General features: G+C 47.1%; 5 protein-coding genes across 6 annotated transcripts; 1 reads left to right on the top strand and 4 right to left on the bottom strand.

The window, feature by feature from the left end:
* Positions 1 to 57,750: 57,750 nt before the first annotated feature.
* Positions 57,751 to 67,186, bottom strand: DCAF7 (DDB1 and CUL4 associated factor 7). Its single transcript, XM_061563232.1, has 7 exons — positions 66,636 to 67,186; positions 64,574 to 64,726; positions 63,635 to 63,746; positions 63,204 to 63,322; positions 62,416 to 62,625; positions 62,007 to 62,124; positions 57,751 to 61,689 (listed from the first exon to the last, which is right to left on the bottom strand). The coding sequence occupies exons 1-7, from the start codon at positions 66,780 to 66,782 to the stop codon at positions 61,517 to 61,519; spliced, it is 1,032 nt and encodes a 343-aa protein (XP_061419216.1). The 5' UTR covers positions 66,783 to 67,186; the 3' UTR covers positions 57,751 to 61,516.
* A 7,288-nt stretch (positions 67,187 to 74,474) lies between these two features.
* Positions 74,475 to 80,815, top strand: TCAP (titin-cap). The gene is made up of 2 exons (XM_061563231.1): positions 74,475 to 74,704; positions 78,893 to 80,815. The coding sequence occupies exons 1-2, from the start codon at positions 74,568 to 74,570 to the stop codon at positions 79,293 to 79,295; spliced, it is 540 nt and encodes a 179-aa protein (XP_061419215.1). The 5' UTR covers positions 74,475 to 74,567; the 3' UTR covers positions 79,296 to 80,815.
* A 9,513-nt stretch (positions 80,816 to 90,328) lies between these two features.
* SDHA (succinate dehydrogenase complex flavoprotein subunit A) lies at positions 90,329 to 110,850 on the bottom strand. Its single transcript, XM_061563230.1, has 15 exons — positions 110,743 to 110,850; positions 107,799 to 107,897; positions 106,800 to 106,961; positions 105,260 to 105,403; positions 103,467 to 103,631; positions 101,611 to 101,759; positions 100,549 to 100,673; positions 99,186 to 99,354; positions 98,547 to 98,742; positions 97,712 to 97,883; positions 95,845 to 95,963; positions 95,304 to 95,415; positions 93,730 to 93,860; positions 92,595 to 92,708; positions 90,329 to 91,783 (listed from the first exon to the last, which is right to left on the bottom strand). The coding sequence occupies exons 1-15, from the start codon at positions 110,794 to 110,796 to the stop codon at positions 91,697 to 91,699; spliced, it is 1,998 nt and encodes a 665-aa protein (XP_061419214.1). The 5' UTR covers positions 110,797 to 110,850; the 3' UTR covers positions 90,329 to 91,696.
* An 8,775-nt stretch (positions 110,851 to 119,625) lies between these two features.
* ATIC (5-aminoimidazole-4-carboxamide ribonucleotide formyltransferase/IMP cyclohydrolase) lies at positions 119,626 to 134,174 on the bottom strand. Its single transcript, XM_061563229.1, has 16 exons — positions 133,935 to 134,174; positions 131,208 to 131,334; positions 129,640 to 129,716; positions 129,066 to 129,132; positions 128,100 to 128,188; positions 127,356 to 127,507; positions 126,908 to 127,064; positions 126,203 to 126,328; positions 125,815 to 125,922; positions 125,075 to 125,160; positions 124,018 to 124,107; positions 123,173 to 123,301; positions 122,443 to 122,535; positions 121,054 to 121,236; positions 120,484 to 120,639; positions 119,626 to 119,882 (listed from the first exon to the last, which is right to left on the bottom strand). Exons 1-16 carry the CDS (start codon positions 133,951 to 133,953, stop codon positions 119,763 to 119,765), a joined length of 1,779 nt encoding a protein of 592 aa, XP_061419213.1. The 5' UTR covers positions 133,954 to 134,174; the 3' UTR covers positions 119,626 to 119,762.
* Positions 134,175 to 137,848: 3,674 nt separating this feature from the next.
* Positions 137,849 to 227,143, bottom strand: LOC133349630 (epidermal growth factor receptor-like). Of its 2 annotated transcripts, none has more exons than XM_061563228.1 (28): positions 226,934 to 227,143; positions 179,356 to 179,507; positions 175,815 to 176,001; positions 167,672 to 167,800; positions 166,400 to 166,462; positions 165,219 to 165,337; positions 163,418 to 163,559; positions 162,285 to 162,404; positions 160,996 to 161,122; positions 159,834 to 159,892; positions 159,023 to 159,113; positions 158,093 to 158,295; positions 157,190 to 157,316; positions 155,955 to 156,045; positions 154,257 to 154,414; positions 153,217 to 153,270; positions 152,361 to 152,502; positions 151,104 to 151,223; positions 150,134 to 150,232; positions 148,184 to 148,369; positions 147,846 to 148,001; positions 147,443 to 147,518; positions 146,767 to 146,913; positions 145,904 to 146,001; positions 144,247 to 144,402; positions 143,755 to 143,799; positions 142,427 to 142,853; positions 137,849 to 141,167 (listed from the first exon to the last, which is right to left on the bottom strand). In XM_061563228.1, exons 1-28 carry the CDS (start codon positions 227,022 to 227,024, stop codon positions 140,683 to 140,685), a joined length of 4,050 nt encoding a protein of 1,349 aa, XP_061419212.1. In that variant the 5' UTR covers positions 227,025 to 227,143; the 3' UTR covers positions 137,849 to 140,682. The 2 variants fall into 2 exon arrangements, with proteins under 2 accessions (XP_061419212.1, XP_061419211.1); XM_061563227.1 differs by lacking the exon at positions 153,217 to 153,270 and adding an exon at positions 153,079 to 153,144.
* Between the last annotated feature and the right edge of the window lie 15,744 nt (positions 227,144 to 242,887).

The following is a 242,887-nucleotide window of genomic DNA, read 5'->3' as shown; positions in this document are numbered from 1 at the left end:
GAATGCGCAATAATCAAACCATCGTACAACGTATATCGACGCATTTTTGCACAGGACAACAAAAATAATCAGATTTCATCGTTAAACAAAAAATTACCAAAACAAAACCCATGCATATTTTCCATTTTATTTTGAATGTGATATTGTTTAAGGTGAGCGTGTGTGTGTGACCACAACCACCTGTTAGAGGATTTAAAGGTCTACGCAGATGGCAAAGTGACTAATTTCATAAATTCGTGGACACTTTAACGGCTGTTTTAACAGCTGACGTTAAGACTAAGAATGCTTTGACGATGTTTGGTGTCATTGTCTATTAATGTTGGCTTAGTCGAGTGTAGGCAATGACACCATTGAATTATAAACAACGAATTTTTTTTCAATTTCAATAATCGTCCAACATATACACATTTAAAATATTTTGATTCTCCACTTGTTTGGGGCAAGAAACCTTCAGAACTCACGATATTTGCTTTATGGGTTAAATTGTAAAACGCCGGTTTCAAATGATGCGTTGGTGTGACACCGTCGTTGATTTGTATGAATAGTTTTGGGCTGTATTTAAACGGTGAACGCTGACAGCGTTGCTGTTACGTTAGACCTTTAAAGCTGTATCACTTGCCAAAAGAATGCATTTTTCTACTGCTCTTGAAAAAAAACGTGATGTACATACAAATTTTAACCTAATACTCTACAACCGTGTGTAATATTAACATGTAATTTATTTCCTGTGGACACTTTTTTAATGTTTGAGTGAAAACTAATAATAATGCAGATGGGATTTTGCAAGTATCATGTAATTGTTTGTATTTTTACTGGGGTCTGGAGAGGGGACGATGAGGGGGGACTTGGGAATTTCAGTCGTTTCACCCATGAACAATTTTCGCCGCAGCAAGGCGACAGAGTTTGCGTCCCAGCGACCACCGTACCCCGCGGTGTACCTATGCTCGTCGCTTGCCAGTCTCCATCGCTTGTCCTGGGCGCGTGCCGGGTGAGCTGTCTTAATCGTTTCGGTGGCTGGTAAGTAAAAAAGAAAATTGACAAAGAGGGATACACGACACGAGTAGTCATTTGTCTTTGATAGAGCCGCCCTCCCTGTATGCCAGCCGAGGCATCTCAGAGCGCTTTACACTGCATCTCATCTCAACACATTTGAACGGGCACCCCCCACCCCCCCTCGTGGCAGCTGCCTGGTGACTCGGCACCTGGCCTGCCAGTAAGGGAGGATCGTGATTGCTCTGTACGATCCCAATTGAGTATTTTGCTGTGTAACTTTTGAAATGTGGCAGCTGTATGAAAAGCGATGGGAATGAATCGTGTGCAACGGGGACAGTGGAGGCGCCGCAGCCCCATGCCGCGCGTGGCGATGTCGCGGCGCGTGCGGTCGCCACGCGCCTCGGCGTGCAGCACAGCGTGTGCTGGATGCGCTCACCGCACCACGGTCGCAAGGGCAGGGAACACGTGCCCAACTGGCTCGCGGCCGTCGCTGGTGCGCGTCCCATCTAGAGCGTGTCCATCTACAGCACTTTTGTCAGTCCACTGCTGGATGAGGGCCTCCCCATGTCGTCCAGGTCGTGGGGGTTATTTGACCGCTGTTTGTCACATGGGTCGGTTTAGGCTTGTGAGGGCGAGGATCGTAGTTCTGTGGGCTTAGAGAGAGCAGGAAAGTCATGTAATTTTGCTGCACGGCCTTGAACATGTGGTGGTCGCCCATCCAATTGCTATCCAAGCTCAACCCCGCTTAGCTTCTAAGAGTTGACGAGGCCCCAGCGCATTCCATGTGATTTACTCATTTGGAAAAGTACAACCTCAAACGAACACATTTGTAAGAAAACGAATCTGCAGTACATAAGATATGTAACGGCACTTCACATATATATCTAACATCTTGCAGTGCTAATTATATTGTAAGCAATATCGAGTATTTTTATATCATACGTTGGGAACGCGGTGTGCACACGTGATGATGTTTTTGACCGTTTTTGTAGTGACGTGTCGATTGTATCTCGCCGCGGGGCCTCGCGGGCGCTCGTGCGCGCGCGGGAGCTGTGGACGCCGATGCCTGCGTGGGGTGAATCTGCCGAACGATGTCGAGGGCGTTCGCCACCACCGAATCAAGTGAAAAGATCAGACAAAAAACCTGGCATGCGACTGGAAATCCTGACCAGACCCTGGACCACACTGCGAGCCACTGTGAACCTCGGAATTCATTCAAGGTGTCAGTGCGCCTCCCCCCGAAGGCTTCCCTTTGGCTTATCAGCCCTGCACGTGGACTTCTGATTTGTTGTATAAAGCCATACGCGAGAAGCATGTTTAGGCGACGTTCTCAGAGCCTTCGTGTACCTGGTACATACATTCTGTGGGGTCCACGTAAGGTATTCCTGCTTGTTCCAGTGACCAATGGGAATCAACCGTTGATGGCCCAAAAACTGCCCAAGAACAACCGTCTGACCCCTATCCTTATACCCATCATCACCACTTAACATTCATGCCGCACCTCCCATGCTCCCAGCCGCAGGGGACCCGCCCCTCGCCCCGTGACAGCTCGCTGCAGAGACAGCAAGCTGAAAACTGACTTCTTTAGAACAGCTTCTTGTGTTTCGTTTGTTGTCCTTCCCCCGCACCTCCGATTAGCATGGTTGGCTACGTACGGTGCGAAAGAAGTTCAGCATGCATGCTTACAAGATCAACGCAGCACCGGCCAGCAAGCGGACATTCGTCTGCCAGTCGGGGTTAGATGGTTGCAAAAGTTTCACAATATGGGTGCGATGTTTCTGTTTTGGCAAAAAATACATTTTCTGAATTTGGACCATGCTGCTGGCACACCTGGGCTACCCATTTCCAAATACCATCACGGCATCTTTAATGCCCACTACTGTGAAGCACTCGGGGCATTCTAGATTGGAAGTTTTTGTGACTGCAAGGATCCATAATTTTTGTTTTTTTCGGTAAAGTCATGTAGGAAAAAACTAAAATAAATTAAAATTAAGACAACTAAATTAAATCACGACGTTTCGGGAGCAACACAAGCCTCCGTCTTCACTCGAGGGATATTTTGTGTTTAATGCACCCACCGTATTAACCAGGGCAGCCAATAATTTCAAACCGTTAACCTCCTGTACCACTCCCCCCATGTCAGCGCCCCGTGAGCCGGTGGGTTCAGCCCCTCCCCTCGACAACTCCACTCCCCCTGCTGCCCCCTCGCCTCCACCCTCATCCATGGCTTTCGGCTGGTGGTTGCAAAGCTGCCTTACGAAAATGTTTTTTTTTTCCAAAGGCATTGATTAGGTTGGGTTATCCTTAAGTTGAAATCTGATCTTTTGGATTTTTACGTTTTGTTAACTCAAATATGGCTGGAAAGCTGAACTAATGATATCCCTCGACTACGTGTGGGGTAACAACCGGTTCCTGATTTGGTCCAGATATAATCATGCAGCATCATTATAGAAGGCAGCCTGTAGGTCAGAATCGGGAAGTGATTGGGATCACTTTCACCACGGACGACTGTGCCACGGCGACAGGAGCGTCTCGCCCAGACCGTATGCAGTATACTGCCAGCACGGTTTCCACTGGTCATGGAACAATAAACAAGTCCATGGCCAATGGGAATGACGGCTCTCGGCTTGGCGCCAGCTCAGTGATGTGGCTATATCGAGCCACGCGCCCATGGCAGCCCAGCCCAGCCAAGCCGATCACAGAACGGGGTCCCCCAGGGTGGGGGGGGGGGAGGTCGCCCATCACCCCATGCCGAGCCGCCCTCCCAGAGCCCGTTGTGATGCAGCTTGGCCGTCACTGAGTTCAGCTTTCCCGGCCGTGTCGGTGTCCAAATGACATTGCGGGGGGGAAAATCCAAAACTAATACTTTTTTTGCTTAAAATAGTCTAACGTAGTGATGTTTCCTTTCTAAACAAAATTTGAAGATTGCTTCGAGACCTCCATCACGCCAACCGCAGAGAGGGTCGCGAGTGGGAGGGGGACCAAGCGCATGGAGCCAAACCCACTGCGCCTCGAATCTCAACGTGTCGGGACCCGCGGTCTAGACCAGCGCGCTGTCCCTGGGGCCGTGTTCCTGGGCTGGTTCTAAACTGGCAGCAGTCCAGCAGCGGCCGTGGAGCCGTGGCACCAGTCACGCAGTGGTGGCCAGGTCGTGGCGTCTCGTGGTATCGTTGCCTCCATCGTAACTCCACAGGACATCGGAGTGGCTGAAAACGGCGCTGAGAAACGCCGCGTGTAGGCTTGAGGCTGCAGGGCGAGATTTTCTTCCGATTTGGTTTTACTTTTTGTGATGATGTGTGGATGCCATCATTGCCAGTCGCGAGTCAAATCTTCAAATCGGTTAGGGTAATTTTGGCGAGGTGGAAATGCGTTCCCCGATTGTAGTTTCTCTTGCACATCGTTTCGGTTAAAAAAACATCTCAGTGTGTGCTCTCATTAGCATTGAGAAGCGCTGAGGCAGCAGCTGCTCATTAATGCGCCACTCGAGTTTGGAATTCTCCATTATTTGGCGGTCCTCACTGCAGTATACATCTCGAATTCACTGTGCAGTCCTGTGAATAATTACATCGACAAATCCTATAGCCAACTGGCCTCGCAAGGTCTGCATTTGGAGCACTTCACTGGAAAATCAACCCCGAATTTCCAGTACTCTATCGAGTGGCGAATTTAAACCCATCACGGGGCTCAGCGGCAGAGCCACCGATTGCGAGCTCAACGCTGGGCGGGGGTTGACTCAGCCCAACATCCCTCTGGGGTTGATCAAATCGGTACCACTTTGTCGGGTCATCAACATAATTACTTGCCCCCACCATGGAAATGTGTAATTTCAACCACAGGCCCCGGGCTGTAAACATGACATGAGCATTGTCTCAGTGCTTAATTGAGCAAGGAATGAGTTTGGCTTTTGACTTGAATTTCTACTGGTGGACATAGGCAACAGAGGAAGGCATTCACATCCTCACTCCATACTTGCCAGCCATTCCGATGTAAACAGTAGGCTGCCGCTGTTAAATCATTTTACGGTGTACCGTTTCTCAAAGCAAAACGTGCGTCAACATTAAAACATTGTATAGACCAGGGGTCGGCAACCTACGGCTCCGGAGCCGCATGCGGCTCTTTACGGGCTGCTTCTTGACGATGAGTACGTATGTACTCAGATGCATTGCGGCTCTTGAAATACTGAATTTTGTACCGAATTGGAAAGAAATGGCTCTTCTTGTTATTTTTGTTGCCGACCCCTGGTATAGAGCAACACAATTAGCTTAGACAATCTGGATGCGGTTACAAGATTTACCAATCGGCAGAATACTACTTCAATTCATAGGGAAAGTCGCATGCCCTTGTGTGAACTGTCCTGGCTGCATCCTTCGGAAGCACTATCTATTCTGCCTTTTGAGGTGCATTGGTCCACGACTATAATATGAACGCCGCCAGACTAGAAAGTCCAATTGATTATTTGTGAATATAAATATAAATGTTTATGAATATTATAAATAATTAAGTGGGCACATCCAGCGACGACGATGATGATGATGACACGCTGCATTGTGTGGTGTAGCGGGCTGAACCAACCGAATGTAAAAGCTCACCCACGCTAGCACCAGCCGCGAGATTGATCGTTGACGGACATGTGTTCGAGCAGATGAGCCGTTCTTAAGCAGCACACTGTATTGATGAAAAGCAAAACGATAAGTGTGCCAGATAGCATAGCCCTTACAAGCTGAGAGGCCAATTCTGAAATTAATCAGAACATTTGAACAATTAAAACATTGTCACGTGCAAGCGCGGTGCAATGATGCGCTAATATTTTTCATCGCGAACGTGCATTCATGTCCGGAGAAGAGCGTTCGTCTTGACTCCGATTTCCCCGCACCTCCCATTAGCACGGTTGGATACGTGCGGTGAGAAAGAAGTCCAACGTACGCACATTACTGCAGCTGAGAGCACAGCGCTCTTCACTGTCGATGCTCCGTGTTTATTTGGCTCACTTTAAGAGACAAATATGCTCTTCCTCCGAAATACCGTGTATGATCAAGAGTGGTTTTATTTTGACTATAGCAATGACATGTACAGTGTAACAAATAACCATGCTGACTGGGCAGGATGGAATTCAAGAAGTTGGAGAGAAAGATATATAAGGACAAACATATTTGCTGCATGTTTACCCGTTTGGTTGGAATAAATTTGCTTTAAAACAAAAATGAATGGCCGTTGTCATTCCCTTGTGTTGTCATTCCCTCGTCGTCATTCCCTTGAACTCTTTTTTATTTCTTAAACCGGTCGTCCTTTCTTTTTAACGGTCTTTGGTTGCAAAATAAAGCTACAAGTTGTCTCGGGATTTTTTTTTGTAATATGTTTTTGCTAATCGTCTGTATATGCATAGTGGCATAGCGCTGGCTGCTGGCAGGAAAGGGGGATCTGTGGCGTACGGCAGCCCTGACGTCAGCAGGCCAGGACAGACACGGGAGGGGGATCTGGGGGAAAGGCCACAGAGGGGCCCACCAGGAACCCGCTGGCAGGTTACAGATTGGGGGCGTAGCGGGGGGCGGAGCGAGGCCACGTGACAGTATAAGAGGGGCCCCTGTGGGGGACCTCGTGGCTGTTGCTGGAAGTGGGATCCCCGCCATCGCCATCATTCTTCTCGTCGTTTTCATCATTTTTCTTGTCGTCTTGTCTTCACCATTCGTCTCGTCGTCGTCGTCTCCGCCTGCACCATCCCGGGGTGCCGCTAGTCAGACAGTCTACCAGCTGTTCTGGCCAAGTCGTGCCGCCCACAATAGACGGCCTTCATAAAGAGTGTGTTATCCCGATGGTGCTTGTTACATAAATAAGTGCCACAAGTCTTACTGTCTCCGAGTTGGTCACTACGCATGTGCACAGGAGTGATATGCACTGCATCGTTTCAACATTAGCAATTGGGGCGCCACGGTAGCGAGATGTTATCTGTCTCGCCTAGTATACAGGAGGTCGTGAGTACGATCCCGACCCTGACGCCTGCTGTATATTTGGAGTTTGGCATGTCGCGTGGATTTTTCTCCGGGTCCTCTGGCTTTTCACTCCACATTTAGAAACGTGCGTTTAGAGTATTTGGCTGTGACATTTTCACGCGATCAGCTCCTTCGTTGAGCTGTTATGTGTGGCCAAGTCTCGCCTGAAAGAAAGCTTTTCGATTTAAAGCTTTCGTGACTGCAGGGATTCATCCTCTTGGTTCTTTCGGTAAAGTAACGTAGTAGGAAAATAATAAAATAATACAAATATTTTTTTTTTTTCCTTTCTACGTGACTTTACCGAAAGAACCAAGAAGATGAAAGAAAGCTCTTTGGGCCTTACCTGGTAGAATAAGTGTTGGAGAGTGCTGAAGCAGTAACTATTTGGCGTGTTTTGTTCTCGTGACAAACTTTACTACACACATTGCAAGAGTTCCTTTTTGGTAGCAAAATAAGGTGAAAAAGTGGGCCAAATTTGGCCAAAACGACATAGGTTAGGATGTCGATTTTTATTTTGAGGATCGAAAATTTTCACGTGGAATTTCCTATTTTCCTTTAATATGTGACACCCTAGCCCTAAACACATTGCAAGAGTTCACTTTTTATAGGAAAATAAGGTGTCAAAAATTGGGCCAAATTTGGCTAATAATGACATAGGTTAGTATGTCGATTTTTATTTTTGTGGGTCGAAAATTTTAAATGGAATTTCCTATTTTCCTTTAATATGTGGCAGCCTAGGCCTAAACACATTGCAATAGTTCACTTTTGGTAGCAAAATAAGGTGAAAAAGTGGGCCAAATTTGGCCAATAACGACATAGGTTAGTATGTCGAATTTTATTTTTGTGGGTCGACAATTTTAAGTGGAATTTCCTATTTTCCTTCAATGTGGCACCCTAAGACATTGCAAGAGTTCCCTTTTGATAGCAAAATAAGTTGCAAAACATTCGGTCAAATTTCGCCAATACATAAGTAAAAAAACACCTAGCTCTGTCACTCTGTCACTCTGTGACTGTGATTAACGCTTCACGGATTGGTTAAAGTGCATCACATGACCGCGAGCAAACAGCCAACCAGTGGTGCGCCCCTCCCAAATATGTACGCCCCAGGATTGGTTGAAGTGTGTCACGTGCCCACGAGCAAGAGACGGGTGAGTGAGAGTGAGGCAGAGCCGTGCTCCGTCCACTGCTGCCCTGAGGGAGCCCCTTACTCTCCACTGATGGCCGCCTGAGGCTCGCGCTCCCACGGTGCGCTCCCAGCAACGGCTGGCGGGGCCGTTTGTGAGGGGGCCGGGGGAGCCGAGGGAGCCGACGGAGGAAGCCGATGCAGCCGAGGGGGCTGGGTGAGCCGACGCAGCCGGGTGGGCCAACGGAGCCGGGTGGACCAATGGAGTTGGATGGGCCGCCGTAGGCTGTGTTGTTTGGGGGGTGCCATAGGCGCCACCCAACAACATAGTAATGACATAGGTTACTATATCGATTATAATTTTTGTGGGTCGAAATTTTTACGTGGAATTTCCTAATTTCCTTTAATATGTGGCACCCTAAGCCTAAACACATTGCAATAGTTCACTTTTAGTAGCAAAATAAGGTGAAAAAAGTGGGCCAAATGTGGCCAATAACGACATAGGTTAGCATGTCGATTTTTATTTTCGTCGATCGAAAATTTTCAGTGGAATTTCCTTTAATGTGGCACCCTAAGACTAAACACATTGCAAGAGTTCCCTTTTGATAGTAAAATAACTTGGAAAAAATTTGGCAAACTTTTGCCAAAACGACATAGGTTAGTATGTCGATTTTTATTTTTGTGGGTCGAAAATTTTCACGTGGAATTTCCTATTTTCCTTTCATGTGGCACGCTAAGACTAAACACATTGCAATATTTCACTTTTGGTAGTAAAATAAGGTGAAAAAAGTGGGCCAAATTTGGCCAATAACGACATAGGTAAGTATGTCGATTTTTATTTTTGTGGGTCGAAAATTTTGAGTGGAATTTCCTAATTTCCTTTAATGTGGCACCCTAAGACTAAACACATTGCAAGAGTTCCCTTTTGATTGCAAAATAAGGTGGAAAAAATTGGGCCAAATTTGGCCAATAACGACAGAGGTTACTATGTCGATTTTTATTTTGAGGATCGAAAATATTCACGTGGAATTTCCTATTATCTTTAATATGTGACACCCTAGGCCTAAACACATTGTAAGAGTCCACTTTTTATAGGAAAATAAGGTGCAAAAATATTGGGCCAAATTTTGCCAAAACGACAGAGGTTACTATGTCGATTTTTATTTTGAGGATCGAAAATATTCACGTGGAATTTCCTATTATCTTTAATATGTGACACCCTAGGCCTAAACACATTGTAAGAGTCCACTTTTTATAGGAAAATAAGGTGCAAAAATATTGGGCAAAATTTGGCGAAAACGACATAGGTTAGTATGTCGATTTTTATTTTTGTGGGTCGAAAATTTAAAATGGAATTTCCTAATTTCCTTTCATGTGGCACGCTAAGACTAAACACATTGCAATAGTTCACTTTTGGTAGTAAAATAAGGTGAAAAAAGTGGGCCAAATTTGGCCAATAACGACATAGGTTAGTATGTCGATTTTTATTTTTGTGGGTCGAAAATTTTGAGTGGAATTTCCTAATTTCCTTTAATGTGGCACCCTAAGACTAACACATTGCAAGAGTTCACTTTTTATATAAAAGAAGGTGCAAAAAATGGTGCCAAATTTGGCCAATAACGACATAGGTTAGTATGTCGATTATTGGGCAAAATTTGGCGAAAACGACAGAATCGAAAATTTTTCACGTGGAATTTCCTAATTTCCTTTAATATGTGGAACCCTAAGCCTAAACACATTGCAAGAGTTCCTTTTTGGTAGCAAAATAAGGTGAAAAAAGTGGGCCAAATTTGGCCAAAACGACATAGGTTAGTATGTCGATTTTTATTTTTGTGGGTCGAAAATTTTAAATGGAATTTCCTATTTTCCTTTAATATGTGGCACCCTAGGCCTAAACACATTGCAATAGTTCACTTTTGGTAGCAAAATAAGGTGAAAAAAATTGGGCCAAATTTGGCCAATAACGACATAGGTTAGTATGTCGAATTTTATTTTTGTGGGTCGACAATTTTAAGTGGAATTTTCTTTAATGTGGCACCCTAAGACTAAACACATTGCACGAGTTCCCATTTGATAGCAAAATAAGTTGCAAAACATTGGGTCAAATTTCGCCAATACATAAGTAAAAAAACACCCAGCTCTGTCATTCTGTCACTCTGTGACTGTGATTAACGCTTCGCGGATTGGTTGAAGTGCATCACGTGACCGCGAGCAAACAGCCAACCAGTGGTGCGCCCCTCCCAAACATGTACGCCCCCGGATTGGTTGAAGTGTGTCACGTGCCCACGAGCAAGAGACGGGTGAGAGTGAGGCAGAGCCGTGCTCCGTCCACTGCTGCCCTGAGGGAGCCCCTTACTCTCCACTGATGGCCGCCTGAGGCTCGCGCTCCCACGGTGCGCTCCCAGCAACGGCTGGCGGGGCCGTTTGTGAGGGGGCCGGGAGAGCCGAGGGAGCCGACGGAGGAAGCCGATGCAGCCGAGGGGGCTGGGTGAGCCGACACAGCCGGGTGGGCCAACGGAGCCGGGTGGGCCGATGGAGTTGGATGGGCCGCCGTAGGCTGTGTTGTTTGGGGGGTGCCATAGGCGCCACCCAACAACATAGTAACGACATAGGTTACTATGTCGATTATAATTTTTGTGGGTCGAAATTTTTATATGGAATTTCCTAATTTCCTTTAATATGTGGCACCCTAAGCCTAAACACATTGCAATATATCACTTTTAGTAGCAAAATAAGGTGAAAAAAGTGGGCCAAATTTGGCCAATAACGACATAGGTTAGCATGTCGATTTTTATTTTCGTCGATCGAAAATTTTCAGTGGAATTTCCTTTAATGTGGCACCCTAAGACTAAACACATTGCAAGAGTTCCCTTTTGATTGCAAAATAAGGTGGAAAAAATTGGGCCAAATTTGGCCAATAACGACAGAGGTTACTATGTCGATTTTTATTTTGAGGATCGAAAATATTCACGTGGAATTTCCTATTATCTTTAATATGTGACACCCTAGGCCGAAACACATTGTAAGAGTCCACTTTTTATAGGAAAATAAGGTGCAAAAATATTGGGCAAAATTTGGCGAAAATGTCGAATTTAATTTTCAGAATCGAAAATTTTCACGTGGAATTTCCTAATTTCCTTTAATATGTGGCACCCTAGGCCTAAACACATTGCAATAGTTCACTTTTGGTAGCAAAATAAGGTGAAAAAAATTGGGCCAAATTTGGCCAATAACGACATAGGTTAGTATGTCGAATTTTATTTTTGTGGGTCGACAATTTTAAGTGGAATTTTCTTTAATGTGGCACCCTAAGACTAAACACATTGCACGAGTTCCCATTTGATAGCAAAATAAGTTGCAAAACATTGGGTCAAATTTCGCCAATACATAAGTAAAAAAACACCCAGCTCTGTCATTCTGTCACTCTGTGACTGTGATTAACGCTTCACGGATTGGTTGAAGTGCATCACGTGACCGCGAGCAAACAGCCTACCAGTGGTGCGCCCCTCTCAAACATGTACGCCCCCGGATTGGTTGAAGTGTGTCACGTGCCCACGAGCAAGAGACGGGTGAGAGTGAGGCAGAGCCGTGCTCCGTCCACTGCTGCCCTGAGGGAGCCCCTTACTCTCCACTGATGGCCGCCTGAGGCTCGCGCTCCCACGGTGCGCTCCCAGCAACGGCTGGCGGGGCCGTTTGTGAGGGGGCCGGGAGAGCCGAGGGAGCCGACGGAGGAAGCCGATGCAGCCGAGGGGGCTGGGTGAGCCGACACAGCCGGGTGGGCCAACGGAGCCGGGTGTTCCGATGGAGTTGGATGGGCCGCCGTAGGCTGTGTTGTTTGGGGGGTGCCATAGGCGCCACCCAACAACATAGTAACGACATAGGTTACTATGTCGATTATAATTTTTGTGGGTCGAAATTTATACATGGAATTTCCTAATTTCCTTTAATATGTGGCACCCTAAGCCTAAACACATTGCAATAGATCACTTTTAGTAGCAAAATATGGTGAAAAAAGTGGGCCAATAACGACATAGGTTAGCATGTCGATTTTTATTTTCGTCGATCGAAAATTTTCAGTGGAATTTCCTTTAATGTGGCACCCTAAGACTAAACACATTGCAAGAGTTCCCTTTTGATAGTAAAATAACTTGGAAAAAATTTGGCAAAATTTTGCCAAAACGACATAGGTTAGTATGTCGATTTTTATTTTGAGGATCGAAAATTTTCACGTGGAATTTCCTATTTTCCTTTAATATGTGGCACCCCAGGCCTAAACACATTGCAATAGTTCACTTTTGGTAGTAAAATAAGGTGAAAAAAGTGGGCCAAATTTGGCCAATAACGACATAGGTTAGTATGTCGATTTTTATTTTTGTGGGTCGAAAATTTTGAGTGGAATTTCCTAATTTCCTTTAATGTGGCACCCTAAGACTAAACACATTGCAAGAGTTCCCTTTTGATTGCAAAATAAGGTGGAAAAAATTGGGCCAAATTTGGCCAATAACGACAGAGGTTACTATGTCGATTTTTATTTTGAGGATCGAAAATATTCACGTGGAATTTCCTATTATCTTTAATATGTGACACCCTAGGCCTAAACACATTGTAAGAGTCCACTTTTTATAGGAAAATAAGGTGCAAAAATATTGGGCAAAATTTGGCGAAAACGACATAGGTTAGTATGTCGAATTTAATTTTCAGAATCGAACATTTTCACGTGGAATTTCCTAATTTCCTTTAATATGTGGAACCCTAAGCCTAAACACATTGCAAGAGTTCCTTTTTGGTAGCAAAATAAGGTGAAAAAAGTGGGCCAAATTTGGCCAAAACGACATAGGTTAGTATGTCGATTTTTATTTTTGTGGGTCGAAAATTTTAAATGGAATTTCCTATTTTCCTTTAATATGTGGCACCCTAGGCCTAAACACATTGCAATAGTTCACTTTTGGTAGCAAAATAAGGTGAAAAAAATTGGGCCAAATTTGGCCAATAACGACATAGGTTAGTATGTCGAATTTTATTTTTGTGGGTCGACAATTTTAAGTGGAATTTTCTTTAATGTGGCACCCTAAGACTAAACACATTGCACGAGTTCCCATTTGATAGCAAAATAAGTTGCGAAACATTGGGTCAAATTTCGCCAATACATAAGTAAAAAAACACCCAGCTCTGTCATTCTGTCACTCTGTGACTGTGATTAACTCTTCGCGGATTGGTTGAAGTGCATCACGTGACCGCGAGCAAACAGCCAACCAGTGGTGCCCCCCTCCCAAACATGTACGCCCCCGGATTGGTTGAAGTGTGTCACGTGCCCACGAGCAAGAGACGGGTGAGAGTGAGGCAGAGCCGTGCTCCGTCCACTGCTGCCCTGAGGGAGCCCCTTACTCTCCACTGATGGCCGCCTGAGGCTCGCGCTCCCACGGTGCGCTCCCAGCAACGGCTGGCGGGGCCGTTTGTGAGGGGGCCGGGAGAGCCGAGGGAGCCGACGGAAGAAGCCGATGCAGCCGAGGGGGCTGGGTGAGCCGACGCAGCCGGGTGGGCCAACGGAGCCGGGTGGGCCGATGGAGTTGGATGGGCCGCCGTAGGCTGTGTTGTTTGGGGGGTGCCATAGGCGCCACCCAACAACATAGTAACGACATAGGTTACTATGTCGATTATAATTTTTGTGGGTCGAAATTTTTACATGGAATTTCCTAATTTCCTTTAATATGTGGCACCCTAAGCCTAAACACATTGCAATAGATCACTTTTAGTAGCAAAATAAGGTGAAAAAAGTGGGCCAAATTTGGCCAATAACGACATAGGTTAGCATGTCGATTTTTATTTTTGTGGGTCGAAAATTTAAAATGGAATTTCCTAATTTCCTTTCATGTGGCACGCTAAGACTAAACACATTGCAAGAGTTCCCTTTTGATTGCAAAATAAGGTGGAAAAAATTGGGCCAAATTTGGCCAATAACGACAGAGGTTACTATGTCGATTTTTATTTTGAGGATCGAAAATATTCACGTGGAATTTCCTATTATCTTTAATATGTGACACCCTAGGCCTAAACACATTATAAGAGTCCACTTTTTATAGGAAAATAAGGTGCAAAAATATTGGGCAAAATTTGGCGAAAATGTCGAATTTAATTTTCAGAATCGAAAATTTTCACGTGGAATTTCCTAATTTCCTTTAATATGTGGCACCCTAGGCCTAAACACATTGCAATAGTTCACTTTTGGTAGCAAAATAAGGTGAAAAAAATTGGGCCAAATTTGGCCAATAACGACATAGGTTAGTATGTCGAATTTTATTTTTGTGGGTCGACAATTTTAAGTGGAATTTTCTTTAATGTGGCACCCTAAGACTAAACACATTGCACGAGTTCCCATTTGATAGCAAAATAAGTTGCAAAACAGTGGGTCAAATTTCGCCAATACATAAGTAAAAAAACACCCAGCTCTGTCATTCTGTCACTCTGTGACTGTGATTAACGCTTCACGGATTGGTTGAAGTGCATCACGTGACCGCGAGCAAACAGCCTACCAGTGGTGCGCCCCTCCCAAACATGTACGCCCCCGGATTGGTTGAAGTGTGTCACGTGCCCACGAGCAAGAGACGGGTGAGAGTGAGGCAGAGCCGTGCTCCGTCCACTGCTGCCCTGAGGGAGCCCCTTACTCTCCACTGATGGCCGCCTGAGGCTCGCGCTCCCATGGTGCGCTCCCAGCAACGGCTGGCGGGGCCGTTTGTGAGGGGGCCGGGAGAGCCGAGGGAGCCGACGGAGGAAGCCGATGCAGCCGAGGGGGCTGGGTGAGCCGACACAGCCGGGTGGGCCAACGGAGCCGGGTGGGCCGATGGAGTTGGATGGGCCGCCGTAGGCTGTGTTGTTTGGGGGGTGCCATAGGCGCCACCCAACAACATAGTAACGACATAGGTTACTATGTCGATTATAATTTTTGTGGGTCGAAATTTTTACATGGAATTTCCTAATTTCCTTTCATATGTGGCACCCTAAGCCTAAACACATTGCAATAGATCACTTTTAGTAGCAAAATAAGGTGAAAAAAGTGGGCCAAATTTGGCCAATAACGACATAGGTTAGTATGTCGATTTTTATTTTCGTCGATCGAAAATTTTCAGTGGAATTTCCTTTAATGTGGCACCCTAAGACTTAACACATTGCAAGAGTTCCCTTTTGATAGTAAAATAACTTGGAAAAAATTTGGCAAAATTTTGCCAAAACGACATAGGTTAGTATGTCGATTTTTATTTTGAGGATCGAAAATTTTCACGTGGAATTTCCTATTTTCCTTTAATATGTGGCACCCTAGGCCTAAACACATTGCAAAAGTTCACTTTTTATAGGAAAATAATGTGCAAAAAATTGGGCCAAATTTGGCCAATAACGACATAGGTTAGTATGTCGATTTTTATTTTTGTGGGTCGAAAATTTTCACGTGGAATTTCCTATTTTCCTTTAATATGTGGCACCCCAGGCCTAAACACATTGCAATAGTTCACTTTTGGTAGTAAAATAAGGTGAAAAAAGTGGGCCAAATTTGGCCAATAACGACATAGGTTAGTATGTCGATTTTTATTTTTGTGGGTCGAAAATTTTGAGTGGAATTTCCTAATTTCCTTTAATGTGGCACCCTAAGACTAAACACATTGCAAGAGTTCCCTTTTGATTGCAAAATAAGGTGGAAAAAATTGGGCCAAATTTGGCCAAAACGACAGAGGTTACTATGTCGATTTTTATTTTGAGGATCGAAAATATTCACGTGGAATTTCCTATTATCTTTGATTTGTGACACCCTAGGCCTAAACACATTGTAAGAGTCCACTTTTTATAGGAAAATAAGGTGCAAAAATATTGGGCAAAGTTTGGCGAAAACGACATAGGTCAGTATGTCGAATTTTATTTTTGTGGGTCGAAAATTAAAATGGAATTTCCTATTTTCCTTTAATATGTGGCACCCTAGGCCTAAACACATTGCAATAGTTCACTTTTGGTAGCAAAATAAGGTGAAAAAAATTGGGCCAAATTTGGCCAATAACGACATAGGTTAGTATGTCGATTTTTATTTTTGTGGGTCGAAAATTTTGAGTGGAATTTCCTAATATCCTTTAATGTGGCACCCTAAGACTAAACACATTGCAAGAGTTCACTTTTTATATAAAAGAAGGTGCAAAAAATTGTGCCAAATTTGGCCAATAACGACATAGGTTAGTATGTCGATTTTTATTTTTGCGGGTCAAAATTTTCAAGTGGAATTTCCTAATTGCCTTTAATGTGGCACCCTAAGACTAAACACATTGCAAGAGTTCCCTTTTGATTGCAAAATAAGGTGGAAAAAATTGGGCCAAGTTTGGCCAATAACGACAGAGGTTACTATGTCGATTTTTATTTTGAGGATCGAAAATATTCACGTGGAATTTCCTATTATCTTTAATATGTGACACCCTAGGCCTAAACACATTATAAGAGTCCACTTTTTATAGGAAAATAAGGTGCAAAAATATTGGGCAAAATTTGGCGAAAACGACATAGGTTAGTATGTCGAATTTAATTTTCAGAATCGAACATTTTCACGTGGAATTTCCTAATTTCCTTTAATATGTGGAACCCTAAGCCTAAACACATTGCAAGAGTTCCTTTTTGGTAGCAAAATAAGGTGAAAAAAGTGGGCCAAATTTGGCCAAAACGACATAGGTTAGTATGTCGATTTTTATTTTTGTGGGTCGAAAATTTTAAATGGAATTTCCTATTTTCCTTTAATATGTGGCACCCTAGGCCTAAACACATTGCAATAGTTCACTTTTGGTAGCAAAATAAGGTGAAAAAAATTGGGCCAAATTTGGCCAATAACGACATAGGTTAGTATGTCGAATTTTATTTTTGTGGGTCGACAATTTTAAGTGGAATTTTCTTTAATGTGGCACCCTAAGACTAAACACATTGCACGAGTTCCCATTTGATAGCAAAATAAGTTGCAAAACATTGGGTCAAATTTTGCCAATACATAAGTAAAAAAACACCCAGCTCTGTCATTCTGTCACTCTGTGACTGTGATTAACGCTTCACGGATTGGTTGAAGTGCATCACGTGACCGCGAGCAAACAGCCAACCAGTGGTGCGCCCCTCCCAAACATGTACGCCCCAGGATTGGTTGAAGTGTGTCACGTGCCCACGAGCAAGAGACGGGTGAGAGTGAGGCAGAGCCGTGCTCCGTCCACTGCTGCCCTGAGGGAGCCCCTTACTCTCCACTGATGGCCGCCTGAGGCTCGCGCTCCCACGGTGCGCTCCCAGCAACGGCTGGCGGGGCCGTTTGTGAGGGGGCCGGGAGAGCCGAGGGAGCCGACGGAGGAAGCCGATGCAGCCGAGGGGGCTGGGTGAGCCGACACAGCCGGGTGGGCCAACGGAGCCGGGTGGGCCGATGGAGTTGGATGGGCCGCCGTAGGCTGTGTTGTTTGGGGGGTGCCATAGGCGCCACCCAACAACATAGTAACGACATAGGTTACTATGTCGATTATAATTTTTGTGGGTCGAAATTTTTACATGGAATTTCCTAATTTCCTTTCATATGTGGCACCCTAAGCCTAAACACATTGCAATAGATCACTTTTAGTAGCAAAATAAGGTGAAAAAAGTGGGCCAAATTTGGCCAATAACGACATAGGTTAGCATGTCGATTTTTATTTTCGTCGATCGAAAATTTTCAGTGGAATTTCCTTTAATGTGGCACCCTAAGACTAAACACATTGCAAGAGTTCCCTTTTGATAGTAAAATATTTTGAAAAAAATTTGGCAAAATTTTGCCAAAACGACATAGGTTAGTATGTCGATTTTTATTTTGAGGATCGAAAATTTTCACGTGGAATTTCCTATTTTCCTTTAATATGTGGCACCCTAGGCCTAAACACATTGCAAAAGTTCACTTTTTATAGGAAAATAATGTGCAAAAAATTGGGCCAAATTTGGCCAATAACGACATAGGTTAGTATGTCGATTTTTATTTTTGTGGGTCGAAAATTTCGAGTGGAATTTCCTAATTTCCTTTAATGTGGCACCCTAAGACTAAACACATTGCAAGAGTTCCCTTTTAATTGCAAAATAAGGTGGAAAAAATTGGGCCAAATTTGGCCAATAACGACAGAGGTTACTATGTCGATTTTTATTTTGAGGATCGAAAATATTCACGTGGAATTTCCTATTATCTTTAATATGTGACACCCTAGGCCTAAACACATTGTAAGAGTCCACTTTTTATAGGAAAATAAGGTGCAAAATATTGGGCAAAATTTGGCGAAAACGACATAGGTTAGTATGTCGAATTTAATTTTCAGAATCGAACATTTTCATGTGGAATTTCCTAATTTCCTTTAATATGTGGAACCCTAAGCCTAAACACATTGCAAGAGTTCCTTTTTGGTAGCAAAATAAGGTGAAAAAAGTGGGCCAAATTTGGCCAAAACGACATAGGTTAGTATGTCGATTTTTATTTTTGTGGGTCGAAAATTTTAAATGGAATTTCCTATTTTCCTTTAATATGTGGCACCCTAGGCCTAAACACATTGCAATAGTTCACTTTTGGTAGCAAAATAAGGTGAAAAAAATTGGGCCAAATTTGGCCAATAACGACATAGGTTAGTATGTCGAATTTTATTTTTGTGGGTCGACAATTTTAAGTGGAATTTTCTTTAATGTTGCACCCTAAGACTAAACACATTGCACGAGTTCCCATTTGATAGCAAAAAAAGTTGCAAAACATTGGGTCAAATTTCGCCAATGCATAAGTAAAAAAACACCCAGCTCTGTCATTCTGTCACTCTGTGACTGTGATTAACGCTTCACGGATTGGTTGAAGTGCATCACGTGACCGCGAGCAAACAGCCAACCAGTGGTGCACCCCTCCCAAACATGTACGCCCCCGGATTGGTTGAAGTGTGTCACGTGCCTACGAGCAAGAGACGGGTGAGAGTGAGGCAGAGCCGTGCTCGGTCCACTGCTGCCCTGAGGGAGCCCCTTACTCTCCACTGATGGCCGCCTGAGGCTCGCGCTCCCACGGTGCGCTCCCAGCAACGGCTGGCGGGGCCGTTTGTGAGGGGGCCGGGAGAGCCGAGGGAGCCGACGGAGGAAGCCGATGCAGCCGAGGGGGCTGCGTGAGCCGACACAGCCGGGTGGGCCAACGGAGCCGGGTGGGCCGATGGAGTTGGATGGGCCGCCGTAAGCTGTGTTGTTTGGGGGGTGCCATAGGCGCCACCCAACAACATAGTAACGACATAGGTTACTATGTCGATTATAATTTTTGTGGGTCGAAATTTTTACATGGAATTTCCTAATTTCCTTTCATATGTGGCACCCTAAGCCTAAACACATTGCAATAGATCACTTTTAGTAGCAAAATAAGGTGAAAAAAGTGGGCCAAATTTGGCCAATAACGACATAGGTTAGCATGTCGATTTTTATTTTCGTCGATCGAAAAATTTCAGTGGAATTTCCTTTAATGTGGCACCCTAAGACTAAACACATTGCAAGAGTTCCCTTTTGATAGTAAAATATTTTGAAAAAAATTTGGCAAAATTTTGCCAAAACGACATAGGTTAGTATGTCGATTTTTATTTTGAGGATCGAAAATTTTCACGTGGAATTTCCTATTTTCCTTTAATATGTGGCACCCTAGGCCTAAACACATTGCAAAAGTTCACTTTTTATAGGAAAATAATGTGCAAAAAATTGGGCCAAATTTGGCCAATAACGACATAGGTTAGTATGTCGATTTTTATTTTTGTGGGTCGAAAATTTCGAGTGGAATTTCCTAATTTCCTTTAATGTGGCACCCTAAGACTAAACACATTGCAAGAGTTCCCTTTTAATTGCAAAATAAGGTGGAAAAAATTGGGCCAAATTTGGCCAATAACGACAGAGGTTACTATGTCGATTTTTATTTTGAGGATCGAAAATATTCACGTGGAATTTCCTATTATCTTTAATATGTGACACCCTAGGCCTAAACACATTGTAAGAGTCCACTTTTTATAGGAAAATAAGGTGCAAAAATATTGGGCAAAATTTGGCGAAAACGACATAGGTTAGTATGTCGAATTTAATTTTCAGAATCGAACATTTTCATGTGGAATTTCCTAATTTCCTTTAATATGTGGAACCCTAAGCCTAAACACATTGCAAGAGTTCCTTTTTGGTAGCAAAATAAGGTGAAAAAAGTGGGCCAAATTTGGCCAAAACGACATAGGTTAGTATGTCGATTTTTATTTTTGTGGGTCGAAAATTTTAAATGGAATTTCCTATTTTCCTTTAATATGTGGCACCCTAGGCCTAAACACATTGCAATAGTTCACTTTTGGTAGCAAAATAAGGTGAAAAAAATTGGGCCAAATTTGGCCAATAACGACATAGGTTAGTATGTCGAATTTTATTTTTGTGGGTCGACAATTTTAAGTGGAATTTTCTTTAATGTTGCACCCTAAGACTAAACACATTGCACGAGTTCCCATTTGATAGCAAAAAAAGTTGCAAAACATTGGGTCAAATTTCGCCAATGCATAAGTAAAAAAACACCCAGCTCTGTCATTCTGTCACTCTGTGACTGTGATTAACGCTTCACGGATTGGTTGAAGTGCATCACGTGACCGCGAGCAAACAGCCAACCAGTGGTGCACCCCTCCCAAACATGTACGCCCCCGGATTGGTTGAAGTGTGTCACGTGCCTACGAGCAAGAGACGGGTGAGAGTGAGGCAGAGCCGTGCTCGGTCCACTGCTGCCCTGAGGGAGCCCCTTACTCTCCACTGATGGCCGCCTGAGGCTCGCGCTCCCACGGTGCGCTCCCAGCAACGGCTGGCGGGGCCGTTTGTGAGGGGGCCGGGAGAGCCGAGGGAGCCGACGGAGGAAGCCGATGCAGCCGAGGGGGCTGCGTGAGCCGACACAGCCGGGTGGGCCAACGGAGCCGGGTGGGCCGATGGAGTTGGATGGGCCGCCGTAAGCTGTGTTGTTTGGGGGGTGCCATAGGCGCCACCCAACAACATAGTAACGACATAGGTTACTATGTCGATTATAATTTTTGTGGGTCGAAATTTTTACATGGAATTTCCTAATTTCCTTTCATATGTGGCACCCTAAGCCTAAACACATTGCAATAGATCACTTTTAGTAGCAAAATAAGGTGAAAAAAGTGGGCCAAATTTGGCCAATAACGACATAGGTTAGCATGTCGATTTTTATTTTCGTCGATCGAAAATTTTCAGTGGAATTTCCTTTAATGTGGCACCCTAAGACTAAACACATTGCAAGAGTTCCCTTTTGATAGTAAAATAACTTGGAAAAAATTTGGCAAAATTTTGCCAAAACGACATAGCTTAGTATGTCGATTTTTATTTTGAGGATCGAAAATTTTCACGTGGAATTTCCTATTTTCCTTTAATATGTGGCACCCTAGGCCTAAACACATTGCAAAAGTTCACTTTTTATAGGAAAATAATGTGCAAAAAATTGGGCCAAATTTGGCCAATAACGACATAGGTTAGTATGTCGATTTTTATTTTTGTGGGTCGAAAATTTTAAATGGAATTTCCTATTTTCCTTTAATATGTGGCACCCTAGGCCTAAACACATTGCAATAGTTCACTTTTGGTAGCAAAATAAGGTGAAAAAAATTGGGCCAAATTTGGCCAAAAACGACATAGGTTAGTATGTCGAATTTTATTTTTGTGGGTCGACAATTTTAAGTGGAATTTTCTTTAATGTGGCACCCTAAGACTAAACACATTGCACGAGTTCCCATTTGATAGCAAAATAAGTTGCAAAACATTGGGTCAAATTTCGCCAATACATAAGTAAAAAAACACCCAGCTCTGTCATTCTGTCACTCTGTGACTGTGATTAACGCTTCACGGATTGGTTGAAGTGCATCACGTGACCGCGAGCAAACAGCCAACCAGTGGTGCACCCCTCCCAAACATGTACGCCCCCGGATTGGTTGAAGTGTGTCACGTGCCCACGAGCAAGAGACGGGTGAGAGTGAGGCAGAGCCGTGCTCGGTCCACTGCTGCCCTGAGGGAGCCCCTTACTCTCCACTGATGGCCGCCTGAGGCTCGCGCTCCCACGGTGCGCTCCCAGCAACGGCTGGCGGGGCCGTTTGTGAGGGGGCCGGGAGAGCCGAGGGAGCCGACGGAGGAAGCCGATGCAGCCGAGGGGGCTGCGTGAGCCGACACAGCCGGGTGGGCCAACGGAGCCGGGTGGGCCGATGGAGTTGGATGGGCCGCCGTAAGCTGTGTTGTTTGGGGGGTGCCATAGGCGCCACCCAACAACATAGTAACGACATAGGTTACTATGTCGATTTTTATTTTGAGGATCGAAAATTTTCACGTGGAATTTCCTATTTTCCTTTAATATGTGGCACCCTAGGCCTAAACACATTGCAAAAGTTCACTTTTTATAGGAAAATAATGTGCAAAAAATTGGGCCAAATTTGGCCAATAACGACATAGGTTAGTATGTCGATTTTTATTTTTGTGGGTCGAAAATTTTAAATGGAATTTCCTATTTTCCTTTAATATGTGGCACCCTAGGCCTAAACACATTGCAATAGTTCACTTTTGGTAGCAAAATAAGGTGAAAAAAATTGGGCCAAATTTGGCCAATAACGACATAGGTTAGTATGTCGAATTTTATTTTTGTGGGTCGACAATTTTAAGTGGAATTTTCTTTAATGTGGCACCCTAAGACTAAACACATTGCACGAGTTCCCATTTGATAGCAAAATAAGTTGCAAAACATTGGGTCAAATTTCGCCAATACATAAGTAAAAAAACACCCAGCTCTGTCATTCTGTCACTCTGTGACTGTGATTAACGCTTCACGGATTGGTTGAAGTGCATCACGTGACCGCGAGCAAACAGCCAACCAGTGGTGCACCCCTCCCAAACATGTACGCCCCCGGATTGGTTGAAGTGTGTCACGTGCCCACGAGCAAGAGACGGGTGAGAGTGAGGCAGAGCCGTGCTCGGTCCACTGCTGCCCTGAGGGAGCCCCTTACTCTCCACTGATGGCCGCCTGAGGCTCGCGCTCCCACGGTGCGCTCCCAGCAACGGCTGGCGGGGCCGTTTGTGAGGGGGCCGGGAGAGCCGAGGGAGCCGACGGAGGAAGCCGATGCAGCCGAGGGGGCTGCGTGAGCCGACACAGCCGGGTGGGCCAACGGAGCCGGGTGGGCCGATGGAGTTGGATGGGCCGCCGTAAGCTGTGTTGTTTGGGGGGTGCCATAGGCGCCACCCAACAACATAGTAACGACATAGGTTACTATGTCGATTATAATTTTTGTGGGTCGAAATTTTTACATGGAATTTCCTAATTTCCTTTCATATGTGGCACCCTAAGCCTAAACACATTGCAATAGATCACTTTTAGTAGCAAAATAAGGTGAAAAAAGTGGGCCAAATTTGGCCAATAACGACATAGGTTAGCATGTCGATTTTTATTTTCGTCGATCGAAAATTTTCAGTGGAATTTCCTTTAATGTGGCACCCTAAGACTAAACACATTGCAAGAGTTCCCTTTTGATAGTAAAATAATTTGGAAAAAATTTGGCAAAATTTTGCCAAAACGACATAGCTTAGTATGTCGATTTTTATTTTGAGGATCGAAAATTTTCACGTGGAATTTCCTATTTTCCTTTAATATGTGGCACCCTAGGCCTAAACACATTGCAAAAGTTCACTTTTTATAGGAAAATAATGTGCAAAAAATTGGGCCAAATTTGGCCAATAACGACATAGGTTAGTATGTCGATTTTTATTTTTGTGGGTCGAAAATTTTGAGTGGAATTTCCTAATTTCCTTTAATGTGGCACCCTAAGACTAAACACATTGCAAGAGTTCACTTTTTATATAAAAGAAGGTGCAAAAAATTGTGCCAAATTTGGCCAATAACGACATAGGTTAGTATGTCGATTTTTATTTTTGTGGGTCAAAATTTTCAAGTGGAATTTCCTAATTGCCTTTAATGTGGCACCCTAAGACTAAACACATTGCAAGAGTTCCCTTTTGATTGCAAAATAAGGTGGAAAAAATTGGGCCAAATTTGGCCAATAACGACCGGAGGTTACTATGTCGATTTTTATTTTGAGGATCGAAAATATTCACGTGGAATTTCCTATTATCTTTAATATGTGACACCCTAGGCCTAAACACATTGTAAGAGTCCACTTTTTATAGGAAAATAAGGTGCAAAAATTTTGGGCAAAATTTGGCGAAAACGACATATGTCGAATTTAATTTTCTGAATCGAAAATTTTTCACGTGGATTTTCCTAATTTCCTTTAATATGTGGAACCCTAAGCCTAAACACATTGCAAGAGTTCCTTTTTGGTAGCAAAATAAGGTGAAAAAGTGGGCCAAATTTGGCCAAAACGACATAGGTTAGTATGTCGATTTTTTTTTTGTGGGTCGAAAATTTTAAATGGAATTTCCTATTTTCCTTTAATATGTGGCACCCTAGGCCTAAACACATTGCAATAGTTCACTTTTGGTAGCAAAATAAGGTGAAAAAAATTGGGCCAAATTTGGCCAATAACGACATAGGTTAGTATGTCGAATTTTATTTTTGTGGGTCGACAATTTTAAGTGGAATTTTCTTTAATGTGGCACCCTAAGACTAAACACATTGCACGAGTTCCCATTTGATAGCAAAATAAGTTGCAAAACATTGGGTCAAATTTCGCCAATACATAAGTAAAAAAACACCCAGCTCTGTCATTCTGTCACTCTGTGACTGTGATTAACGCTTCACGGATTGGTTGAAGTGCATCACGTGACCGCGAGCAAACAGCCAACCAGTGGTGCGCCCCTCCCAAACATGTACGCCCCCGGATTGGTTGAAGTGTGTCACGTGCCCACGAGCAAGAGACGGGTGAGAGTGAGGCAGAGCCGTGCTCCGTCCACTGCTGCCCTGAGGGAGCCCCTTACTCTCCACTGATGGCCGCCTGAGGCTCGCGCTCCCACGGTGCGCTCCCAGCAACGGCTGGCGGGGCCGTTTGTGAGGGGGCCGGGAGAGCCGAGGTAGCCGACGGAGGAAGCCGATGCAGCCGAGGGGGCTGGGTGAGCCGACACAGCCGGGTGGGCCAACGGAGCCGGGTGGGCCGATGGAGTTGGATGGGCCGCCGTAGGCTGTGTTGTTAGGGGGGTGCCATAGGCGCCACCCAACAACATAGTAACGACATAGGTTACTATGTCGATTATAATTTTTGTGGGTCGAAATTTTTACATGGAATTTCCTAATTTCCTTTCATATGTGGCACCCTAAGCCTAAACACATTGCAATAGATCACTTTTAGTAGCAAAATAAGGTGAAAAAAGTGGGCCAAATTTGGCCAATAACGACATAGGTTAGCATGTCGATTTTTATTTTCGTCGATCGAAAATTTTCAGTGGAATTTCCTTTAATGTGGCACCCTAAGACTAAACACATTGCAAGAGTTCCCTTTTGATAGTAAAATAACTTGGAAAAAATTTGGCAAAATTTTGCCAAAACGACATAGCTTAGTATGTCGATTTTTATTTTGAGGATCGAAAATTTTCACGTGGAATTTCCTATTTTCCTTTAATATGTGGCACCCTAGGCCTAAACACATTGCAAAAGTTCACTTTTTATAGGAAAATAATGTGCAAAAAATTGGGCCAAATTTGGCCAATAACGACATAGGTTAGTATGTCGATTTTTATTTTTGTGGGTCGAAAATTTTGAGTGGAATTTCCTAATTTCCTTTAATGTGGCACCCTAAGACTAAACACATTGCAAGAGTTCCCTTTTGATTGCAAAATAAGGTGGAAAAAATTGGGCCAAATTTGGCCAATAACGACAGAGGTTACTATGTCGATTTTTATTTTGAGGATCGAAAATATTCACGTGGAATTTCCTATTATCTTTAATATGTGACACCCTAGGCCTAAACAGATTGTAAGAGTCCACTTTTTATAGGAAAATAAGGTGCAAAAATATTGGGCAAAATTTGGCGAAAACGACATAGGTTAGTATGTCGAATTTAATTTTCAGAATCGAACATTTTCATGTGGAATTTCCTAATTTCCTTTAATATGTGGAACCCTAAGCCTAAACACATTGCAAGAGTTCCTTTTTGGTAGCAAAATAAGGTGAAAAAAGTGGGCCAAATTTGGCCAAAACGACATAGGTTAGTATGTCGATTTTTATTTATGTGGGTCGAAAATTTTAAATGGAATTTCCTATTTTCCTTTAATATGTGGCACCCTAGGCCTAAACACATTGCAATAGTTCACTTTTGGTAGCAAAATAAGGTGAAAAAAATTGGGCCAAATTTGGCCAATAACGACATAGGTTAGTATGTCGAATTTTATTTTTGTGGGTCGACAATTTTAAGTGGAATTTTCTTTAATGTGGCACCCTAAGACTAAACACATTGCACGAGTTCCCATTTGATAGCAAAATAAGTTGCAAAACATTGGGTCAAATTTCGCCAATACATAAGTAAAAAAACACCCAGCTCTGTCATTCTGTCACTCTGTGACTGTGATTAACGCTTCACGGATTGGTTGAAGTGCATCACGTGACCGCGAGCAAACAGCCAACCAGTGGTGCACCCCTCCCAAACATGTACGCCCCCGGATTGGTTGAAGTGTGTCACGTGCCCACGAGCAAGAGACGGGTGAGAGTGAGGCAGAGCCGTGCTCGGTCCACTGCTGCCCTGAGGGAGCCCCTTACTCTCCACTGATGGCCGCCTGAGGCTCGCGCTCCCACGGTGCGCTCCCAGCAAAAGCTGGCGGGGCCGTTTGTGAGGGGGCCGGGAGAGCCGAGGGAGCCGACGGAGGAAGCCGATGCAGCCGAGGGGGCTGCGTGAGCCGACACAGCCGGGTGGGCCAACGGAGCCGGGTGGGCCGATGGAGTTGGATGGGCCGCCGTAAGCTGTGTTGTTTGGGGGGTGCCATAGGCGCCACCCAACAACATAGTAACGACATAGGTTACTATGTCGATTATAATTTTTGTGGGTCGAAATTTTTACATGGAATTTCCTCATTTCCTTTCATATGTGGCACCCTAAGCCTAAACACATTGCAATAGATCACTTTTAGTAGCAAAATAAGGTGAAACAAGTGGGCCAAATTTGGCCAATAACGACATAGGTTAGCATGTCGATTTTTATTTTCGTCGATCGAAAATTTTCAGTGGAATTTCCTTTAATGTGCCACCCTAAGACTAAACACATTGCAAGAGTTCCCTTTTGATAGTAAAATAACTTGGAAAAAATTTGGCAAAATTTTGCCAAAACGACATAGGTTAGTATGTCGATTTTTATTTTGAGGATCGAAAATTTTCACGTGGAATTTCCTATTTTCCTTTAATATGTGGCACCCTAGGCCTAAACACATTGCAAAAGTTCACTTTTTATAGGAAAATAATGTGCAAAAAATTGGGCCAAATTTGGCCAATAACGACATAGGTTAGTATGTCGATTTTTATTTTTGTGGGTCGAAAATTTTGAGTGGAATTTCCTAATTTCCTTTAATGTGGCACCCTAAGACTAAACACATTGCAAGAGTTCCCTTTTGATTGCAAAATAAGGTGGAAAAAATTGGGCCAAATTTGGCCAATAACGACAGAGGTTACTATGTCGATTTTTATTTTGAGGATCGAAAATATTCACGTGGAATTTCCTATTATCTTTAATATGTGACACCCTAGGCCTAAACACATTGTAAGAGTCCACTTTTTATAGGAAAATAAGGTGCAAAAATATTGGGCAAAATTTGGCGAAAACGACATAGGTTAGTATGTCGAATTTAATTTTCAGAATCGAAAATTTTTCACGTGGAATTTCCTAATTTCCTTTGATATGTGGAACCCTAAGCCTAAACACATTGCAAGAGTTCCTTTTTGGTAGCAAAATAAGGTGAAAAAAGTGGGCCAAATTTGGCCAAAACGACAGAGGTTACTATGTCGATTTTTATTTTGAGGATCGAAAATATTCACGTGGAATTTCCTATTATCTTTAATATGTGACACCCTAGGCCTAAACACATTGCAATAGTTCACTTTTGGTAGCAAAATAAGGTGAAAAAAACTGGGCCAAATTTGGCCAATAACGACATAGGTTAGTATGTCGAATTTTATTTTTGTGGGTCGACAATTTTAAGTGGAATTTTCTTTAATGTGGCACCCTAAGACTAAACACATTGCACGAGTTCCCATTTGATAGCAAAATAAGTTGCAAAACATTGGGTCAAATTTTGCCAATACATAAGTAAAAAAACACCCAGCTCTGTCATTCTGTCACTCTGTGACTGTGATTAACGCTTCACGGATTGGTTGAAGTGCATCACGTGACCGCGAGCAAACAGCCAACCAGTGGTGCGCCCCTCCCAAACATGTACGCCCCCGGATTGGTTGAAGTGTGTCACGTGCCCACGAGCAAGAGACGGGTGAGAGTGAGGCAGAGCCGTGCTCCGTCCACTGCTGCCCTGAGGGAGCCCCTTACTCTCCACTGATGGCCGCCTGAGGCTCGCGCTCCCACGGTGCGCTCCCAGCAACGGCTGGCGGGGCCGTTTGTGAGGGGGCCGGGAGAGCCGAGGGAGCCGACGGAGGAAGCCGATGCAGCCGAGGGGGCTGGGTGAGCCGACACAGCCGGGTGGGCCAACGGAGCCGGGTGGGCTGATGGAGTTGGATGGGCCGCCGTAGGCTGTGTTGTTTGGGGGGTGCCATAGGCGCCACCCAACAACATAGTAACGACATAGGTTACTATGTCGATTATAATTTTTGTGGGTCGAAATTTTTACATGGAATTTCCTAATTTCCTTTCATATGTGGCACCCTAAGCCTAAACACATTGCAATAGATCACTTTTAGTAGCAAAATAAGGTGAAAAAAGTGGGCCAAATTTGGCCAATAACGACATAGGTTAGTATGTCGATTTTTATTTTGAGGATCGAAAATTTTCACGTGGAATTTCCTATTTTCCTTTAATATGTGGCACCCTAGGCCTAAACACATTGCAAAAGTTCACTTTTTATAGGAAAATAATGTGGAAAAAATTGGGTCAAATTTGGCCAATAACGACATAGGTTAGTATGTCGATTTTTATTTTGAGGATCGAAAATTTTCACGTGGAATTTCCTATTTTCCTTTAATATGTGGCACCCTAGGCCTAAACACATTGCAAAAGTTCACTTTTTATAGGAAAATAATGTGCAAAAAATTGGGCCAAATTTGGCCAATAACGACATAGGTTAGTATGTCGATTTTTATTTTTGTGGGTCGAAAATTTTGAGTGGAATTTCCTAATTTCCTTTAATGTGGCACCCTAAGACTAAACACATTGCAAGAGTTCCTTTTTGGTAGCAAAATAAGGTGAAAAAAGTGGGCCAAATTTGGCCAAAACGACATAGGTTAGTATGTCGATTTTTATTTTTGTGGGTCGAAAATTTTAAATGGAATTTCCTATTTTCCTTTAATATGTGGCACCCTAGGCCTAAACACATTGCAATAGTTCACTTTTGGTAGCAAAATAAGGTGAAAAAAATTGGGCCAAATTTGGCCAATAACGACATAGGTTAGTATGTCGAATTTTATTTTTGTGGGTCGACAATTTTAAGTGGAATTTTCTTTAATGTGGCACCCTAAGACTAAACACATTGCACGAGTTCCCATTTGATAGCAAAATAAGTTGCAAAACATTGGGTCAAATTTCGCCAATACATAAGTAAAAAAACACCCAGCTCTGTCATTCTGTCACTCTGTGACTGTGATTAACGCTTCACGGATTGGTTGAAGTGCATCACGTGACCGCGAGCAAACAGCCAACCAGTGGTGCACCCCTCCCAAACATGTACGCCCCCGGATTGGTTGAAGTGTGTCACGTGCCCACGAGCAAGAGACGGGTGAGAGTGAGGCAGAGCCGTGCTCGGTCCACTGCTGCCCTGAGGGAGCCCCTTACTCTCCACTGATGGCCGCCTGAGGCTCGCGCTCCCACGGTGCGCTCCCAGCAACGGCTGGCGGGGCCGTTTGTGAGGGGGCCGGGAGAGCCGAGGGAGCCGACGGAGGAAGCCGATGCAGCCGAGGGGGCTGCGTGAGCCGACACAGCCGGGTGGGCCAACGGAGCCGGGTGGGCCGATGGAGTTGGATGGGCCGCCGTAAGCTGTGTTGTTTGGGGGGTGCCATAGGCGCCACCCAACAACATAGTAACGACATAGGTTACTATGTCGATTATAATTTTTGTGGGTCGAAATTTTTACATGGAATTTCCTAATTTCCTTTCATATGTGGCACCCTAAGCCTAAACACATTGCAAGAGTTCCCTTTTGATAGTAAAATAACTTGGAAAAAATTTGGCAAAATTTTGCCAAAACGACATAGGTTAGTATGTCGATTTTTATTTTGAGGATCGAAAATTTTCACGTGGAATTTCCTATTTTCCTTTAATATGTGGCACCCTAGGCCTAAACACATTGCAAAAGTTCACTTTTTATAGGAAAATAATGTGCAAAAAATTGGGCCAAATTTGGCCAATAACGACATAGGTTAGTATGTCGATTTTTATTTTTGTGGGTCGAAAATTTTGAGTGGAATTTCCTAATTTCCTTTAATGTGGCACCCTAAGACTAAACACATTGCAAGAGTTCCCTTTTGATTGCAAAATAAGGTGGAAAAAATTGGGCCAAATTTGGCCAATAACGACAGAGGTTACTATGTCGATTTTTATTTTGAGGATCGAAAATATTCACGTGGAATTTCCTATTATCTTTAATATGTGACACCCTAGGCCTAAACACATTGTAAGAGTCCACTTTTTATAGGAAAATAAGGTGCAAAAATATTGGGCAAAATTTGGCGAAAACGACATAGGTTAGTATGTCGAATTTAATTTTCAGAATCGAAAATTTTTCACGTGGAATTTCCTAATTTCCTTTGATATGTGGAACCCTAAGCCTAAACACATTGCAAGAGTTCCTTTTTGGTAGCAAAATAAGGTGAAAAAAGTGGGCCAAATTTGGCCAAAACGACAGAGGTTACTATGTCGATTTTTATTTTGAGGATCGAAAATATTCACGTGGAATTTCCTATTATCTTTAATATGTGACACCCTAGGCCTAAACACATTGCAATAGTTCACTTTTGGTAGCAAAATAAGGTGAAAAAAACTGGGCCAAATTTGGCCAATAACGACATAGGTTAGTATGTCGAATTTTATTTTTGTGGGTCGACAATTTTAAGTGGAATTTTCTTTAATGTGGCACCCTAAGACTAAACACATTGCACGAGTTCCCATTTGATAGCAAAATAAGTTGCAAAACATTGGGTCAAATTTTGCCAATACATAAGTAAAAAAACACCCAGCTCTGTCATTCTGTCACTCTGTGACTGTGATTAACGCTTCACGGATTGGTTGAAGTGCATCACGTGACCGCGAGCAAACAGCCAACCAGTGGTGCGCCCCTCCCAAACATGTACGCCCCCGGATTGGTTGAAGTGTGTCACGTGCCCACGAGCAAGAGACGGGTGAGAGTGAGGCAGAGCCGTGCTCCGTCCACTGCTGCCCTGAGGGAGCCCCTTACTCTCCACTGATGGCCGCCTGAGGCTCGCGCTCCCACGGTGCGCTCCCAGCAACGGCTGGCGGGGCCGTTTGTGAGGGGGCCGGGAGAGCCGAGGGAGCCGACGGAGGAAGCCGATGCAGCCGAGGGGGCTGGGTGAGCCGACACAGCCGGGTGGGCCAACGGAGCCGGGTGGGCTGATGGAGTTGGATGGGCCGCCGTAGGCTGTGTTGTTTGGGGGGTGCCATAGGCGCCACCCAACAACATAGTAACGACATAGGTTACTATGTCGATTATAATTTTTGTGGGTCGAAATTTTTACGTGGAATTTCCTAATTTCCTTTCATATGTGGCACCCTAAGCCTAAACACATTGCAATAGATCACTTTTAGTAGCAAAATAAGGTGAAAAAAGTGGGCCAAATTTGGCCAATAACGACATAGGTTAGTATGTCGATTTTTATTTTGAGGATCGAAAATTTTCACGTGGAATTTCCTATTTTCCTTTAATATGTGGCACCCTAGGCCTAAACACATTGCAAAAGTTCACTTTTTATAGGAAAATAATGTGGAAAAAATTGGGTCAAATTTGGCCAATAACGACATAGGTTAGTATGTCGATTTTTATTTTGAGGATCGAAAATTTTCACGTGGAATTTCCTATTTTCCTTTAATATGTGGCACCCTAGGCCTAAACACATTGCAAAAGTTCACTTTTTATAGGAAAATAATGTGCAAAAAATTGGGCCAAATTTGGCCAATAACGACATAGGTTAGTATGTCGATTTTTATTTTTGTGGGTCGAAAATTTTGAGTGGAATTTCCTAATTTCCTTTAATGTGGCACCCTAAGACTAAACACATTGCAAGAGTTCCTTTTTGGTAGCAAAATAAGGTGAAAAAAGTGGGCCAAATTTGGCCAAAACGACATAGGTTAGTATGTCGATTTTTATTTTGAGGATCGAAAATTTTCACGTGGAATTTCCTATTTTCCTTTAATATGTGGCACCCTAGGCCTAAACACATTGCAAAAGTTCACTTTTTATAGGAAAATAATGTGCAAAAAATTGGGCCAAATTTGGCCAATAACGACATAGGTTAGTATGTCGATTTTTATTTTTGTGGGTCGAAAATTTTAAATGGAATTTCCTATTTTCCTTTAATATGTGGCACCCTAGGCCTAAACACATTGCAATAGTTCACTTTTGGTAGCAAAATAAGGTGAAAAAAATTGGGCCAAATTTGGCCAATAACGACATAGGTTAGTATGTCGAATTTTATTTTTGTGGGTCGACAATTTTAAGTGGAATTTTCTTTAATGTGGCACCCTAAGACTAAACACATTGCACGAGTTCCCATTTGATAGCAAAATAAGTTGCAAAACATTGGGTCAAATTTCGCCAATACATAAGTAAAAAAACACCCAGCTCTGTCATTCTGTCACTCTGTGACTGTGATTAACGCTTCACGGATTGGTTGAAGTGCATCACGTGACCGCGAGCAAACAGCCAACCAGTGGTGCACCCCTCCCAAACATGTACGCCCCCGGATTGGTTGAAGTGTGTCACGTGCCCACGAGCAAGAGACGGGTGAGAGTGAGGCAGAGCCGTGCTCGGTCCACTGCTGCCCTGAGGGAGCCCCTTACTCTCCACTGATGGCCGCCTGAGGCTCGCGCTCCCACGGTGCGCTCCCAGCAACGGCTGGCGGGGCCGTTTGTGAGGGGGCCGGGAGAGCCGAGGGAGCCGACGGAGGAAGCCGATGCAGCCGAGGGGGCTGCGTGAGCCGACACAGCCGGGTGGGCCAACGGAGCCGGGTGGGCCGATGGAGTTGGATGGGCCGCCGTAAGCTGTGTTGTTTGGGGGGTGCCATAGGCGCCACCCAACAACATAGTAACGACATAGGTTACTATGTCGATTATAATTTTTGTGGGTCGAAATTTTTACATGGAATTTCCTAATTTCCTTTCATATGTGGCACCCTAAGCCTAAACACATTGCAATAGATCACTTTTAGTAGCAAAATAAGGTGAAAAAAGTGGGCCAAATTTGGCCAATAACGACATAGGTTAGCATGTCGATTTTTATTTTCGTCGATCGAAAATTTTCAGTGGAATTTCCTTTAATGTGGCACCCTAAGACTAAACACATTGCAAGAGTTCCCTTTTGATAGTAAAATAACTTGGAAAAAATTTGGCAAAATTTTGCCAAAACGACATAGGTTAGTATGTCGATTTTTATTTTGAGGATCGAAAATTTTCACGTGGAATTTCCTATTTTCCTTTAATATGTGGCACCCTAGGCCTAAACACATTGCAAAAGTTCACTTTTTATAGGAAAATAATGTGCAAAAAATTGGGCCAAATTTGGCCAATAACGACATAGGTTAGTATGTCGATTTTTATTTTTGTGGGTCGAAAATTTTGAGTGGAATTTCCTAATTTCCTTTAATGTGGCACCCTAAGACTAAACACATTGCAAGAGTTCCCTTTTGATTGCAAAATAAGGTGGAAAAAATTGGGCCAAATTTGGCCAATAAGGACAGAGGTTACTATGTCGATTTTTATTTTGAGGATCGAAAATATTCACGTGGAATTTCCTATTATCTTTAATATGTGACACCCTAGGCCTAAACACATTGTAAGAGTCCACTTTTTATAGGAAAATAAGGTGCAAAAATAATGGGCAAAATTTGGCGAAAACGACATAGGTTAGTATGTCGAATTTAATTTTCAGAATCGAACATTTTCATGTGGAATTTCCTAATTTCCTTTAATATGTGGAACCCTAAGCCTAAACACATTGCAAGAGTTCCTTTTTGGTAGCAAAATAAGGTGAAAAAAGTGGGCCAAATTTGGCCAAAACGACATAGGTTAGTATGTCGATTTTTATTTTTGTGGGTCGAAAATTTTAAATGGAATTTCCTATTTTCCTTTAATATGTGGCACCCTAGGCCTAAACACATTGCAATAGTTCACTTTTGGTAGCAAAATAAGGTGAAAAAAATTGGGCCAAATTTGGCCAATAACGACATAGGTTAGTATGTCGAATTTTATTTTTGTGGGTCGACAATTTTAAGTGGAATTTTCTTTAATGTGGCACCCTAAGACTAAACACATTGCACGAGTTCCCATTTGATAGCAAAATAAGTTGCAAAACATTGGGTCAAATTTCGCCAATACATAAGTAAAAAAACACCCAGCTCTGTCATTCTGTCACTCTGTGACTGTGATTAACGCTTCACGGATTGGTTGAAGTGCATCACGTGACCGCGAGCAAACAGCCAACCAGTGGTGCACCCCTCCCAAACATGTACGCCCCCGGATTGGTTGAAGTGTGTCACGTGCCCACGAGCAAGAGACGGGTGAGAGTGAGGCAGAGCCGTGCTCGGTCCACTGCTGCCCTGAGGGAGCCCCTTACTCTCCACTGATGGCCGCCTGAGGCTCGCGCTCCCACGGTGCGCTCCCAGCAACGGCTGGCGGGGCCGTTTGTGAGGGGGCCGGGAGAGCCGAGGGAGCCGACGGAGGAAGCCGATGCAGCCGAGGGGGCTGCGTGAGCCGACACAGCCGGGTGGGCCAACGGAGCCGGGTGGGCCGATGGAGTTGGATGGGCCGCCGTAAGCTGTGTTGTTTGGGGGGTGCCATAGGCGCCACCCAACAACATAGTAACGACATAGGTTACTATGTCGATTATAATTTTTGTGGGTCGAAATTTTTACATGGAATTTCCTAATTTCCTTTCATATGTGGCACCCTAAGCCTAAACACATTGCAATAGATCACTTTTAGTAGCAAAATAAGGTGAAAAAAGTGGGCCAAATTTGGCCAATAACGACATAGGTTAGCATGTCGATTTTTATTTTCGTCGATCGAAAATTTTCAGTGGAATTTCCTTTAATGTGGCACCCTAAGACTAAACACATTGCAAGAGTTCCCTTTTGATAGTAAAATAACTTGGAAAAAATTTGGCAAAATTTTGCCAAAACGATTTTTATTTTGAGGATCGAAAATTTTCACGTGGAATTTCCTATTTTCCTTTAATATGTGGCACCCTAGGCCTAAACACATTGCAAAAGTTCACTTTTTATAGGAAAATAATGTGCAAAAAATTGGGCCAAATTTGGCCAATAACGACATAGGTTAGTATGTCGATTTTTATTTTTGTGGGTCGAAAATTTTGAGTGGAATTTCCTAATTTCCTTTAATGTGGCACCCTAAGACTAAACACATTGCAAGAGTTCCCTTTTGATTGCAAAATAAGGTGGAAAAAATTGGGCCAAATTTGGCCAATAACGACAGAGGTTACTATGTCGATTTTTATTTTGAGGATCGAAAATATTCACGTGGAATTTCCTATTATCTTTAATATGTGACACCCTAGGCCTAAACACATTGTAAGAGTCCACTTTTTATAGGAAAATAAGGTGCAAAAATATTGGGCAAAATTTGGCGAAAACGACATAGGTTAGTATGTCGAATTTAATTTTCAGAATCGAACATTTTCATGTGGAATTTCCTAATTTCCTTTAATATGTGGAACCCTAAGCCTAAACACATTGCAATAGATCACTTTTAGTAGCAAAATAAGGTGAAAAAAGTGGGCCAAATTTGGCCAATAACGACATAGGTTAGCATGTCGATTTTTATTTTCGTCGATCGAAAATTTTCAGTGGAATTTCCTTTAATGTGGCACCCTAAGACTAAACACATTGCAAGAGTTCCCTTTTGATAGTAAAATAACTTGGAAAAAATTTGGCAAAATTTGGCGAAAACGACATAGGTTAGTATGTCGAATTTAATTTTCAGAATCGAACATTTTCATGTGGAATTTCCTAATTTCCTTTAATATGTGGAACCCTAAGCCTAAACACATTGCAAGAGTTCCTTTTTGGTAGCAAAATAAGGTGAAAAAAGTGGGCCAAATTTGGCCAAAACGACATAGGTTAGTATGTCGATTTTTATTTTTGTGGGTCGAAAATTTTAAATGGAATTTCCTATTTTCCTTTAATATGTGGCACCCTAGGCCTAAACACATTGCAATAGTTCACTTTTGGTAGCAAAATAAGGTGAAAAAAATTGGGCCAAATTTGGCCAATAACGACATAGGTTAGTATGTCGAATTTTATTTTTGTGGGTCGACAATTTTAAGTGGAATTTTCTTTAATGTGGCACCCTAAGACTAAACACATTGCACGAGTTCCCATTTGATAGCAAAATAAGTTGCAAAACATTGGGTCAAATTTCGCCAATACATAAGTAAAAAAACACCCAGCTCTGTCATTCTGTCACTCTGTGACTGTGATTAACGCTTCACGGATTGGTTGAAGTGCATCACGTGACCGCGAGCAAACAGCCAACCAGTGGTGCACCCCTCCCAAACATGTACGCCCCCGGATTGGTTGAAGTGTGTCACGTGCCCACGAGCAAGAGACGGGTGAGAGTGAGGCAGAGCCGTGCTCGGTCCACTGCTGCCCTGAGGGAGCCCCTTACTCTCCACTGATGGCCGCCTGAGGCTCGCGCTCCCACGGTGCGCTCCCAGCAACGGCTGGCGGGGCCGTTTGTGAGGGGGCCGGGAGAGCCGAGGGAGCCGACGGAGGAAGCCGATGCAGCCGAGGGGGCTGCGTGAGCCGACACAGCCGGGTGGGCCAACGGAGCCGGGTGGGCCGATGGAGTTGGATGGGCCGCCGTAAGCTGTGTTGTTTGGGGGGTGCCATAGGCGCCACCCAACAACATAGTAACGACATAGGTTACTATGTCGATTATAATTTTTGTGGGTCGAAATTTTTACATGGAATTTCCTAATTTCCTTTCATATGTGGCACCCTAAGCCTAAACACATTGCAATAGATCACTTTTAGTAGCAAAATAAGGTGAAAAAAGTGGGCCAAATTTGGCCAATAACGACATAGGTTAGCATGTCGATTTTTATTTTCGTCGATCGAAAATTTTCAGTGGAATTTCCTTTAATGTGGCACCCTAAGACTAAACACATTGCAAGAGTTCCCTTTTGATAGTAAAATAACTTGGAAAAAATTTGGCAAAATTTTGCCAAAACGACATAGCTTAGTATGTCGATTTTTATTTTGAGGATCGAAAATTTTCACGTGGAATTTCCTATTTTCCTTTAATATGTGGCACCCTAGGCCTAAACACATTGCAAAAGTTCACTTTTTATAGGAAAATAATGTGCAAAAAATTGGGCCAAATTTGGCCAATAACGACATAGGTTAGTATGTCGATTTTTATTTTTGTGGGTCGAAAATTTTGAGTGGAATTTCCTAATTTCCTTTAATGTGGCACCCTAAGACTAAACACATTGCAAGAGTTCCCTTTTGATTGCAAAATAAGGTGGAAAAAATTGGGCCAAATTTGGCCAATAACGACAGAGGTTACTATGTCGATTTTTATTTTGAGGATCGAAAATATTCACGTGGAATTTCCTATTATCTTTAATATGTGACACCCTAGGCCTAAACACATTGTAAGAGTCCACTTTTTATAGGAAAATAAGGTGCAAAAATATTGGGCAAAATTTGGCGAAAACGACATAGGTTAGTATGTCGAATTTAATTTTCAGAATCGAACATTTTCATGTGGAATTTCCTAATTTCCTTTAATATGTGGAACCCTAAGCCTAAACACATTGCAATAGATCACTTTTAGTAGCAAAATAAGGTGAAAAAAGTGGGCCAAATTTGGCCAATAACGACATAGGTTAGCATGTCGATTTTTATTTTCGTCGATCGAAAATTTTCAGTGGAATTTCCTTTAATGTGGCACCCTAAGACTAAACACATTGCAAGAGTTCCCTTTTGATAGTAAAATAACTTGGAAAAAATTTGGCAAAATTTGGCGAAAACGACATAGGTTAGTATGTCGAATTTAATTTTCAGAATCGAACATTTTCATGTGGAATTTCCTAATTTCCTTTAATATGTGGAACCCTAAGCCTAAACACATTGCAAGAGTTCCTTTTTGGTAGCAAAATAAGGTGAAAAAAGTGGGCCAAATTTGGCCAAAACGACATAGGTTAGTATGTCGATTTTTATTTTTGTGGGTCGAAAATTTTAAATGGAATTTCCTATTTTCCTTTAATATGTGGCACCCTAGGCCTAAACACATTGCAATAGTTCACTTTTGGTAGCAAAATAAGGTGAAAAAAATTGGGCCAAATTTGGCCAATAACGACATAGGTTAGTATGTCGAATTTTATTTTTGTGGGTCGACAATTTTAAGTGGAATTTTCTTTAATGTGGCACCCTAAGACTAAACACATTGCACGAGTTCCCATTTGATAGCAAAATAAGTTGCAAAACATTGGGTCAAATTTCGCCAATACATAAGTAAAAAAACACCCAGCTCTGTCATTCTGTCACTCTGTGACTGTGATTAACGCTTCACGGATTGGTTGAAGTGCATCACGTGACCGCGAGCAAACAGCCAACCAGTGGTGCACCCCTCCCAAACATGTACGCCCCCGGATTGGTTGAAGTGTGTCACGTGCCCACGAGCAAGAGACGGGTGAGAGTGAGGCAGAGCCGTGCTCGGTCCACTGCTGCCCTGAGGGAGCCCCTTACTCTCCACTGATGGCCGCCTGAGGCTCGCGCTCCCACGGTGCGCTCCCAGCAACGGCTGGCGGGGCCGTTTGTGAGGGGGCCGGGAGAGCCGAGGGAGCCGACGGAGGAAGCCGATGCAGCCGAGGGGGCTGGGTGAGCCGACACAGCCGGGTGGGCCAACGGAGCCGGGTGGGCTGATGGAGTTGGATGGGCCGCCGTAGGCTGTGTTGTTTGGGGGGTGCCATAGGCGCCACCCAACAACATAGTAACGACATAGGTTACTATGTCGATTATAATTTTTGTGGGTCGAAATTTTTACATGGAATTTCCTAATTTCCTTTCATATGTGGCACCCTAAGCCTAAACACATTGCAATAGATCACTTTTAGTAGCAAAATAAGGTGAAAAAAGTGGGCCAAATTTGGCCAATAACGACATAGGTTAGTATGTCGATTTTTATTTTGAGGATCGAAAATTTTCACGTGGAATTTCCTATTTTCCTTTAATATGTGGCACCCTAGGCCTAAACACATTGCAAAAGTTCACTTTTTATAGGAAAATAATGTGGAAAAAATTGGGTCAAATTTGGCCAATAACGACATAGGTTAGTATGTCGATTTTTATTTTGAGGATCGAAAATTTTCACGTGGAATTTCCTATTTTCCTTTAATATGTGGCACCCTAGGCCTAAACACATTGCAAAAGTTCACTTTTTATAGGAAAATAATGTGCAAAAAATTGGGCCAAATTTGGCCAATAACGACATAGGTTAGTATGTCGATTTTTATTTTTGTGGGTCGAAAATTTTGAGTGGAATTTCCTAATTTCCTTTAATGTGGCACCCTAAGACTAAACACATTGCAAGAGTTCCTTTTTGGTAGCAAAATAAGGTGAAAAAAGTGGGCCAAATTTGGCCAAAACGACATAGGTTAGTATGTCGATTTTTATTTTGAGGATCGAAAATTTTCACGTGGAATTTCCTATTTTCCTTTAATATGTGGCACCCTAGGCCTAAACACATTGCAAAAGTTCACTTTTTATAGGAAAATAATGTGCAAAAAATTGGGCCAAATTTGGCCAATAACGACATAGGTTAGTATGTCGATTTTTATTTTTGTGGGTCGAAAATTTTAAATGGAATTTCCTATTTTCCTTTAATATGTGGCACCCTAGGCCTAAACACATTGCAATAGTTCACTTTTGGTAGCAAAATAAGGTGAAAAAAATTGGGCCAAATTTGGCCAATAACGACATAGGTTAGTATGTCGAATTTTATTTTTGTGGGTCGACAATTTTAAGTGGAATTTTCTTTAATGTGGCACCCTAAGACTAAACACATTGCACGAGTTCCCATTTGATAGCAAAATAAGTTGCAAAACATTGGGTCAAATTTCGCCAATACATAAGTAAAAAAACACCCAGCTCTGTCATTCTGTCACTCTGTGACTGTGATTAACGCTTCACGGATTGGTTGAAGTGCATCACGTGACCGCGAGCAAACAGCCAACCAGTGGTGCACCCCTCCCAAACATGTACGCCCCCGGATTGGTTGAAGTGTGTCACGTGCCCACGAGCAAGAGACGGGTGAGAGTGAGGCAGAGCCGTGCTCGGTCCACTGCTGCCCTGAGGGAGCCCCTTACTCTCCACTGATGGCCGCCTGAGGCTCGCGCTCCCACGGTGCGCTCCCAGCAACGGCTGGCGGGGCCGTTTGTGAGGGGGCCGGGAGAGCCGAGGGAGCCGACGGAGGAAGCCGATGCAGCCGAGGGGGCTGCGTGAGCCGACACAGCCGGGTGGGCCAACGGAGCCGGGTGGGCCGATGGAGTTGGATGGGCCGCCGTAAGCTGTGTTGTTTGGGGGGTGCCATAGGCGCCACCCAACAACATAGTAACGACATAGGTTACTATGTCGATTATAATTTTTGTGGGTCGAAATTTTTACATGGAATTTCCTAATTTCCTTTCATATGTGGCACCCTAAGCCTAAACACATTGCAATAGATCACTTTTAGTAGCAAAATAAGGTGAAAAAAGTGGGCCAAATTTGGCCAATAACGACATAGGTTAGCATGTCGATTTTTATTTTCGTCGATCGAAAATTTTCAGTGGAATTTCCTTTAATGTGGCACCCTAAGACTAAACACATTGCAAGAGTTCCCTTTTGATAGTAAAATAACTTGGAAAAAATTTGGCAAAATTTTGCCAAAACGACATAGGTTAGTATGTCGATTTTTATTTTGAGGATCGAAAATTTTCACGTGGAATTTCCTATTTTCCTTTAATATGTGGCACCCTAGGCCTAAACACATTGCAAAAGTTCACTTTTTATAGGAAAATAATGTGCAAAAAATTGGGCCAAATTTGGCCAATAACGACATAGGTTAGTATGTCGATTTTTATTTTTGTGGGTCGAAAATTTTGAGTGGAATTTCCTAATTTCCTTTAATGTGGCACCCTAAGACTAAACACATTGCAAGAGTTCCCTTTTGATTGCAAAATAAGGTGGAAAAAATTGGGCCAAATTTGGCCAATAAGGACAGAGGTTACTATGTCGATTTTTATTTTGAGGATCGAAAATATTCACGTGGAATTTCCTATTATCTTTAATATGTGACACCCTAGGCCTAAACACATTGTAAGAGTCCACTTTTTATAGGAAAATAAGGTGCAAAAATAATGGGCAAAATTTGGCGAAAACGACATAGGTTAGTATGTCGAATTTAATTTTCAGAATCGAACATTTTCATGTGGAATTTCCTAATTTCCTTTAATATGTGGAACCCTAAGCCTAAACACATTGCAAGAGTTCCTTTTTGGTAGCAAAATAAGGTGAAAAAAGTGGGCCAAATTTGGCCAAAACGACATAGGTTAGTATGTCGATTTTTATTTTTGTGGGTCGAAAATTTTAAATGGAATTTCCTATTTTCCTTTAATATGTGGCACCCTAGGCCTAAACACATTGCAATAGTTCACTTTTGGTAGCAAAATAAGGTGAAAAAAATTGGGCCAAATTTGGCCAATAACGACATAGGTTAGTATGTCGAATTTTATTTTTGTGGGTCGACAATTTTAAGTGGAATTTTCTTTAATGTGGCACCCTAAGACTAAACACATTGCACGAGTTCCCATTTGATAGCAAAATAAGTTGCAAAACATTGGGTCAAATTTCGCCAATACATAAGTAAAAAAACACCCAGCTCTGTCATTCTGTCACTCTGTGACTGTGATTAACGCTTCACGGATTGGTTGAAGTGCATCACGTGACCGCGAGCAAACAGCCAACCAGTGGTGCACCCCTCCCAAACATGTACGCCCCCGGATTGGTTGAAGTGTGTCACGTGCCCACGAGCAAGAGACGGGTGAGAGTGAGGCAGAGCCGTGCTCGGTCCACTGCTGCCCTGAGGGAGCCCCTTACTCTCCACTGATGGCCGCCTGAGGCTCGCGCTCCCACGGTGCGCTCCCAGCAACGGCTGGCGGGGCCGTTTGTGAGGGGGCCGGGAGAGCCGAGGGAGCCGACGGAGGAAGCCGATGCAGCCGAGGGGGCTGCGTGAGCCGACACAGCCGGGTGGGCCAACGGAGCCGGGTGGGCCGATGGAGTTGGATGGGCCGCCGTAAGCTGTGTTGTTTGGGGGGTGCCATAGGCGCCACCCAACAACATAGTAACGACATAGGTTACTATGTCGATTATAATTTTTGTGGGTCGAAATTTTTACATGGAATTTCCTAATTTCCTTTCATATGTGGCACCCTAAGCCTAAACACATTGCAATAGATCACTTTTAGTAGCAAAATAAGGTGAAAAAAGTGGGCCAAATTTGGCCAATAACGACATAGGTTAGCATGTCGATTTTTATTTTCGTCGATCGAAAATTTTCAGTGGAATTTCCTTTAATGTGGCACCCTAAGACTAAACACATTGCAAGAGTTCCCTTTTGATAGTAAAATAACTTGGAAAAAATTTGGCAAAATTTTGCCAAAACGATTTTTATTTTGAGGATCGAAAATTTTCACGTGGAATTTCCTATTTTCCTTTAATATGTGGCACCCTAGGCCTAAACACATTGCAAAAGTTCACTTTTTATAGGAAAATAATGTGCAAAAAATTGGGCCAAATTTGGCCAATAACGACATAGGTTAGTATGTCGATTTTTATTTTTGTGGGTCGAAAATTTTGAGTGGAATTTCCTAATTTCCTTTAATGTGGCACCCTAAGACTAAACACATTGCAAGAGTTCCCTTTTGATTGCAAAATAAGGTGGAAAAAATTGGGCCAAATTTGGCCAATAACGACAGAGGTTACTATGTCGATTTTTATTTTGAGGATCGAAAATATTCACGTGGAATTTCCTATTATCTTTAATATGTGACACCCTAGGCCTAAACACATTGTAAGAGTCCACTTTTTATAGGAAAATAAGGTGCAAAAATATTGGGCAAAATTTGGCGAAAACGACATAGGTTAGTATGTCGAATTTAATTTTCAGAATCGAACATTTTCATGTGGAATTTCCTAATTTCCTTTAATATGTGGAACCCTAAGCCTAAACACATTGCAATAGATCACTTTTAGTAGCAAAATAAGGTGAAAAAAGTGGGCCAAATTTGGCCAATAACGACATAGGTTAGCATGTCGATTTTTATTTTCGTCGATCGAAAATTTTCAGTGGAATTTCCTTTAATGTGGCACCCTAAGACTAAACACATTGCAAGAGTTCCCTTTTGATAGTAAAATAACTTGGAAAAAATTTGGCAAAATTTGGCGAAAACGACATAGGTTAGTATGTCGAATTTAATTTTCAGAATCGAACATTTTCATGTGGAATTTCCTAATTTCCTTTAATATGTGGAACCCTAAGCCTAAACACATTGCAAGAGTTCCTTTTTGGTAGCAAAATAAGGTGAAAAAAGTGGGCCAAATTTGGCCAAAACGACATAGGTTAGTATGTCGATTTTTATTTTTGTGGGTCGAAAATTTTAAATGGAATTTCCTATTTTCCTTTAATATGTGGCACCCTAGGCCTAAACACATTGCAATAGTTCACTTTTGGTAGCAAAATAAGGTGAAAAAAATTGGGCCAAATTTGGCCAATAACGACATAGGTTAGTATGTCGAATTTTATTTTTGTGGGTCGACAATTTTAAGTGGAATTTTCTTTAATGTGGCACCCTAAGACTAAACACATTGCACGAGTTCCCATTTGATAGCAAAATAAGTTGCAAAACATTGGGTCAAATTTCGCCAATACATAAGTAAAAAAACACCCAGCTCTGTCATTCTGTCACTCTGTGACTGTGATTAACGCTTCACGGATTGGTTGAAGTGCATCACGTGACCGCGAGCAAACAGCCAACCAGTGGTGCACCCCTCCCAAACATGTACGCCCCCGGATTGGTTGAAGTGTGTCACGTGCCCACGAGCAAGAGACGGGTGAGAGTGAGGCAGAGCCGTGCTCGGTCCACTGCTGCCCTGAGGGAGCCCCTTACTCTCCACTGATGGCCGCCTGAGGCTCGCGCTCCCACGGTGCGCTCCCAGCAACGGCTGGCGGGGCCGTTTGTGAGGGGGCCGGGAGAGCCGAGGGAGCCGACGGAGGAAGCCGATGCAGCCGAGGGGGCTGCGTGAGCCGACACAGCCGGGTGGGCCAACGGAGCCGGGTGGGCCGATGGAGTTGGATGGGCCGCCGTAAGCTGTGTTGTTTGGGGGGTGCCATAGGCGCCACCCAACAACATAGTAACGACATAGGTTACTATGTCGATTATAATTTTTGTGGGTCGAAATTTTTACATGGAATTTCCTAATTTCCTTTCATATGTGGCACCCTAAGCCTAAACACATTGCAATAGATCACTTTTAGTAGCAAAATAAGGTGAAAAAAGTGGGCCAAATTTGGCCAATAACGACATAGGTTAGCATGTCGATTTTTATTTTCGTCGATCGAAAATTTTCAGTGGAATTTCCTTTAATGTGGCACCCTAAGACTAAACACATTGCAAGAGTTCCCTTTTGATAGTAAAATAACTTGGAAAAAATTTGGCAAAATTTTGCCAAAACGACATAGCTTAGTATGTCGATTTTTATTTTGAGGATCGAAAATTTTCACGTGGAATTTCCTATTTTCCTTTAATATGTGGCACCCTAGGCCTAAACACATTGCAAAAGTTCACTTTTTATAGGAAAATAATGTGCAAAAAATTGGGCCAAATTTGGCCAATAACGACATAGGTTAGTATGTCGATTTTTATTTTTGTGGGTCGAAAATTTTGAGTGGAATTTCCTAATTTCCTTTAATGTGGCACCCTAAGACTAAACACATTGCAAGAGTTCCCTTTTGATTGCAAAATAAGGTGGAAAAAATTGGGCCAAATTTGGCCAATAACGACAGAGGTTACTATGTCGATTTTTATTTTGAGGATCGAAAATATTCACGTGGAATTTCCTATTATCTTTAATATGTGACACCCTAGGCCTAAACACATTGTAAGAGTCCACTTTTTATAGGAAAATAAGGTGCAAAAATATTGGGCAAAATTTGGCGAAAACGACATAGGTTAGTATGTCGAATTTAATTTTCAGAATCGAACATTTTCATGTGGAATTTCCTAATTTCCTTTAATATGTGGAACCCTAAGCCTAAACACATTGCAATAGATCACTTTTAGTAGCAAAATAAGGTGAAAAAAGTGGGCCAAATTTGGCCAATAACGACATAGGTTAGCATGTCGATTTTTATTTTCGTCGATCGAAAATTTTCAGTGGAATTTCCTTTAATGTGGCACCCTAAGACTAAACACATTGCAAGAGTTCCCTTTTGATAGTAAAATAACTTGGAAAAAATTTGGCAAAATTTGGCGAAAACGACATAGGTTAGTATGTCGAATTTAATTTTCAGAATCGAACATTTTCATGTGGAATTTCCTAATTTCCTTTAATATGTGGAACCCTAAGCCTAAACACATTGCAAGAGTTCCTTTTTGGTAGCAAAATAAGGTGAAAAAAGTGGGCCAAATTTGGCCAAAACGACAGAGGTTACTATGTCGATTTTTATTTTGAGGATCGAAAATATTCACGTGGAATTTCCTATTATCTTTAATATGTGACACCCTAGGCCTAAACACATTGCAATAGTTCACTTTTGGTAGCAAAATAAGGTGAAAAAAACTGGGCCAAATTTGGCCAATAACGACATAGGTTAGTATGTCGAATTTTATTTTTGTGGGTCGACAATTTTAAGTGGAATTTTCTTTAATGTGGCACCCTAAGACTAAACACATTGCACGAGTTCCCATTTGATAGCAAAATAAGTTGCAAAACATTGGGTCAAATTTTGCCAATACATAAGTAAAAAAACACCCAGCTCTGTCATTCTGTCACTCTGTGACTGTGATTAACGCTTCACGGATTGGTTGAAGTGCATCACGTGACCGCGAGCAAACAGCCAACCAGTGGTGCGCCCCTCCCAAACATGTACGCCCCCGGATTGGTTGAAGTGTGTCACGTGCCCACGAGCAAGAGACGGGTGAGAGTGAGGCAGAGCCGTGCTCCGTCCACTGCTGCCCTGAGGGAGCCCCTTACTCTCCACTGATGGCCGCCTGAGGCTCGCGCTCCCACGGTGCGCTCCCAGCAACGGCTGGCGGGGCCGTTTGTGAGGGGGCCGGGAGAGCCGAGGGAGCCGACGGAGGAAGCCGATGCAGCCGAGGGGGCTGGGTGAGCCGACACAGCCGGGTGGGCCAACGGAGCCGGGTGGGCTGATGGAGTTGGATGGGCCGCCGTAGGCTGTGTTGTTTGGGGGGTGCCATAGGCGCCACCCAACAACATAGTAACGACATAGGTTACTATGTCGATTATAATTTTTGTGGGTCGAAATTTTTACATGGAATTTCCTAATTTCCTTTCATATGTGGCACCCTAGGCCTAAACACATTGCAAAAGTTCACTTTTTATAGGAAAATAATGTGGAAAAAATTGGGCCAAATTTGGCCAATAACGACAGAGGTTACTATGTCGATTTTTATTTTGAGGATCGAAAATATTCACGTGGAATTTCCTATTATCTTTAATATGTGACACCCTAGGCCTAAACACATTGTAAGAGTCCACTTTTTATAGGAAAATAAGGTGCAAAAATATTGGGCAAAATTTGGCGAAAACGACATAGGTTAGTATGTCGAATTTAATTTTCAGAATCGAACATTTTCATGTGGAATTTCCTAATTTCCTTTAATATGTGGAACCCTAAGCCTAAACACATTGCAAGAGTTCCTTTTTGGTAGAAAAATAAGGTGAAAAAAGTGGGCCAAATTTGGCCAAAACGACATAGGTTAGTATGTCGATTTTTATTTTGAGGATCGAAAATTTTCACGTGGAATTTCCTATTTTCCTTTAATATGTGGCACCCTAGGCCTAAACACATTGCAAAAGTTCACTTTTTATAGGAAAATAATGTGCAAAAAATTGGGCCAAATTTGGCCAATAACGACAGAGGTTACTATGTCGATTTTTATTTTGAGGATCGAAAATATTCACGTGGAATTTCCTATTATCTTTAATATGTGACACCCTAGGCCTAAACACATTGTAAGAGTCCACTTTTTATAGGAAAATAAGGTGCAAAAATATTGGGCAAAATTTGGCGAAAACGACATAGGTTAGTATGTCGAATTTAATTTTCAGAATCGAACATTTTCATGTGGAATTTCCTAATTTCCTTTAATATGTGGAACCCTAAGCCTAAACACATTGCAAGAGTTCCTTTTTGGTAGAAAAATAAGGTGAAAAAAGTGGGCCAAATTTGGCCAAAACGACATAGGTTAGTATGTCGATTTTTATTTTGAGGATCGAAAATTTTCACGTGGAATTTCCTATTTTTCTTTAATATGTGGCACCCTAGGCCTAAACACATTGCAAAAGTTCACTTTTTATAGGAAAATAATGTGCAAAAAATTGGGCCAAATTTGGCCAATAACGACATAGGTTAGTATGTCGATTTTTATTTTTGTGGGTCGAAAATTAAAAATGGAATTTCCTAATTTCCTTTCATGTGGCACGCTAAGACTAAACACATTGCAATAGTTCACTTTTGGTAGTAAAATAAGGTGAAAAAAGTGGGCCAAATTTGGCCAATAACGACATAGGCTAGTATGTCGATTTTTATTTTTGGGGGTCGAAAATTTCGAGTGGAATTTCCTAATTTCCTTTAATGTGGCACCCTAAGACTAAACACATTGCAAGAGTTCACTTTTTATATAAAAGAAGGTGCAATAAATGGTGCCAAATTTGGCCAATAACGACATAGGTTAGTATGTCGATTTTTATTTTTGTGGGTCAAAATTTTCAAGTGGAATTTCCTAATTGCCTTTAATGTGGCACCCTAAGACTAAACACATTGCAAGAGTTCCCTTTTGATTGCAAAATAAGGTGGAAAAAATTGGGTCAAATTTGGCCAATAACGACAGAGGTTACTATGTCGATTTTTATTTTGAGGATCGAAAATATTCACGTGGAATTTCCTATTATCTTTAATATGTGACACCCTAGGCCTAAACACATTGTAAGAGTCCACTTTTTATAGGAAAATAAGGTGCAAAAATATTGGGCAAAATTTGGCGAAAACGACATATTTAACTTTCAGAATCGAAAATTTTTCACGTGGAATTTCCTAATTTCCTTTAATATGTGGAACCCTAGGCCTAAACACATTGCAATAGTTCACTTTTGGTAGCAAAATAAGGTGAAAAAATTGGGCCAAATTTGGCCAATAACGACATAGGTTAGTATGTCGAATTTTATTTTTGTGGGTCGAAAATTTTAAATGGAATTTCCTATTTTCCTTAAATATGTGGCACCCTAGGCCTAAACACATTGCAATAGTTCACTTTTGGTAGCAAAATAAGGTGAAAAAAATTGGGCCAAATTTGGCCAATAACGACATAGGTTAGTATGTCGAATTTAATTTTTGTGGGTCGACAATTTTAAGTGGAATTTTCTTTAATGTGGCACCCTAAGACTAAACACATTGCACGAGTTCCCATTTGATAGCAAAATAAGTTGCAAAACATTGGGTCAAATTTTGCCAATACATAAGTAAAAAAACACCCAGCTCTGTCATTCTGTCACTCTGTGACTGTGATTAACGCTTCACGAATTGGTTGAAGTGCATCACGTGACCGCGAGCAAACAGCCAACCAGTGGTGCGCCCCTCCCAAACATGTACGCCCCCGGATTGGTTGAAGTGTGTCACGTGCCCACGAGCAAGAGACGGGTGAGAGTGAGGCAGAGCCGTGCTCCGTCCACTGCTGCCCTGAGGGAGCCCCTTACTCTCCACTGATGGCCGCCTGAGGCTCGCGCTCCCACGGTGCGCTCCCAGCAACGGCTGGCGGGGCCGTTTGTGAGGGGGCCGGGAGAGCCGAGGGAGCCGACGGAGGAAGCCGATGCAGCCGAGGGGGCTGGGTGAGCCGACACAGCCGGGTGGGCCAACGGAGCCGGGTGGGCCGATGGAGTTGGATGGGCCGCCGTAGGCTGTGTTGTTTGGGGGGTGCCATAGGCGCCACCCAACAACATAGTAACGACATAGGTTACTATGTCGATTATTATTTTTGTGGGTCGAAATTTTTACATGGAATTTCCTAATTTCCTTTCATATGTGGCACCCTAAGCCTAAACACATTGCAATAGACCACTTTTAGTAGCAAAATAAGGTGAAAAAAGTGGGCCAAATTTGGCCAATAACGACATAGGTTAGCATGTCGATTTTTATTTTCGTCGATCGAAAATTTTCAGTGGAATTTCCATTAATGTGGCACCCTAAGACTAAACACATTGCAAGAGTTCCCTTTTGATAGTAAAATAACTTGGAAAAAATTTGGCAAAATTTTGCCAAAACGACATAGGTTAGTATGTCGATTTTTATTTTGAGGATCGAAAATTTTCACGTGGAATTTCCTATTTTCCTTTAATATGTGGCACCCTAGGCCTAAACACATTGCAAAAGTTCACTTTTTATAGGAAAATAATGTGCAAAAAATTGGGCCAAATTTGGCCAATAACGACAGAGGTTACTATGTCGATTTTTATTTTGAGGATCGAAAATATTCACGTGGAATTTCCTATTATCTTTAATATGTGACACCCTAGGCCTAAACACATTGTAAGAGTCCACTTTTTATAGGAAAATAAGGTGCAAAAATATTGGGCAAAATTTGGCGAAAACGACATAGGTTAGTATGTCGAATTTAATTTTCAGAATCAAACATTTTCACGTGGAATTTCCTAATTTCCTTTAATGTGGCACCCTAAGACTAAACACATTGCAAGAGTTCACTTTTTATATGAAAGAAGGTGCAAAAAATTGTGCCAAATTTGGCCAATAACGACATAGGTTAGTATGTCGATTTTTATTTTTGTGGGTCAAAATTTTCAAGTGGAATTTCCTAATTGCCTTTAATGTGGCACCCTAAGACTAAACACATTGCAAGAGTTCCCTTTTGATTGCAAAATAAGGTGGAAAAAATTGGGCCAAATTTGGCCCATAACGACAGAGGTTACTATGTCGATTTTTATTTTGAGGATCGAAAATATTCACGTGGAATTTCCTATTATCTTTAATATGTGACACCCTAGGCCTAAACACATTGTAAGAGTCCACTTTTTATAGGAAAATAAGGTGCAAAAATATTGGGCAAAATTTGGCGAAAACGACATAGGTTAGTATGTCGAATTTAATTTTCAGAATCGAACATTTTCACGTGGAATTTCCTAATTTCTTTTAATATGTGGAACCCTAAGCCTAAACACATTGCAAGAGTTCCTTTTTGGTAGCAAAATAAGGTGAAAAAAGTGGGCCAAATTTGGCCAAAACGACATAGGTTAGTATGTCGAATTTTATTTTTGTGGGTCGACAATTTTAAGTGGAATTTCCTTTAATGTGGCACCCTAAGACTAAACACATTGCAAGAGTTCCCTTTTGATTGCAAAATAAGGTGGAAAAAATTGGGTCAAATTTGGCCAATAACGACAGAGGTTACTATGTCGATTTTTATTTTGAGGATCGAAAATATTCACGTGGAATTTCCTATTATCTTTAATATGTGACACCCTAGGCCTAAACACATTGTAAGAGTCCACTTTTTATAGGAAAATAAGGTGCAAAAATATTGGGCAAAATTTGGCGAAAACGACATATTTAACTTTCAGAATCGAAAATTTTTCACGTGGAATTTCCTAATTTCCTTTAATATGTGGAACCCTAGGCCTAAACACATTGCAATAGTTCACTTTTGGTAGCAAAATAAGGTGAAAAAAATTGGGCCAAATTTGGCCAATAACGACATAGGTTAGTATGTCGAATTTTATTTTTGTGGGTCGAAAATTTTAAATGGAATTTCCTATTTTCCTTAAATATGTGGCACCCTAGGCCTAAACACATTGCAATAGTTCACTTTTGGTAGCAAAATAAGGTGAAAAAAATTGGGCCAAATTTGGCCAATAACGACATAGGTTAGTATGTCGAATTTTATTTTTGTGGGTCGACAATTTTAAGTGGAATTTTCTTTAATGTGGCACCCTAAGACTAAACACATTGCACGAGTTCCCATTTGATAGCAAAATAAGTTGCAAAACATTGGGTCAAATTTTGCCAATACATAAGTAAAAAAACACCCAGCTCTGTCATTCTGTCACTCTGTGACTGTGATTAACGCTTCACGGATTGGTTGAAGTGCATCACGTGACCGCGAGCAAACAGCCAACCAGTGGTGCGCCCCTCCCAAACATGTACGCCCCCGGATTGGTTGAAGTGTGTCACGTGCCCACGAGCAAGAGACGGGTGAGAGTGAGGCAGAGCCGTGCTCCGTCCACTGCTGCCCTGAGGGAGCCCCTTACTCTCCACTGATGGCCGCCTGAGGCTCGCGCTCCCACGGTGCGCTCCCAGCAACGGCTGGCGGGGCCGTTTGTGAGGGGGCCGGGAGAGCCGAGGGAGCCGACGGAGGAAGCCGATGCAGCCGAGGGGGCTGGGTGAGCCGACACAGCCGGGTGGGCCAACGGAGCCGGGTGGGCCGATGGAGTTGGATGGGCCGCCGTAGGCTGTGTTGTTTGGGGGGTGCCATAGGCGCCACCCAACAACATAGTAACGACATAGGTTACTATGTCGATTATAATTTTTGTGGGTCGAAATTTTTACATGGAATTTCCTAATTTCTTTTCATATGTGGCACCCTAAGCCTAAACACATTGCAATAGACCACTTTTAGTAGCAAAATAAGGTGAAAAAAGTGGGCCAAATTTGGCCAATAACGACATAGGTTAGCATGTCGATTTTTATTTTCGTCGATCGAAAATTTTCAGTGGAATTTCCTTTAATGTGGCACCCTAAGACTAAACACATTGCAAGAGTTCCCTTTTGATAGTAAAATAACTTGGAAAAAATTTGGCAAAATTTTGCCAAAACGACATAGGTTAGTATGTCGATTTTTATTTTGAGGATCGAAAATTTTCACGTGGAATTTCCTATTTTCCTTTAATATGTGGCACCCTAGGCCTAAACACATTGCAAAAGTTCACTTTTTATAGGAAAATAATGTGCAAAAAATTGGGCCAAATTTGGCCAATAACGACATAGGTTAGTATGTCGATTTTTATTTTTGTGGGTCGACAATTTTCAGTGGAATTTCCTAATTTCCTTTAATCTGGCACCCTAAGACTAAACACATTGCAAGAGTTCCCTTTTGATTGCAAAATAAGGTGGAAAAAATTGGGCCAAATTTGGCCAATAACGACAGAGGTTACTATGTCGATTTTTATTTTGAGGATCGAAAATATTCACGTGGAATTTCCTATTATCTTTAATATGTGACACCCTAGGCCTAAACACATTGTAAGAGTCCACTTTTTATAGGAAAATAAGGTGCAAAAATATTGGGCAAAATTTGGCGAAAACGACATAGGTTAGTATGTCGAATTTAATTTTCAGAATCGAACATTTTCACGTGGAATTTCCTAATTTCCTTTAATGTGGCACCCTAAGACTAAACACATTGCAAGAGTTCACTTTTTATATGAAAGAAGGTGCAAAAAATTGTGCCAAATTTGGCCAATAACGACATAGGTTAGTATGTCGATTTTTATTTTTGTGGGTCAAAATTTTCAAGTGGAATTTCCTAATTGCCTTTAATGTGGCACCCTAAGACTAAACACATTGCAAGAGTTCCCTTTTGATTGCAAAATAAGGTGGAAAAAATTGGGCCAAATTTGGCCCATAACGACAGAGGTTACTATGTCGATTTTTATTTTGAGGATCGAAAATATTCACGTGGAATTTCCTATTATCTTTAATATGTGACACCCTAGGCCTAAACACATTGTAAGAGTCCACTTTTTATAGGAAAATAAGGTGCAAAAATATTGGGCAAAATTTGGCGAAAACGACATAGGTTAGTATGTCGAATTTAATTTTCAGAATCGAACATTTTCACGTGGAATTTCCTAATTTCCTTTAATATGTGGAACCCTAAGCCTAAACACATTGCAAGAGTTCCTTTTTGGTAGCAAAATAAGGTGAAAAAAGTGGGCCAAATTTGGCCAAAACGACATAGGTTAGTATGTCGATTTTTATTTTTGTGGGTCGAAAATTTTAAATGGAATTTCCTATTTTCCTTTAATATGTGGCACCCTAGGCCTAAACACATTGCAAGAGTTCCTTTTTGGTAGCAAAATAAGGTGAAAAAAGTGGGCCAAATTTGGCCAAAACGACATAGGTTAGTATGTCGATTTTTATTTTTGTGGGTCGACAATTTTAAGTGGAATTTTCTTTAATGTGGCACCCTAAGACTAAACACATTGCACGAGTTCTCATTTGATAGCAAAATAAGTTGCAAAACATTGGGTCAAATTTCGCCAATACATAAGTAAAAAAACACCCAGCTCTGTCTTTCTGTCACTCTGTGACTGTGATTAACGCTTCGCGGATTGGTTGAAGTGCATCACGTGACCGCGAGCAAACAGCCAACCAGTGGTGCGCCCCTCCCAAACATGTACGCCCCCGGATTGGTTGAAGTGTGTCACGTGCCCACGAGCAAGAGACGGGTGAGAGTGAGGCAGAGCCGTGCTCCGTCCACTGCTGCCCTGAGGGAGCCCCTTACTCTCCACTGATGGCCGCCTGAGGCTCGCGCTCCCACGGTGCGCTCCCAGCAACGGCTGGCGGGGCCGTTTGTGAGGGGGCCGGGAGAGCCGAGGGAGCCGACGGAGGAAGCCGATGCAGCCGAGGGGGCTGGGTGAGCCGACACAGCCGGGTGGGCCAACGGAGCCGGGTGGGCCGATGGAGTTGGATGGGCCGCCGTAGGCTGTGTTGTTTGGGGGGTGCCATAGGCGCCACCCAACAACATAGTAACGACATAGGTTACTATGTCGATTATAATTTTTGTGGGTCGAAATTTTTACATGGAATTTCCTAATTTCCTTTCATATGTGGCACCCTAAGCCTAAACACATTGCAATAGACCACTTTTAGTAGCAAAATAAGGTGAAAAAAGTGGGCCAAATTTGGGCAATAACGACATAGGTTAGCATGTCGATTTTTATTTTCGTCGATCGAACATTTTCAGTGGAATTTCCTTTAATGTGGCACCCTAAGACTAAACACATTGCAATAGTTCCCTTTTGATAGTAAAATAACTTGGAAAAAATTTGGCAAAATTTTGCCAAAACGACATAGGTTAGTATGTCGATTTTTATTTTGAGGATCGAAAATTTTCACGTGGAATTTCCTATTTTCCTTTAATATGTGGCACCCTAGGCCTAAACACATTGCAAAAGTTCACTTTTTATAGGAAAATAATGTGCAAAAAATTGGGCCAAATTTGGCCAATAACGACATAGGTTAGTATGTCGATTTTTATTTTTGTGGGTCGAAAATTTTGAGTGGAATTTCCTAATTTCCTTTAATGTGGCACCCTAAGACTAAACACATTGCAAGAGTTCACTTTTTATATAAAAGAAGGTGCAAAAAATTGTGCCAAATTTGGCCAATAACGACATAGGTTAGTATGTCGATTTTTATTTTTGTGGGTCAAAATTTTCAAGTGGAATTTCCTAATTGCCTTTAATGTGGCACCCTAAGACTAAACACATTGCAAGAGTTCCCTTTTGATTGCAAAATAAGGTGGAAAAAATTGGGCCAAATTTGGCCAATAACGACCAAAGGTTACTATGTCGATTTTTATTTTGAGGATCGAAAATATTCACGTGGAATTTCCTATTATCTTTAATATGTGACACCCTAGGCCTAAACACATTGTAAGAGTCCACTTTTTATAGGAAAATAAGGTGCAAAAATTTTGGGCAAAATTTGGCGAAAACGACATATGTCGAATTTAATTTTCTGAATCGAAAATTTTTCACGTGGATTTTCCTAATTTCCTTTAATATGTGGAACCCTAAGCCTAAACACATTGCAAGAGTTCCTTTTTGGTAGCAAAATAAGGTGAAAAAGTGGGCCAAATTTGGCCAAAACGACATAGGTTAGTATGTCGATTTTTTTTTTGTGGGTCGAAAATTTTAAATGGAATTTCCTATTTTCCTTTAATATGTGGCACCCTAGGCCTAAACACATTGCAATAGTTCACTTTTGGTAGCAAAATAAGGTGAAAAAAATTGGGCCAAATTTGGCCAATAACGACATAGGTTAGTATGTCGAATTTTATTTTTGTGGGTCGACAATTTTAAGTGGAATTTTCTTTAATGTGGCACCCTAAGACTAAACACATTGCACGAGTTCCCATTTGATAGCAAAATAAGTTGCAAAACATTGGGTCAAATTTCGCCAATACATAAGTAAAAAAACACCCAGCTCTGTCATTCTGTCACTCTGTGACTGTGATTAACGCTTCACGGATTGGTTGAAGTGCATCACGTGACCGCGAGCAAACAGCCAACCAGTGGTGCGCCCCTCCCAAACATGTACGCCCCCGGATTGGTTGAAGTGTGTCACGTGCCCACGAGCAAGAGACGGGTGAGAGTGAGGCAGAGCCGTGCTCCGTCCACTGCTGCCCTGAGGGAGCCCCTTACTCTCCACTGATGGCCGCCTGAGGCTCGCGCTCCCACGGTGCGCTCCCAGCAACGGCTGGCGGGGCCGTTTGTGAGGGGGCCGGGAGAGCCGAGGTAGCCGACGGAGGAAGCCGATGCAGCCGAGGGGGCTGGGTGAGCCGACACAGCCGGGTGGGCCAACGGAGCCGGGTGGGCCGATGGAGTTGGATGGGCCGCCGTAGGCTGTGTTGTTAGGGGGGTGCCATAGGCGCCACCCAACAACATAGTAACGACATAGGTTACTATGTCGATTATAATTTTTGTGGGTCGAAATTTTTACATGGAATTTCCTAATTTCCTTTCATATGTGGCACCCTAAGCCTAAACACATTGCAATAGATCACTTTTAGTAGAAAAATAAGGTGAAAAAAGTGGGCCAAATTTGGCCAATAACGACATAGGTTAGCATGTCGATTTTTATTTTTGTGGGTCGAAAATTTTAAATGGAATTTCCTAATTTCCTTTCATGTGGCACGCTAAGACTAAACACATTGCAATAGTTCACTTTTAGTAGTAAAATAAGGTGAAAAAAGTGGGCCAAATTTGGCCAATAACGACATAGGTTAGTATGTCGATTTTTATTTTTGTGGGTCGAAAATTTTGAGTGGAATTTCCTAATTTCCTTTAATGTGGCACCCTAAGACTAAACACATTGCAAGAGTTCACTTTTTATAAAAAAGAAGGTGCAAAAAATTGTGCCAAATTTGGCCAATAACGACATAGGTTAGTATGTCGATTTTTATTTTTGTGGGTCAAAATTTTCAAGTGGAATTTCCTAATTGCCTTTAATGTGGCACCCTAAGACTAAACACATTGCAAGAGTTCCCTTTTGGTAGCAAAATAAGGTGAAATAAGTGGGCCAAATTTGGCCAATAACGACATAGGTTTGTACGTCGAATTTTTTTGTGGGTTGAAAATTTTAAGTGGAATTTCTTTTAATGTGGCACCCTAAGACTAAACACATTGCAAGTTCCCTTTTGATTGCAAAATAAGGTGGAAAAAATTGGGCCAAATTTGGCTAATAACGACAGAGGTTGCCATGTCGATTTTTATTTTGAGGATTGAAAACTTTCACGTGCAATTTCCTATTTTCCCTCAATATGTGGCACCCTAGGCCTAAACACATTGCAAGAGTTCACTTTTTACAGGAAAATAAGGTGCAAAAAATTGGGCCAAATTTGTCCAATAACGACACAGGTATGGCGATTTCTGTTTTTGCGGGTCGAAATTTTCACGTGGAATTTCTCAATTACCTATGCAGTAATACGAAGCACCCCAAGCCTAAACACACTGCAATTCACTTTTTATTGAACTAAAATATCATGGTTCCTTTTAAAGCAGCATTAAATGAATCAGAGCATGAAGAGATACACGAGGAGACACGTTGTGATCAGCCAGCTGAAAAAAAAAACACTTTCATTTTCTGTTGAGATTTTTCATTCTTCCCACAAGGAAAAGCGACATCGCCAGACAAGAACTTGATGAGTACTTCTTTTATTTTACAACAAAACCGTCATACATTAAACAAATAACAAGTCTGACAAATCCATATAAGTGTAACACCACACAAGGATGTTTGCTACACAAAAACAATGTAAATATTTTAACAAGACAAAATCATTTCCCAAAAAATAATTTCATTAAAATGTCCATGTTTTCACGATAGGAACTACTGAAAACTTACAAGTGTACAATTCAAAAAGCATAAAAAATTACTCTACAATGCTATACTGACTTGATAAATGATGAGTGTGTAACATACTACAAACTTGAGCATAGATTTGGAACAAAGGCGTATAAGGCTGGTTATGCGAAGATTGCGTAAAACTTTTATTTTATTCTACCGCAGGTTGTAATAAAAAGTTGTAGATGCAAGCAGTGTCGCATCCTGCATGGCCACCAAACCACATTCAAAGATCAAATGACAACATGTTGTGTTCAAGTTTAGGGTCAAATTACAATGGCAATGTCATGTTCAAGTTTAGGGTTCCATGGCAAAGAAAATACCATGTTCAAGCTTCAGGTCAAATGAATATGAATATGCCATGTTCAAGTTTAGGGTGAAACAACACCGAGCATCTCATGTTAAAGTTTAGGGTCATCCAATTAATTAAAATGTCATGTTAAAGCTTATGATTAAATAATATTGAACATGTCATGTTTAAGTTTAGTAAACTGCTGCCTTAACTTGGTGTCTTCATGCATTGTACAAAACAGCATCAACACAAACGATTATTTTATTTTTAGGACAAAAGTTGCCATCAAACTTTTGTTTGTACTTTCATTTTAGATTTCAAAACAGATATATAATCCCAGGCCTTTGAAACAACTTCCTGCTTGATAGAAATCACGGATTTTGATTAGATGGCCTCACCAAATGAAGAACTTGTGAATGCCTCAAGTCAAGCTACAATACAATTAAACCTTCACAACTAATAATATTTAGGAAAATCGGAGTGAAAAACAAGCTTCTTTGTTGTAATGCACCGTACAAATGTCATGCATACATTACAAGCTTTATATAATTTCCGTGCTAAACCAGTTTCCTTGTTGTTATTCTGCAAAAACAAAACTGCATTCCCAATGCTTGAGGAAGCCCAATAACAAAATATTAATCACTTCAGGAATTATTCCTATATAACAAAGTTTTGCTTACAAAAATTACGATGAAGCTCGGTAAAATACTCAATGTAAAACGTAAACTGAAACCCTCTAAATATGCTAACTATTTAAAAATAGCTCACAATCAGCATTGCAGCACAAAGTGATTACGTTTTTTTTTGGAAATACATGAAAGCTCTGGTACACTATCAAACCTCAATGCATATCCTACAAGATTTAAAATATTACTACAGGACTACTATTTACAGTACAAAACAAACCATATACATATTACCAGTAGCTACAGTATATTGTAGATAAGACACTGCCGACTTTGACCTGACGTGAACAATGGCGACTCCTAAATGTTTTGGAAGCATTCTCAATGAACGATGCACGAACACACAGAATTAATGTGTGCGGTGGAACGGACACACCGATGTACCAACACACATTTGACATTGCTTATTTTTTTGAAATCAACTACTTTCGAGTTGATGGCCCATTTTACATGCACACCCTAAAAAGAAGTTGTCAAATATAAATTCTCAAGCTCCACTTTGCCGCAGATTTCCAAATTAATTTAAATCCACATGCACGTGCACCACGAGTGTGTCGAGTGGTTAAGATTAAACGAGAGTTGAAAGCTGGTCCTGAAGGCTGTAGTTGAGGAAAGGTTGTTCTAAATTATCAGCTTAGAGGACGAATGTTCATAACCGATGCACAAAGACAATTATGCAAAATATCATTTTGGCATGCACTCCAACTCAAAATCAGTAAGACTGATTGCAAAGTCTAAGAACACCAATAAAGGTGTATTGATTGACATTTGTGAATGTAACATGGAAAATTATGTTGGTGGTATTCAAAACACAACAGTTATTTTCTAATGTATAGTACGAAGCAATATCATTTTTTTTTAATCAGTGCAGATGCTGCTCACTGAACATGCGATCTTTCATGTGACTGACAGAAACTACACAACAAAAACTTAAGAGAACTGCATCCTGCCCACTACCCAAGTATGTTTTCAGGTTTTACATTTTAGGTTTAACCAAGACACAACTTTAATAATTTTTATTGTGTTTTTAAATTCATAATTTTTTCTGACCAAAAGAAAGTTTGGCTTAATTTGTTTAAATTGAGAGGTGACAATATATGCAATGGTTCAAGCTATGCTGACACAGCACCCACCACCTTCCCAGATACAAAAGAATGTGTTCACACACTACTAAGTACTATCAGTTCACAGAGTACGTCTGGATGGTCCCTAAGAATAAGGCCAGCTTGCACAAGACAGATTTAACCACTGTGCACATCAGTTTGAATGTACCTCTTCCCTGCACTGTTGGACACATTTTAACAGACAACAGTGTTATTTTATAACTCAAGAAGATTGCAACTGAAACAAAGGAACTATCACCACCAACTGAAGACGACTCTCTTTTTAAAACCTAGAGCACGAAAGACGACAGTGCTGAATGCAAAGCCTTCATCATTGTAACCGCACAGTTCTGATACACACTTCAACCTACACTTTCACAAAGCTGCAATGCAACTCTACAATAGGTAAAGCCACCACAGCCGATCATTTATTGACTATCCAGTTTTACTGCATCAGCAAGATGGGAAAGACTCATTAGGAGAACTGTTACCAGGGAGACAGGATTTGAAATGAATTTATAGGAAGGCATTGGCAATGTCTTTTTTGCAAGAAATCTGCCACCATTTAAGTGACCCACACTGCACATCAGCACCACATTTACAATGGGTCGGCTCATCAATGTGGCACTCATTTCGACCAAGTGTGTAGCATGACGATAATAAACTTTCACAATTACAGCAATTTAAGTAAAGAAAATGCTGAAATAAAAATTGCGGCAAATGAGCTGCAAGTTGTCCAGACCAAAATAATGGAAATAATAAAAATGCTTATCTCATAGCACTTTTAAAAACACAAGGCTTTGTTCCTCTGACAGTAATGACACTTGCATTTAATAATAATTAAAATAAGATTAAGCCGAATGTGGCAGTTCATACTTTGCAGGGTCAAGGTGTCAAACACAGTCCACATAATTAAATAAACAGGGTGATAAAATGCTATTTATATTAAATATGCCGTAATTATATGAACCCAGAAAGACTTGGCTGCCACCATTAGCTACTTTTTTCAACTTTTGGATTTCCTCATTTCTTAAAATTGAAAATCATTTCCCTAAATGAAATATCAATAGCTTCTAAACCATACAATTCATAGACCAGAAGGCATTACCAATTCAAATGCTCCTGAAATTTGAAGAACGTCTGGGTGAAAACACCTTTGGGCATTGTCACACAATTGTGACCAGACTTCACACGGCGATAGTCACTGCAATCCATTAAACCACTGCCAAAACGTGCCGGAAGAAAATGCCACTAACCAAAATTCAATGCCTTCAAAGTGTGATCAACTCCTTGCTGCGTCACCATGAATAGCCCTCCTCTGTCCATCTCGAGAAACACTACCAATGAACAGTCACGCACTCACCCACCCACACCTCTACACCGCGCATAGTCAACACTTTTTCCCAAAACATTAGCCCCATGTACGCTGCAGCCATCAAACCTCCAACATCGCTCCACCTGCAGCACTGCAGCCTCCACTCAGACGCGCAGGATTTCCAGACAGTTGTTATAGCAGATGGCGATCCAGTCAGGCTGCGTGGAGGCCCATTGCACGTTATTTATCTCTCCCTCAGCCGTGTAGGCCAGGATGGGGTCCTCAATGGCACGGGGCATCTGCTGGATGTCCCAGATCAGCGCTTGGTGGTCATCAGCTGCAGCATGCACAGGGACAAAGATGACAAAGAACATCACTGTTATAATAAAAAATACAAATTTGGGCACTTTTTCACATGCTTGTGTTGCATAAGTGGGTCCACCAAAAAACTTTGGAGACCCGATGAGGTTCCCTACACCCTGAGGATCCCTCTGAGAATTCCTTGGCTAAATCGGAGGACCCCTTAGATCTGAGGACCAGGACAAACTGCCCCATCTGTCGCCCCACCCTCTCAGTGGCCCTGGCCATATGCAGATGTTTGCGAGCATCTTATCAGTTGTGCAGGTGGGTGTTTGTGTGTTCGTGTGCACCTACCAGCTGTGCAGATGTGGCAAGAGGAGTGTGGGGCCCAGGCAATGCCGTTCACACATGCACGGTGGTTGTTTAGTCGTGCCACCGGTGTGCAGGGCACGCGCACGTCCAAAATGATGACCTACACGCACAGCACCAGGACACGCGCATGTTAATGACGACACCACTGCACACTAACTGGAGTGCAAACAGATATTTACAATGCTCGACGTTGTTCAAAGGTTATGGTATTTTGGAACAGCATGAACATGCATGTGGAATGGTTGTACTAAACTCATATATAAAACAAGTGCCTTGTCGATACCATTGAGATGCACATCATGGTGTGAAGTGACAAACATGTCCAGACAGTGACCCACAGTTCGGCTGCTACAAATATTCACACCCATGACCACAAACACGCGTGGAGCACCTCAAGGCCATCCATGGCCATGGTGGCCAGGTAGTTGGGGTCCTGCTTGTTCCAGCAGAGCCGCAGGAGAGGCCGGTGCTGCGGATCCTCGTAGATGATGGTACTGTGCTCCAAGTGGCGCAGGTCGAACATGCGCACGGAGCCATCGGCGCCCACGGACGCAAACATATCGCGCCCACCGCCTGCCCGGCTGAATGCGATGTCATACACCTGCACTCACGCAATGCCGAGCAATGTCTCGTTAACGTGCAGGTTTTTAAGGTTACTCATGTATACGATAGTGGGGTTTTTTTTCAACATTGCAATCTGGTAAAATAATGCCAATGGTAGAAAACAAAATTATTTTTCAGGAGCATACAAAATGTAGGGCACCCCAAGAAGTGGTCCTGTACCACTCAATGGTGGAATACAGGCATCATATTTGTTATTGGAAGTGCCCTGGAATCTGTTAGGCAGGTAATGATTCACTCCCATCTATGGTACAATAAATCGCCACAATTGGAGGTAAACGATTCAGTATAAATGTGTCTTATTTTTATTATCTTGCTAGTACTGTCTGGATTATTTTGTCTCATTATGACCATTAGGCTAAAGGTAATGTTTGCAAACAAGATGCCTATATCTTGCATAAACTTTTAATCATACCTCACACAAATAATAAACCATTGAAATATTTTTATCATTATATGCTCTAAATTGCCATCGATTGTTGGGCACACTTTGCCAACTGCACCGCCATGCACTGGAATGACAGTGACTTTGGAGTCCCTTGTGAGGAGGGTGCAGACCTCTTTGTCGTGAGCGATGAGCTGCGTCTTCACATGGCCTGACACCAGGTTCACACGACCTAGCACCTGGCCAGTCTCAAGCCCCCAGATGGTGCAAGTCGTGTCGATGCTGGATGTGCCTAAAAATAAAAGCCAGCAACAGTGCACGATTATTAAATGTGAGAAATTGCAGCTCAGAAACCTTTAAAAAAAACACTTTTGGTGAATTCAGCATATGCCATAATTGAAAAATCACTTAACAGTATTCAATAACTGGGTTGTACACATTATTTGGGGTACTTGAAAAATCAGAAGACCATGCCATACTGTGCAACAGTTTACTCTGACAAGGACTTATTTCATTAGGTCCGAACAGTGACTTCAAGTAATTTTTTTATACAACAAAGTACCATTTATGTTCTGTATTTACAAATAAAAATGAATAACCATACCAAGAAGATTTGGATCGACTTCATTCCAGTCAAAGGACGTCAAGGGTGCACAGAAGTCGGAGTTCTTGTTGTTGTTGAGCAGACACTCCAGCCGAGTCTCTGAGTCGCTCACCTAGGAACAAAGGCAGGTAGGCGTGGCAACATTGGCAGCTAAAGACGTCATTGCTCATTCCCTCACACGCTTGGCAGCACTTGAGAAAGATTGGCAAATTAAATGACCGCTGGTTAATGTGGCTTTGTAAGTAAAATATTATATTTATAGTTCACCATTAAGTTCACTCCACTGAGTTCAAGTTTAAAATGCTTAGTGTTAGAGATCATAGGTAGAGGGAAAAAAAGTGTCTGGTGTGGGTTGGATGGCTGGCCTAGGTGAGAAACTGTAATGATTGAGTGTTTGGGCTGGACAAGCTACTGGGATGTGTGAGCCTCGAGGTTATTTGGATAGAGGTTATGTAAATGGGCGGTCAGGATGAGTGATCGGTTAAGGTGTCAGCTGGTGTCTAAGTCAAGTAAGTGTCTATGCTCGAGTGTTCAACGTCCGAACTCAAATCAGTCCCCGAGTCCCATGGGAGTCATTGAATCATAGCCACCATCGCAAAAAAGACAGTGATCATGACTGAATGAGATAGGTGACAGAGCAAGGATGATCTTGGTGGAGAGCCTCAAGACACGTCTATGGAAACAACAGACCTCTGTTAATGAGATAATCTAAAAAGAGACATTACTCTTTTGGTGGAAGCACTTTAGAGAGACTAACAAGGACCTCAATGTAGACAATCAGTTAACAGACCTTGGTGGACAAGACCTTTGTGGATGAGACCTTACTGTGAGACCAAGAAAAATGTTGGTGGAATAGACTTGATGATCGAGACTGAGAGACCTGTGTTTGTTAAAGGGACATCGGTGGATGAGACCTCTGTGCATAAAACGATGCCTCACCCGCCACACACGCAGGTAGTCGCCGCTCGTTGCCACCAGATCCGGAAAGACGCCTTTGGTGTCGGGAATCCACATCACTTTTGTGGTGGGGTACGGGTGGTCGAAGGTGCTCTTGCACACAAACTCAGAGCTCTCTTCATCCAGCCCCACCACCTGCAAATTCATGCCCTTACATGACTCAATATTTCTGTTATTTCTAAGAGTAAATACTAAATGTGGACATTGTTATTTTGACAAAAATGACCCTCATACGTGGAATAATATTGCATCTCTTACGTAACAATTCCCTCGTCAGTTCTGTTAGACAAATGAGCATTTTTCTTGAACAATACTTTACACCTCATTTTACATATCATACTGGTAAATTATTACATTGTTGTTAAAACATAACACTGATTTGCTGTTTTACTTTGACTGCATAATATATTAAGTTTAAGTTTGTTTCTCTACCGGTTAGAATTTCAATTCTGAAATTTGCCGCGTTTTTCTACACTTGATCACATTTTACTATCTTAAAATGTTTTTACATTTGTAATTTGAGGCTGTGGCCCAAATTTAACTGTGGACTTGTCATTTGTTAATCCAGGTCAGCTCACAATACATGCATACAATTGGATTCGTAAAAATGGCTCATGACAGTTCGTGTCTCGTTATTCGGCAACTCAATAAACGGAACTTCGCTAAAACGTTACTTGTAAGTTATAGAAGGAATTAGATATACGTTGCATTAAATTTGCACTTACGGGATTTTGGATCTCTCATTTTGGGGGGAGGGTGATTTATGGCAATGCATCAGTTTGTGGAAATTACTGCACGGTATACATTTTTATTTTGCGACTTATCTTGAGCCCAGTATATTTTACCAAAAAATGATGGGTTTACCAGTGCATTTTTTTAAAGGTTTGCTGCATTCAGTATGATTTTATTATATCTTGGGGCCTTGCTTCATTCCATAGGAACGCATCTCGAATTCCGAACATCCCTCGATAATACGAGAACAGATACGTTCCTGAAAAGTTGCTCGTAAAAAAAAACTAAATTCTGTTTATCGAACCCTGACTATACAATACGTGATTTGTCACATGGCAAAATGATTCCGAAATACTTTGCAGGTGCGTATCTGTTCCGTTATGTCAAGGGATGTCAGTGTTCACATCAAGTATCACGGCTCTTGGTATGCTTGTCATCTGTAACAAAAAGAGCTTCATAGCTCATCGCATTTCTCCAGGATAAATATACCGATTCTGAAATTCCACTCATGAGTGTGTGAGTGTGTGAGCATGTGGGTGGACACCAAAGAGCACCAATAGAAAGCCAATTAAAATAATAGATTTCGATTAATATCGTCGGATGTATTCGGTTCACGTGATCCGCGAATCGTTCCACTGGGCTCTCTCCCTTTAACAAGAGCGTGTTTCAGCGGGCGCTCACCTGGTTATCGATGACACCCGGTGAAACCTGCGGTATTGCTTTTGCGAATTTGCTTTTGACTATCGGCGAGGGAGGTCGGTCATTCTCCTCGGCCCACGCCGTAGTCTGGAAACTCTCTCTGCCCGTGTGTTCCTAGTCCCAGGCTCAAGAGTTTCCTTGTTCCTCTGACCGACTGCCTCGACGTGGGCTACTTGCCCACTGTTTCTGTACAGCATCTTGGCGCCCTCTAAATCCACATTTCATTGTGTTGCTGATGAGATCCGGAAGAGCGAAACCTATACGGAGTTAGTGAGTAAACAATAGTTGCTGGGTGAAGACATGGGATGGCCCAACCTAGAAGGCCGACGAGCTAAACGATTTGGTTTTCACGCACAGACGGAGACTAAAAGCGCAGGTTGCGATGAATCGGTGGTCGCGAATAAAATCATCTCGCTCAGTCGCTCGGCCGCTCGACTGCCAAGCGGACGGTCGCATCTACAACCACCACCCATTCTCCCTCCCTCTCCGCACTCTACCAGCGCGGCGAAGTATGGTCAAACAAGCCGCGGGCCTTCAGCCAGCCGCGATGAGTCGACGGCAAAATGATGACGATAACGAAGGGCGCCCCCCCCCCCGACTCCTCTCCACCCACCTGCACTTTGTTGTTGTACTCCTCCACGAAGCTGCCGAGCGCCAGGCGAAAGCGCTTGTCGGGCCTGACGCTCCAGTTCATGGCGTAGACCGTCCATGGCGCCTCGTACTTGTAGATCTCCTTTCTCTTGCCGTGCATGCCGCTCATGGCGGAGGAGGAGGAGGCGGCGGAGGAGGAAGGCGGGAGACGCGCGCCCTGCCGCTACTCGCTGCCGGGGGGCCCGGCCGTGCACGACGCCAACGCAGCGCGAGCGAGCGAGCGAGGAGGACGGCGTTCTTCACGAGACGCACGGCGAACGCGTCCGGACAAAGGCGAGCTGTGCGGGTGGGTGGGGTGAGTGGGTGACAGACACAAAACAAAACAGAGAAGAAAGGAAAACCCCCTGCCCGGAGCGAGCGAGTGAGCGAGCGAACGCCACCAACACCGCCGCCTCGACCCCGCGGACTCGCTGCAAGTCCCCCCTAGGCCGCACTACATCCGGGTTACTGCAGCGCGCGGCGCGTCACAGGCCGTGGTCGCGGCCATCTTGCTCGGGGGAAGCTTTCCCTGGCGGCTTCAATGGAGGGGGAGGGGGTGGGGAAGGGGGTGGGAGGAGAGAGGGGGAGGGGTTAGGAGGGAATGGGGGGGGCGAGTGGGGAGGGCGAATGGGGTGGGGGGCGGGGCGAGTTGGGGGGGCGAGTGAGTGGGGGGCGGGGCGAATGGGGGGGGGTGCGAGTGGGGGGGGGGCGAGTGGGAGGGAGGGCGAATGGGGGGGGGGCGAATGGGGGGGGTGCGAGTGGGGGGGGGCGAGTGGGGGGAGGGGCGAGTGGGGGCGGGGCGAGTGGGGGGGGGGCGAGTGGGGGGGGGGGCGAGTGGGGGCGGGGCGAGTGGGGGCGGGGCGAGTGGGGGGGGGCGAGTGGGAGCGGGGCGAGTGGGGGGGGGGCAAGTGGGGGGGGGGGCGAGTGGGGGGGGGGCGAGTGGGGGGGGGGCGAGTGGGGGGGGGGGCGAGTGGGGGGGGGCGAGTGGGAGCGGGGCGAGTGGGGGGGGGGGCGAATGGGGGGGGTGCGAGTGGGGGGGGGGGCGAGTGGGGGGGGGGGCGAGTGGGGGGGGGGCGAGTGGGGGGGGGCGAGTGGGAGCGGGGCGAGTGGGGGGGAGGGCGAATGGGGGGGGTGCGAGTGGGGGGGGGGGCGAGTGGGGGGGGGGCGAGTGGGGGGGGGGGTGCCCCCGCCCGCGTTGTGAGGCGGCGTCGCGTCGCTGCTGAGTGACGCGGCGCGCTGTTGGGGCGCTCAGCCGGCCCCGGCCCAACATGGCGGAGTCGCTCGCCCCTCGTGCGCCTGCCCACTACGGCCCGGACAATAACCCCGCACCACCACCAGCACCACCCTGCACCACCAGCACCACCACCAGCACGCACCACCACCACCCTGCACCACCAGCACCCTGCACCAGCACGCACCACCACCAGCACGCACCACCACCCTGCACCACCATCAGCACCCTGCACCACCAGCACCCTGCACCACCAGCACCACCAGCACCCTGCACCACCAGCACCACCACCCTGCACCACCAGCACCACCAGCACCCTGCACCACCACCACCAGCACCCTGCACCACCAGCACCACCAGCACCCTGCACCACCACCACCAGCACCCTGCACCACCAGCACCACCAGCACCCTGCACCACCAGCACCACCTCCACCACCACCCCGCACTACCACCACGCACCCCCCCCTCCGCACCACCAACCTCCGCCTCCCTCGAAGTTACGCGATTCCCAATGCACTGCAAAGGTCACATTGACTACGGCGAACAAGGCTCGCGTCCCCTTGGAAAGGATCACTGGATTTTTTGTTAACTCCTTTGCCTGTGTGATAATAAAGACATGGATGTTGGTTTGAAGTTTGATTGCAGAAGTTGGGTTGGTAGTTGCAGTTTATTTTGTCCCTAAATGTGTTGCGGGTTATGGTATCGAAACTTCCCGCTCACTTTTAAAAGTTTTATAAAAATAGAATTATATCCTGTACACGGATCCAGTGTGTATGTTGTGTAGGCGAATGTGTCAGCATTTTCTTCTCATTCCAAAACTGCAACCTCATGGATCCAGAAAAGGTGGTGAAGGAAGGCGCAGCCCCGCAATTGCCCGCTCACCCCACTGCTGTGGGAAGGTCTCCACTGTAAGAGGGGTATTCTTAGGTTTTTTCGGTAAAGTCACGTAGGTAAAACATCAAAATTTATTAAAATAAAATAAAGATCACGACGTTTCGGATCTTTATTTTATTTTTATTAATTTTGATGTTTTACCTACGTGACTTTACCGAAAAAACCTAAGAATATGAGTCCTTGCAGTCACGAAAGCTTCAAATCTAGAATGTAAGAGGGGTTTCAGCCTCCTGCCCTCTTTAATGATGACCAAACATTTTGAAGCACGTGTGAGTACCCACACTTTACCCTCCCCTGTGGTTGTGCTCACGTACACTGCTGCTGGGTGGGCAGGGAGGGGGTGGGGGGCTGAGAAGCGACCTTCAGTTATGAGAGTGAAGTTGGAAGGCGCCCTCTGGGTTGCATTGTCCTTATCAATTAGCGTCGTGTGTTTTTGTTTGCATTTGACTGCAAGTATTGTGGTTAATGCAGACACGAAGCCTTGTAAAAAGGTGTCAGTTTTGTTGCCAGAAAAAAAGGGGAAAAACACGATTATTATATTTTGGTACTGGCAAAGGAGGTCCAATGATGAAGCGTCCAATAAGTTATGGGATGTGTATATTAGGTGCTATAGGCTGCTTGCGGGGCTACTTTGTGTGCCCCCCTCCTTCAGCCCCGACTGACCATCGTGGATTCTGGTCAAATAACCCTCACGACCCTGCACGGCGTGGGGAGGCCCTCATCCGACTCATTGTTCAAATCAGATCCTTCAGTCTCACTCATTGCTCGTGTGTCTGGATGGCCTGTAAACATCGCTTGACATTTTCACGTCATACTAATTCACCTTTGTTGCGGACGAAAAAAATTACCTTCGTTCTTTTCTCAGCCACTTAAGTTATATCGTTTATATTTGCCCATGGACCGAAAGTCTGTACTGTCTGGTATGGCTGCCATGTACTCGGGTGGATATCTGTGAGGTTTCAGAAGGCCACGTGTGGAATGAGACAGCTGTTTAGTCGGGCATCCGCCAGGCATGGCACAATGCCCGTCCCTGAAATTTCAATCTGGGATTAATTAATGCACGGTCAGTGTAGGTATTAATGAGAAGACCCTCCCGTTCCTGAAGTGGCCCAACAAGACGCATGTAAGGTTGCCATGGCCACCACGTTCCCACACATCACCGCTGGGTGTACATGTGAAGGTGGCAAGGGGCCTCTGTGCCAGCAGCAGCAGCAGCCATGGCTGTGGGTCCGCCAGGGACCTTGCCGCCCCGTGCGTGACTATTTTTAGCGACAGTGGGGACAGTGGGGACACGGTGTGCCGTAACATCATCTCCAGCTTTTAATACGCAGAGCGCACCGCTCTGGACACAAACCACAAGTCGCCATGATACCGCAACTGCTGTTTTCATTTTACAACAAACAGTAAACAAGCATGCAACGACATGTTGTGTCACCTAAAAATGCATTTAGCAATTTTAGTAATTCGTTAGCCTATCGGCTTTGTGGACCAATGTTTTCAAGCAGCTATTTAATAAAATCCCTGGACCAGTATTGATTCTATGAGTCACATCAGCGGTGTATGCCAGAGGTCGCAAATGGGTTTTGATTCCTTACCCGTTACCGGCCGCACCAGGGTCGCAAACAGGTACCCGTACCCGGCCGTACCCGTACCCTACCCCCGTACCCAGCCGGGTACGGGTATCGGGTACCTGTTTGGGACCTCTGGGATGAAGCCATGTTGCAGGCGCGGGTGGGTTGATTCTAGGAACTTGAATTGTGAGAGGAGACAAGACGTTGGGAAATGAGTGACAAACGGTTACTCACCAGTGACTCACGGTCTACCCGTACCCGGCCGGGTACGGGTAGCCGGGTATCGGGTAGGGTAAGGGTATCGGGTACCCGATTGCGGCCTCTGGTGTATGCTCATGTGTAACCACTTTGTCAATTGGATCGTTGGTGGGTTAAATATGACCATACGACACCGACGCTGATCAATGTGAGCGAAGTCGGAGGGAATGGGCGGTGCAAAGTTCAGCACAAGGGATTTGATACATTACCCACCTCTATCAAGGTAGCCCCACAGCAATCTGCAACACCTGCTTCATGCATGGGGGTTCGCACATCCAATCACGATCCAGGCTCAACCCTGCTTAGATTCCAAAATCTGGGGTCATTCCACGTGATTTGGCCATAGGCATAAGCTTACCGCTGTATTAGCAAATGCATAAGAACAATGCCATGTAAATGCATGGACTGTAACGTCTCAACACGGCTTGGAGGCATTGTCCGTTCCTTCGTTTCCATTTCGGGCTGGGCCCGAGCGGGTTATGTGGGTCACCAGGCGCTTGCCGGCGAACACCACCCCCAGGACTGGCTCCAGGGGGGTGTCCTGGTATACCTTGTCAGGGCGAGGTTCTCTGATTTTAATATTTACAAACCATTCATAGGGGGCGTTTGTTTGGACCGTTATTTGTCTGGAACCTCCCCTCAGACCTGTTCGTCCAGGGAGACCCTATCAGGAGTACAATACTCCAGGCGAGATAGCTCTGAGGGTCATTAGAACACACAAACTCCACCATCACGATAAGGTTACGATCCTTCGGTGGGGTTCACTTTGTCAAAGTATTTAACGTCAATTTTGCAGCAGATGGCGCTCTCTGATGATTCCATATAGAACGAAACGAAATTATGTTTTATTTTACCAGGTAAAGCCCACTGAGCTATGCGACCTGGCCACAAATAATTGCTCAACTAAGTGGCTTACAATGTGGATATTTCCAGCAGCCAATTACTCTATTCGCATGTTGATTCTAAATGTGCCTGGGAAAAAACGAACATTGGCAAGGATTGCTGCAGTTGAACCTTGTACTCTGCAAAATGGCTCGGAACGGCGAGCTTGTGAAATCGCCACAAGGTGACCCAGCCGCCGAATATTTGCGTATTTTAATTTAGTACTAACTAGGAAAGTTACGGGCAACATCTACCAGATTCGACAGTTTCGTTCGCAAGCTTGGCTCCAGTTCCTCTCGCATGGAGGGGCAGTTGACTTGTTTCTTGGGCCACCACAGCTGTGAACACAACGCTAAGGAGCACGAGGGCTCAGCGTGGCAATACCCCCCTACCACTGGCCCTGTTCGTTTATTTACGTTTTTATTACACAAGATCATAACATGGAAAGCGAACGTCGGGAAGGGGAAAATACCAAGCCACTAGCGAGAAACAAACCCGGGCCAGGTGGCCTCGGGGTAGGGATTTGCAAATGATGGCTGGGCTCACTGTCCTACTCCCTCGTACGGGCAACGATTGGGAACAACGTTTTTTGAAGGGAGGGGGGGATGAGGAGTGGTGGGGGGGAGAGATAATGTACCCAAACAGAACCATAAATAAGTACTGTTTTAAACAAACTTTTTTAAAAACACGCTTTAATGAAATGTACCGTACTCGTAATGGAAGAACTCCACCACTCCATGAAGTGGCCCCGAAGCTTGCCATGACGTAAGGGACCGTGGTCGATTACAGCCAACGTCAGTTTACCGTGGACAATTAGACCCAAGCCGAAACATAACATATAAAAAATAATGTTTAAAAATATATATTTTATATTTTTTATGACAGAATATTTTATTGTCAGCAGTATGACATAACTATACCAAGTTTTCAGTCGATACCACATTGGGAAGTGGGTTAGAATTGCGTTACAATATTTGAGGATACAACAACAACAACAGAGTGAGTTAAATGAAAGTGTGTAATAATAATAACATACACGTGCCGAGTATGTCGTTACGTTGGACACACGGGAGCGCCTGCCCAGTTAATCATTACATGAGGCAAAACCCTTGCAGAGGTTCAGTAGGGGACTCAAGTAGGCTTGGCCAGTCAATCATAAACGAAGATACGACTGACAAAGGAACGTGGGCCAGGGTATAACGGGGCAGAGTAGTCCAGGACAGGGAGTTGTGGATGTGGAGTGCCGTGTGACCGTGGACCTTAACTGTGGGTCAGTTTTTTTTTTCTTCAGTTTATTTGGTACAGCCATGTGAGCCATTCGGCTCTTGAATCGGGTACAACCGCAACAAAACAAAAAAGAAAAACATGAACAAGAAAACATCTTAAAGTCACTATGCGCAAACAGAAAAATCCAGGAAAAAACTGCAAAGTCTTCCAGAAAAAGCACCGTACACCAACGCTGTATGCAAAAATCCCAGTGGGATGCAAGTCAAACAACAACAACCACAAGACAACTTAGATTAAAGCCATCAGTCTAACTCCGTACTACAACAAGGGTCGTCTCATAAAGACAACTTGCTGAGCACGGCGTGAGGTGAATCCTTTCAATTCTTACAGATCCCCTGAAACAGGCCCTCTTCGTCTCGAATGATTATTTACATCACCCCTACAATTTCAGCTGCATTCAAGTCTGCATGAGGATGAAGGATCGAATTTGCCCAGTGTTGTTCTCTGTTGCTCTGTTCCCGAATTGCTCCCATCGTGGGGCTCGCCGTGGCTGAAAAGCCACAGATCACCTCAGTACAGAATATTTACAAGTGTGGGTGATAAAAAAAAATCCCTCACCTTATGAATGTAAACGTTCAAGCAGCAAAAGAACAAACAAAATTCCATGCACAGGCAGCACCATGAAACGAAAAGGTCGGAAGTAGAACGGTGTTGGGTGACCAATATTATTGTAAAATAACGAAAAGTTGTTCATTCGATTAAAATACAGTGTACAAATATAAAACTTTTGACTTAAAGCTTTCGTGACTGCAGGGATTCATATTATTGGTTCTTTCGGTAAAGTCACGTGAAAGGGATGCGGCAATCGACTCGTCTCGACGGGCTGGACACGATGCACGATTCAAAGTGTAATTGTCGATAACGGATGTTGTTATGCTCATGTTTGGCGTTTCGACATCGCGGAGTAGCACCGATTTCGGATTGATTGGTACCCCAGTCGCGGAGTGAAGTTACACCCCTGGAAAAAAAAGTGTTCCAGAAATAAATATTTAATTGTCGAGGCCAATTTGTATTATTTGGTACCCCGGGGTACCGCCACAAGGATCATTTATAGTCGCCAAATATTCTAAACGCATCATCATCATCACCACCACGCCAATCAGTGTGGGTTCATGTCAGCCGAGGTCAGAAATCGAATTCGGGTAGTGGGGTCCATCGGGCCGTGCGGTCACCACGGCGCCCCACATGTTGAAGTTTAAGAAGCCTTAAATAGTCTTGGCTGGTGATGTCAGATATTGTAATGAGTGTTAATGACAAAACACTTGCTATTGTGATTATCGTAATTAAATGAACCTGCTATTTTGAGCATAAATTCACCGAAGCAGCAAATTAAATACTTCCTCGCTGACAAGCACGCGTCTCTTGGAGGTGGCTGGAGATCTCGCCGAGACGCTGATGTCATTGCCGAGTGACGATCCGCTGAGAAACACGCCGCGCCAGCGGATTGATGAGCGCTGAATCACGCATCTAGAGGAGCCGCATCCAGACTCTGAGCTAATTACCGCAGTAGGAACATTACTGGGATACGTTACTTGAGACCAAGACGGGGGGCAGTTTTGTGGGTACGGGGGAGGAAGGGCTGGCTGTCTTAACGTCCTGGCATGAGCGACCCCCCCCTCGCCCCCAACAGAGGTGGCCAAATGCGTGAGTCACGATGCCAATATCAGCGCGGTCAATCCTATAAATATAATCACCGTGACAATCCGTCTCTCACACACACACAGACGCGCACGAGCTATCCTCCAGCGTATCTGCCACAGTTCTCACACTCCACCTTGCACAGGTGCATCATGAGGCCAGACGTGAGCATGTGCGGCAGTGGCAAGGGCACCCTGCGCTGCCAGGTGTTCGAGGAGAACCATCAGAAGAAGGAGTCTTACCGCGCCGAGTGGGACGACACGACCGTGAGCCACGTGGCCGAGAGCGCGTGAGTGGCACAAGGGGGGCGATTGCCTCGTCCGCAATACACGGACACGCTGACTCACTCACTAACACACAGGCGGACACACTCACTCACTAACACACAGGCAGACTCGATCACTCACTAACACACTCACACACGGACACACTCACTAACACACGGGCACACTCACATACGGACACACTCACTCACACACGGACACACTCGCTCAATCACTCACACACTCACTCACACACGGACACACTCACTCACTAACACACAGGCGGACACACTCACTAACACACAGGCAGACTCGATCACTCACTAACACACTCACACACGGACACACTAACACACGGGCACACTCACTCACATACGGACACACTCACTCACACACGGACACACTCGCTCAATCACTCACACACTCACTCACACACGGACACACTCGCTCACTCACTCACACACTCACTCACACACGCACACACTCGCTCACTCACACACACACTCACTCACTCACACACGGACACACTCACTCACACACGAGCACACTCACTCACACACACACTCACTCACACACGGACACACTCACTCACACACGGACACACTCACTCACACACGGACACACTCGCTCACTCACACACGGACACACTCACTCACACACGGACACACTCACTCACACACGGACACACTCACTCACACACGGACACACTCGCTCACTCACTCACACACTCACTCACACACGGACACACTCGCTCACTCACTCACACACTCACTCACACACGGACACACTCACTCACACACGGACACACTCACTCACACACGGACACACTCACTTACACACGGACACACTCACTCACACACGGACACACTCACTCACCCACTCGCTCACACACACACGGACACACTCACTCACTCACACACGGACACACTCACTCACACACGGACACACTCGCTCACTCACACACGGACACACTCACTCACTCACACACGGACACACTCACTCACACACGGACACACTCACTCACACACGAACACACTCACTCACTCACACACGGACACACTCACTCACTCACTCACACACGGACACACTCACTCACACACGGACACACTCACTCACACACGGACACACTCACTCACACACGGACACACTCACTCACACACGGACACACTCACTCACACACGGACACACTCACTCACACACGGACACACTCACACACGGACACACTCACACACTCACTCACTCACACACTCACTCACACACGGACACACTCACTCACTAACACACAGGCGGACACACTCACTCACTCACTAACACACAGGCAGACTCGATCACTCACTAACACACTCACACACGGACACACTAACACACGGGCACACTCACATACGGACACACTCACTCACACACGGACACACTCGCTCAATCACTCACACACTCACTCACACACGGACACACTCGCTCACTCACTCACACACTCACTCACACACGGACACACTCGCTCACTCACACACACACTCACTCACTCACACACGGACACACTCACTCACACACGAGCACACTCACTCACACACACACTCACTCACACACGGACACACTCACTCACACACGGACACACTCACTCACACACGGACACACTCGCTCACTCACACACGGACACACTCACTCACACACGGACACACTCACTCACACACGGACACACTCACTCACACACGGACACACTCGCTCACTCACTCACACACTCACTCACACACGGACACACTCGCTCACTCACTCACACACTCACTCACACACGGACACACTCACTCACACACGGACACACTCACTCACACACGGACACACTCACTTACACACGGACACACTCACTCACACACGGACACACTCACTCACCCACTCGCTAACTCACACACACACGGACACACTCACTCACTCACACACGGACACACTCACTCACACACGGACACACTCGCTCACTCACACACGGACACACTCACTCACTCACACACGGACACACTCACTCACACACGGACACACTCACTCACACACGAACACACTCACTCACTCACACACGGACACACTCACTCACACACGGACACACTCACTCACACACGGACACACTCACTCACACACGGACACACTCACTCACACACGGACACACTCACTCACACACGGACACACTCACTCACACACGGACACACTCACTCACACACTCACTCACTCACACACGGACACACTCACTCACACACGGACACACTCACTCACACACGAACACACTCACTCACTCACACACGGACACACTCACTCACACACGGACTCACTCACTCACACACGGACACACTCACTCACACACGGACACACTCACTCACACACGAACACACTCACTCACTCACACACGGACACACTCACTCACACACGGACACACTCACTCACACACGGACACACTCACTCACACACGGACACACTCACTCACACACGGACACACTCACTCACACACGGACACACTCACTCACACACGGACACACTCACTCACACACGAACACACTCACTCACTCACACACGGACACACTCACTCACACACGAACTCACTCACACACGGACACACTCACTCACACACGAACACACTCACTCACTCACACACGGACACACTCACTCACACACGGACACACTCACTCACACACGGACACACTCACTTACACACTCACTCACTCACACACGGACACACTCACTCACACACGGACACACTCACTCACCCACTCGCTCACTCACACACGAACACACTCACTCACACACGGACACACTCACTCACACACGGACACACTCACTCACACACGGACACACTCGCCCACTCACTCACACACGGACACATTCACTCACCCACTCACTCACACACGGACACACTCGCCTACTCACTCACACACGGACACACTCACACACTAACACACGGACACACTCGCTCTGAAACCTGCAAAGACGACGAACATTCCCCCGTATAGCCTAACAGACTAACACGTAGGCTTTTGTGACCAATATCATCCATAAGAGGTTTTTATTGGGCGAGTTCTAACCCAAAAAACCTCTATTATGGCTGTAACGGACTGCGGGGCAAGTGCTGTTAGCGAGTAGCACCTACGAAGGGCACGACACACGAGGGGGTGGGTGGTCAGCACCACGCCCGGTCACCTTTGTCTCCCCAGTGGCGATATTTTACTCACTGCACCAGGTACTAATTTAAGGCAGAGTCGACCTAGGGGAGGCCCAGGACCGGTTCAGATATTCGTCATTGGTGTTGGCCGTGAGCGGGAATCGAACCCGGGTTCGTAGCACAGCGGTTAGCGCTGTCTCTCATGCACACACTCACCGATACACTCCCACAAATACAAAGATCCCCCCTATAGCCTTAATAGACTTTTAGGGGCAAGTGTTGTTCGGGTGCATCTATGAAGGCCGGCACGTTCACTCTCTCACGCACTCTATCTGGAACCTTCTAAGCAGGCTCTCTCTCTCCCGCACGCTCACACATTCACACAAATACACTCACAAATACACTCACATACACACTCACAAATACACTCACACACTCGCAAATACATTCACGTACACTCACAATTACACTCAATTACACACTCACAAATACTCACATACACACTCACAAATACGCACATACACACTCACAAATACACTCACATAACTCACAATTACACTCACTTACACACTCACAAATTATCATATACACTCACAAACTCACATACACACTGACAAATACACTCACTTACACACTCACAAATACACTCAGGTACACACTCACAAATAGACGAACACACTCTGACACACCTTACACTTAAAAACACATTCACACAAATACATTCACACGCACACTCTCAAAAACGTATTCAGAAAATTCTCTCACCGTCTCACGCAAGATCACGGACACACAAAGACACGGTCTCACACTCGCATATTCTCTTTTGCAAACATTCTCCCGCACACACGGACACATCTCCTATGTAGCCATATAGACTGTTGTGACAAGTGTTGTTAGCAAAAACCTATGAAGGCTGGCATGGTGAACTCACTCACCCACCTACCCAAACACACAAGCAAACAGGCACTCACGTATCCACCACCAACCAACTCACCCACGCTCACCAATCCACCCACCCACTCACTCAGCTGTCCGTCCCACCATCGTAACCTCTCGTGCCGACCGCGCGCACGCACAGGACCAACCTCCGGGAGGCGAACACGGCGCGCAAGGAGAGCCTGGAGCGCCGGGGTCAGATGTCCCTTTTGGTGCAGCGCTCCCCCGCGGGACTCATGCGCCTGGGCGGCATCGGCTGGTGGGGCGCGGTGCCCTTCCGCGAGCACCGCGTGCTGCCCGCGTCCCGTCCCGTGCTGCCCGTGCCCATCTTCACTCCGGCCAAAATTGGGCTGCCCAAGGCGTCCGAGCGCGAGCCCACGCCGCTGCCCATCAAGGGCATGTTGGAGTTCGAGTCGGCCCTCGGAGCGCGCAATCAGGCGACCACGGGATCCCCCACTCCCAGGATCACGGATCCCAAGATCGATCTCAAGTCGCCCGGGATCTACCCGGCGCTGGCTCGATCCAACAGCCAGCTCCGCAGCTAGACGCTCGGCTCGATGTGCGATGCGCGCGTGGCGTTTCGTCAGTGGCTACGTTTCCATCGCAGGTGTTTGTCCGATAAAGTTACACTGATAAACAAGCAAAGTGTGACAGGCGCAATAGAAACAGGTATCATTTGCATACAACTGGTACTATTGTGCAAATCTCCTAAATACGCCACGGTTTGAAAACGCTTGGCTTATTTTGAAAACTTCCATTGTCTATCGAATGCGAATCCGTTTTGTCTTCATGCACACAGACACGGTTATTGCTGGCTAGCATAGCCGTTATGTAAACATAGCCAGTGTCTCATTCATAGCCTCTAGACGCCTGGCTTCACCGTACGCATCACCGCTGTCACTGCTGGCTATGATGGTTAGCGAGTGCTTGAGTTGCCCTAAAGCCACAGCGTGCATAGACGTTGCTTTGAGGTTGCATTCTAAACCAGCTGGACTCCCCTCGGTGTGCATTTGGGTCTGTTGATCTCTTTCCATCATAGTCTGTATTATTATTTAGTGAGTGTTGTAAGTGGTAATTGTATAAATATAGTTTTTTTTGCTAACTATGAAGGTAGATGTTATTCACGCAGTTTTATTTTTAGAATTTTCATATTTAATCCCGATGTGTGGATGTGTGGCGTACGTTTAAATTGTTTCTGAGACTAGAATGTGTGTGATGGAAAGTCCCATTACTGCTACAGGTTCCGCGTAAGTGGTAAAGTGTGTAGTTTTAATAGTTGGATTGAGAACGTTCGGATGAAGTGAAATGTTGGATGAAGGTTTGCAAAAGGTTGCACGGTAAAAAGATGTTTTAAGATGAATTGAGTGGTGGGTTGGTGGGTCCATGTGTATTTGATCCCATCATACAATGCTTCCCATCCACAATAAAAGCACTGCACCTGTTTTTGGAACCCTACAAAACCGCACTGTTGGGCAGTTGGTCACGGGACATTACCTGACATTACCTGAATGGGCTCACAGCGGGTTGCTTTCATTAAAATGCCACTGGCGCCATCAAAATACCGCACAAAACACCACACATGTTCACATGTTAGTGACAGGAGGCGGTGGGACGCACGTGATGGAAACTTTGAAAGGACTTCCACTTCAAGTAACTGTCGCCACCGTGGCGCCCCTGCATTTGCCCTCATGCTGCCGGAATGATAATTATACAGCATTGTGATATTTAACTAAATTAAGAAAATATGCCAACAAGCGCTACATTGCTATTTTCAGACTAAAACATGTATTGTGAGGTGCAGTGGATGTTTTATATTCTCAAAGCCTTACTAAACAGGATGGTTCGGATCGATATAAAGTGAACAAAAAAGTGAACAAAAAGTGAACATTGTAGGATGTTAATGAACGGGTCTAACTGATGCACTGTTACTCCGCGACCGTAGGAATGTAAAGTGACACGTGGATGGCTCTTTCGTGTCTCTGCACTTGTGGGAAATAAAAGCGTGACGTAGATGGAACGATGTCAAACATTGCTGTATTTTTTTTTCAATAAACATTGGACTGCATTTGTCTTTTGTCACGGGAATTCATACTCTCGCAGCACAAATCCCGACACATTTGTTTAAACACCGCAAACAAGGCCCTCCTCAAAAACATTACTTGAGAGTAAAGGGCGCGGCTTTCACAGATACACACATCCATGTCACTTGCTGCCCCAGGCGAGAGTTGAACTCATCACGACCTTCAGATTATGAGAACAACGGACTGAGGCCACAAAAAGTAAAAGTGTGCATTGTCCTTTTACTTTTACCCCACCCATGAATGTCGACTGATATTTCAAGTGTGGATTGTCCTTGAAATATCAGTCGACATTCATGGGTGGGGTACCCTGGTACAGTAAATCCGGGTGTTTAAAATCTAAAAACCCAGTTATTTCCATGAAGACCAAATGTATCCCATTTACAGCTTGTGGTGCCACTGCTGTTTCCCATATTGTATGTTACCTTTCATCTACATCACAACTACAAGTAGAGAGAGCAGAGCTGCTGCTCGCGGTTCCACGCTGCTGTTCCGTGCAGCACCCAACGGGGACACGTGGCACTTCTCACTGCTGCGGCCAACGCCAAGTCACACAAAAACAACCCCAAACCTTTCGTCAATAACACTAATGCATGGCTTTAAAAATAAATACAACGTATTGAATAGGCGACGTTTAGGATAATAGCTGAGGTTTCTTTGTTATGTGTTCTTGTGCACCACTGTCAACGCGGCATCGCCAAAGAATGTGTTAAACATTTTCTTTCGGTAAAGTCACGTAGATAGGTTCAAAGAAAATAACAAAAAACTACGACGTTTCGATCGCAACACAAGCGTTGCGATCGAAATATGTATTTTTTCGTTATTTTATTTGAACCTATCTACGTGACTTAATCGAAAGACCCAAAGAATATGAATTCCTGCAGTCACGAAAGCTTTAAGTCAAGATGTAATGTGTTAAACGACAACTTAGCATTGCTTTAGTCGTGATCACTGTAGTGACCTCACATCGGGGGCCCTGCCTCACTGATCGTGGTGCGTCTCTATTCAGGTAGGTGCTGCATCTTCACCAGCCCGCAGTGGCCAGTGTGGGGAAGTATGTCCAAACAATCCCCCCCCCCTTACTTAGACGTCAAACCTAAACCATGCCCACAATACGCAGCAGCTCTGGCTCCACCGATAATGGGATCGGCTGGAAAGGTGGACACGAATGCCACGTTTTGCCGGTGGCTCATGCTGTCCACAACACGCGGACCCTGTCGAGTGAGCCAAATGTTGTTGAACTGAACTACGCAAATTTGGGAAATCACTTCTGAGATGTCGTCAGATCTCAGGAATCAGGAAACGCTTGAGCCGAGGCAGCTCTTGGTTGCACGACCACCGTGCATACCAGGTGTTATAGACTTTGGTGCTTCGTGGTGGGCAGTAGCGGGCAGCACAGACAGAGTTGTTCCACTCCCGCATCTCTGCCTCCCGCTTCCTCCAGCGTGGCGAGGTCGAAACCCCTCCGCGACCCACACGGTTTTGGGAGCCCCTCATCCAGCAGCGGTTTGACGAAGAGGCTGCACTCGTGCAATGTTCATGACGATCTTGCCGTGGGCTATTCATGTATTACGCCAGTTCACTCAGGAAAGGCACGCTTTAACACATTGTCCTGCGGACGGAGCTGGTAGGAACGTTGGGTTGCTCGGTCAATGGCCAGGGTCAACGGCGGCGTGGTGTATTCCGCAAATATGCCCGACTGTGAGGGCGGGCACAAGCCGGCGTGAACGTTGAGTTTTATAAGGGCACCACGGGGTGACCAACCCCTCCCCACCCAGCCCCACCCCTCCCACCCCCCACCCAGCCCCACCCTTCCCACCAAGCCCCTCCCCACCCTCCCCTCCCCACCCAGCCCCTCCCTGCACGACGGACGGACGGACACAATAATCCCCTGTGGGCTGGTGTAACCAGGAGGTTCCTACCAGTATTAGGAGGGACCTATAAAGACTGTTTTTTTCAGTAGGGGCGATGATTGCGATGTAGAATGCCAAATTGGTGATCAAAAACAGCTGCAAGAAACCGCGGCTATTGTTGATTCTCAGGTGACGGCACTTGCAACACATTCCACAAAGGAGAGGAAGCCGCTATTTTTTGAACCCAGCGTCTTTCCGTGAAGCTCCCAGCAGACAAAGAGCGCTGTGCATTTGTGTCCTTCAGAGACAGGGCCAGGCTCAAAGGCATCTGCAGCAGCAGCAGTGAGCCAATTAGAATTAATCATCAAGGCAGGACTTTCATTCACTGCGCGAGCCTACGAACATTGCCTTTGTGATACAGTAATCGTATGGCATTCACACGGAACGCGGACGACGATGTGCCAGTGTCATTAGGCTGCCTGTGCCGATGACAAACGCGCCAAGTCACCGTTTAAATTTAGCCCACCTTGAAGTTATCGCTCAGAATGCGACAACTGCATTTCCGAAAACACTGCTCCGTCAGTCGAGACGGCGATATTTTCCAATACAGCAACCCGAGTCCAAAATAAATTAGAGCATACAGGGCTGTAAACTGCCTATTAACTGTATCTATGTGCCCTCTGTGGACCCCCCCCCCTTCCCCCCTTTGAGGAAATACAAAATACAAGCCGCACTCTCAACTCTGTCAAAGCTTTTCTGTCCTCAGTTACCCTGGGCTGTGGGTGAATAACATTGCACAGACAACTGTAAACTTGACTTCAAAAGACACCAGGCTATATTTAAAGAAAGAAGTTGCCACTCAATGTGCCACTGCTCTAAACCAGCAAGAGTGGAGGCCCGTCGTAAGATAACGCTTTGGGACATGGCCTCTGTTCACGGGAGCGGTGAGTCGCTTATAGATGGATATCGCACTTTGCAATACGTGCCCGTGATCTCTGTTCATCACCTCGATCCTACTGCTCTCTCTCTCTGCTCTGAAGAAGGGCCTTTACCAAAACGTTAGTCCATATTAGTCGACGATTGTAGATAACCAGGCAAAATTAACTTCAGGACATTATTGTAAAAACTTCACAAAGAAGGTTGCAAAGTCGGGCTTAAGGTATATAAGCTAAAGCATAAGAGATTAACAACAAGTTTTCCAAATACAATGACACTAATTGTTGCAGGGATTCAACAGGCAAGTACAGTAGAATATGTATACTTCGACAGTTAATGAATGTGGATCATAATAGGTTTTTTACCCTTTTTTCTGGCAACAAAACTGACACCTTTTAAAAAGAAAAGGGTAAAAAACCTATTATTATATTTTGCTACTGGCAAGGGAGCCCTCATACTTTGAAAGTGCATTGTCTTTGAGTTGTGCGCCTTTTGGCGTGATCTGGTCCAACACCATGTGAGATTGGGCTCTAAGAAAAGCTGTCTCTGGTGTGGACCAATCAATTTCAAGGACAATGCATAAATTATCAGAGTTGGGGTTTTTTTCATTCTGACCGCAGGTATTGTGGTTAATGCAAACATGATTCCTTGTAAAAAGCTGTCAGTTTTGTTGCCAAAAAAAGGGTAAAAAACATTTTATTATATTTTGCTACTGGCAAAGGAGGCCTCATCAGGTGAATGTGGATCAAATTTAAGAAATAGAGGCAAACAATTGGTGGATGGAGAACTTTTGCAAAAAAACGCTCGACAATTGATTTGCAGAACCATTCCAGCCAGTGCGTATTATTTGCAAAATGACGGATCGTGAAGAATGACCGCTGACAACAAAAATCACACAGAGCAAGAGCTGAATGTGCAAAGTGAACACGCTTGGAATGACACAGAAACAGGAGGAGCACATGGATCAGGGAAGAAAGATAACCCAGAGGCCATGCATTGTCCAGGAGAGTTGGGCTTTGCCTGGGCACAGCGCTCAAAAGGTTGATGGCCTTTGCAAAATACTGAACTATATTGTGTTTGAAATGGCAGCCACAGGACACGATGCAAATACAAAGATGACCACTGTGCAGATGGAGCGATGAGTGAGATCAATTCATGTGCAGGCATTAGACGGATTGTGGAATTGTAGAATTGTGAGGGGTGGCGATGGCACAGGGGAGACCTTAATCCAGCAGAGGATAAACCATGGCTGATTACGACGAAGGCGGCATTGGTGATGAAGATGGATTTGTTGATTTCGATCTGTGCTTGTACTAAGTTGCTAGGCGCCGGCAACCTGCAGCTCTTCAGGGCCTGCTTCGTGACGCCACTTAGCAAGGACCACCACCGCCTCGTATTCACCAGCACAGGGCATTGCGGCTCTTAAAATATAGAGGTAATTTTTGACCGAATGCTAAAGAAATGGCCCATGTTGTTGTTTTGGTTGCCGACCTCTGCCCATTGCCGATGCAGTCCCTGAATGTGTCGCTTTGAATGTGAACACCGCGCCAGCTGCAGTTTAACAAGCAAGCATCGCCACTCGCTACCTCCAGGGGACCTGTGCACAAGAAGAGGCGCTTCGAGGGGAAAAACAACGTACATACACACAGCGTACACACACACAGTGTACACACACATAGCGTACAGACACAGCGGCTGTACTTGGTTTCAGGTCAACACCAGATGCCCCCTGCAGAGGTTTCCGTGCAGCGATATCCTCCACTCCGTCCCGATAGCCAAAAATACCGCAGTGTCACCAACAACAAAAGCAAACGCGTTCCGCATGTGATGGGGGAAACTTACAGCAGCCAAACTCTAAACGCGATGTCTCTAAATGTGGAGGGAAAACCCGAGGACCCAGATGAAAATCCACTCGACCACGGGGAGCGAGACACGCAAACTCAAAATATACAGCAGCAGCAGCAGGCGTTAGGGTCGGGATTGAACCCACCTCCTGTATACCAGGCGAGGTCGTTAACATCTCGCCACCGTGGCGCCATAGTCATTCAAATACCAAAAAATAATAATCAGAAAACATTTTAAATGTGATTTTCATCAGGCCCCACAGTGTAAAGTGCAGTCTCCATCTCTAATTATCAACTCTCTGTCTCTCTGACCTCTCCATGTGCGATGAAGCACATTGCCCAAAACGTCGCCTTATAGTTTCATTTTGCAGGCCACACTTCTTCACGAATGTTTGGAGATTCTCGAATGCAAAACGGCAATTGCAGCGACATTGCGTAGTCACCTGACCATCCACACTTTACCTTGAAGCTATATTTAAAAGCACACGCATTTTTCCTGAAAATCATACTGTGCTATAAATAACCATAATGTTTGACAAAATACTAGTTTTATGAGTAATAACTATATTTTATAGCACTTTCATTATTTATTAACTTTTTTGTTTAACACGTAGGCTTTCACGACCGATATCATCCATAATACAGGGTTTTTTTTTGGGGGGGGGGGGTGGGTGAGATCGCGTTACATTACACGATCATACCCCCCAAAAAAACCTGTATTATGAACTTCATCGTTATTTCACAAATATATGACCAGGAAATGAAACAATTAATAAAGACCAAACGAGCAACGAAGACTCGTGACGACCTAATTCATGCAAAAGGGGCAATATGATGACAGTGGATGCCATTGCACGATAAAGCGTTATATCACGATAAAGCGTTATATCACGATAAAGCGTTATATCACGATATAGCGTTATATCACGATATAGCGTTATATCACGATAAAGCGTAATATCAAGATATAGCGTAATATCACGATAAAGCGTAATATCACGATATAGCGTTATATCACGATATTTCGTAATATCGCGATATATCGGCAACTCGATCTACCATGCACGCTGAAACGGAGTGATGTCCAATCGAGTCGTCTGCGGATGCACTGTAGTTGACACTGAAACTTCAGAAACATTGGGTGGGAACTGTGTATACTGTACATATTGATGTGTGTATATATGATGAATGTGTATATATTAATAAACTAAAATATGCAAAGACGCCACGAAGGCTGGAGGCACACGCAGGCTGGCGCACAGCAACAGAGATGCGCGTGCTCATCCCGTGAGCCATGAACTGAAGGATGAGCATTGGCACATCATGAGACGCTCCTGGAAGTAAGGCGCACCCCAAACTTGTGTGCCCGGGTGTCATGTTTATCAAAGTGTGATCACACTCACACCAATCGCCAAAGGTTTTGCTTTAAATACAGGAGGTAGGGGGGTCTTATTAAAATCGGTAAACATTTTCAGAATCGATGACCAGCTCCGAAAGTCAGGAACAAGGCCGGTCAAGCCCGGAGATGGAATCAAAGCAGTAAGCTCGAAATGCCAAGCACAGTGCAACAAATATTACGACATGGAAGCTCCGTACACGTGTTTCTCAGTTTAAAAGGTGAAAACTGCACGTGCATCGTTCTAGACACTTCTGTACCGTACCCGCCGCAATACGCTAACTGGTTGATACCGATCCTTCTCATGCGGCGACTGAGTGACGAGGGGGGGGGGACAACTCGAGTCGAGAACGCGCCCCATGAGGGCTGCGGCACAGCAATAGATCAGCGCCGCGTGCCCGTGCCGTGAGCCGCGTGCCGTGAGCCGCGTGCCCGTGCCGTGAGCACGTGGGCCCCAGGGAGTGGCCGGATCTGGATTGGCCACTTCATAGCAGCTGCGTGGAAAGCGTGGCCACGACGCCGGTCCAACCAAGACCAACACAGCCGCCACTCGCCACGAAGTGACGGAGACGTCACCACGGCGCCAGTGCCAGGCTAGGTGCACCTTGAGGCTACCACGTGAAGTGGCTCGCTGCTGACAGGTCTCGGGACAGACCCAGCAGGTGCCATGGTTTGGCTGAATGAGATTACCGGTAGATGCACCACCAGCTAAACCCCCGACTGTGCCAACTTCGAACCGCTCAAGCGCAGACATCCATGTTCAGTAATTCGATGATGTCGGGGCAGACCTAGACTTACGAATGGGCTCCGTTCCTGAGGCCATTTCCTGAGTCTAACGGATAGTAAGTCGGAACACAACAATGCAGTGTATTTAAATGCTCAATCCGGCCAGCTATACAATGTGTTATGGTTCAATTAAAAGGGAAGCATTGTTGAACTCACAAGAAGAAAAATTGTAGAATTTTACGTACTAATTTAATATTGTACAGAATATAAAAGAAAGTAACATGTATAGAAAAAACATTAAACTTTTATTTTCACTTTCACTTACCTTGAGTCCCGATGCTGGCTTGCTTGTCTGAAAGGGCGCAATGAGTCCCCACAACCACACACAGACACACACAGACAAGACAAACGCACACACAAACACAACTACGATCCCCCGTGTCGCCTTCCCAGGCTGCTGGGGCAAGTGCTGTTAGCGAGTAGCACCGATGAAGGCTGGCACGGCACACGAGGGGTGGCCATCACCACGCCCGGCCGCCTTTGTTGGCCTCGGGGAGGCCCAAGACCGGTTCAGATAATCGTCACCGGTGTTGGTCGTGAGCGGTTCGATTCCCGCTCAAGGACACCACCAGTGACGATCATCTGAGCCGGTCATGGGCCTACCCAAGCTCGACTCAGCCTCAAATGAGTACCTGGTGCGGTGTGTAACAAAAGGCGGCCAGGCGTGATGCTGGCCACCCACCCTCTCGTGTGCTGTTCCAACCTTCACAGGTCCTACTTGCGAACAGCACTTGCTCCTACAGTCTGTTAAGGCTATATGGGGGAACTTTGCCACACGAAACAGCATTCATGGATCGCTGTGAAGCCCATCCACCATGCTAATCGCTAGGGCTGATTGTGTCGTGAGAGCGAGGTCTGCGTAGCTGCGTTTCACTGCCCGCCGGCAGATATCAGTGGCACTTCAGTGATGCCATCCTCCATCTATCGCCCAACCATTGATTCATTTTAAAATCTGGCGACAGGAGTACAGTATTCATCATCATTCGCAAGAGTAGACCATTATGTGCAGGCATCATGGCCCACTGCCAAATGAAAAACATTACCGGCAAACCACTCTATTGGAATATGCATTACAATCATCGCTCCCACCCCCGACTACAACATTTGGCAGGACCCTCCTTAACAAAGAGCCACCAGACTCGATGAGGCTTTGCTGGGTAAACAAAAAGCGTGGTAACTGAAACGTGCTCCCAGGTAGAGGCCCACAGGCAGACCTCAAGCGGTGGCGCTTTGCTTGCTGAATTGTCACAAGTTCATAAAACGTACTACGGGACTAAAAGCTTTCGTGACTGCAGGAATTAATATTCTTTGGGTCTGTCGGTAAAGTCACGTAGAGAGGCTCAAAGTAAATAACAAAAAACTACGACGTTTCGATCGCAACACAAGCGGTCGTCTGAAGATGACCCAAAAAATACTTACTACAGGGTTGCGGTGAGTCTCATTAGATACGTTATTCATAAATTAAAGGTGCAACCCTTCTACAATTTGGCTGGTAACAACGTCTGCCTTTCCCCGTTTATTATGGGTGGCAAAAGTGCGGCTGTAACACTGGACAAACGAAGACGCATGTCGCCCTGCAAAGGTTAAAACCCATTTTAAAAGATGTGTTATAAATTGCACGTGAAAACGAGCGCCGTGATTGGATGGATGGGGTCACAAGGTCTATCAATGCAACCCAAAAGCAAACGCTAAACATGGTGGAACATGGTTAGGCATGCTTGTTGTGCATGGTATAACATTTCATGTCTCTTAATTTTAAAACAATATTCCTTCCCGCTATGTGCATAAGCAGCGATAATGATTTGAACTATACCCTATACAGATGCAATGTGTCTTGCTGGAATGGAAGTAATATTGTATTGTTTACATGATGGTTCAATGTTTAGTTTCATTTCAAGGTGTCCAATGTTTTTAATTTCTTTACATATGAACTGTAATGCTGTGTGATACAAGTCTTGTTTGGCAAAAAGTCTCAATGAGTCCCAATAATGTTGACTAATGTACGAATGCTACACGATGCTTACGAGCGCTTGATCAACAGCACACAACTCTGGTCACGTCATCATCAGCCATGATTAATCATCCACTGCTGGATTAAGGCCTTCCCATGTCGCCCTCTCACAGTTGCGACGTAACAACCCACCTCGCACCTGCACGCGAACTATTATCGCTCCCTCTCGTGGATGAACATTCACACACGTGTTACGTTCAAAGCACCCCTTTTAAGTACCCCTCATCCACGGATATCTTAACATTCCAGAAACATGAAGCAGAATATTCCTGTCACTGACGAATGGGAACATTCCATTTCCTTGGCTCGGTAAATCGCACGGCGACGAACACGCGCAAAGGACACTCGACGAGGTTATTGATGCAGTGCTGGCATGAAAGGAACGTCAGTGGACCGAGTTGGCAGAGCAAAGGAGCGTCACACAGCCCACCTGCCGGGTAGCCACATGAACCCCAAATGCAGCGAGAGCAAACCCGCGAGCTTGTTAGATCCAGCATCTCAGACAGACCGTGATTTTGGCAGTAAATTACTGAAAACGTTATAAATTGTCCAATTTGTAAAACAAAATAAAAAATGCATGTCGGTGTTGATTTACGTTAAATCCATTAAGTACCCTGGGGTAATGAAACCGCGACACGCTCACAGGGGTAATAGATGGGGAGACACCCAAAGGGAACAATTGTGTCAATTTATTTACAGTTTGCAAACCAATGAAACGGTATAGTGTATTGATACACACGTGCCAATACACAGCCAGCCACAATTAAATGTAGAGCAAGATGTAACTGTGAAGGAATTGACTTTCACTTTAGAACCCCACTGCAAATACAAGTGGCGACAAATCTGCACACGTATCTATAAGTGTTAAACTTGTGCGGTCTGCTTACTGAGCATAATTTAAGGTAGTTCCCATAACGAAGCACATCAAGTATATTTGTATGAATCACTGTTTTAAATATTGAGGTCATAAGTCTATAGGACAGCTACCAAACATGCAATCTAAGTTATTTCCGGCAGTTCATACAGTGCAATGCATCTTATTTTGAATAACATCAACACTTTTGAAGCTTTCCCATGAGTTTTAAAATGTCAATTTGGTATTTATGCATACCAAACATAAAAAGCTTGCCAATGTATTTATGTGAGTTGATGTCATTTTCCAAGGTTGTATGAAGCATGGTGGTAGATTGCTATACCATGAACATGTGATCATTAACTAAATCAGCAGGATTAAGTGTAAATTAGAAGACTACCAGACCAGAAATGCGAACAGATTGCGAGACGTTACAATCATTATTTGAACTGTAGGCCAATTTCTCATCGAGTTTCTGTCATTGAAGATTCTAAACCTACTGTCCGACAACTTACACTCCTGGATATTGGACAGTCTTAAAATGCACACAAGGATCTCACTGATAAAGTTGTATACAATGAAGACGTTAAATGATTAACCAATCTACGGGTACAGAGATGAGTGGCATCAACTCAAAAGGCATTTGGCAGATGACACAACCTCAAAAGCTGTTGCTAGCTTTTACATCCCACAACACATCAACACATTTGCACATTACTTTAACATTCTGAGCTCATCCTTAAAGAAAACAGTAAACATTGCCTACCAGTGCATGAGTTAGAACGTCTGGAAAGGTTTTATGCAAATGTCAATGTTTGAGGTACGTCGGTGAAGCTACCCGCATTGCGATTGAAAGGATGTAGCGTTGTGCGGTTGTGCAAAAAGAAAAGCCATGTAAAAAAATACAGGCGACTCTCTCGCCCAATTGAACAATTAAACAAAACGAGACGCGGTGTGCGTGCGCTACATTTTGACAACGTGGCAAAGGTAACAGGAAAGGGTCATTAAAAGTGTTGGTATAGCGGAACATTTGCCAGCAGTCTCTGTATGTTGGCTCTTGCGACAGCTATCGCGATTTGTAAATGGAAAAAATGTCCCCACGTATTATTTCACTCACCGGTGCAAATTAATGTTCGGGATGAATGTGATTTTTTTTAGGTCACAATTTAGGTGGCATGTGGGGCATAGTTTAGTACGATCTGATGGCTGGAGGGATGGCTGCACAATGTTCTTCATCCAATGTGTTGTCAATCACTGGTCTGTAATCCAATGTCACCTAAAGAGGACAAGAAATCCATCTCGATTATCACAAACGAACTATATTATACAAACTTACACTTGGCAGTCAACATTGGTTTTATAGACATAAACCACATCCACTTAACCACGCTGCAAAACACGCAATTAAAATCGCTGCAAGGATTTTTAACTGGGCGTCTGAATGGCAACATGACACGCATACGTACGTACGTACGCACAATATCAAGCCCAATTTGTAGATATATAAACGTACGACAGTGATATGTCACTTGGCGGATTGCACAACCACCCCAATGTTACGAGTGAAATGCCTGATATTGAAATGTCTTGATTCTGCAGTTAAATAAGGAATGCATTTTAGACAGCAAGCTAGGACTTCAATGTAAAGTTATCTTGGCAATATAAGAATAGGCTTTACCCTTTCTGGCAATAAAACAGGTGTTAAGATGTTAAAACATCAAACCGAAACCCTTTGCATGGAATCATGTCTGCATTAACCACATATATTTGTGGTGAACATGCAAACAAAAACATGCTCTGGTAGTATATGCGTTGCCTGGTGTGGACCAATCAGTTTCAAAGACAATGCATATACTACCAGAGCATGTTTTATGTTCACCACAAGTATATATGGTGAATGCAGACATGATTCCTGGCAAAAGCTTTCAGTTTGGTGTTTTAACATCTTAATACCGGTTTAATTTCCAGAAAGGGTAAAATCTATTCTTATATTTTGATAACGGCAAGGGAGGGGTCCCCCATGATATCCTGGCAATGTTATGTAATTATTATTTTTTAAAAACGTCAATGCAGCAGCCTCTCCTCACCTTGCCCGTCTCCGGCTCTGCCCAGGCGAGCGTGTGCTTGCGCCAGTGCTCCTCAATTGGCTTCTTCACCTGACCTTCCAACGGCTTCGAGAAGTCGTACTCGTCAATCCGCACCTGTGGTGCAGACATCGGCAGGTTAATTTGCACTCCTTCCGCCAGCTGTGTGAGAGCACGTGGAGAAACACGTTCAAAATTTTTTTTTAATGGGTCATCAGCTACATCAGTCATCTGTGACAAGGGGCAATGGCATCCAATAGGTTTTGAGGCAATGTTGTTTCAAGCCATATGAATTTCAGAATTTAAATTTACTTGCCAACTGCAGCTCGTATATCATTGTGAACGTTTTGATAAGTCTAGCAGCTATTTTTAGAAATAGTGATCTCCAACGCAGCTGCTGCATGATCACTCTCTCGTCATTAAATTGTCCTAATTCTGTCCTGTTGGGATGCTATTATTTAACCTCTTAAGCGTCCAGATAAGCTTCAGAACCCTACCCATCACAGTAATCCTGTATAATACTCTAAAATTAACTTTGAAAAGGGATTTGATGAGATTAAGTTCTGAAATTTATTTTTTTGTGTGCAGCTGTGCTCAAGATATCGTTTTTCCTCTTACACAAAATATGTTTTAATACGTAATCCTCCGTGAATGGACTTGGCACGTTTATCTTTTTGCTGCAGCTCTTTTATGCTTGAGCATCACGTTCACTCTGGTGGGCTGCTATGAGACATGTGACGTCTATGAAATTATATTAAACATTTTGAACATACCTAGGGGTTGCTTTCACAACTAAAATCACATTAAACCAAACACACTGCTGAATTGTTATTAATCGGCTGCCCGCTGACCGAGATGATATGGTAATAATCCTGGTTTTGCCTTCTTTTTGGCAATAGTGGAGAGCAACTTGCATTGCACCGATCTGTCATTGTATTCTGCGTTTAATTTGTTGAGAACATAGACGCCTCTGGCAATCTGGGGTTTGTCCGCCGGAATCAAGTCAATTGTGTTCCTTTATTCACCCTTTTGGCTCCTCCGTGTCCACTTCCCAGACTCTTATTTTGACAATTCACGCACGAGAGGGTTAAACGACGAGTTGAGAGTGCGTCTATCTCTGCAGGCGAGGGCATCTCACGCTGTAATCCTCGCGGGCGTGTGCCCCGCGGCTCTCCTTGCGCGCTGCCGCCCCGTGGATGGTCTGCATGGCGCACAGCAACAGGTTCTGCAGCTCCAGGGTCTCCACCAGATCCGTGTTCCACACGATACCTGTCGGAGCCGTCGCAAAGCCGCACTCGGTAAGCACGTTCCCCCCCGTGTTGGTTTCATTTACTAACTTTACAGTGTATTCAAAGGGCAGTTGACTCTCAACACCTGCACGCTGCCTGGCTAACTCGCATGCCCTCTGCTGGAGCTTTGAGAATTCATGGGCGAATTGAAGAAATGTCGTCTCTTACTTGCACCTACTCTCTCAATTATTATTTTTAAAATGACGCAAGATTTAAAAGCACCGCACAGCTTGGGATGAGGAAAAGCAGATGTAGAGGCCGTAAATTGTTTCCGACTGTCCCAGAGAGAGACGTGTCAAAGAGGCAGGATGGATCTTGTTTGTCTTGCTCAACTTTCAGCGTTCCCCAGTCACCAACAGAGTTTACACGAGGACAAATTACACCATCAGCAGCTGCCTGACCAGCCAAACAAGAATGGTGCCACTTTTATGAAGGTATTTACATATGGTCTGAGTGGCTGAAGTTATTTTCTATATTTTTTTCACGGTTTTACCAGATTTAGCCATCAGGATCACTGACACACACACAACTGATAAATGTAATCGACTTGCACATACAAGGCAGATAAGCACTGCATAATACGACGTCAACGCCATCTGCTGACGTGTGAATAGACAAACCCAAACCTTGTCACACCACGGGGTTGAAAGGCTAAAGCACGTGCAAGAAAATTCCTGTTCTCATCTATCATCACATCTTTAAGACTACCACCAACGGCCTCACACTTACAAGCATTCATGTTCACTGTTACCAGCGACTGGGCTTCCCAATGGACAGGGCAAGACTGTCTCTTTATTTTGCCAATGTGTAAAAGTGTAACAACAGCCAAACTTGAAGACTCAAAACAACATCATGGCCCCATTGCATCAAGCCCTTTCTGACTTGCAACACAAACCGTACACACACACACCTGTTTAAATGCTGCCTTGTATAATTGAACAACAATAACCTTGTAACATGTGTGACATTCACAATGTTCACACCAGCGTCTACTCAAGTTTTCCCGCCTCCCCAGAGTCCGTTATTGCTCGTGTGTGCAATGAAACCACCTTCTGATTACTGCGCTATGAACAGCAGGAGTGCAGCTTTTTAAAGAATTCACCCAAATACACAAGCAACCAAATCAAGACTAGGCAAGTTATCAAAAGGGTGCCAAACTCTAAGAGGACAACTATTTACACGCAACTTCACTAAATTGAAAAAAAAAATGATTCATGCTGTCAATAGGGGGAGTTAACTCATGATGAACTGTAGCAATGTTCCAACCCAGCTTTGTTTCACGCAACTTGAGCCGTGCAAAAGTAAAACTTGTGCATTGCTTTCCATTACAGGCTTGGCTACGAGCCACGATGGCTGCACACACACGTGAGCTCGTACACACAAACGCGCAAAGACGCCGGGACTCAAGTGACGCGCGGCTGACCTCTGTCGAAGGTCTTGAGGTCGTGCACGTGCTGGTAGAGGCTGCTCAGCTGCCTGCAGCCCTCCTCCAGGACAGGGCCCGTGCGGAACACGGCTGCGTGGGCCTGCATCGTCTGCGGGTACATCGAGTAGACAGGGCGGGGGTTTGCACGACACACTCAAGCACGACACACTCGGTGATTAAATGTCTTGATAGTAATGGACGGTTAGCAATATGGCAGGTATAACCTGATTTTTTACGTGTTTTTTTCTTCAAAGTTTTTGGAAGGAGTCAGGTGCTTATATGAAAGATCATATAATGAATCATCAGCCGTGATCAATTTACATCTCGCATGGTCCTGCGATATAACAATTTAGAAAAATCCTACTAATGCAAGACAAGCCTCTGCTAGTTACATTTATTGATGAAAATGTATCTTTTTTAACATTTGACTTGACAAATCACAACTTGCACCGCGCCACTTTGATATACCTTTGCTCACGTTAATTCATGTATCCACACACTACGGATAATTTTGGTTCAGTCAAGCGGACGTCCCTACCTTCTGCATGTTGATACGCAGCTCGGAGGTGCGCACGGACCCGTTAGCGTAACGCAGTTTGTCCAGGTTAGCCACGGACGACTCTCCGGCGCTCTGGCTGATAGGGGCCAGCGCTTCACCTGGGCCAGCAAACACACACACACAGGTGTTTCTTCGTGACAATGATCTTTACAACACAACGATTGGCTAGGTACACCTCACAATTAGTTCCTTCCTCTCTGAACATACAATGAATTGTAGAGCCAAGGGCATTTTGTGATGTTTAGAATGGCTTAGCAATTGTGGTAACACTCAAAAGGTCCAAAACAATTAGCAAATGACGGCTTGCCCGCATGCACTATATTTTACAATGTTTTCAACTCATGAATCGTCCTTTGGGCTAATGTTCAGGCTGAAAATATGCAATCTAAGTCTGCAAAACTAGAACTTTGAAGGCGTTTTTTGAGTAAACATGATGCACTTGCTTGCTAATAGTAAGTCACTACTCAAGTCCACCTCCATCTCTGGCTTCTAAATGTAGCATCTACATTAATCTGTTATTGAATATTAGGTTTATAACAATGAATCACCGATTTAAATACATTTATAAGCCCATTTTACATGTATTGCATGTGACAAACTATGACTTTTAATGCTTATATAAATTTTAAATTATATTAGTTGTATAAGTGAATTGTGCAGCTAGGATATCGTTATTCCGATTCCAGAATCCTGTAGCCACTACAGACGCTATATGCACCACAATGCTAAAAAAATATCATGGATCAACGAATCTAATCTAATAAAACAGCAATCTCAAATCACAGCGACTCACTGAAGAGCCCAGAGAATGATTCTTATCAAGACACACTAACTCCCCGCTTGCTCAGATTCCAAAGAACACAGGATGAGATGTTACTATCCTTTGTGCAAGCACTTCCAAGAGTTCATGAACAGTGAGCCTGGTGAAATTTGGGGAGCGCATCGTCAGTAGTGACCCTTTGGTTCCTAGGGTGTTTTGGCCTTTCATACTATACACCCTCCCCAAAGGCGGCCAGCGACAGGGTGATCAATCCTACGCTTGCGTCCCATTCCCAATTAGTCATAGGAGTTGCCTTGTTGTTGGTAGCCAACATCCCATGGGACTATGCATGGCAGGGGCGTCCTCCTCCCTGAGTCAAGCATTGTTGACTGCATACCTCCTGGCCCTCTCACTTTGGGGCCCAGCTGGGGTCTTTCCTCTTCATCCAGAGCCACTGACTGCTGCCTTCTGCCGCCTCCGATACAGCTTTGATTGCCGAACGCTGGCTCTGGCCCTTAATTCCCAGGTCTCTAAGCAGTCTGGTTGTAGATGTTGCCACAAAACCTCTGCAGCCCACCTCCACTGGTCGGACTTCTGTGTTCCAGCCATGATGCCGTGCTTCGGCAGCTAAACAGCAATCTCAAATCACAGCGACTCACTGAAGAGCCCAGAGAATGATTCTTATCAAGACACACTAACTCCCCGCTTGCTCACACTCATTCCACACAAAGTGTTTGCCACAAATGAACCACGATACCTTTCCGATCTCGTCAAGGAACATAAACCATCAGGCGAACTCCGGTCATCGTCGCAGCGGCTTTTGGCTAGTCATCGAACAGCGCCGCTCACCGCATCGCGCGCGTTCAAATGCGCCTCTGCGGCCGTCTGGAATGCTCTTCTTTCTGATATTAGGAAGCCACTGGAGCTATGCACTTTTAAATAACCTAGATTGAGAACTCATTTTTTAAGAACTGCTTGTTGTGTTTAGTTTGTCTTTCCCCCGTACCTCCAATGAGCACGGTTGGCTACGTACGGTGAGAAGGATGTTCAACATAGTACATACGTGTTCAGTGTCCTACGGCTTACCGGGCTTGGCGAGCTCGGCAATGGTGAGCGCGCAGGCGCGGCCGAAGATGACGAGATCCAGCAGGGAGTTTGCGCCCAGGCGGTTGGCGCCATGCACCGAGGCACTGGCGGCCTCGCCGCATGCGTAGAGGCCCTGCACCACGCGGTCCTGGCCGTCCTTGCGCGTGAGCACCTACACGAGCGCGGCCACCGCACGCCTCTGGTCAATCATTGTCTTTCGCTGGCTCTAAAGCAGGCATGCCGTGACACTTGCAAGTGCGAGCTTGTTAAGGATGTGTTTCTTCTTTGCGAGTGATCTGGTTGTAGATGTATAATGGAGCTCAGTGACACAGTTGTGTGAATGTGTGGTTTCTCAATCAGAACATTGGGTGAGGGTCGAAAGTGATAATTCCGAAATAAGCATCCACTTATGGTCATCAAAGCAGAATTTACTTTCTTGGTGACACTGTGATTGATAACTTTCATACAAAACAAATGAACAAAACATAACATAAATTATAAAACAAACTGGATATAGCATCTAAATGTGGCTACATTTCAAGGTGTTGAAGAGAAACAATGTGAACAATTATTTTGCAGGGGCAGCCATTCATAGGCTGAGGTAAAAACAAAGGACTTGAGAGCCTGTGCTTGAATAGTGACAGGGAGTCGACAGCACAGATGACTGGGGGAAGGAGTTCCAGCCAATGGGGGGAGAGGTGAGCAGCAGAGGGTAACAAGCAACCCCACACTGAGTGAAGGTTGACTGGGGGCGTCGACAGAAAGCCTGGGTTTGTCATGTGTACATACACTTAATCACAGGGCCTGTTTTATTAATTAAGCATAACAACGGCACCTGGCCCTTGTAGTTGGTGGGGATGCCACCCATGTTGTAGTGCACGGTGGGCAGCACGGGGATGGGGTCTTTAGTGACGTCCACGCCAGCGAAGATCATGGCCGTCTCCGAGATGCCGGGCAGCCGCATGGCCAGCTGCTGCGGGGGCAGGTGGTGCAGCTGCAGGTGCACGTGGTCCTTCTCTGGCCCACAGCCCCTGTTGCACCATGGGGGAAATAGGGGTTAAAGGTTAAGAGGACAGAAGGAGGCAGAAGCCAGACAAAGAAGAGGGAAAGAGAGAATGCTTTCAGAAATTTCAGGGTTTTCAGGTTGACGGTAGAATGCACGTTGACTTTTGGCACAATCTTTTGACTTGATAATAAAGAGCAATTTTTGTAACATTTGGTTTAACCAATTACAATAAATTGCTTAAACTATTGCACTTTTAGCACAAACAAGGCTCAAGGACAAAATACAATCGTACAATTTTCGGCCCATTTTTTAAATTAACCTAACGATTTGGAGGTTGACTTTTGGTGATTTCAACTCTAATTGTGCACACGTCACTTCCCGAGCGACGCAACACAACGTACACTATGCTAGTCATCGCGGGGGGGGGGGGGAGAAGAGGCTGGATGCGGTGAGCGATGGGGGTCATACCGCCCTTCGCGGATCTCGATGGTCATGGAGCGCGAGACCACATCACGGGAGGCCAGGTCCTTGGCGTTGGGGGCGTAGCGCTCCATGAATCGCTCGCCGTCGCTGTTGATCAGGATGCCACCCTCGCCGCGGCAGCCCTCTGTGATGAGGCAGCCCGCGCCGTAGATTCCTGCAATTTAAAAGACAAGGGGGTGGAGTGAAGAAACATCAGACATGCATTCACGTAAGATGTTAGATATTAAGGTGGCATGGTGGCTCAGAGGGCAGATCGCCAAACTGGCACTGCTGAAGATTCTGTGTTTGAATCCAACGGCCGCCTGTGAGTCAACCTGGGTTCTCAAGAGTAGTGAGTTGATGCCATCAGCCTGGTTACCAATCACTGCACAAAAACACATCACATACAATTTGGTTCAGCACTTAATTATAGTTAAATTCCAGCTGAAAAAAAAAAGTCTGTTATGTGATAAACATGACTCTAGCAAACGGGGTGGGCGAGTACTGCCTCCTAATGTGTGTGCCAGAGGTCACTAAAAGGACTCTCAGATGTAGTTCCGCCTCTGAGTTGCGGCCACTAAGTCTGCAAATTTGCGCACGTTATAAATTGAACTATTATTATTATATATATCTGCTTCTCCAAGTTGTTCCCTAACATGGGGTGATGCCCTGCTCTGCAAGAGACCAGAATTTAATCTTAATCTCATAACATGACACAGATGGCACAATTGAGAACACATTTGATTAAATACATGAGAGGAACTAGAATGTTAACCTCGTATGGAGGTTGCTTCTGTCAATCAGTTGGACACCAATAACTTGACGAGTGATTTAAAATGAATACCCAAGTGAGTTAAAGTGAAACTGGGCTGTGTGTAACGAGTGAAAGAATAACAGCTCTCTAGCAAAACAAATAATTTTCACACCAGGACAGCTGAAATCCTTCCAAATCTTCAGAGCTCCATGCCAAATGGTGGCTGTGGTGCATGACCGCCCCCTAGTGGCCAAAGCTCAGACTATGCGCTCAAACATTGAAACCGCACAACTTCATGTCAACACAGTAGCTCGTAGACATGGTAAGAAAGCCGATCAAATTTCAGACACTTTTTGGAAAAACTCGGAGCATTAAAGTGATATTTTTTGTTGAATTAGCTCTCCAATGTGATTTCTGGTTGTACTGCGTGTCCAAAATTTCACTCAAGATGCTGGGAGCTTCTTCAGAAAACACTTCAGAAGCTACATAGCAAAAGCACGTGAACTTAAGCAGTCTTCCCACACACAAGGGTCAAAGTGTAACGTGGTATTTCTTCTTCCTCCAGACAACTTTCCAGGTTTACTTCAACACAGGCAGCACGAGGTGTGTACCAACCTGTGGGATGGAACTGCACGAACTCGAGGTCCTGGTTCGGCAGTCCTGCTCGTGTGACCAGGGCCATGCCGTCCCCCGTGCTGGTGTGCGCAGATGTGCAGCTGAAGAAGGCTCGACCGTAGCCACTGTAGGTGCAAGAAAAAAAACACTCAACGTGTGCCGCACAATGCAGAAAGGGATTGTCGATTGTGCACAGGGGTCGGCAACCAAAATAACAATGGCGATTTTCTTCTTATTTGGTAAAAAAAAACTCGATATTTCAAAAGCTGCAATGCATGTGGTATACGAGACTGTTGCTTAATAAATAACATCACGAAGCAGTCCTTCAAGAGCCGCATGCGGCTCCAGAGCCGCAGATTGCCGACCCCTGGACATACAGAACTCCTCTTATCTGTGGTGATGTGGGGAACCAACGTCACGGACCCGATTATCTGCAGGGCTATCTACAGTTTTACTCCACTTGTCTGTCAGATAACATTGCAGAGAAGGTGAATTTTCCACACGACTCCTCTTATTAGCCAAGAATATTGCAAATAGGAAGCCGTCCCAAAAATAGATAAAAAAAACCATGGAGAATTGCGGATTATAGGAAGAGTAAGGCTGTGGATAACCGGAGTTCTTGCATACCCTAGAACTCCGGCAGATACACGAGGATTCACGTGTAATAGTGTTGTGGGTAAAAGGTGTTTCTCCTGTAATTGTATTCATTATTGAATAATGTGAAATTCACAACATAACAATATATGCACAACCTCTGAAGCATAATTAATCGATATCCTTGCTTTAAATCAGTCGTGATTAAATATATTGCATGAGGTTCCAAACGACTGGGAGTCACAATGATTTTTTTACAGAACAAAGACGTGAAAAAATGGTATAGAAGACTTAACACTAGCAGCACAACAGATAGTTTTAAAGGCAGAATTTACAGCAGAATGGAATTGTTTTTCAAAACAGCTGTTAACGAGAAATCGCGAGCGATTTTATACGACCGTTCTTGCGCGAGCGTCTGAGTTGCGAATGTTTACACTGCACATTGGCTTTACAGCAGCAGGGTTTTACCCGGTGGCCAGCACTGTGTGGTTCGCTCGGATTCGGTGGATTGAGCCGTCCTCCAGGCACAGGGCGATCACTCCCCGGCACTCGCCGTTCTCCATCAGCAGGTCCAGCACAAAGTACTCCACGAAGTAACTGGTGTCATATCGCAGGGACTGCCACCATGACACAATGACAACCACGGCATTGTTATATTTACATGTTGCTACAAACATTGTTTTTGTAATTTTCAATGTTTTACAACTTGTGTTCAAAGCGTGAATGTGTTTACTCTATTCGTATATCTGTGACAGGGGGTCAGGATAACTCCCATGAAGATGATTCAGTATAAACAACATTTACGGAACAGGTTGTGTTGCTATTAGGGACATACCCTTGATTATACTGGTAAAATTTATCTCAGGGATGCCCAAAATCAGCCCTAAATGGATAAGCCTTTTCAGCCAAAGTGATGGTATCATCATGCCATGTGGCATGAAGTAATCTTTCTGTGGCTCTGAAGGTCACGTTATTATCGCTAATTTTAATACTTCTGTAGACATGCATATTGGTGTGATTTTTCGGCTAAAACCGATTATTCTATGAGTTTATTTTTACTTTTCTCTCACCGACAAAGTGTTTCCTTGCGTACATTATATCACCGGTAAGCCAGCTTTGGGTCACGCTACTCTCATAACACAACATGTAACCCGAAACACGGGCAGGGGTCGACTTTCATATGCAGGATGAATATAGCACAAGATGGAACCTGCCTTGTGCCCAAAAATAGACAGCACCTGCATCAGCCTTGTGGTAACCACATCATGGCTCTGCATGATCGCTACTCCCAACAGTAACTTGCAAGTTGGTAGGAACAGTATTAAGTTACAGCCTGATATAATATATAACTCTTTCCCTGGAGATGTGAAACAGTATTTATTGTCTTAATTCAGTCGACAGCAGTGTTAAGTTCGAAAAAAAGAGAAAGGTTTTACTTCAAATGTATATTTCTGTATTTACTGGGGTTTGTACGACTACATAGTGCACTAAAAAGCAGTTTATGCCTGCAACAACGTGCAGTTTTTGTTATTGTCAACCTGCCAGAACAGAGTTTCCTGACACGGTGGCCTCATTTTTAATATTTCGGGGCGGTCATATATCCCAAAGCGATTGGCCAATATGGCCATGACATTGGCACGTAACCGCATATTTGTATCCAGCGCATGAGTGCAAAGGAACAAAGCGTTTATAATCCCACCCAGCAAACATTGTGTCCATTCACAGCCCGAGTAGCTCTCATGTATATAAAACTGGAAAGCCTTCAGAGACGTTACAGGAATGACCGAGAACAAATGCCCCATGTGTGTAATGCTATTTAGGTTTTTTTACAGGAGCACCAAAACAATACAGTAAAAGAAAATTTAACACATGTCTTTTTCTAAACCTTTAAGCCGTGTCCTGTATATTACACATACACGCAAACTATGCAATACTGTAAATCAACCTTAGAGTGCAATTCTCCTACAGTCATCAAGCGTTCCACGCTATGTCCTTGAACTCTGATATAAGGGTAACGCTGCGATCAGCTGGTTGGTGTGGCGCACTTGCGCGACGAATCCAGCGACCAGAGTTTGATTTGCAGCCATGGTTAACATCACTGGTGTGTGCACTATGAACTGGCCCTCTCCACTCTGGCTTCATCAACCCACATTAACCAGCATTGACAAAGTATGGTCAAACAACCCCCATGAATGTATGTAGAGTGGCCTTCATTCAGAAGTCCAATGATAATGGACTTTACATTACTTTAGAATATCTCTGCACCTAACGCCTGGGGGCCTGGACAGACCTCGAGGCAGAGAGGGGGTCGTGAGTGGGCTCACCCGTCCATACAGGGTGTGCAGGAGGGAATGGCCGGTGCGGTCGGCCACGCAGCAGCACCGATGGGCCTGGCCTCCCTTGCCAAACTTCAGGCTCTGCCCTCCGAAGGCACGCTGGTAGATTTTGCCGTCGTCCGTGCGGCTGAACGGCATTCCATAGTTCTCCAGCTACGGGTCAAAGCAGTGCATTTCATTTATAGACGTGTGCAGTACAGCTTTATGGGGATAACAAAAGGCACTGAAAAACAGACATGTAGAGATTCATTTGTTCAAGTTAGTAAAGCCACTGTTACTAGTGGGGGTCACAGTTCAATTCGAGAACATATATATGTTTAGCATTTTGACATCTCGTTTGTATTATAATTAGATATGAAATCTTGACTTAAAGCTTTCGTGACTGCAGGAATTCATATCCTTGGGTCTTTCGGTAAAGTCACGTAGATAGGTTCAAAGAAAATAACGAAATAACAAAAAACTACGACGTTTCGATCGCAACACAAGCGATCGTCATCATTCTTTTCCTCTCACCTGAAGACAGTCGCTTTCATTGCGATCGAAACGTCGTGAGCAATTATTTTGTCTACCTACGTGATTTTACCGAAAGAACCAAAGAGTATGGATTCCTGCAGTCACGAAAGCTTCAAATCAAGATTGTTATTGTTGTAGGCCTGCTACATAATATATGTTTGTTGGTCTGTTTGTATCCAGAAACACATTTAGAAATTAAGGGTTGGAAAAATAATATCAGCAAAACACATAAGCGAAAATAAAATGTATGTCAATATTCATAAACTATGGCACTAAATACAAAATCGTCTGAGAATAACCCATGCATTCGGTGAGAAGAATATAAAACACACTAATTTTAAATTAAATACTTGCAACATAAATTTAATTTAATTTTAGAGCACAGAGCTGGCATGACTGAGGTTCTGGGTTCACATGCAGTAGCCAGTCTGTCATCAAACCAGATTCTCAAGTGTCAGCAAGTTTACTGTTTCTGCCTGGTTACTTCCGATGGCATGAAAAAAATATTGCATTCATTTGTTTACTTAAATTTTCTGCAGCAGGGTGACTGGGTAAGTGCTGCCCCCTCGTGTGTATAAGAAGTCACTTGAAGAGTTTTTCTTTAATAATTTATTATTTTATCTTTATACGTGACTTTACCGAAAAAACCAAAGAATAATTCCTACAGTCACGAAAGCTCCAAAATTAAGATTTCACTTGAAGAGGTTTCAAAACTATTCTTTGATTGCTCCCAACGCGGAGCATTCTCTATCACAGGGTGATGCACTGCTCTCGTATAATTTTTTACGCATTATTCCATCTCATGACGATGCCAATAGCCCTACTGTAACTGTGACAGACCAAAATAACATGTTGGTTTTGAAACATAATTAAGGAGAAAAATGGCACTCCCAACTGAAACGTAATTGTTGAGAGACATCAAAGTCCTATTAAACCGTCAGCACTTGGATTTTTTTTTGTTTTACCTCAGAAAAGACAAAGACCCCCTGTATAACCTTAAGAGACTGTTGGGGCAAGCGCTGTTAGCGAGCATCTATGAAGGCCGGCACGGCACACGAGGGGGGTGGGTGGCCAGCACCACGCCCGACCGAGTGGCGATGCTTACACACCGCACCAGGTACTCATTTGAGGCTGAGTCGACCTAGGAGAGGCCGAGGACCAGTTCAGATAATCGTCCCCGGTATTGGCAGTGAGCGGGTATCGAACGGGTTCGTAGCGCAGCACGCTAGCCGCGACACCGCACACGCGGACGCACAACTGCTCCACACCTCAATGACAGCCTTGGGTGCCTGCTCCGTCATGTAAGCAATGGCGTCCTGGTCTCCCAGCCAGTCGGAGCCCTTCACCGTGTCGTAGAAATGCCAGCGCCAATCGTCCTCTTCCATGTTGCCCAGCGCAGCGTTTATGCCGCCCTGCAGACACACGAGCACACGTGCCGCGCCGTTCAGCCCTAACCGCGGCGCCAAGGTCCACGATTTTAGACTTTTTTATTGCCATATTATCAGAGGTCCGTTTAGAAAAAGTTGATAAAGGGGTATGCACAGTTCATACACAAATCGCTATATTAGATGCACTTCACCCTGTACAAATTATCTATACTGCTTGTAATCCAAATATAAGTGTTCAACAATATCAACATTTTCAAACGTGAAATAGTGCACAAGGTACTATTTTAAAATCCCTCCTCCTCTTCCTTACAGAAACAGTTAACCCAAATGTCGCTTTTCCATCACTCTCACACAAAGGTTGTATGATGTGGTAAGTGTTGCTCCATAACTGCACAATAAATGATTACTCAGTACTTGTTTTTATTTTCAAATAAATCCTTATACTTAAAAAAGATTAACTGAAACAAGGGAATCAACAAAAATGTTTTTTTTTCTGATCAACAACAAGATGCTCGACTCCTCCCTCTACAGAAGACTGTTGCACTCCTGTGTGCACATGAGCACTATTTACACCAAAGAGAAGGTAACAGCCGCAACGACAATACTGGGTCCACGAAACACTGGACTAATTCAGGGATGGAGTGAGCGAGCCTCCATGAAACCAACGATAAAAAAGCAATTCTGGAAAGTACAATCCAATGCTATAGTACTGTACAGTACTAAACTGGGCCTTGTGGAAGAGCAGGCCAAAACACCCTGTAAGGGGCTCTCTCTAGAGTTCGCTCTAGTGGAGACCTTTCTGCTAGCAGTAGCATGAAAAGTCATTGCAGGGCTGCGTCCTTATCTTTTACCTTCTACTAAACTAAGACTGCCTGGTTCGTGACGCATCTGCAGTTTCAGATTTTTTTCAGTTTTCATTTGTTAGGTATAGCCCTGTGAGCCATGAGGCTCTTGACTCGGGTGCAACCGCAACAAACAAAACATGAACAAAGAACACCTTTAAAGTGACGACGTGCAACAGAAACATCCAGGAAAAACAGTAAAATCTTCCAGAAAAAAGCACGGTATATCAACGCTGTGTGCAAAAATCCCAATGGCATGCAAGTCTAACAATAATAACCATAAGACAATTTAGATTAAGTTATCAGGCTAACTCCGAATTACAACAAACGTGGCTTAACCATACATTTTCGAAATCACCAAAATAAAGCTATAAAAACAGTGTGGAGACACGGCTTATAAATCACTTGCTTTGCGCACTGTTAAAACGTTTAGCTTTGGGAGTGCGATATTCTAGATTTTCGATATTTAGGGGCTCCCAAAAGAAACCCACGGTGTACAGGAGAGGGTCTATCCGCCCAAGTTATTTCAAGGACACACAGCAGTAGCGTTGCGCTGGTGGCATTGGACAGTAACGCACCTGTGCGGCGACGGTATGGGAACGCGTGGGGAAAAGCTTGCTGACGCATGCCGTGTTGAAGCCGGCCTCCGAGAGGCCAAAGGCGGCACGCAGCCCCGCGCCGCCGGCACCCACCACCACCGCGTCGAACTCATGGTCGACCACGGGGTACTCGCGCGAGATCTGTTGCACGGGCAAAGTTGCGAACAGACACTCCTCGTTACCACCCTAGATTGAAAACTCATTTCTTTAGAACTGCTTTTGTGTTTAGTTTGTCTTTCCCCCGCACTTAGCATGGTTGACTACGTACGGTGTGAAAGAAGTTCAACATACATATATACCCTCCCACTATCACACCCTCCTGTGCATTTACAAGATAAAAAACATTGTACATTTAAAAAAAAAGGGCCCTATTTCGATGAAAAAAGTTATGCACCATTTATCCCCAACAATATGGGTATAAATAACATTTAAAGGACATAAACCTAATTTCATTGACTTTTAAACGCTCAGAAATTAAACACACGAATAATGCATTGTTCTTAATAGCCAAATCTACATATAACAGTCAAAAAGATCAAATAAAGCAGGCTCGGGCAAGACACGTTATGATGGCGGTGGTTGACTAACGATGTAGCGATGAAACGAGCTTGTGCGCACATGCTAGATAGAATGTTACATCGCAGGAATGTGAGAGATGGTGATAGCTTGGGTAGGCCTTCATCCAGCAGTTGATTGATCATGGGTGGTGATGATTACAGTGTTTTAGGGATATCAAAATCCTTACACAATTACCTATATGCACACCCAACTTCCTGGCACCACAGCTACTTATTTTAGGCACCGTACACAAGTGGGTTGAGACCCACTTGTGTGTGGTGTCCTAAGAAACTACCACAGGGACATAAACTGGAATGCCAAAGAGTTAATTGGCATAGAACCGTGACAGTCTAGGTTACCATACCTCACCATATTAATCACCATACACACAATGTCAAAGCTACCAAGAACATTGCTTACCGCATCAGAGGATTTGGCCTTGGCATCTTTCTTGCCGTAGACGGTAAAGTTGAAGTTTCTGGTGCTGGTGACACTTACTGACCGTCCCACTGCTGGATTCTACAATGGACAAAAAGCGTTGTATTTCTTGCAGGATGTAACCATGAAACCTTAGGTATTCTTCTCATTTATCATCTACTCAAGCTAGGCTTAGAGTTTTTTAATGACCAAGGTTATGAAAATACGCATTTATATTCACTACAAATAAGGTAGACAGTCAACGAGAATATCAATATGTAAACGGCAAAATCAAGACTTTACCTGGTTAAAAAATATATACCAATGTTACAGCTGTGAAATAAATATAAACAATGTTAGCAATCTAAACCAGACATTTTTTTTTACAAAACAGGTGTCTTAAAAATGTGTTACAATAACAGTTGTTGGCATATTTGTATTAACTAGAGTAAGGTGTTAAAAAACATTTGGCTTGAACACACACATGAATTAGTATATCAGGATGCTTAAAACAATGTTTGAACAGTGAAGTGCACACAAATGAACAGCCAACTGAACACTTAATGCAGCACAGCTGTGAAGAGAATGATGACAATTACAAACATCCCTGCTTGCTTTGCGATGGGCTCATGATCCATCATGCTACCCAGGCGAGCCAGTAAACATGGGCCAAAGGGGTCACCGAGGACCATCCCACATTCGTCTTTTGCATGAGAGAAAACAGGTTGAATGCAGTCATCTGGACTAAAACTGGATACAAAAAATAATCAGCTACCCCTTTGAGGCGTGTTATATATGGCTAAATATATTTTTTTATCTAGTTTTTGATTTATGATTTAATCTTACCACCCATGATCAAACCAATCACAGAAAAATACAGAATTATTGCCATTTTTATTCTGTCCCATTATAGCGTATGCCCTTTTGTGCAAAACAGGTTATGGCTCTCACATTCACAAAGACAATATACTTATAAATAATGCATACAGCACATTATTCAAGAGAACATTATTAAAATGAAACTATATATAAACTATATATTATTTGCGCATTCTAAGCTACATCCAAAATATAACTACCAACTACAAGTGGCATACGTTAATGGAACGTGCCTGAAATACTGATATCCAAAGACCTCACCCACAGCTTTGGAGGTGAATGGTGCTTGAGGACAAACTGAAATGCTTTCCTCAACGTGTTTGCATAACTTTCTACAGTGCACGCGAGCATTGTGGAGGTCTACGTGCTCGAGGCGGCCACGAGAATGGATGCGGTCATCATCGCAGGCTTATATCGAATTTAAATGATCAACTTTTGATTGTTCTTTTTTACTCTTACAGCAAAGTTTGCGGTAGTCCAAACACGCCAATTTAGAACATATTTTGTATAGTGTTTGTTATGCAGCATCCAGGTCTGCGACGATAAAAGCATGTAATAACGTTGCGAAAGTCTAAATTTTCCAACAATTATACAAACTCATTTTTGTTGTTGATAATTTAAATATAAAAACGACTCTTCTACTTGTGCCTGTGATTCAATTTCGTGTTTCACCACTCCTGGCAAAACAACAACCTAATCTGTCAGGCTCGTGCCCTGCCTATTCTAGAGGTCATCCCGGTGCCAAGCTCTCAGAGGTGCGCAATTTAATTAAGTTATCAGCAAGGCACGCATGCCTATCGCTCACATGATGCTCAAAGCAAATCCACGTCTCATTAAATCGAGCAGCCACCTATGACGCAGCTCTCAAGAAGTTTGCTGCCCACCTTACAAGAGCGCCAATTGATTAAATGACCATATTCTCAGGATTATAATACGCACTTATCCCCCTGAAATTTGAAAGCAAAGTTGGGTGCGCTTCGTGTAACCACCTGTTCATCATCATCATCTTCAATGCCACCGTTACCCACGGGAATACGTTGTACTGTTGATCCATGGCAGCACATGACCACCCAGAGAAGACTGCGACAAGTTTCCTTTCAGAATTATCTCCTCGACCACATCTCTCCCGGTTTTAAAGCAGCCGGTTTCATAACCTCCTGCACGACTGACTGCTCTCTCTGGCATACCCTCATATCCCGAATGAGTGCAACGTTTTTTGAAGGTGTTTGATTAATGCTGGATTGTCCCTCAATCCAAATCGTTGTTCTCATAGATGGAGAACAACGTTAATGATGCGTTAGGGCTTTGGCTCAAAGCCATTTTGGTGATCAGAACGTATTCGAGTCCAAGGGTAACAGCATTGCAAATACTTTTGAGTTGAATCGCAGACGACATTGATAGTATGCCAAGCAGATACATTGTGTTTGACCATTCCCAAGTTGGTTTATAATTGATTAAATGAACACTGGGGTCACAGGCGTGGGGTTACACGCTGCAATATACTGTACACACGTATCAGATAATCATGGTACAGTACAGAAATATCACATTTTTAAGCTAGTTACATTTCCATTTTGACACGACAAAGCTGCAATTTAGACTTCAGAACTACGATACAATTGTATATGTACCCTCTTGTGTATATTAAATTGCATTAAATTCAATGACGTGGCGAACGCCGGAGTCGAACCCGCGTCGCGCGAGTTACCGCCAGGCAGCCCAGCCTCAACCTCCCCTACAGCACGCGCACAGGCAGACACCGCTGCCAGCAAAAGCGTTACATTTCATTACGTTTGCAAAACCTTGGACAGAAATTACATTGACCACAGGGACCAGGCCGAAACGTCTGCGCGCCCGCGCGGACGGAGCCGGGAGGTCACGTCAGGTCGCGTGTCCCCTCAGCCCGGCCGCCTCGACCTTGAGCACAGGACGCCGAAGCGATACCGCAACCGCGTCGCTCTCGGGTTAAAGGCAACAATTAATCAAACAAAAGGGGGTGCTGACGTTACACGTTTGTGTTTCTGTGCCACCGCCACCGCCTCCTCCTTGCCGCCGTCTGCCACCTCACCGCGAGTTTCCTGAGCGTGGAGCGCGCCGCACCGAAGCCACGCACGGCCGCCATCTTCGCGCCTCCCGGCAGGCAGCGCGAGCCCCTCTTTATAACCTCGGGTCGTACCAACTCGGCGGGCAGCGTGGGGGTGGGACACACCCTCGACACAATCGTGTTCACGTCATTCCTACAGAGCCCGCTGAATTAACTGGGGATTTTTGAGAAAGCGTGGTGTTGTAAAGATATCCACTCGTAGATAGAACAGGAAAAATTTGAATGTAAATAATGATACATTAATTAGATGTGTTGTGTAACAGGGGCAATACAGTTGTGTAAGATTGATTGTGTAACAGGGGTAATGCATAATTGGTTCTTTACCCTTCTATCTGGCAACAAAACTGACACCTTTTTACAAGGAGTCATGTTTGCATAGACCGCAATACCTGCAGTCATAATACAAACAAAATAACATAACTCTGATAATGTGCACTGTCGTTGAAGTTGATTGGTCCACACCCGAGACAGCTTTCCTTAGAGCCTAGTCTCATATGGGTTGGACCAGATGACGCCAAAATGCCTTTTGGCGTCATCTGGTCCAACCCATATGAGACTAGGCTCTAAGGAAAGCTGTCTCGGGTGTGGACCAATCAACTTCAGTGCGCCTTTTGGCGTCATCTGATCCAACCCATATGAGACTAGGCTCTAAGGAAAGCTGTCTCGGGTGTGGACCAATCAACTTCAACGACAGTGCACATTATCAGAGTTATGTTATTTTGTTTGTATTATGACTGCAGGTATTGCGGTCTATGCAAACATGACTCCTTGTAAAAAGGTGTCAGTTTTGTTGCCAGATAGAAGGGTAAAGAACCAATTATCATATTTTTACTGGCAAATGAGGTTCCCATAGGGGTAATGCAGTTGTGTAAGTCTGGGAAATCCCCCCTCCGTTGGAGTGTGACTGTGGACGAGGCCGCGTCTTGTGATAGGTGATGAGCTGCTCTGTGCAACACGTGTAACCCATTCAACTTCCACTCGGCTGGCATATTCAGACACACCCACACACTCAGCACACTCCTCCGTAATAAAGCAACCCGCCGTCCCCGCTGACCTTTCCACGGCGCTTGTGCCAGGCTAGGTTCATCTTGAGGCCACATGAAGTGTCGTAGGCTCGCTGGCAGGTCAAGGATCAGACCCAGGTGCTATGGGTTGACTGAGATGGCTGGCAGTAACCTTCTGATCTGCCCCTACTGGACATCCTTGAAAAAGAGCTTGATAGCTCATCAGATTCCTCCAGTATAAATATTATCATTATATATGGGATGTATGGGATTATATATGGGATGTGTTGCACTGTGTGTCGGGTCTGCCTAATTATGACCAAATCAGCAAGGTTGAGCCAGGGTGGTGCTTGCTGCAGGCTACGTCACGGGGTCTCCCCACACGCGTGTGGACCGTGGGGGTTGTTTGACCATACTTCACCAGGCGGGTTGGTGAAGATGGGGTGGGGGGCACAAGCAGTGGAGCAAAAGTACAGCAACTGATGTTTCTTGGAGCGTTCTCTGCTCTCTCTTCACACGATAGCCTCACACAAACCGGTAACACCTGTTATGCACCGTGTATCCAAGCTTAAGCTTACGAGATCGGATCTAAGACTTTGATGTATTTTATCTTACCGGGGTCCTGCCTCCAAACACAGGCGCTCCAGTCGGCTCCACGTGCGGTGTGAGTCCTGTACCAGGCACTGCTCGGGCAGGCCTCACATTTCATTTGAACGTCAAACGTGAATTAAAAACAAACAGCCGTCGCAAGTCACCTTCACGGCGGCTTAACCCAGACACACGACGAGGCTGTCGATACACGTGATGGCAGAAGGTCACGCGTAAGCTGACATTGCCCCGACCACCTTCATACACACATAGGAACTTAAGACAGTGACTTAGGCAGACATTATTTACCACGCGAAGTAGTTGTTACTAAGGCCCAGTGACTTTTTAAACCCACTAGGTTTCCGGCCTGCCCTATTTCCCTGTTTTGACAGGGTTCCCGTCATTTATACACTCGATTATTCGCGTGAGGTAACGTCAGCACAGACTTCTGAGTCCCTGCATTTACTGTACTGTAGTTCCTTGTACTAATGTAGCTTCAGACACTTAGGAACACCACAGCTAACCTGAGATTCATCTTGAGATAATGAAAATTTATTTTAGGTGCGATTCTGTGCCGAAACGTTAATCTGTGGAAAATAAATTTAGCGCATACGCCACTTTAGAAACGTGTGTAAGCTCTAGTAACATGTTCCCATCCACTTGTTCCATTAAAGTGCAAGTTTACTATAAATACCATGACAAGATCCGGCTTTAATCAGAGTAACTGCAATCCAAGTCACATCCAGCTGCCACAACGTGCCACAGGCCCCTCTCCCACCAACCCGACACGGCACTCACCTTCCTCGACACACACGCAGTCCCAAGTCCAGTTGTTCGGTCCGTTTGGCTTTTGTAAAAGGACACAACGAACACAAGGCCTCTGGTCAGCCTGAATGAAAGCCCCTACCCTACCTTAGCATTGTTTTCCTTGCAGGGAAACTCAATCATATCTACAGGGTGGTCCAGAAGTCTAGTCTCGTGATCCCCCCCCCCCCCCATTAATTTATCTCTAACATTTTTTTATTTTGCATATCCATTTCTGTTTTGAATAAACCTTAGTTTAAAAAAAATAGATAAAGTTGGGATAATTAAATGGGGGTCACAAGACACATGGGCCACCCTGTACTCTCCGTACTTTGTTTTGCATATCCACGTTGAACTTCTTTCACATTGCCAACCACGCTCAGCTCATCGGAGGTGCACAGGAAACCACACCAAGTCCAAATAAATGTTTCCAGGTCTAAATATTTTTTTTCAGGAGTAGCCTCCATTGACACGTTTTGGCTAATATCAATGAGATCGTATGCTTTAGCCATGGGAGGAAATCAGGCAACCCAGAATAAATCCATGCAGAACAAGGCGAGAATATACAAATTCCACACACAAAGGCACCACAAGTCAGAATCGAACCCAGGTTCTTCTTGCTGCCTCCCAAGACAGCCCAGGCACACGGAGGCTGGATTCCGCTATTATTGGCTCAAGGCTATGAATGTCCACTCTGTCCAGCGGGAGCCAGGTTCACAACCTCCCTGCTCAAGCCAGATCGGAACAATAACACGGGGGCTGAGTAGCATCCACGAGCTCAAGTGACGTTCTGCGTACTCGTCACTGAACCACACACTTGAGACTGCGGCTCCACCCAGGCTGGGAGGGAACCTTTATTTCGGTTATACCACCGACGGCTGTGCACAAACCACAATCAACGTACCATGTGAAGATTAAACATCACCTTCCAGGGGTCAATCCACTGCTGGATGAATGCCTCCCAAATACGTCGCCACCTCCCACGATCATGCGATGCAACCATTCACCCAGCGTCCGCACACGAATGGATGTCATCGCTCCATCTCCCTGTGGACGTCCTCTCGGATGCGTTCCATTCCTTGGCTGCCACTCCGCTATTATTCTTGATCATCGCCCGTCGTCCCTTCTAGTGTCCTGTCCAAGTCCACTTTTCTTAATACTACTGCCTATTAAGACAATTAAACGTTTTTATTCTATGGAAAATTACATTCCGCCAAATGTAAACATTTTACACTCTGCACTTTTCCAATACGGCCGTGCGAAGACCACAGTCGTACCATGCAGCCAAACTGGGCCACTTGGCCAGGTGGTGCTTGTTCCCGACACGGCAAACAGAGACACGTGGGCGGCAGAAGCAATCCCAAACCCAGACTACACTGCAGGATCCCACGGTGGAAGTACCGGGATTCTCTCTTCCACAACTATGGCCCACGCTGCACCGCGCTCGAACACAACGCGGCAGATCAGCGTGCACGTTCCATGAATGGAAGATCAAAGAATCGCCCAACTGCGACTGTGAAGTCCAAACCATCAAGTACATCAACGATGAATGCTCCATCCACGCACATCCTGGCGGTATCGCTGAAATCCACACTGCGTCAACCACCTCATTGGACTGGGTGAGCAACCATTGCATTCATTTCTGACGATCATTAAGAAAGAAAAACTGTTGCTTGTCACAATGCCACACGAGAGAGAGGAGACTGCAGGCGCTGCCAGCAGCTCGAGCAGGGGCCATATTCACACCTGTGCATGACCATCAGCGGAACTCGCTGACATGGGACACAAAACAAAAGTGACAAAGGAGTTACATTAAATTCAGGGACGACATTGGCAGTGACGCACAAGCATACAATATAAGTCTTGGAAAAAATATACATTGTACGCCACTAATCTCTTGGATTATAGCCCTGCAAAGGGGTAATGGCATGGAACGTTAGAACATCATAACACATTTTGAAGTGCCTAATAATATAAAAAATATATCATAGGCTAAAATCTGAAGGGACCATATCCAAAAATGTTAGCTTATTATTGTGTTCAAGAATGTAACATAGCGACTTGTAAATGGAAGCAGGGCTGTAAGTAGGAGACAAGCGTTACATCGCTGGGTCGTGGGAGACGGTGTCGGCTTGGGGAGGCCTTCATCCAACTGTAGATTGACCATGGCTGATGACGATTAATCTAAAACAATGGATTCATACGAGTGCAATTTGATGTGTGCCTTACGCAATAATCAATATTAACCGATGCATCTTTATCCCCCCCCCCCCACCCATCAGTGATAAACATGGCATGTTTTTCGCTCTCACAAAACACACAAATAAAGATCGTGCAATTGAGCATTTATTGTAAACACCAAGAAGGCACAATGCATTTAACAACTCGCAAAGTATTACTCTATCGGGGAATTACAGGCAGTTTACCGTTCGTAAAAAAAAAAGTAACTTTCCTTTTTACCCCAAGCCTAAGAATGTGAAGCATATCAATCTCACTTGCAGGTGCAGGATGCGCCAAACTACTGTAAACCCGCATTTCAATTAGTGCCTCTTCGTTTGAAATGTCACCAGGAGGCCTCATCAGCCTGCCACTCAATTTCACAGCGTCGTCGAGTGTCCAAATAAACCGTGACACTACTGCCAAGCCCGTTCGCTATACAGTTTACCCACATCACTAAACAACGTAGAATACCGTTTTATGTTGGAAACAAGTTAACTCTTGCATATTTCCAGGGTAACCAAGTCCTGGTAAATTTTACAAAACCCTGGCATTTTTACTTTTAACACTGCATTCTTCACGAATTACACCCGTTTCTGGTAACTTAAATTCGAATGTACGTTATTTTACCCAAGAAAAATATCAGACTATTGGTCCTCCTGCATTGGCAAGTTTGGCAAACTCCATTAATCAGTGTTTTGTATGTGGGAGAAACCCCGTGTATACACGGGGATAAACACTCTAAACCCTGCATGGATTGATTCAAACCATAGACACGCAATCCAGTGAGTGGACCAAATCCATCTGTGGACTGAACCCACCGATTTACAGAGACTCCTCTACTTACTAACGAGGTCTGTCCGCAAGTCCAACTTGACTCATGTCTATTACAAACATGTTACACGGCATGTACACTCAACAGGGCAATGGCTTTAAGTTGTATAATCTGCTGCAGATGCCACTGGTTCACAATGCTTTATGTCCACTTGAGCTTCCATTGTAATAGTGCGCCTCTTCTGACGACCACCCTCAATACTATAACCACTTTAACTCTTCTGAGGCATGGGGGTTGATAACGTTCGTGAAAAGTAGAGAACGTCGTAGTGAACCGCACGGCAACAACAAAACAATGGCAGCGGCCCAGGCAGAAATGCTGGGAATGCTGGGTAATGACACCGTGACAAACACCACCATATATCTCGCGGCGGTTGAACTTACGACTCTCGGTCCGAACAGGCAACCAGACACAGGGACAGGTTTGTTCGCATCTCTGGAAGTTCGTAAGTAGAGGAGTCCCTGTATTAACATCTCCTGGCACACCTTGTAAAGTAGTTTTCATTTACCTTCTCTTGCATTGATCTAAGGGACAATTTTTTTCTTATCAAACAACAGATATTCGAATATTTAATTTCTTCACACACAAATGGCACATTTGCACGATGCTCGTTTACAAAGCCCTGTTATTCCCCACTAATGAGGTGTGAAATCAGAGACTCTGGAACATTTAGCTGCCACATTCGAACAAGAATGGCAAGAACACTACGCCTACAAGGGCTTGAAATAGGACGTCTCACGGGAATGTTTCTCAGCATTCATGATACGTTTCAAAAAATATCATTGGGGGTGCCACCGTGCATTCTGCGCCCTCCACATCAACCAAACGGCAGCCAAACTCTGGGCCGAGTGACACAGACGTACCATTAATTCTGCGCACTAAGTCACAAACGTAATCCTGGCATCGGTTTACAACTCATCGTGCCATCTCACAGGCTGGGCTGACTGACGGCTGGAAGATGTATTTCTATTTGTTTTGTTTGAGTTGCCGTTCAAGCTCGGCTGAATTACCTGCGACAAAATATAACAGTTGCCTCCCACCTCGCTGTGCTCCACTGTGGTTGCAATCCCCCCCATGTAAGGTCCAAACCCACAACTGGGGCACGATCGCTCATGCGTGCACAAGCACGGGCTCTTATCATCACGGGTTTAAAGGAGCCTAGACCTGCAAGCAAATGGCATGTGCTAGCACGTGCATGTGGGTCTGCGTGTACGTCTCTGTGTTCGTGTGTGTATGCAGGTATATGCGCTTATAAAGACAAAGATCACCTGTATATTTTAGATAGGCTGAGAGCACCTATGAAGACTGGCACTACACGTGAGTAGGAGGTGTAGCCAGCACCATGCTCAGCTGCCTTTGTCTCCCCAGTGCTGACGTTTACACACAGTACCAGGTTCAAAGGCCAAGTTGGCCGAGGAGAGGCCCAGGACTGGTTCACATTTGCAAATTATATTAACCGTGACTGGGATTCACTCAGCCTGCCGGGTTCATAGTGCACTGCTAGCCACTACGCCACCGCTCCCCCCACCTCCCCCACTGCATGCTGAGGCGCATGCGCGTGTCTGCGTGCGGGTGCGAGCATGTGTGCGGGTGTGTACGTGCGGGTGTGAGCACGTGTGCGGGTGTGTACGTGCGGGTGTGAGCACGTGTGTGGGGGTGTACGTGCGGGTGTGAGCACGTGTGCGGGTGTGTACGTGCGGGTGTGAGCACGTGTGTGGGTGTGTACGTGCGGGTGTGAGCACGTGTGTGGGTGTGTACGTGCGGGTGTGAGCACGTGTGTGGGGTTGTACGTGCGGGTGTGAGCACGTGTGGGTGTGTACGTGCGGGTGTGAGCACGTGTGTGCGGGTGTGTACGTGCGGGTGTGAGCACGTGTGCGGGTGTGTACGTGCGGGTGTGAGCACGTGTGTGGGGGTGTACGTGCGGGTGTGAGCACGTGTGCGGGTGTGTACGTGCGGGTGTGAGCACGTGTGTGGGTGTGTACGTGCGGGTGTGAGCACGTGTGTGGGTGTGTACGTGCGGGTGTGAGCACGTGTGTGAGTGTGTACGTGCGGGTGTGAGCACGTGTGTGGGTGTGTACGTGCGGGTGTGAGCACGTGTGTGGGTGTGTACGTGCGGGTGTGAGCACGTGTGTGGGGTTGTACGTGCGGGTGTGAGCACGTGTGTGGGTGTGTACGTGCGGGTGTGAGCACGTGTGTGGGGTTGTACGTGCGGGTGTGAGCACGTGTGGGTGTGTACGTGCGGGTGTGAGCACGTGTGTGGGTGTGTACGTGCGGGTGTGAGCACGTGTGTGCGGGTGTGTAAGTGCGGGTGTGAGCACGTGTGTGGGGGTGTACATGCGGGTGTGAGCACGTGTGTGGGAGTGTACGTGCGGGTGTGAGCATGTGTGTGGGGGTGTACGTGCGGGTGTGAGCACGTGTGTGGGTGTGTACGTGCGGGTGTGAGCACGTGTGTGTGGGTGTGTACGTGCGGGTGTGAGCACGTGTGTGCGGGTGTGTACGTGCAGGTGTGAGCACGTGTGCGGGTGTGTACGTGCGGGTGTGTACGTGCGGGTGTGAGCACGTGTGTGAGCACGTGTGTGGGTGTGAACGTGCGGGTGTGAGCATGTGTGCAGGGGTGTACGTGCGGGTGTGAGCATGTGTGCGGGTGTGTACGTGCGGGTGTGAGCACGTGTGTAGGGGTGTACGTGCGGGTGTGAGCACGTGTGTGGGTGTGTATGTGCGGGTGTGAGCACGTGTGTAGGGGTGTACGTGCGGGTGTGAGCACGTGTGTGGGTGTGTACGTGCGGGTGTGAGCACGTGTGCGGGTGTGTACGTGCGGGTGTGAGCACGTGTAGGGGTGTACGTGCGGGTGTGAGCACGTGTGTGGGTGTGTACGTGCGGGTGTGAGCACGTGTGCGGGTGTGTACGTGCGGGTGTGAGCACGTGTAGGGGTGTACGTGCGGGTGTGAGCACGTGTGTGGGTGTGTACGTGCGGGTGTGAGCACGTGTGCGGGTGTGAGCACGTGTGCGGGTGTGTACGTGCGGGTGTGAGCACGTGTGCGGGTGTGTACGTGCGGGTGTGAGCACGTGTGCGGGTGTGAGCACGTGTGCGGGTGTGTACGTGCGGGTGTGAGCACGTGTGCGGGTGTGTACGTGCGGGTGTGAGCACGTGTGTAGGGGTGTACGTGCGGGTGTGAGCACGTGTGTGCAGGGGTGTAGGTGCGGGTGTGAGCACGTGTAGGGGTGTACGTGCGGGTGTGAGCACATGTGTAGGGGTGTACGTGCGGGTGTGAGCATGTGTGTAGGGGTGTACGTGCGGGTGTGAGCACGTGTGTAGGGGTGTACGTGCGGGTGTGAGCACGTGTGCGGGTGTGTACGTGCGGGTGTGAGCACGTGTGCGGGTGTGTACGTGCGGGTGTGAGCACGTGTGTAAGGGTGTACGTGCGGGTGTGAGCACGTGTGTGCGGGTGTGTACGTGCGGGTGTGAGCACGTGTGTGGGTGTGTACGTGCGGGTGTGAGCACGTGTGCGGGTGTGTACGTGCGCTGGGTGGTGGCATCAGTGGTGGAAGAGGCGCAGGTTGGTGTGCGCCAGCGCTATGCCGTGCTTGTCGCACGCCTCCACGATCAGCTGATCTGCGGTGGATCCAGACGGCGCCGCTATGAACTGCACGCCGCTCTGCCGTGACGAGACACGCGTGCATGAAGATGGAACATTTAGTATTTTCGCCTTGGAACATTTTTGTTACCCTGTCCCTTCCTTTTATTATTTTAAAATTAATTCTCGTTAACAAATTTAAACGCTGTTGCATGTAATGAAGGTGTAAAAACCACTGATGTCACGAGAGCATATCTTGGTCGTCAATGTTAAGTCGACGACGTTTCAGGCAATTGCCCTTTTTGTTATTAATTACGGCCAATGCCCAAAATGTCGGCTTTTATATTTACTTTCTTTATTTTTAAGGCCACAGCAGCATTGACGAATGCGTTAAGTGTTTTGTTATTTGTGCAGTCCACTCCTAACGCAGCGTCACTAAACACTTAATTTTATGTTGATTCGGGACAGGAGAGACATGGCGGGGATGAAGGAGAAGAACTCTGTGCTAAATCAAGACATTCAGGTCGATAAAGACGGCCATAGGGACAGCAGATGAGCAGCGGATGAGCAGCCTCCCATTGGAGTGGACGACAAATCGGTATTCAACTTCATACAAGTCTCCTGCAGGGCGCTACCATCGAGGGGTGGACACGCGCCGACATGACTCCCCTCCCTCCGCTACCTGCTTGGCGCGATCCACGTTGTCGCAGAACGGGAAGAAAGCGTCGGAGCTCAGGGCGACGCCCTCGAGGCGACCAATCCAGTCCTTCCGCTCGGCCTCCGTGAAGGCCTCGGGGACCTCCTCAAAGAGGGCCTGCCAAGTGGCGAGGTCCACGTCCTGTGGGCCACGGGGAGAAGGTAGTGTGTCCAGCGTTGGGAGAGTGTAAAAGGTTAAGGTGCAGTCGTGCAATTCCCTGCTCACGACACTGCTGGTGGAAGGGCCTTCATTTAAACGAGCTACAGAGAGCCCCTCAAAAGGGTTTTTGGCCTATTCTTTCACGCTGGCCAGGAATCTTGGAAGAGATAGGAGTAACCACACTTTGCCAGGGGCTCCTCATTCTGTCTCTCAGTGTTCTATCAGCAACAACGATGACATTTTCCACTAACCAGATAACGACTACGATTATAACAATGAACACGACGACGAATACGACCATGACGGCAATGGAAATGCCGCCGACCACGACGGACGACGCGGCCCCGCCGCCGGCGCCGGCACGCCAACGCCTCTGCACTCCGCCGCCCCCCGCACCTGCCCCACGGTGCCGGAGACGAACACGTCGATGGCGTTGGAGACTTCGGCGCGTTTCACGGCGGCGCGGAAGCGCAGGCCGAGGACACGCGGGTGCTGCCGCAGCCACCAGTGGTTGGCCTTGTCGCCGGCCAGGCGCGTGCAGTGGATGCGCGACTGCTGCCCGGACCCGATGCCGATCACCTGCAGAGGTAGCGCGCCCAACATCAACGTTGGTACCGGTAACCGGTTACGGATCGTTGCTGCTAATTGTGCTGGTTTAACCCAGGGAGAGGCTCACGGAGTGTCATGCTTCTTTCGCAGGAGGTCCCTGCCAAGTTTTCGTAGTTGGGGGCGATATTGGTGCTGTGTGCGATCCTGACTGAGTAGTCTGTCGGTAATGTTTCAGCATTGGGATGTGATGTTGTGGGGCCAATAACGGTAACATTCTGTGTTTTTTAACCGAGGGAGGAAACCGGTGAACGCCGAGGAAACCCATGTAGAAGGAGGGGAGAACAAACACCCGACAGAAAAAGGCACCCAAGTCGGAAAGGAACACAGGAACTGCTTTGCTCCGAGGCACGGAGTGTTACCACTGCGCCACCCTGCTGCCACCAACTCACGAGGCTCAATGATTCACCCACACCCCCATCACTGTCGGTTTGAGCGTTGTGTTTGAGCGTCATGATCATTCAAGAAGTAACTTTTCTTTTTGAAAGATTAACATTGCTGAGAATAGGTTTTCCCCTTTTTTCTGGCAACAAAACAGGTGTTAAGATGTGAAAACACCAAATTGAAACCTTTTACAAGGAATCATGTCTGCATTAACCACAACACTTGTGGTCAGAATGGCAACAAAAAACACACTGATAATATATGCAGACATGATCCCTTGTAAAAGGTTTCATTTTGGTGTTTTAACATCTTAACACCTGTTTTGTTGCCAGAAAAAAGAGGAAAAACTATTCTCATCTTTTGGTACTGGCAAAGGAGGTCCCCATGATGTAGATGCTCACCGGAGCCCTCATTACTCTGATAGTGCATTGTCTTTGTGCTGTACGCCTTTTGGCATCCTATGGTCTAACACCATTTTGAGACGAGGCTCAAAAAGAAAGCTGTCTCTGGTGTGGACCAATAAGTTTCAAAGACAATGCATATATTATCAGACCACGTTTTTTGTTTGCATTCTGACCACAAGTATTGCGGTTAATGCAGACATGATTCCTTGTAAAAGATTTTTGTTTGGTGTTTTAACATATTAACATTGCTGTTTACAATTTCGTTGGCAGTGTGCAAATTACAATATTACATTTTAACACTGTCACGTGAACCTATTACATACAACAAACATATGGAAAAAATAATATTTTTTTAATAAACTCGATTCACCGCATGTACGCGTGATCCCACCTGTCCGTTCTTGGCGTAGCAGACAGAGTTGGACTGCGTGTACTTCACAGCGACCGACGCCACAATCAGATCGCGGACGGCTTCCTCGGGCAGCTGAGCGGGCAACAACAATGGGACGTCGCAGGCCGGGTCAGGGCACGGCACAACAGCACCACGCACCGCGGCGTGGGGCTGTGGGCAGGTCACATTGAACTGCGATCGCGACGAGTGTCGCGTTACAGCGCCGGGTTGCCGCGGTCGTGCCGTGCGTCTCTCCCATGCGCAGGGGTCGGCAACCAAATTAATAAGCACCACCATTTATTTCGAATTCATAAAAAAAGCTCTAGATTTCAAGAGCCGCAATACATGTGGTGAATACGAGACGGCGGTCCTTAATAAGTAACGTCACGAATCGGCCCGCAAAGAGCTGCATGCGGCTCCGGAGCCGTAGGTTGCCAACCCCTGCCCTTGCATGTTCGGGTTGAACCGCGTGTAGCTTGGCACGATCCGGTGTCGCTACGCGGTGCTGGGAGCTCACTCAGGATTTGGAGAAAAAAAAGAAAAAAAATAGAGCAGCTCGCAATTTTGCGTCAATGAAGCAGAAACGCCAGCAGCACCAGCAGCCAGCAATGCTCGACAGTTCGGACAAATCACGCCAAACAACACGTGGTACGACCCCAAAACACAGCAGAGGGCGGCAGGGTTCCGCCGACACCACGTCAGAAATTGGTGGTGGGAGTGGGGGCACCACCTCCTTGCGAGCCGTGACCACGTTGGAGAAGAGCGTGCGGTCGATGACGGCGTCGTTGCGCTTCTGCTGCAGCTGCAGGCCGAAGACGGTGCGCGACTCCTGCGGCTCCGGCTCGTACGCAGCGTCCATCTGGCCGCCAGTGCGAGAGAGTTGAAATGCAAACGATCGTCCCGACCGAGAATACAGTCATCACAAGCGCTCGACTCTGTCTGATATATGGAGACACAGTGCTGTATGATATATTGAGAGTTTAGAATAACATTTAAACGCACTTAAGTGAGCACTTCAATAAGGGAAAACATTGCAGGATGATCATCAGCCATGATCTATCGATTGCTGGATGAATCCTTCTCCAAGCCGTTGGCATCATCGTCATCATCTCTCCCGGTCTCACGATGTCACAAGCTATCTCGCCAAATCCATCGCTCCGTCTCCACCGTGGATGTTCCCCTTTGGCTACCACTCCACCGTTTGTGGTCTCGGTGACCACCCATCAACCCCTTCTACCAGGAAAGGCCCACCGAGCTACATAGCTCTTTTTCAGAAGCAACCTGGCCACAAATGATAGCTCAACGAAGTGGCTTATCACGTGGAATTTTATAGCAGCTAAGCCTACTTATTCTATGCCTAAGCCTACTTACTTTTCAACCCAATCAATCTGACGACTCTTAAACGTCGTGACGCCGACGTGTAACACCAAGTTAACCTGCACAATCTCTTGTGAGCCCCCCACCCCCCCCATCTCATAACCGTGTCAGCCTCTGTGCCTGGGCTCTCAGGAAGGCGAGGGCGGAGTTTCCGTGTCGAGGTTTTCGGGAGTGCGGTCCCTCTCCCGACGGACACACCTGCAGCACGCAGTAATTCCCATTCTTCTTCTTGGCCAGGATCTTCAACGCTTCCTCTTCGTATCCTGGCGCCACGATGCCGTCCGACACCTGAGCGAGACGAGGCGGCGCGCGCGAGAGGGGGAGCAGAGTTACTCCGGAGTGGGGCCGACTCGCGGCACATTGAATGCGGTTACGCAGACGGTTACTTTGCGGTTCTCCTGAAACAAAAGAACAGCCAACGCTTTCCAAACGAACAAACGAGTTGGGAATGTTCCATTACTTGACGGGAGGTAAATTTGTATTACTTGGCTGTTTCTCGTTTTACTAAAATCAACCCGGATAAACGCGAATCATTTATCCTGTAAAAAATCTGTGAATTTGCGAGGATAAAACCCCGACACAAATCACCTGCTTGATGAGCATCTCTCTGAGACGATTCTGCCTTTAAATCAACCAAACATTTTAAGAGTTTCTCCTCGTCACAGATTACTAGGACCCCTTTAAAACTGGCTGCCCCCCCCCCCCACTCCTGCCACATTCCTCCTCCCGAAGGCAGGAAACTCCCTCAATTTAGTTGAGTAATCAAACCGAGAATTGGGCAAGGAATCAATTCGTTAATGTTTACATTCACAAGACACTCGCTTAAATTCCCCAGAAACTGACAGCGCCTTACATCACACAGCTCATGTCAAAAATTCGGAGACCCCCAGTGGCAGCTGTCCCTGTGTGTCATGCGACTCAGAACCGGCATGCAAGGTGGCATTAGTCAGTAGGTGACGATTACTTGGTGTAATCCCAATTTAGTCATTTACAGGCAATTTCTTTTATTTGCCAAGTTTGGCCGCTGGCACACAAAGACGCACTCCTCTCAAATGACATCACGGGATCTTTAACGTCCGCTGTGAAAGAGACGGCGCATAGCACTTTATGGTTAATACACCCACCACAGTAATAACCAGGGTGACCTGCCAGATTCTAACCACGAAAGTCTTGCAAACAAGCACCAAAATAAAGCGCTCCCGCGTGCCCACCGCATCACCGCCCAGGGAATGGGAGGCCCCGGCACAGGTCTCACCTCGCGAGAGATGATCTTGGCAGTCGGCACGTCGCACACGTCCGAGAGAGCGATGAAATCGCCGAATGATGACATGCGGTCAGCGCCTACGAACATCCACGGCAAGGATTTTAATGGTTCACCGTTTCCCCGAGATAAAGCAGTGTTTATTGGAAGCACAGTTCTAATTGTTATGGAGTCACTGTCAAACTATTGCTCTCCAAGTGAATAATCTATCAACCAATGGCAATTGGAGCGAAATCAGGCGTGACATGGATCCTGCCACATTATGGGTCCATTTAAACCGAGACTTGCCAGGACAATATCTTTGGAGTGCCACGGTGGCTAGGAAATGTTAACTATCTTGCGTGGTATGCTGGTCGTGTGTTCGATCCAAACCCTGACACCTGTTCATCTGGAGTGTGCATGTCTCTCTCCCCGTGGTCACGTGGATTTTTATCCGGGTCTTCTGGTTTTTCTTTCCACATTTAGAATCATCATGTGTTTAGAGTATTTGGCTGCTATAAATTTCGATGTGATAAGCCACTTCGTTGAGCTATAATTTGTGGCCAGGTCACTTCTGTAAAAGAGCAGATGGCCTGATCTGAAAAAATAAAAATAGTAGCAAAATAATTTTCTGCTTTTAAACACTATCTAGCCAAGCTTGAGTGTTTACTCCATTAGCCTCTAAACCTCCCTATACCCCTCACCCCTGTGATACGCCACGCGAATTTCTCCCCTCATCCCCCGTGACCTCTCACCCCGGGCGCGGGCGTACGCGGTCGCCAGAGGGCTCAGGCTACCGGCAATATCCTGCACCATGCACACGCGCGCCTCCTCCTCGCTCAGCGGCACGGCCACCGCTGCACCTGCACGGCAGCAACACGCCCATTAGCCAACAACACAAATCGTAACAGTACAGGTCGATAGGAGTACTGGTAGATAAGAGTAGTCGTAGATAACAGTGCAGGAAGGAGTATAGGTAGAAAGGCCAAAGGGAATTATGAGAGCGACGATGAAATATGAGACAGAATCAGGCCTGGCAGCCACCGCTGGTTCTCCAGCACCACCCGGCTGAGAAGCGGCAGGTGTTGCCGTCACTCAGCCGTGATGTGCGCCAGGCGCCACCGCGCGCTCGTTCCTTCGCACCGGCAGGGCTGACGTGCTTAAAAGAGGCAGCCGCCGGGAGAGCCAGCGCCGTCTTGAGCTCCCGCACAAGCTGCCACGCGTTGAGAGCGTCGCACAGGTTGATGAACCCCGGGGAGCCGTTGAGCACTGCGCCACGCACAAACGCGCACGCAGGCGGGGACACGCACGTGGGGACACGCACGCACGTGGGAACACGCATGCCACTCAGCGCATCTATGCTGCAACGCGCACCAGCAGCTAAACTCTACCCCAACGGCTGTCAGTGTTCTTTGTGGCAATCATGGCGTATCGCAGATTGAGGATGAAGTGTTTCGCTGGTACATTTATGTCGATTCAATACTCTGAGTCGATCCAATGACCTGTCAACATTCAGTCACAATTCAGCAGAGGGTAGTGCAACAAATACAATTGTTGTACTGCACTTTCTATGTTCCCCGCCTTCGCCAAACCACTCTGACCAGCGTGGCTGAAGCACGATCAAATAACTCCCATGGCCCTCAAGAGCGCGGCGAGGCCCTCATCCATCAGTGGATCGACTAAACCGCCGCTGTACACGTACACATACACACGGTAAGAAACAATGCTTGTAATTTAATGCTACTCCAGCCGGCACCAGTGACTGAACCAGTGCGTGCGAGACCCGCCGGAGAGAAAGACCGAGAGGGGCCCGCGACTCGTCCACGGGTGGACTGCTGCGGCACGGACCGGTGAGGGGGAGGCGGGGCCCCGTGGTGTAGATCTGCGCCGGCGCTTGGTGGGGGTTCATGCCGTAGCGCAGCGGCAGCTGGGCCGCGCCGCGCCCAAACTCGCGGCGGAAGTAGTCGGCGATGGCGGCGTCGTAGCGCGCGGTGTGCTCAAACGCCTGCGCAGCAACGCGGGGCGGAGGGGCGGGGTGGGCGGAGGGAGACGGCGGGAGTGAGCAGCGCATGTAACGATTCGTCTAATCAAAATTTTCAAGCCGGATAAGTTAGATGAGAGAGAGCAGAGAAGCGCCCCGCTAGTTACGTGGCGCCGCCTCGCCGCACCGTGCGAAAGTCGACCCAGTGTCCCACGCTTGTTTCCCAGCGTGAATCGGCGACGTGCTTCTGACCGCATGCGTTCCTCGCCGCTTAGAACGAACTCCAACGGCAAAACGGCCTCCGCTCCGTCTCACCTTGAGCGCCAGGCATCGCCGCGTCTCGGGCAAGCTGTCCCGCTCTGCCGACGCCTCCATCTCTGCGGCGACAGTGCCGTAGTCCGCTGGATCGCACAGCACCGTGACGCGCTCGTGGTTCTTGGCGGCCGCGCGCAGCAGCGTGACTCCGCCTGCGGGGGAGATTGGCGACGCGGCATTCACCGTACACGGTAACCCGTCAGCGAGGCCGAATCCTGGAAAGGATTTTTGAATGCCTCCGGCAGGCCACACGTCAGCACACGCCTGCCGGTTGCTCCGGGCACCGCCGCAAGACGCCCTGCTAGGGTTGTTAATGCCGGTTTTCACGTTAACGATAACCACGTGCAAAACTAAAGAAACGATTGTCGGTTTACCAACATTCACCAACCAGCATCGGCCAGTGCGGTGGAATATAGTTAGATAAGCCCCATTGTGGACACGGCATGGTGAAGTCTACATTCGGCAGTAGATTAGCAAAAGGCTGCAAGCTCTATGTAAATATATTTGGTACGCAACGAGTTGTCAGGAGACCAATCACACTGCAACGCGCCGGGCAGTTTGAACGTCCGCACGTGTTGGCCAATCAAATAAATCATCACTTGAACCGAAACTTGATTCCACGAATTTTGGCATCGATAATGGATCCGTAAATGATTCATGTCATAAACTATTGTCAATTACCGATCCTACCCCATGACACCGAGGTATCAAATGAAATGAATGTTCACGGAGAAATCATGTTACCGATGTCGATCTGCTCCACGGCGTCGGGCACGGTGACGCCTGGCGTCGAGACGGTTTTAATGAACGGGTAGAGGTTGCACACCACCACCCTGGTAACAAGATGGAAACAACACGGAAATGAAGAATGCATGCTGCCCGCTGGCTCCGGTAGAACATCCCCGGTGTGAACCACGCACGGTAGCGGATCGTGAGTACGAGCGGTTTAGAGCGTTGATGAAATGATAACCTCTTGGCCACAAACCTCACTTACGTATTCCTATTTCAAAATAAAGCCACATAAAAGTTTTTGTACGTTAGATAGTAAATAGTAATAATTTGTTTTAAAGGGATCATCACTGAATAGATAAACAAACACATATCACTGTACTCTATTGGTCGTGCCTTCTGTGTTAACTGTAACCCATTGTGGGAGGACAGATTGGTAATAGCCTGACAATTATACAAGAGGTCAACTAAGTCAGGTTCGGCTATCTTCATCCGACTACTAAATTAGGTTATCTAGAAGAATTACTTTTTACTGAATGGTTTTGTGGATATCTTACACTCGAGAGATATATTATTAAATGTACATTTTCAAAGTCACTTATACAAAGACACAAATGGGCCATTGTTTGCCAGCATATTGGACAAAATTTGCCAAATTAAAAAAAATGAAAAAATTTCCCCAATTGGGATTACACGTCCCAACAACACCCCTCACCGGCGGACTAAGAATGCCCACTTGCAGGCCAAGTGCCATCATCATTTGATGCAAAATGATAGCGGTCACTCGGGGTGCCCTTTAAAATGTTTGAGAAAAAATGTGATGCAAGTTTCTCATCACACGTACTAAGCACTCCAGAGATGCACCGGCGCAAAGGATGCTCTATCAGAATTTTATAAATACAAATTTGGACTCATTTCTCTATGGGCTAATGCACAAGTTTTGTGTTTATAATTTTACAAAACCGTTGTGTCGGCCCAGACCTTATCATGCTGAAGCCGTGCTTTTCCAAGTCTGCCTGGTCCCCAGCCGACGAGCGTGCCAGAATCCCTGCAAAACAAACATCACCACGACGACAGAGGAACAGCGCTCTCTCAGTGAACGACGACACACATTAATTCGTGACGTTAACGATGTATCGATTCACAAATTGAAAATTATTCTTTTGCTCAGGGTACGTGGATTGAATCATGCATGTGGCAATTATCATTTATTTTTATTTCTGTATCTGATGTATGCAATTAGTTTTCGTGATGCCCGCAGCCACGAGCAGCGCTACAACAAAGAATCAAATCGCCAGCTTGAATCGTGAAGATTTGTTAAATTACTCGGCTGGGCAAATCTTTACAGGCACAGCGTCAACCCTAGCCACCCCGCCAGGGTGAACGATGGCGACGGCACGGGGAGGCCTTCCATCAAGCAGTGGCTCCATCAGGGCTGACGATGACTGCCGCCGCCGCCGACCATGGTGAAGAGAGGTGGGCTACAGAACGGGCAGTGTGTGTGGGATGCGAACGTCCGAGTGGGCCAAGAAGTTGGAGGACGCGATCACCCCACCTCCGTGCACGGCTGGGTGCAGAGTCTTCACTCGGCCTCCCAGCATCTCGGCAAAACCCGTCACCTCCGCCACGTCCCTGCGCAACCGCACGCACGCACACCATCACCGGGTGCACACGGCCATCATCAACGGGGTTTGTTAAAAATGTATATTTTAAAAAAAATTGCGTTGAAAAAAACGAGAAATAATGGTAACCAGTTTGTTGCACACATTAGAATCGTCCAGCAATTAAGGAATAACAGTTTTACATTTTAATTGAAACAAAAGGAGCTGCCCTGGTGACACAGTGGGCAATTTGCTGGCTTCCCCCACCCATTTACACCCAGCAGTATAAATGGGTAGGCCACAGTTAGTCGATGTCACGTGCGGTGGGGTAAAGTGTGGGTATGTCCACATCTTTCAAGACGTCTCGTCAGCGAGGGACAGTAGACCAAATACCCCTCAGAGCTACCGTCTATCAGAGGCCCCTTCTACCAGCAGTGGTGCTAGTAAGCAATTGCCTTTTGTAATCGCTCCATCTCCTCCATTTGTAGATTTTAAAGTCGATTCTTGTGCTAGTGTCATCGTGAGCCGCGTGTGCGAGATTCCCTTCTTTGCAATTTATTCCAATGAAATGTTACGTTAATCATAATTATTTTTACTGGAAGAATCAGATGAGCTATAAAGCTCTTTTCACAAGATGTCCAGTAGGGGCGGGTCAGAACGTTACAACAACAAACAACAATACTAAGTGAGAAAAAACAAGCAAACAAGATATAACAAAACTAGAGAAACAACACGTGAATTTGGACCTATGGAAGTAATTCCCTTGATATTCAACCATTTGAAAAAAACGTCAAATCAACTTTGCCTTGGCACACAAGTGGCAGTGGCGAGGGCGGACTATTTGGTTTGGGTGTTTTGATTTTTGTGCAATCAGTTACTCATTATATTTAAACACGACTGTCACGGGGTGCCTCCGATAGATCACGACGTAAAGAAAATTGTGCAAATCTCATTATTTTGGAAATTCCATTTTGGGGTGCAGTGGTGGTGCAGTAGTGTTGACAATCAACTCACTCTGCTTTGAAACCCGGTTAAAGCTCATTTTGCAGGCTGAAACCCAGATCTTACACCCAGGGTCTCAACGGTGCGGACTCCGTGTTCTCACCCCACGCCACCCGGGCACCACAAACGCATTCACACTCACTCTGACAACAACCGTATAGCCTTAACAGATTGTTGGGACAAGTGCTGTAAGTGAGCACCTGTGAAAGCCGGAATGGCACATGAGGCGGTGGGTGGCCAGCACCACGCCCAACCAACTTATCTCCCTAGTAGCGATGTTTACACACTGCATCAGGTACTCATTTCAGGCTGTGTCGATCTAGAGGAGGCCCAGAACTGGTTCAGGTAATTGTCACTGGTGTTGGCCGTGGGTGGGAATCGACCTTGGGTTGCCGGGTTCGTAGCACAGTGCGCTAACCGCTCCACTACCACTACACGCACGCACGCACCCACCCCATGTCTAACAGCACTGTCTAGAGGGACACAACCGTGGAGGCGACACACAGGCGATGATACGCACCTGACGGAGAGGCCGGCATCGCGGAGAGCCGTGGCGGTCCCTCCGGAAGCCACCAGGCCGAGCCCGAGAGCGTCCAGCCGAGAGGCCAGGCCCACCAGGCCCTCCTTGTTGGACACGCTGAAGAGCGCTGCGATGAGACAGACGGACGGACGAACATCACCCACCGGGGCCGGCTCCGACCCGTGCCAACGGCAGCGGTGCAGACTCGTGCGAGTGGTGTTGTTGCGGCAAGCAGGTGGTGTGAATCGTGGAGCGTTGGCGTAGCTATAGGGTGCGCAGGCAGTGCAACGGTGGCGTTAGGGGCCCATGGGAAGGAAAGGCCCCCATGCTAGGCTTCGAAGAGTGGATAAAATGCACAGGGGAAGCCCCAAGGTCCACCCCAGCCATTCAAATAGATATTACTGATAGTGTAATAAAACATCGATTTACAGATAATAGATCAATTAAAGATTCTCGATTTGTATGTTTTGTATCATACAGCACTATGAAGCAGAGTTTGATCTTCAGCCATGGCCATCACGAGTGGCGAGCAATATCCATGAAACGGCCCTAGGCTTCCCCCACTCGACCAACCCACACTTCACACTTGGCCAACAACAGTGCCAACTGATGGATGTACTGCACTCTGCCATCAGAATGTGGAAGTCCCACCACTGGCTGATGGCAGACCATGGAAACCAGTGCCGACTGCTCGCTCGTTTGAGCGGTAGCGACATTGATTCTTTAGAATGAATCTGTAACGGCTCACCACCGAATTCATCCCGGCTGCCATGGCTTACTCAGACGCTCCGGCCACAAAGTCCAAGACGCGCCCTCTTCACTGCCCTGCGCACGTATGCTGCATTAGCAAGGGGGCCTCTTAAATGCACAGATCATTCCTTTGTCTCCCGCGACTCCTTGGCGAGTCTAAAGATATCGTGCGTGACACGGGGGAAGAAGAGATGCCTCTGTGAGACGTCTTCACGGCTCAATTGAGCGTGCGCCAAGGGGGGACTTTGTTGAGAAGCACGAGACAAGCTCTCCGCTTGTTAGGGAGCCATTTACAGAAAACTCCAGCCACCCCGTGAAATTCTAATCTCAAAACAACCGGCGAGTCCCAGAACCACTCGACGTCGTCCCTCAAAGACCAGCCTGGCATGCCATCGAGAGAGCGCGAGTGGGCCGTAGTGTGGAGGGGATTGCTACCGATTCTCAATAATTTGTAGCGACATTTACTGCGCACTTAAACTCCCCAACATTTATATGTGCCTTGCATCACATCTCATCGCAATCATTCCAGTATACAGGCTCGGTTGTCTCTGCGTTTAGGCTAGGGGACACCCCGATGGCAGCTGTCCCTATGTGGCACGACGGCGATGCAGCACCGGCCTGCAAGTGAGCCTCAAGATGTTGATGATATTGGTTATTCCAATTAAGTGATTTGAGAGTCCGTATAGTATTTTTGTCAAATTTTTACTATGACGCAGGCGCGATTTTTGAATGCAGGCATAATTCGAACGCAATCAAAACAGTAAAGTCGAACACACGCAGTCAGTGTGGATTATATCGCATGGAATTGGGACCGCATCTCAAAATGCTGGTCAGATACCGACTGGTTTGTGTGCTCTTTGCACAACGCCCGATCTCTTCTCCATCCAAAAAGAACTCCGATATCTGTGCGGTCATCCATGGACAAACGCGGATAATCAAATGTATTTGCCGTCACTTCTGTCCGACTCCCCACATCTGCGAAAAGTCGCGGATGAATTTACCGCACTCCAGGAGAGGCCATTTCCAACAACAGTTCAGAATTCGCTGCCCTCTGTGGATTGTTTGACCATACTTCACCACGCAAGTCGTGCGCACGGCTTGGTCAAAGACGGTGCACGGCTGCAGTACAATAATGGAGTTTCCTGGCCCTATGGCAGCAACAACTACGCCGGTCTTGTTGTGTGCGCGGTGGCCTTCCATCACCAACACGCCAACCGCAGCCTCAAACCAGCTGAGTTTCATACTTCTTGGTTCTTTCGGTAAGGTCACGGAGGTGAAAAAATAAAATAAATAAATATCACGACGTTTTGGGCGCAACACAAGCGCCCGTCATCAGGTGGCACAACCACAACTATTTTATGTTTTCACCTCCGTGACTTTACCGAAAGAGCCAAAGAGTGTGGATCCTTGCAGTCACGGAAACTTCAAATCCACAGCTGAGCTTCCTAGCGACTGCACAACTTGCAAAATTTCTATGCTGCATGTAAACATAGCGATACATTTATAGCAACTCTTTCACGATGCTAACGTTCTCAGACTTAACAGCCATTGGCTGTTAGATCGCATTTTTTTTAATAGAGCAACAAAATGAAAGTTAAGACATTGACATAGTGTGGTCGAAAAGTCCCTATACCCCTCCTCCGCAGCTTTTAATACGATTGTCAAGAGGCAAGGGGTATAGGGAATTCCCGCCCACGCACTGTACATTAATTCTTCGTGATGTCGACTCATTCGTGAAGTCCCAGCGTAAAGTTGAATCATTCACACTGCAGTTACAATCAATGTATGATTTTAAACTAATTCATTCAGCTAATTCATTCATTTCCCTTCACACACTCGGGAACCACGTGGCGACCTCGTGGTGGCCCCACGCACGAACAAAGCGAGACCCGCGCGGCGTCTCGACAAAGTCCCCATCGCCACTCGGCACGGGGGGGAGAGAGAGAAGACGCCGTCTGGCTGACGGTGTCGCATTACCCAGCTCGTTGGGGGCCATGGTTAGCAGCAGCAGCAGCGGCGGCGGCGAGGAGGAGGAGACGAGAAGAGACGGCGAGGTGGAGGAGGTGGAGGAGGATGCCGAGTGGCGGTGGCTCGGGCCCCGGGGTCGCGGATTTCAGGCGACGCCCCTCGCGGCCGCCGCGTGGATTTGGCAGCGAATCGAGAGGCAGCGTCACCACGAGGCAGCAGCAGCAACAACAACAGCAGCAGCAGCCTGTGCCAGGCTAGGTGCACCAGGAGGTCACGGGTCGACTGACTGAGACGAGTGGCCGATGCACCACCTATGCCACCTGCTGTGGCAACTTCAGCATCAATGCCACCAACCAAACACCGCGGTCATCCACGCTGCACAGTATCAATTAATCAATTAATCATGATGCACAGTGGTGGGGGTGGGGGGGTGGTGAGGGGGGGTGGTGGGGGGTGGTGGGGGGTGGTGGGGGGTGAGGGGGGGTGAGGAGGGGTGGTGGGGGGGGGGGGAGGTGTGGGGGGTGAGGGTGACATGTGAGGGTGATTGCGAGCAGCGACCGCAAGGGGGCAGCCGCTCAGCAGCCGCTTCGCCCCATGGCGAGTGGAGAATCTCAGTTGCTGTGGGTGGCGCGCTTAGTGGGTGGCGCACGTGGTGGGTGGCACGCCTGGTGGGTGACGCGCGTGGTGGGTGGCGCGCGTGGTGGGTGGCGCGCTCGGTGGGTGGCGCGCTCGGTGGGTGGCGCGCGTGGTGGGTGGCACGCCTGGTGGGTGGCGCGCGTGGTGGGTGGCGCGCGTGGTGGGTGGCGCGCTCGGTGGGTGGCGCGCGTGGTGGGTGGCGCGGGTGGTGGGTGGCGCGGGTGGTGGGTGGCGCGCGTGGTGGGTGGCGCGGGTGGTGGGTGGCGCGCGTGGTGGGTGGCGCGCGTGGTGGGTGGCGCGCGTGGTGGGTGGCGCGCTCGGTGGGTGGCGCGCTCGGTGGGTGGCGCGCGTGGTGGGTGGCGCGGGTGATGGGTGGCGCGGGTGGTGGGTGGCGCGCGTGGTGGGTGGCGCGGGTGGTGGGTGGCGCGCGTGGTGGGTGGCGCGCGTGGTGGGTGGCGCGCGTGGTGGGTGGCGCGCGTGGTGGGTGGCGCGCCTGGTGGGTGGCGCGCGTGGTGGGTGGCGCGGGTGGTGGGTGGCGCGCGTGGTGGGTGGCGCGCGTGGTGGGTGGCGCGCCTGGTGGGTGGCGCGCCTGGTGGGTGGCGCGCGTGGTGGGTGGCGCGGGTGGTGGGTGGCGCGGGTGGTGGGTGGCGCGCGTGGTGGGTGGCGCGCGTGGTGGGTGGCGCGCGTGGTGGGTGGCGCGCCTGGTGGGTGGCGCGCCTGGTGGGTGGCGCGCGTGGTGGGTGGCGCGGGTGGTGGGTGGCGCGGGTGGTGGGTGGCGCGCGTGGTGGGTGGCGCGGGTGGTGGGTGGCGCGGGTGGTGGGTGGCGCGCGTGGTGGGTGGCGCGCGTGGTGGGTGGCGCGCTCGGTGGGTGGCGCGCGTGGTGGGTGGCACGCTCGGTGGGTGGCACGCTCGGTGGGTGGCACGAGTGGTGGGTGGGACGCGTGGTGAGTTTTGTAACCGGGCGAAGGAGTCGTGCAGGAGACCACGCGCTACTGTCGTGCACAAGCACAAATAACAACAGGAATATCCCATCACATCCGTCAGTAACGGGCTCCGTACCGCCTTACAAAGGACGTTCCGGGCAATGGCTCTTCTACAGAGCACATACTATTCCTCTGCACCGTACTGTACTGTATTTTCCATTCCATTTAAGTCCATGACTACCGACCACTTTAAACTGGGCAAGTGGGTTGGCCAGACAGAGGTACATCCATGGATGATTGAATCCATTGCTGTGGAGTTTTAAGCGTTACGCCCTCGTATGCATCCTAGTTTCTGTTATGCCCCCCACCTCCCCGACACCTTCAGCAATCAGCACTGACCAGGGCGGTGAAGTATGGTCAAATAATCCAGCAGTGGATTGACAAGGTGGGCTGGACACATGCACATTACATACAGGGCCTCGAGGTCTCAACCAAGTAGACACAGTCACACAAAACAGAGCATGCTGCAGACAGCACGCACCCGTCGTTCGCACCCAGAGGGCACAATATCCTCACCACATGAATTTCGATTTAAAGCTTTCGTGACTGCAGGGATTCATCTTATTGGTTCTTTCGGTAAAGTCACGTAGGAAATAATAAAATAATAAAAATGAAACATTATAAAATAATTCTCACGACATTTCGGCCACAACGCAAGCAGCCGTCCTCAGGTGGAGAGCAAGTCTGTCTGCTTGCGTTGTGGCCGAAACGTCGTGAGAATTATTTTATTATATTTTATTTTTATTATTTTATTATTTCCATTCTACGTGACTTTACCGAAAAAACCAAGAAGTATTGGGGTGTGTGGGCAGGAGATCTGGATTTGGGTTGGCAGTGGGGGGAGGGGGCAGAGGATGAGGAGTTGTTCTCGTGGGGGACTGCCCCCCTCGATGATGAACCCCACCTGGCTCCACTTCCATTGCAAAGTGAGCTCCTTTGTGTCGGCTCCGTTCCTGCTGAATCGCGTTCATTGTGGGCAGCCGGGCCCTATTGTTGTCGCTGTTTGCGGATCAAACAGCCGTGAAGCGGTAACTGGGCCGGGCTGTTTGCCAGATTTCGCGGCTGCCAACTTCTCCCCACATTTGTCACATTTCCAGGAAGGTGAATTCGGTGAAAGCGCAGCGGTGGCGATCACGCGGCGCCGAATCTCGAGAGCAGCGCCCGCCGTGCGGTGCAGAGCTTGACACGTGGCTGCTGCTGGCTCCGTGGAGGCCCAACTCAAGATACCCTGGCGTTGTCGCGCCACACCTCCAACTGATTTTGTTAGGTTTTACCAAAGCCAGATTTTTTTTACGCAGATCGTAACAACTAATCTCTTTGGAAATCCTCCGGATGACTTTGTTAAAGGCTGGCAGGCATCGCTTGATATGAACGAATATTTTTGGGTTGTAGGTCGCACATATATTACTTTTGATGATCATCATCAGCCATGGTCAAGACACTGCTGGATGAAGGCCTCCCCAAGTCTCCGTCGATCCCGTGATGGCAGCTGTACAGGCCCAATAACAAGCTCCATAGAGATCAGGGATTGGCTCAGCGTGGACTCACAGACCGAGCGAGTCCAGTGACCCACTTACACGCCTCAAAGTCTGCACCGCGTGCTTAGTTATTATCACAGCCTGCAGTGGGACTAGCCTCGCTGTCAATAAACACGAGTTAATGATTGAATGAATAAACCATTAAAACACACAGACACAAAACACAGACTCCACACGCGCCATACTTGGATACATCTTCAGCCTACACAGCAGACGATCGCGGTGATGTGGTCAGGAACGCCTGGTCGCCTGTCTCTCCAGTGCGGATGTTACACATTGCACCGGGTACTTATTTAAGGCTCAGTCTACTAAAGAGAGGTCCATTGCTAATTCAGCTGTTTAGTAATGTAAGCAGTGGCCCGGAATCTGGCCCAAGTCGCAGCATGCCAAAATAAAGTGGAAGACCGTAGTTGTGTCCGTGGATAAAGTTTGACATTCGATACAGACGCCTGTACCGTGTTTCCAGCTGAATTGAGTTTATTGGGGGTTTTAAGGAGTGGTGAAAACGTTTGCAGACGCCAACTACAACCTGCGATTCATCACTTCACTTTTGACGGAAATGTATTTTTCAGAAACAATAACGAATGAGCACATCTTGTTCTTTCACGTGCAGGTATTTTTGGATTTGAGAGCTGTATTGAATCAAGCGAGCCATCAAGGCACCAATGACTCCACGGCTTCTGTTCATGAGACTTGTCTGACAAATGGTCATGAGCACAATCATCAACTGACACATTTTATAAATCAGTGGCATTGACCGAAAATGTAATATTCCACTGCTTTATTGCTTCTTCAGCAAACATTACACATAAAATGTACACCAACCTAAATGAATGCCAACACAGGTCAACATAATTAGCATTAAAGGAAAAGAGCTAATGCCTTACCATCGGTATGCCCTCGACAGCATCTCTATGTACGCAATAGTTTGACACAAAATAAACCAGATAATATTTTCTAAGTGAGTGAAGTTTAAATGTAATCATTTAATTGTTCAGCAATGTACAGTGATTTAAAAAATAAAACTCTATCAGCTGTAAGAGGTGTAATTTTGGAAAGAACCGACACGTGCTCATGTGCTTTAAACATTATAAACATTGTACAAAAAAATCCCCACACAGAGAGTAGACAACTTATCGGGGCCTGCAGCATTACAATTCGCAAGGTACAAGGTTTCACAGTATAGCGTACTCCTGTAGGCCATAAGCTTGTGTGAGCCAACGGTCCAACACGTATGAGCAAAACAAAATCGACACGCGAGAAATGTCACGCCGATGGGAATTTTAAGAGACAAAAGTGGTGGAATTGTTGCTGGGTACATTCGTGTTCACTGCAAGAGCCATGGGGATACTTGAGCAATTGCCTCTCCTCGGAGCTCGGGGAGTGGCACGCGGTGATAAGGGCATCCCAAAATACTTGCACCGTCGCTCGATACAGGACACACTATTTCCAGAAAGCTTAGGACGGCTTTCCTTTATTAACACACGGAATTTGCCAGCAAAGTTAAGTTCTAAAGTGCATTTTTCAATGAGGGCTTCGGAATTCATACTCTTGGACTTCGCACTATTCGTTGCCTCGTGCTAAGGGGGGCTTCTGTGTTGGCGAAACGTTTGCCTGTCCTGGTTGGTGCAATGGACGTTCGGCATCTACGCGTTTCTGTGGTTGGTGAAAGGAAGCTGCCATTTGGCCTTTCTTTGTCTGAGTCGAATCTTTATTCATCTAAATTAGCGTTTTAGCCAAACAATTATGAACGTGATGTGAATCCATGTATTTAAGTATCAACGAGCGTATGCGTTAAATGAAATATGATTGTTTAAACTAAAATAATAGTTATTGTACAGCATAATGGTGGAGTTAAATGTTGACGTACTATGCTGCAACACTTCTAAAACCAACGAATCTTTATTCATCTAAATTAGCGTTTTAGCCAAACAATTATGAACGTGATGTGAATCCATGTATTTAAGTATCAACGAGCGTATGCGTTAAATGAAATATGATTGTTTAAACTAAAATAATAGTTATTGTACAGCATAATGGTGGAGTTAAATGTTGACGTACTATGCTGCAACACTTCTAAAACCAACGACAGCATTTTTTTGTTTTTCTCAAAAACATACATTATATTCCATTATACAGAGCCTTGCCTCTAAGCTGCACTTTGATATCAGTATGAAATTACAATCTGTAAAGTGGCTTTTCTCGTACCAATATTTACACAAAATATTTATGTACAGTACACTATAAACTCGGTAGATAAACTTCTCGGTGTCCTGCACTTTTAGAAAAAGACTAAAACACCAAACATAAACGAGACGGCAAAATCATTACAATGCGCTGGGATGGCCAGCAAGTGGATGTTTTCCAAGGTTGTGAGTTCATGACTGCTCTTCTGTACACACAGATTTTGCAAAGATAAACATTTCTCTTGTTAGCTGCAATTACATTTTTCATACGAAGCAAATATCAGCGAAACACCCTTTCACAATCAAAGACAGTGGTGTTTCCCCCAAAAGTCACCTAACCACAGATGTGGATAACAATGTATAAACCGTATCTATATCAAATAAAAATATACAGTCTTCCATTAAATATATACAAGTGACTAGCTACAACACAAGTTGAGTAATTCTACCAAGAGCAAGACAGTAGTTCATTAGTGTTAATATTGACATCCCCGAAGAGTGTTGAAAGCTGCAGCGCTGTCTTGATTTGAAGCTTGTAGTGCTGTGCTTTTCAGTAGTGAGATAATGCGAAGCGAATCTACACATTGCTTAGTACTACGGAGACCATCATACATACCACATTGTTTTATTGCTTCGGTATATCTAATAGTGTTAAAAAATAAACAATTCAATACGGTATAAAAACACGAAAAATATACAGCTTTTATAGCTTTTTTCCATTACTGTGTGCGATTCATTTGTAATTACCATGCTTTCAAATACATTAAAAATGTTGTGAACGAGTTCCTTTTGGGCCAGATTCACGTTGAGAAGAAACGGATGAAACGCAACTGTGCATTGACAATCGCCCCTATTTGCTGGTCATGGGAGACATCGGTACGTGTTAGCCAAAAAAACTGGCTGAAAGGAAAAGGTTCGGCGAGATGTAAATCCGGTCCCCTGTCGCATCACCGCGTGTCCACGGATTTACCACGGTACGGTGGGTTTTGTGATCTTACTGTGAAGTTATTGAGCCTTTTGCGATGCGCACACCTGTGGCTCGTTGTGTGGATTGGTGACGAACAAGACTGAAACAAAAGAGAACCTTTGGGGGCACGGTCCCCACGTGGTAGTCCCAAGAACCACGAGCACATCTCCTACTTGCAAACAAAACCCGTTTCACCACGACCGCTCCCGCCGATGCCCCTGGCTCCGCCGTGTCACTGGGGGTTAGCGCTTCCCTTTTTTGCAGGTGTCTTAAAAATCCGAGACGCCCTGGACAGGGGGGCGATCATTGACACGATACTCCACGGGGCTTTCTCCACTACAGTCCTCGGCTACTCGAGTCTGCCGGTGCGGCACACCGTGGCGTCGATGTCGCGTCACGCGGAGGGTGTTCCACGGCGCCTCATGTCGCCGCATCCACCGGCGCGCGTCACACCATCGTGTCGGTGTGTCCGCTCCGCACCCCCGTCCCCAGGAGCGGCATCACCGCCAGCAGGTACTCGGGATTGTCCATGGCGGCGGCTACGAGGCCTCCGCCGCCGCCGATGATGCCGTCCACCGACTTCAAGTGGCCGTTGCGCCTGTCCCCGGACGGCGCGCAAATGTACTCGGGGTTGTCGAGCGACGTCTGGCGACACAGCGACGAGTCCTCCAGGTACTCCTGGTTGTCGAAGGCCTGGCTGCTGAACGGCTGCGAGCTGCCGAGGGGCCCCAAGCCGGAGTCCGCGTCCGTGTCACTGGACCGCGGCTCGAGGTACTCGGGGTTCTGGACGGTGTACGGCGCCGCGTGGCCGGCGACACTCGAGGCCGTGTTCACGTACTCGGCGTCCAAGTCATCGGCGGCCTGGTAGTTGATGTACTCGGGGTTGGAGAGTGCGAGCGGGTCCTGCAGCCTGTTGATGGGGTTCATGTACTCTACACAGGGGGTCGGGGGGGGGGGCGATGTGTCAAGGGAGAAAAGTCGTACTCATTAATTAATCACGGACCAACGAACGCATAGTAACTGGACTCTTGCCCTTCAACGTCGTTTAAGCGACACTTTCACACTGAGGGTGGAAGGGTGGCGCAGTGGTAACGCTTGCGCCTCGTAGCAAGGAGGTACTGGGTTGGAATCCTGACTCGGGTGCATTTCTGTGTGGAGTTTGTATGTTCTCACTCTGTTCTGCAAGGGTTTCATCCGGGTTAAAAACATGAAATGTCATTGGTGTTTGTCAAACATTCCAATTTAGCAGGACCCTCCTGAAAAAGTCTTCAGGTTCAGTGTGGCTTTCCTTGATAAGCATTAGTATCTTTATTCCGCACTGATGGTTCGGCAGACGTTACACTAATGACATGTCCAGTGTTGGCAGTTGATAGATCTTGGCGGGCACAAGAGGTGGAGGATTTCCCTTCACCTGCACAGGGTTGTTCTTCTTTCTACATTTAGCCAATTTATATTTGAGTTTATTTCCATTGGGAAACGCCAGGAGAAAACAAACACATGTCACGGGACAACACTTTGCTTGTCTTTGAAAGTGTTGTTGTGTTTTCCCCAAATTGTATCCCAGTTGTGTGGTGCCACGAGACTATCGCCCTGTTAGAGACCGGTCTGCGGAAGGAGACGTCACGGAACTACTATTGAGCTCCATTCAAGTGACCACCTCTGGTCTACACAGTCAGTCGCAATACTTTCCCCACCTGCCCTGCTACTACCTGACAGTCGAACCATTCTTTTTGATTCTCAAGAGCTATAAAATTCGCCAAATTAAATGCAGAACTAAATTTTACGTGATGTTCTTTTTTTATTTGTACAGTCACTGGATATTGGATATAAACTCACTACACCTGAGAAGTCGGTTTTAATATCCGGACAGCTGTCTGGATGTGAACCCAGGACCTCCACAATGACATTGAAGCACTCTCTGTCCTGTGTACCACCCGGTCACCTCAAAGACAACACTTCTAGAAACAATATGCTCTCGTCCCCGCATCTTAAGGGACAGTCCCATCCTAACCCGACTAAAATGTGTTTTCAAAAAGAAAATGCACTGCATGCCGACATGTCAGGAAACTCCGATTAGCATGGTTGGCTACGTACTGTGCGAAAGAAGTTCAACATACATACATGAACTACTTGCTATGCCGCCTACAACTTATACAGGTGGCACCACCTCTATGCCCGACGCCAAGCTCACCGGGATTGTCCAGGTTCTGCGGGCGGCTTTGGAAGTTCAGATCGTCGCCGGTTCCGTCGTCCGTGTCATCGTCACCACCGCCGCCGCCGCCATCGCTCGCGGGCGCCGGTGGCCCCGTGGGGTCGCTGCTGTAGCGGTGCCGCATGCTGTTCTTGTGCAACCTCGGCTGCGGCGCCTTCCCGTCCACGCACGTGCCGCCGATGGGGATCTCCCCCGAGCCGCCGCTGCCGTGGCCACCGGCACCTCCGACGAACACGTCCGCCGCGGAGCCACCGGCGGTGGCGTTGGCACTGCCGCCGGCGCCGCTGCCGGGGTAGTGGGCGTGCGCGCCATCCGACTGGCGCGAGATGCTGCGGCTCAAGAGCGACGGCATGCGCGGGGCCGCGGCGCCGTGCTCGGAGCCGAACTCCGAGTCCGGGTCCGACGTCTGCACCACGGTGGAGGATGATGCACGCAAAAAGACGAGCACGTAAAAAAACATCATGCACGCGCGTAGAGTCTGCAACGCTCCTAAGGAGCGTGCGATTAGCACGGCGCACGAGGCGGCGGTGTGGCCAACGCGATGCCCGGCCACCTTTGCCTTTGCAGAACGCACCACATCACTAGGTACTCATTTAAGGCTGAGTCGACCGGGGAGAGGCCCGGGGACCAGTTCAGAGATCAGTCACCACTCATGTTAGTCGTGGTTGGGAATTGAACTCGGTTAAACAGTTTCGCAGTACTCTGTGCTAACCACTGCGTCACATATGTATGCGTGTGCATTACATACTAAGACAAATATCCCCGTATACCCTAAACAGACTGTTGGGGCAAGTGCTGTTAGCGAACACCTATGAAGGCCGGCACGGCACAAGAGGGGGTGGTGGGTGGCTAGCACCACGCCCGGTCGCCTTTGTCTCCCGAGTGGCAAAGTTTACACACCGCACAGGTACTCATTTGAGGCCGAGTCGACCTAAGGGAGGACCATGATCGGTTCAGATAATTGTCACTTGTGTTGGCCGTGAGCGGGAATCGAACTCAGATCGCTGGGTTTGTAGCGCAACGCGCTACCCGCTCCCCATGACACACACATGATCAAAACGATGTTAACGAGTGCCGGCTTCCTTTGTTTATCAAGCGCTTATATTCACGCAACAATGCACTGGGTTATTTATTTAAGGTTGAGTTGACTTAAAGGAAGCCCAAGCCATGTTCATATTGCAATTGAAATACGAAATGAACCCGTATTTCCAGCCCGACCAATGGCACGACTGCAGAACACACACACAGGACAGTTCAATGCCACAGTTGTTGACAGCATTTTAAAAAAATAATATTCAGGCACTCACCCCAGTAATGCCTTGGCAGGGCAGTGTTGGGGAATTGCTTCCACTCTGTGGGCACAAAGGGCACAAATGACACATCGGTTACGGGATGTCCACATTGCTTGGTAATGTGATGAATTGTCCACCTCCCAACGTGACTCCACTTCGGCCAGGAGGTACACACAGAGCTAAGTTGTACAATGTATTCAGGAGTCATCGTCAGTATTATGTCACGCATTGAGACACACGTAGATGACGCGGTGACACTGTGCTGGAATTGTTATCGACTGACGTCAAATGAAACGAGCGTGTTATCAGTCCCAATCCTGGCCACGCTTGGCCCCCACTCCAGCCCGACCGGGATATCTGGTTTAGTTCCGGTTCAGCAGGGCAAACGGCAGCAGACAGGGTAAAAGCACCTGCATTGTAATGGTCCCACGCTGGCTTGGCTCAAGTATGCCAGTGGAAAAGAGGTTGGAGGGTGCGGGTGGGTGAGATGCGTTGAGCCGCGGTTACCGGGTCGCTGCCTCCCGGCGGCGGCGGGCGGAGGGGGAATGGCGGCGGGGTGAGGTACTCCTCGGCATCCACCATCTGGCTCATGTCGTCCTCCTCCATGAGGCTCTGCAGGAAGCGGCTGTCGTTGGGGCTCGGCAGCTTCATGCGCTCGTCGCCCTGGCGGAGGGGACAAAGTCGCAGAGGTCACTCGAAGGGATCTCGGGACGTAGCTCTGCGACATCTCCTTCCGTGTGCCGTTCTCTCACGGGAAGGGTTTTCTCGCGGCGTGACACCGATAGCACAATTGAGATAAAACTAAGAGACAGAACTGAGGAGTACCTTGGATTAGAGAGCACGTGCAGGCTAGAGACATCATAGTGACCATGAAGCAAGGTTCTGTGAACTTGGCAGGACACGTCGCTCGAAGCAATGACGGCTAGTGGGAGACTAACTACCAAGCGGTGGCCAAAGAACAGAAAGCGCCCAAGTGGACATCCACGGTGGAGAAGGAGTGACGCAATCGGCTCGCGTTGAGGTGCTGGGCCGATTGTTCCATCACGGGATCATGTAGGATGGCGGTCACTTGGGGAGGCCCTCATTCAGCAGCAGATGGACAGAAACCGCTGCACATCAGAATATTTATTTCTATTGGAGGATGTTTACGCATTTTGAAAAATTTACTCTGCAAGAGTCAACACAGGTAGACTCAACAAGGGGGGTGGAAACTTTGTTTGCATATTTTACAACATTCCTAGAGGCATGAGTAGGGAAAAAAAAGTCCACGGTTGATGCAACTCGTGATAACTCAAACGCAGTGTGCAGTAACACACACCACACTGCCACAGCGCAAGCAGTGCGGACCGGCCTGTCTCTCGTGGGTTCACCTGGGGGCGTGTGTCCCCGCATTCTCTTGCGTTGGCTGCTGTGGACTTTTTTTCTCGTGAACGGTATTATGTGTATGTATGCCGAACTTTTTTCGCACCGTACGTAGCCAACCATGCGAATCGGAGGTGCGGGGGAATGACAACAAACTAAACACAAAACAAAATAACTTCTCCAGAATTTGTTCAGAACTGCCAACGCCGATCGTTGTTCCGCACCGCGAGACACTGGCGGGAGCACACGGGGCGTGCTGCCATTTTCTTTCGTTGCTGCCTTAATATACGGCCATTACTTTCTAGTATTTTGAGCTGGTGGTCTAGAATCAGAATCAGAATCTTTATACTGGAGGAATCCGAAGAGCTATAAAGCTCTTTTTCACAGATGTCCAGTCAGGGCGAGTCTGAAAGTTACAACAAACAATACAAAAAATATGATGGGAGTGCAAAGTATAGGAAAGGTAAGAAAATCAGGAAAAAAATAACATTTGTATTTTACCAGGTAAAGCCCACTGAGCTATTTAGCTTATTTTTCAGACGTGACCTGGCCACAAATGATGGCTCAACAATGTGGCTAACATGTGGACTTTTATAGCAGCAAATTCATCTCAACGCTCTCTTTTGAGTCGGTGACCTAGACAAGACTTAAAGCAATGTGGTGGTCACATGACACATGCAGGCAAGGGACGGTGGGAGTCGTCCCTTCCTGCTGTTTGTTAGCGACACTCACATACCGCTTGTTTCCAAGCCTACAAGACGAAGGGGACACACGATGGCGTGATGGCGTGGGGACCCCTCACCTGGATGACGAGGTACCGCGTAGGGTCGCGTGCCATCTTGGAGAATTCCGCGGCGAGTTCCCGGAACTTAGGCCGACTCTCCGCATCGATCATCCAGCCTGGCACGACACAAGCACACGGAGCGTCAAGCGACTGCACGCTGCTACGTTTGTTTTTCACCAGGTGACATGCCCCAGCGGGAGCGCTTTCGCCGCTTGTATCAGAGTTTTGAAGTTATAATCCGACAGGCCACCCTGGTTATTACTATGGATGTATTAGACATATAAAGACGGGAAATTGTTTGCCGGTCGTGGTCCAAAATTGTAAAATGAAAAACCTACAAATTACTAAATTGGGAATAACACAGAGCAACCATTGCCCCCGACTGGTAGACAAATGCCCACTCGCAGGCCAGGCACTGGAGCCACCTTGTGCTCACGGGGGCAGCTGCCACTGGGGATGCCCTTTCAATTGTTTGAAATGAGATGTAAGTCGCTTATCACGTATAAAGTGCTCTGAGATGCCCTGCTGTAAAGGGTACTCTCAAAATGTAATAATTATCATTATAATAATCATCAAATTAGGTTATCTAAAGAAATCTACCTGCTCTTGCGCACTTATTTTCTTTCTATCATTTTGATTCCAATCCGCCTTAAATGCACTGCTCGAGGTACATACACTCTACTGTGTTTTGCAATTTATTTTGTTTAGTACCTAAATCAAACTTCAACACCCAAACCGCCCCCCCCCCATCCCCCTCCCGGACCCCCAACAGCACAGGTTGTGGAAGTGGGAAATATTCTCCAAAGCTGCATCCCAGACAGCTCCAGCTGGAATGGATCCCCGGCGAGACAGGCGAAGCGATCGCGTCAGGCGCCACGTACATTTCACCATGATCATGTAGACGTCGATGGTGCAGATGGGCGGCTGGGTCAGCCGCTCTCCCTTCTCCAGCAGCTCGGGGATGTCCCGCGCCGGGACGCCGTCGTACGGCTTCCCGCCGAACGTCATGAGCTCCCACAGCGTGACCCCTGTGATGCGAGGTGCCGGCAAGGGGGGTGGGGGGGGGAGCGGGGGACAGCGGCGAGGGACGTTACCGACAGAGGTGCTCGAGTTGCGACGTTGTGTCCCATCTCAGAGACGAAGCTGGGTCGGAGCCTGTCCAGTATATGGAGGGGCATGACTACATCGCTGCACATGCAGGCAGAGAGGTGGTCACAACGACATCGCATCGATATACTGCTGCAGAGCTTGAGACTGCCGTCTCTGCTCATATGCATGGGTTTTCTCTGGTGTTCAAATTTTCCTCACAAGCATAACACTAATTACTAAAATTGACCCAACATCTCAATACAGGACCCTCTTGAATAAGAGTCTTGAGACTCGGTGAGGCTCTAAAGGGTAATGAAAGGGCATTATTCGTATACGCTATAAGGGGTGACAATGTGCTACAATCAAGAGAAGGGTCTGCAGTTTGTCTGTCGTCATCAAAGCCAGACGTGACCTCCTGCTCAGCAGGAGGTGCCCGCGGGAAGCCAGGCAGGTGGCTGCGATGAGTACCGTAGCTCCACACGTCACTCTGATGGGTGAAGATCCTCTGCTGAATCGACTCCAATGCGAGCCACTTGATGGGAAGCTGTAGAAATCGAACACAGACAAAACAAGAGCACATGATGCTTCTCATCCAACCAAAACTATTAAAATTTGTTCGAACTTTGAAGTAAAAATTTCATCACTTGTAAGATTTTTGTTCGAAATGCTACGTGGAACTAAGGATGTATATAGCATTATTTGGGGGCACATTGGAATAAATCCTGCAGAATGTTTAACCTGAAGGTTGCCAGATTCATAACAGATATTTGGGTCAGGCCACACATTTGCGGAGCAGACCTGTGTCATCAAAACATTAGAGCAGCTCCGAGTCGATGAGCTGTGGGGATGGGAGTGGGGGGCGGGAGCTCACCTTGCCCCCCTCGGAGTGATACTCGGTCTCGTTGAGGTCCAGCAGCTTGGCGAGCCCAAAGTCGGTGATCTTGACGTGGTTTGGCGCTTTCACGAGCACGTTGCGAGCGGCCAGGTCCCGGTGAACCAGCCTCCGGTCCTCCAGGTAATTCATTCCCTGTCGTTCGTGCGCGGGGAACATTTTCACAAATACTGTTGTCAAAACTCCACTGGTTGGCGCTCCTGGTGGGAACGATGTTGAGATGCGCAGGGTTCTGAGGTTCGGGCACGTGCAGCAGCGCCTCTTGCAAACTAGGTGCTTTTCACGCCCCGGGCCGCGTGCGCACGTGCTTCACTTGCCTTGGCAATCTGCACACACCAGTTGAGCAGGGGCTGGGAGCCGATCTTGTCGGTGTGCTCGCGCACGTAGTCGAGGAGGCAGCCGTACGGCATCAGCTGCGTCACAAGCTGCGTCGTCGAGCTCAGGCAGATGCCCAGCAGGCGCACCAGGTGCTGGTGGTCAATGCTCGCCATCACGTAGGCCTCCTGCACGCGGCAACACCGGCACATGTACGCCCAGAGTTCAACAGCCTGGCTATTGCGGGGCCACTGAATGTGTAATGTGCGCTACTGTAAAAAAAAACATTGCCATTACGGAGCATCATACACGCAACTTGTACAGACCCTTTGTCAATCCACTGCTAGAGGAGTGTCTCCTCAAGCCGTGTGTCCATCCTGAACACAGTTCATTTAGGGTTGATGAAGGTGGGGAGCACAGAAGTACAGTACTCTGTGGTGGGCAGCAGTGGGCAGTTCACCAAAATCCATTGAAAAATGGTGATCTGTGTTAGCTTGGGGGAGCGCTCATAAAAGTTCATTAGAGACAGGTGAAGGCATGTGGGGATGTGACCGTGACATTTCACGAACAGATTCGAGTAGCTGCAGCTGTAACAACGTGTCCTGACACTCACAGGGTAATGTGTTACATTGATTGCAATGTACCAATTTTTTGGAGGGGTGACAAAAGGCAATAATAGATTAAGCAATTTTCCCAAACATTTTTATTTCTTCCTACACGACTTGAACCTGGCAGCCGGAGATTGTGGGTGCAACCAGGCCGTGCTGGGCGCGAGGTGACGTTATCGGCGGCGGTGGAAGGCGTAGTCAACAAGACTTGCGTCGAGCGACGGGCCACGCAAGGGCCCACCCAGGAATGCGATCGTTACTCCGCAAGGTCGGAGCGCGCCAATGGCGTTAGCTCCCGTCTGCCACTCGTGGGCGACCTCACACAGCGCGATGCGAGCGGTGGCGACACAGATGTGGCAAACAAAAAATGTTCGTCCGCCCAAGCTTGAAAATAATAAATACCCCGGGGCCCAAAGCAGTCAACTGTTTACCAGCGAGGATTAATTACGTGGCATGCGGTATCAGATATAAACGAAACTATATGATCATAAATCAGAGCTGTCACTTGCACAGACTGTGCACAGACTGTGCGCACACACGCGCAGACGGGCGCACGCAAGCCAAGGCCGCCGAGCGTTCCGACAGGTAACACAGGTAACAGAGGTAGCACAGGCAACACAGGTGAAGTTCCGATCGTGCTGTAGCCGATGAGATAAACTTCCCCCTGGTGGAAGGCGGTGGGCTGGTGCAATTCAATGCAAGGCCATTACCATTTAAAAAAAGAAAACGTGTTTATCTCAAAGTAGAAAACAGTAAGCAGCTTTTAAACAGAATCAACAGTGCTGCACCTCTGATGATGTAATGGAATCCAACAAATCCTTTGACAGTGTTGGATTTTTTGTACGGGGTGAGGAGGGCAAAGGACAGGGAAAGTGGGGGGGGGGGGGGCGCAATGTGGAGGGGTGGTCGCGTTCCTAGAGCGCGAGTATGGGCAGGAAGAGCAACATGGCCACTCCCGGTGACGATGTTTCAGCCGAGCTTTCAGGATTCGTGCCCCAGGCTTTTGTGGTCGTCGTCGTCGCGCGGTGCCACCGTCCTCGCAGAGACGTTGTGCGTCGCCCGCAGGCAGGTCGCGGTGCCTGTCGCCTCTCCGTTTTTTGTTGTTTTTACTTCACCTGCACGTCTCTCTCCGCGGCACCTCGAGAAAAGTCGCCTCTGTGTTTTAGCCGCAGACTGTGAAATGTAATGTGAACGCATCGGGCCCTATCTCGGCAGCGCGGTCTGGTTTCGCATGACCTCCACTGGCTGCCAGCATGACGCGGTGGCTGCCAGCATGACTTGACCGCCGAGAGGCTGCGGTAGAATTGCCGATGGTTCTCGATGCTGGCGCCGTCGTGTACTCACATCCAAGATCTCCTTATTGGCGCGTGGCGAGGTGTCTTCACGCAAAACCTTGATCGCCACAGGGATCTTCACCGTTTCTCCTTCTGGGGTCCAGATTCCCTTTGGAATAAATTGATTATAGAGAATTATTGACGTAAAGAAGGCAGTAGTGTGGCATCACCTTGCCAATAAACCTCATCTGCTGATTTACTTAGCACTGTAAGAATGGTTTTCAAGCAGCCCATTATTACAAAGCCCACAAATTACATGACATAGATTTTTATGTTATGTAATTTACTGATGAAATTTTATTTACAGTGTGAATCATACGGAATACATTTATACTCAAAATGTCAAAAATAAACATTATTTGTTGAATTTCTTTTGCACTGTATGCAGCCAACCGTGCTAATTGGAGGTGCGGGGGAAGGACAACAAACGAAACACAAAAGCAGTTCTAAAGAAAATCGTTTTCAACACACCGACGACAGAAAACATGCAACAACACTAATAATGAAGAGTGGAAGTTTTAAAATGTGGAATTCTGAATCATAAAATTCAAGATTAAGAAATGGATTACAAAAATAAGGCGCAAGTGAGCATGTCAGCAAGCGAGCTTAAGAGTGATTCATTTGGTTGAATGAATATGTGAGCAAATGTGTCAGCGAGTGAACAAGAGATTGCATGAATGAGTAAACGATTGCGTCAGTGAGAGGGTGAGCGAGCAAAGGAATGAATAATGATTGAGCGAGCAGTGAATAAGCGATTGCGTGAATGAGTAACTTAGTGAAATGTATAGTGAGCGACGAAGCAACCAAGTGACTGAATAAGTGAGCAGAGGAGATAGCGAGTGAGAGAGTGACGTCGTGAGTGCACAGGTGAGTAAGCAAACAAACACTCCGTGAGTGCGAGTGAGCTGGCGAGAGCGAGCTGGCGAGAGTGAGCGAGCGAGCGCTTCAGAAACCGAGCGATGGCGCCGTACTGCACGCACCTTGTAGACGGTGCCGAAGGCGCCCGAGCCGAGCACCTTGCCACGCCGGAGCTCCGTCTCCTTGAGGATGTGCAGCTGCGCCTGGTTTGGGGTCATGCCGCTCGGCGTGAGCGGCTCCAGCTGTGGGGGGACACCGCGGGTGAGCGGCACGCAGAGCGACGGTGGCGGCGTGTCCGTTGGTGTTTGCGGCAGAGCTACGTGACGCACGAATCCCCTCTGTTTATTGCGCGCATGCGCGTAAGTTGAAATTGCAGTAGCTCCTTTGTATTCTGTTGTGGGTTTTTAAACGCATTGCATTTTCTATAGATTGAAATGTTGATAATGATGATTATGATGGTCACATTGAAAATGCAGAGAATTACAAAACTGATGCGAACAATGATAGCTGTTGTAGTGGTGATGGTGATGATGGTGACAAAGATAATAACCACAAAACTATAAAAAAAAAAATTTCCCAAGTAAGGCCCACTGAGCTGTATAGCTCTTTTTCATAAGTGACTTGGCCACAATCGATAGCTCAACGAAGTAACTTATCACGTGGATATTTATAGCAGCCAAATACTCTAAATGCATGCTTCTAAATGTGGAGGGATAGCCGGAGGACCCGGAGAGAAATCCACGCGACCACGGGAAGAGCAACATGCAAACTCCAAATCTACAAGAGGCGTCAGGGTTGGGATCGAACCCATGGCCTCCTGCACACCAGGCGAGGTAGTCAACATCTCTGAGCCACCGTGGCGCCCAAGTCTGTCCTGAACAACGACTGTCGAGTGCCCACCACCATCTCTTGGGAGCCCTCCCTCTCACCCTTCCCTTGTGTCCTCCTCTTCCTCCCCTTCTCCAATCTCCACCCATCCCCTTCCTTTTAACCAATCCCTCTAATCCTCTTCTAACAGCCTGAATGGACCCCTTGCCGTTTTCAAATATCTCTGTCTTCTCCCTTTCAAACCTTCCAACCAACCACCACCATCGAGCAGGCCACGTCACAGCTCTCCTTATGCAGTAACGCCCCCTCGTGGCGGTTATGGTGTTCACGATATCCATGTCACAAAGACACTATCCAAGGATGTCTAACATCCTTACATATGTATGTTGAACTTATTTCGCACCGTATGTAGCCAACCGTGCTAATCGCACTGCTGCTAAGACTGATAGCGGTTGTTGACAAGATGATAATAATGACGACGACGACGACGATGATGGCGACAACGATAACAGCAACGACGAGTGGCTATGAACCTGCGACAGGCACGCTACCTCTCGCTCGATCGCGTATCGCCGCAGCGTTTTCTTGCGCTTCTGGTTGCTGGAGCGCTTGTAGAGCAAAACGCCCAGAGTGAGAACCACCACCATACAGAGGCTCCCCACCACGGCCGCCAGCACGACGGGCGTCTTGCTGCTGCACAGCGTAAAAAACACACGAGCAGGGCGGTCACGCATCATCCCCGCAGAGGCCCGGCCAGTGCCGGATTGTCCTCGTAGCAAAAGTAGCTACACAAATAGCTACTTGTGTAGTAGCTACGGGTCCCGCACTTTCAAGGGCCCCGCACTGAATGCTTTCAAGCTATCAATTCCGGTTCAGTGATTTTGCACTTGCTCTATACTATAGTACTATACTGCCTTCAACTTTGGTGTTGAAGGTTAGCGATTTGTTGTATTATCTGGCTGTATAACAAATGAAAAAATACAATTACTTTACGATGCTAGTAAAAAACTTTGTGTTTTAATATTTGCGTGTGTTTTTTATTGAGGGTCCCTTTATAACATATACTACAGGCCCCGCACTAGTTTAATCCGGCACTGGGCCCGGCCCAACTTCGGAAAAACCAGCTGCCGACCCGCTGGATTGTGCGTCACGCTGTAACAATGTTTCTTTGACTGAAAGCTGAAAATTGGCGGTACAAACAGAGCAACAAAAATAAATCGGTAATGAAGTGGACACGTGGAACATTGATGAGACAGGAGATGTGTTTACCTAGTTGGGCTGCTTGAACTTTCGCTCCATGGAAAAACGCAGTCGACAGGCAAAGGCCCTTTGCACCTGAACCCCCGCGTTTAAAAAGACGCCGCACACACGCACGCACACAAAGGCAAAAGACAGTGGTTACGGTACCTATTTTGACGGGTCGGAATTCCGTTGCAGTCTTCCAAGAGTGGCCCATCGCACCTGGGTGTCAGCGTCCACGTTGGAGGAAGAAGGTTTAACAGCCGGAATTAGACCGTGTGTCGGCCGGGAATTTCAAACTGTGGCACGTTCACATATGCCGGGTGGACGGCATCAATGATAAAAACTTAGCGAAGCTCCGAGCCACAGCGAGCGTGTCGCACCGGTGACGCACGCGTGCATCGGCGCACCGTGCGTCGTTCAGCGAAATCTCCCAACGGTGCGGCACTTCCGCCAAGGAGCCTTACCGAGGGGAGGATAACTTGAGAATGAACGTGCGTTTAGAGTATTTGGCTGTTATAAATTTCCACGTGATAAGCCGCTTCATTGAGCTATCATTTGTGGCCAGATCGTTTCTGAAAGAGAGAGATATAGCTCAGTGGGCCTTACCTGATCAAATAAGAAATTGCTTCGTTTTCAGTTTGACTTGCCTCGAAAGGAAATTCTGGGCATGGCAGGGCATGCTTGAGAAACGCTGATCTAATAATTTCTTCACCGAAAATGCCCCATCTAGTAAATCTGAAGAACTGTGAGGTTTTCTGCGCTCAGGCATAATGAGTCATACTTTGTGAAACAAGAGTGCTTGTTGTATTTATGTTGTTTACGGAAAAAAATCTCACGAGTGAAACTGAGTTTTGCTCAGTATTTTTACAACATTTAGGGAAACAATGCAACACAAACCAAGCCAGCATATAAACGAAAAATTGTCCGAACAGTGAATAATTACGAGCACATGTTTTTTCTCGAGATAAAATGCGAGCAAAAACCACGATGAGGAAAACGCGATTTAAATGACATCCTCAATCCGATTTAGCGACATCTACGCAGCATGTCCACGAGCATTTCACGCAACATCCCTCAACCTCAGCATTTTGGAATTGAAACACCGAAGTGAATATGCCATGAAAGGACGAGCTTTAATTACACGTAATTTGGATCCTGCCCATCGCTGGCCTGCACGCGCACGTGGGCGCCGCGCTGCCGCTCACCCGTGCGTGCAGTTGGGGTGGCACGGCATGCAGGCGTTGTGGGCGTCGGGGAACTTGAAGATGAGAGCTCCGTGCTCCGTGTTCTGACCCGAGGGACACTTGTCCACGCAGTAGGGGCCGTCCTTGAAGTGGCGGCAGCGCGTGCACTTGTCGGACGTCTGCGGCTCGCCATCGAAGGCGCACGCGCACAGACACACGCCGCCCACGTAAGGCCCAAGTGCTGTTAGCGAGCGCTTATTATGGCTGGCATGGCGCACAACGGGATGGCGTGACCAGGACGACTGGTGTGCCTTTGTCTGCCCAGTGATCATTGTTACACATTGTGCCAGTTACTCGTTTAAGGGTGAATCGATCTCGGGGTGGCACAGGGAAAGTTCTGATACCGATTGCTGCTGATGTTACCCTTCACTGGAGATTAAACTCTCGTTGCCAGGTTCATCACGCAGTATGCTAACCACCACCACACCCTCTTGCTCCCCCTCTCTACAAAACCCCACACACACAAGGAAACAACTCATTTAAGGGTGAGTTGAGTTAGGTAAGACCCTGAACAGGGTCAATTAAGACAGCCACTGATGATGTTAATAATGGCTGAGAATCTAACCCAGGTCAACATTGACATACAAAAAACACAGGCACGCAAGAACACAAAAGCTCTCCTGTTAATCCCTAGTCTGATAGGGGGAAATGCTGTTAGCAAGTGCCCATTAAATTACACAAAAGGGGCATTGTATCCAGTCCCACAATTGACGGTCTTTGTCCCAAAAGTGCTCATAACACACCGTGCCAAGTTACTGTATTCGTTTAAGGCTGAGTTGACCTTCAAATGAGCCAGGTTCTGATGCAAAAAGCCACTATCACTGCCCATGACTAGCAACTACTAACAACCACTCCGCAGGAACCCACAAGAAGGCAAAACCCACATCTTCAGCAGTGTGGGTGTGTGAAGCGAAGTGCAATGCTCTGATTGGTGGCGACCTACTGCCGGTGTCGGAGACCTCTCCGACATTAACATAAGCTGCCTCGCCCATCTCTAAACCTTTATAAACAGCCTGCATCAGCAGCTTTCCCCCTCTTTTTTCTCCTGATGACGATTGCTTGTGTTGCGATCGAAACGTCGTGATATTTGTATTATTTTTTATTCACTTTATTTTCAATTGTATTATTTTACTGTTATTATGCTTTCTATCTACGTGACTTTACCGAAAGAACCATCGAATATGAATTTCTGCAGTCATGAAAGTTTAAAGTCAAAATGCATATAAAGAATTGGCTTTTTATCTGTAAATGTCAGAATATATTCAGTCATCTGAACACATGGGAGACGAACACGTGGATTCAAGCTCTCAAATTTACTGCCAAGAAAAGCCAAGTGGGCTTCAGCAGGACAGGTCGCTCGAGTGGATGGATGGCCGGCGGTCAACACAAAGGGGGGAAACAAGCCCTTGCAAAGCCAGGCCAATAGAGAACACCCAACGTCTAACGCAAGTGTGTGTTTGAGAAGGCCGTGTGTGTGTTTATCAACAGGTGACACGGAGTGGAGTTTACACCGACTATTAAAGTTTAGCACACACGGGAAAGCACCACTCGATTCGCGGTGAGGTAGAGCAAATGCGAATGATGACAGCTAAAGGTTCATATTTGCCGACCTGCCCCAAAACCGTCCTCGGAGACAAACGTCGTAGTGATTGTCCTTACCGTGCCCTTGCAGGAAAGCGTCCCGTTGGTGGGCAGACATTCAGAGTGGCAGGGCATGCAGAGCGTCCCGTTGATGAACTCACGCACCTCCCTGCCACACAGACAATGTTTCACACATCCACTACATTATTGTATATATATGTTACAATTACTCAATTGGAATATACAGAGCAATCATCGCCTCCGACCGTAGAAAAACTGGGCCGGGCCCCTTCTGAAAAAGAAGCGCGAGACTCGGTGAGCCTTTTGTGGGTAACCAAACGGAATAATAGTACCCATTGTCACCATTGTCATGAGCATCACCACCATCGATACAATCGTCATCATCACCATTTACATCGCTACCAACATCACCTTCGTAAGACACTCAACCCCAGTGTTGAACGAACGACCTTGAAACTTTGCAACCATATCCTATTTAAGCCAATGACCATGAAACCACCCCATTTATATAATTTCTTAGGCTCATGATACATGCACTTAATTGTAAGCTCAGAATTCGATTATTTATTAGCTGATAAGAAATGCAAATGTCATGTATATGTACCCCTTAGACTAATGAAAAAACAGATGGTACAAACAAGGCAAAAGTATACATTCTTAAATCAGATTGAGACGCCTACTGTAGCAATTCACCATGGCAGGAAGATGGTGTGACTCGTTGTGTACACAGTGACAGGGTGGGTGTGATAATGGTGGTACCATGACTATCTATTGGTAAATCGTGACGGACAGGTTTTTTTTAAGGCAGGACACATGGCCACACGAGGCCTACCACTTGGAAGCGGCCTGCGAACGATATTCATCGGTCACCGCGAGGACCTGAGCCGCACGTCTTCAGAACTGCGAGCCGACTTCATCACCGCGTGGGCGACAGCCAATCAGGCGCAGGCGTCGCATTCGCGTGGCGAAAAGTTTGAGCCCGAATTATAATTCTTGCGCGATCAGTGGACAACGTGAAGGCGTGCGTTATCGTGCTGCCACCTGCCAAAGGTCTTTGAAAAGTACTCTTCGTTTTTTTTTCGGTAAAGTCACGTAGGTAAAAAAATAAATTAAAATTAATAAAAGTAACAATATAAATAAAATAATAAATCACGACGTTTCAGAGGCAACACAAGTCTCCGTCATCAGGTGGGACCGTCACAGTGACATTCGGCCATTGGTAAGGGGAAAAGTTCGCCCACCCCCCGGTGTAGGGGTTAGGGCAACCGATTGGCAGCGGCAAATGTCCTTACCCGTCGTTCTGGTTGCAGGATTCGACGCAGGTGCGGACACGCTTGAAGAGCTTGCACTGCATGCACTGCTCGGGCCCGGGGCCCCAGCAGCCGTCCGGGGAGCACAGCGGGTCACAGGCCTCAGGGCCTGCGCGGCGAGCAAACACCGCACACGTGTGCGGAGACAAAGCTAAATACAAAGATCCCGACTGTTGGAACAAGTGCCCCTGGTGAGCACCTATAAAGGTGAATGTGGCAAACGAGGAGGTGGGTGACCAGCATCAGGCCCGGTCGTTGCCTTTCTTTCCTGAGTGGTGATGTTTACACATTTGGCACCGGGTACTATTGAGGCCAAGTTGACCTAGGGGAGGCCCAGGACTGCCATCAGCGGGAATCTAACTCGTTGGTTACGTAGCACAGAGTGCTCGCTGCTACCCGACCCCGCTCCCCGCACACACAAAAACAAAGGCAAAGATCACCCGTATTGCTGTTAATGAGTGCCTATGAAGGCCGGCATGGCACACGAGGGGGTGGAGATGTTTATACATCACACCAGGTACTCATTTAAGGCTGAGGAGACCTAGGGGAGGCTGAGGACCGGTTCAGATAATAATCACAGGTGTTGGCCGTGTGTGGGAATTGAACTCGTGTAACCGGGTTTGTAGTGCAGCGCACTAACCGCTACACTACCGCTCCCCACTCACACTCGAGCGTACAAGTGCGCACGCTGACAAACACAAACACCCACAAGGGACCGGGTGAGTCAGATGGATCACAACGGCTTCCCCTCCCCGATGCTCTTCCACTTCGCTCACCTCTCCCTGCCCCCCCACCTCCACGCCACCCCCCCCCCCCATTACCCGCTCCCATACTTTGCCGCTATTCCCCTCTTGACCGCCGTGCTCGTGCGTGCCGGCCGCTCACCACAGACGTTACTGGAGGGCACGCCCTCCAGGTCGGCCTTCTGGCGCGGCGAGCGCAGCAGCCGCGTCCAGTTGACGGTGAGGACGTAGCAGAGGCGCGGCATGTTCTGCGCCAGCACACTGCCCTCCGTCACCTCGCTCAGCGCCCTCAGCCCCAGCACCTCGAGGTGGGGCAGGTTCCGCACCAGCACCGAGTACCCAACGCTGGACACCGGGGACGGTGGGGGCGGGGTAGGGGTGGGGTGGGGGCGGGGTGGGGTGGGGGCGGGGGCAGGGGGGCGCGCACAAGTCAACGTTAAGGACACACTTAGCGCGTATTTTAATGCATTGGTTAACATGTAGGATAACACGTAGGTTAACAAGTAGGTGTTCGCAGCCGATACTATGACTGGCGATTGATTTTTGGTGTCGGTCACGTCGGTGATATGGCCAATTTTGCGTCATTAAGACCCTCCGCCACCCAACGCTGCCGAGGAGATGAAACAGCCACGAGGTGTGCAAGTGTTCATGCGCCAATGAGATATCCTCTCCAACTCACCGGTGACCCAATACCATGGCGCTAATCAGCGCATTGTTAAACACTTGTCCAGATGGCACCCTCAGGACTTACACGGTGCTCAATGCGGGTTGGTGTATGTACGCATGTTGAACTTCTTTCGCACCATACGTAGCCAACCGTGCTAATTGAAGGTGAAGGACGAGGGGGGGGGCCGGGGGATACCAGTGGCTATCGCTCGTCACCGGTGCTAGCCGTGGGCGACCTCACGTGCTGCCCGGTTCACAGCGCAGCGCGTTAACAACAGCACGTTAACAACAGCGCAGCGCGTTAACAACAGCACGTTAACAACAGCGCAGCGCGTTAACAACAGCGCCGCCGCTCCCGCCCTTGTGTGTGGCGTGGTAGTAAGGACGGAGGTGCAGCGTGTCTCACCTGCGGATGTTCCTCCCTCGCACGATCTCGAGGTTCTCGAACACGCTCAGGTCGGTCATGTTGGGCGGCCAGGCCTCAATGTGCAAGTACCCTGTCGACAAGACGATTGGAGTCATCGCATCACGCGGCGGGCAGGCGCACGCTCGTACATCACGCACGTGTGGGTGTACGTATCTGTACGTATGTTGAACTCCTTTCGCACCGTACGTAGCCATGCTAATCGGAGGTGCGGGGGAAGGACGACAAACTAAAGATAACGTTGGGTACTCTAAAAATAACGAAAGGGGTTAGCACTTATCATTCACTCAAACGCCACGGCGTCTCGGAGTGACGCGAAGCCTCTGGGTTCCCCGTCATGGCTCCGAAGTCGCTGTGGGGGCCATGAGACTCCAGCGTGCCTCTTACTGAACGACGCAATTCAATCGCGTGTTAACCCAAGGCCCAACACCCTTTAGCGAAAAATCCAGTAAATATCTACCCTCTATGGAAACGTAAACACCTTGCCTGCAGCCTGGTGGAATGTATCTCGTTATGGAACCTTCATCTGCTTCTCTCAGGATTAGGAATTTCCACTGAATTCAGAGAATCCTGAGAATACACCTGAGCACTGGTGATTCATCGCGACTAGCTAAACTCTTCCTACGTGTCACCTCTCGCGAGCGAGCTCTCACCTCTTCACATGGCCTCGGAGCAAACCCAGCGTGGCACAGGTGCCATAGGGATGTCACCATCACCGAGTGGTACACAGCAACTGTTGATGTTGTGTCTGTGTGTGTGTGTGCAGTACAATAGTTTTGTTCTAAATAGCTACCTGTGATCTCCCGCACAGATCTGAACAACTTCAGCTTTTCGGGATGAGCAAGTAGGTCGCTGTAAAAACATAAAAAGCAACAGACACACTGATGCAAACTGACACCCTACACACAAAGACAAAGATCCCCCGTGTAGCCTTAACAGACTGTAGGGGCAAGTGCTGTTAGCGAACACCTATGAAGGACGGAACAGTACACAAGGGGGTGGGTGGCCAGCACCGCATCTGGCCGCCTTTGTCTCCCCAGTGCTGATGATTATACACTGCATCAGGTGCTCATTTAAGGATGAGTAGACTTAGGGAAGATCCAGGAACAGTTTAGACATTTGCCACGGCTGGGAATCAAGCCGAGGACAACGGATTTGTCGTGCAGTGCGACAACAATTATGCTAACAATCCCTATTCTAAAGACAATTATCACAGAAGCGTACACACATGCAATTGGGCAAATAGATAACGGTACACCGGAACCCACTTTGCTTTCGGGAATTCTGTCAAATGAGTACGTGAAAGTGACAGGGTCAGCTTTTGCCATGATGATAACAGGGGCAGCCTTGATAAAGGGAAATCAAGGGCCCTGTCAAGGCTCCATTGCTCATCTCTGGAGACCCACGGAGTTGTCATCCTCCACGTCGTCTGGACGTACGGCCACTCTCCGCTTATCCGCCCTGGGGCGGTTTTATCGTCGATGCTCAGTGACTCAGATGGCATTCGCGGTGACCTTGTCTCCAGCCGCGCTCTTGGCAACATAGCGGCGCATAGTTGACCTTGGTTACTATTAATACTATCATTATTAACCGTCACTCATTAAAACATGTGTCTTGTGCGGAAATACAACATTGTACTGAAGGTGTTTGAGCGTGGGATTACAATGAGACAGAGAGACACACACGTGCATACGCAGGTTACAAGACGTACGAGACATCTTAAAACATCAACTGTTTATAGAAGCGAGTGGGGCTGAGAAGTACACGTTGCTAGAAGGGATGATGACCAGCAGTCAAGAAAACGGGATGGATCGCGTCCGACAGGATGTCAACCGAAGAGACGAGCAATGAAATCAGCTCGGATGGCAACGAGTCGGGTTGGCCTTCATCCAGCAGTGGACTGATCGTGGTTGATGATGACATGAGGCATGCAATTAATGGGGCAGGCACCCCACCTGTCGAGACCCGACTCGAGAAAGACGAGGTTGCCGTTGATGGTCGTGCACTCGCTGAACGTGTCCACGTTTAACGAGCTGACCGATTTCGCGTCCTTCAGATTCCCCGAGCCAATGCCGTGGCAGACTAAAGCACACGCACACACACGCACGCACAAACACATGCACGCACGCACACACACGCACGCACACACGCACGCACACACACACACACGCACACACACACGCACGCACACACACACACGCACAAACACACACACACGCACAAACACACGCGCATGCACGCACATACACACGTGCACACACGCACAAACACACACGCACAAACACCACGCGCATGCACGCACACACGCGCGCCCACACACACACGCACGCACGCACACACACGCACACACGCGCGCCCACACACACGCAGTGTCAGCACTCGGCGGACAATCTTTTCACGCGTCACCTCAAGCCACGTGGGGAATTTGGGCTCTCATGCAAGCCTGCCGGTCAGTCCGTCCGTCCGTCAGAAATAGCCCAACGTCAACAGAAACATTCACGATCCAAGCAGAACTCAAAGCCCATTCCTCGCTCACCCCCAGAGTACAGGTTTTCATATTTATAAACAAATATATCCCCTCTATTCCAAATCATGTCATTACACAATGCACAAATCTCAAAAATGGCAAACATTGTAAAGATGCATTGTGGTTAGGAGTGAAAAATGGAGTTCAGGAAATAAATTGACAACCCTGACCTCATTTTTTTCCTGATCTGATTTTAAATAAACTCAGTTGACTTCGCTAACCAAGCGACAACACGAAATAGTGCATGTAAATAAATACAATGATTTAGCACCAGAATATTGTACTGTCTGGTCTGCAATGCCGCGTAATTCGCCCTCTCTCATTTGTCCTGTCCCACCTCGCATTTTCTGCCCGTTCAGCCTCAAGGAAACATTTGCACTACATTTGCGTGAATCAAAAATATCAAACTTCTTGCGTGCATGATTCAACACACGCATCACGAGCTCCAAACACGAGTTTCAGTCGATGAGCGAGAAATCGTTTCACTCCCATAAGGTAGCACTCGCTCAGATTCCCGTTTGCTCCGTCGCTGCAAATTATTTTATTTGATTGCTTTTGCTATTTTTGGTGACCCTGGTGGCTCTTGCAAACGAGACTCATCCTGGTCCCTTGAGTTCTCCCCTCGACACACAAATTGACCTCAACTTGAACAGGGGGCGTCACAGATTCTCAAAAGGGGGGCACATCAGGAAGATGACGGTGGACGGCACCGCTAACCTTTGGGGCAGCCTTGCTTCTCGGAGCAAGCCTTGCACATCTTGACGCCATTCTCCTCCACCTCCATCTTCTCGTGGGGGCAGGACCGCGCGCACGAATTCTGGTCGATGAGGAAGTTTTCTGCGCGTGGGAGAAGCCGGGGGGGTGGGAGGGGGGGTGGCAGTGGTTTTTGCCGTTTATTCTGCAACGTGACTGCGTGTTTAGTTTGAGGTTTCAAAAACTCTTGTTAAAATTTTAATTCTGTCACAAGAAGATGGGGCATGATGAACCCTGACATGTCATCATGAGTAATTACAAGATATGCCCAGCCGCAGGGATGGTGGCAATATCGGGAGTTGTTAGCCTTGCTCTTATCAGCTTTTACTGTATTTCTGTTGGATTTGACCTACATATGGTGGTTTTTTTTTAATTTAATGTAGTGCTTTGAAATATTTCACAATGAAAGGCACTTTATAAAATTATGATTATTTTAATATTTCAATAATTTACAAAACAAGGCTTCACATACTTGTGCATTAGCAAACAATTATCAAAACCTTAAAGGCAAGTAGCTCATCTAGATGTACATTCTATACAAAAAATAATGTATCCAACTCCAGTTCTACAATTTATCCAGGCGTCTTGCCATCTGTCCCCGCACCTCCAAATTGGCGTGGTTGGCTACGTATGGTGCGAAAGAAGTTCAACATACATACAAAACATTTTCCAATAACTTTTTGTTTGTACACAAGCTTGCGGATGGGCCATTGTGGATAGGTGATATGATAAAGACACAAATAACACGCTGCACAAGATACTTTTTGCCGGATTCTATCCCAAGCGCGTGAATGGCGTCATGTCCTGGCACGAATAATGAAGTCACATTTCTTACACACACAGCACTGTAAGCCTTCATGTTGGAGAACATCGGGGAGACCCAGGACTGGTTCAGATAATCGTCACTGGTGTTAGCCGTGAGCGGGAATCAAACTCGGTTCGCTGGGTTCATAGTGCAGCGTGCTAACCACGGTGCCACCGCTCCACTATACAAACACACACACGTGTGCATGTGACACAGACACAGGAATGGGGGGGGGCACATGAGCACCCGGCTTGGGGCTCACGCGCGTTCCCCCACACGCACGGCCACTCACGAGGGCAGCGCTTGACGCAGATGGCCCCGTGGCTGTACTTGACGTCCGGGTTGGGCTCCTGCAGATACGTGTCGCGGTTGTAGATTTGCGTGGGTGGGCAGTGCTCCACACACACGCCCGTGTCGTTGAACGCCTTGCAGGCCTGGCCGGCGAAAAGGAACGGAGGAGATAAGCGAAGGCGGAGGGAACACCGGAGGATGGTTTGTGGGTAAATGGATGAATGTATGTATGGATGGAATAATGAATGGAAGAATGAATTAATCAATGGATGAATGAATGAATAGACAGATGGACGGTGATATGGAAAGGCCAGGAATAAGAGCATGCCGGACTCACAAACATGCAGCAAGATACGAATCGAAATTTAAGATACAAGCCATGAGCATATCAATATTGAACTAGGAGCTTTTGACATGAGATATATTCAGAAGAGCTACGAAGGCAGTGGATAGAAGATATATTGAGAACAGAGATATGAGCGTGAGATAAGAGGGACAAGAACGGGTGGTGCTCGGGCCTACGTCAGGTCACGTTCCTAGAAAAGGTGCCACAAGTCGAGACAGAATTTCCCAGAGAAACAATTATATAACAGGGGGTTACGTTCCTGACCAAGGGTCCCATATGCAACTTTTTATAGATATGACTACAAATAACATATTTAATCAACTACCAATCATATATGAAGTACAATAATCATATTGTGAAAGTTCCTACCTTGATTTTTCATAATTCCTGGATTATTTGGACTGAATACAGCGATGGCCTTTCTGCTACCTGTCTCATCAACAGCATCACGAGCCCACCCACCTTTCCTTTTATCGGCCATTTGTAAGGATTAGATGAATAAAAAATCCTTCAGAATCACCCAGAATGCACAGAGGTAGAGCGCCGGAGCGCCGTGACTGGGCGGCACTGGCGCCAGTCGGTGTTGTGCCGTTCGTGCGGTGCGATCGCTACGCGTAACAACGCAACGTGGGTGGGAATTGGTGACCTGCCGTCAGTGTGGATCGATGTACGTCGAGGATCGCCTGTGTTCTTAAAAGAATTGTGAGTAATATTTACTCAGAAGATGAGAGAGAGATAGGATATGTATCAGAAAAGATATACGAGATATGATTAGATGCGTGAGGCAGAGAGATGTGATGCATTTCTTGTTAAATAATGAATTATAATTATTTAATCTCGAGCCACAGCAGGCTGCATTTAATGGTAAATTAGAGATGCTGCAGGCCGAATTTAATGAGTTTGTGGGCCCACACACCAGGGTTTGGAAAGCCATGCAGTGTATGAATTTATAATTTGCATTTCATCACAAAGTTGCTGATAATTTAATAACAAAAAAATAGGAGAAAGAAGTTACATTGGAGTGAATGTTAACCAAACGACAGCGTCATCGATGGTTCTGGTGTGGGCTCAGCACGTGGATGTATGTATGTTGAATTTCTTTTGCAACGCATATGTTGCCAACCATGCAGCAAGGTTCAGATTTAAGGTCAGGGATCAGAAAAATTAGCAAGCTGAGTCTTGCGGTAATGGATAACGTTTTGGACTGAGTAAATTAAGACTTGGTTTCATGAGTTATGAGCAGGGCCATCCAGAGTAGGGGTCGGGAGGACAAGAGGTTATTTTCTCCAGGCCTCACACAAAAAAGAGCCTCACAATAGGCCTGGATTTGTCGTGGCGTTGTGCTTCAGGCCTCCAGCCCCGGACCTCCAGGAAGCTCTGGGCAGTCCTGGTCATGAGTCAAGTCAGGCTTTGGTATCAATGTTGGGAGCAAAGGTACGAGGGCGAGGGGTCGTACCAGGCAGTCGGTGTCACGCGGCCCCGTGCAGCCGCTAGCGCAGTGCTTGTGGCAGCACTGATTGGTGTTCGTTCCGTAGCAGCGGGTTGTGCACTCCTTGGCACAGATGGTGCTCGTCACTGCGCCGTCACGCCAGTTTCAAACAGGGTAGGATAAAAAAAATCATGCACACGCATGGACTCTACGACACTCTGGAGAGAGATGCACCCCAAACTTGTGCCCGGTGCCAATAAAGTTATACAAATCTGGTCTCCCAAACACACACACCGACCGGATTATAAGATGCATTTCATATTTAGCTTCGTAATGTAGGAATATAAAGTGTGCCTATAATGTGGAGAATCCGGTCATGCTTTCCAATGTGCATGTCCTCAGAAGTAATTATCGATAATGAAACTGACGGGTAGGAGTTGGGCAAAATGTGCTTGAATTTTTGTAAATAGCTCTTGTTACTGTGGTTTGGGTCTCCAAATTTAGGTCATGTTATGATCAATCTGACCAGTTTTAGATATGGCAAGTCCTGAATAGCAACACAACTCTACAACCACGTGTTGCTCATCTTGGACCATATTTATTGGACTTAGTGTGCCCATCCCACCCCCTCTCCCGTTACATAGGGAAGGTTTGACGTACATAGCTAAGGCATAAACAGTCATCCTTAATTATAAAACGTTATAAATGTATCGACATCAGGTTTCAAATGTACAAACATTGAATAATAAAGACTCAATGCAAGCCCAGCTAATTTACTCATCAGTGTTAGCTGGCGTATATCTTTCCCTCACAGCCCAGTGACACATCAATCGGTCTCAGTCCTGCACACAAACTGATCTGATCGCTCCATCTCTGCCACGGGTGTCCCCGTACGTGTGTTCTATCCCTTCCTTTGGCTGACGCTGCGTCACAAGCCCTGTGCATTGGCCATCACCTCGAGGAGCAAGAGATGTTTCTCGCTCAAGTCTCTCGTCCTGAGAGTACAAAAAAAAACGTTTCTGCGTTCTGTCCCCGATTGAGGTGCATCTCCTTCTGTCTCGCTGGCTCAAACCGAGCAAGCCACCTCTTCACGCCTCTTCATACGCCTTTGGGCTTTTGTTCGCGCTCCCCCTGCCGCCCGCCCGTGTCTCTTTGTCTGATCCGTATGTCACAGCTGGCAGAAGGCAATAATTGCAAAATCCACTCACGCTTTTGGCAGTAATTCGTGTCGGCCGACCAGCAGTGGCTGCAACCCTGTGGGCACGGAGGGCCTGTCGTGGGAAACATAACATGTGTTACGTACTTTAAAAAAATTGTGAAACAATAAAAATAAAAAAACAATGCTTACATAACATCAAGCTGTCAACACAAATAAATAACCCAGTTACTCCCACGAACGCTACCTGCCTCTCACATGAAGTTATTATTGCTGCTACAGACGTGTGCTGAATTGCCGTAATAACACACGTGCAGTAGCTTGGTGAAATGTTCCATGAAACAAACAACAGAACTCACACCCAGTGAAGACTTCAATCCCGCCGAGAAACTGTCGCACAGCATATCAAGCATTGCTGGAACACCTGCATTGTTGGACCTAGCGCTTGATATATTCCACTAGGAGGCGAATGAGCTTTGGCCACTTTCTATCAACTTTCACGTCACACTGCATCGGGGGGGGGGGGTGAATTACTCGGCTCACCGATGATGAGGATCACAGATTTGTAAGTTTGTAAGAGTTTTGCACGAGACAAAGCAATGTCTAATTCTAGGCCGACATCTTCCCCAGCCACAAGTGCTATGAAATATCCCTGCCTCTGTCAACATCCAGATTCCTCTTTAAGTCTGCCTATATCTGACTCTCTCTATATTAAATAAATACGCTTCCTCTCCGCAAGATGATCACGTCCCACCGTACTACGCAACATTTTGAGATGCAGCTGCATTCACACTCTTTATATAAATTAAAATTGTAACGTATTTGTGCCAAATTTCAGTTTTCTAGCACTTCTAGGACATTAAAGTTACATAATTTACTCAATTTACATCAGTCACAATCATCTGCAAGTACTTTATACGACGACTGATGCACAAACACCACCTGTTACGGCGACTAGTTCCATGCTGGGACATAATGCCTGGTCCGGGATGATAATATTCGTGTGGCAAGATAGTACAGAGCAAATCTCTCGATTGAGAAACACACACACGCAAAGCCCCCTCCTGTGAAGCTACTGCCGAGTATATGCGCATCTGAAACATAGCGTCCTCGGGATGGCCCCACGCCATAAGAATTTGCACGAATAGCAAATATGCTAACGAGGAGATGATAACAATGATCGACAGGGAGACAGGAGATCGCGTTCCGTGCTGCGCTGCGGCACCACCCATCGCGTCATCTCAAGCGCCAGCGGAGTATTCCGAACGTCTGCTCGCAGAGCCGGACCCGGCGGTGAACAACACTTGGGACGCCGGGGACTCACAATCAGATCTGCCGTACGGCAGAACCGACTGATTGAGGTTTTTCTGGTCCAGGATGTCCTCCCACTTGATGGTGTCAGCGTGGCACAGGGACGGATTGTCGGTGATATTCACCCCTCCGGACAGGATCTCTGTCGAGTGACAAGTAAAGAACAACAATAAGTAAACCAACAAAAACAAATCAACAACAGTGGGTTCACGCGGTGTGAAGGCAGCATTGTGGGGAGCAGAGGGCAGCACAGCAAAATCGATTGCTGTGCTGTACTTCTAGATCTCATTGTCTATGCTCCCCACCTTCACCATCCTGCATCACCAGCATGGTGAAGTATGGTCAATTCACCTCTACGACCCCTGATGATATGGGGAGGTCCACATCGAGCAGTGGATTTACAGGCCTCAATCAATGAATCTTTATTTAATGTGCCAATATCGCCCTCAATAAAGTAGGCCTCGGTGCACATTACAACAGAACGGGAAAGGGGCATGGAGCAACAGGAATTAAAAAGAACTCCGTCACGCACTCAGGGGCTAACACCGACTGAGCAGAGTAAATTGCAACCACACACAAAATAAAGTGGTAACCATGCACAATGAATAGCAAAGAAAGGTAAGTAGTAAATAAAAATAAATAAAAGCAAAGAGACAGTTGTTCTTTCACATTTTATGGCTGTACGTGTACACAGTAGGAACAGTATGAAGGGGAGATAATTTTGCTCAAGATTTTTTGTAGCGTGTTAAACGACGAGGGAGTGCTGTTAACGAGCTCCCATTACGGCCACGTCACACACACGTCACGTCACGCACACGTGCGCACAAGTCGCACGTACGAGCCGAGCTCCAGGTGCCGCGTCGAGCGGTGGGGCGTGGGAATTTCCCAACGTTTACAATCCCGCAGCACAAACAACAACGCAACAGCAGCAGCGCAAACATATACACCGGCTCTTTGGCTTGATGAGGCAGTGACAACAGGTGGCTGGAGAATTACCAGCTTGGAATACTACACGGCAAGTGTGACCTCTCAATCAAAAACATTAACCCCTGCACCGAGAGGTCAAACGTCTTTTTAGAAGCCAATAGTTTAATGATTTGGATTGGCCTGTCCTATAAGCCTGGCGTCACAGTCCTGACAGCAGGAGGTGGTTCTTCTGCCATATCTGCCGCGTGCGTCCACTAGGACCTCTACCCGCTGCCATCTGTACTATTGGGAAGAGGCGCAGAAGAGAAGTACAGAAGAACCCCGACATCCGCGCACAAATGATCCGCGCTGGCGAGATGTTAACTACCTCGCGTGGTATGCAGGAGGTCGTGGGTTCATTCCCAACCCTGACGCCTGCTGCTGTATATTTGGAGTTTGCATGCTGCTCTCCCTGTGGTCGCATGGATTTCTCTCCGGGTCCTCCGGTTTTTCCCTCCACGTTTAGAATCAACAAGTGTTTAGAGTATTTGGCTGCTATAAAATTTCCGCGTGATAAGCCACTTTGTTGAGCTATCATTTGACGAATCCTAAACTATGCAGTCCGTGACAACTCCCATAATCCACGGGGGCGGAGATGCCAAAATCAGTCATCTTTCCACAGATTTTTGGATCTCTTCCGGGGGGAAAGCATGAAGGGGGGGGGGGGGCTAATTCCTTCTAAAATATTTGGCACAAAGCAAAATTCTCTTCACACACACACACTGAGGTTTTTCGTGTTGCGCTGCAAACGATAGGGTCTGTGGAGAGGTGACCACCACGTCACAGCGGATTGCTGTACATTGCCTGTGTGTCTCTTGTACATGGAGGACACGAGCAGCCACCGCCGTATAAGGTTGAGACTTTCGGCTTTGGAGAAGATGTGCGACCTTTCAGTATCAGAGTGGTTTTGTAAAAAAAAAAAACATTCAATCGTGTTTGTTTTGTTTATGTTACATGAAATGTATTTTATTGACGTGAGTTTGTACAGTATTTTTTTATTTTCCTGTATCGTGATTGTCTTTGCTCCGATTTTCCATAGTTGCTTCATATCTATAGATTTATTTGATTTTTTGTCATTTTGGCGAGACGCCAGGTCACTCTTGCAAATGAGACGACCCTGGCTTCTCGAGTTCTCACTTGCTGCTTAAACAGATAAACATGAACTTCACTTATAGACAAGGATTAACCACTTTGACCCGAATCGACATTAATTGCTCAAAGTATTACATTTCAGTTTAATGCATTTCTTTTAATGGAACAAAAAAAACAAAGGTGACATCTTTAGGTCATAAATAGCATTTCTCATACGGCGACTGTGGCTCCCCTAAAATAGCTCGCACAAAGGTACGAAACATTAAACAAAACATCACTGGAGATGCTAATAATAGGCGGCGAGCGATCAATCAGTCAAGCCTCTCAGCCCATGGTGTGCTGAAAGCAGGTGGCACGTCGAACCTGTCAGTCTTCTGCGTCCGAGTGCTCACAGCGCACCATCCTCTCAACAACAAACCCCGTCCCAAGGTAACCTGACTCTCCTCGGACTACGCCCGTCCCCTCACATTCCTGCCACCGGACTGACCAATTACCAACAGCGGATCGCCAACGGACATCGTCGCTCTCATGGACGATGTGGTTGGCCGAATTACGGTGCTGAACTGAGAAAGAAATTGCTCATGAATTGAGTATTGCCCGTGTGTGTGTGTGTGCTAATTGCACAATCGGGGAAGGAGAGGGTAGGGGTGCAGTAGGCGGGGGTGATGATTGTTGGTGGCGAGCAGTAGCACAAGGGTTAGCGATTTGCGCTACGAATTCGGCGCCCCAAGTTCGATTCTTGCTTACGGCCAACACCGGCAACGATAATTTGAACCAGTCCTGGGCCTCCCGGAGGTCGATTCAGCCTGGTGCAGTGTCTAAACATCGCCATTCGGGAGACAAAGGCAGCCAGGCGTGGTGCTGGCAACCCACCCTCTCGTGTGCCATGCTAGAGCCTTCATAGGCCAGCATGGCACACGAGGCCCTCGCTAACAGCACTTGCCCCACAATAGTCTGTTAAGGCTAGACGGGGGATCTTTGTCTTGGTGAAGATTGTTGGTTGATGATTAAGCACTGCAGTCAACTGAACCGTTTCCCGAAGTATGGTGCTATTTTTAGAGTTTCCTGTGTGTGATACGTGTTAACATATACCCAATGTGAGTTTTGTAAAGACATCCTGTTAACGGCAGGTTTTACTCATTGCATCTACCATCATCAGCCATGGTCAAGTCACTGTTGGATGAAATAGTCATCAAGACACCACCACCGCCTCTCACAATGATTAAACTTGCCTATCGAGGGCATTGCCTGATGGACGATACTAGGGTACCAATAACTACGCAAAGAAACCCTTCAAACTAAAACTGGCTTCTCATAATTCAGCTTGCGCCTTTACATGCACAGCCATTTTGTTAAATCCGGGAAGCCGTCCACGACGTGGGAGTAAAGAAGTACATGAGAACAGTGGAAATTCCCGTACTGCCCTCTGCTGCCAAAAATGCATTTCGGCTCATTCCGATTAAACACAACGCTCGTTTGGCCGCCAGGCAACAGAACCTTCCATGCAGGGTGTGCGGGACCCGGCTCCACCTGGTGAGAACACGTGTCAAGCAAAGTGCCGACCGCACAAGGAATTCTGTGACCTCATCTTTTGGGAGCATTGTATTCGGCGGCACACGAGGCGACGTAACGCCGCTCGCTGCAGCAGGAGGGATGCAAATTCTAAAATGTCTCCGCCTTCGCGATGCGACGCGCCGCCCGGCAGAAGAATTGGCAAATGGAAGGAGGACAAAACGCAGAGCAGCAAATGTAAAAAAGACATAACAAAATGCACCGGCTAATCCAGTCCGACGACCGGTGGTCTCGTGACATCTTCCTGCTCCAGTGGAGGGGGCACAGGGCCAAATCGGTGGGAGGACGTGAGCGACGAAGGCGCACCCAACCTACGTGAGGAATTTAGCGAGAGAGGAGTTCTCTCGGGAAGGTTCATTCCTCCTCTCCCAGACTTCTCGCGAAACATCTCCGCGTTGCCCTCTCTTGTTCTCTCTTTCTCCCTCCTCTCTCGCACGCTTCTCAAAACATATACGAGACAACATCTCTACACCAGTAAGCAACGAGCATCACTTTGGCAAAATCGTGGTTAGATGTTAACTACCTCGCCTGGTATACAGGAGGTCGTGGGTTCGACCCCGACCCTGACGCCTGAATATAGAAAATTTGAATGATCTTCCCGTGATCACGTGGATTTTTCTCCAGGTCCTCCGGTTTTTCTCTACACATTTAGAAACATCATGTTTGGAGTATTTAGCTGCAATAAATTCCGACATGACAAGCCCCTTTGTTGAGCTATCAATTGTACGGGTTAGGGAAGATCGGAGCAATGCCCAGGAATAAAACTCTGGCTCCGATAACCACTGTTACCATCGTTTCCCCCAATTATCAGTTCTGCTTTATTTGTGTTGGATCATTGTCCTCTCCATGTTAATTTATTGCGTGTCATTTTGTCAAAGAAAACATTTGTACATTTGTATGTATGGGAGCCGCGGTGGCGAGATGTTAACTACCTCGCCTGGTATACAGGCACTCGTGGGCTCGATCCCGACACTGACGCCTGCTGCTGTATATTTGGAGTTTGGATGTGTCTCTCTCCCCGTGGTCGCGTGGATTTTTCCCCCAGGTCATCCGGTTTTTCACCTCCACATTTAGAAACACGCGTTTAGAGTATTTGGCTGCTATATATTTCCACACAATAAGCCACTTCGTTGAGCTATAATTTGTGGCCAGGTCGTTTCTGAAAAAGAGATACATAGCTCAGTGGGCCTTACCTGGGAAAACAAAAAATAGTTGCTAGTTGTAGTTTCATTTAAAACTCTAGGAAGTAAATGTTTTAAGTGTGAGAACAGGCGAAGCCAGGGCAAGCTGACGAGGTCGGCGCACGTGGAACAGCGAGAAGGGTTTTTGAGCGCAGGAGCCAACGCAATTTGAGCCGCGCGCCGAGCTGGTGAGTCGACACCGTGCCCTCTCACTACGCTCGCGACACCTCCACGCGAAATTTCTCCATCCGTGACTAACGAGCGCCAGACGACTAAGTTCCAGCTTAGGTTTCAGTGTTGCATAAGAGTCGAAACAATCCTATGCAAAAATGTGTGCCACGCACTCAGAGATACGAGTGTGTCAGTGTTTGAACTTTAAACCACGAATGCCTTCGTCATCGGCACAACAAAAGATCCGCTTGTTAAAATTTTCCCACTCTATAAATATCGTTCGAGGCACATCTAATAAATGTTTCAACTGTTTGTTAACAAACTGCTCAATGACGAGCTCCCCATGCTTTGTATGTAGGTTGCAGGGGTTGTTTGAACATACTTCACCACGCTGGTCAGTACGGGTTAGGGAAGATAGGAGTCATGCCCAGGAATCAAACTTAGGCTCTGATAACCTCTGCCATCGCTCCCCCCACCCCCCATTATCAGTACTGCTTCATTAGTGTTGCATCACTGTGCTCTCCTTGTAAATGTATTGCATTCATTTTGATAGCCCAACGAAAGCAAAACATCCTACCCTTGCACCTCCGGTTAGAACGGTGGGCTACATACGGTGCGAAAGAAGTTCAACAACAGTACATACATTTGAATGTATTTATTGTATGGGTGCCGTGGTGGCGAGATGTTAACTACCTCAGCTGGTATACAAGAGGTCGAGTGTTCGATTCCGACCCTGACGCCTGCTGTATATTTAGATTTTGCATGTCTCTCTCTCTCTCCCTGTGGTCGCGTGTATTTTTCTCCGGGTCCTCCGGTTTTTCCCTCCACATTTAGAAAAGTGCGTTTACAGTATTTGGCTGCCATAAACTCCCACGTGATAAGTCACTTCGTTGGGCTATCATTTTGTGGCCAAGTCGATGTTGAAAAAGAGCAAAATAACTCGGTGCGTCTTACCTGGTAAAATATAAATAGTTTACAGCTTCTTACATTTATTAAACACATCTCTATCTTTGTTTTGAGAACATAACTTGCCCCCGTCCACATCATCATGCCTAGCTACCCATAAAAACATCTCACGTGACAGCCATCTCTATTTTTAAATGCATTTAATATTATTATCCGAATGCAAGCAACTGTATAAAATGAAATGTGACTTTTAAATCACAATGGCGGTCCCATAATAGCAGCTGAAAAGTAGCAATATTTTGGCATCTGCGGCTTGCACGTAAACAGGGATATCCTACATAACAAACAGGGAGAGGGGTTTTGTTCGGGTAACGGACCTGCTCGCGTCGAGGACACGATACGTTGTTTGCACTGTACGCCCGCACACCTCCACGCGGACTCTCAGCGAGGCCCCTCTCCATCTCATTGGGGGCTCACGGTTAAATTGGGAAAAGAAAATGCGAGTTCAAATTCTACGCATTCACCCGCCGAACCGGCCGCGGCTCTTTTTTTACAACGGCAGTGGCGGCATAACGCGTTGTGAGCGGACGGAACTTTCCAGCGTCTAACCTTTCGTAAGTCGAGGCGAGCCGCGGGCTAGGAACACGGCAAAAGTGCACGGCCCCGGCGGGCCAGGATCGCCTCTTGGCAAAACCCGCGCCACCAAAAATAGAGGCGTAAAAAGTCGCGGGTGAGCGGCTTCGCGCCTTCGCGGCTAAAAACCGTACGTTTCCGCACGTATGCAGCGGTCGGCGCTGGGAGATAAACAATAATAATAAAAATCAAAATGAAACGCGGCGCACGCGGTCAACCGAGACAAACTCGTGGCGAATTCCTTGCGGTGCAGATTCCCCTGCGCCACCGTGGCCAGATTAGCGTTGTTGATCAGCGCTTCAGCATCGAGTGTCCGATTACGATCGCGCACATCACGTAAATGCTGGGGCTATACATCACGGCAAGATATGCACGCACAGAATTCCGTAACGTGTGTGTGTTCTGTGCAGTCTGTCACTTGCTTTTAACACAGATATAATTTAAGTGTTCTTACTTTACCCAGTTTTACGTTTTCTACGGCAGAACATGAAAGTAGTTGCTATTGGTTGGGTCTAGAAGTGGGCGACAATTTATGAATTTGAATTTCCAAGACCAGACGATGAATAAAACAATTTCACCAGGATTAGTAAGTCGAGCGGAAGCTGCCATCGGAGACTACAAGGCATCTGCAATGAATTGTGATTATTTTTCAACTTATAATCCTTCACTTTTCATTAAATCTCTGCGTAATCATAATCTCTCGTGGATAATCCCAAATCGGATAAATCTTGAACAGGGCACGGTTCGATGCAAGTCCGACTTGATTATGTGGAATCCAAAATAAAACACCCAAAAAAACTATCGTTTATGTTAACGTAAACGTGCTCTCAGCCGCCACGTTATCCGTCAATCAGGGTTCCACCACCGGCCCCTACGAGCCTCCGTGGTCGGAATCGCGGAATGATCGCATCCCAGCGTGCAGACCATGCGTACGCAAATCAGTTCACGTTCCACTTTCCGGGAAGCCCACCATGGCAGTGAGGTGGCGGTGGAGGAGGAAGCTGCCAGGATAAGAGGGCTGTCAAAGTGTTGAAAAGCGAGGCACTGAGACCACGGAGCTCCTGGACTTGGTACTGTGCGGTGCGTTTCGCCCCCTTGAGAAATCTTCGGAGAGCCACTGCAAACTAAACGCTGCTTTGGAACTATGCATGTAGCAGTTTAGCCGCATATAATTTGGTGCTGATGAGCCCAAGAGAAAACCCATTTGCTCAAATTTTTAGTTGCAGTCAATAGAACGTACTTGTTTTCATGAGTTGTGCTTTTTTATATTAAATAAGCAACTATGAGCGTCACTGGTGCATTTATCCCAGGAATGTAAGGACGTTTGCAAGGCTACACCATCATTGTCTTTCATTATCGTCATTTATCTTAGCGGGCACTAAACACACCGGCATGTGCATGTGTGTCGTACGTATGCGAGCGCACACACGCGTGCGTGCATTTGTCACGCGCCCACTCCGTGCTGTTTATGGTTCTTCCAAGGTTAAGTGACAGCAGTTTAAGTGCAAGGGTCAGTCGAGCGATCACCGAAAAACAACGCGTCCGTGTCGCCCGTTCGTCGCCGACAACTGCCGCCGACGCGCCGCGGTCACGCCACCACCGCCGCCGCCCCCCTCCCCCCGCTCGGCGCCTCACCAGTGAGGCTGCGCAGCAGCAGCGCCCGCAGGCCCGTGCCGAGGCCGCGCTGTCCGTTGCCGACGATGGCCAGCGCGAACTTGTCGTCGTAGAGCTTCATGCCGCGCACGATGCGCAGGCTCTCCAGCGGCAGCTCCTCAAAGTCGTTGAGGGCCACGAGCACGTAGCCCATCACCTCCCGGACGTCCTGCGCCGCGGGGGACAGCAACGAGTCCGGCCGTGAGAGAGCAGCCGCGCGCCGCGTGGAAGTTTACATTCATCCCGGCAAGGCATGCGTACAACGCGCCCTGGGGGACCCCTCACCCTTAGCTAACCCACGGACCCCATCGGCCTTTGTATCTTTGAATCTGGAAATCCATACGCCAGGCTGTCCGTCTACTGGGCGTGCAATGATGCATCGGATTCACAGATTGAATTGATTCTGATGGTCACGATAAACGAGCCGAATTGTGTAGGTTGAGAATTATTATCATGCTATATTATGCGCCAACTTTAAATGTAGGAAAATGGAGCAAACAAAACTGCACAAACAAGTTTTGTACTGTTTTGGCATAGGTACATGCGTTGTTTGAAACTCAGATAGAAACAAAATAGAAAGCATGCAAACGAGCCAAACAAAAATAGAAAAAAATATCTGATTTAATAGAATGGCAACCACGAATTATGACAATCCATCAACTTGTTGGCAGGTTAATAATTCCATGCCCAATGCCTGCCGATGCAAGAACATATATTGTCTCTGTCTTGTGTGTGTGCCATTCTTGTAGAACTGAGTCGGCTTCACTCAAACTTTGGCTTCGAGCCAAGACTAAATAAATTCATAGCGCATTGGTTTAGACAGAAAAGCCTGAAAGTTAAGAAAATCGCAATGCTTCTGCTATAATTGTAAGCGTCAAAATGGTGTTGGTAATAAGCTTTGAATAAAGAATGAGTTCCGTGTGTTTTTGACCAGACTGCAAAATCCAAATGGCTTTCGATATCGCTGACCGCCAGATACTGGCTTCTTCCCAAGCGTTTTCATCGCGGGGATCAACCAAAGTCCCACGTAAACAGCATTATCAGTCAGCATCGCCGTTATCTCCGACACTGACTCACGGCACGAGAGACTCAAGTCGGCGAGAGCCGCCAAAGGCGGTGATGCACTCGCTGAGACACTGAACTCCTTCTCACTTTCCTCTTCTCCGCGGCTGCCAAGGCGGTCAGCGGCATGTGGCAGGCCAGACCGTGTGTCACATTAGCAGGAATCCCCAGCGCTTACTCAGCCTCCCGTTTGTTTAGTCACCGAGCTGCTCTTGCGAGAGAAGAATCTCTTTCGGCAGGGGTGGGGAGGGGGGTCGGGGCGATGTGGTCGTGACTTGAACGCAGTGCACCAGAGGTCGATCGAAATCGGTTCTTCTTTGCTCGGGGACAATGCCGGGACGTTAAACCATCCGGCTCATGACACTCGCTGCAAAGGAGGGGCCTTGTTTGCAATGCAATGGGGTACACAGCATTCACTCGTTATTCACCAACTTGCTATCCGCGAATCACATTTGAAACTCTACATCACTCCATCGAGAGAGAAAGTGATGAGATCAAGTGATGATAGATAATGTAGTGCGAGAAATTGATGGGATGAAGTTATAATTGTCACGTGTTTAATAGCTTATTTACGTGTTTATTTTAGGTAATTGTTTTTTTTGTCGGCCAATACTATCTGCGAAATTTGCTATTCATGAGAATCTCTGGAACATATCCTTCGCGAATCATTTTTAGTGTCCTTTCCCCACACCTCCGATTACCACGGTTGGCTACGTATGGTGTGAAAGAAGTTAATACATACGTACAACGAGGGAATACTGTATCAGAGAAGAAACGCGGGTAACACGAACGCTCGTATCTAAAGCCACGGTCGTGCAGATCGCGCGCGGTCGTGGCTGGTGAATCACTCGAGCGAGGTCACAATCACGAAGGCTACGCACGGCGCGAACGCGCCAGGGGCTTTCGAGGGCTGTGACCGAGCCGTCGGTTACACCGAAAGGGCTGATCAATGGGGGGTGGACGGAAGTGCCGATTTTTGCGGGCAGCCATTCCCGGGAGCAAAGGGTTTTTTTTTTGCCGGACATTTGTTGAATTCCACAGCCGAACAGCTGGAGGGGAGTTGGAAGAGAGCCGCAGAGTGAACCACAGATGCCCCTGCCATCGTTAGGGTCAACATTGTACCCCTAGTCCAAAGACCCGGGGCCAAAGCACCCCCTACCCCATCTGACATCAACATCATCAGCAGTAGCAACACCGATCAGTAGCATCAGCAGCAGAAGATTGCAAAAATGTGTAACAATATCCTGCTGTGTTCAGACGAACAAGACCACATGAAGCAGTGATGACCGATGTAAACAGATTGCATATAAAAACGACACTGAAGAGAAGTTGCTTACATAAAAAATATTCAACGACCTGAATGGTATTTTTAAATAGATAGAAATTCAATAACTCTGAGTTTATTTTCGTTTTTATGTTACCACGCAGAGGACAACCACTTGTTGACTTCCCCCTCAAAGTTATGCTCAATTTATCCACCCTAGAGGGATGATGGGTCGTGTCAACCCCCAACTAGGATTTGAACTCCACCCACTCTTGCACTAAGCCACCTGGACGACTCTTTTATTATATATATTCTAAATTACTAAAGGCAGTAAGTTAATCATAAAATGGAGCTATTAAACTATCCAAGGCTCAAATGCACTAACTTCACTTGCTCAAGCACATGCGTAACGGTGGCACATTCCACTGTGCAATGTTGAACTATTCATACGTACACAGGCGCGTGCTCGAACTCCATAAGAAAAAAAAAGCACGAGTGAGCTAGAGTGGAGAGGATGGAGAATTCACGCGCAAGAAGATTAAGTGCGGCAACTGTGTCAAGGCCGCGCAACCACGACGACGGTGACCCGTACAAACGCCCCCCCCTCCACCCTGCGCATAAATGCACGTGACAAAAATAGACACAAACAGACACTACCACACACACGCACACTCAAGCAGCCGTATCACATCAAAGCACTGCAGTGGCATTGTTTGGATGGAGCCCATAGTGAGCGTTGTCAACGCGCAGAGTAAACTTGACTGGGTGCTGCTCTCGGCCGCCACCGGAGGCTTGCGAGGTACAAAGCGAAGCCGGTTAGCTCGTCCCCTCCGCCGTCGAGAGTAAAAGGCGTCAAAAAAAGTCACAGGCAGAGGGGGGGCGAAGGTGGGTCTTGAGCCTCAAACTCGGCGGAAGGGAGATGCACACGACGGGGCGGCAGCAGAGGCCAATGAGCGACATTCTACTGACCGAAGGTTAACTGGAGGCTTCGAAGGAGAGTCTTGGTTGCTAGAGTGCAGAGTGAGTGGAGGGGAGCAGAATGAGATGAGAGGGGAGATGTAGTAGAGTTCATGGAGGGGAGCAGAGCAAGGTGAGAGGAGAGCCTTAGGCAGGGGAGGATCCGTGGAGGATCTTGAAGACGTTGAGCGCAATCTTAAAATGGTCCGGCGTGTCCGTTTAGTGTACGCCAAGCCTCACCTTGAGGAAGGAGAGGTCGTCTCCCCTGGAGAGATGTGTGATCTCCAAGTTGCCCAGCACCACCTCGCAGCCCTGGTAGAGGATCTTGAGCGACTCATAATGCTGCGTCTTGCTGACGAGCAGCTCCAGGCGATGCTCCGTGCCCACGCACACTGCGGGGAGAGCAGAAGCAACGGCACGGAGTGTCAGACCGGCCAGCCGGAGAGGGGCCCCACCTGAGGGGGTCGCGGACACGCACAGTCGTCCCTGCGCCACCTCTCGCGCTCCGAGCTGGAGACATCAATAAATAACACTGCAGCAGGTGCCACGTGCGATGATCAAAATAAAAAATATGTCGGAAGGGCCAGTCAGCGGTTCGCCTCGCAAAAAATGATTCAATTGTCATGAATCTTGAACACGATTTGATTGAACAGTGGATTATTGTTTTCATTATCACTTGTTTATAATGTTCTGCTGTCTCATTTGTATGGTTTTGCTCACTTCCTTAGCCTAAACCTAACACCAGCATACCTTTTGTATACAATTTGTGCAAATCGTAAAGAAACAATCATCAGACATATGATTCTATGCAGGTTTCATGAGCACGGATCAATACATCGTTCATGCCAATGGCTATCAAATAAATTATTATACTACAGGTCATGTTGACCTTTTTTTATAGCAAGTGTTTAGCCAAGTAGCTTTGGTCACATGCTCAATCCATCTTCCCTTTGGAGTCAATAAAACGTGTACGCAATTGTGTGTGAAGTCAGCAATTCCTTCTCTACCGAAAAGACCGGTTCCTACCATGGGAATGTGGAATTTCCTTCAGTGGCTTAGGCTCATCGACGGAAATGAACATCACGCTGTTGCTGATATGATCGAGAAAAAACAAACCCACTGAACTCATTGTGCTCGACTAAAGCAACCGCAATGCCTTGCAACGGCACTTGGTCAATGGGAGTACAGCTCCTGCACGTTCTGTGTTCACTGCCGAATCGATTTCGTCCGATTCTTTACAATAAAAAGTGTGCGTGGGGAAAAGCCGCACACCCCACTTCACGGCGACAGCGCACCCAGCCGTGCGCTGTGAAGTGGCATCTCCTAAAGACGCCTCGAAACATACCTCTACGGAATATTTGTAACGCAACGCCATCCGTCTCCGTGCTGCGCACACCTCTTCGGTTTCACTTGCTCGGTAAAACCTGTCATTGTGGACGCGGCGTGCGTCCAGTCCGCTGCCTCCCCCAATGCGGTGACGCTGGCGGTCTGCTCACCGCAGCCCTCCGTTTTGCAATGGGAATCCGGTTGTCCGCTCCCCCGTCACCGATTTACGGTTTCACAATCTGAAGAGTGCTCGGCGGCACAGCGGGCAGTGCGCCGCCCCGTCACGAGCGGCGACTTTTCCCCGATTTTCAGACTTCAAATTCCCCCCCCCCCCCAACGCCGTACGCAGAGAGTCGAGCGCAAGGCATGTTCAAGTTACACGTTGACCTCGAGCTCATAATAATAATAATAACTCACGACGACGATAAAGTGATTCAATTATAAATGTGAGCGTAACTCAATCCCGGTCCCGTGCTGGGGAGGGGGGCGGCTGGGGGGGGGGCAGTTCCACGGCACGGAAGTGTGGTTGGCTTGGTGTGTTTTTAAGAGGGTGGCGTTTCGCCTGTTTACCCCCGTCTGGTGAAACAGCCCAGGGCATTTGTCCCCCCCCCCCAGTGAAGGCCACAGCCAGTCCGTATCATTAACCAAATTAGCCACCTGCCATAAAGCACCATAATTCGTGAAAAACAAACAGCCAGGCCTCCTGCCAATTGAGATGTGCCCCACTTCGTGGAGTTGCTCGCTTAAAAAATAGAGAGCGGGGTCTTCAAGCTAATGAGCTGTAAAGAGTTCAACAGAACCACCAGTGCAGAGATAGTTTTACTGTCCTCCACAGACACATTAACATTCCTGGCTGGACAGAGCGACTGGAATAATGTCCCTTTCAGTGGCTGACGACACATTCCACGTCAACGCAACCAACACACAACAACACCGCCGGCATGACCACGTACTGAATGGCTTTAACCTCGAACCCAATGGCTAGAAGGGCTTTCACAGTACAGTAGTAGAGGTAACACGATTGAAGAAGAACTCTTAAAATCACAATCCAAAAGATTTGATGTTTGTCAATTTGTATAAATGTTTGCTGGCTTGGGGAAGACTTCTTTCAGCAGTTGGCTAGATCACGGCTGACGATGAGATGGTGTATGTAATGGGCACACGTCCTCCCTCCAGGCCCGCGAGTCGTGACAACCGATTGAATCGTGGGAAGTAGGGGGGGGGACTGATAACCGAGCCTCCGCGATTCCGCAGAGCGAGCCTCCGAGCACCACGAGTGCCCACAAACGGTCGGATTCTCCAGCAGAACGTGGAAACCCAAGTCTGGGCAGGGGACGTCGGCACTTATTAGGAGCTCGGCAGCTGCTCGCGCGCGGGTGACGAGTCGCCGCAGTGGCTGAGCAGCGCGCACACACACACACGCGTGTGTGAGCACGCTGCTCACACACACACACACGCGCGTGTGCGTGTGAGCACGCTGCTCACACACACACACACGCGCGTGTGCGTGTGAGCACGCTACTCACACACACACACACGCGCGTGTGAGCACGCTGCTCACACACACACACACGCGCGTGTGCGTGTGAGCACGCTGCTCACACACACACACACGCGCGTGTGAGCACGCTGCTCACACACACACACACGCGTGTGTGAGCACGCTGCTCACACACACACACGCGCGTGTGAGCAGCGCGCTCACACACACACACACGCGTGTGTGAGCAGCGTGCTCACACGCGCGTGTGAGCAGCGCGCTCACACACACACACACGCGTGTGTGAGCAGCGTGCTCACACACGCGCGTGTGAGCAGCGCGCTCACACACACACACGCGTGTGCGTGTGAGCGCGCGTGGAACACAGCGAGCGTGCACGGGTGTGCGAGCGAGTGAGCGACCGAGCGACCGTGCGTGTGAGAGTGTAACTCAGACCTATCGACTTTCACGAGTATCGAAGCGCTCGCATACTTACAGAAATACACGCGCCCACGCGCACGCTTTCCCATGCACGCAAGCATAGACGCACGTAGATATTAGGAGATTTGTAAACGCAATAATTATTTTTCAATTGCGTACAATGCACACGTACGTTACACGCTCCCCCATGAATCGATGGTTCAGGGTCATTATTCGATTCATGAATCTATTGTTTTTTTAAAGGTAGCGAATGAAGCAGTCTGTAATGACAGCGAGCTTCACCTGAACCCACACTTACACCGCATTAGGATCGAGACGAATCGATAATTATGTGCACGATTCGATGGGTTACAGCTAAAGTCAGGGTGTATTTGCATGCATGAATCAATGCATCGTTACATCCCTATTGTCCAATGACCAAAATCAACTCAACCTCAGATTGATGGTCAGCATAGCGATTGGAACCCAGCTGGTTTTATTTATTCGAATCTTTACACACTGTGGGTTTTTCTTTTTTCACGAAGACGATGTTGACGCTTCGTATGCTGAACGTGCGACACGCCCCAGTGACCACTCTTGCCGCCAGGCCTGTCACTCGATGCAAACGCCAGGTACATCGCAGGGTGCCGCATTGGGGTAAAAAAAACACGTCAGATACGTTCTTACAAAACCAGTTAAACGTGGCCAACCGAGCGTGGAGCTCCAGTCGGGGCAGCTATCAAACCCGAAAGTATCGAGCAGTCAACGGCATCGTCCGTGTTTATTTAAAAGCAGCGGGCGTGGTATTTGCTGAGCTGTGAGAAAGAAAGAAGTTTAATTTAAATAGCATCGACTCTTTTTCTCTCTTTCCCAGAAATGAAACAACAACAAAAAAACTGTTGTCAGCTTTTGGCGACGACACGACACCCCGAGGAGGACTGGGAGGCGGCGTCGACAGCTTGTTTTTCAAGTGCTTGGGCCGTGTTACGCATCGCCATGAACGTGGCCAAGCAAACAACGACGGGGTCGAGTGGTGGATATCCCAGTAAGCTGAGCGGCGTTTACACGCTCGGTTTACTTGAACTTTCCAGGACGAAGCAGGTTACAAGCGACTTCGTGGAAAATCGCAGCAATATGAAGACACGCGCCGCGGCGGGCGTAAAGAGATCACCGGAAACGACCAAACACGAAATACTTTACTTCTGTCTCATTTAACAAAAGCAGAAACACTACCGAGTGCACGAAATAACATCTCGTTTGACTCGCCGTCTGTTCAGAGGAGATGCAACTATGGGTAAGGAATGAAAAGCGGTGAACTTTTCTGGTACGAGTCGTCCCCCTTGACAAAGCCATGTTTGGTCTCAAAGGCACAGCTGTCAACCCATACGATTTACCCCGTATTCTTGTACAGGGAAATTGAGTTCACCTCCATACGACTGACAGCCGTTTCAATACGGTCAAATTTTTTTTATCTATTTGTTTGTGTTTCTCCCTTGTGATGGGACTTTGTAGGATGAACGTTGATATTTATAAGGGCACGGGGTGACCAATAAGGTCTGAGTTAGTCTGTAATAAGGTAGGGCACTGATAAGGGGCTGACGGCTATGTAAAGGGCTTTCCATCTGGTGATGCGACCATCCCCACTTGTACGGCAACTCCATACACGCTGTCGTTTTGCTTTACGGATAACTTTTTCATGAACTATCAGTTCCCGTATATCGAGGGAAAATAGGGGTTCGACGGACGGAATTTCGCTTTGCCGACAATGTTCCTTGAACGTGTGTCCGTGCCGTGCACATACATATCGAGGGATGTGTCCGTAAACAAAAGACGCCAGCAACCAAATGTGAGCCGGGCGCAGGGCGAGGGAGAAACTGGCAGGCCAGTCCGCTCTCCCTTCTGGCGCAGAATAACAAGACGAATAAAGCATGGGATTATTCACGCCGCTGTTCAGTTCGCTGCGCTCTCGCCCATACAAACTTGTTATCGGGTCCCCCCCCCCCCTCCCTTTTTAGGTTCCACAAATTTACAAACGTTTACATTTGGTGGAACAGAATGGAAAATTAAACAGTACTGTGTACGTGGTGTTTTTTTTTTTAACGAGCTAATAAAACAGGTGCCGAGCTAGGAAGCGAACGAACCAGTTTCATTGAAATGTAAAATGTTTTTGAAGAAAAGATTACGCTAAAATGTCCTCGATCCTGAAAAGTGGGGTGCGAGTAATTTGCTGGAGGCAAAACGAAGAGGGCGACAGAATGTGCCAGCAGCGGCGCGTGATTGGCAAGCGCCGAAAAAACACACCGTCGACTTTATCCACATGTAGCCTGTCAAGTTTGTTTTGATCTCTTTGTATTTTTTGATGCTCCACGTTCCACTTCGGGCGAATGCAAATGCCGACGATAGCTGCCCGATCGACGGTCGTCGCAACCGACATCGAATGAGTCAAATACGTGCACGTGTACGGTGTGCAGTGTGCGCACGTGTACGGTCTTCATCCTTCCAGTTGCTCGGTCGGTCTTACTTAGACGTACAGAAACTGTTCGTGTACAGCCCGTCTATCAATCCACTGCTGGATGAGCGCCTCCCCACGTGGTCGAGGTCACAAATGGTACGTGACCGGACCTCGTCACGCTGGTCAGTGTCGCTCGGTGAAGGTGGACCGCGCAGAAGTGTTAACATATCGGTGGAGTACAACCACGCGTTGTGCTGCACTGCCGGCTGCTGCCCACCACGAAGTCAATTATCCCAGCACCATCCAGGCTCCAGCCTGCTTAGCTTCCAAGATGGAATAAACCTGGGCGCAACCCGAGTCCAATGTAACGCGTCAGCAGCCCATTGAGGCCACAAGTCTCTTCTTCAAGGTAGGCCTTGGTTACACAAGTAAACAGATGTAGGTGCAGCTACTTGTACAGCAAAACAGTAACAAAAAACACAACAAGCTGAAATACCACGAGTCAGCTCTTACATTAAGATGTGATATATCAGCTGAACTGTTTTAGAGTATTAATATTCAAGAAATGGGTAAATGTGAACAAGATGGAGTCGATTCAACTTGAAGGTGACGGTCAAAGGAGCTGACTTCTGGATTGTCCAAATGACGAGTGGAGCCGAGCACAGCGAACGGCTGTAAAATACAACACAAAAATGTGATTCTGTTGTGGGATCTGAGCCAAGCTGAGCTCTATCATGGCGAGCACGCAATTTCGCCGTCAGACTTTAGGTGATAAGAGATTTACCCATGACACTGCTGAAGCAACGACTCCGCGTCTTCAAGTGTCCTCACACACAGACGAACAGCACTCATTCAAGGTGGGTTATTCACCCACGAAAGCCTCACTGAGTCTCTAGGCCCGACTTCAGGAGGGTCCTGCATTGGGGTGTTTGGCCAACTCCACGATAATGAATGTTCAGCTTCGTGTCGGGCAAAAAGCATTCTACCTGTGGAATACTAACAGCTCTGCACAGATAGATTCAGGAATTCATTAGTGTCCTGCTATCTCTTAGCATCCACGCAGTATGTGGTAACATCGTCACACAAATCAAACCCACGTTTAACCAAGATTAGGTTTTTTACTACGTCTTGGTAACATGAAAGTAAAAAAAACAGAAGTTGATAAATTATTCAGCTGGGTCAAAGCACAGCTTGTACAGCGGTACCTCTGGCCAAGCCACTTGTGCTCCACACTCGCGCATGGCAGAACACTTTCCAAGTTGAACAAAAAAAACTGGGTAGAAGGAACAGATCAACAGCATTCCTTTGTCGTGAGAGCACCGTGCCATTACCAGCCCAGCTCTCAGGCCCCGCGATTTCATTTTACGCCCGGATTACGCGATTACGTCAGCCGCCACAATGAGGAGTTGGGGTGGCGTTGGGGGAAGAAATCACCGGTTTAGGTAGCGAGAGCCGACCGGTGGGAAAGCAGCACTATCCATTGTGAGATCGAGAACTCCCCCATCCACGACTTAAGCCATAAACAGCGGGGACCACGTGAGCGTCCGGCGCTGCCAGGTAACAAAACAGCGCGTGACGCCGCCACGACATCGCATCATGATCGCAGAATGATCGTAATTACAACGGCACAAAGGATGTCCATTAAATCATTAAAGCAACAGGGCTTTGTTTGTACGGAGCCCTCGTACAGTTTCTGCGAGCATTACCTGCACTTTCTCCAAGTAAATTGTTTAGCGATACTGCATTGGCAGTAGTGCACTAACAAAAATAACAAAACTCAACTGCTGAAGGCCCATTGCCCAAAACGTCGAGTTTTTGAAGGGGGTCAGGACCGGTTCAGATATCATTCACCATGGGAGTCAGCCATGGCCAGGAAGCAAACCCAGGTCTCCAGGTCCAGAGCGCAGCATGCGAACCACGGTGTTGCTGCTCCATGCCTCCAAGTCCTCATTCGTGGCCAGGGATAATCTCCCAACAAATTTAGCTGGGCAGTGGTGGCTATGCACGGCTGTCATCCCAGCACTGTGGAGGCAAGGGTTGGTGGATAACACAATGGTTGAAAAAGCCTCTTTGTGTGGGCATCAAGGTGCCATACCTTGGCTTATCAGGGCAAGGTGGTGCAACAAATGTGGACTGCTACATCTGTTCCATCTGCACGAGATATCGCGCGTTGACCCCTTGTACGTGCGAGCTCTCTTCCACCACGTTAATAGAGTTGGTCAAACATCCCAATCGAGGGCCACAGCGCTTGGGCGTTTGTCGTGAGCGGTGGCTCTGGCTGCCTGCCCGCTTCTCTGTGGTTTCGCCATGCCTCTGAATCTACGCAAACTGTGCACGTTACACACCAAACTCGAGTTAATTTCAACGGTGAAAGTGAGCCTAACCCAGACAAATTGTTCAAAGTCTGCGCACCGAGGGCAATTCGCAGCCCCTAAAATCGTATCTGGTTACTCTAAACGTGTGGTGGACTTTATATCTCATTTACACACTGGCCTACATACGGGGAATTTCACTTCACATGATGAACAAAATCACATGCTGTTACACAGGACAGTGCATCTCACTCAGACAAACCTATTACCATTCCACAAAAAAGACAAACGTATACAACGAAGCTGGTCCATAACAAGGGTTTTTTGGGTTAGATTGCGTTAATATAAATGTGTTGTCAAACCCGCTACCACATGACACAATTCTGACTAATCGCCTGATGAAGCTGGTTGTAATCACCAGCGTCGCACTCGAATTGTAAATGTTGGGGGTTTACTCTCCAACACACCGGCGTGCTGAAGTAGTCACTCATTGGGACATTTGTTTTCGTGACAAACCTTAATAATCGGCTGTGTGTCGGGCGGTGGCGGGTTTAACGACACATTTATATTTATGCAATCTAACCCAAAAAAAACGTTATTATAGATATTATTGGTCGCAAAAGCCCACGTGTTAAACTAACGTAGCTTGTTGGCCAAATATCCCACTGTTGAAAAGTTACCTAAAAATTACTCAACTGTGGTCACACAGCAGCAGCAGCACCATCTATGAAAACTCGTCAGGAACCTTCTGAAAAGGAGTCTTGAGACTTAGAATGAGGCTCTTCCTGAGTAAACAAGCACAACAACAAGAATAAAGTACATGGCGTGATCTGTATGTCTTAATCTAAGTGCAAAGCAGGCCCGTTTAAGAGTTAATGAGCAACCTTTGTGCCCTTTAGCAAAACAACAAGGTACAGTTATGTATTGTTCCTGATCACTAGCGCCAAGCTCTTCGAAACAAGAAGTTTAAACAGTAGGCGGCAATTCTGGGCTAGCCCTGCACCAGCAAGGTCAGCAGCGTGTTTGCCAAACCCAATGAGTTTGTTGCGTGTGTATGTGTGTGCCTGCTGTGATTGTACCCAACTTTGCTTTTAATGCATTAGCGGGCACTCTGTAATTGATTTAATGTCTACTTAAAGACAGCACAATACCCTTCACTTATAGCAGCAAGGTTGTTGTTGTTATCTCTGATGGCTTCATAAACACTCGCTGGCAATGAGTAACTCATCAAATGTCTGGGACAGTTGATCAAAGGTCATGCATGTAAAACGTGTTTTAGGTCCAGCGAACACTAAAAATGGCTGCAATTAAGAGTTCAGAATTATTTCGTATTGAATCGCCAGTTAGTGGCGTTCTAGAAGCCGATATGTGGGCAGCGTGGATTTCAAAAGTGGTTGTCCTATGGGGAGAGTATCCCCCCTGTTATAAGAATGAGAAATTGCCACGACTGACTCAGGGCTGTAAACAGGAGATGAGCACTGCTTCAATGCTCATGTGAGCAGCAGGAAATCCCTTCGACTTGGATTGAAATTTGAGAGAAATTCATGGTAAGGATGTTATTATGATCGAATGACTGTTTCCCTTATAATGTAACACTGTATTCTTGGCACCTCTAAAGAATTCACGTTTTCTTTTCCTCCCAACACCCGCGTCAAACTTGTACCCAAACCCTCACGGCAAACACGACGACAACGAGGCGAGCATCGTCGCGAGTTGACCATTGTGCGCAAAGTGTCCCCCCTTGCCACGGGCACACGCGAGGCCAAGTTAGAATGCACCTTCTTCTTCTTGATGATGATGATATATACAGTTCATGTCTGGAGCGTGAGGACCGGGCTAAGCCGGGCGTGTCTCTAACAACAACTTTGATTGGCGCTGCTCTCCCCTGGCCGGCGACAAACAGCGCGCGCCTGCGACCACTCGGCCCCAGCGCCTGCGACCACTCGGCCCCAGCGCCTGCGACCCGCTCGGCCCCAGCGCCTGTGACCCGCTCGGCCCCAGCGCCTGTGACCCGCTCGGCCCCAGCGCCTGCGACCCGCTCGGCCCCAGCGCCTGCGACCACTCGGCCCCAGCGCCTGTGACCCGCTCGGCCCCAGCGCCTGCGACCGCTCGGCCCCAGCGCCTGCGACCCGCTCGGCCCCAGCGCCTGCGACCCGCTCGGCCCCAGCGCCTGCGACCACTCGGCCCCAGCGCCTGTGACCCACTCGGCCCCAGCGCCTGCGACCCGCTCGGCCCCAGCGCCTGCGACCACTCGGCCCCAGCGCCTGCGACCACTCGGCCCCAGCGCCTGTGACCACTCGGCCCCAGCGCCTGCGACCACTCGGCCCCAGCGCCTGCGACCACTCGGCCCCAGCGCCTGCGACCACTCGGCCCCAGCGCCTGCGACCACTCGGCCCCAGCGCCTGTGACCACTCGGCTCCAGCGCCTGCGACCACTCGGCCCCAGCGCCTGCGACCACTCGGCCCCAGCGCCTGCGACCACTCGGCCCCAGCGCCTGCGACCACTCGGCCCCAGCGCCTGTGACCACTCGGCCCCAGCGCCTGCGACCCGCTCGGCCCCAGCGCCTGCGACCACGCCTGCGACCACTCGGCCCCAGCGCCTGCGACTCGCTCGGCCCCAGCGCCTGCGGCCCGCTCGGCCCCAGCGCCTGCGACTCGCTCGGCCCCAGCGCCTGCGACCACTCGGCCCCAGCGCCTGCGACCACTCGGCCCCAGCACCTGCGACTCGCTCGGCCCCAGCGCCTGCGACCACTCGGCCCCAGCGCCTGCGGCCCGCTCGGCCCCAGCGCCTGGCTGAGGACACGCGCCGCTCTCGCCCAGCGCGGCCACTGACGGCGGGGGGGGAGCGGGTGGGGGAGGAAAGAAACACGGGGGGGGGCACACAAAACTAGGGTGGGGGCAAACAAAACGGGGGGGGGGGGGGAAACAAAACGGTGGGAGGAAACAAAACGGGGGGGGGCATACAAAACGGGGGGGGGGGGGCACACAAACTGAGAGTGGCTCAGCCCGGAGTTTGTGTGTGCCGGGGGACCGCCCCAGAGTCCTCGCGCTTTGGCCGCGCTCCGCGTTTGTTTCTCATTTACAGAGATTATGACGAGTCCGAGATGTTGACGAGCCCGACATGTTGACGAGCCCGAGATGTTTACAATCGCCGACGGCGCGTGTGTGGCGACTGCGGAACATTAGAGTCGTGGGGACGTGTCCAACACGTGTGTGTGTGTGTGTCACAGTGTGTGTCACGTCTGAAGCTGTTGAATGACTCACGTCGCTGGAGCGGGCGTCTGAGCGACACCGGGAAGAGTGAACGACACCCGATTGTGCGGAAAAATATATTCGTATTTATTTTCATTATATACTCAACAAAACTATTATGGAGCTCACGATGCACGCATAGGAGTGTGGGAGTTGTGAACTGCTGTTTATAAACAAGTATATGTTGGATGTAATAGGTTCAAGTTTCCCCTGCAGCGACTACAGGCGCTACCAGTCACTGCAATCTGAAAAAGGAGTCGATCGATCCCTGAATTAAATCGGCGAAAAATATATTCACCAGTTGGGTGAATGTGTCCACCCCTAATACACATTGTTTTCTAAGCCACTTGATGAACAGCCTATAAAGTATAGCTACTTTCTCTATGGCCAACACAATATTTAAACAATACTCACAGACTAATGAGGTATGTGACCTCAAAACTCGATCGGTAGGAAGCTGAACCCTCCAGTGGCTTTTCAGCACAGAACATTTTGGCCAAATAGACTTATTTGGGAAAAAGTTTCCTTGTTATGATTTATTATCCTGTTAATTATTGAATCAAAACAGGTCTTAATTTCCATTCTTTGTAGACATCAAACATTGCAAACATACAACTGACATGTTTTGGCAAAAAACTTTATACTTAAAAGTGTACCCACGATATCGCTCATTGTTTTATCATCGTTGCCTGTTCTTTTTTATCGATGCACTATAAAATATTAACAGTTGCATTCGCTTTGATTTGATGTGAATTGTTTATGGGACGCTTGTGTATGCTCATCCCACACACACTGGCACGTTGTGCCTTCATCTCCGATGACAGGGGGGGGGTCACGAATTTTCTCAAAAGATGTGAAATTCGGGACGACGCAGGTTATTTTCTTTTTCATTCGTAACAACAAAACGTGAAGACACACAAACAAGAATCTGGCAATCCACTGAGAGATAAGGCAAAAATGAGAAGAGCAGGGAAGATTGACATGTTTTGGCAAAAACAGATGTGAATCCAATTGAGTTGACACGGAGACACGAAGCAGACACTGGCCACAGAAGCAGCAGCAGCAGAGCCACGCTGTCCCCTCTCTTTACCTGAAGTAGTCACTAAGAGACCGACTTTTCAGGACCGAGGACATATTTTGTAAAAATACAAATATTAATAATAAAAACATTTGGTGTACACACACAGGCCGGTTGGCTCGCGAGAGTAAAGAGTGGAACGTATCGCTGACTTACAAGGGTACTGTTTAGGGTATTGTTTTCGTTACAATAAAAGCATCAGTACCAAAAGCTACTTTTTGCTCTTGGTACATAACCGGTCATCTGTCAATTCCTCTTCATTAAAAGGTGCAGCTTGTCCATCTGTATGGGTGAGGGTTTTGGTGCGCTTTATTTACGTTTCTGCTCGTGTGCCATTTGTTTCTGTGGCTTTATTCTTGGGCTCAAAAACCACACGGAGAGGTCGCGTGAATTTGACGTACGTGCCTTTTGGAAATCAGAAACTGTACGAACTACACTGGGCAAAAAAAACAGGCACACACGCACGCAAACACACGCAGCATAATAGTGGACGTTGAGCGTATAGTTTTGCACCCACTGTAGCGGTGTCCAAACTTCACAGAGATTACACATCGACCCTTTACCCCCTTCGCATTATCTCGTTGACAATAAATTTGAATTACTCCTACAAAAGACTTTGTAAAGGACAGCTTCATCACGTGTGTGTTTGCACCACCTACACGCTGTGGTTGAGGTTTAAAACACCGGCACCCTCTCTTCTTTTCGTCTTCTTTTAATGCCACAGTGCTGTTGACGAGTGTGTTGAGTTTTTGTTGTCGTTGTTGTTATTTGTGCTTGTGCACCACTACCAACGCAGCAGCACCAATCAACTTGCTACTTTAACTCCAACAATGTAATGAAAGTTTAACACGTAGGCTTTCGCGACCAATATCATCCATAAGAGGTTTTTGAGGTTAGATCGCATAAATATATAAATGTGTCGTTAAAACCCGCCACCACCCGACACAGCCAACTAGTAAATCTGGCTGTCGCCTGATGAAGCTGGTTGTAATTACTGGCAAAACGTCGTACTCAGATTGTAAATGTTGTGGCTTGGCTCTCCAACACACCGGTTAGTGCTGTACTAGTGACGAATTGGCACGTTCTGTTTACGTGACAACCCTTACTAGTTGGCTCTGTCGGATGGTGGTAGATTTTAACGACACATTTATGTATTTACGCGATCTAACCCAAAAACCTCTATTATAAATGTAATGGGAGTTGGTGCTATTATGAATTCATCTCATGAGTTTTTTTTCTTCATGAGAATCAACATTGCTTATCATAAATAATGAATGGGACACATACAAGAATAATTGCGGCAGTAAGTAAATAAATACAACATAAGTAATCTACAGGCCTATATCGATCTACTACGAGGCTACTGTATGGCCGTACTTCACCACAATGGTTGGTGAAAGGGGTTCTGTCTGGGCACCGGTTGAGATGCCACCAGGTGCTCTGGATGGCTAGGAGATATTAACTATCTCGCCTGGTACACAGGAGGTCGTTGGTTCGATCCCGACCCTGACACCTGCTGTATATTTGGAGTTTGCGTGTCTCTCCCTGTGGTCGCGTGGATGTTTCTCTGGGTCCTCCGGTTTTTACATCCACACATTACATTTCCACACGATAAGCCACTTGTTGAGCCACCATTTGTGGTCAGGTCGCTTCTGAAGAAGAGCTATATAGCTCAGTGGGCCTTACTTGGCAAATAAAAAAAAAGTTTAGTTTTAGTTTATCACTTGCCACTGGCGGTACTCATGGCCGGGGATGGAACGAAAGTCACCGGCTATCCCACCGCTACCCTTGCCATCAGTATTCATCACAATTTAAATGTTTAACATCTACAGAAGGCTGGCAACACATTCACACAAACACAACCTCCGGTTATTGAACTCAGGTTGTCAGGATCACAGTGCAGTTCCCTCGCCTACATCAGCACTCCCCATAGCCACATTTGCCAGCGTGCAAACACAAACACACGCCACCCCGCTGTGCAAATGAGCAATTAAGTTATTGTGTTCAATGGCAGGTTCCATATCGGCACACCTGCCGGCCTTCGTAATGGGACACCCGAGTATAACAGCGCACCGTCACATCACAGCTGGTTGGTGGGGGGGGGATACACTTTGTAAAATCAAGCGATCTAGACTGCATGTGGATGGCTTGCAGGGCATGCTAGAAGGTGGTCAGTTTTCTCACCTCGGACTAAAACTAAATACTGTTCAACTAAATTTAGACTTCAAACTTTCATGACAACAGGAATTCATATTCTTGGTTCTTTCGGTAAAGTCACATAGATAGAAAACAAAAACATTTAATAAAAAACCCCACGACGTTTCGATCGCAACACAAGCGGTCTTCTTCGGGTGGAGAGGAAAAAAATGAGACTGCTTGTGTTGTAATCGAAACGTCGTGGGTTTTTTGCTTTTACTTTAGATTTTTTTTGTTTACTATCTACGTGACTTTACCAAAAGAACCATATACTGTTAAACTACTTCTTTATATATATATAACTACCCAGAAAAGCACACTGTATCTCACGACTGATTATTCAGAAAGGCTCTGCTTGGAATGTTTAGTAAATTCCTGGTTTGGAAGTTGGGACAATATTTTTAACATATCGAAGGAAATTGGGAGTGGCTGGAAAAAATCCCTGCATGAGTGCAGAATACTTATAGGCTAACTCGAGGATAATGCATTTTAACTGTTGCAAAAAAACGTTCATTGCTCCGATCATATAATTGTCACACAGACTATGGGTATATCCAATTGCAAGTTGAGTATAGGACACTGTCACTGTAATTACGCCTCTATAAAATAAATGTGCTCACGTTTTCTGTACAGCATCTTAAGATGCAGTCACATATAGATGCCATGCTAATCCACATTGCATCATAATGTTTAGGGGGCTTTTCATTCATGAACGTGAGCAAGCACACTGGCCCGATCCTGCAAATGACCTCACAGTGGTATGTCATGTCCATTTTACAGAAGATGCACTGGATAATTTCCTTCTGAGCATCACTCTATGGAATCACTGGGCCAGTGGTATGCATCAGATGCATCGACATGTCAATGAATATTGATTATAAAAATATTATTATGCTCTTGATACATAGGTAGAATCATGCGCATTGATATTCAAATGATATGCCAATAGTATTCAATTACACTTATGCGAATGGAGAAAACATAACACAGAACAGGAAACAGCACAAACATAAGCGGAACTTTGTAGAAAATAAATGTGCATGAAATTATGGTTCAGCATCATGACAATGTAATGACTAGTGGGGAGGCCCTCATCCAGACTTGGATTTACAAAAGTGTGTGGGCGGGAGGGGGCTGTGTGTATGTGTACCAATGCAATGCATCCCGCGGCTACCTCGACGCACATCGGTTCAATACCGACCGAGCCGTGCCGAGTTTGGCAGCGGCGCGGCCGCTCGTCACCGCCTGCCATTTGTTGACGGTCGTCACGGCGCCGTTGCCGCGGCGACCAAAAGAAACAGCCGCGCCGCCGCAGCCGCAGGGCAAGGAGACACGGCGGTGGTGGCGGTGGGGGGGAGATCACACAACCTTTGGTAGCCGGGCAAAGCGGCCCAGTGCCCGCGCCGGGCACGCAGCCGTGCCGAGCGGCGAGTGGGCGCCAAGCGAGAGGCTCCCACGGACGGCGGCACTCGCTCGGCCGAAGAACGCGGCCACTGCGTGTGGATTCACCCGCGGGTGAGGCGGCGAGCAGGCTCCGTGTGCCCGCACGCGTAATCACGGCGCCCTCCACTCACACCGGGCCCCTGCTGCTGTCCGGTGCCAAGCCACGGCCCCCGTGTCTCGGGTCCTTGAGCCCCGTTGCACAAAACACGAAGATGCGATAGTTCCCCGAGAGCTTCTCAAGTAAAGCGGTGGAACCGTTGAGTAGAATAATAAGTAAACACGTGGCAGCCCTTTGTCAATCAACCGCTGTGCTTTGCTCGTGGGATTGTTTGACCATCCATCACCACCATGGTCGCCACTGCTGGTAGGAGAAGCTGGTCGGGGCGGTGCGGGCCCAGGACCGGCTCCGATATTGCACGCTACTGACATTAGCCAGGTTCGGGAATCGAACTTTGATCGCTGGGTTCATAGCACAGCGCACTAACAACTGCGCCACTGATCTACCCGGTGGGGGGGGGGGGGGGAAATCGAGGTTTTATGCAGCGACCCATTGCTTCAGTGGCTCCAAACACAGCCCTGCGTCTGGATCTGTAAGGGGGGGCGTCTGGAAAAAGTTCCCTATTCACAAGGATTACCCCTTCCAAGTCAGCTGTTCTGTTCAATTGCAGATGCAGCCTGGTGCAGTGATTTTAACTCTCGTGAGCATTCGCAGTCAGGTGCAGGAGTCTAAATAAACCCTCCCCACGTGCGGCTGCTGCTGCTGCTGGGCGAGTTGGGGGGGGGGGGGCAAAGATGTGGTGGTGGGCACGTTGACGCGGAGCGACGCAGCCGTTCCCTGGGCCTCTCCTCCCCGAGCCCTGAATGTCTGTCACTTGAATAACCCCACAGAATGGGCGGCTACCAACATTTTCTCGCGAAACAAACGAGGGAATTAACATGCAACAGATTTTCTGGGTCCATGCAACACCGCGCGAAGGGGCGACGGCCAATGTCTGCAGGGGCTTGGCCCAGACGGGGATTGTTTTTGTAAGTTCCATGAAGACATCGGAAGGTTGTTGTTTATGCCTCGAGCCACCCGTCAGAGCCACCACGGTCCCAGGACATCTCCGCCCACCAGCCCGACGGGTTCACGCACACCAAACACCTCCGAGCCCCCTCCTCCTCCCCCCAGAAAATAGAGAAATTAAAACTTCTTCCCTCATTTCCTTACAATTTTTGGTTCTCCACATTCCACAAGTATTCACTTAAACGCTGAGCAGGAGGGATTTCTGTGCCGTTCTGTCCTGCGGCAGAATTCACACGCCGTGCAGAAATTCCGTGCCGCACACCTGTACAGCACCCTGAGCACGCCGTGGCCCGACACGCTGTGGAGGCGTCCCACGATGTGCGGGTTAACGCGGTGCGCGCTACAAGTTACCCCGCCAGTGATCCCGTTGATATGTCACGATTTAGGTTTGCAATTCGAATCAAGAATTGATTCTTTTTGTTGTCTCGTTTTAACTCTTATTTGTACCGATGGCATTTGTTTAGTACATCTAATTTGTGCAGTGTTGTTTGCTCCATTAGCCCGGAGACAACATGATAGTTTACAACAACTTGCATACATCGTCCGCGTGCATCGTGAATAACCGACGATGCCTGCACGGTGCAAGAATCGTGTGTAAAGGAGGAAGCGTCCGGTGGTCACAAATCATCCCCCGACAGTCTCCACCCAACCACGCACGCTGCTCTGGAGGCACACTCCAAAGCCACCTTTAATTTAGGCGCATCCTGGTTCGGCATCTACGTCCCATCTGCCAACCCCACTGCCCCTATTACATTTGGTGCTCAATTCCAGAAAATAACGCGGGGCAACTTCATCACTGGGGAGCTCCAGGACAATAACCCACAGTTGTGGTCCTTCCAGCCAATCCCCCATAACCTTACGCGCATCAAGCGGCTCACGGTGGAGTGTTACGTTACAGAGCAGCTGAGGCCCCATTGTTTCATAATCCCCCGTAGCGCTATCACAATTATTACCAAGGCCTATTTCGCTTGGATCCCTCATTCTTGAAACCCGTGTCCTCGAATCCGCATTTGTGGACACGGATCAAAAACTCAACATCGATGTTAAGAATTGGATTGTGGCAGTGGCATCAGAACCGACTGGCAAATGTAAAACATTTGTCATCGTTACCACAACACAAGCGCCTAGCTTTATTCACACAAACCCCTGAATTTAGCAAAATGCTGAAGGTTAAAGGGCACTATCCCACACGCGTTCGAAAAAGAGTTGAAGAATAAAACTGGATTAAATGACACATTGCCAGGCTACTCGAGACGTCACCATGGCCGAAGCCGTCGACGCCACCCCACCACACCTCGCCAATGCTCTCTCTACCCTCCGTCAGATCGCACAGCTGCCGCACAGTTGACACGCGGTGACCTCCAAGATCTGCCCTGACGGTCTCTCACCATCTGCTCTTAGGTTTGCCTTGGTCACTGGACCCGCTACTGGATATTCGAGCACACATGAGTTTGAAGGGAATGCTCTAAATAACACAAAAAAGAGCTACTTGGGAAGAGAATGTGTGAGGGTTCGTTTTGCTTTGATGTAGGATGTATTGCACCAATGTCTCATGCTGGGCCGCAACAAATAAAGAAATATTCCCGACATCACATACAGCCCCATAGCAAAAACACAAACACACGGGTGCATGCACGCCAATCCAACTCCCATTGTTTACGTCTGTTAACAATCAGATCAGACAGCAACGAATGATCAGCACTGCAAACAAACAAACACACGATTATTGTATACATCACAAGGTGAGGTACTCCTGTTTATATATACATGCCAGTATACTTCACACTTTAATTATCTTATGATAATGGCTGAGTGCCACCATTGGGGCTGAGTGCCACCATTGGAGATGAATGCCACTTCTTTGTCTGCAAAGAGAGACTTGAGTCGACTTAATCCAGACCCTAATATTTCCATTAATTTGGCCTTTCATTAAACCACGCTAAATGCGTACAATCTCATCACATCTGGGAAGCTAAACAGAGGTGAGTCGGGTTAGCAATTGGATGGGTGACCACATGGAGGGCTTGCTCGGTGTTGAAGGCGATGGGGCTGCAAGGTGCGGCGAGCAGATCAGACGGTGCTGAGTGTCATCCCCCTCGTATCCACAGGGTGCTCCGGTTCCTCTCGCACACCCCTCATTCAACGTTTTGACCGGATATCCCAACGCAGGACCCACCTGATGTTTGAAACTACAAGGGTTTCCTGGATAAATTAGGCATTCTTTAATGATATTTACTGTGACTACTACTGAGGGTTTGTTTTAAAGACACCTCTAGGTTTGAATTATGCAAGACATTAAAGTGTGCTTTCTAATTACGAGACCATTGGCACCGAGGCTCCTATATTGGTTTTTAACCACCTCACCAACCAAACTCATGGCTTTGCAGCAAAACAAGCAGAGGGCCGACTGCTCACGACAAGTCACCACTGTTTAACCCCACGCGTAGGTTACAAACAACACACAAGCCACGCCGCACATACGTTTCACAATTTAACGCTCATAACCTGGCACCAGCAGTGTGGCACATTGCGTGTGCTCTAAACGTAAATCCTTGAGCTGCACACACGCTTTCGTTCGCGAGAATTACAAGAGTATTTAACGTGTTTATTCGCTGCAATGTGCGTTTACTGGAACAATTTTTTTTCCGAGCCGCCAGGTTCGGCGAGCGGAGAGATTTGTCACAGAAGCGCCACGAAGTGGAAGTAAAACTAAATCTCTCACGGCGGCGTCGTCGCGGCAGAGAGACATTAGCGTCGGCTCCCGCACGCGCGCACCACCACCAGGCGAGAGCTTCCGCATTAATAATGCAATGGATGGGAGATTTGCCGTGCAAAGTTTAACTTTTTAAAATTCATGAAGTCTTCCCCTTTCTAACTTTGACCCAAATCGAAGGAGGGCCGCACTCTGCACACAGCGCTGGCAGTACGTACACGGTCAGAACTTTCACGTTCGCCTTCATTGACAACGTTGGAGCTGAAATGTATAAACGGGAGAGTCGCAGTTAGGCTGTGCACATGACATTCGCTTTTAAAACAAACAAACCAAACATGAAGCTGAAACTGCTTTTCAAAAGCTCCCTCGGCAAGTAAATGTGGAATATTCATCTTCTCATCCATTCATACGCTGTAAGGGCACAACTTCTTACGAAAGTTGCACGAGAATGCTTTTAAGGTTTCCTACGCAGGACCGAGGGAATGCAAGCAGAAAGAGCGCCGGAGTGGCGTACGAACGGCAGAGTAGCTGTAAAACCAGCGTTGCGCACCCACATGCGCAGACACAGAATTAAATATACATACAACCCCAGAGATGTTAGAGTGCGACGAGAAACTTCCCCCGTCTCCACCACCGGGGAGGGGGGAGGTGGGCCTCGTTTCCCCTGGTTTCCTGCTCGGCTTGATTACTTCCAAGCGAGAAGGGCTCTCCGCTAACCGCAGAAGCCCACGCTCGCGCTCAGAAATGAAGAACGTGCCCTGCAGGGCTTCAAACGTTTCCTGCCGGACCCTGGCGGCAACGTGGAATTACTCCCGATGTGGCCGCTGACCTCTTCTTGCGACCTTTATTTAGCTGCAGTGTTTTATAAATATGGGATCACGTAGTTACACGGACACTTGCCCCGTGTAAAGACCCAAGTCCGGAAACAAAGTGTGGAACGAATAGTTTGAGTATACACATGGTAATCCATTTATAGGTTCCCCACTGATTTATAACGATCACCTTATTTTGGTCTCACCCACTTGACTTGATTGTTGTGCAAGCGATGAGCTCGATATCTGACACACGAAATTTATGAAATATGAAGTAACTGGACCGAGATTGGTGAAGGACACAGAGAAGCCTTGAATGCAATGTTGTTTTATACGAATATGTACATATGACATACACATATCCATTTCCACAACGGCATTTTTGGGGGTATTTCCTGTGAGCCCGTGGCACTGGAGCCGACAGAAAGCAGACAGAGGCTGCCCCCATTGTCTCGTGCAGTAACAACACATAGGGCGATCCATGTATAGACACCCTACTAGAATAATAGGGGCTGCATTACCACATACAGCAGAGCCATGTGAGCTCGCCCTCATTAAATGGCAATTGGTGCTATTTTATAATAGGCATTTCTTAAGTTTTACTTCAGACATTCATAGCTAGTATAACGTTTTACATGGTACACAATGTATCTGCCCTTGCTTTTACTATCTTGCTTATGAGTTTATATAGAATTATATGTATGCCTGTGTATGTACAAGTCAAGGTCCCATCACAGCCATCGCTGTTCATGCCAGCACACCTCAACATCACCGCCTTCCTTCTGTCAGATCCCGTAGCCGACCTTGCAAGTCAGAATTTGACTTGCAAGGTCGGCTTGTGTACGTACGCACACAATACTTGTTTATCTATGTATTTGTGTACATTCATGAATGTAAATAGAGTGCTGTATGTATACTACTTCATATGCCCGTGTGGAGTATGGCAGATCTGTTCCATAGCATACCTTTGTATGGATGTATGCGAGTGGTGGCACAGTGATTAGCCGATTGCGTTATTAACCTGCCAGATAATCATTTTGTATTTCCGGTGCATTCATAACAAACATCAATGGGCAGTTTAATCTGAACCTCAGCAAAGTCAACTCGGCCTAAAATGAATAGTGGAGTGTGAAAACATTAACAACGGACGAGACAAAGGCGAGCGAACACTCTACTCGGCACAGAACCCCCCGTGGGCCCTATCAGCCTTCATAGGTGTCAAACAGCACTTGCCCTAACGGTCTAGGTAGGCTATACGGGGGGTCTTTGTCTTTGTTTGCCATCGACGACAGAGCAGCAGATGAACTGGGCTGTACTGTCAAGCCGTGGAACGGAAGACCACCCATGCTCCTGCACAGTGACATATTACTCGTCCTTTTTCACAAGTGCAAACAAAATAAAATACATATTTCATTTGTTTGCCTCCTCTGACCCAAATCCCTCTCCGGCTCTCCCACCCCCGCGCACCCTCAACGGAAACCCTAAATAAATGGGAAACTGTCAAAACTATCCATGGGAGCAAAACCACTGTCTCTTGTGTGCAGCACGATGTTACAAGGAGTCGCTCGGAGCGAGAACGCCTACGCAAGAGAACGCGATAGTCAAGGCTGCCTCCCTTCCCTGTAGTACACACACACAGACTGTTACACCACAACAACAATGAATGATTTGTCATCTTTACACGTGTCATCCCCCCACCCCCCAATTATTGTTTATTACAACGGTCCTAAAAGCATCATGAGACTCTTATAGGGAGCAGTACGACACCTGTGTCAGAGAACTTGCCTGAAAGGTGATTCAAGACAACTTCATCTGAAGTCAATTCAAAAGGCCATGTTTGCACGCAAGCAGCACATGTTCTGTATGCCCTGCAAGGAGGGTCTATCAAACCAGTGCTTTATTTGAACATATGGAATTAGTTGAATTCGGTGAAAACATAAATGAGAGAAGGTGGTTTTTGTCATCCATTCATTTGTGATCAGGCTGAGGACCATCAACTTTCTACACTTGGGAACCAGGTTACATCTCAGATGGATTCTCACCAGGTAAGGCTCACTTGGCTATACAGCTCTTTTTCAGAAGCAACCTGGCCACAGATGATCGCTCAACAAAGTGGCTTATCATGTGAACATGTATAACAGCCAAATACTCTAAACGCATCTTTATAAATGTGGAGGGAAAAACTGGAGGACCCGGAGAAAAATCCACGCGACCACGGGGAGAACGTGCAAATTCCAAATATACAGGCATCAGGGTCGGGATCGAACCCACGACCTCCTGTATACCAGGCGAGGTAGTTAACATCTCGCCACCGTGGCGTCACGTCCACAGCAATACTTATGACAATGTGCAGTGATACTCAGTGATACACAGTGAGCCCAGAAAACCAGGTCACTGAGGCTTCTCATTACGCTCTACAGAATCACTTGTGTGCCGGCTTGTGCACCCGTAAATGCAAGTACACATATATACAAAGATAAACAATATTCCAGATGATACACTGCACTTTATAATCATGGGGAATCTAGTTGTGTAACTTTTTACCATCTCCGCCTGCTCAATTCCTCCAGATTGGTGAAGTAATTTTCTTCTACGCCAATTGATCCGAATGTTGAGGGCCCAATGCCCACCGTTACCCAGTACTGTCAGGCATTACTGCTTCATGTTGTTTCATGTTAAAAGTACACTAATGACCACAAACATGATACAATTTCGCAACACTGTTTGCTTGTGACGCATACCAAATATGAAACGTGAAAATGACTCACAAACCATTTAGAAAAAATTAATAATGAACTTGAGTTACAATCCTTCCCTACTAGCTGTAGAACACTGAGGCACGCCTCGTTTGCAGAAGAGATAATGTATAGTTGTACAGCACTCACCTGGTTAAACAGACAATATTGATTAATTGATTGAGTGCTACTGCTGGGGACGAGTTTAGCGGGGCTGCTGGAGATTTGGTTAAAGATTAAACATTTCTAGCAGACCAATACAACCGCCATTCGCCATTAAGTGACGGTGACGTCACGACGGCGCCTGTGCCAGGCCAGGTGCACTTTGAGGCTATCACGTGAAGCAACAGCCCATGACGCACGCGCACAGACACACACACAGACGCACATACAAGTGTGGATGGAGGGGGATTCTCACAGGACAGTGCCTTGACCTGATCAGCAGCTGGCAAAATGTTAACCACCTCGCCTGGTATACAGGAGGTCGTAGGTTCAATCCCAACCCTGACGGCTGTGAATATTGGGATTTTAGACGTTCTCCCCGTGGGCGTGTGGATTTTTCTCCGGGTCCTCCAGTTTCTCCCTCCGCATTTAGAAACATGCGTTTAGAGCAGCGGTTCTTAACATTTACTGCAGCCTGCAACTCCTTTGGTTCTCAATCGTAAAACATGTATAATGTTATTAAATACAGAGGTTTGATGAAACAAAGTAGTTGGACTTATGTGCCCGTTCTTAATTTACCTTTTCCATAATTTACCTTCCAAAACAATCTGACATGTCTCGCACTCCCAGGGGGTGCATGCAACCCAGGTTAAGAACCACTGGGTTAGAGTATTTGGCTGATGTAAATTTCCACATGATAAGCCACTTCGTTGAGTTATCATTTGTGGCCAGATCGCTTCTGAAAAATCTATATAGCTCAGTGGGCCTTACCTGGTAAAGTAGAAAAGTATACTTTTAAATTAGTTTAGTTTAGAGTAACCATGAATCGTTTAATCAATTAAAATCGTTTCTTATGCTCTCAAAACGTGTGTCGAGTCGTGCACGTGTGAGAATTGATCAGTTACGCTTCATGCTAATTACATAATCGCGTTACATTTATAATAATGGAGTGAACAAAACTTTACAAAAAAGATGCGGAAAAAAATAACAAACAATACAAATGAGATGCCACAAAGGAGATTGCAGTACCGAATCGTAACAATTCATCACATCACTTTGGGGGGCACGGGGGGAGGAGCGTCCGTGTGGTCTACACCGAGTGGGAAACGCAACAAGGTACGTTGGAATGTGCATTATAAGAATACCGCACACGTGAAATGCCATGGCAAGAAGAGGACGAAGATGCAAACAAAACAAGTGTCCCGTCTCTAGGTCTGTACGGCAGGCTGGGCTTGCTCCACGCGCCACAGCTTCGTCTACTCTGCAGTCACGCCGCTTTGAGACCGGTTATCAAACGTTTGTGCATTTCCGATAAAAACGAACAGGTCAAACACACAACGCCACCTCTGCCTCTCCCCGGCTTACAGCCATTGTCCTCACGGGCACCCCGCTTTGTGCCTTTTCTCTGCCGTGGTACTCCGATAATATAAAAACGATTCAATGGTTGTTTGCATTATTACATACGAAGCTGCTTTTGTTGTTGTATACGTCCATGAACTTTCACCAAGGTTAAATTACGATTATAATAAGCCAAGAATGTGTGTCCCGTGCGTGACGTCACTCCACATGAGGCCCACCCCCCCTCATTAATATTCATGAGTGGGTGGGTTTTACACTAACGCAGAGGAAGGTCGAGCTAAATTAAATCATTTATTACGCAAAGTTGCTTCAAATATGACGTTTCTTTACAGGAAGTGACGGTAAACAAGTAAACCCGTAAAAACAAAGTTTTTCACTATAAATCCTTTATATGCGTGGTGGCTAGAGTCCTCTCGTCCTCTGCCTTGAGATGGCTGCCACCTATGGGTCAGATGATTGTCTGCCACTATTAAGCAATTGGTAATTAAATATTTAATTTGTTTTCCCTAAACAGTGTAAAATTTTGGAATGTTTTTTTCACGAAAATTAATTGTCACACACAACGAGTCTGTGTGGAAAATGTCAGCTCGATTGGATCACGGGAAGTGGGTTAAAAAACGAGCGAAAGATTTGCACGGTCCTAAGCAAGCAAGCGAACTTAATATAAAGGATTTAAAAATATATTCGCCTGTGGAGGACGCGGGGATCGATCCCGCGACCTTTGGCATGGGAAGCGAGGGCACTATCAACTGCGCTACTCCGCCACGGCCTGTGGAGGGGTTACGCTCTGAGCTCTTACACTGTGACGTTCAGCCAAAGCCATGAATGAGTTCTATTTGAATATATGTAAAATAAAAAAATTTTGCCTAAAAAGTGTAAAATTTTGGGAATTTTTTTTCACGAACATTAATTGTCTCGCACAACGAGTCTGTGTGGAAAATGTCAGCTCGATTGGATCACGGGAAGTGGGTTAAAAAACGAGCGAAAGATTTGCACGGTCGTAAGCAAGCAAGCAAGCATGCAAGCAAGCAAGCGAACTTAATATAAAGGATTTAAAAATAAATCAATGCAGCACAGTGCTACATCCGTGCGTGACGTCACTGAAAAAGAGCCCCCCCCCCCCCACCTTCATATTCATGCCCACGTGGAAATTTACACTAACGCACAAGAAGGTCGCGCACTCCACATGCCGCACCCCTCCCCTCATTAATAACCATGAGGGGGTGACGTCAGTCCACATGCCGCACCCCTCCACAATAACCATGAGGGGGTGACGTCACTCCACATGCTGCACCCCTCCCCAATGACCATTAGCAGGTGACGTCACTCCACATGCAACCCCCCCCCCCTCATTAATAATCATGAGCTGAACAATTTTTCTATTGAATATTTCAGATTTACTGCAACATATACCCGTCCTTGGATGGGCATAAAAGCTAGTAACAAATAATACAACAGGTTTTGGGCAGTGGCTCTTCTTCATAGCCACCTGGCATGCTACAAATGTACAATGAAGAAGGGTCATTGCCCGAAACGTCACCTCTTATATATTGTTCCCTTTAAGAGCGCAGTGATATTGACGAATGTGTCTTTTGTTGCCATTTGTGCACCACTGCCAACGCAGTGTCAACAGATAAACACAACATGAACTCAGTACGTTTGGCGATGGAGGGATGACATGGTCATCTCCGGTCATCCTCACAGCAGTAGCAGCATTTGGCTGGCCATCGAACAAAGACGGTCACTACATCGTGCACTTTCAGATGCCCTTCTGCGGCCATCTGGAACGCTCTTCCTTCCGATATAAGCAAGCCGCTGGGTGCTATGCACTTTTAAATCTGTATCGAAAACTATTTTCTTTGAAACTCCTTTATACGTTTAGTTTGTTGTCCTTCCCCCACACCTCCGATTAGAACGGTTGACTACGTACGGTACGAAAGAAGTTCAAAGTACATAGGTACATTTGGTGTAGGTGTATAGTGCTCACTAAAACAATAAACGATTGCTGACGTGGCTCCATTCAATCCGGGAGGTGCACCTGTGCCGGGCGGTGTGGAGTCCCGTCACGAGCGCTCACAAGAAAGGCGAGTGGGCTACACCAGCCAATTCACAAACATTTTATATCCATGCGTCATTTTAATCTCATACTATAACTTAGATGTGTAATGATTCACAACCCTCCACCTTCCAGTGCTTCGATGAACTGCCACGGGTTCAGTTGAAGAATGCCGGCTGGCAGGGTGCACATGAACACGTCGCACACGTGCGTGAGTTTAAACATCATCAATTCGAACACAAGTGGTTCGATGATAGCATCGTGATCTTAAGAATCTAAATAAATCGATTCCATCATGCATCGGTAGACATCTACGGAACACAAATGCACGGAGTTCATTCCTACCACTTACGCAGACATGGTTAACACCATTATTCTACAATTCTTATGAAAAAAAACACTTGTTGAATCGCTGAGCTGTTATCGTTGGCCATGTAATTCCAAGCGCGCAGCACAACAAAGGTTCTCTTTTGTTGCAAACTTCAAATTTTTTGTCCAACTTGTCTTTGACAACGACAAGAAATAGATTTGATCGGCCGGCACGGCTTGCGTTGCAACAAGCGTGACCTTTGACTGAGCGACGCGTCATCCCCATTCCACAAGCATCCTCAACCGGTGGCACGTGGGCGCCGGCGAGTCAACGCTCATGACGGGACTCCATCCACACGGCCTGGTACGGGTCCTCCTGCCCAATGCAAAAGAGTCACACATTCGGCCAAGCGGGTTTCTGTGTGTTTAAATATATAAATATTGTAATGCGTCCACGCATCCGCCACGGAGCCGTGTGTCTCAACAAGACACTGTGGTCAGATGCCTTGTCGGATTAACAAAGTGAGCGAGCAGAACACCCACCCCTGGAGCAGTACTGCAGCCCACACGTCGACGCTACAAAAACGGGCGTAAATTCGTACACTTTGCGATCGGTTATATTGTGTCTCGTAGATTATTATACGCAAGAGGTGTGGTGCGCATCGCCTAGACCATTGATTCCCAACCGTTCAAGAACAGCAAACCAATCTCAACTCTCAAAAAAAAATTTGTGGAACCACATTTGGTAAAAAAAAAAGTGGCGTTTTGTCAAAATTAAATCTTATCTGCAACGTCTCCACAGACCACTTCCCACGGTCTTGTGGTTTGCGGCCCACCAGTGGCCGACGGACAAAAGGTTGGGAACTCCTGGTCTGTGACATGTGGCCAAAGATGAGCAGACTGTGATGCAAACAATACATTGTGTCATCCCTCCGTGTACAACCCCAGCTAGGGTCCTGGGAAACGCGGGTTTATTTAATAGCGTACATAGGCGCGCAGTTTAAAAATTCTATATTTAGCCAGGAAAGTGTTACCAAGTCCTCATATCAGCTTGTCTGGAGTGTCCCGTTTGAGACAGACGGCTATTTCCCATACTGATGTAGAACTACCTCAATAAAAGCACCAAAGTAAATAACTTGAAGAATATTTTACACCAATAAGTGCGTACTAGTTGTCACGTCGCTTGTCTCATGTTCTCCTTTACGAGCCAGCATAACCCCGACGAGCCACACACCGAACAAGACACAGGATAAAGTCCAATTCATGAATTGGTTAAAACTCCCTTTTGTTCAATTTATGGTGCAAAAGGTCCGGAATCTTCTTGACTAACAATCCCTTTGGTTACCAAAATGTGTATTTGGACCTTGCAATGGAATAGTACTTTATATGAATGCATTGTGATTTCTTGGATGGATGATGGTATAATTGTTTCATTTTTATGGGACAGCTTGAACAAAACAAGTCAATAAATGGCTCTGGAATTTGAAGGAAAAAATAGTCAGTTAGCTTTATTGTCTAGTCAGACATCTACATGTCATAACTTCCACCGCACCAGTTCCTGCAAAAATTCCCGTGCATTCATCGCGGAAGGAGGTTCCCGTCCGGCTGCGTGCGGAGCGCCGCGCCCCCACCAATGTCGCGTCACCATCGCCACTCGGGCCGAAAAGAAGCCATCGGGTTCGCATCTTAATGGGGGCAGAAAATCAGCCGGGCCCATTTATTAGCACGCGCCAGGTGCGTCCGGGTCGGTGAAGCGGACGAACGCCGGCTGCCACCCAACTGAGCAGGGGACACCTGATAGGGCGACTGCCCCCCCCCACTCCTGCCCCCCCCCCCCACTCCTGCCCCCCCCCCCACGCCGCTCCTTCACGCCGCCTTGGTCGCGTCCCACGTCCTTCACGTCGGCGCTGTCAGCGTCGCTGCCGAACCGCTCCCCGATCCCACGCTCGGCCGCTCGCTCTCGGTGGGACGCCCGCGCCGACAACCACAATCGGGGTGCCCCGGTGGTCTGCGGCGACGAATTGCAACCCCGGCAACAGAGATCTGCAATGTCTGTGCCTGGATTTGTAAAAGCGGACGTTAATTGTTGCTCCTGTGCATGATCAGTCTTCTTCATTTTTGTTTGTAGTTGATATCAATGCGCTGTCTTTAAAACCATTGCACACTGTGCATATATCACAGCGGTGTGTATGTTGCGTGGCTACGCGTTGTGCTGTGTATACACTTGTGGAACGTGTGCAGGCGCGCAGAACCACCGTCTCGTTAGGGGCCTCCATTTGTCCTTCTCCTGCCTCTTTCTGCGGCCGTTTTCATGCCTGTGTCCATCTCTCCGTGCTTCTCTTCACGTGTCGTTCAACACGTGTATCTGTGTACCCTTTGGCGTCTCTTTGTCCATCCCCATATGCTTTTCGGTGCGTCGGTCTACCTGCTTTCTCCCACCTCTCGTCTGTAACCGTTGCCTTCGTCTTCCTCTCTTCACGTCTCCGTCTGTGCTACGTTCCCCTGTGCGCCTGCTTCTGCGTGCACTTGTATCTCTCTGCGCGTGCATCTGCGTCTCTGCGTCCGCCTCTGTGTTCATCTCTCCCGCTCCACGTCTGCATCGAGTCCCCCCCTCCCCACAACTTGGGTCCCTCTTCCCCCCGTCAGCAAAGGCGCCCCACTTAGCGTCCAGACGGCTGTGCCCGCCACGTGAGCCGAGCTGGCGCGCCCGTGCTGCACACTTCGTCGCCCGAGTCGGCCCCTCGGTCGCCTGCGGCGCAGCGCAACCGTGCCACGACCCACGTCGGTTTCTCTCGCAACGCTCTTGACGCGGCCTGACCCACCAACCCCCCCCCCCCCCCCATTAAGCCGGCCGAGCCAACGGGCACGCACGTCGGAGGGTCGTGTGCGGTCACGTCTCTCTGGCAGCCGCTCGTCTCGCGCGCAGCTGTAATCCCGACGGGACAATGCCCTGTTGTGGTGGCCAATGGCGAGGCTCCTCCCGGGGAATGTAGTCGACGCCTCGCGCTAAACGAGAGACGCTCGCAGCTGCCGGCGCAGCACCGAGCGAAACCCCGAAGCCGGACCACGTGCGCTTCTCTCTCCCAGTTTTTTTGTAACCTTCCCAGTTGCTCGGTCAGCATTGCTCCAACGTACGTGTACATGTGCAGGCCTGCCTGTCAATCCACTGCTGGATGAGGACCTCTCCATGCCCATGCGAGCGGGTCGTGAGGTTTAATTGACCGCCCTTCATCGCGCTGTTAAGTGCGGGTTGCCGAAGGTGGGTGTAGAAATGCGGAAGCGTAAAAGGTACAGAACGACAACAATGGATCTTGCCGCATTGCCTTTGACGCGTTGCCTTTTACTGCACACCACGTATCCCCGTAGCACCGACGACAAGCTGTTTGTGCAGGGTGGTCACCGTGTAGTCACTGGCCAGGCTCAAGCCTGCTCAGTTTCCAAGATCTGACAAAACTGCTCGCTTTCCGGGAAATTTGGTCAAAGTTAAATAATTCGTGGAAAACTAAGATTTTAAAAACTACATTTGTAAGTGCTACTGGAACCCAACAATTGTACGGCTATGCTCTCCTCTGTAAGCAGCCTTGAGCCAGAGGTGTACATTCCACATTCCTATGGTACGGATCATGCTACCATCTGACAAACGGAGACAAATATTTGCACGGGTTGCCAAAGCATGTGTTGAATAAGACAATGAGGGATGGCCGTCCCATGGGGAGGCCTCCATCCAGCAGTGGATGGGCCACAGCCGATGATGAAATGTGAATAATTGTTTACGAAATTAAAACAAATACACACTGCCTAAAGTACCACACGTTAACAATACGTAAGTGTTTACATAAATAAGACAATAGGAAACCAAATCACAACACTGAATCTTAAAGTGAAGTGTACGCAAAAAGTTAAAATGACTTCATCGTGAAGGTTTTTGGATTAGATGTAGTAACTCTCAATGCGCTGTTAACCCACCCCCACCAGACACAGCCAACTAGTGGGGTTTGTCACGTGAACAAAGCGTGCCAATTAGTTACTTCAGCACAACGGTGTGTTGGAGAGTCAACCCGCAGCAATTATTATTTGAGTACAACTGTTCGCTGGTGATTACAACCAGCTTCATCAGGCGATGTGCCAACATTCTGAAGAAGTATTCCGTGTTACATTTAGTTTGCTGCCCTTCCCCACACCTCTGATTGGCACAGTTGGCTACGTATGGTGTGAAGAAGATCAACAGACTAAAATATATATACATTACTTGCACACTTTTCATGTGTGCCACATAGTTGCTACAGAATTTAAGGTTTTGTAAGGACTATGAAGAGGGTCAATGCCCAAATTATCGCCGATTATATATTTGTCCTTTTCAGTCCGCAGTACTGTATTATCGACAAATTCTTGAGTTTTCCACGTAACAAAAAATGTGCGTGCATGTTTAGAAATCACAAACAGGAATGCATTTATTATTTAAAACAAGCATTACACAAGCTAGCAATCAGCCGGGCTCCTAGCCCAACATCTGCTGTGTTTAGGCAATTCCCACATTTCCAGAAAAGTTCAAAAGATTTTTCGGAAGTCGACACAACCGAATGTTTTTTTTTTCTGGGAAGACAGAAACCAGCTGATGAAACAAAAAAGTCAAAACGGAAACAGGAGAGCAGAGGCAGGCGCAACAGTGCGCAGCTGGGCGGCTTTTATCTACTTGGCAACATTTGTGCAGTAGCGCAATGAGATATGAAACAGCTGCACAGATGGACCAAAGTGAAATCTGCGGCACCAATCGCCAGCATTGACAAACATCTGCGGCAGCGTGCCCAGTTACAACACCTTCCACTGAAAACTTGCTCCTATATCCTACTCGTGGAACAATTCACAGATTTATCGATTCACGATCATTCGTACTCTCATGGTACGAAACGTTGATTGTACAACGCAATAATCGACGATTCATAATTTCTACAAGTGATGTGACATTATTGAGGCTAATGAAGTAAATGAGATGGTGAAAAGCGAGACAGAACAGCGGAGAAGCAATACAAGCGAAACTGTAAAAACGACACCAAATAGTAATCCTGCGACTCCCGATTCATAACACGTCACCAGAGGGGGTGAATCGTTACATCTCGAATATAATCCACTGCCTGATGAAGGCCTCCCAACACCACGACAGCCATGGGGTTTGTCTGACTTTACTCAAGCATGCTGGTCAGTGCGTGTTGGTGAAGTGGGGGCACCCTGCACCGATTCAGGTATCACTCACCACTGATGTGAGCCATTGCCGGGAATCGAGCTCTAGGCTCAGGCTCGATTCCCGGCAGTGCAGTGCATTCATCAATGTGCGACCGCTTACCCCCTTCACTCACTATTTCTAAACTATTCATTTGATTTTACGAGGTCAGGCCCACTTAGCTATACAGCTCTTTTTCAGAAGCGACCTGGCCACAAATGATAGCTCAACGCAGTGGCTTGTCATGTGGAAATTTTTGCAGCCAAATACTCTAAATGTATGTTTCTAAATGTGGAGGGAAAATGGGAGGACCCAGAGAAACATCCACGCGGCCACGGGGAGAACATGCACACTGAAAATAAATAGGTATCGTCAGGGTTGGGATCGAACCCACGACCTCCTGTATACCAGGCGAGGTAGTTAACATCCTGCGGCATCGGCACCCCATTGTGTAACTATTAACATAGTAACACAATGGCAAGTTTCAGTTTGTGTTTTCACAGATTTGTAAGGAGGCAGCCAAAACATTTTGAGTCATACAAAAGACAGGCGTACATTTAAAAGTTGCAATGTTTGTATATTTCTCTAGTTGTGAGCAGGTCGTGACAGATACAAACCAGGAGGTGACATGTGACATAGGTGACGAATATGATTCGTGCTTGTTGATTGTTAGAACATAACATAACTGAAGAATGTGTGGGAGCCGTTGAACATTTGGGGTTAAAAAGACAACACAAGCCAAGACAGGAATGCGATGTTTTAGCCTTTGTGCTGTTCCGCAGTTCTTTGTTCCTGCATATCCTGGCCGGCAAATTTAAAAGAGCATAAAGAATTGAACAATAAACTGCTTCCATTGGGCGTTGATGTTTTATTCAGAGCTTAACTTTGAATATTACATGCTCAAATGAAGTGGGGTATTTTTTTACATTTTGGAATCTGAAATGGTGCAAGTCATAAAATATTCCTTTTTTTGTTGGGGTGCTGAAATTACCTGAACTTGCAATGCATTTAAAATATATATGCAATGTATGTTTAAAACATTTTTGGAGAATTTGAGAATATTCCCAGCAGACCAATTTACAATAAGCCCCCAAGATAAAGTTACAACCCAAAATAAAAATAGCACGCTTTCCGCAGTGTGCCCTGGAAAAGTTGTGAGCGTGATACGGTTGTAGAACTTCACAAGGCTTTGACCTTTACGCCACAACAACCGTGTTCACGTTCATATCAATGCCGCGCGTGATCACAACACGACACTTGCAGAGATGTGCAGTCTGCAGGAGAGGAGGGGGGAGGAGTGCGATCTCGCCAGTTCAATAGGGGACACTGCGGGGTCATCTCACAAGGAGGTAGGAGGGGCGAGTCGAAGGGCAAGCGATTTGAGTCGACGCCTCGGTCTCTCTCCGTGCCATGTGGAGGAAGCAGCATCGCTTAACACTCCATTTTTCATGGGAGACATTATGCCAGCTGTCCCGCTTACATCCCGACATTCGCAGGGCTAAGAGGTCTCCTCGCAGGGGGACGTCATGGTGCAGGCCTGTGCCAAATTTACCACGCGCAGTGAAAGGATTTCGCCGCGGGTGCCTTTGCCACGGGCGGAGGACGGAGAACCTTTTGCGCCACACCGACATTTTCACATCTCGGCGGCGGAGATGCCGGCGGAAGTTATAAGCCGATTTGCTTAATTGTGGTAATTAAGAGAACTGCCACAGAGCCACTATGTGACCCAAATGTGCATTTTTTGTTTGTTTTCTTAACCATTTTGCACAAGTCTGATCGGATCGCGAGCGCGTGCTCACTCATGTCCGTGACGTCAAGAAATGCTCACACCTTGCCATTTGTGGGCACACGCAATTAAACAAAAATTCGTGGATCTCGCAAGGCTTAACAGTCAAGGCAGCAGTAGCCGTGTAAACTATATTCGAAATCTATTCCTAAACTAAGCACCGTGGTTGCCGATTGAACTTCTCTCGTACCGTACGTAGCCAACCGTGCTAATCGGAGGTGCGGGGGAAGGATAGCAAACTAAACACATAAAGAAGTTCTAAAGAAGTTACATTTTTTCTAGAGTTAAAAGTGCACAGCTTCAGTGGCTTCCTAATATCGGAGCGTTCCAGACGGCCGTATAAGCGCATCTGAAGGCACGCAATGTAGTGACCGTCTTTGTTCGATAACTAGCCAAAAGCCGCTGTGAGGATGACCGGAGTTTGCGATTGTGGATAAAGAAAAATTAGGCAACAGCAGCATTAGTTTAATCAACGCTCTGGTGATGAATGTTGGTAGCAACCAATCCAGAGGTTTTTGCTGCTTATAAATGCTGGAGAACATTGATTTTGATGACCCCACCGGCTAAAAGACTGATATGTCAATTTCATTAATATTTACAGTGGCAAGGCAACCCCTTTTCTGATTATTTATTATGTCATTATTTATTGTTAGGTAGGACAATATAGTGATACACGACCGTTCAGTGCTGCCTGACAGGCATTCAAACCAACGAGCCTGCTGGCCAACCTGGCAATTTTCCTCCTAAGCATCACTTAATCGCACTTATATTTTTGGCCAGCTATAAAAAGCCGTCGCTTGGTAAAACGCTACAGCGAAGGAGAAGAAAAAAAAGTGGCCCCGTCGCCACCATCAATTGGCGTTCTTGTCTATTCAGTTAGCCACAACACTGGGCCGTTTGTTGCAGGGGGTGGGGCAGGGACGCGGGGGAGTGACTTTCAGCGACAGCGCTCGTACGCTCGTGTTTGTGTGCGTGCGTCTCTGGGCTCCACACTGAGCGGACGCGATCGCTGGTGGCGATGAGACTCAGCCACTTGCGCTCTCCGTCCGCACCCACGCGTCGGCCCTCTCTCGCATTAGAGGAGGCGCTTACGTCTCAATTTTGCTACCATTGTTAACGCCACGAAAGAGAGTCGAATCAATGGGCTCTCTCACAGGGTCATACGTGAATTAGCATTTGACTGCTGTTTACAATGGGATATTCAAAGTGTTCGAGCTGGATGGAATTTGTTTGCCTATCGAGGATTTTAAACGGGGTAATGATTCTCAGAACTTACATTTCTCCCGCAATATTTCAAATAAGGTGGGTTTAAAATAAGTCAATAAAAATGTGTTTTGCTGAATTTTTTTTTATATTCATGGGCCGACAGGTCTTGGAGGTTGCCATTACTTTTTGGCTATTGCACAACCCACAATACATGACTCACACAGACCAGTCTCTTGCCACTTGGTCACAGCTTATTGCCACACTCATCATAACTTTAAGGACGGATTGTCATGATGCAATTGGCTGTAGATGAGCGGGATGATTCAGATGTTGCACAAAACATAGATATGAGCACTCTGGTGTGAGCAGAGACTGTGCATATATCCGACACACAGGATGTACGCTACGATTCAGGCTTTGGGCACTTGTCACAGGTGGTCGTGTCAAGGTGCTGTGCTTCGCGTGAGATGTCTGGAGGGACTCTACGCTCTTGCCACTCATCGGCAAATCGCAGTCAATTCCGCAACAGTCACAGCGTACTGCAAACCTCATCACAACTTTAAGTAAAGAAGGATGGGGGGCGATGCACCACGATTCGCTTGGCCACCGCTTAGCAGCACAATTCAGATGCCGTACGCCGCGTGGGAGATGTGGGGGGGGGGGTCACTGCGGGGGGGGGAGGGGAATGGGGGGGCTCGACTCAGCCGAGAGCAGCCCCCCTTCGGTGATTAAAGACTGATAAGAGGGGCTTTGTCCGCACAGCGCCGGCCCCGCTCGGTGATGGGCACGCGAATCCTTCCACCAACCAACGTGGCGGTGGGGGCTTGCCCCGAGTGGACATGTCAACACCTCGGTGGGTACACTCGACACATCGCCGTGTTCCCACCACACAGGGGACCCCGTGTGCTCATCGTGAACCCCAATCTCGCCCGGGCCGCCTCCCAGGAAACTTCGTCCTGCGTGTGCTTATGGATAAATTAAAGCATTACCAGATTAGATATAAACAAAGACAAATATCCCTCAGTATAGCCTTAAGAGACTGTTAGGGCAAGTGCTGTCCCCACCCTGGGGGGCGTCTGCACGCGGGGGGGGGGGGGGGGTGCGTGGCTGCGCCAACCCGGGCAGCCCGACCCAGTTTGTGAATATCCGCCGAGAACGACGGATAAAAAACGCACAAACTTCAGATGAGTTTTTTAGGACGAGATGTATAAATATGCTGCTAATATGGACAGGATGATGTACGGATAGGTCACAGCACAGACGCAGCATCACAAGAGCCGGACTTATGTGGCATTTCTGTCAGTGGGGATTTACGGAGCAAAAAAATCCAGAAAAGAAAAGTCAAAATATTTTTAGTTTTTAAACGGCAATTACAACACTTAAAAGAAAGATAAAACTGACAAAACAGTCTCGAGTTCAGGGTCAATGCACCTGTTATGGCAGCATTAATTTGACGCGTGTTTTTTGTGCCGCCATCACAAATACGTATCGTTTTCGTCAGTAAAAAAAATGTTTTCCCATCACCTAATAGTCACAAACACGCAGCTATGAATTACAAGAGAAACTACCCTCATACAGCAGTGCACACTTAGCACAACTGGGTGCTCACTGCGATGTTAATTTTCATCATCATCATCAGCCGTGGGTAATCCACAAGGAATCCTCAAGCTGTCATTACCACTCACAGTCCTGGGATAAAATAATTGAACTCGCACATGCACTGCACATGCACTGTATGTGTGTAGAACTTCCTTCGCACCGCACATAGACAACAATGCTTATCGGAGGTGCAGGGGAAGGACAACGGATTTCATCGCTCCATCTCCTTAGTCGACGTCTTCTCGAATGCATTCCATTCTTCGGCTGTCACTCCGTTATTTATCTCCACGTCCGCTACTGTTAATTTTACTTTTAGCGTTTTAGGTGTGGGGGATTACAAATGGAATCTCTGATGAAGGCCGGGCATGGTCGCCAAACCTGCCGAGGTCATTAGCCCCCCGTTGACCCTCTGACCTCAGCTGGGTAACTTGATAGGCAGCAGATTTCTGTGTAGACCTGGCCTCCTTTCTGACGCAGACATGAAACAAATCTCATTACGTCAAACGTGGACGGGCAGACGGTGGGTGGCACTGGTCCTCTCATCCCGTCGTGTTGCTAAACTCTTCACCTTGGTTTTGTTTCCCACTATAGTCAGCAATTTCTTGATCTCTTTCGTTTTAACAATTCTGATCGTAATAAATATAACCCCTTGAATCAATCAACTGCGGGATGAAGGCCTCTCCACACGATGGGGGATGTGTGACCGTACTTCACTACGCTGGTCAGCGTGGATTAGTAAAGACGGGGGGGGGGGGTGCAGGACGTGCTCAGGTATCCCTCTCTCACCAAGTTAGCCGTGGCCAGGAATCGAACTCGGGCCGTCAGATTTTTGTCTGCCACAAAATGTTTCCATTTTCCCCGTCTTGTGCCGTAAAGTGCTTTCATCTGCGTGTATCTCTTATCGCGTAGCGTATTCACACAACTTGCCGGCTATCGCATCGAGGCGCCGTTCTGCGTCGGGGTGCGTTCACCGGGAACGGCGACTCGCTGGCAAAGTAACAAGGCACATTCATCCGCTGAGTTCGTCAAGTCGCAAAAACAACTTGTTTTGAAGAGGGAATCAATAAACCGCACGTGAGCTGTACGCGCTTCCTCTCGCGCGCGCACCGCCGATGACGCGATAATCTGAAAGCACAGAACCTGCAGATTGCTATCTAAACAGCAGCGCTACATTCACAATACGTGGCGGGGACCGCTCTGTTCATCCGCAACACACAAATTATGTTCTTGCTGGCATTGCGCGGTCCCTCTTGGGGACTGATCCCCCCCTGTTCCGTGGGGCGCCGTTAAATATAAAATGGCTGGGGTCACGCCGAAATGCCATCGGCAACGCATCGAAGCCCGCGGCTCCATCTCCACACCCTCAAGTCGCACAGCGCGCACAGGACTGGTCTGTCCGGTTTAAACAAACAACCAAGGTTAAAAAGGTGCAGCATATTCAAATATTATGTAAGCGCAAGGGAGCACGGCTGTTGAGAGGTGGCACTAAAGCCCTTGTTGTAATAACCAACTGCGGGGGGTGAAACTTGAGCGAATGACTTTTGCACAAAGCGCTGTGTGTCGTCTGGATTTGAGCTTGAGCACGACTTAAATTTGAGCAAACACAGACCGCGGGTCTGCTTCGAACATTCGCCACCTGTTCCGGACCTTCCATAACATTTTCTTACTCGAAATGCCCGTTGTCCCGGCAAGGTGAACGAGTGTAGAGCGACCCTACAAGGGCCGCACACGTAGATTTCATCCACAGCAATGGTTTCAATCTATCTGTGCGGTCCATTGAGTGTTTGTCACTTCCTACGAGTGAGTTTTCTCCGCGGAATCTGGGTCCCTTTTACCTGATAACCATGCATGAATAGAACCGTGCAGATATCCTAATGCAGGACCCTCTTAAAAAAGTATTCCGACTCGGTGAGGCTCTCCCATATAAATAATATTGCATTATAAAGCAAATAACTGCATGCCGGAACGTGGCATTTAACATTATCGAGCAATAGAGATTCCATAAAATGAATATTAATTAAGTGGTGACCATAAATTCTTCTGCCCCCTGGGTCTAGACACTTTTTCTTTCCAGGACAGCAAGAAATTATGCAACACAAAGTGTGCGTGTATGATGTGCGTGGATGTGCGAGCATGGCGCATGTGTGCGTCTTTGTCTTCGAGTGAGCGTGGCGCGTGCTCGCACACTGCGCTACGAGCCCGGTGACCCGAGCTTGATTCCCGCTCACCACCCATAACAGTGGCGAATATTTGAACTGGTCCTGGGCTTCCCCTAGATCTACTCAGCCTTAAATAAGTATCTGGTGCATTATATAAATATCAGCACTGGGGAGAGAAAGGCGACCAGGCGAAGAGGAGGAGCAGGGAGGCCAGTAATGTGAGAATTAACATTGTGTATTCGCCGCTCGGCTGACCGGAGCTAACGCTCATAAACGCACAGCTCTGCTCAACTCAAATTAATGCGTTATTTACTCAGGCACAAATGCAGTCACGCTAACACGCGCACAAGTGCACGTTCACGCCGTGCAAATGTGTGTACGTAGGGCAGCTTCGTGGTGAACAAACAAAAAGAAAACTGGCCACACTTTGCTTTCAAGTCCAAGGTTCTCATTTGCTGTTCTCTCTCAACAGCAACACCCATTCTTCTCTCCTTGGTCGCATGTGCGTACTGTTTATCACGTCCTGTCCCACTCACGGCACAGCAGGAGGACCCCACACTTTGTAGCCATAGGTTCAAATCCCGGTCAGGGTCGATTTGGCCCCATCAACACCATCGTCTCCCAGGAGGAACGGTCGAATGAGTAGCAACTGGTGCACCAACATTACTTAGTGAAGAGTCGCCCAGCGGTTGTTATATTTTAATTCTTCCATAATTTATATGAAATTCCATTTGCTTAAATAAAGGATGTGAATGGGATTTGTGCACTTATGTTTCTATGTCGACAAAGATTAAGCTGTAGGTATTCAAATAAACCATCTTAATATTGGGTGATATTCTATTTTATTCACATTTACAGAAGACCCTTCGCATTTGCAAAAAAAATAAGCTCACAACTAAAGAAAGCGCCATAACCCTTCACGGTTGCTCTTGTGTCCAAGTACGATCTGCGAAGCGCGAACATGCGCCGTGCATGTGTTCAGCGTCTTGCAGTCAATCTCGCGAGAGGAAATGACAAACCAGCAAGAAATGTTGAAAAGAAAAACTGCAGTTGGTAGACGGCACCAACACATCTGTGACTGGGCCTCCCTCCTCCACCGCTCAGCCACACAACCCGCTTCCCAAAGCGACGCAAACCCAGATACGGTGCTATGGTGGCGGCGGCATTATCTTTTCAGCCACTGCGGTGCCACGTTGAAAAACAAAACGACAATGCCGAGTGTCAAAGACCGTTCGTTCACTCTGGCGATCTAAACCACGCCACTGTGGCCGAGGGGAGAGATTCGCCAGCACGGACTCGCTTACAATTCCAGGGCGCTCCAGCCACCCAGCAAAAGCAGTTCCATAAAACATCCCTGCTGCTACAGTCAGCGGCGTGTCGCGGTTGTACGTATGTGCGTTGAACTTATTTCGCACCGTACGTAGCCAACCGTGCCAATCGGAGGTTGGCATGGGCCCGAGTAACAAGGAATAAAATGGGGCCCCCTTGTCAATTCCCAACCGCCTCCTCAAGCCACCTCTTTGTGGCCTAGCGCCTGGAGCCACTCGGCTCTGGTAAAGTTGCAACGTCTGCGTGCTCAGGCACACTCCGGCCACCATCCCAAAACAGTTTGGTGCAGCATCCCGACTGTAAGTGATTGCAGCTTCGTTGGCATGGGCCATGGCACAAGGAATGAAATTAAGAAGAAAAAAAACCGTCTGCTGAACGCTGGACAACTTTTAATAAACGCTCTTCTATACGTTGTTTGCTTAAAGTCGTCTCATCCACTTGGTGCAAACATCTGCTGAGTACATAAAACGGCTGCTCACCTAAACTCGTCCCATCTACGATAGTGCAGTAATTCAAATAATGTACAGCATTTGGTCACTCCCCTGTTGGATGAAGTCCTCCACATCCCGTGTTGGCAATGAGGTTGCATGACCATGCTGTCACAAAGGTGGCTCAGCGGAAGAGCGAGCGGCACGCAATCGGACGGTTGCAAGTTCAAATTCTGGTTGCAAGGTTGACTCAGCTCATCATCTCTCTGTGCGAAAGTCAAGAGTGGTTCTACAATAAAGTCGCCCACTGCAACACTGGCTCAGTGCTGTAAACAGGAAACAAAAATCTCCTCAATGATCAATCGATCATGAAATCACTTTGCCTGTGATATTAGCCGTGGCTGGGAATCTCAAGAATCGCGTTGATAGTGCAGTGTGCTAACCACTGTGCCACTGCTCCACGCCTCTCCTCTGTATCATTTATGGTACACCGTCGTAAATACATGGCGATCCATGCTTTATTTTTCTGCAAGGTTAACCATGTCTCACAACATTACAATGAGCATTGAAACGTTTGCTGTTTAAGTAACACTTTTGCCTTCGTGTCCTCAACCACATTTAGTCAACGTATTCATCAATAACGCTGCATGAAAAAAATAAAATGTCTACAATAGGCGGTGTTTCTGGAATGGCCCGTCTTCATAAAAGAGAGATCACCAGCATGAACAATGATTTGTTCCGCATGTTAGGCGCGTAGCCTACGCAGGTGTGCGTTTTGCGTTGTTAGGGCACCATAGTAGCGATGTGAAGCTATAAAAACACGGGTCCACTTTAACTTTTTTGCTTGCAATGTTTTTTGTAAGTGGGGGTGGTTAAGGAAATGGAAGATTAATTTTAAACTTGCAGTCAGGTTGTATTTGAGGGTAATGTTTAAATGACACTCGTAAGAGCACTTGGACAAAAAGGAATTGTTTAAAGAAGGACAAACCAGGGCAAATTAGATTTTAGTTTCAAATAACTCATTATAAATGTATAATTCGTTTTCCTGTGCCCACAACACGCTCACTGTACGAGTCTTTGCCAAGAAACGAGGCGACACGCCACTAAATGACTCCAGCGTGTACGCAATAAATGAAACGATGCAGAACCAGTCCGGGATTCCAAAACACCCAAAGTTTGAGGACCCATTTGACAAACTTATAACTAACAAGAACTGCATCGTGTAAAAATCAACCGTAACATATTAAGAGCATCACAGTCCAAATATTACTTACAGAAGACAATAAATTACATTCGGAGTGGGGCCGTTTAGTCTAAAACCCCCCTAAATTCTGCATTGTACCAGCGAGTACGCATCTATAAATGTACAGCAACTCCCGACCAAAACGCCCGGGTGTAGCAGTGGCCGGCGGCAGACTTCAAACGCACGCATGGCGATCGGCACTGATCACAGGAGCTGGAGGACACGGATTCGGACACTCGGGGACGCGAGAGCAATTAACGGGTGCAACACAGCACACAATTTAATTATTCATTCCCATGGGGCCTCTGGACTGCACCGCCACTTCAGAGGGGCTCCGTGACCGAAGCGATGAATTATTAACAGAGTTACTCTCCCTCTCTCCGCTGCCTGCCCTCCCGCGTGAGCCTATCCTGACTCCCATCACTGTCACCTATCCACCACAATGCCACATTTCGGTGGATATGTCGTTATCTGGCCAAGTGGCTGAGTGGGCAGAGCGAGCGGCTCGCCATCTGAAGGTTGCAAGTTCAAATCCTGGTTGGGGGTCAACATAGCCCATCATCATTCTGGGCATAATAAAATAGATACTAATGTGTGGGAGAGTTATCCTATGGAAGACTCGACCCTGCCATCGGAATGTGGAACTTCCAAAACTGGCACTGGGCTGTAAATGGGAAATGCAAAATGCCTCAATTCTCATTTGAGCAGGAATCACTCGAGCATTTACTTTTACGTGAACCCTGCAGCACAAACAGGAGTCTTCTGATATACTGACCTGTCATCCTGATAGCAAAAACGCACCACACTCATCAATAACACGACTCTAAAAGTCGTAAATTTCATAGGTGACGTTCCAGGCAAGTAACAATCTTCATAGTAGAGAGACGAGCTGATAGGATGATTTTCAATTTACTTTATCACGTGAGAGAGCAAGCTGAATGTCTGGGTGAGACATTGGAAATAATATAAAGTGTCTAGAAGTTTTGACTGCTCCTGGTCGTAAAAGCTGTGTAATCTTCATTGATTTCATTCCAATTATGCTTTGATATATGAAGCAATAATATTTTAAAGCACTTCTTAAGAATAAGCATGAAAGCCAGGGGTGAACTTCTCTTGCTGAAGTTGATGCCAACAATTTTATCTTATTAGATCTCAGAAGCGAAACAGGTTTGAGTCTAGATAGTACTGGGATGGGTGACCACAGCGCACAAAACAGGCGTTGTAGACTCCTGCGGGGCTGCAATGCCATCAGAAGAGAGTGCAGAAAAATGCTCTTGCTCTACCCTACTAGTCTCCCACACTTGCTCTACCGTACTGTTCTCCCAATAGCCCCACCTTCATCAACTCGCACTGACCATCATGGTGAAGGTATGGGTCGGATAACCTTCGACGACGCGCACGGCATGGGGAGGCCCTCAACCAGCAGTGTGTTGGCAATGAGAGCCGTGCACGAGGTCAGGGGTCGGCAACCTGCACCCGCGGAGCCGCACGTGGCTCTCGAAGGCCTCGCCTCGTGACGTCATACTTCGCTCTTGAATTATTGAGATTTTTTGCCGAATTAGAAAAAAATGGCTCTTTTTGTTATTGTGGTTGCCGACCCCTGGCCTAGATGAAGAGTAACACATACTGTATATGCATGAGGCTTATTTAATAATTATACAAGTTAAGGCGGCAGTGGGGGGGACGCAGGAGGCTGGGGAAGCCAAATGGTGACTCTTTATCATTTGGGCTTCTGCAGAGCCTTGCCTGCAGAGCCCGCATACCTGCACCGAGCGGCTGGAATGACACGATGAGAGCATTACAGTGCACGCCTGCTGTTGCTACAGACTCCAGAGGCAGCATTTCCGTGTGTCGCACTCCTCTGTGACTTTACACAGCCGTCCCGCATCCTCCTGCACGAGGCTCATTTGTCAACACATGGTGAATGGATCATGATGCCTAACAGTCGATGATGATGCGGGTGAGAGTGAAGGAGTTTTTTTGATATTTTTTAAAAAAATTGGCAGTGATCGTCGTCTTGAATTGAATTATTATAACACAGGAGTCAATGCAATAACTAAAATCCAAATTATTATTGCTACACAGTTTAAAGCACACACACATACCTGCAAATGAGTGGGCTTCGTCTGGTTTAAATAACATTAACATATTCACATATCTACTTAAAAACTTAACTTTAAAAGTACTTACTTACATAGTGCATGACTGAACAATGAAACTAAAGCAAAGAGTTCATTAGGATCACTGAGGTTCATTATTAAGGTTTAAACAAATGTAATGGACTGCTAAATACATCACAAATTGTCTCATCATCATAAGAGCTGATACATGTTAAACTGAAGAGACACGACTAATCAGGTACTGTAGCTTATAGAACTTAAGCTTATAGAACTGAAGCTTATAGATGTGGCTTGACAAGAGTGACACACTTGTTCATACACATGCAAGTTCACAGACACTTGTTCATACACATGTAACCTACACAGACTGTTGGGGCAAGTGCGTTAAGTGAGCACCAATGAAGGCCGGCACGGCACACGAGGGCTGGGTGGCCAGCACCACGCCCGACCGCCTTCGTCTCCCCGGTGGCGATGTTTACACACCGCCAGGTACTCATTTAAGGCTAATTCGACCCAAGGGAGGCCCAGGACCGGTACAGATAATCGTCATTGGTGTTTGCTTTGAGCGGGAATCGATCTTGACTCGCCGGGTTCATACACAAATTCTCACACACACTGGTATGCACAATGCTGCACACACACACTGGATAATACAGCACTCATACGCACAAACCGGTGTTATGTACGAGTGTGTGTGTTCACCTGTGAGTGTGTGTGTGTAAACCAGTGTGTTCACCTGTGAGTGTGTGTAAGGCAGTGTGTTCACCTGTGAGTGTGTGTGTGTGTAAGGCAGTGTGTTCACCTGTGTGTGTGTGTAAACCAGTGTGTTCACCTGTGAGTGTGTGTGTAAACCAGTGTGTTCACCTGTGAGTGTGTGTGTAAGGCAGTGTGTTCACCTGTGTGTGTGTAAGGCAGTGTGTTCACTTGTGAGTGTGTGTGTAAGGCAGTGTGTTCACCTGTGTGTAAGGCAGTGTGTTCACCTGTGAGTGTGTAAGGCAGTGTGTTCACCTGTGTGTGTAAGGCAGTGTGTTCACCTGTGTGAGTGTGTAAGGCAGTGTGTTCACCTGTGTGAGTGTGTGTGTGTAAACCAGTGTGTTCACCTGTGTGTGTGTGTAAGGCAGTATGTTCACCTGTGTGTGTGTGCGTGTGTAAGGCAGGGTGTTCACCTGTGAGTGTGTGTGTAAGGCAGTGTGTTCACCTGTGTGTGTGTAAGGCAGGGTGTTCACCTGTGAGTGTGTGTGCAAGGCAGTGTGTTCACCTGTGTGTGTGTAGGGCAGTGTGTTCACCTGTGTGTGTGTAAGGCAGTGTGTTCACCTGTGTGTGTGTGTAGGGCAGTGTGTTCCCCTGTGTGTGTGTGTAAGGCAGTGTGTTCACCTGTGAGTGTGTGTGTAAGGCAGTGTGTTCACCTGTGTGTGTGTGTGTAAGGCAGTGTGTTCACCTGTGTGTGTGTAAGGCAGTGTGTTCACCTGTGTGTTTGTGTAAGGCAGTGTGTTCACCTGTGTGTGTGTAAGGCAGTGTGTTCACCTGTGTGTGTGTGTGTAAGGCAGTGTGTTCACATGTGTGTGAGTGTGGGTGTAAGGCAGTGTGTTCACCTGTGTGTGTGTGTGTAAGGCAGTGTGTTCACCTGTGTGTGAGTGTGTAAGGCAGTGTGTTCACCTGTGTGTGTGTGTAAGGCAGTGTGTTCACCTGTGTGTGTGTGTGTGTGTAAGGCAGTGTGTTCACCTGTGTGAGTGTGTGTGTAAGGCAGTGTGTTCACCTGTGTGAGTGTGTGTGTGTGTAAGGCAGTGTGTTCACCTGTGTGTGTGTAAAGCAGTGTGTTCACCTGTGAGTGTGTGTGTAAGGCAGTGTGTTCACCTGTGAGTGTGTGTGTGTGTAAGGCAGTGTGTTCACCTGTGAGTGTGTGTGTAAGGCAGTGTGTTCACCTGTGAGTGTGTGTGTGTGTGTAAAGCAGTGTGTTCACCTGTGAGTGTGTGTGTAAGGCAGTGTGTTCACCTGTGTGTGTGTGTGTAAGGCAGTGTGTTCACCTGTGAGTGTGTGTGTAAGGCAGTGTGTTCACCTGTGTGAGTGTGTGTGTGTAAGGCAATGTGTTCACCTGTGTGAGTGTGTAAAGCAGTGTGTTCACCTGTGTGTGTGTGTAGGGCAGTGTGTTCACCTGTGTGTGTGTTCACCTGTGAGTGTGTGTTCACCTGTGTGTGTCCACTGTGTACGGCAGTGTGTTCACCAGCGTTTGAGTGTGTCAACTAATGGGTGTGTTAATCATTGTGAGTACTCGTGTGTGTGTGTGTACAGTAGTGTTACCCGGTGTTTAAGTATGTAAGCTAATGACCGTGTTATAATCAGTGTGTGTACGTCTGAGTGGGTTGTCTTTAAACTGTGTAAAGTTAACCTCGCTTACACCCCCTGTGTGTCCACTCGCAGTCGTAAACATCATTGATTGCAGTTCTCCAAGTACACATTCACATTCGCGCACACACCAGTATACACACAATACTGGGGTGTGCACACACTCACTCTACTCTGCATAGTAACTCCAGAGTACACTCATATTGACACTCACAATATCTCGTGTGTACACTCACACGAGGACACACTGCCCACACACCTGTACACACAGGAGTGTACACACACACACAGGAGTGTACACACACTACTAGCACTCACATCGGCACACACACACGCCTTTATCCTTGTGTACTCACTGGTGTACACACAGAGTCAACACACACTACTGTACACACAATCTAGCTCTCAAACTCGCTAACACTCACTGTGTACACACACACACTCACACTGTGTACTCTCTCTCTCACTGTGTACACACACACTCACTGTGTGTACACACACACTCACTGTGTGTACACACACACTCACTGTGTGTGTGTGTACACACTCACTGTGTACACACACACACTCACACTGTGTACTCTCTCTCTCTCACTGTGTACACACACACTCACTGTGTGTGTGTACACACTCACTGTGTACACACACACACTCACACTGTGTACTCTCTCTCTCACTGTATGTACACACACACTCACTGTGTGTACACACACACTCACTGTGTACACACACACACTCACTGTGTGTACACACACACTCACTGTGTGTACACACACACACACTGTGTACTCTCTCTCTCACTGTGTACACACACTCACTGTGTACACACACACTCACTGTGTGTACACACACTCACTGTGTACACACACACTCACTGTGTGTACACACACACTCACTGTGTGTACACACACACACACTGTGTACTCTCTCTCTCACTGTGTACACACACTCACTGTGTGTACACACACACTCACTGTGTGTACACACACACACACTGTGTACTCTCTCTCTCACTGTGTACACACACTCACTGTGTACACACACACTCACTGTGTGTACACACACTCACTGTGTACACACACACACTCACTGTGTACACACACACACTCACTGTGTGTACACACACACTCACTGTGTGTACACACACACTCACTGTGTACACACACACACGCACACTGTGTACTCTCTCTCACTCTCGTGCCCTCTCCCGCCCGCACCTTCTCTGGCCCCGGCGCTCGCCGCCGACCACAGCGCGAGTCCCAGCAGCAGCAGCAGCAGCGGCGCTCCTCTCCCCGTGTCCCTCCTCATGCTCTCAGCATGACCTCCTCTCCCTCCGCCGCGTGTCCCCCTCTCCTCCTCGTGTCCCTCTCCTCCTCGTGTCTCTCTCAGTCTCCGTGTCTCCCCCCGCGTCTCTCTACTCTCGACTCGCACTCCTCTCCCCACTCCGCCGGACTCTCGACAACTTTGCTGTCTGCGAGGAGAGGGGAGGGGTGGGGGGGGACAGGGCGTGGGCTCTCCCCTAGCCCCGCCCCCCACTAACTCCGCCCGTAAAAGTGCAAAGCCCCACCCACTGCAGGACTGGCCCCGCCCACTGCAGGACTGGCCCCGCCCACTGCAGGACTGGCCCCGCCCACTGCAGGACTGGCCCCGCCCGTTTAGCCCCGCCTTCGGCTGCGAACCTCCACCCCCATCGACAGTAACCACGCCCCCTTACACGGGTAGCCCCGCCTCTTTAGAGTAACCACGCCCCCTTACACGGGTAGCCCCGCCTCTCTCGAGTAACCACGCCCCCTTACACGTGTAGCCCCGCCTCTCTAGAGTAACCACGCCCCCCGCGCGAGCTCAAGCCCCGCCTCTCTAGAGTAACCACGCCCCCATACACGTGTAGCCCCGCCTCTTTAGAGTAAACACGCCCCCCGCGCGAGCTCAAGCCCCGCCTCTCACGCACGAGGACGTCGGGATACGGAGTTGGCCACGCCCCCTATTACGATGGCCCCGCCCGCAAAGTATTTGGTCACGCCCCTTATACATGTAAGCCCCGCCCATATATACTTTAAACAAAACCTCAAAGGACATTCGTCACTTGCTTCTAGATTTGAAGCTTTCGTGACTGCAAGGATTCATACTCCTAGGTTTTTTCGGTAAAGTCACGTAGGTACGAAATAAAAATAATAATAGAAATAAAATAATAATAAATTAAAATAAATCAATTAAATTCACTTATTTAGCTGTGACGGTCCCACCTGAAGACGGACACTTGTGTTGCCTCCGAAACGTCGTGATTGAATTTATTTATTTTCATTTATTATTATTTTATTTTTTATTTTTTACCTACGTGACTTTACCGAAAAAAACCTAAGCGTACATTCGTCACTAACACCATGGGCCTAATAAGGAAACAGAGGATAGGAATAGATAACGTTTCGGGCAGCGCCCCTTATTTACAGCACATATGTAGCGAGGCTTGAGAGGCAGAGTGGATAATAAGAGTTGGACATTGCACTTTACATCATGAGGCCTGAGGAGAAAAAAAATAAAAAAAAATCCTGATGGACGCATTTAAATAGGCACAGACACTCAGTCACCTATTAATAGTTCCCTATTTATAGCTATTGAGTAACACAAGCCCTTCATTAAAAGTAAAACCATAAAATATACGGTTATAAACTTATATAAATTTATACATTATTTCCCGAACCGCAATTATGACTGCTTCAAAACCGGCCTCATGCTTCCTCGCCATAGTAGCGTGAAAAGTCCACCGCTCTGCGTGAGCTCAATGCTCAACAGTGACCTTTGCATTTTAGTGTGAATATGCTCACCATCATCATCAACCACAGTCGATCCGCTGCTGGATGAAGGCCTCTCCAAACCACATCTCACGATCCTGCGACAATAATCCACCCAGCACCTGCACGCGTGCTGATTCCATCACTCCGTCTCCTCATTAGAGGTCCTCTCTGGCATCCTCCCACGTTGGCTGCCACAGATTGTTCTGGGAATCGCCACGTCGTCAATGGATGCCTCCATAATTTTAAATGGGGACACTTACATTTATTTATGGTAAATTGTACTTTTAAAACTATGACTAGGTCAAGGCATCCTACCCTGAATAATTGAATGAGGCATTTGACAACATAATTAGTACCACCAATTCGTCTTGATTAATATTTGTTACAAATAGCCACCAATTTATGGATGTGGTCGTATCTGCAATTGGCATCTCCATCCATGAAAAAACGCACAACATCTCAAACATTGGCAAAGGCACCACCGTGTAAACTGAGACTCGCTGTGAGCTGCGGTGGTGCTAGCAGCCGATTGGGGGCCAAAAGTATAATTGTGTTTATAAGAGTGTGATAAGAGAATGGATGCAGGCAAGATTGTGATGAGATTGTTTTTCAGTGTGTAAAATAAGAATTACATTTGACGGTGACGAGATGTTATCTCTCTTGCCTCGTATACAGGAGGTCGTGGGTTCCACCCCAACCCTGACGCCTCCATATTTCGAGTTCTCCACGTGGTCGCGTGGATTTTTCTCCGGGTTCTCCGGTTTTTCCCTCCACATTTAGAAACACGCGCTTAGGTTATTTAAATTATTTGGCTGCTGTAAATTTCCACATGACAAGCCACTTCGTTGAGCTATCATTTGTGGTCAGGTCGCTTTTGAAAAAGAGGTAATAGCTCAGTGGGCTTTACCTGGTAAAATAAGAATAGTTTAATATAAAAAGTGTATCGTTTTATGGCATAAGCTAAGAATTTACTTGTTTTTTGCCGAGCGTAGCCACTGACTGGAATCAATTGATCCAAGGGTGTGTGTCGTGTGTGTGTCGTGTAATGCGTGCAGCCAAGGAATACATCAAACCCAAGAGGCGCTCACTATGGAGACGGAGAAATTAAACCATCTCGTGTGCCCCTGCGAGATTCCCGTGGGGAATCGGAAATGCGAGAAATCGTGGCACGCCAAAGTTATAGAATCGCGTGGGGCGTTCGGTCCTCTGGCCCAGATCTCCATAAGGGAAGGCTCTTTCGCCATCTAGTGTGCAAAAACGAGTCTCGCAGCCGGAACCTTCAACAATCTCTGCAAAATCCACACCGACGACTCATTCCAGACGGCCGAACACGGTTCATCCTCCTGTGATGCTGGCGTCGAGAGCCGGGACGATTACTCTATGAAGTCTTTTAAAAATCGAAACAGACTACTCTTGTTCTTTTCTTTTCAATGACACGAGCCCTCCCAACATGGTTACTGCCTCCCACAGACAGATTTCCCGAAAACAGAAAACCGCGCGACGCGGTGCCAGTAAGATCGGCCCATCACCTGCCGTCCAGTGGCACACGTGGAAACGGAGGTGACTTTTTTTAAAACAACTTTCCGCTTCGTCTTATAATCGAGCCGATAATCGGTAGCGTAATTGATTATTTGAATATTCGAATAGCCCAACTCCACGCTCGTGCACAGCCCAGGAGTTCAGAAGAAATGGACTTTACTACATTATCGATTTTGGGCGTGCTTACTCCCCCTTTGTCAATCCACTGCTGGATGACGGCCTCCCCGTGCTTTGCGAGAAACGTGGGTTGTTTGGCCATACTTCACCACGCCGGTCAGTGCAGGTTTGTGGAGGGAAGTTATAATTTGTCAGTTCACATCCGTCGAGTGTTTCGCATCAATGTGAGTGCAGATTTTGCCACTCCTTCGTATCATGCATACTTATGACATTTGCAATAAAGAGAAGGCGTTGACACTTATCGCCCGCATAAAAAAAAAACATTCCAATGCTTGTTTTATGAAATTCCCCACCCATCACTCACAGCCGATCACACCCCACGCTCAACCCAACAAGAGCATGCGATACTCGCAGGAGCTGCAAGGTACGAACCAGCAGCCTCCGAGGGTGGATCGAGCTGGATACGTGGACCCCTTGGTTGCTCCATGGTTGGTCTCACCCCATGAAACAGAACGGCTTTGGGTGCTTCTCCTAATATCGCTGGACTCCGCTTGGTTAAATATAGCCTGTTGTGGAACATGTGGCATTTCCACTGAATCTTAGAAACATTAAGCTCGGTTTGCTAAGCTTGGAAGCAACCCACAATTCTAAAACACCACTGGTTCACTGGTTGGGGTGGTGATTCTTACATTAATAAATAAATACATAATTACTACCAGGTATAAAGCAAGTTGAGCTAAATAGCTCTTTTTCAGAAGCGACTTGGCCACAAATGACAGCTCTAAAAGTGGCTTATCAGGTGGAAATTTATGAGCCAAATACTCTCCTGATTGTTAATGATTGGTATGACTAATATTCACATTACTCGCGTCTTCAATAGCGCATGCAATACAGCAGTAGTATCTCTCACTGCGTGAGCCACGTGCAAGCGTGCGCCATCCACCATTCTGTAACTGCACGAGAATCCAACAACAACGGTTTCAATAAACATGGCATCGAAATGCAATCACAAGACACTTGACAAACTAATAGATTTTTTTTTTAATACATTCGGGTATAAGGCTATGGGGAGCAGGGGAGGGGGGTACCGGGCAGGGAATCACGGAGGAGGAAGATGAGAGGGCAACACGGCGGTACAGCCCAGGACAAAGCAATGGAGGCACAGAGCCAACAACAGCGGGACCTCGGGCCAGACAGGGCAGCGCCACTGAGGCCCAGGGACTTCTTGGGTGGCCGGAGCCCTTTAACAAAACCTGCAGCCACACTCGTGGGAGGCCCTTGATTAAAGTCATCGCCCACATGATTGCAGTTCAAACGGGGTCAAGTTAGGCGAGCCCCCTCAATGGCTCCTTTTGAGAGCCTTACCTATCACCCTGTGTTGAAGCACTCCAGGTTGTTGTGAAGGTCCGTGTGGCATGTAAAATCCACTGCATACAAAACATTGACATTTTCTGTGGGTCTTTCGGTAAAGTCACGAAGATAGGTTCAAAGAAAATAACAAAAAACTACGACGTTTCGATCGCAACACCTTTTCCTGATGACGACCGCTTGTGTTGCGATCGAAACGTCGTAGTTTTTTGTTATTTTCTTTGAACCTATCTACGTGACTTTACCGAAAGACCCAAAGACTATGCATTCCTGCAGCCACGAAAGCTTTAAGTCAAAACATTTACACTGAAGGTCAGTTTCCACCCGTGCAGATGAGTTTCCATGCATTCAAGCGATCTGATATTCTACAATAAAGTACCGAAGGTTTAGACGCTATTGGATGATTATGAATGAAGCTTTATGAACTACATTAGCAGTCGCCTGCTGGATGGAAGCCTCCCCATCATGCCTTATCGGTCATGGTTCGTGCAGGTTGTTGAATACAGGGAACATATTTCAGTACTGTACAACAATGTGTGTTGCTGCACTATCCCTGCGGGTCGCCCCTCCGAGCACTATCCAGGCTCAAACCTGCTTTGCTTCCCAGATTTGACAAAATCGGGCACATTCCAGGTGATTTGGTCATACAATGTATATAAATAAATATAAACTATAAGCATTAACAACAACAAAACACTCATTGCAAGAGCGTGCGTGACTCGAGACCAGATTTAGCAGGAATTGTGGGGTCACACCAGTGCAAGGCACACGCGCACATCCTGCTGGACAATAATGTTTAATGGGCTGTTTAACACGAGTTGGCTGTGTCGGGTGGTGGCGGGTTTTAACGACACATTTATATATTGACGCGCTCTAACCCATGAATAATGGGCTGCACGACGACTACACGACAGCGCTGCCGGCCTGTGAAGAATCAGAGTCCTACGTGACTTTACCGAAAGAACCAAGAAGATAAATCCCTGCAGTCACGAAAGCTTTAAATCGAAAAAAATCAGGGTCCTACTGTGGCTGGAACGAAACGAGAAGAATCGCAGCAAGCACACGCGTGCAGGCGCAGGACGACGAGTGCTGCGTTCAGCTCTCTTCGCCAAGCGACGGGAGTTTGATTTCTCACCACAGCCAATATCGGTGGCGAGCGACATCTGAGCTGGTCCTGGGAGACCCCGACTTTCACGAGCTTGTATCTCTCCGCTACTAAGAAGAGACATTTCCCAAAATGTCGCCATTTTTTTTTTCAAGCGGTGTTATTGATTATTGTGTTGGGATTTTGTTTTGTTATGTGTGTGTGTACCGCTGCCAACGTAGTGCAGTTATCACATTGTTTAATCACGCGTGAAGTGTGTCTAAACAAACCCCATGGGGAGGCCCTCGTCCGGCAGGGGATACACGTGGCATACTGGAAGGGAGAGAGGGGTGCAGTAGGGGGCTGTTCAGCCATGCCTCAGGGAGCTGCTCGATAAAATAAAATCACAGTGATTACACCGCTACGGAGCGCGATCTTCGGTCGGTCGACCACAGGGACGTGACTTTGATGGTTCTGCGCCCATCCCAGCAGCTCCCTAAGCGCCGACCCTGCTTTGGAGACAAACATATATTTAAAAAGCACAACTTCACTCACAGCTACTTAAAACTGCGGCCAAACCACTGCGTTGTTCCAAGCAGTGCACCACGGCTGAGTGTGAATACAGCCCAGGGATGCCGTGGGGGAAACTCAACACCTGAATGGGGGGAGGGCTTCAGGACGTGTCAAGGCAGTGATGGCACTCGCGAGCCACACCGTGACTCACAGAAATGGCATTTTTTATATTCTCGGCTGATCCCGGAGGCTCTTTCTGCGATGTAGGAAACACGGAGCTGTCTGGTGGTAGTGGTGGTTGGTGGTGATGGCTTTGACGCCTCAATCCGCGAGGGGCTGACCGACTATGAATCAGCCCCGCCCCGCTCAGCAATGCGAGGAAGACTCACGAGCTACGACTACTCACCAGCTACTACTACTCACCAGCTACTACTACTCACCAGTTACTACTACTCACCAGCTACTACGACTACTCACGACCTACTACTACTTACCAGCTACTACTACTCACCAGCTACTACTACTCACCAGCTACTACTACTCACCAGCTGCTACGACTACCCACGACCTACTACTACTCACCAGCTACTACTACTCACCAGCTACTACTACTCAGCAGCTACTACTACTCACCAGCTACTACTACTCACGACCTACTACTACTCACCAGCTACTACTACTCCTCACCAGCTACTACTACTCACCAGCTACTACTACTCACGACCTACTACTACTCACCAGCTACTACTACTCAGCAGCTACTACTACTCACCAGCTACTACTACTCACGACCTACTACTCACGAGCTACTACTACTCACCAGCTACTACTACTCACCAGCTACTACTACTCACCAGTTACTACTACTCACGACCTACTACTACTCACCAGCTACTACTACTCACCAGCTACTACTACTCCTCACCAGCTACTACTACTCACCAGCTACTACGACTACTCACGAGCTACTACTACTCACCAGCTACTACTACTCACCAGCTACTACTACTCACCAGCTACTACTACTACTCACCAGCTACTACTACTCACCAGCTACTACTACTCACGACCTACTACTACTCACCAGCTACTACTACTCACGACCTACGACTACTCACCAGCTACTACTACTCACCAGCTACTACTACTCACCAGCTACTACGACTCACCAGCTACTACTACTACTCACCAGCTACTACTACTACTCACCAGCTACTACTACTCACCAGCTACTACTACTCACCAGCTACTACGACTACTCACGACCTACTACTACTATTCACCAGCTACTACTACTCACGAGCTACTACTACTCACCAGCTACTACGACTACTCACGACCTACTACTACTACTCACCAGCTACTACTACTTACCAGCTACTACTACTCACCAGCTACGACTACTACTCACCAGCTACTACTATTCACCAGCTACTACTACTCACCAGCTACTACTACTACTCACCAGCTACTACTACTCACCAGCTACTACGACTCACCAGCTACTACTACTCACGACCTACTACTACTCACCAGCTACTACTACTCACGACCTACTACTATTCACCAGCTACTACTACTCACCATCTACTACTACTCACCAGCTACTACGACTCACCAGCTACTACGACTACTCACGACCTACTACTACTCACCAGCTACTACTACTCACGACCTACTACTATTCACCAGCTACTACTACTCACCAGCTACTACTACTCACCAGCTACTACGACTACTCACCAGCTACTACTACTCACCAGCTACGACTACTCACCAGCTACTACTACTCACCAGCTACTACGACTACTCACCAGCTACTACGACTCACCAGCTACTACGACTACTCACCAGCTACTACTACTCACCAGCTACTACGACTACTCACGACATACTACTACTTACCAGCTACTACTACTCACGACCTACTACTACTCACCAGCTACTACGACTACTCACCAGCTACTACGACTCACCAGCTACTACTACTCACCAGCTACTACTACTCACCAGATACTACTACTTACCAGCTACTACTACTCACCAGCTACTACGACTCACCAGCTACTACTACTCACCAGCTACTACGACTCACCAGCTACTACGACTACTCACGACCTACGACTACTACTCACCAGCTACTACTACTACTCACCAGCTACTACTACTCACCAGCTACTACTACTCACCAGCCAATACTACTCACCGGCTACTACTACTCACCAGCTACTACGACTACTCACCAGCTACTACTACTACTCACACCGTTTGTGTTACCACCCCCATCTGTTCTCTTGCGCCCAGTGGCCAATCCAAGGTGGTGGGGGGGAGGGTCATTAATCGCCCCCTTTCCCCGCCCCGTACCCGGAAACCTCTAAAATAGTATTTTATTGATAATTATTGCCAGGGAAAGATATCTAAAGTCTCAATGTTCATCGTGTTAATGCAGCCCCCCCCCCCCGGCCTTCGGCACCCTCTGTCCCGTGGGCCCCGGTGCAGTTGCACCGCCTGCACACTCCATCGCGACCAAACGTCACGGGCCCCCATACGACACTGCGGGTCCTGTGTGTGCGTGCTTGCGCGGTGCGGGCGACACGAGAGGGAGGCCACCCCTAAGGCTGACTCGGCCTCAACTGAGTACCCGAGACAGCATTCGGCCATTGAGGCCACAAATGTCGCTCACCACTCGTGTCCGCTGTTCCGTCTGTTCCGTCTGTTTCAGTAATCCATCTGTAATCGGTGCTCGCTCATCGCGGAGCTGCACTTGCCCTGGCATCTTCGCGATGCCCAAATTGGGGTCCTGGTGTTGGCGCGAATGTACGCCGCGTCTCGACACAAGTCTGTCGTGGCAAGGTGCCTCGGGGCCAAATGAGGTCACCCCCCCCCCCCCTCATTCACAGCAACCGGTCGCGTTCCTTTGCAGCAGCCTCGTCCCAGCGCAGCCCAACCCAATCCTCTCACGACGCTGGCTGTGAACTCACCCAGGTCACACCGTGACCCACGAGCCAGCCATGTCACGGCATCAATTGCTGGCCCTTTTCTTACAGCTCGTCTGTATACGTGCATCGTGTACACGTGTGGCACAGATTGTGCAGGTGCAAAGCTTTATGGAATTGAACACAGTTCTTAAATGAAAATCATTCTGCATGGACCACGTATGGGTTGAGGCTGGTGGTAAGTGTAGTTAGGATCTGATATGATCTACCACCGATTAATGCAGTTTTTGGAATTGAGATTTATGTGAATACACTTTTCACATGAATTGGCCCATGGAAGCGGGTATTACAGGACTACCTCTGAGATTCCCTCTTGATACCTCTCAATACCTCTCGTCTGCACAGCAGGGGAGGGGAGGCAGCACTTCCCCACCCGCTCTGCTATTTATATTTTACAATATCAGAGCTGGAATGTAGTAAAATTAAGCGGAGCACCAAATGAAATGTGATGGCCTTTTTTGTTGTCGTTGCAGTCATTGGCGACTGGGCTGACACCATCAACTCACTCCACCTGAAAATCCGGTTTAATCACAGGCAACCGCCTGGATTCAAACTTGGCTTCTAAGCTGTGTTCGTTCAACAACACTGCCCTTTGAGCCATCCAGCCTCCTAAACTTTGTAAAAAAAAATTTTTTTACTGACAAGCAAATCTATGGGCCAGAGCGCAATTTTGAATCACATTTCTTTGTGTACGGTGCGACATTGTTATCACGGGGGTGTTCACTTTGGGGGTGTCACACGTTATGACCCTTAAATCTCAATGGAATTTCTATTCATACAGAATCCAAAACTCACGACCAAAATATATTCTTGACGATGCGAGCCTTATTCCAAAGGCCTAAGTGAGCTATTTCCTTAATAAAAAGGTGTATTAAAGTAAAAAATATATGCATGAAAACCAAATAAAAACAACAAAAGCTACAGCTAAAATGTTGCAGGCAATAAAAAACCCCACCGCTTTTGAAATCGCACTCAGATAAGACTGGTGCAGGAACTAGAATACAGAACTTTGCAATAGATTACACATTATATGTACATGCAAGATGTTAGTTTAATTATTAAACACATTTTCAGACGCACAACTGATATAAACGAGAGCATCCTGTTCATTACGTGTGTCTGTACATCTACGGCCAGTTGTGTGAAGTGTACAATATGTCTGAGAGGGAGTGGCGGTGCAGTGGTAAATTATTATTAACACGTATTTGGCCTCTACAGGTTATTACATATGTACATATTGCAATAAAGTATATTAATACTTTATTTTTCTTTTCAAATGCCATCTACTATTGTGGATGCTCTTTCAGAAGAAAATTACTTTAAAGGGACATCTCCTATATAGTATAGTAATAATGGAACCCAAGCTGTGTGACTTGAACACAAGATGGCACTGTTGATGTGTGCAGACATAGTCCACGTTACACCTCGGATTAGCACGATTGGTTACGCACGGTGCGAAATAAGTTCTACATACATACATAATACGCTGCAGCCACCATGTGAGTGGAAAGTATGTATTGGCGATGTGTGATTGATGTGTACTGCGCAAATAATCTTGCTACCTGAGTTCGAATCCCACTCAAAGTCAACATCGGTGACGAATATGGCGCTGATCACCCTTCCCCTCTTTGTGCTGTGTCAGCCTCAATAGGTGCTCGCTAACAGCACTTGCCCCAACAGCCTGTTAAGATTATATGGAGGATCTTTATCCATAAAAAAAATTGTGGTCACATTGGTTTTCTAAACCACCAAATGATCAACATTAACTTGCAATGCCATGACATAAATGTTTACGAAATAATCATCTAAAGCAAGTCATGACCAATTATTTGGGTTTCATACCTTAAGCCAAACGCATGCAGAGTCATACAAGCTGCAATTATCACCAAAATAGAAAAGGAAAATTATTGCAGCCTTCAGCAAAGCAGATTTTCAAAGGTCACACCATTGGTGGAAGCGGACTTTAAGGCGCATGTATCCATCCATCAGAGTCCTACGCCGGGACTTACGACCGCTGTTCACATTCCTCCAAAATCAGTCGCTAATCGCAGTGGCCATAAACCAAACGAGTCACCTTTTGCAGCTGCTAAAGCGAAGCAAGTTCGCGCACTTTGACTGACAGCCACACCGCTGCTGTCGCCGCAACGTCGGACTAAACTTTGGCTCCAACACTCTACGGCATCCAAAACTTATTAAGCAAATTGTCTGCCGCAGCGGCAGAGGCCTTGGGCCCCGCAGCTACTGCACGCAGCTGCCCTGCGGCTCATTCAATGATTCCTCCTAAATTATTTCGAGTGAAACGAATCGTGAGGAAATCTGGCAACGTTGGCCACAAAACAAAAGAAGCCACATCCACCCGACGGTTGCAAAAGCCTCTTGGGAAACTTGCGCGCGTGTGTGTGGGGTGGGGGGAGAGATTTGCGCATGGAAAGAGGCAATCAGCTCGGGCGGGCAGCGCGGGAAGGGCAAAGGTCAGGAGAGCGCCGTGACCCCCACGTGGCCCCCACGTGGCGGCGGCCGCGTGGGGGTCACGTGGGGGTCACGGCACGCGCGGGGCCCCGCGGGCTGCCGTGGGAGTTTGGCGCGACGGCGTTTTCCATTGCGCCTCTCGCGACACCAACATTCAGGTGCGCGAGGGGAAAAAAACATCGACTCGGCGGCATCTGTGAAAAAGAGCTTCATAGCTCATCGGATTCCTACGGCCTATGTGAAGATCTGATTCTGACATCGGCTGAAGGCAGCGGCACAGCGATTGTGGGTGTCCCGACACCATCCACGGTTTAGCGACGGTAAGACAATTCCACAATATTCAGAGTGATGTTTGAGTCCGCGTATTTTTTGGTTCCTTCAACAAGGTGACACAAATGCCGGTTGTGCCGACTACGGAGCCTTTGGCATGCACGGTAGCGCACACACAGCAAACTCATCGCTCTGAGATGAAGTTGGTGTGGGGTGTTGGCGAACTGAAACGACCCCATCCGCCACCTACCCAGACACCACCAGCTCCGTTGGCGAGGAGGGCGGCAGCGTCGCTGGCGGTGTCAGGCGAAGTGAAACGCGCACAACGACAACGCGTGCTGGAAAGGGGGAGAGGGGTGGTGTTGTTTTTGTGCGTCTATTTGATCGCCCTACGACTAACTTCATTATTAAACATAGACTGGAAAACACCTTGTAGAACCGCAAGGCTGAATCTCAAATTTATTGTTGCTTGTATTTACACGTTCATTAAAACGAATCGTCGCAATCCTTCAGCACGCTGGTATATCGGGTTGTGTAACCCACCTTGGAATGTCAATATAACTAAACTTTGCATCATTGAATGTGATCCTGTACGCGAGGCTTTTATAATACTCAATAAGTATAACCCGTAAAAACAAAGTTTTTCACTATAAATCCTTTATATGCGTGGCGGCTAGAGTCCTCTCGTCCTCTGGCTTGAGATGGCTGCCACCTATGGGTCAGATGATTGTCTGCCAGTATTAAGCAACTGGTAATTAAATATTTAATTTGTTTTCCCTAAACAGTGTAAAATTTTGGAGAAAATTTTTTCACGAACATTAATTGTCTCGCACAACGAGTCTGTGTGCAAAATGTCAGCTCGATTGGATCACGGGAAGTGGGTTAAAAAACGACCGAAAGATTTGCACGGTCGTAAGCAAGCAAGCACGCAAGCACGCAAGCGAACTTAATATAAAGGATTTAAAAAGTGGGTGACGACTGAAGCGCGGACTTGTAATTTGCGATGGGAACTGTGTCACAGTGCGGACTGCGAGCGACATTCGGCAGAACGTTCCCTGCTGTGCCGATTGTGCCGCCTGCCAGGCCAACTTTCATGTGACCTGTCCTAGGTCACGGCGTCTGACAGATAACACGATACACGCACACAGTACCTATATATATATGTGTGTGTGCGACCAGACAAAGAGTGATAAAGATCGGCACCGGTTGAAGCAGGAGCGCGTGAACATTGGCAGATTCAACTTCTGAGTAGCTGCCAACCCAGGGGTGAGGATTCGCATTAATCCCGTTCTGCCACGGTCCTGCCATCTGTCCTCACTTTACATAAACAAACAGGATTCTTCCCAAATGGTTGTACAATCACAACCGCTCCGCACCTCCGATTAGCACGGTTGGCTCCGTACGGCACGAAAGAAGTTCAACAAAGATACAAGTACAGCTGGGACGCTTCTGTGATGTAATGGTTAGCACACTGAACTTGTAATCCAGAGGTCACTGGTTTGATCTCCTGGCACAGCAGTTGAGATGATGGGGCAAGTCTCTTACCCCCTCCCCTCTCTCTGTCTACCAAGAACTGCAAATGGGATGGGTACAACACAGGCGATCGCCAGGTCGCATGCGGGAGTGGGGGGTAACGTGCGGCTACTCCTACTTCTTCCTAGATGTCTGGCCAGCATAGAAGATGAAGCCAAAATCGTCTCCAGCAGAGTCTCTTCCACCAGCAGTGGTGCGAATAAGAAATTGCAGGGCTCCACCTCTACATTCACATCTCCAGTTTGCATTTGTCCTTGTGGATACAATCGCCAAAACTCATCGTCATCATCATCCTGGTGACTGGCTCCATTGTTGGTGACGGAGACATGGGCATTTTGTCACCGAAAATCACACGAGAAAAAGAAACCCATTCACCAGCACGTGAATCACACCGAGTATTTTTTGGAATTAGGCATCAATGGACTTCTGCCACCTCCAGATGAATGAAGACCGATGAGTTTGCGACTCGTAAACCTTTGACGTTTTTACGGTGCCCGACTGCTGTTCAGGTCAAGTGACGAATGCCGTTCTCGCATTCTTGTAAACCTCAGCACCATCACATAGAAGATTGGACACGTGGCTCACCGGAGTCCCGTGGGGAGGACAATACCCGATACGGAACGTCTGACTGCCGCGGCTGCGGACATCAAAACGTCAGAATCCGCTCGCGAGGAGCGCAGGTGATGCCTCTCCTCTGCTCCGTGGAAACAAAACAAACCAAGCACCTGGTATTCTGCGAACCTCACAGCACGGCGCTGTCCAGTAAATAGCAGCGGTGCGCAATCGTCGCAGTGCCCCCCTTTGAGTTGGGTCACCCGGGTGGCGCAGAGGTCAGAGCGCTCCACTCGCCCCGCCCGAGATGCCGGGGTTGGACGCGAGGTTCAGCCACGCGTGATCAAACCGGGTTCCCGAGGTGTAGCGAGTTCTTGGTCTGAAGTCTGGTAATCGATGACTGGTTCTGCCCTAAATGTGGCCAAATTGAGCGAGGATTGTTATATGTTTGACTGTCAGCAGAGCATGTGAAATAGCGCGGTCCTCAATGAGAGATCCGAATCTATTCGTCCTCTCATGACAAGACACCAATCGCACAAACTGGATAAATTGTGAAAGGATGACAATCGAATTATCAGCCATGTTCAATTCACTGCTGGATGAAGGTATCCTGGTCAGGAAGGAATAGTTCTAGAGTGTTTTAAGTTTAGTTCCTGGCAGTTTTCAAGCATATGACTAATGACCAATATTTCCTCAGATCTGTGCAGACCTCTCAGTGTTTTCTCCCCTCGTATGCCAGTTTTGTGTTCTCCGGGTTCTCCGGTTCCCTGTCGTACGAAGCCAAACTCTCATCAGTGGGATTAGCCAAACGTCCCAAATGCAGCATCCTTCTGGAATTTCTTTCTAAACTGAATGAGGCTATTCTGTACGTACGACACGGATCATTATAATTATGAAATTATTATTATTAATATAATCATTACACAACTGATGTATTTTTGCGTATTACAAGATATGTAGTGCCACAGTGCGGCGCTGATGCCAGTGGCGGTGAAGGTGCTGGAGGAGGAGAGTGCGCGCGGTTGTTGGCGCCACGAGGCCCGAGGGGTGGGGGGTTCGACGGCATTGGCTGCACCATCGGCTTGAGACCCACTGATGGGGAAAATATTTTTTCCACGAATCTCGTAAGAACTTAACTCAGAGGGCCAAGGCGAGGCATTGAAAATACACCACTGTACTGCGCAGGAAGCTCCCGGCACTTGAGGGCGAACCAGGGCGAACCAGCGCATACCGCGGATACCGTGGATAACGCGGATACCGTGGGTACCGTGGACACCGCGGATACCGTGATTACCGTGCCGAACAACGCGCAGACCATGAGACGGACTTCTCTCGACCAGGGGTCGGCAACCTGTGGCTGCGGAGCCGCATGCAGCTCTGGACGGACCGCTTCGTGACGTGATGTACGTGTGTATGTATGTTGCTGGGTCATGTAGCCCGCATGCCCAGCCACCGCATGCCTAAACAGCTTTTGTTCGGCCAGATCGAGGGGGCTAAACGGGCGCGGCACGGGCTAGAGAAGAGATGGAGTGATGTGGTACAGGAGGATGTAGAGCTGAGTGGACTTGCCGATGACTGGTACCAGCAGGTGTCAAGATCGGCCTCTGTGGAGGAGGCTCGTGAAGGACGCTGCTACTGCTGCTACTGGGCAGTTGGAGGCAGTCGCCCTCCAACAACAACGGAGGGTGGAGGAGCGACGCTCACAACAACGAGCGGAGCACCTGGTGGCTAAAGCACAGCAACTTGGCACAGTAGGGGGCACAGGTGGTGCCTCATCAGCCAGTCGTCTCAGTCAGTCGACCTGTGGCATCTGGGTCTGCCCCGTGACCTCCTGCCAGCGGGCGTTCGACACTTCACGTGGCCTCAAGGTGCACGTAGCCTGGCACAAGCGTCGTGGTGACGTCACCGCCACTTAGTGTGTGTGTGTATTCACACGCA

The sequence above is a fragment of the Lethenteron reissneri genome, chromosome 31 (genome assembly GCF_015708825.2).
Source record: "Lethenteron reissneri isolate LAM-NWPU_2019-01 chromosome 31, ASM1570882v1, whole genome shotgun sequence".
NCBI classification, from domain to species: Eukaryota; Metazoa; Chordata; class Hyperoartia; order Petromyzontiformes; family Petromyzontidae; genus Lethenteron; species Lethenteron reissneri.
Note: the sequence above shows the minus strand (reverse complement) of the source record. Positions and strands in the feature narration are given on the sequence as shown.

Excerpts from the sequence above, each read along its gene's own strand:
- ATIC (XM_061563229.1), bottom strand. Across the intron at positions 127,508-128,099 it reads CGTGGAGCAGATCGACATCG|GCGGAGTCACGCTGCTGCGC; the intron begins GTAACATGATTT and ends TCTCCCCCGCAG. Across the intron at positions 124,108-125,074 it reads CCAAGATCATCTCTCGCGAG|GTGTCGGACGGCATCGTGGC; the intron begins GTGAGACCTGTG and ends CGTCTCGCTCAG.
- DCAF7 (XM_061563232.1), bottom strand. The coding sequence starts at position 66,782 with ATGAGCGGCATGCACGGCAAGAGAAAGGAGATCTACAAGTACGAGGCG. Across the intron at positions 63,747-64,573 it reads ACTACCTGCGTGTGTGGCGG|GTGAGCGACTCAGAGACTCG; the intron begins GTGAGGCATCGT and ends CTTTGTTCCTAG. Across the intron at positions 62,125-62,415 it reads TGGCCATGGATGGCCTTGAG|GTCATCATTTTGGACGTGCG; the intron begins GTGCTCCACGCG and ends CTGTGCGTGTAG.
- LOC133349630 (XM_061563227.1), bottom strand. The coding sequence starts at position 227,024 with ATGAGGAGGGACACGGGGAGAGGAGCGCCGCTGCTGCTGCTGCTGCTG. Across the intron at positions 147,519-147,845 it reads ATCACTCCGAGGGGGGCAAG|CTTCCCATCAAGTGGCTCGC; the intron begins GTGAGCTCCCGC and ends CGATTTCTACAG. Across the intron at positions 141,168-142,426 it reads GCAGAACCTGGACAATCCCG|AGTACATGAACCCCATCAAC; the intron begins GTGAGCTTGGCG and ends CCCCCTGTGTAG.
- TCAP (XM_061563231.1), top strand. The coding sequence starts at position 74,568 with ATGAGGCCAGACGTGAGCATGTGCGGCAGTGGCAAGGGCACCCTGCGC. Across the intron at positions 74,705-78,892 it reads AGCCACGTGGCCGAGAGCGC|GACCAACCTCCGGGAGGCGA; the intron begins GTGAGTGGCACA and ends GCGCACGCACAG.
- SDHA (XM_061563230.1), bottom strand. The coding sequence starts at position 110,796 with ATGGCGGCCGTGCGTGGCTTCGGTGCGGCGCGCTCCACGCTCAGGAAA. Across the intron at positions 97,884-98,546 it reads CCACCAACTACAAGGGCCAG|GTGCTCACGCGCAAGGACGG; the intron begins GTGCCGTTGTTA and ends GCGCTCGTGTAG. Across the intron at positions 95,416-95,844 it reads TGCGTATCAACATGCAGAAG|ACGATGCAGGCCCACGCAGC; the intron begins GTAGGGACGTCC and ends ATGTACCCGCAG.